Here is a 243,793-nt window from a genome sequence, read left to right as displayed (position 1 = left end):
ATCTAACTAATTTGATGCCCTCATCACCTTACTCTTATCAATGTTCACTTTCAACTTTCTTCCTTTACACACCCTCCCAAACTCGTCCACTAACCTTTTCAACTTTTCTTTAGAATCTCCCAACAGCACAGTATCGTCAGCAAAAAGTAACTGTATCAACTCCAATTTTGCATTTGATTTCTGTGTCCGATTTCTGACACCAGCATGACACAATACTCCCTTACTTGTGTCTGGCTTCTGACACTAGCATGGCACAATTGATACCTAAAGAGTTAAGAGCATTTATGAATGATAAAGAATCAGTTACAATTATGGTGTCAACCTTTGATACATGAATGCAGTTTAGTGTAAGGAGTATGGCAAACAGTTCAGTTTGAAGGGTTACAAAGATGTCAGTGTGAACATTAAAATGGTATAAAATACCGACAGGTTGTTAGGTAAGACACATATGCAACAGTTAGGTATCTTTATTTCGAAACGTTTCGCCTACACAGTAGGCTTCTTCAGTCGAGTACAGAAAAGTTGATAGAAGCAGAAGAGACTTGAAGACGATGTAATCAGTCCATCACCCTTAAAGTTTTGAGGTGGTCAGTCCCTCAGTCTAGAGAAGAGCATTGTTTCATAGTCTGAAACAATGCTCTTCTCTAGACTGAGGGACTGACCACCTCAAAACTTTAAGGGTGATGGACTGATTACATCGTCTTCAAGTCTCTTCTGCTTCTATCAACTTTTCTGTACTCGACTGAAGAAGCCTACTGTGTAGGCGAAACGTTTCGAAATAAAGATACCTAACTGTTGCATATGTGTCTTACCTAACAAAGATGTCAGTACCTGTTATGTGCACATGAAACATGTACAACAAGCAAGCCCTGAACAGAATGATTGGGAGCACTAAAACATGTTGTTAGTTGCAGTTGAGGATAAATTAAACATATACATATATAACATCTTTATTTACCTAGAAGATACATAGGATGATAGCTACTGTACTGTGTTACTAAGATCACTTACAAGGGTAGGATCATAGTCATGCAATGAATTTCCTGCAAATTAAGACTTAACTTTAACCTAACCTAAAAATCACATAATGCTGATAATTTCAAGGTTATTTATGTGAATGCTAAGTGTAACCTCACTGCTTCTCCTCTCTTCATATTTAGTCAACTGAATAACAATAATTATAATAATAATTTAATTTTTTTATTAACACATTAGCCGTGTCCCACAAGGCAGGGTGGCCCAAAAAAAAAAAATTTCATCATTCACTCCATCACTGTCTTCCCAGAGGCATGATTACACTACAGTTATAAAACTGCAACATTAACACACCTCCTTCAGAGTGCAGGCACTGTACTTCCCATCTCCAGGAATCAAGTCCGGCCTGCCGGTTTCCCTGAATCCCTTCATAAATGTTACTTTGCTCACACTCCAACAGCATGTCATGTCCTAAAAACCATTTGTCTCCATTTGCTCCTATCTAACATGCTCAAGCATGTTTACTGGAAGTCCAAGCCCCTCGCACACAAAACCTCCTTTACCCCCTTCTTCCAACCTTTCCTAGGCCAACCCCTACCCCGCCTTCCCTCCACTACAGATTTATACACTCTCGAAGTCATTCTATTTCGTTCCATCCTCTCTACATGTCCAAACTACAGATTCTCTGCATTATATTCACACCACATTGCCCTCAGACATGACATCTCCACTGCTGGAGGCAGTGGAGATGCTCACACCCATACAAGAGAGCTGGTATAACTATACTCTCATACATTTCCCTCTCTGCTCCCATGGACAAAGTGCTTTGTCTCCCTCCAGTCTGATATCCAATCTTCTGTTACCTAAATTTTTGGTTATCCTCATCACCTTACTCTTTTCTACATTCACTTTTAATTTCCTTCTTTTAAGTACCTTACCAAACTCATCAACCAACCTCTACAACTTCTCTTCAGAATCTCCCTAAAGCACAGTGTCATCAATAATAATAATAATAATAATAATAATAATAATAATAATAATAATAATAATCTCCATGGGGAAGTGGAAAAGAATTCTTCCTCCGTAAGCCATGTGTGTTGTAAGATGCGACTAAACTGCCGGGAGCAAGGGACTAGTAACCCCTTCTCATGTATAAATTACTAAATGTAAAAAGAAGAAAAACTTTACATTTCTTCACCCTACCCTGGTAGGAAATAGCTGTTGTGTTAAATAATAATAACAATAATTAACAACCCATAAGGGTCCTACAGTGCTACAGGGAGGGCTGTATGCAAATAGAAATGTGCAAAGGTTAGGAGTGAGTGAAGAGAGAATAGAGACTCAACTCGATGCCTACTGTGTAAGTGGAGTGTTTTGGAAATAAAGATATCCAATTGTTTCACTTGTCTTACTCATCTATTCACCAGTACATGTATGTACTGAATACCATTATTGTAACGATAATATCTTACCGGTATCTGTCTGAGAATAAGAATATTTACACAGTGATTGCTTCAAGCAAGAAAATGATGAAAAACACACAAAGTGTAAATATTACATGCCTAAAACATATTTAACAAACTGAAGATAGAAAATGTGTTTGTGTGGTTCTTTAGAGCTATTGTTCCTTGCTCACAATCAATGATAGCAATCTCTTACAATATCTGGAAATACCTTACCCTAAATTCTAATGCCAAGAATGTTTAATGGTTTAATCAATCACTTATCCAAGGTATAATACACAAACTGGTTTTGAACTAAAATTAGAATGTGTGTCAGTCACTATACGGAGATCGAGCTGAGGAGGCAGAGTACTCGGAACAACAGCATTGTGGCTAGATTCCAGAACCTGCACTGCACGACCACCTTTTGAGGTTAAGTCTTGTGACACTAAAGGATGTGGTAGAGGTAAAGTGTCTACATTAAGGGATTCTTGTTCACTGTGCTCACTGCTACACACAACTCCCTGCTGTGAAAGCTCATGTGGAGTTAGGTATATAGCAGTTATATCTTCCTTGGAAACTGTTTTTGATACTGCCCATAGACGATCTGTTCCAGCTTTGGAAGATTGTTGAAGCTGTGCTTCTGAGCTTTGCTGAGAGATCTGTCCTCTTTTCTTGCAAGATGGCCGTGCTGTCCTCTGATGAGTGAGTACGTTATCAATATAGGGCATGAGACCAGGTGGCACAGGGGTGCCTGATGGCTCAACTTTTGGCAGAGTTGTGAAACCATGAGTGACATGGTGGGCTCGTACCTGCAGTAATACAATAATGATTATTTTAAAATGTAGCACAAACTTGTAACAATGATCCAAATAAATTATGCTGTGCAATGATAAAATGAACAGAAATTCATGATTCATAAAATAACATTTGTATTTTGAATTATATAATTCATAAGAAAATACAGCCTCTCCTCACTTAGTGATGTACTCGTTTACCAACAATTTAGACTTACAATGGGCTCTCTGACCAGTACGCATTCCTAAATAATGTATAATAGACCTGATTTCCATTATTCTGTTAATTACAATATACGTACAGTACACTACTGTATAAGCATTTAAAAATATACTAAAAATGTTTTAAAGGATGCAAAGGTGACATTAAAACAATATCAAAGATGGTTGACACAAACCCACTACCATTATAGTATGCTCCTTGCATAGTGATGAATTCGTTTACCAATGTGGTCTTAGGAGCGGGACTCCATCGTTTAATGAGGAGAGGCTATAGTATAACAAAACCTGACAATATTACTCTATCTTAAATACTAATGGAAGATGTAACCTGCATGACTGCTGCAACACAGTATGTACAACAGCCAGCATGAATGCTGAAACACAGCTGGTCAAGCATGTCAAAAAATTAGAGAAAGTGTAAAGGTCTGCAACAAGGCTAGCTCCAGAGCTAAGGGAAATGTCCTACAAAGAAATGTTAAGGGAAATCAGCCTGATGGCACTGGAGGACAGGAGGGTTAGGGGAGACATGATAACAACATACAAAATACTACGAGGAATAGATAAGGTGGACAGAGACATGATGTTCCAGAGAGGGGACACAGACACAAGGGGTCACAATTGGAATATGAAGACTCAGATGAGTCAAAAGGATGTTAGGAAGTATTTCTTCAGTCATAGAGTTGTCAGGAAGTGGAAAAGTCTGGCAAGTGATGTAGTGGAGGCAGGAACCATACATAGTTTCAAGACGAGGTATGATAAAGCTCATGGAGCAGGGAGAGAGACAGAGGATCTAGTAGCAACCAGTGAAGAGGCAGGGCCAGGAGCTGAGTCTTGACTTCTGTAACCACAATTAGGCGAGTACAGTACCACAACCTGCATGACTGCTGCAACACATTACTACAGCCTGGAGTATACCTGGAGGGGGGTTTGGGAATCAGTGCCCCTGCAGACTGGACCATGACTATGCCTTGATGTAGATCAGGGCCTGATCAACCAGGCTGTTACTGCTGGGTGCAGGTAAACCAATGTACAAATCACAGTTCAGTTGGTCAGGTACTGACTTTAGATGCCTGTACAGCTCCTTTTTGAAGACAGCCAAGGGTCTATTGGTAATCCATCTTATGTATGCTGGGAGGTAGATGAACAGTCTTGGGCTCCTGACACTTACTGTGTTGTCTCTTAGTGTACCCGTGGTGCCCCTTGCTTTTCATTGGGGAGATGATGTATCACATGCCAAGTCTTTCGGTTTTGTAGGGAGTGATTTTTGTTTGCAGATTTGGGACTAGTCCCTCATGGATTCTGCAAGTGTATATTATCATGTATCTTTCTTGCTTGTGTTCCAGGGAGCACAAATCAAGGGACTTCAACTGTTCCCAGTAATTTTGGTACTTTATCATACTTTCATGTGCCATGAAATCTCTTTATATATTCTCAAGGTCTGCAGTTTCACCTGCCTTGAAAGGGGCTGTTAGTGTACAGCAATATTCCAGTGTAGAGAGAACAAGCGATTTGATGAGAGTCATCATGGACTTCGCATCAATAGTTTTGAAGGTTCTCATTATCCATCCTATCATTTTCCTAGCAGATGGGGTAGATACATTGTTGTGATCTTTGAAAGTGAGATTTGAAAGTAAGATTCTTCACATTAGTTTTTCAATCTGTTTTGTAATTGGAATTTGTTTTATACTCTGATACAGTTTTTATTTCCTCAAGTTTTCCATAGTGGAGTAATTGAAATGGATTAATTGGATTTCCATTATTTCTTATGGGGAAAATTAATTTGGTTCAAAGCTAAATCGGTTAAAGCCTAGCTCTCTGGAATGGATTAAAGGCGTTAACTGAGGGTCCACTATATAGACATATAGATACTAAAACTGATTAAGTTAAGTGAACTACATAAGTGACTAATACTGTATACTTAGTGAGACAGCTAAATGAGTATAATTATAGTACCATTATTATAGTACCACTATTATGGTACCATTATTATAATACCATTATTATAGTATGTACACTATTATAGTACCACCACTTGCGGCTCGTCCATAGGAGCTGCAGAGCTGCAGTCCCCCAAGATGCTCAATGCCAGACGTATGACTTCATCAACCTTACGCTAAAATAATTTGCATCTGACAAATATATTACAGGAAAAATCTGTTGTATATTGTTTCCAATGTATTTATAAGCGAATTTTTATTTTTTTTGTTGAAACGAGATCAAAAATTATTAAAAGTAAGTCTGAATCGGTATGAGAGTATAGGTATTACTGGCGTTACTAGCTGCCACTGAGTACCACTATTATAGAACCACTATTATAGTACCACTATTACAGTACCACTATTACAGTACCATTATTATAGGACCATTATAGTACCATTATTATAGTACCATTGTGCTACAGTAAAACATCAGTAGTATTATTCCAGTATATTCCCAGCAAAGAGTTTACCTTTGTTAATGACTGATGTATTTCTATCTTATTATATTATATTATTATAACACATGTCATAGATTAACAGATTACTATATTAGGTGTAACCCTCTCCTTCAAGCATACTTCTTTCTTGTTACTGCTATGACTGTGAGAAAAGTGTGCAACTTACCTCACTTTGACCGATGCCAGTGAAGCTACAGTAACCACACTTGTAGGGTTTATATCCAAAATGACTGTACAGATGTCTTCTTATTGATGGGGTGTGTTTCTGAAGAAACTTGAGACAAATTGGACATTGGAAGGAAGGTTGTCTCTGTGATGTGCTAATGACTGTACTGGGAGCACTTTCAGTGGGAGAACTTACATTGTGAACACTGGTCGCTGCTGCTTTGATGGATGAAGTCAGTTCCTCAGCTCTACTGTTGCTTGATAATGCTGAGAAGTTCACTGTTGACTCAAGTGAATTATTAACTGTGTTTGAAAGTATTTCACTGCTTGAAACTAAAGAACTACTTTGCTTACTATCATCTTCAGCATTTTTTGTCAAAGATTTATTGTTACTGACATGTCCTGCACTGCCATTAACACCAGCAATCTCTGGTGAAAGCTTCAGAATTACACATGGACTATTGGGGTGACAGAAAGTGCTGTGAACACGTATCTTGCTTTTTTCAATGGATCTATATGAGCAATAACCACATTTAAAAGGTTTGATATTAAAGTGTTTCTTGGCATGCTTGTAAAATGCTCGGTAAGTTGTTACAACACCACATTCTTGACACTTTACTTTCCCACCTTTTTTCTTCTTCATCATAAGCCGAACTTTGTGCGAAGAAAAGTAATCACTATTACTATAGTCTAGGCCGAGAAGGTCTCGTGTCATTACTCCCGGCGTGGCCGAGATGCGATTACTGAGGCATTGTATGCGAGAGTCTGTGAGAAAAGCTATGTGTGTATAAAGATTATCCTCTAACCCCTCAAGAGGTGTTGTCAATGGCTCTGCTTTAACACTTTCTTGGTTTCCCTGGTGATCAGCTTGTGGAATCTTCTGCAACACTGTGTCTCTTACTGAGGTGTTACTACCTCTGGTGCACTCTGCTTCTACCACTGCATCATTATTTCTTCTCATGCAGTCTCCAGGGTTTCCACTCTTCAGCGATAGATTAATGCCTTGCTTCTTGTTGTCACAATACTTGTAACTTACACTGAGAGACTCTTCCAACTTGCCACATGATGAAATTTTTTCCAGACACAAATTTTTATTATCTGCATCACTTACATGTAAAACAACAGCTTTCTCAGACTCATCACTAATTTTTGGTACACTAAGCTTAATATTGCAACACTCTTCAGTGTCAGAATGAGTGGAAGTTTTTAAAATTCTTTTAGACAATAATTTATTATTGTGTTGTTGTAAAATTAGTTCCTTTTGGTCACAAGTTCCAAGTCTGCTAAAATTCCTTCTATTACTTAATTTTGTACTATCTGGTTGAGGTTTCTTGCGTAGTTTAAAAGTTTTAACTTTAATAATAGGCAGACAAGCTTGAGGTAAATCTGTCTGGTTCAGTACCTGCTTTCTACCTCTGCTTATGTCTTGATTATAATTATCTTCAGAACAGGTTGTCCACATAGATGAGAGGCTCTTATTCTCTCTTAATTTGCCTTTAACACTTTTATTACTGACTTGCTCTGACTTATGGATTTCAATAGCTTCATCTGTGTGTTGCAAACTATTCTTTTCATTTGTGTTCAAAGCTGCCACATGTGTAGTTGAACATTCTGGCTCATGGACTGAGACTTTCTGGAGCTCATCTGCAAATTTCAATTTTTTTCTGGGCTGACTTTTTGAACTATTTATACTAGACATCTTAATTTTCTTTTCTTTCGTCCTTTTGTTCTCACTTAGAGGTAGTTGCTTCCCAGGATCACTGCTGACTCTGCTCTTTGTTCTCAAGGCAATAGATGGTAAACCACTTCCTATTAAAGGCTCATTATCTCTCTTTTTAAATTCTGAATCATCATAAGTTTTGCATCTTGCTTCTGCCTCAGATGAAGTTGATTCATTTTTAGGTTTTGTTCTGGACTGCACAGGCAAAAAAGACTGATCTGTAGCAATGGGATTACCTTCATCTTTCCTCTCATCATCTAAACCTCCACTCGTCACTTTTTTTGCACGCACTTCGTAACGATATGGAACCTTAAAATTTGAGTCATTTTCAATTATTATCTTCTTGCCCTGAAATAAAAAATATATAACTATTTTAATTAGCTTTAGAATTAGCAACTTTATTTAAATTAATAAGAAAGGTGTATGTCTGAAAACATAATAATATCTACATCACAGGTCTGACTAACAGTACATCAATATCGTCACTACGCTGAACAGTTCACAAACAGGCAGAAATATTTACAAACATTATCACTCAGTCCACAGCAAGATTCAAACTGGCACACTTGGCATCAGAGTACACAGTACTTTATCCACAATGCCAAACTCCAGAGTCGGCCTGTGTGGATAAAGTACTGTATTGTGTAACCTGATGCCGAGTTTGCAGGTTCAAATCCTGCCATGGACTAAGAGATAATGATTTTGACTATATTATCAAATCGCTCCATGGGGAGGTGAAGAAGAATTCTTCCTTTGCAGGCCATATGTGTTATATGAGGCAACTAAAATGCCAGGAGCAAGGGGCTAGTAACCCCTTCTCCTGTATACATTACTAAGTGTAAAAAAAAGAAAAAATTTAATTTCTTCTTTTATTTATTTATTTATTTATTTATTTATTTATTTATAATTTGAGCACACTTACAGAGGTACAAAAAAAAAAAAATACAGATAAGAGCAGCATGCCAAAGCCACTTATACTATGCATAGCATTACGGGCTGGCTTAAAATTAACTTAAGATTAACTAAGCAATGATGAAATCAGTGAAAAACATTAATGTAAACTGATTACTATAAAGCACAAGTGAGTATTACAAAGACAGGTCATATGGATGCATGCATTGTTGTAAATTCAGTAGAATGGAGTATTCTGTTAGGTAGTGAATTTAAAAAATAATAAAGTTAGATTGGGTTTTAGGTTTAACATTTATGTGATATAATTGTGAGAAACATTTAAGATATACAATTTATAAGGTTCAGTTATTCAGTATTTATTTGGTTTTGGGTGAGTAAGTGATCTTTGAGAAGAGACTTGAATTTATAAACAGGTAGTGTTTCTTTTATATTAACAGGTAATGAATTCCAGATTTTAGGGCCTTTTATGTGCATTGAGTTTTTGCATAGCGTGAGATGGACACGAGGAATATCAAAGAGTGATCTGTGCCTTGTGTTATGGTCATGTGTTCTGTTGAGGTTGGCAAGGAGATGTTTGAGGGGAGGGTTAATATCAGAGTTGAGTGTTCTATGTATGTAATAGGTGCAGTAATAAGTATGGATGTTTTGTATGGTGAGTAGGTTGAGTGTATTGAATATTGGTGGAGTGTGCTGCCTGTAGTGAGAATTTGTTATCATTCTAACTGCAGCCTTTTGTTGGGTAATTAGTGGTCTGAGATGGTTACTTGTTGTTGAGCCCCATGCACAAATTCCATAGGTGAGATAGGGGTAAATAAGAGAGTGATATAGGGCCAGGAGGGCTGACTGTGGAGCATAGTACCGTATCTTCGATAGTATGCCTACAGTCTTGGAAATTTTCTTAGAAATTTGTTGTATATGTGTATGAAATTTGAGTCTATTATCAAGGTGGATTCCTAAGAATTTTCCCTCTGTTAGCTTTGTGATAGGTGATCCGTTTATCATTATGTTAAGAGGGACATCTGTAGCTCTGTTACCAAACTGAATGAAGTAGGTTTTGTCAATGTTTAGTGTAAGTTTGTTAGTACTCATCCAGGTAGATATTTTCTGTAATTCGGTATTTACAGTATTGGCTAGCGTGACTGGGCTCGGGTGGGAGAAGACGTATGTTGTGTCATCAGCAAATAGTGTGGGTTTGAGTAATTGAGAAGCATTTGGTAGGTCATTTATGTATAGGAGAAAGAGAAGAGGGCCAAGGACACTTCCCTGTGGGACACCAACTGTAATTGGTTGTGCAGAAGAGTTTGCCCCATTTGCGTACACATATTGGCTTCTGTTGCTGAGGTATGACTTGAGGTAGTTGAGGGAGTGCCCTCTTATACCATAGTGTGATAATTTTACGTGGAGCAAGTCATGGTCAACTGTATCAAAAGCTTTACGTAAGTCAATGAAGATCCCCAGTGGGACTTCTTTTTTCTCTATTGCAGTGTATATATGTTCTAGCATGTGTATAATAGCATCATTAGTATTTTTATTAGGCCTGAATCCAAATTGGCAGGGGTTGAGTATGTTTTGGGAGATAAGGTAGGAGTAGATTCGTTTATGAATTAATTTTTCGAAGATTTTTGAGAGAGGGTGTAAGTTGGATATTGGCCTATAGTTATTCAACTCTGTTTGGTCTCCTCCTTTGTGGATCGGGGTGACCCTTGCTATTTTGAGTACTGTAGGGAAGGTGGAGGATTCAATGGATTTGTTAAAGAGTGTTGCAATGATTGGTGATAGCACTTGTGACACTTTTTTGTATATAAAGGGTGGTAAGGTATTTAAATCTCCTGCCTTGTTTTTTAGTGCGTTGATAATAAGGGAGACTTCGTATGGGTTAGTCGGAGCTAGGAACAGTGTGTTCGGGTAGTTGCCGGTGAGGTAGTCATTTGGTGGGGTATCTGAGCTTGGGATTTTATTGGCAAGGTTTTGTCCTATAGTGGAGAAGAAATCATTGAGTCTGTTTGCTGTTTCTGTTGGTGGGAGTTGGGGTTCATCTGATTTTGCTAATTTTATTTCGCTATTTCGTGATATCTTTTTTGTTCCCAGAATTTCTGATAGGGTTTTCCAGGTCTTTTTTATATCACCTCGTAAGTTGGATAATCTGTTCTCATAATACAATTTTTTTGCCCTTCTTATCAGGCTGGTTAGGATTGACGAGTAACGTTTTGTTTGGTCTCTGGTTATGTGACCCATTCTGTACTGTTTTTCATATTGGTGTTTTGTATTTATGGATTTGAGAATGCTGGGTGTTAGCCAGGGACTGTTCAGTCTCTTAGCTGTCATCTGCTTAGTTTTTTTAGGGCAGTGCTTGTTATAGAGGTATTGAGTCTTTTTTAGAAAATTATTAATACATTCGTCAATATCTGTATTGATTTCTAGCTCAGTGTGCCAATCAATGTTTGCTAATGCTGTTGTGAAGTTATTAATGGCTGCCTCATTGTGAAGTCTGAAGGTGACTTTAGTAGTGTCTTGGGGTAATTTACCAAGAGTTGTTATGAGGAAAGTAGGGTAGTGGTCTGTGGTATTATCTGTAATTATGCCTGATTTTAAAGGGGATATGGTGTTGGTCCAGATGTGGTCAAGTAGGGAAACACTAGTCTCTGTAACTCTTGTAGGTTTTGTTACTGTTGGTAGCAACATACAGTTACTCATTGTGTTTGTGAATTCAGTAACGTGTGGGTCCTGGTCTTGCAGGAGATTTATATTGAAGTCACCTGAGAGTAGTAAGTGATCTTTGTTCATGCGTGCATCAGTTATCATACTTCCTAGGTTTTGACTAAATTGGCTAATGTTTGACTGTGGAACTCTGTAGATGTTTATCAATGTGAGAGGTTTTTGTAGGTATTTGGATTTGAATTTGGCTATTATATATTCCCCATGTTCATCTCTTGTGCAAGTATTAGTGATACATTCTAGTTGGTCTGAGTAGTATATGGCTGTGCCACCCCCTTGTTGGTCTGGCCTACAGTTGTGTATGGCTGTGTAACCAGGAATGGTATAGACATCTGTAGTATCAGGCTTTAGCCAGGTTTCAGGTTATGCTGCCTTGGTGGGAGATGGCCAGTGTGCTAAAAAAAAAAATTAAATTAACAGTTAGTAACAAATCATGAAAAATGTTGTGTACTGAAGCTGAAACTAAATGGCATCAATCCCATGCTTAATCTTTAAACTTGTAAAGAGGAACAAATTTTTTAGTTTTTACAACATTTCAGCAGTCTCCAACCACAGTTGTGAGCCCCCCCCCCCCAAAAAAAAAAAAAAAAAAAATATTCACCATCATTCATTCAATAGTTGACTTTGCCGAAGTGCAGGAACATACAGTTCGATGGGTCCCCAAACTGCAATATCCCACCTGAGTGCAAACACTGTACTGTACTCCCCACCTCCAGGACTCAACTGGTTTTCCCTAAAAACCTTCATAAATCTTATCTTGTTCACACCTCAACAGTATGTCAAACTAAAATAACATGTCTCCACTCATGTTTATCTAACATGTTAACACACACCTGCTGAATGCTCAAGCCTCTACCACATAAAACCTCTTTCACATCTTTCTTCTAACATTTCCTGGAACACCCTCAACCCCTTCCCTCTGCCCCAGATTTAAACACATTGTAAAGCTAATATTTGTGGTTCTGGGACCAGATTTTAGCTTTATTCTTTCTTGTGTTGGAACAAAGCAGTAGTCCTTACTTATGTAACATCCTAGACAATGAGATGATAAAGGATGAGTGTTTCTTATCTTCTGAAAGGTCTTTACTTCTTTCAAGAGGGCAATTAGGAAAACTGATGTCCAATCCAGGATGGTCATACTACTGACCTGGTACCTGGTGATAGTGCTGACCAGTTGTCTGATTGGACTGACTGTGTCATGTTTACTAGTAAAAAATTTCCATGAAAAATGTTATATAAATGATCTTTAGATCCTTCAGTTTGTCTGAAAAGTGAGCTGATAACTATGCAATGTCTCTGAAATGTGGCTGGACAATTTCAGATTAGCTTCCCACCTTAACCCTTTCAGGGTCCCCGGGCCCTCTCCAAGACTTGTTCTCAGGGTCTCCAAATTTAAAAAAAAAATGATTTTTTCTTATGAAAAGATAGAGAATCTTTTTCCCGATCATAATGACACCAAAAGTATGAAATTTAATGGAAAACTTACGGAATTATGCTCTCGCGAAGTTAGCGGTCTTGACAATGTTTACGCATAGGCGATTTTGCCCACTTTGAGCCCTATTTTCAGCCAATTCCAGTGTACTAGTCGACAAAAATCATAACTATTTCGCTAGAACTCCATTTCTTCTATCGAATGAGTACAAGAAACCACCCATTTACCGATTTCAACTATCCAATAAAGTGGTCAGAATTTAGCAATTTTGCCAATTTCACACAAATTTCGAAAGATGCCAATTTCCGAATAGAGTCCAGAATAAACAAGAGAGACATTCCTGGCACTAAAATAACAAGTTCTCTGTTCATTAGTCACATCCCCAAGCCCCTCTTATTTTTCTTTGGCTTTCCACTTTGAATTTTTATTCTTACAAAAAATAGATTTACTGTTATGCAGATCACTGCATTAGTGTAGAAATGGAATAAATAATATCAGCGCACTTGTGAAAGAATATCAGACTCACCAGTTGATGTGTATTGGACGCTTGGCATGATTTGTTTACGTTTGAACTTTGGTAAAAATTGAACATTTCTGCTACTTTGAGCTCAAAATGATCTCAATTTCTGTAATATGTCTTCCATTCTATACAATGAGACCAGGAAAACTAAATTACAACAATAAATACCATACAAAAATACAGTTCAAAGTTGCTGTTTTAATCCAAGAACACAAAGTTTTTTTGTTCTCATTACGCACTGTGTGCTGCAGGATTTTTTTTTATACTGCGCGCACTGACCACATAGACCCATTCTTTCATATGTAGGCCTACCAGCTTTCTCTCACTGGATTTGAGGGTGCTAGAATTTAGGCGTACTAGTACATCAAAAATCCTGGGGCGTAAGCCGTACTAGTACGGCCGAAACCCTGAAAGGGTTAAAGATGAGGCATCTGACATCCGTTTCCTGTAAGGGAAATTTTTCATGATAACCAATCCCAACAGAAGGCCACATTTGTATGGATCTTTGGTTCCCAACCCCGTACGGTAAGTGAAAATTGGCAGTGGGTGGAAGAAAGCTTTTTTCATTATCAAAGGCATCTAAAACACCTGAAAACACATTTACACTATCATATATTAAGTTCTCAGTACAGATGAGCATAAAAAAACATAAAAAAGTGAAATAAATACAGTGGTACCTCGGGATACAAATGTATTTCGTTCCAGAAGGCTGTTCGAATGCCGATACTGAACGAATTTGTTCTCATAAGGAATAATGTAAATTAGATTAATCCGTTTCAGACCCCCAAAAATACACACACACAAAAGCACTTACATAAATACATTTACATAATTGTTCGAGTTTTGAGGTGTTCGTATCCCGAGGTACCAATGTACACAATACATACAATACTTACCCTGAAGTATGGCAGTGGTTGCCCTTCTCTTACACAACTCAACTGTTATAGAAAATGGGGGGAAAGCAGTAAAAGCACCTAACATAATAAACGATGGCTCAATTAAAAATCAACAAAACATAAAACACTGACAAGAGGGTAATGAATATGTTGGGCAGTCCTGTTCTGTGTGACTGTGTAGAGTTGAACAGCTCTGATCCATTACACCCACACCCTGAGACAGATATAAGAGACCGAAATGTAGAAAAGAAGCCTTGAATTTCTTGTATAGATTCCGTCCTCTAGTGCAGTGCTTCTCAAGTTCTTTGAAGTGCTGCACCAATGACCTGTTTTTCAGTGTGCCAGGTACTGGTGTAGGGTTGCCAGGTACCAGTGTAGGGTTGCCAGGTACCAGTGTAGGGTTGCCAGGGACCAGTGTAGGGTTGCCAGGTACCAGTGTAGGGTTGCAGGAACCAGTGTAGGGTTGCCAGGGACCACTGTAGGGTTGTCAGGTACTAGTGCAGAGTTTCCAGGGACCAGTGTAGGGTTGTCAGGTACCAGTGTAGGGTTGCCAGGGACCAGTGTAGGGTTGTCAGGTATCAGTGTAGAGTTGCCAGGTACCAGTGTAGGGTTGTCAGGGATCAGTGTAGGGTTGCCAGGTACCAGTGTAGGGTTCCCAGGGACCAGTGTAGGGTTGTCAGGTACCAGTGTAGGATTGCCAGGTACCAGTGTAGGGTTGTTGGGGATCAGTGTAGGGTTGCCAGGTACCAGTGTAGGGTTGCCAGGTACCAGTGAAGGGTTGTAAGGGATCAGTGTAGGGTTGCCAGGGACCACTGTAGGGTTGCCAGGTACCAGTGTAGGGTTGTTGGGGATCAGTGTAGGGTTGCCATGGACCAGTGTAAGGTTGCCATGGGCCAGTGTAAGGTTGCCAGGGAACAGATATGACAGTTTAGATGTTCCTCCAAACAGCCTGCTTTATGTCCAAGCCCCTCGCACACAAAACCTTCTTTACCCCTTCCATCTTTTTCTAGGATGACTACCCTACCTTCCTTCCACTACATATTTATACACCCTCCAAATCATCCCATTTTGTTCCACCCTCTCTAAATGTGCAAACCACCTCAACAACACCTCCTCAGCTCTCTGGATAATACTTTTTGAAACCCTCACACCTCCTCCTAATTTCCAAGTTATGGATTCTCTGCATTATATTCACACCGCACATTGTCCTTAGACACGATATCTCCACTGCCTCTACCCTTCTCCTTGTAACAACATTCACCACACATGCTTCACACCCATAAGAGAACATTAGTACCAGTATACTCTCATACATTACCTTTTTTGCCTCCATGGATAATGTTCTTTGTTTCCACAGATACCTCAATGCATCACTCTCCCCCACCTTTTTCCCTCATCATTTCTATGGTTTACCTCGTCTTTCATAGACCCCATCTGCCAACATGTCCACTCCTAAATATCTGAACACATTCACTCTCTCCACACTTCCTCCCTCCAATCTTATCTATGTTCACTTTGAACTTCCTTTTCACACCCTCCCTAACTCATCCACTAACTTCTGCAACTTCTCTTCTGAATCTTCCAAAAGCAGTGTCATCAGCAAACAGTAACTATGCCAACACTCATTTTATATTAGATTCCACATATTTTAATTCTACCTCTCTTCCCAATATACATACAGTGGACCCCCGGATTAAGGCATCATCAGAATAAGTAATATTCAGAATAAGTAACGTTTTTGCATCAAAATATTGGCTCAGTGAACGTCACTGAACTTGGTATAAGTCATTTGTCCGGAACATGTCTGTGCAGCCAGAGCGGTCTGACACACCATTTACAGCCAGTGTGCCATTGTTTATCAGCCAGTGAGGATGATCCCACACATTCATACGATACATTTTATGTTATTCCACTCTTTATAGTGCTTGTAACTGCTAAATAAGCCACCATGGGCCCAAAGAAAGCTTCTAGTGCCAGCCCTTTGGTAAAGAGGGTGAGAAACACTATAGAATTCAAGAAGGAGATCATTGCAAAATATGAAAGTGGAGTGCGTGTTGCCGAGCTGGCCAGATTGTATAACAAACCCCATACAACCATTGCCACCATCATGGCCAAGAAAAAGGCAGTCAAGGAAGCTCTTGTTGCAAAAGGTGCAAATATACTTACAAAACAGAGATCGCAAATACTCGAAGATGTGGAGATTTTGTTGTTGGTGTGGATCAATGAGAAACAATTATCAGGGGATAGTGTTATGCAGTCAATAATATGTGAAAAGGCAAGGCAGTTGCATGATGATCTCTTAAAGAAAATGCCTGGAACTAGTGCTCACATTGGTGAATTTAAGGCCAGCAAAAGCTGGTTTGAGAAATTTAAGAATCATAGTAGCATACACAGTGTGTTAAGGCATGGTGAGGCTGCCAGTTCTGACAAAAAAGTGGCTGAAAAATAGTATGTTCAGGAATTGAAGGGGTACATAGAGGCTGAAAAATTAAAACCCCAACAAGTGTTCAGTTGTGATGAAACAGTCCTCTTTTGGAAGAAAATGCCAAAGGGGACCTACATTACTCAGGAGGAAAATGCACTCCCAGGACACAAGCCTATGAAAGACAGGCTAACTCTCATGTTTTGTAGTAATGCTAGTAGGGATTTCAAAGTGAAGCCTTTACTGGTGTATCACTCTGAAAATCCCAGAATGTTCAAGAAAAACAGTGTCATCAAGAGTAAATTGTGTGTGATGTGGAAGGCAAACAGTAAGGCATGGGTCACAAGGGACATTTTCCTTGAGTGGTTCCATGACGTGTTTGGCCCCAGCGTGAAAAAATACCTCCTGGAAAATAAATAGGAACTCAAGTGCCTCCTGGTAATGGACAATGCTCCTGCTCATCCTCCAGACTTGGAAGAGTGAATGGTGCAAGAGTTTCATTTCATCAAAGTAAAGTTCTTGCCCCCTAATACCACTCCTCTCCTCCAGCCCATGGACCAGCAGGTCATCTCAAACTTCAAAAAACTCTACTCCAAAGCAATGTTTCAAAGGTGCTTTGACATAGCCTTGGGCACTGAATTGACCCTAAGAGAGTTCTGGAAAGATCGCTTCTGTATCCTCAGTTGCATAAACCTTATAGGTAAAGCTTGGGAGGGAGTTACTTCCAGGACTTTGAAGTCTGCTTGGAGAAAATTGTGGCAAAAATGTGTACAAGAGAGGGATTTTGAAGGGTTTGGGGCTGACCTTGAGGAGCCTATGCCAGTTGTGGAATCTATTGTGGCATTGGGGAATTCCATGGGGTTGGATGTGAGTTTGGAGGATGTGGAAGAGTTGGCGGAGGACCACAATGAAGAACTAACAACTAAGGAGCTGCAAGACCTTCATCTGCAACACTAACAGACCACAGCTAAGGAAATTGCTTCAGAGGAGGAGGAAGAGAGATGGAGGAAGCTGCCTTCTTCAAAGGTTAAGGACATTTGTACAATGTGGACGAAGGTGTAAACATTTATGGATGAACATCACCCTGACACAGCTGTTGCAGGCTGTTTTGGCAACATGTACAATGACAATGTTGTGTACCATTTTAGGGAAATCTTAAAGAGACACCAGAAACAGAGCTCTACGGACAGATATTTTATGTGACAGGGGTCCAGTGACTCTCAAGCTGGTCCTAGTGGCATTAAAAACCAAAGAAGCAAAGTAACCCCAGAAAAGGACTTGGTACCTGAAATCTTTATGGAAGGGGATTCCCCTTCCAAACAATAGTACACCCCCATCCTCTTCCCTCCTCCTGTCTCATCACTCATCAATAAGTCTTCAATAAAGGTAAGTGTCATTTCAGTAATGTTTTATTCTGCATGTCTCATTGTTTTCTGTGTAGGGAAATGTACATTTCATGTAAAAAAAATTATTTTGTTTAATACTTTTGGGTGTCTGGAATGGATTAATTGGATTTCCATTTAGGTAGCAGGTTGGCAGACAGCAACCACCCAGGAAGGTACTACCATCCTGGCAAATGCATGTGAAACAGAAACCTGTAAGTGATTTACACAATGGTAGGATTGCTGGTGTCTTTTTCATCTCATAAACATGCAAGATAACAAGTATGGTGGTCCTTGACTTACAATGGAGTTTTGTTCCGATGAACCCATCATAAGTCGAAAATATTGTAAGTCAAATATGAATATATGATAAATAAATAAGTAAATAAATAACTACTGTCACTGGATAAGTAAATAAACAATTAGTTACTGTAACTAAATACCAGTATTAAAAAGTAAATAAATGAATTCAAGTTTATCCTATCCTGTACACTGAAAAAAAAAGAAAAAAAAAGTTTTACATTACAGTGGTCCCTCACTTTTCGTAGTTCTCGGCAATCGTAAATTTCGCCAATCATAGGGGTATTTTCGTATAAACATGGACTCGCTTTTCATAGGTTGACTCGCGAATAGTAGTCTGTCTGGGACGAGTACACACGGTGTGAGCCGGGGCGGCCTCCCTACCCAGCCAGTCTGGTATTGTTTACCAGTGAGTGAAGGTCCCCTCAAGTGCTCCTACGAAATATTTCATAATATTCCACTCATTTTAGTGCTTGCAAGTACTAAATAAGCTACCATGGCTCCAAAGAAAGCTCCTAGTGCCAAGCCTGTGGTAAAGAAGGTGAGAAATATGTACAGTGACAAAGTCTTGGGCCATTTTAGGGAAGTGTTAAAGAGATGCCAGAAACAGAGCTCTCTCCACAGTTACTTTGCGAGACAGGACTAGAGTGACTCTCAAGGTGGTCCTAGTGGCATTAAGAAACAGAGAAGAGAAGCAACCCCAGAGAAGCAATTGGTACCTGAGGTGTTGCTGGAAGGGGATTCCCCTTCCAAACTGTAAACAATCCAATCTCTCTCCTCCTCCAGTCTCCCATACACTAAGAAGAATCTCCAATAAAGGTAAGTGTTATGCTGTTAATGTTTCATTCATCATTTCCCATTGTATTGTTTATGTACTTCATGTATATTTCATGTAAAAAAAAATTTTTTTTAATACTTCTGCGTGTCAGGAACGGATTAATTGCATTTACATTATTTCTTATGGGGAAAATTGATTCGCAAATCGTAAATTTCGTTTATAGTAGCTCCTCCAGGAATGGATTAATTACGAAAAACGAGGGACCACTGTATATTGATTATCCAAGGATGATAGAGGTACAGTACATGTAGTGATATGTTGTACAGGTACTCACCATTATTGTACTCAACTGAAAGCACAGTGGGCCTAAAGAATGTTGTGAAGCACAGAACTAACACTAACAGTTGGAAGATGATGAAGGGAGTCAATGAGTCGTTGACGCTTGTTGATGGTTCAGAAACAGGCTCAGGCTTTTTCATTATAAATTTCTTCATAGCAAAAGCATCCTGTATTAATCTTTCAAATTTTGGAAATCTTTCATAATTATAATAAATAATAATAATATTTTTAGTACTACACATGAATGTACAAGGTATACAGGCCTAGATGACACCAATGACATACTACTATATAGAAAGCCACTTGTTATGCAGAGCATTTCTCGCAAATTAGGTTAATTTTGTCCCGGGATGCAACCCACACCAGTCCACTAGCACCCAGGTATGCATTTTTCACTGATAGGTGAAGATAGACAACCGGTGTAAGGAAACACATTCAGTGTTTCAACCCTTGCCGGGAATTGAACCTGGACACTTCATCGTGTGAAGTGAGAGCTTTTGCCACCAGGCCACTGGCCACTGTGATTTTCATGTCTTCTACCATCTGAAAATCACTATGGAAACAAGCAAACACCTCTGACAATTTTTTTCACTGTGAACATTCTTGGTGTGTTGGGTATAACATGTGCTTCCTCTGCTTCTTTACTGTTTGCTTCCTCCAGTTCATGAACACATCAAAATTCAAAGTCCGGTGACTACAGAACGTGCATCGCTATAAGACTATTATAAAGTTGAAATATCACAACTCGAAACATCATAAAGCGAGGAGAATCTTTATCTTGCTACTTCTATTTACATTTAGGTCTCACTACACATTCATGAACATGTATATGTATACACATATGAGTTTTCTTCTATTTTCTTAATAGCTCATGTTCTTATTTATTTCCTTTCATCTCCATGGGGAAATGGAGAAGTATATTTCCTCTGTAAGCTGTGTATGTCATAAAAAAGTGACTAAAATGCTAGGAGCAAGAACCTCCTGGCATTTTTAGTCCTTCTGTATAAATTATTAAGTGTAAAAAGAAAAACTTTTTCTTTTTAGTTCACCCTTCCTTGGTGGAAGATGGCTGGTGTGTATGTATATTTTTATATATTTGTAGGTAGTAGGTTGGTAGACAGCAACCGCCCAGGGAGGTACTACCGTCCTGCCAAGTGAGTGTAAAACGAAAGCCTGTAATTGTTTTACATGATGGTAGGATTGCTGGTGTCCTTTTTTCTGTCTCATGAACATGCAAGATTTCAGGTACGTCTTGCTACTTCTACTTACACTTAGGTCACACTACACATACATGTACAAGCACATATATACACACCCCTCTGGGTTTTCTTCTATTTTCTTTCTAGTTCTTATTCTTGTTTATTTCCTCTTATCTCCATGGGGAAGTGGAACAGAATTCTTCCTCCGTAAGCCATGCGTGTTGTAAGAGGCAACTAAAATGCCGGGAGCAAGGGGCTAGTAACCTCTTCTCCTGTATATATTACTAAATGTAAAAGGAGAAACTTTCGTTTTTCCTTTTGGGCCACCCCGCCTCGGTGGGATACGGCCGGTGTGTTGAAAGAAAGAAAGAAATATATATATGTATATATATGTATATATATGTATATATATATATATATATGTATATATATGTATATATATATATATGTATATATATGTATATATATATATATATACTATATATATACACATGTATATATATATATTTTTCTTTTAACAAGTCGGCCATCTTCTTTCTTTCAACACACCGGCCGTATCCCACCGAGGCGGGGTGGCCCAAAAGGAAAAACAAAAGTTTCTCCTTTCACATTTAGTAATATATACAGGAGAAGGGGTTACTAGCCCCTTGCTCCTGGCATTTTAGTCGCCTCTTACAACACGCATAGCTTACGGAGGAAGAATTCTGTTCCACTTCCCCATGGAGATAAGAGGAAATAAACAAGAACAAGAACTAGTAAGAAAATAGAAAAAAACCCAGAGGGGTATGTATGTATATATATGCTTGTACATGTATGTGTAGTGTGACCTAAGTGTAAGTAGAAGAAGCAAGACATACCTGAAATCTTGCATGTTCATGAGACAGAAAAATGGACACCAGCAATCCTACCATCATGTAAAACAATTACAGGCTTTCATTTTACACTCACTTAGCAGGACGGTAGTACCTCCCTGGGTGGTTGCTATCTACCAACCTACTACCTATGTATATTTTTATATATTTGTAGGTAGTAGGTTGGTAGACAGCAACTGCCCAGGGAGGTACTATCGTCCTGCCAAGTGAGTGTAAAACAGAAGCCTGTAATTGCTTTACATGATGGTGGGATTGCTGGTGTCCTTTTTTCTGTCTCATAAACATGCAAGATTTCAGGTACGTCTTGCTACTTCTACGTACATACACTTAGGTCGCACTACACATACATATACTAGCATATATATACACACCCCTATGGGTTTTCTTCTATTTTCTTTCAAGTTCTTGTTCTTGTTTATTTCCTCTTATCTCCATGGGGAAGTGGAACAGAATTCTTCCTCCATAAGCCATGCGTGTTGTAAGAGGTGACTAAAATACCAGGAGCAAGGGGCTAGTAACCCCTTCTCCTGTATATATTACTAAATGTAAAAGGAGAACCTTTCGTTTTTCCTTTTGGGCCACCCCGCCTCGGGGTGTACATACATACATACCTACATACATCACAGTACACAAATGGGAGAAAAATACACCAACCATCCAACCTGCTCGACTTACGACCACTCGACTTACGACTGTGTTTTTTTTGCCAAATTTCTGGGAAATAAACAACTATTTGTGTTGTACACAGTGTTTTTTCTAAACCTTACAGTATAAAATACAGTACTAACAGCATAAAAAGTAAAGTAAAACATGAAATACCAAAATAAAACAATAAAATAAAGTCATTACAAAAATGTGATGTTGATATTCAGTAGTAAAGTTCGACTTACGTCCATTTCGACTTACGACCGGTTTCTCGGAACTGAACTCGGTCGTAAGTCGGATGGTAGGTGTATAGAAATATAGAGTATTAGTGTTAGTAGAGAGTTATTGCTGACCTTGTGAAACTTGGAGCAATGTTTACGAACAAGATACGACTCTCTGGCATGGAAGTTGCAGTGACCGCATTTATAAGGCATCACTCCATCATGAAGTCGTAAGTGACGGTTGAAAGACGAGTTAAAGTTGCAAGCATAGTCACAGTGTGGACACTTGTACTGTCGCTTCTGCAACAATTAACATTAATGAAACTAACAGAACGGGACGGTCTTTTTGAAGAAAGCAAATTGAAAAATGAGACACTTGTGCAACATCTGGGAATCTTTATTGAGGAAATGTTTCACCAGCCAGTGACTTTTCTCAAGATTGATGGACTGAACACATCGACTCCAGGCTGAGGGACTGATTACCTCAAACTTCTCCTCATCTTCAACTGTTCTTCTCTGTTTCAGACTGAAAAAGCCACTGGCTGGTAAAATGTTTCCTCATCAAAGATTCCCAAATGTTACACAAGTGTCTCATTCTTCAACTTGTGGGTTTTCTAAACCATTTACATCAGAGAAAATAAACTGATTTCTTTGTCACACTCACTTATATATAATAATAATAATAATAGTAATAATAATAATAATAATAATAATAATAATAATAATAATAATAATAATAAGAGAGCATGTATAATTCCTTTATATAAGGGAAAGGGGGACAAAAGATATTATAAAAATTATAGGGGAATAAGTTTACTGAGCATACCAGGAAAAGTGTACGGTAGGGTTATAATTGAAAGAATTAGAGGTAAGACAGAATGTAGGATTGCGGATGAGCAAGAAGGTTTCAGAGTGGGTAGGGGATGTGTAGATCAAGTGTTTACATTGAAGCATATATGCGAACAATATTTAGATAAAGGTAGGGATGTTTTCATTGCATTTATGGATTTAGAAAAGGCATATGATAGTTTGGATAGGGGAGCAATGTGGCAGATGTGCAAGTATATGGAATAGGTAGTAAGTTACTAAATTTATTTATTTATTTATTTTATGTCTTTGCAAACAGTACATTGAGATTTTGTATTTACAATAGTGGGCTGCAATGCAAAGAGAGCCTCTATTATGCCTAGGCATTATGGCCCAACTTAACATTATTGGCTTACAGTCTACTTAACACTAAGGAGTATATCATAGTTGTACAGTAGGATAGTAATTATTTCATAGTTGTACAGTAGATTATTAATTATAAATGAATCAAAATTTGCATAATACAAAGATATATTTATATTCGAAAATGCTTTTTGTGAAAACAATGATTCAATTATATTCCTGTCAGCAATGGATAAAAGGTTCAATGTGATTGTTTCAGTTATGATGTGGGAGTACATAGGTGAGTAAGTGTGTAATGCTGTAAAGAGTTTTTATGAGGATAGTGAGGCTCAGGTTAGTGTGTGTAGGAGAGAGGGAGAATACTTCCCGGTAAAAGTAGGTCTTAGACAGCGATGTGTAATGTCACCATGGTTGTTTAACATATTTATAGATGGGGTTGTAAAAGAAGTAAATGCTAGGGTGTTGTGGAGAGGGGTGGGATTAAATTATGGGAAATACAAAATAGGAGTTGACACAGTTACTTTTTGCTGAAGATACTGTGCTTTTGGGAGATTCTAAAGAAAAGTTGCAAAGGTTAGTGGATGAGTTTGGGAGGGTGTGTAAAGATGAAAGTGAACATAGATAAGAGTAAAGTGATGAGGGTATCAAATGAGTTAGGTAATGAAAAACTGGGTATCACATTGGAGGGAGGGAGTATGGAAGAAGTGAATGTGTTCAGGTATTTGGGAGTAGATTTGTCAGCAGATGGGTTTATGAAAGATAAGGTTAACCATAGAATTGATGAAGGAAACAAGGTGAGTGGTGCACTGAGGTGTCTGTGGTGACAAAAAAGTTATCCATGGAAGCAAAGAAGGGAATGTACGAGGGAATAGTGGTGCAAACACTCTTATATGGGTGTGAAGCATGAGTTGTAAATGCTGCAGTGAGGAGGAGGTTGGAGGCAGTGGAGATGTCGTGTTTAAGGGCAACGTATGGTGTAAATATTATGCTGAAAGTTAGCAGTGCGGAAATTAGGTGGAGGTGTGGAGTTACAAAAGTATTATTCAGAGGGCTGAAGAGGGGTTGTTGAGGTGGTTTGGTCATTTAGAGAGAATGGAGCAAAATAGAATGACTTGGAGGGCATATAAATCTGTAGTGGAGGGGAGGAGGGGTAAGGGTCATCCTAAGAAAGGATGGAGGGATGGGGTAAAAGAGGTTTTGTATGCATGGGCCTGGACATGTAGTAGGCATGTGTGAGCATGTTAGATAGGAGTGAATGGAGATGAATGGCTTTTGGGACCTGATGAGCTGTTGGATTGTGAGCAGGGTAATATTTTGTGAAGGAATTCAGGGAAACCAGTTAGCCAGACTTGAGTCCTGGAGGTGGGAAGCACAATAATTGAGAGGTTTGAGATATTTACTGTTTGGAGTGACATTTAAACTGTCATATCTGGGCACCTCTGCAAAGACAGTGATTATGTATGAATGATGGAGAAAGTGTTGAATGATGAAAGTTTTTTTTTCATTTTGGGTTTTTCTTTCTTTTTGGGTCGCCTTGCCTTGGTGGGAAACAGCTGATGTTTTAAAAAAAATTGCAAAGGTGCATTCAAAATTGAAAATCATGTGAAAAGGCTTTCATGGTACATGCTATTCCATTTTGGATGCAGATTTTGGTGAACACTGTTGAATTTACCAAGGTAGAATATTCAGACTGTGGGTGCCCTTACATACACAGTTTTATGGGTAAGACTAAACTATTTCAGGAACACTGTACATGTTGTATGACAATGAGATATAGATCACTAACATGACACTAATAAATATATATAAAGTACTACATTACTGAGGAAGTGGCTGATACCACACACTACAACACAATACAACACACTACAACACTCTACAATGCATAACACTCAACAATATTGCAGAATAGTCTATAATACAGTAGAACACTCTACAATACACTATAACACTCTACAATACTCTACAACACTCCACAACTTATTACCACAAAACTCTCCACAACACTATACAACATACTACCATATACAGTAGAACCTCAGTACTCACACAGCTCCCTACACAAACAAAGCTCAGCACTCCACCGAACAAACGTGACCTGCCAGAACTTCACTGTTAACGATTTCGTATTTCTTTGCATTTTTTGGTGTTTTTTTATATTATTTGTATAAATAAGTCACCATGGGGCCTATGAAGATTAGTGATAACAGCCAACCAAAAAGAAAATTAGTTAGGAAAAATTCGTTCAATATTCGGACTGGCACTCGAATAGCCTTCTGGAATGTATTAAGTTTGATTACCAAGGTTCCACGGCATTACAAAATTCTACAATGCACTACGTCTCTCTGCAACACACTACAATATTCTACAATACAACACTCCATAACAGTTCCAGCTGTAGATTCGCCAGTATATTTGCCAGCCCAGGTCTTTTCCAGATTGTGACCCAGCCTTAGCTCCCAGTCATAGAAGTGTCTTGAAGGGCATGCCAGCTGCATGGAAGCTGGCAATGTGAAGAAGGCTGATGAAGCTGCATAGCAGCAGGCAATGTCAGAAAGGGCTGAGAAAGTGACCAGTAAAGGGTCCATTGGAGCCACACTCCAGCTTTAGGCAGCAGCCAGAGCACTGGGGAATTCAGCTTCATGGTGATTGGAAGATAGGAAGCTTACTAGTGGATGGAACTGTTTTGGAGGTAAACTTAACAATCCCATCCAGGAGGCAACTATAGATTTCTTGAGAAATCATTTCATCACTGTATTGGTCAGTTGTGTAGAACCTGACTCCAGGCCAAGCTGTGAGTTCAGGCTGACGATCAAGGGCAGGGGAAGCCACAAGAGGGCTGACAGTGGTAACATTTGAAAGAGTGTCAGTGTGTACTGAGGAAGTGGGGATTTCTTCAACAGGTGGTAGTGTTTTAGCTCTCTTGGCTGATGGTTGGGGTGGATGGGGTGAGGTCACTGATTGGTCCATTTCAGTGGTGGTGGAAGAAGTCGATGGTGGCCTCTCATTGGTGGGATTTTGCGGTGTCTCAACACATGTAGATGATGGTGGCGGTGGAGCTGTTGGAGTAGAGCTTTCTGGTGTGGAGATAGGTATTGACAATAATTGAGGTGGTCTTGATTATGTCTGTAGAAGGTGGAGATTCCAGAAATGTAAACCTGGGCATGTTGTTTATCTTGAAGAGTTTATTGATAGTGGAGTTGAATGATCCAGGTATAGCTACATTGTGCATATGGGCATACATCATGCAGTAGAGGATTTTTGTGGATTTGTCAGGAGGTATTGGTGGTAAGGATGGAGGATGCAGTTTGAGTGGCCTTGAGAATTTTGGTGGCGTCTGCTTACAGTTTTGTAATTGCAGCATATGTTGGAGATTTAGCAGTTGTTTTCTTTTGTTGTTCTAGTTGTTTCTTGAGAACTTCTCATCTTGTTGGGCATTTAGCAGAGAAGGTGTGGTGCATATTTTTGCAGTTCAGGCATTTAGGTGGAGTGGAGGTGGTGCAAGCCTTGAAATCATATCCTTTGTTGCCACAGGTTGAGCAGAACTTCTTATCCTTGGTAGGACAATCCTTGGTGGTATGAAGATAACAGTAACAGCTTTAACACTGTGTGATGTGTTGGAATCTCTTGGCTTCAATGTAACTTGGGTTGATAAGGAAGTAGTGGATTGCCAGTCCCTCTGCAAGAACTTGGGTTGCCACGTTGACATCAGCGAAGAAGCATCAGGAATTTTGGTAATGTGTTCCACCATGGCCCAAGGATTCTGGTCTTCTATTGATGACTTGATTTCTTCAATAGCCTGGGTTGTGATGTGTTTGTCCAGTCATTTAAGAAACACAGTTCTCTTGACCCTCAAAGCTGGGGAAGTCATGACTTGAAATCCTTGTTCGTCAAGAGTGGTTTAGTGTCTGTGGTGATAAGTTTCTCGGCTTCAATGTTGTCAGAGCAGACTACAACGAAACCCTCTTGGAGCGATAGAATTGCATTATATTTAACCTGCAATTTGCTGCTAACAGCAGTTGTAAGTGGTAGTTTGGGCAAGTCATTTACTGTCCAACTTCTTGGTTTGATCTTCACACGGTTTGAGAAATGCATCGTGGAAGATGACGTTGAGTGCAAAAGTAAAAGTTCCCCTCCCCAATGGGGATCACAGGGATATGATACTCCACAACATTATACAACATACTATAACATACTACTACATATTGCAAAACTCTTCAATGCACTACATCACTCTGCAATACTCTACAATGCACTACAACACTCTACAATACTCTACAACACTCTACAACACACTGCAACACTATAAAACACACTACAACACACCACAAGACACTACAACATAATACCACACAACACTCTACAACAAGCCCCAACACATTATAACACACCACAGCTCACTACAACATACCCCAAGACACTACAACATAATAATACCACACATTACAACATACTACAACACACTGCAACATAATACCAAATATTATAACATACTACAATGCACTACAACACACTACAATGCATTACAACATACCACAACACACAACAACACATTACAACACACTACAATATATTACAACACACCAGAACATACTACAACATATTACAACACACCACAACACATTACAACACACCACAACACATTACAACACACCACAACACACTACAACACACCACAACACACTACAATACACTACAACACACTATAACATAATACCACACAATACAACACACTGCAACATACTATAACACACCACAACACACTACAACACAATACAACACACTATAACATAATACCACACAATACAACACACTGCAACACACTATAACACACCACAACACGCTACAACATAATACCAAATATTATAACATACTGCAATGCACTACAACACACTACAACACATTACAACACACCACAACACATTACAACACACCACAACACATTACAACACACCACAACACACTACAATACACTACAACACACTATAACATAATACCACACAATACAACACACTGCAACATACTATAACACACCACAACACACTACAACACAATACAACACACTATAACATAATACCACACAATAGAACACACTGCAGCACACTATAACACACCACAACACACTATAACTTAATACCACAGAATACAACACACTGCAACATGCTATAACACACCACAACACACTACAACACATTACAACACTACAACACATTACAACACACTACAACACACTACAACATAATACTACACACTACAACATACTGCAACACACTACAACACATTATAATGCTACAACACATTACAACACACTACAACATAATACCACACATTACAACACACCATAACACACCACAACACATTACAACACACTACAACACATTACAACACTACAACACATTACAACACACTACAACACACTACAACATAATACTACACACTACAACATACTGCAACACACTACAACACATTTTAACACTACAACACACTACAACATAATACTACACACTACAACATACTGCAACACACTACAACACATTTTAACATTACAACACATTACAACACACTACAACATAATACCACACATTACAACACACCATAACACACCACAACACATTACAACACACTACAACACATTACAACACTACAACACATTACAACACACTACAACACACTACAACATAATACTACACACTACAACATACTGCAACACACTACAACACATTTTAACACTACAACACATTACAACACACTACAACATAATACCACACTACAACATACTGCAATACACTACAACACAATACAAAACACTACAACAAAACACATTGACTGAGGGTGCATCTAATTCAAAAGTGCATCTCACATGCAGGAAAAACAATACTCTGTTCTGTAGGACAACATGTACTGTTTGCAGATAATCATTCTGAAGATAGTTACCCATTTTCCTTCTTTCTTGGGTTGTCTAAGTCCATACTTGGCAGTAATTAATTTCAAAAAAGGTGCAACATCATCTACCAAGGTGTCAGTGCTCTTTTCCTTGATTAAAACCTGTAAGTGAAATATATATTATTAATGTGGGAGAGTGTAAAACGAAGGGTGATGGACTGATTACATCGTTTTCACATCTCTACTGTTCCTGCCTATTTTCTGTATTCGACTGAAGAAGCCTACTGTGTAGGGGAAACGTTTCGGAATAAAGTTGTCTAACTGTTGCCTATGTGTCTTACCTACCAACCTGTCGGTATTGTATACCATTTTGATATTCACCCTGTCAGACACTGCAACACAATGGCATCTTGGTACAGAAAACACCTTGAACAACTTTTTCAAGTGAGAATTGTTTGATCTGAGAGGGACGTGGCCTCTCAGTGGCTGCATTCTCACTGCTACCACTCTGCACCTCTCCTTCCGACAGTATTTAACCCTTTGAGGGTCGACAGGCCCTCTCCGAAACTCGTTCTCAGGGTCGGCCAAATTTAAAAAAAAAAAAAAAATTATTTTCTCTTATGAAAAGATAGAGAATCTTTTCCCGATCATAAAGACACCAAAAGTTTGATTATTATTATTATTATAATCAAAAAGAAGCGCTAAGCCACAAGGACTATACAGCGCCAAAAGTTTGAAATTTGATAGAAAACTTACGGAATTATGCTCTCGCAAAGTTTGCGGTCTCGGCGATGTTTACGAATCAGCGATTTTGCCCACTTTGAGCCCCATTTTCGGCCAATTTCACTGTACTAGTCGACAAAAAACATGAATATTTCGCTAGAACTCCATTTTTTCTATCGAATGGGTGCAAGAAACCACCCATTTATGAAATTCAACTATCCAGTACAGTGGTCAGAATTTAGCAATTTTGCCAATTTCACACAAATTTCAAAAGATGCCAATTTCCGAATAGGGTCCAGAATAAACAAGAAAGACATTCCTGGCACTAAAATGACATTTCCTCTAGTCATTAGTCACGTCTCAAGGCCCCTCTTATATTCTTTTGCTTTCCACTTTGAATTTTTATTTTCACAAAAAATATAAGATTTACTGTTATGCAGACTACTGCATTAGTGTAAAAAATGGTATAAATATTATTGGTGCACTTGTGAAAGAATATTAGACTCACCAGTTGACGTGTATTGCACGCTTGGCACGATTTGTTTACTTTTGAAGTTTGGTAAAAATCGAACATTTCTGCTACTTTGAGCTCAATTTCAAGGCACCTTTCATTGTAAAACCAGTCAAAATCATCTCAATTTCTGTAATATGTCTTCCATTCTATGAAATGAGACCAAGAAAACTAGAATACAACAATAAATACCATACGAAAATACACTGCAAAGTCGCTGATTTATTAAAAAAAAAATGGTCAAAGTTTTTTTTTTCTCATTATGCACTGTGTGCTGCAGGATTTTTTTTAGACTGTGCACACAGACCACATAGACCCATTCTTTCATATGAAGGCCTACCAGCTTTCTCCCACTAGATTTGAGGCCGCTAGAATTTATGAGTACTAGTACGTCAAAAACCCCTACGCGTAAGACGTACTAGTACCACCAAAACCCCCAAAGGGTTAAGTCTCCGCACTGTCCCTTGATCTTCAGATAGTTCTAGACTATGGAACTGAACTTCTCCAGGCTGAGGGACTGACAACCTCAAATCTACAACTTCAAGGGTGATGGACTGATTACATCGTTTTCACATCTCTACTGTTCCTGCCTATTTTCTGTATTCGACTGAAGAAGCCTACTGTGTAGGCGAAACGTTTCGGAATAAAGTTGTCTAACTGTTGCCTATGTGTCCTACCTGCCCACCACTTTATTTTGTAGTTGAAACAGTTGACTGGGCGATTTCTTGTGCTCAGTTGATAGAATAGAAGTAATACTAGTGAAATAGCTAAGAATTTGGTCGACTGGAATAATGTAATTGGCCTAAAATGGGAGTCAAAGTCAGCAAAATCTCCGATTCGTAAATATCGCTGAAACATCAAAATTCACGAGAGCATAATTTCGTCAATTTTCCATCAAATTTCACACTTTTTGTTTTATTACCTTCAGAAAAAGATTCTCTACCATTTCATAAGCAAAAATAACAAAAAATTTTTTTTGAAAATTCTTGGACACTGGTGCACGCTTTGAAATTTGGCCTCTGGACCCCTGAAAGGGTTAAACATGCAAGATTTCAGGTACGTCTTGCTACTTCTACTTGCACTTAGGTCACACTACACATACATGTACAAGCATATATATACACACCCCTCTGGGTTTTCTTCTATTTTCTTTCTAGTTCTTGTTCTTGTTTATTTCCTCTTATCTCCATGGGGAAGTGGAACAGAATTCTTCCTCCGTAAGCCATGTGTGTTGTAAGAGACAACTAAAATGCTGGGAAAAATGGGCTAGTAACCCCTTCTCCTGTATATATTACTAAATTTAAAAGGAGAAACTTTCGTTTTTCCTTTTGGGCCACCCCACCTCAGTGGGATACGGCTGGTACGTTGAAAGAAGAAGAATGTGGGAGAGAGTAAACATGAATATCAAGTATGTCTTACTCTTTTTTTCATGCACTGGTTATCTTCCACTGAGGTAGGGTGACCCAAGAAAGAGGAAGTACATTCACCATCACTCATTCAATCACTGTGTTACCAGAGGTGTTCTGGCATCACCATTCAGATGGTCCTCTGTAGTACACCATTCTCACCCATCCTTCAGAGTGCAAGTACTGTACTTCCCACCTCCAGAACCACAACATCCTCACCCATCCTTCAGAGTGAAGGCACTGTACTTCCCACTTCCAGAACCACAACATCCTCACCCATCCTTCAGAGTGAAGGCACTGTACTTCCCACCTCCAGAACCACAACATCCTCACCCATCCTTCAGAGTGAAGGCACTGTACTTCCCACCTCCAGAACTGCAACATCCTCACCCATCCTTCAGAGTGAAGGCACTGTACTTCCCACCTCCAGAACCACAACATCCTCACCCATCCTTCAGAGTGAAGGCACTGTACTTCCCACTCCCAGAACCACAACATCCTCACCCATCCTTCAGAGTGAAAGCACTGTACTTCCCACTTCCAGAACCACAACATTCTCACCCATCCTTCAGAGTGAAGGCACTGTACTTCCCACTTCCAGAACCACAACATCCTCACCCATCCTTCAGAGTGAAGGCACTGTACTTCCCACTTCCAGAACCACAACATTCTCACCCATCCTTCAGAGTGAAGGCACTGTACTTCCCACTTCCAGAACCACAACATCCTCACCCATCCTTCAGAGTGAAGGCACTGTACTTCCCACTTCCAGAACCACAACATCCTCACCCATCCTTCAGAGTGAAGGCACTGTACTTCCCACTTCCAGAACCACAACATCCTCACTCATCCTTCAGAGTGAAGGCACTGTACTTCCCACCTCCAGAACCACAACATCCTCACCCATCCTTCAGAGTGAAGGCACTGTACTTCCCACTTCCAGAACCACAACATTCTCACCCATCCTTCAGAGTGAAGGCACTGTATTTTCCACTTCCAGAACCACAACATCCTCACCCATCCTTCAGAGTGAAGGCACTGTACTTCCCACTTCCAGAACCACAACATCCTCACCCATCCTTCAGAGTGAAGGCACTGTACTTCCCACTTCCAGAACCACAACATTCTCACCCATCCTTCAGAGTGAAGGCACTGTACTTCCCACTTCCAGAACCACAACATTCTCACCCATCCTTCAGAGTGAAGGCACTGTACTTCCCACCTCCAGAACCACAACATCCTCACCCATCCTTCAGAGTGCAAGTACTGTACTTCCCACCTCCAGAACTGCAAGATCCTCACCCATCCTTCAGAGTGAAAGCACTGTACTTCCCACCTCCAGAACCACAACATCCTCACCCATCCTTCAGAGTAAAGGCACTGTACTTCCCACCTCCAGAACCACAACATCCTCACCCATTCTTCAGAGTGAAGGCACTGTACTTCCCACTTCCAGAACCACAACATCCTCACCCATCCTTCAGAGTAAAGGCACTGTACTTCCCACCTCCAGAATCACAACATCCTCACCCATTCTTCAGAGTGAAGGCACTGTACTTCCCACTTCCAGAACCACAACATCCTCACCCATCCTTCAGAGTGAAGGCACTGTACTTCCCACCTCCAGAACCACAACATCCTCACCCATCCTTCAGAGTGAAGGCACTGTACTTCCCACCTCCAGAACCACAACATCCTCACCCATCCTTCAGAGTGAAGGCACTGTACTTCCCACCTCCAGAACCACAACATCCTCACCCATCCTTCAGAGTGAAGGCACTGTACTTCCCACCTCCAGAACCACAACATCCTCACCCATCCTTCAGAGTGAAGGCACTGTACTTCCCACCTCCAGAACCACAACATCCTCACCCATCCTTCAGAGTGAAGGCACTGTACTTCCCACCTCCAGAACCACAACATCCTCACCCATCCTTCAGAGTGAAGGCACTGTACTTCCCACCTCCAGAACCACAACATCCTCACCCATCCTTCAGAGTGAAGGCACTGTACTTCCCACCTCCAGAACCACAACATCCTCACCCATCCTTCAGAGTGAAGGCACTGTATTTCCCACCTCCAGAACCACAACATCCTCACCCATCCTTCAGAGTGAAGGCACTGTACTTCCCACCTCCAGAACTTAAGTCTAGCTAACTAGTTTCCCTGAATTCCTTCATCAATATTCAACATACACATACTGTGGGCCTATAGATTACTGTATGTTATGCAAACACAGTGACTATGAAATAAAGAATTGTATTATATTAGTGATAGATGTGGGACACAAGTGTTGTTGAAAATATTATTAAAACTTTTCCCTGATGATACAAATTACATCAATGTTTAGCTAAGTTGTAGTGTCTGACATATGACAGATCTACCCTCAGTCATAACCTTCAATAATTGTCATTCAAGAATATTGTAATTTCCAAACCAGTGATTAAACTCTTAGCAAAATATACTGAGAGAAATGCACTTCTCAATGTATATATCCTCTGGGAGAACAATGAATGGAACGAACTGAACAAGAACATCAGGAGTTTTCATTCTTATGAGGCTGCTCTTATTGATGTTATGGTAAAGCAGAAGAGTAACTGTAATACAGTGGAACCTTGGTTGTCGAACAGACTAGTTGTTGAACAAATTGGTTTTTGAACCGATTTATTCAATTTGGTTTTCGTACGTGGTCTTCGTTATCAATCAACAACACTCAGATCATGTGATCACCAGACAGAGTCCACAGTGTGGGTCTCAGTCAGCATAGCGACTAACGTGTGTGCTGTGAACATCTCTTGAGCTCTTGCTGTGCATCTTGTGAAGGTAATGAAACCATAAATATGAAATATGATGGAAAACTTATGGAATTACACCATCGAGATATTAGTGGTCTCAGCGATATCGCCCACTTGAGCCCTATTTTGGGCCAATTCCATTGTTCCAGTCGACCAAACTCATAGCTATTTTGCTAGAACTCCTTTTATTCTATTGAGTGAGTACAAGAAACTACCCATTTACCTATTTCAACTACCCAATAAAGTGATCTGAAATTACTAATTTGGTCAATTTCACACAAAATTCAAGAAAGGCCAATTTCAAAATAGAGTCCAGCATAAACAATGCAAACATTCCTAGCACTAAAATACCATTTTATCTGTTCATTAGTCACTTCTCCAGCCCCTCTTTATATTATGCATGCTTTTCATTTTGAATTTTTATTCACACAAAAAACAGAAGATTTAGTTATTCATACTACTGCATAATTGTAATAATTGTATAAATGATATCAGCACATTTGTGAATGCATATTAGACCGGCCAGTTGATGTGTATTGGACACGTGACATGATATGTTTACTCTTGAACATCAGCAAAAATCAAACATTTCCGCTATTTTGAGCTCAATTTCAAGATATTTTGACTAATAAAACCAATCAAAATCATCTCTATTTCTGTAATATATCTTCCATTCTATTAATTGAGATCAAGAAAATGTGAATACAACTGTAAATACCATGCGAAAACACACCGCAAAGTTGCTGTTTTAAACCAAAAACACGGTCGAAGTTTTTTCTCATTATGCACTGTGTACTGCAGAATTTTTTTTTATACTGCACACACTGATCATGAAGACCCATTCTCTCACATGTAAACCCACCAGTTTTCTCCTGCAAGAGTTAAAGCCGCTAGAATTTTGCCATTAGCTCTCCCCTGACAGGTAAGAGGCAGTGAAATTTTCATTTACTGTACAATATTTCAGTTACCTTTTCATTTAGTATTCATTTTTACAGTTTCCATGTGCTGTATAATTTTATACACTGTTTATATATTAGTACATTTTTTTTTTTTTTCAACAAGTCGGCCGTCTCCCACCGAGGCAGGGTGACCCAAAAAAGAAAGAAAATTCCCCAAAAGAAAATACTTTCATCATCATTCAACACTTTCACCACACTCACACATTATCACTGTTTTTGCAGAGGTGCTCAGAATACAACAGTTTAGAAGCATACACATATAAAGATACAAAACATATCCCTCCAAACTGCCAATATCCCAAACCCCTCCTTTAAAGTGCAGGCATTGTACTTCCCATTTCCAGGACTCAAGTCCGACTATATGAAAATAACCGGTTTCCCTGAATCCCTTCACTAAATATTACCCTGCTCACACTCCAACAGATCGTCAGGTCCCAAGTACCATTCGTCTCCATTCACTCCTATCTAACACATTCACGCACGCTTGCTGGAAGTCCAAGCCCCTTGCCCACAAAACCTCCTTTACCCCCTCTCTCCAACCCTTTCGAGGACGACCCCTACCCCGCCTTCCTTCCCCTATAGATTTATATGCTTTCCATGTCATTCTACTTTGATCCATTCTCTCTAAAGTACCAAACCACCTCAACAACCCCTCTTCTGCCCTCTGACTAATACTTTTATTAACTCCACACCTTTTCCTAATTTCCACACTCCGAATTTTCTGCATAATATTTACACCACACATTGCCCTTAAACAGGACATCTCCACTGCCTCCAACCGTCTCCTCGCTGCTGCATTTACCACCCAAGCTTCACATCCATATAAGAGTGTTGGTACTACTATACTTTCATACATTCCCTTCTTTGCCTCCGTAGATAAGGTTTTTTGACTCCACATATACCTCAACGCACCACTCACCTTTTTACCCTCATCAATTCTATGATTAACCTCATCCTTCATAAATCCATCCGCCGACACGTCAACTCCCAAGTATCTGAAAACATTCACTTCTTCCATACTCCTCCTCTCCAATTTGATATCCAATTTTTCTTTATCTAAATCATTTGATACCCTCATCACCTTACTCTTTTCTATGTTCACTTTCAACTTTCTACCTTTACACACATTCCCAAACTCATCCACTAACCTTTGCAATTTTTCTTTAGAATCTCCCATAAGCACAGTATCATCAGCAAAAAGTAACTGTGTCAATTCCCATTTTGAATTTGATTCCCCAAAATTTAATCCCACCCCTCTCCTGAACACCGTAGCATTTACTTCCTTTACAACCCCATCTATAAATATATTAAACAACTATGGTGACATTACACATCCCTGTCTAAGACCTACTTTTACCGGGAAGTAGTCTCCCTCTCTTCTACACACCCTAACCTGAGCCTCGCTATCCTCATAAAAACTCTTTACAGCATTTAATAACTTACCACCTATTCCATATACTTGCAACATCTGCCACATTGCTCCTCTATCCACTCTATCATATGCCTTTTCTAAATCCATAAATGCAATAAAAACTTCCCTACCTTTATCTAAATACTGTTCACACATATGCTTCAATGTAAACACTTGATCTACACATCCCCTACCCACTCTGAAACCTCTTTGCTCATCCGCAATCCTACATTCTGTCTTACCTCTAATTCTTTCAATTATAACCCTACCGTACACTTTTCCTGGTATACTCAGTAAACTTATTCCTCTATAATTTTTACAGTCTCTTTTGTCCCCTTTCCCTTTATATAAAGGGACTATACATGCTCTCCACCAATCCCTAGGTACCTTCCCCTCTTTCTTACATTTATTAAACAAAAGTACCAACCACTCCAACACTATATCCCCCCCTGCTTTTAACATTTCTGTCATGATCCCATCAGTTCCAGCTGCTTTACCCCCTTCCATTCTACGTAATGCCTCACGTACCTCCCCCACACTTACATTCTGCTCTTCTTCACTCCTAAAAGATGGTATACCTCCCTGACCAGTGCATGAAATTACTGCCTCTCTTTCTTCCTTAACATTTAAAAGTTCCTCAAAATATTCTCGCCATCTACCTAATACCTCCATCTCCCCATCTACTAACTCCCCTACTCTGTTTTTAACTGACAAATCCATACTTTCCCTAGGCTTTCTTAACTTGTTTAACTCACTCCAAAATTTTTTCTTATTTTCATTAAAATTTCTTGACAGTGCCTCTCCCACTCTATCATCTGCTCTCCTTTTGCACTCTCTCACCACTCTCTTTACCTTTGTTTTACTCTCCATATACTCTGCTTTTCTTATAACACTTCTGCTTTGTAAAAACCTCTCATAAGCTACCTTTTTCTCTTTTATTACACCCTTTACTTCATCATTCCACCAATCACTCCTCTTTCCTCCTGCCCCCACCCTCCTATAACCACAAACTTCTGCCCCACATTCTAATACTGCATTTTTAAAACTATTCCAATCCTCTTCAACCCCCCCACTACTCATCTTTGCACTAGCCCACCTTTCTGCCAATAGTCGCTTATAATTCACCCGAACTTCCTCCTCCCTTAGTTTATACACTTTCACCTCCCTCTTACTTGTTGTTGCCACCTTCCTCTTTTCCCATCTACCTCTTACTCTAACTGTAGCTACAACTAAATAATGATCCGATATATCAGTTGCCCCTCTATAAACATGTACATCCTGGAGCCTACCCATCAACCTTTTATCCACCAATACATAATCTAATAAACTACTTTCATTACGTGCTACATCATACCTTGTAAATTTATTTATCCTCTTTTTCATAAAATATGTATTACTTATTACCAAATCTCTTTCTACACATAGCTCAATTAAAGGCTCCCCATTTACATTTACCCCTGGCACCCCAAATTTACCTACTACTCCATCCATAACATTTTTACCCACTTTAGCATTGAAATCCCCAACCACGATTACTCTCACACTTGATTCAAAACTCCCCACGCATTCACTCAACATTTCCCAAAATCTCTCTCTCTCTCCTCTACACTTCTCTCTTCTCCAGGTGCATACACGCTATTATTATTATTATTATTATTATTATTATTATTATTATTATTATTATTATTATTAACAATTATGCTGTCATTTCTGGTCTGGAACGAATTCTATTTACATTATTCTTTATGGAAAAGTTAGTTTGCTTGTTGACCATTCTGGTTGTCGAGCTGACATCTGGAATGAATTAAGTTCGACAACTGAGGTTCCACTATATTTAATTCTTTGAATAAATTAATAAATAATAAAGGCATCAATATCAAAATAAATATTACATAAGTGAGGCTCGCCCTTTGCCAGGCGCTGAGCTGTTACTTACACTTAAACACACATTCCTATGTGGTTTTAGAGATGGGTTTACTAGTATATCTCTGTCACTGAGTAAGATGTAAAGTTCATGATGACAACTCCAGCTTTTTCAGAGGAGATACAGATCAAGGCATAATTTGCCAATGACTGCAGAATTTAACCCTTGAGTAACCCTTCTGGAATTTGCTGTCATTGAACCTCTAGTTTTTGATGATGATATTCAAATTAACAGATTTCTTGTGCATTCCAATGGAAAACTTAAGTTCAAGGCTGAGACCTTGTTCAGTGCTGATCTGGGACAGATGGATACATTGCTGATTATAGTGGAATACTCTATGCTTCTCCATGGGCTGCTGTCTGTAATGCTTTCAACCATCTGTTGGATAGTAGCCAAGGTAACTTTGCTAAAAATGTGTTGCTGTAGACAGGCATCAATGGTAGGTGCAGCAACCTTCTTAAGATGAGCTTTATGAGACATGTTCCTTGACTTGTCTAGAGAGTTTGGCAGTACTCTTTTGTATATAAAGTTAAAATGCTGGAGGGAAGAGACATTTGCCATTGAAGAGATGCAATGACATGGATTTCTGAGTGACTTTCACTTCTAGGCAATGAATTATAAAAGAATTTCTATTGTAAAAGCTGTGTCCTAGGTAGAGGCTTGAGGTACTTCACACCCATCCAGTGAGCGGCAGCCAAAAGATTACAGACCCATTATAAATACCACCCACAGGATGGGTACAGGGTGCATAATAAAGATATTAAACTAAAAATAACTGTGCAAATTGTCCATAGTGCCACTGTGTTAGACAATATAGTAATACTAGAGTCTTTCTTTTTTGAGTCACCCTGCCTCAGTGGGAGACAGTCAATAAAAAAAATACAGTTGAGTATACCAACAGTACATTAATGAGATACACTATGCAAGAAAACACAAGAAATGTGATAATTTGAACACAATCATCAAATAATACAAGATCATAGACAGTAAATTCCAACCCTTAAAGTCAGGTATCACATAAGGTCACAAGAATGACATGCAAAAAGTACTCTTATGCAAATAATAATGTTGACACCATGTAATGAATTACAACTTCCTTTTCTCAGCTAGCATCCTAGTAAATGTTCTCTCAGCTAGTATCTTAGGCAATGTTCTGTCAACTAACATCCTAGGCAATGTTCTCTCAGCTAACATCTTAGGCAATGTTTTGTATGCTAGTATCCTAGAAAATGTTTTAAGAATGTTTACAGGTACAGGTCGGCCATCACTGATCCGGCACTAATCCTGATTTATGGGGTATTTTAAAGGTAGGATGAGGTGGTAAGATGTTGGGTTAAGTGTATTCTAACCTAACCACTCTGTGATCCAGCAAAAATCACTAATCCACCACCCTACAGGTCCCAATGATGCTGGATTAGTGATGGTTGACCTGTAACATAAACAAGTTTCGTAAATACTTGCAGTGTTCCACCGTGGAGGCTTTGAAGGATGCATACGATGATAGTGACTTGTAATTTGTGCTGGCAGAGAGGTAGTGAAGGAGCAGAGTTTACAGCGCTGCTTGTGTCTGCTGTGCTGCACCACGTGCTTCTTCAGGTTAGGAAGTGTCTGATGTAAACAACAAAACCTCAGTTATCTATACCAATTCTTATTTTACAGGTAGAGGAATAAATACACCTAGGTGCCTTGTGACCTATATTAGGACAAATTTTTATTATTATATTTAAAAATATGCACTAAACTTGTATGGGCCATAGTACTCTGCAGTGTTAGGGTGGAAAAAGAGGCACAAATGCAGTGTAACGCAATCCTTCACTAACATTTTAACCCTTTGAAGGTCGCCAGGCCCTCTCAGAGACTTGTTCTCAGGGTCGCCAAAATTTAAAAAAAAAAAAAATTATTTTTTCTTATGAAAAGATAGAGAATCTTTTACCAATCATAATGACACCAAAAGTATGAAATTTGATGGAAAACTTACGGAATTATGCTCTCGCGAAGTTAGCGGTCTCAACGATGTTTACGCATCGGCAATTTTGCCCACTTTGAGCCCTATTGTCAGCCAATTCCAGTGTACTAGTCGACAAAAATCATGACTATTTCGCTAGAACTCCATTTTTTCTATCGAATGAGTACAAGAAACCACCCATTTTGCCAATTTCACACAAATTTCAAAAGATGTCAATTTCCAAATAGGGTCCAGAATAAACAAGAAAAACATTTCTGGCATTAAAATAACATTTCCTCTGTTCATTAGTCACATCCCCAGGCCCCTCTTACATTTCTTTTGCTTTCCACTTTGATTTTTTATTCTCACAAAAATAATAAGATTTACTGTTATGCAGACTACTGCATTAGTGTAGAAATGGTATAAATAATATCGGCGCACTTGTGGAAGAATATTAGACTCACCAGTTGATGTGTATTGGACGCTTGGCATGATTTGTTTACTTTTGAACTTTGGTAAAAATCGAACATTTCTGCTACTTTGAGCTCAATTTCAAGGTACTTTTCATTGTAAAACCAGTCAAAATGATCTCAATTTCTGTAATGTCTTCCATTCTATACAATGAGACCAGGAAAACTAGAATACAACAATAAATACCATACGAAAATACAATGCAAAGTCGTTGTTTTAACCCGTAAATGGTCCAAACGTATATATACGTTCACTACTGTACTGCCCCAACTTTTTTGAGAAAAAAAAAAACATTGTTGTTTTTTAATAGGAAAAAAGAGCATATGGTACCCAGGCATCCTCAATTATTTTAATATGGCACACAGTGAGTGCTCACACCCATTCTCTCATGTCTAGGTGACTCAGGATTATCGTGGCAATGTTAAATGTATGACACATAAAACGTATATATACATTTGGGGCACTAGCAGTAAAAATGTATATATACGTTTGGACCGTTTACGGGTTAAACCAAAAACACGGTCAAAGTTTTTTTTTCTCATTACGCACTGTGTGTTGCAGGATTTTTTTATACTGAGCACACTGACCACATAGACCCAAGAGTTGCACATGTGTAATTCAACAACATGTCGGTTCTCTGAACCATTCATCTACAATCTTTGTGAACACTTGAATATTAAAAACTTCAACCAGCTCTGAGGAGCTGGGATGTGTACCCTGGATAATAATCATGACTTCTGTGAACTACAATACTGAGATGATGGAACACATACCCTGGATAATAATCATGACTTCTGTGAACTACAATACTGAGATGATGGAACACATACCCTGGATAATAGTCATCACTTCTGTGAACTACAATACTGAGATGATGGAACACATACCCTGGATAATACAGTCATCACTTCTGTGAACTACAATACTGAGATGATGGAACATATACCCTGGATAATACAGTCATCACTTCTCTGAACTACAACACTGAGATAATGGAATACATACCCTGGATAATACAGTCATCACTTCTGTGAACTACAATACTGAGATGATGGAACATATACCCTGGATAATACAGTCATCACTTCTCTGAACTACAACACTGAGATAATGGAATACATACCCTGGATAATACAGTCATCACTTCTGTGAACTACAATACTGAGATGATGGAAGATATACCCTGGATAATACAGTCATCACTTCTCTGAACTACAACAATGAGATGATGGCACAGAAAATTAGCTGCTCTGAAATCTTTAGTTGCACTAATGAGTCTTTTTCCTAATTTTTTTAGGAAAAAGGATGAAATCTTTCCCCTTCCCTTAATGTTAATTAATATTAAACAATACATTCAAACAAAGTTAACTTTCGCACACTTTAACACTTGATTTAAGACAAATATCATTAGTGGACATGAGTGTGAGCAAGATAATATTTATGAAGGAATTCAGGAAAACTGGTTAGTTGGACTTGAGTCCTGGAGGTGAGAAGTACAGTGCCTGCACTTTGAAGGAGGGGTGTTGATATGCTGCAGTTTTGAGCTGTAGTACTGGCATGTCTCTGGCAAGACAGTGATGGAGTGAGTGATGGTAGAAGTGTTTCTTCTTTTTTTGGGTCACACTGCCTTAGTCGGAGATGGCTACTGTGTTAAAAAAAAATATGTTATCATGCTGACCTTGAGTGTTTTTCCACAGAGAGGGCAGCACATTCTTCGTGCCTCAGGTGCAACAAACATACTATCATCTTCTCCACTTCCTACATCATCCTCATCCAGCAATGAGCAATTATCTTCTGAAATGTAAAATAAAATAATCATTATCAACTAATTAATAACAAGAAGAATATTATAATGCATAATACAGTACATCCTCAAGTCAAGTCTGACTCTTCCACTCCAACTCTACTCTCCATTTTTTGCAAAAAAAAAAACAAAACAAGACATTTTCATATATCTATTGAACAAGTCTACCCCAGATTTAAGGCACATTAAAACAACATCTGAAAATTAAAGAACTGTAATATGTGTTGGTACTGGGGTACATAGTGTGGTGGTACTGCTGTACAGTATGTGGTGATACTGCTGTACAGTATGTGTTGGTACTGGGGTACACTATGTGTTGGTATTGGGGTACACTGTGTGGTGGTACTGCTGTACAGTATGTGTTGGTACTGGGGTACACTATGTGTTGGTACTGGGGTACACTGTGTGGTGGTACTGCTGTACAGTATGTGTTGGTACTGGGGTACACAGTGTGGTGGTACTGCTGTACAGTATGTGTTGGTACTGGGGTACACTATGTGTTGGTACTGGGGTACACTGTGTGGTGGTACTGCTGTACAGTATGTGTTGGTACTGGGGTACACTGTGTGTTGATACTGAGGTACACTATGTGTTGGTACTGGGGTACACTGTGTGGTGGTACTGCTATACAGTATGTGGTGGTACTGCTGTACAGTATGAGGTGGTACTGGGGTACACTGTGTGTTGATACTGAGGTACACTATGTGTTGGTACTGGGGTACACTATGTGTTGGTACTGGGGTACACTATGTGTTGGTACTAGGGTACACAGTGTGGTGGTACTGCTGTACAGTATGTGTTGGTACTGGGGTATACAGTGTGGTGGTACTGCTGTACAGAATGTGTTGGTACTGGGGTACACTGTGTGTTGATACTGAGGCACACTATGTGTTGGTACACAGTGTGGTGGTACTGCTGTACAGTATGTGTTGGTACTGGGGTACACAGTGTGGTGGTACTGCTGTACAGAATGTGTTGGTACTGGGGTACACGGTGTGGTGGTACTGCTGTACAGTATGTGTTGGTACTGGGGTGAATTATGTGTTGATACTTGGGTGCACTATGTACTGATACTGGGCTACACTATGTATTGGTTCTGGGGTACACTGTGTGTTGATACTGAGGTACACTATGTATTGATACTGGGGTACACAATGTGTTGGCACTGGGGTGCATTGTGTGTTGGTACTGGGCTACACTATGTATTGGTACTGGGGTACACTATTCAATTCAATTCAAACTTTATTCTCTATAAGTATTACAATGCTGAGTTTACAGAATTTGGTTATTGTGTGGTTTACATGTAGTAAAATAATAATTACAGAGTGTACCACTAGATAACAGATATCTTGCTACTCCTACTTACACTTTGGTCACACTTCACAGACACGCACATGCATATATATATATACATACATCTAGGTTTTTCTCCTTTTTCTAAATAGCTCTTGTTCTTTTTTATTTCTTCTATTGTCCATGGGGAAGTGGAAAAGAATCTTTCCTCCGTAAGCCATGCGTGTCGTATGAGGCGACTAAAATGCCGGGAGCAATGGGCTAGTAACCCCTTCTCCTGTATACAATTACTAAAAAAGAGAAGAAGAAAAACTTTATAAAACTGGGTTGCTTAAATGTGCGTGGATGTAGTGCGGATGACAAGAAACAGATGATTGCTGATGTTATGAATGAAAAGAAGTTGGATGTCCTGGCCCTAAGCGAAACAAAGCTGAAGGGGGTAGGAGAGTTTCAGTGGGGGGAAATAAATGGGATTAAATCTGGAGTATCTGAGAGAGTTAGAGCAAAGGAAGGGGTAGCAGTAATGTTAAATGATCAGTTATGGAAGGAGAAAAGAGAATATGAATGTGTAAATTCAAGAATTATGTGGATTAAAGTAAAGGTTGGATGCGAGAAGTGGGTCATAATAAGCGTGTATGCACCTGGAGAAGAGAGGAATGCAGAGGAGAGAGAGAGATTTTGGGAGATGTTAAGTGAATGTATAGGAGCCTTTGAACCAAGTGAGAGAGTAATTGTGGTAGGGGACTTGAATGCTAAAGTAGGAGAAACTTTTAGAGAGGGTGTGGTAGGTAAGTTTGGGGTGCCAGGTGTAAATGATAATGGGAGCCCTTTGATTGAACTTTGTATAGAAAGGGGTTTAGTTATAGGTAATACATATTTTAAGAAAAAGAGGATAAATAAGTATACACGATATGATGTAGGGCGAAATGACAGTAGTTTGTTGGATTATGTATTGGTAGATAAAAGACTGTTGAGTAGACTTCAGGATGTACATGTTTATAGAGGGGCCACAGATATATCAGATCACTTTCTAGTTGTAGCTACACTGAGAGTAAAAGGTAGATGGGATACAAGGAGAATAGAAGCATCAGGGAAGAGAGAGGTGAAGGTTTATAAACTAAAAGAGGAGGCAGTTAGGGTAAGATATAAACAGCTATTGGAGGATAGATGGGCTAATGAGAGCATAGGCAATGGGGTCGAAGAGGTATGGGGTAGGTTTAAAAATGTAGTGTTAGAGTGTTCAGCAGAAGTTTGTGGTTACAGGAAAGTGGGTGCAGGAGGGAAGAGGAGCGATTGGTGGAATGATGATGTAAAGAGAGTAGTAAGGGAGAAAAAGTTAGCATATGAGAAGTTTTTACAAAGTAGAAGTGATGCAAGGAGGGAAGAGTATATGGAGAAAAAGAGAGAGGTTAAGAGAGTGGTGAAGCAATGTAAAAAGAGAGCAAATGAGAGAGTGGGTGAGATGTTATCAACAAATTTTGTTGAAAATAAGAAAAAGTTTTGGAGTGAGATTAACAAGTTAAGAAAGCCTAGAGAACAAATTGATTTGTCAGTTAAAAATAGGAGAGGAGAGTTATTAAATGGAGAGTTAGAGGTATTGGGAAGATGGAAGGAATATTTTGAGGAATTGTTAAATGTTGATGAAGATAGGGAAGCTGTGATTTCGTGTATAGGGCAAGGAGGAATAACATCTTGTAGGAGTGAGGAAGAGCCAGTTGTGAGTGTGGGGGAAGTTCGTGAGGCAGTAGGTAAAATGAAAGGGGGTAAGGCAGCCGGGATTGATGGGATAAAGATAGAAATGTTAAAAGCAGGTGGGGATATAGTTTTGGAGTGGTTGGTGCAATTATTTAATAAATGTATGGAAGAGGGTAAGGTACCTAGGGATTGGCAGAGAGCATGCATAGTTCCTTTGTATAAAGGCAAAGGGGATAAAAGAGAGTGCAAAAATTATAGGGGGATAAGTCTGTTGAGTGTACCTGGTAAAGTGTATGGTAGAGTTATAATTGAAAGAATTAAGAGTAAGACGGAGAATAGGATAGCAGATGAACAAGGAGGCTTTAGGAAAGGTAGGGGGTGTGTGGACCAGGTGTTTACAGTGAAACATATAAGTGAACAGTATTTAGATAAGGCTAAAGAGGTCTTTGTGGCATTTATGGATTTGGAAAAGGCGTATGACAGGGTGGATAGGGGGGCAATGTGGCAGATGTTGCAAGTGTATGGTGTAGGAGGTAGGTTACTGAAAGCAGTGAAGAGTTTCTACGAGGATAGTGAGGCTCAAGTTAGAGTATGTAGGAAAGAGGGAAATTTTTTCCCAGTAAAAGTAGGCCTTAGACAAGGATGTGTGATGTCACCGTGGTTGTTTAATATATTTATAGATGGGGTTGTAAGAGAAGTAAATGCGAGGGTCTTGGCAAGAGGCGTGGAGTTAAAAGATAAAGAATCACACACAAAGTGGGAGTTGTCACAGCTGCTCTTTGCTGATGACACTGTGCTCTTGGGAGATTCTGAAGAGAAGTTGCAGAGATTGGTGGATGAATTTGGTAGGGTGTGCAAAAGAAGAAAATTAAAGGTGAATACAGGAAAGAGTAAGGTTATGAGGATAACAAAAAGATTAGGTGATGAAAGATTGAATATCAGATTGGAGGGAGAGAGTATGGAGGAGGTGAACGTATTCAGATATTTGGGAGTGGACGTGTCAGCGGATGGGTCTATGAAAGATGAGGTGAATCATAGAATTGATGAGGGAAAAAGAGTGAGTGGTGCACTTAGGAGTCTGTGGAGACAAAGAACTTTGTCCTTGGAGGCAAAGAGGGGAATGTATGAGAGTATAGTTTTACCAACGCTCTTATATGGGTGTGAAGCGTGGGTGATGAATGTTGCAGTGAGGAGAAGGCTGGAGGCAGTGGAGATGTCATGTCTGAGGGCAATGTGTGGTGTGAATATAATGCAGAGAATTCGTAGTTTGGAAGTTAGGAGGAGGTGCGGGATTACCAAAACTGTTGTCCAGAGGGCTGAGGAAGGGTTGTTGAGGTGGTTCGGACATGTAGAGAGAATGGAGCGAAACAGAATAACTTCAAGAGTGTATCAGTCTGTAGTGGAAGGAAGGCGGGGTAGGGGTCGGCCTAGGAAGGGTTGGAGGGAGGGGGTAAAGGAGGTTTTGTGTGCGAGGGGCTTGGACTTCCAGCAGGCATGCGTGAGCGTGTTTGATAGGAGTGAATGGAGACAAATGGTTTTTAATACTTGACGTGCTGTTGGAGTGTGAGCAAAGTAACATTTATGAAGGGATTCAGGGAAACCGGCAGGCCGGACTTGAGTCCTGGAGATGGGAAGTACAGTGCCTGCACTCTGAAGGAGGGGTGTTAATGTTGCAGTTTAAAAACTGTAGTGTAAAGCACCCTTCTGGCAAGACAGTGATGGAGTGAATGATGGTGAAAGTTTTTCTTTTTCGGGCCACCCTGCCTTGGTGGGAATCGGCCGGTGTGATAATAAAAAAAAAAAAAACACTAGAACGCCTAGCATGGCTAGGCATTTCGGGTAGACTTATATTAAATCTTAGGTTTAAAATGTTACAGAATTATGAGATAAGTTGGTATTATGGCTAAGTGACTAAATACTAGTTGTGAGTTTAGCAATGTGAATGCTTTTGTTTTGGCACTATACATAGTTTCAGTATTGGAGTATCACAGGCCAACTTATGACTAGTTAAGATTCATTATTTTGAGATTGAGATTGATATTTCTGTTTATGGTCAAATGGGTGAGTGAGTGTAAGTGTGAACCACCAGGTGGTATTCGTATTATTAGTTGACAGGGTGTATCAGGAAGATAAGATATTTTCTGATGGTAGTTTTGAAGGTGATGAATGTGTCTGCAGTTTTGGAATTTTCAGGTAGGGTGTTCCAGATTTTAGGAACTTTGACATACATTGAATTTTTGTAAAGGTTTAGTCGGACACGGGGAATGTTATAGAGATGTTTGTGTCTGGTGTTGTGCCTGTGGGTTCTGTCACAACTATCAAGAAAGCGTTTTAGGTCAAGGTTAATATTGGAATTTAAGGTCCTGTAGATGTAGATTGCACAGTAGTAAGTGTGGATGTACTGAACAGGGAGTAAGTTTAGATCTATGAAGAGTGGGTGGGGGGGGGTTGCCAGGGATGGGATTTAGTGATTATTCTTACTGCGGCTTTTTGTTGGGTTATTATTGGCTTTAGGTGTGTTGCTGCAGTTGAACCCCAAGCACAGATAGCATAGGTGAGGTATGGATATATAAGTGAGTGGTATAGTGTGAGAAGGGCAGTTTGCGGCACGTAGTATCGTATCTTGGAGAGGATCCCAACCGTTTTGGATACTTTTTTGGTTATGTGTTGGATATGGGTGCTGAAGTTCAGGTTGTTGTCGAGGTATAGGCCTAGGAATTTGCCCTCATTATGCCTGGTAATTAGAGTGTTGTCGATCTTAATGTTAATTTGCGCATCTCCTGCTCTGCTACCAAACATAATGTACAGTGGACCCCCGCATAACGATATTAATCCGTTCATGAGAGCTCAATGTTATGCAAAATTATCGTTATGCGAATGAATTTTCCCCATAAGAAATAATGGAAATCAAATTAATCTGTGCAAGACACCCAAAAGTATGAAAAAAAAAATTTTACCACATGAAATATACATTTTCCTACACACAAAGAGAAGGATACATACACAATAGTAGAGTAGTACATGCACAGTATAAATTGTGCATGTACTACTCTACTAAATGAAGAATAAATGACACTTACCTTTATTGAAGATGCAGCAATGACTGATGAGACACTGTGTCCTGGGAGTGCCTTTTCCTCCTGAGTACTGTAGGTCCTGTTTGGCATTTTCTTCCAGAACAGGCCTTATCACACTGTGTATGTCACTACGATTCTTAAATCTCTCAAACCAACCTTTGCTGGCTTTAAATTCACCAATATGAGCACTAGTTCCAGGCATTTTTCCCTGTTCATCTGGGTGTTAGTCGACTGGTGTGGGTTGCATCCTGGGAGACAAGATTAAGGACCCCAATGGAAATAAGTTAGACAGTCTTCGATGACACACTTTTTTGGATTATCCTGGGTGGCTAACCCTCTGGGGTTAATTGTTTCTTGGTATTCTCAATAAGCCACACCAACAACGGTGCTACAGCAGCAGCAGCAGCTGACAGTGCTACAGCAGCAGCTGACAGTGCTACAGCAGCAGCAGCAGCAGCTGACAGTGCTACAGCAGCAGCAGACGATGCTACAGCAGCAGCAGACGGTACTACAGCAGCAGCAGCAGCAGACGGTACTACAGCAGCAGCAGACGGTACTACAGCAGCAGCAGCAGCAGCAGCTGATGGTGGTACAGCAGCAGCAGCAGCTGACAGTGCTACAGCAGCACCAGCAGCTGACAGTGCTACAGCAGCAGCAGCAGCAGCAGCTGACAGTGCTACAGCAGCAGCAGCAGCAGCAGCAGCAGCAGCAGCAGCAGCAGCAGCAGCAGCAGCAGCAGCAGCAGCTGACAGTGCTACAGCAGCAGCAGACAATGCTACAGCAGCAGTAGACGGTACTACAACAGCAGCAGCAGCAGCAGCAGCTGATGGTGGTACAGCAGCAGCAGCAGCAGCTGATGGTGCTACAGCAGCAGCAGCAGCTGACAGTGCTACAGCAGCAGCAGCATCAGCAGTTGACCATGGTACCACAGTATTTCAATAATATTTCTCACCCTTTTTACCACAGGGTTGGCACTAGAAGCTTTCTTGGGGCCCATGGTCACTTATTTTGCAGATAAAATCACCAAAAACACTGTAATAATATGAAATGTTACGATTGTATGCTTGGATGTTACCGCGGAGGCTGGCTTGTAAACAATGCCACCGGCGGAACATGTGAGGCTGGCTCAGGCCTCACATAGACGTGTCTCGGACGAACAGCGTTGAGCGGGTTTTTTAGCGGTATGCGAGGCAAAATCTTAGCGATAAAATGTATCGGTATGCGGATTTAACGTTATGTAAGGCCAACGGTATGCGGGGGTCCACTGTAGTAGGTTTTGTCAACGTTAAGCGTAAGTTTATTGGCTGTCATCCAAGTCGATATTTTGATCAGCTCCTCATTAACAATGGTGTTGAGGGTTGCAAGATTAGGGTGAGAGATGACATAAGTCGTGTCGTCAGCAAAGAGAATGGGGTTCAGGTGTCGAGATACGTTTGGAAGATCATTGATGTATATGAGGAAGAGCAGGGGACCAAGGACACTTCCCTGCGGAACTCCAGTATCAAGTGGCTGTGTTGTTGATGCTGTGTCTTTAATGGTGACATACTGATACCTATTAGTAAGGTAAGATTTGAAATATGCAAGCGCATGGCCTCTTATACCATAATGGTCAAGTTTGTGGAGTAGGATGTCGTGGTCTACTGTGTCAAAAGCTTTTCTTAGGTCAATAAAAATTCCTAGTGGATATTCCTTATTTTCCAATGCTGTGTAAAGCAGATCTAGCATTTTTATAATTGCATCGTTAGTGCTTTTGTTTTTCCTGAATCCAAATTGGCAGGGGTTGAGTATGTTTTGTGACGTTATAAATGAATATAGTCTCCTGTGCATGAGTTTCTCAAAGATTTTGGATAGCAATGGTAAGTTTGATATTGGCCTATAGTTGTTTAAATCTGTAGGGTCACCACCTTTATGTATTGGTGTAACCCTTGCCGTCTTGAATAGTTTCGGGAAGGTGCTAGCTTCTAGTGACTTGTTAAAAAGCAATGAGATAGTATGCGAGAGGACATGGGCCACTCTCTTGTACAATAATGGTGGGACATGAGACAGATTCCCTGAGTTATTTTTAAGTGACTTTATAATCTCGGTGACTTCCGTGGGCTCAGTTGGAGCAAGATAAAAGGAATTTGGGAAATTCCCATCTAGGTAGTCCCCGGCATGGGCATTGGTACGTGGGATTTTATTGGCGAGATTAGAACCTATGGTTGAGAAGAAGTCGTTTATCTTGTTAGCTGTGTCGGTGGGTTGCAGTGGTGTTTCATTAGGTTTAGTTAGGACAATATTCTTGTTTTTTTTTCAGTTTGTGGGTCCCTAGAATCTGAGAGAGTGTTTTCCAGGTCTTTTTTATATCTCCTCTTGTGTCAGTGAATCTACTGGAGTAGTAAAGCTGTTTGGCTTTCTTTATTACTTTGGTGAGAGCTGATGAATAGTGTTTAAGAATATCTTTGTGTATTAAGCCCTGTCTATATTGCTTTTCATATTGGTGTTTCTTATCAATGGATTTCAGAATGGTGCTGGTTAGCCATGGGCAACCAAGCCGTTTGTTTGTGATCTGTTTTGTTTTTATAGGACAATGTTTGTTTTATAACAAATAAATAAATAAATAGTCTAAGTAGTTTGTTAAGAAAAATGTCTGTCCTGTCGTCAATACCATTGGCCTTGGAGAATTCTGTAGGCCAGTCAACAGTCTCTAAGTCAGCTGTGAACTTCCTTATTGAGGCCTCATCATGGAGTCTAAATGAGACTTTGTTGTATTCAAGTGGTGGTTTACTAATGTTTGTCAAGAGGAAGGTAGGGTAGTGGTCTGTAGTACTATCTGTGATTATCCCTGATTTAAGGGGGGCTAGTATATTGGTCCATATGTGGTCTATTATGGTTGCACTTGTTTCAGTGAGCCTGGTTGGTTTAGTTATTATTGGTGGTATGTATTGTTGGTATGTATTGGTATGATGGTACTGGGGTACACTGTCTTGGTACTGGGGTATACTGTGTGTTGGTACTGGAGTACACTATGTCTTGGTACTGGGGTACACTGTGTATTGGTACTGGGGTACACTGTGTCTTGGTACTGGGGTACACTCTATCTTGGTACTAGGGTACACTGTGTCTTGGTACTGGGGTACACTATGTCTTGGTACTGGAGTACACTATGTCTTGGTACTGGAGTACACTATGTCTTGGTACTGAGGTACACTATGTCTTGGTACTGGGGTACACTGTGTCTTGGTACTAGGATACACTATGTCTTGGTACTGGAGTACACTATGTCTTGGTACTGGAGTACACTATGTCTTGGTACTGGGGTACACTATGTCTTGGTACTGGAGTACACTATGTCTTGGTACTGGGGTACACTATGTCTTAGTACTGGGGTACACTATGTCTTGGTACTGGGGTACACTATGTCTTGGTACTGGGGCACACTATGTCTTGGTACTGGGGTACACTATGTGTTGGTACTGGGGTACACTATGTGTTGGTACTGGAGTACACTATGTGTTGGTACTAAGGTACACTATGTCTTGGTACTGGGGAACACTATGTCTTGGTACTGGGGTACACTATGTCTTGGTACTAGGGTACACTATGTCTTGGTACTGGAGTACACTATGTCTTGGTATTGGGTTACAGTATTACTTGGTACTGAGGTACACTATGTCTTGGTACTGGGGTACACTATGTCTTGGTACTGGAGTACACTATGTCTTGGTACTGGGGTACACTATGTCTTGGTACTGGAGTACACTCTGTCTTGGTACTGGGGTACACTATATCTTGGTGCTGGGGTACACTATGTCTTGGTACTAGGGTACACTATGTCTTGGTACTGGGGTACACTATGCCTTGGTACTGGGGTACACTATGTGTTGGTACTGGGGTACACTATGTGTAGGTACTGGGGTACACTATGTGTTGGAACTAGGGTACACTATGTCTTGGTACTAAGGTACACTATGTCTTTGTACTGGGGTACACTATGTCTTGGTACTGGGGTACACTATGTCTTGGTACTGGGGTACACTATGTGTAGATACTGGGGTACACTATGTCTTGGTACTGGGGTACACTATGTTTTGGTACTGGGGTGTTACTGAATCAAGGTCAGTTGAGCTCTGTGACTCACTCTCTTTCATCCAAATAACAAAGGAAGTCTGTCAATATAGGAGCTACAGAAGACTACACACAGAGTGTGGTAGACCTTGTAAGTCATGTCATGGAGGATGTTCTCTAACATGACCATTCACACTCACAATTCACTCTCATGAGTCTACTCATATTTAACTAACAAACTGTATGCCAGTTTTCATGTATAACTCCTGTGAAGAACTGAACAACACCACCAAACACCAGTATATCAGCAGTGAACAACAACACCAAACACCAGTACGTCAGCAGTGAACAACAACACCAAACACCAGTACGTCAGCAGTGAACAACACCACCAAACACCAGTACATCAGCAGTGAACAACAACACCAAACACCAGTACATCAGCAGTGAACAACAACACCAAACACCAGTATGTCAGCAGTGAACAACACCACCAAACACCAGTACATCAGCAGTGAACAACAACACCAAACACCAGTACATCAGCAGTGAACAACAACACCAAACACTAGTACGTCAGCAGTGAACAACAACACCAAACACCAGTACATCAGCAGTGAACAACAACATAGAACACCAGTATACCAGCAGTGAACAACAACACAGAACACCAGTATGCCAGCAGTGAACAACAATATAGAATACCAGTATGCCAGTAGTGAACAAGTGAACAACTTCTGGTGTATTTAGGAACCACTGTGACACTAGTGTGGGGGCAAAACATCACCAATAAAACCTTCCTGTAACAGCATTTGTGAATATGTCTCATGCTGATGACATTATGTATATACCATCACCACCCATCTATTGACCATCACCAATTAAATGTTTTCCATCACCAACCATCTTGTTTCCCATCAACAATCTGTTGCCCATCACCAAACCATCTGCTGCCCATCACCAACCATCTGTTTCTCATGACCAACCATCTGTTCCCATCAACCACCTGTTTCCGATCAACAATCTGTTTACCATCACCTTCCTCCTTTCCTCCTCTCCTTCCTTCATGCTACCTTGTCCTCCACTTTCTCCCTACTATACTTGCTGTAACAGTCATGGAATCGCACAAGTTCATTGAACATCAACTCAGTCCTCAGTTTGCAGGTTCTTGCTTCATCTACCTGCTAGCTCATTTGTCAAGAGGGCTCCGTCCCTCCCTCAAGTAAGATACATGTGACTCTGTTAAAAACTGTTAGGTAAAAACAACACAAGTGCAACTAATGAAACATTTTATTGTGGCAACGTTTCACTCTCCAAGAGCTTCATCGAGCAAGCAACACCTTGATTGATTGATCACTGTAAGACACATGTGCAACAGGTATTTTTATTCCCAAACATTTTACCTACACAGAAGGCTTCTTCAGTAAAATAAAGAGGAAGCAAAAGCAGTAGAGATGTAGAGACAATGTAATCAGTCCATCACCGTCAATGAAGTAATCTTGTCAGCATTGTATACCATTATTATTACGTACTATATTGACTGATCATGTTCAGCCAGCAGGCAATACCCTCAACCATACCTTGTTCAACCAGCAGACTATACACACACACATAAACACTCCACAGCATACTTGGTTGATTATGTTCAACCAGTAGACTATATACACATACAATGTAAAACACTTCACAACATGCCTGTCAGATCATGTTCAGCCAGGAGACGAGGTATGTCAATAATACGGTATTCGGAGGTTCCATGTTTGTTACGAATGTGGTGTCGTAGTTGGTTGTGATCCTGACCCAGAAACACACAGTATCCACACCTCAGAGGAAATGACGACTTGTGGCATTCATGTATATGCTGAAAAACAATAATATCTGTCTTTATTATTAAAGGTCAGCCAGTACACTGGCTTCTGCTGCTTCATTCAGTCATAAATGGTTAACAACTGGTGACCCAGTATACGTACTAGCTTCTACTTCTTCATTCAGTCATACAAAATATGAATCAAGAAAACCTGGGTGACCTAAGAAATATTGCACTACAAGTGCACTATAATCCTCTTATCATTTAGTTACAAGTGAGCAGAGTTCTCAACAGTTTTGCTACCTACCCCAGTAAGGCAAAATGCCCAAACATACATACATACATTTTATTGTGGCAACATTTCACTCTCCAAGAGCTTTGTCAAGCCGTGACCTTTCACCTAACAGTGCCAGTAATTCTACCAACATTACCACAATTTTTTATTAAATACTCTATTAAATGCTCTATCAGATTTATAAATCTGACAATACACACACAACACAATAATATAAGACACTGAACCATGTGGTTGATCACATACATATATATATATATACATATACAGTAGACTGTCATTTAGCACGAGTTTATTTGGCACGATTTGGGCATAGCACGATTGAAGAATTGCAGCAAAATTTTATGTAACACATCGTAAGATGAATTTAACACGGTTCAGTTTGCGGGAAGGAAAAAAAAAAACTTCCCTTTTCCTCAAGCAGCTGCCTTGTTGTGGATCAACGGGGGAGATCTCTTGCCATCTCCAGCCACCCCCCAACACCACCCCACAATCCCAGCATTCGTATTTCATACGTTTCCAGCCTAACTTCCCTGCTACAAGCTTGTGATTATGAACTGTGTTTTGATCTTTTAATTGCTAAATCTTGTATCTACCAAGCAATCATGACACCCAGTAGGCATACCAGTGTAGCTCAAAGTGGCAAGAAAAGGTGTAAGCATTTAAGTCTTAGAATTAACGAAGGAAATAAAGATATTAGACAGGACATCTTGTGGCCATAATGAAGTGTTACTTTGTACACATAAAAAAGAGGTAAACATAAGTTTGTGTGACTGGCTGACTTACTGAATGACTGACTGACTTACTGAATGACTTGACTATCTTACTGAATGACTTGACTGACTTACTGAATGACTTGACTGACTTACTGAATCACTTGACTGACTTACTGAATGACTTGATTGACTTACTGAATGACTTGACTGACTTACTAAATGACTTGAGACTTACTGAATGACTTGATTGAATGACTTAAAGTTAGACACTCAAGCACAACCATCAACTTCAGTACCAGAACCTCTACCATCCACCTCAGCCCAGTAGGACCACAACATAACTCTCCACTCTCATCACAATCATCCACAAACACCAGCTCCCACAATTTAAGGTAAGAAATACTATTATTTCTGTTACATTTGTAGTCTTAAGCAGTAAAAACAACATAATACATCACAACAACGAACAACAATTACATATTCACTTTTATTTTTGTAAGATGTGGAGGCCTAGAAAAAGTTGTTTGGCTTTTTGGGGGCACTCAGGAACATAACCCTATTTTTCCCATAAGTCCTTCAGTTTATCTAACACAGTTTTTTACCTAACACGTTTTTTTTTCAGGAATGTAACTACGTACTGTGTTAACCCGTAAACGGTCCAAGCAGATCTACGTTCACATGTGTAGTGCTACAAAAGTAGATCTACATTTTTTCTTACATATTTTCAAATATAACAAAAAAAAGTATATCAAAGTTTTTTACACATTTTCAAATGTAAAAAAACATAAAGAAGATCTACTTTTTTTTACGTACTTTCAAATGTTGAAAAAAACGTATATATACGTTTGGACCGTTATGGGTTAAATAACGGTCTACTGTGTACTTCTTCTTCTGTCAATAAACCAGCCATATCCCACCAAGACAGGGTGGCCCAAAATGAAAAACAAAAGATTCTCTTTTTAAATTTAGTAATTTATACAGGATAAGGGGTTACTAGCACCTTGCTCCCAGCATTTTAGTCACCTCTTATTACACACATGGCTTATGGAGGAAGAATTCTTCTCCACTTCTCCACGAAGAAAAATGCACTGGATGTATCCTGAGGCAGGGTGGCCCAACAGGAAAAACGAAAGTTTCTCCTTTTAAATTTAGTAATATATAGAAGAGAAGGGGTTACTAGCCCCTTGCTTCCGGCATTTTAGTTGCCTTTTATGATACATATGGCTTACAGAGGAAAAATTCTGTTCCACTTCCCCATGGAGATAAGCAGAAATAAAAAAGAACAAGAACTAGTAAGAAAAATAGAAGAAAGCCCAGAAAGGTGTGTATATATGCTTGTACATGCATGTGTAGTGTGACCTAAGTGTAAGTAGAAGTAGCAAGATGCACCTGAAATCTTGCATGTTTATGATACAGAAAAAAGACATCAGTAATCCTATCATCATGTAAAACAATTACAGGCTTTCATTGTACACTCACTTGGCAAACAGTAGCACCTCCCTGGGTGGTTGCTGTCTATCAACCTACTACATTAAGGGAATATATCACCGCTAGGAAAAATAAACATATATATGTATTTGTATATTCTTGATGGGGAAGTGGAACAGAATTCTTCCTCCGTAAGACATGCGTGTTGTAAGAGGTGACTAAAATGCCGGGAGCAAGGGCCTAGTAACCTCTTCTCCTGTATAAATTACTAAATTTAAAAAGAGAAACTTTCGTTTTTCTTTTTGGGCCACCCTGCCTTGGTGGGATACGGGCGGTTTGTTGAAAAAAAAAAATATTTGTATATATTTTCAAACATACCAGCCATCTCCCAATGAGGTAGGGTGACCCAAAAAGAAAAAACAAAAGTCAATTCTCTGGAGTCTAACATTACAGACTGACCTGGAAGAAGTCAGTTCTTTGGAGTCTAACATCACAAACTGACCTGGAAGAAGTCAGTTCTCTGGAGTCTAACATCACAGACAGGGCAGCTCCGGCCTTGTGCTTGGTTTCCCAGTAACACCATAACTACCGCATCACAGTGGTCGTTCAGAGAGGCAGCAATGTGTTGTTCTATGTCACGGCGACAACGACTCCATGTTTCACACTTGGAACACTTGTACTTGTGCTGTTCACTCTTCAGCTTCCATTCATCTATACAGCAATACAATGCAATTCACTACAACAATAATTTAATCTTAACAAATAAAAGCATATAATACACAAGCATACAAGAATTTAAATGCCATATACGACTGTGGAAACTACAGTTTCCAGTGAAACTCAGACAACATTACTGCTACTTCAAAATGCCTAAGTAATGTTACATTAGGGTAGGTGGTAGGTCAGTGTTGGTGGTACATCAGTGTAAGTAGTAGGTCAGTGTAAGTGGTAGGTCAGTATAAGTGGTAGGTTAGTGATAGTAATGTTTACTTGTATAAGAATATAAGAACATAAGAAAGGAGGAACACTGCAGCAGGCCTGTTGGCCCATACTAGGCAGGTCCTTCACAATCCATCCCACTAACAAAATATTTGCCCAACTCAATTTTCAATGCTACCCAAGAAATAAGCTTTGATAATTCTATTTACCCATGTGCAAGTCCCACTCAAATCCAACCCCTCTCACTCATGTATTTATCCAACCTAAATTTGAAACTACCCAAGATTTTAACCTCGATAACCCTACTAGGCAGACTGTTCCACTCATCAACTACCCTATTTCCAAACCAATACTTTCCTGTATTCCCTCTAAATCTAAACTTATCTAATTTGAATCCATTACTGCGGGTTCTCTCTTGGAGAGATATCCTCAAAACCTTATTTATATCCCCTTTATTGATACCCATCTTCCACTTATACACTTATGCCCAACAAAGACAATTACAAGGAAGGAAATACTGTAAAAGGTGTGAGAGTGTAACTGTGGTATAACCAACCTAAAGTGATTAGAGGGTCTTGATCACAAGAAGTGTTCTCATTGGCTGTGTTGATGAAGAAGTTGACCTCATTGTGTCGTGCACGGGAACCATATAACCTGAAACATACCAAATGTTATCACCTGTAATGCACACTACTCTGCTTCTTTCATGTTAACAAAAAGGAATAATTTACTCAAGAATTTTTCTTGACACAGACTTGAGTCTGAATAATAATAATAATAATAATAATAATAATAATAATAATAATAATAATAATAATGGAAATGGGAAGTAAAATGCCTGCACTCTAAAGGAGGGGTTTGGGATATTGGCAGTTTGGAGGGATATATTGTGTATTTTTATACATATATACCTCTAAACTGCTGTATTCTGGGCACCTCTGCAAAAACAGTGATTATGTGTGAGTGAGGTGAAAGTGTTGAATGATGATGAAAGTATTTTCTTTTTGAAGATTTTCTTTCTTTTTGGGCCACCCTGCCTCGGTGGGAGACCGACTTGTTGAAAAAAAAAAATAATACAGTAGACCATTACATGTATACTATAACACATTAGTTATGTTCCTGAAAATGCCGTGTTACATAAATCCAAGTAAATAAACTGAAGAACTTATGAGAAAAATAAGGTTACATTTCTGGGAGCCCCAAAAAGCCAAACATTTTTTTTTTCTTTTTACACCTCCAGATCTTGCAAAAATAAAAAGGAACATGTAATTGTTGTTCATTGTCATGATGTATTATGTTGTTTTTACTACCTAAGACCACAAATGCAACAGAAATAATAGCATTTTGTACCTTAAATTGTGGTTCATGGTGTTTGTGGATGATTGTGAAGAGAGTGTAGAGTTATGTTGTGGCCCTACTGGGCTGAGGTGGAAGGTAGAGGTCCTGGTACTGAAGCTGATGGTTGTACTGGGGTGTGCATAAATTCTGCAATGGATCTCTGCTTCACACTGCAGTACATTATACAGCTGATGGTAAGGAATCATCAGCTGCTCTAGACACTGTTTCAGAGCAATGCTTCTAGATTTGTCAGGGTCCTCTTCAGTGAAAAAGTCTAACTTTAAGTCAGCAAAGTCAAGTCTGTAAGTCAGTCAAGTAAGTCAGTCAGTAAGTCAGTCAATCAGTAAGTCAGTCAATCAGTAAGTCAATCAGTAAGTCATTCAAGTAAGTCATTCAAGTCAGTCAGTCAGTCAGTAAATCAGTCAAGTAAGTCATTCAAGTAAGTCAGTCAAGCAAGTCAGTCAAACAAATCAGTCAAGCAAATCAAGTAAATAAATCAAGTAAGTCAAGTAAATCAGTCAGTAAGTCAGTCAGGTAAGTCAGTCAGTACATAAGTCAGTTAGTAAGTCAATCAGTCATTCAGTAAGTCAGTCAGTCTGTTTATTCAGGTAGCTCTGATCTACGTGTCATTCTTTTCAGGAGATGAAAAGATTACAGCACAATTCACAAACACACAAGCTAGCTTTGAGAAGAGAGTCGTACAAGACGCATATGCACAGAGGGCTGGGTCAGGGGTGGGTGGCAGGGAGGCTACGTAGGTCTCCCCCTCAGAGACAACAGCCAGGCCATTGTCTCTGCAGCCGACGCTCCAGATTTTTTCCCCGCCCACAAACTGAACTATATTAAGTTAATTTTACAAAGTGTTATATAAAATTATGAAGCAATTTTTCAATAGTGTAATAGCCAAAGCGTGAAAAATAAATATATGTAATATAACGGTCTACTATAATAATAATAATAATAATAATAATAATAATAATAATAATAATAATAATAATAATAATAATAATGCAGCCTCTCCTCACTTAATGATGGAGTTCTGTTCCTAAGACAACGTCGGTAAACGAATCTGTCGCTAAGCAAGAAGCATACTGTAATGGTAGTGGGTTTGTGTCAATCATCTTTGACATTGTTGTAATGTCACCTCTGCACCATTTATAACATTTTTAGAATATTTTTAAACGATTATACAGTAGTGTATTGTATATTGTAATAAACAGAATAGAGGAAATCAGCTCTAATATACATTATTTAGGTGTGCATACTGGTCAGAGAGCCCGGCGTAAGTCTGAGTTGTCGGTAAACAAGTACGTCACTAAGTGAGGAGAGGCTATATTTCAAATCATTATCAAATAACACACAATAATTTAAAGCCCATAATATGCACACATTTCAGGAAAATTTAGATTACGATTAAGACTACTTAAGACAAGAAAACTACTGTACTTTACAGTTATGGTGTTCTTAAAGGTTTAGCACAAGGTATTGACAACAAAAACAATAGGTAAAATACAAGTAACAAGATTGTTCATTAAAATTAAATGACTAACTGACAAGTTATAAAAAGCTGATCATTGTAAATACAACAAAAAAACTCTATTAAAATAGCAGTGTTACAATAGAGAGAGAGGAGTACACAAAGAGCAAAATTTTTGGGGTAGAAATATAATGGAGACAGTAAGTGCAAGAGAACGAATATTGGGTGGAAGCTGCAAAGGCTGGTTGCAAATAAATGTTTTGCATTTACATTTGATTATCATAGAGCACATCAGCTTCAGAAAAAGTGCTTTCAACAATATTTTTAAAGGTGGTAGGGGAGAGGGGAAAAGTTTTAGAATCATCTGGGAAAGAGAGTAAAGAGATTCTGGGACCTTTTAGATGCATGGAGTTTTTACTCGGGTTGAATCGAACACTTGAAGCATCAAAGGGGTACAGTGATATCTCGGGATATGACTTAATTCGTTCCAGAAGACTGTTCAAGTGCTGATACCGTACAAATTTATTCCCATAAGGAATAATGTAAATTATATTAATCCATTTCAGACCCTCAAAAATCCACTTACAAAAGCACTTACATAAATACACTTACATAATTGTTTGAGTTTTGAGCTGTTCGTATACCGAGGTACCACCGTATTTTTTTTTTTTTTTGTATTCCTTCCTATGTATTCTTTTTGCAGCTCATTAAGAAGAGCTTCAGGACTGGGTTTATATTTTCCTTTACTGTCTTGTTGACTGTATATACTGTAGTATGCAGTGTAGTAAGTGTGGATGCTCTGAATATTGAGTAAATTTAAAATTTTGAAAACTGTTGTCTGGAACCTGACTGAATGATTATTGTTGAGTTGCAAATGGTTGTAGGTGATTTGCTGTTGTAGATCTCCCAAGCACAAATACCATAAGATATGGACAGATTAGAGAGTAGCAGAATAAGTAATGTTGTTTGAGGTGCATAATAACATACTTTAGAAAGGATGCTCACTCTCTTGGAGACCTTAGATATATGCTTGATGCGAGTGTTGAATTTTAAAATATTATCAATGTGTAACCTAAGAATTTTTCGTTATCTTGTTTTTTAACCCTAAAACTGTCCAAACGTAGATCTACGTTTTTTTCAACATTTAAAAGTATGTAAAAAAGTATATCTTTTTTTTTTTTTTTTTTTACATTTGAAAATGTGTAAAAAACTTTGATCTACTTTTTTTTTTGTTATATTTGGAAATATGTAAAAAAAAACGTAGATCTAGTTTTGGAGCACTACGCATGTGAACGTAGATCTGCTTGGACAGTTTAACCCTTTGAGGGTTTCGGCCGTACTAGTACGGCTTACAACCCAGGGTTTTTGACGTACTAGTACGCCTAAATTCTAGCGCCCTCAAATCTAGTGGGAGAAAGCTGGTAGGCCTACATATGAAAGAATGGGTCTATGTGGTCAGTGTGCACAGCATAAAAAAAATCCTGCAGCACACAGTGCATAATGAGAAAAAAAAACTTTGACCGTTTTTTTGGAATAAAACAGTGACTTAGCACTGTATTTTCGTATGGTATTTATTGTTGTATTCCAGTTTTCTTTGTCTCATTTTATAGAATGGAAGACATATTACAGAAATTGAGATGATTTTGACTGGTTTTGCAATGAAAAGTACCTTGAAATTGAGCTCAAAGTAGCAGAATGTTCGATTTTTACCAAAGTTCAAAAGTAAACAAATCATGCCAAGCGTCCAATACACGTCAACTGGTGAGTCTAATATTCTTTTGCAAGTACGACAACATTATTTATACCATTTTTTACACTAATGCAGTAGTCTGCATAACAGTAAATCTTCTATTTTTTGTGAGAATAAAAATTCAAAGTGGAAAGCAAAAGAATGTAAGAGGGGCCTTAAGACATGACTAATGAACAGAGGAAATGTCATTTTAGGGCCAGGAATGTCTTTCTTGTTTATTCTGGACCCTATTCGGAAATTGGCATTTTTTGAAATTTGTGTGAAATTGGCAAAATTGCTAAATTCTGACCACTGTATTGGATAGTTGAAATTGGTAAATGGGTGGTTTCTTTCACTCATTCGATAGAAAAAATGGAGTTCTAGCGAAATATTCATGTATTTTGTCGACTAGTACAGTGGAATTGACCGAAAATGGGGCTCAAATTGGGCAAGATTGCCGATGCGTAAACATCGCCGAGACCCCTAACTTCGCGAGAGCATAATTCCATCAAATTTCAAACTTTTGGTGTCATTATGATCGGGAAAAGATTCTCTATCTTTTCATAAGAGAAAATTATTATTTTTTTTTTTTTTAAATTTGGCCGACCCTGAGAACGAGTCTCGGAGAGGGCCTGTCGACCCTCAAAGGGTTAAGGGTTAATGATTGTATTATTTACCCTTGTGTTCATTGGTATATTACTATCTTTGTGTGCAAACATTATGTAAGTCTTGTTATTACTGAGTGTGCCATTTGCAAACAGAATTGATTAAAGTTCCTGAGAGGACTTAGGAAAGTCACTGATATAGATAAGAAACAGTAGAAGGAAAAGGATGCTATCTTGAATTATAAGTTGATTAGATGAGGTAGTATCATTAATGTTCAAATGTTAGTGACTGTTGTTAAGGTAGGACTTTTTCAATGTGAGAGACCATGGCTACTGATTCCATAAAGCTCTAATTTAAGCAGCAAGATGTTGCTTGCTACTGTAGCAAAAAAAAAAAAAAAAAAAAAAGCCCATTGGATAGTTATTTTGAAGAGATAAATGGATTGAATCAACATCTTCGTTATGGCATCATTTATACTTTTTCCTGGCCTCAACTGCCAAGGATTAAGTAAATTATGCTTAGATGTGAATGAGTACAATTCTTTTAAAATTTTTAGATAACAATGGCAAGTTAGAAACTGGCATGTAATTGTTGATATCTGTCAAGTGACCACCTTTGTGGAGTAGAGTAACCCTTGCTAGCTTAATTATGTTAAGAAAGTTTTGGTTTCTAATGATTTGTTGAACAATGTTGCAATGATAGGTGACAGCATGTTAGTAGCTTTCTTGTTTATTAGCAGTGATATATTACCTTTGTTTCCTGCTTTGTTTCTTAGAGAATTTACTAATGAATTAACTTTAGTTGGTAATAGGTACAGAGATTGGTCAATTTTCAGTGAAGTAATAACCAACTTGGGCATGGCAGATAGGGATTTCACTTACTAGAGTGAATCCTATATTCATGAAAGAAGTCATTCAGTTTTTTGACTGTCTCACCTATTTGTATGGCAGGTTTACATACGTATTAGGTTTAATTAGAACAACGTATTTGCTTATGAGAATTAATCCCAATATGAATTGAGGGAAACGGATTTAGATGATCACATATTTGAAGTGATAAATACAAATACAAATTTATTTTGACATGATATATTGTTTATACATAAATAGGTGGGAAACGGCCGACTTGTTGAAAAAAAAAAAAAAAAAAAAAAGGTGATACTTTAGAACATATTGAAAGCAGTGGTGTATGATGGATTATTGTCACAGTGTGCACTACTCATGATACAACTAGTTGTGGGGTGTGCACAACAACTGTCACAATATTGCATGACAGGAGACAGAAATATTAGTTTCCCATTATGATCCATGATTTTATTATTGAGTGAGCTTAATATTTATGATGAATTTACCATCTTTGGTGCATGTGCAGTGCTCACCTAACACACAATATATGCCCCTGGTTGAAAGCCCATTGTTACTGTGACATTTTCAGTAAAAGTGGGATTTCAACTGGTGTCCCTCAAGTTGTGGCAGTTATTTGCCTTCTTACTACCAAACTGTATTGTGATAGTTATGAACTTATGCCTCATCACTGAGGATGAATGAGATTATTTATACATAGCAGCACAGTAAAGGCAACTCTCTTATGAAGTTCCTCTATATAGTGCAATTTTTCATAAATGATAAAGTACATGGAAAATCAATAGCATGTGAAATGGCCTTCTCAGTATGTGCTAGTTATTTTTCAACACACTTTTTTAATCACACTTATATAAAAAACCAGTATATAATAAGCTGACTTATATGGTATAGTACATACCTTCTAGCTCCCTTAACAATACTTCCATCCAGTGTTGACTCTAGTACTGATGGAGTGTACCTGCGTCTTGCATCACTGGCTTCTGTCCACTCAGAAGTAAACTCAACATGATCTTCCAGGAACCCAACAATTTGATGTTGAGGACGTTTCAACTTTTCAGGACTCTCAGCCTCATCCCACTTTAAGGACTTAAGTCTGCATTTTTTGACATTCCTAATTAGATTTTCTTTCTTTAATTTATCACAGAGGGATTTTTTACAAGCTTGAGTTGCAGAAGATTTACTGAATTTATGCTCTGCATTTAATACAGCTTTTGGATTCTGAGATAATGCCAGAGTTTGGTTGGTGACAGTGTTTAAATCTGTATTCATTACTCTTGAAGTAAAATTTGCAAGAATGTCAGCATCAGTACGGTGTACTTCCACTAAAGAAACCTTCAATGCTGAGGATAAACTATCACTAAAAAAACTCTGCGATATAGTTGTGTCTTTGCTATTCACGTTACAGGAAGGAAGATCTATGTTGCATGGCGTTGCAGCTCGCACACAGCTGCCTCCATACTCCGAGACACATCTGTCTTGTTCAACAGAACTTTCTATGGATGATGCAGCTCTCCTAGACCTTGAAGGATACACTCGACTTGCTCTATTAAGCTTCCTGTCTTTCTCTCTTTTATCTTGCATTATGACTCTTCTGAATACTAATTTTATAAGCAAATATGTCACCAGTACTGGTCAGACTATTATAGTATACAAGAATCCATCTTTCTTTCTCACCCTATCCTAGCATAACCTTGGTTCTGTGATGAACAGCAGTGTTGGAGCTCATCAGGAGTGTTCTTTGTAGTATCTGGCATCAGTTCTTTTACTTGTATTATGTATCGTCATGTTTAAAAGAAACTTTAATGAAGAAATGATTCCAAAAAAAAAGCCTCAAAGTTGGTAATGGATCCTCAGCCAATGGTAGTTTTCTGTGCCGAATTTATACAACTGAAAATAAAAAAAACATATATAGTAGAATCAAAATATGTAGATTAAACATTTAAAATACAATGTAATTGGCATCATAATAAACCTAAGTGACAGGATCTATACCACTTACATGATGCATTTAAGAAAATTTAATTGCTGGTAAGAAAAAACTTTATCATACAAAAGTGAACTGACTCCTAAGTGTCATACTGGGAGTCTGATGTTGGAGGTGACAAAGACACGGAATATACCTTATCAGGAACAAATGTGTTGTCATGAATGGTTTAGAAAACTGACAAGTTGAAGAATTGAGACACTTATGCAACACAGGGGAATCTTTATTGAAGAAACGTTTTGCCACACAGTGGCTTCATCAGTCCAATACAAAGTAGAAATGGGTAAGGAGAGGAGAAGTTTGAGGTAATCAGTCCCTCAACCTGGAATCGATGTGTTCAGTCCATCACTCTTGTAGGAAGTCCATCACTCTTGTAGGACACTGCAACATCATGGGATCTTGGTACAAAGACTTCAACGCTTGCGCAACCTTTGGACGACGACCTACTTACACTAGTGGCAGGTCCCACTGTGATCCCGCCTCCTCCTGCTTCAACTCATCTCACCGCAGTATATAAGCCACCTCTCTGGCCCTATGCTGCACTTCCTACAAGAGTGATGGACTGAACACATCGATTCCAGGTTGAGGGACTGATTACCTCAAACTTCAGTATAACAACAGTATAACAACAACAGTGTAACAACAACAGTGTAACAACAACAACAGTATAACAACAACAGTATAACAACAACAGTGTAACAACAACAGTATAACAACAACAGTGTAACAACAACAACAGTATAACAACAACAGTATAACAACAACAGTGTAACAACAACAGTATAACAACAACAGTGTAACAACAACAGTATAACAACAACAGTATAACAACAGCATAACAACAACAGTGTAACAACAACAGTATAACAACAACAGTGTAACAACAGTATAACAACAGTGTAACAACAACAGTATAACAACAGTGTAACAACAGTATAACAACAACAGTATAACAACAGTATAACAACAACAGTATAACAACAGTATAAACAACAGTGTAACAACAACAGTGTAACAACAACAGTATAACAACAACAGTGTAACAAGTGTAACAACAACAGTATAACGACAACAGTATAACAACAACAGTGTAACAACAACAGTATAACAACAACAGTGTAACAAGAACAACAGTATAACAACAACAGTATAACAACAACAGTGTAACAACAATAGTATAACAACAACAGTGTAACAACAACAGTATAACAACAACAGTGTAACAACAAGTGTAACAACAACAGTATAACAACAACAGTATAACAACAACAGTATAACAACAACAGTATAACAACAACAGTGTAACAACAACAGTATAACAACAACAGTATAACAACAACAGTGTAACAACAGTATAACAACAACAGTATAACAACAACAGTATAACAACAACAGTATAACAACAACAGTGTAACAACAACAGTATAACAACAACAGTATAACAACAACAGTATAACAACAACAGTATAACAACAACAGTGTAACAACAGTATAACAACAAGAGTATAATAACAACAGTATAACAACAACAGTGTAACAACAAGTGTAACAACAGTATAACAACAGTATAACAGCAATATAACAACAGTATAACAGCAGTATAACAGTATAACATCAGTATAACAGTATAACAGCAGTATAACAACAGTATAACAGCAGTATAACAGCAGTATAACAGCAGTATAACAACAGTATAACAGCAGTATAACAACAGTATAACAGCAGTATAACAGTATAACAGCAGTATAACAGCAGTATAACAGCAGTATAACAACAGTATAACAGCAGTATAACAGTATAACAGCAGTATAACAGCAGTATAACAGCAGTATAACAACAGTATAACAGCAGTATAACAGCAGTATAACAGCAGTATAACAACAGTATAACAGCAGTATAACAGCAGTATAACAGCAGTATAACAACAGTATAACAGCAGTATAACAGTATAACAGCAGTATAACAGCAGTATAACAGCAGTATAACAACAGTATAACAGCAGTATAACAGTATAACAGCAGTATAACAGCAGTATAACAGCAGTATAACAACAGTATAACAGCAGTATAACAATAGTATAACAGCAGTAAAACAACAGTATAACAGTATAACAGCAGTATAACAGTATAACAGCAGTATAACAGTATAACAGCAGTATAACAGTATAACAACAGTATAACAGCAGTATAACAGCAGTATAACAGCAGTATAACAACAGTATAACAGCAGTATAACAGCAGTATAACAACAGCATAACAACAGTATAACAGCAGTATAACAGTATAAGAACAGTATAACAGCAATATAACAACAGTATAACAGCAGTATAACAACAGTATAACAACAGTATAACAGCAGTATAACAACAGTATAACAGCAGTATAACAGCAGTATAACAGCAGTATAACAGCAGTATAACAGCAGTATAACAACAGTATAACAGCAGTATAACAACAGTATAACAGCAGTATAACAACAGTATAACAGCAGTATAACAGCAGTATAACAACAGTATAACAGCATAACAGCAGTATAACAGCAGTGTAACAACAGTATAACAGCAGTATAACAACAGTACAACTGCAGTATAACAGTATAACAGCAGTATAACAGTATAACAGCATAACAGCAGTATAACAGTATAACAGCAGTATAACAACAGTATAACAGCAGTATAACAACAGTATAACAGTATAACATCAGTATAACAACAGTACAACAGCAGTATAACAGCAGTATAACAGTATAACAACAGTATAACAGCAGTATAACAGCAGTATAACAGCAGTATAACAGCAGTATAACAGCAGTATAACAGCATAACACCAGTATAACAGCAGTATAACTAACAGTATAACAGCAGTATAACAGCAGTATAACAACAGTATAACAGCAGTATAACAGCAGTATAACAACAGTATAACAGTATAACATCATAACAGCAGTATAACAGCAGTATAACAGCAGTATAACAGCAGTATAACAGCAGTATAACAGCAGTATAACAACAGTATAACAACAGTATAACAACAGTATAACAGCAGTATAACAGCAGTATAACAGCAGTATAACAGCAGTATAACAGCAGTATAACATCATAACAGCAGTATAACAGCAGTATAACAGCAGTATAACAGCAGTATAACAGCAGTATAACAGCAGTATAACAACAGTATAACAACAGTATAACAACAGTATAACAGCAGTATAACAGCAGTATAACAACAGTATAACAACAGTATAACAGCAGTATAACAGCAGTATAACAACAGTATAACAACAGTATAACAACAGTATAACAGCAGTATAACAGCAGTATAACAGCAGTATAACAGCAGTATAACAGCAGTATAACAGCAGTATAACAGCAGTATAACAGCAGTAAAACAACAATATAACAGCAGTATAACAACAGTACAACAGCAGTTTCACAGCAGCTGGTGAATATCTTCTCTACAACACTTGCAGGTTTCTTCTACTCTTAAGGTTATGCCCAAAATGCCTCGGCATGGTAATGGTTTTCTTTGTACCAATCAAATTATGAAATGTAAACACACATTGTAACCTTAGAAAAGTAATAATCTTTTGATTTTAATTATTATTACCATTATGTTTTCCTTATTGTTGATGGTTTATAGGGCCACTGACACCTAACACCGTATTGAACCCTCCTGCCCGTGAAACACTTTAACCTCACTATAAGATAAGATTTTGTTCGAATTTTAGTCACCCAGGATAACCCAGGGTAGGGTGTTAACCACCCAGGATAACCCAGGGTAGGGTGTTAGCCACCCAGGATAACCCAGGGTAGGGAGTGTTAGCCACCCAGGATAATCCATGGTAGGGAGTGTTAACCACCCAGGATAACCCAGGGTAGGGAGTGTTAACCACCCAGAATAACCCAGGCTAGGGAGTGGTAACCACCCAGGATAACCCAGGGTAGGGAGTGTTAACCACCCAGGATAACCCAGGGTAGGGAGTGTTAACCACCCAGGATAACCCAGGGTAGGGAGTGTTAACCACCCAGGATAACCCAGGGTAGAGAGTGTTAACCACCCAGGGTAGGGAGTGTTAACCACCCAGGATAACCCAGGGTAGGGAGTGTTAACCACCCAGGATAACCCAGGGTAGGGAGTGTTAACCACCCAGGATAATCCATGGTAGGGAGTGTTAACCACCCAGGATAACCCAGGGTAGAGAGGGTTGGCCACTCAGAATAACCGGGGGTAGGGAGGGTGCAAACTCTTCCACATAACCAGTCACAGTAGGAGTCCCACAAGGAAGCGTCCTTGGACCACTCCTCTTTCTCATCTACATTAATGACCTACCGAATGCATCACAGATACTCAAACCCATATTATTTGCAGATGACACTACATACGTCTTATCACACAGAAACCCAGCCATACTCGCCAACACTGTCAATTCCCTGGAGTTTACCTGGGGAGAGTTCCGGGGGTCAACGCCCCCCCGGCCCGGTCTGTGACCAGGCCTCCTGGTGGATCAGAGCCTGATCAACCAGGCTGTTACTGCTGGCTGCACGCAATCCAACGTACGAACCACAGCCCGGCTGGTCAGGTACCGACTTTAGGTGTTTGTCCAGTGCCTGCTTGAAGACAGCCAGGGGTCTATTGGTAATCCCCCTTATGTATGCTGGGAGGCAGTTGAACAGTCTCGGGCCCCTGACACTTATTGTATTGCCTCTTAACGTGCTAGTGACACCCCTGCTTTTCATTGGGGGGATGTTGCATCGTCTGCCGAGTCTTTTGCTTTCGTCTCCCACCTGCGTTCCAGGGAGTACAGACCATACCACGGGCGGGATTTGAACCCGCGGTCAGAGAGTCTCAAAACTCCAGACAGTCTCGTTAGCCACTGGACCAGTTAGCCACAATAAGATTCGTCCAACTAGGTATATTTCTACACCATAGGAAGGTTAGCATAGGCACCACTGTGACCACAAATGCAAGTTTTTACAGACGAATCTCCAGCTAGCGTGGCCGTGACGAACTCTAGCTCAAGTCTCCTCAAAGCCGTTAACATGACTCACGAAATCGTAATGACACGATTGCAAACAAACCATACCACGGGCGGGATTTGAACCCGCGATCAGAGAGTCTCAAAATTCCAGACCGTCGTGTTAGCCACCTAGTTGGACGAATCTTATTGTGGCTAGCTGGTCCAGTGGCTAACGCGACGGTCTGGAGTTTTGAGACTCTCTGACCGCGGGTTCAAATCCCGCCCGTGGTATGGTTTGTTTGCAATCGTGTCATTACGATTTCGTGAGTCAGGGAGTACAGGTTCAGGAACTTCAAGCGCTCCCAGTAATTGAGGTGTTTTATCTCCGTTATGCGCGCCGTGAAGGTTCTCTGTACATTTTCTAGGTCAGCAATTTCACCTGCCTTGAAAGGTGCTGTTAGTGTGCAGCAATATTCCAGCTGAATTGCAGAAAATATCTACCTGGATGATGACGGATAAACTTACCCTAAATTACCTGACGTTTACCTGGAGAGAGTTCTGGGGGTCAACGCCCCCGCGGCCCGGTCTGTGACCAGGCCTCAAGGTGGATCATGGCCTGACCAACCAGGCTGCTACTGCTAGCTGCACGCAATCCAACGTACGAGCCACAGCCCGGCTGGTCAGGTACCGACTTTAGATACCTATTTAGGTACCTATTTCATTCAGTTTGTAACCGGAGCTGCAAATGTTCCACTTAACATAACACTAAATGGGTCACCCATCACAAGACTCACAGAGGGAAAATTCCTAGGAATCCTGACGCCAAATGACTTCAAACAGGCGATAAATGACATGCCCATGCACTCTGCCCCAGGGCCAGACTCTTGGAACTCCGTGTTCATCAAGAACTGCAAGAAGCCCCTATCACGAGCCTTTACCATCCTATGGAGAGGGAGCATGGACACGGGGGTCGTCCCACAGTTACTAAAAACAACAGACATAGCCCCACTCCACAAAGGGGGCAGTAAAGCAACAGCAAAGAACTACAGACCGATAGCACTAACATCCCATATCATAAAAATCTTTGAAAGGGTCCTAAGAAGCAAGATCACCACCCATCTAGAAACCCATCAGTTACACAACCCAGGGCAACATGGGTTTAGAACAGGTCGCTCCTGTCTGTCTCAACTATTGGATCACTACGACAAGGTCCTTGATGCACTAGAAGACAAAAAGAATGCAGATGTAATATATACAGACTTTGCAAAAGCCTTCGACAAGTGTGACCATGACGTAATAGCGCACAAAATGCGTGCTAAAGGAATAACAGGAAAAGTCGGTCGATGGATCTATAATTTCTTCACTAACAGAACACAAAGAGTAGTAGTCAACAGAGTAAAGTCCGAGGCAGCCACGGTGAAAAGCTCTGTTCCACAAGGCACAGTACTCGCTCCCATCTTGTTCCTCATCCTCATATCTGACATAGACAAGGATGTCAGCCACAGCACCATGTCTTCCTTTGCAGATGACACCCGAATCTGCATGACAGTGTCTTCCATTGCAGACACTGCAAGGCTCCAGGCGGACATCAACCAAATCTTTCAGTGGGCTTCAGAAAACAATATGAAGTTCAACGATGAAAAATTTCAATTACTCAGATATGGTAAACACGAGGAAATTAAATCTTCATCAGAGTACAAAACAAATTCTTACCACAAAATAGAGCGTAACACCAACGTCAAAGACCTGGGAGTGATCATGTCGGAGGATCTCACCTTCAAGGACCATAACATTGTATCAACTAGGGAGGCCAAGCCCATGATGACACTCTTCAGGTCACTTGTTCTATCTAGGCTGGAATATTAAGATAAGATAAGATAAGATTTCGTTCGGATTTTTAACCCCGGAGGGTTAGCCACTCAGGATAACCCAAGAAAGTCAGTGCGTCATCGAGGACTGTCTAACTTATTTCCATTGGGGTCCTTAATCTTGTCCCCCAGGATGCGACCCACACCAGTCGACTAACACCCAGGTACCTATTTGCTGCTAGGTGAACAGGACAACAGGTGTAAGGAAACGTGTCGAATGTTTCCACCCGCCGGGAATCGAACCCGGGCCCTCCGTGTGTGAAGCGGGAGCTTTAGCCACCAGGCTACCGGGCCACCTTTCAAGGCAGGTGAAATTGCTGACTTAGAAAATGTACAGAGAACCTTCACTGCACGCATAACGGAGATAAAACACCTCAATTACTGGGAGCGCTTGAGGTTCCTGAACCTGTATTCCCTGGAATGCAGGAGGGAGAGATACATGATTATATACACCTGAAAAATCCTAGAGGGACTAGTACCGAACTTGCACACGAAAATCACTCACTACGAAAGCAAAAGACTTGGCAGACGATGCAACATCCCCCCCAATGAAAAGCAGGGGTGTCACTAGCACGTTAAGAGACCATACAATTAGTGTCAGGGGCCAGAGACTGTTCAACTGCCTCCCAGCATACATAAGGGGGATTACCAACAGACCCCTGGCAGTCTTCAAGCTGGCACTGGACAAGCACCTAAAGTCGGTTCCTGATCAGCCGGGCTGTGGCTCGTACGTTGGTTTACGTGCAGCCAGCAGTAACAGCCTGATTGATCAGGCTGTGATCCACCAGGAGGCCTGGTCACAGACCGGGCCGCGGGGGCGTTGACCCCCGGAACTCTCTCCAGGTCTCTCCAGGTAGACAGTAGCCTCAAATTCCAGACACATATACAACAAATTTCCAAGAAAATCTCTAAGATTTTCTATCAAAGATACGGTACTATGTTCCACAATCAGCTCTCCTGGCACTGTATCACTCACTCATCTACCCTTATCTCACATATGGAATTTGTGCATGGGGGTCAACAACATTAAATCACCTAAGACCGTAATAACCCAGCAAAAAGCTGAAAACAGAATGATAACAAATTCCCACTGCCGCCAGCATACTCCACTAATTTTCAAAAGTCTAAATCTGCTCACCATTAATAACATCCATACTTATTCATGTGCCTACTACATACATAGAACAATACACACAAACATAAACCTTCCCCTCAAACTTCTCCTCACCAACCTTAACGAGACACATGACCATAACACAAGACACAGATCTCTTTTTTATGTATCCTGCGTAAAAGCTCTATGCACATAAAGGGCCCCAAAATCTGGAATTCATTTCCAGAACATTGTGGGTCCCTTTATGTGCATAGAGTTTTTACAGTGTGATATGGACACAAGATACATCAAAAAGAGATCTGTGTCTTGTGTTATGGTCGAGTGATATGAATATGAATATGAATATGAATATGAATATGAATAGGATAATTCAAAGAAGTCAGTGTGACATCAAGGACTGTCTGTCTTATTTCCATTTTGATCCTTCAGTCTTGTCCCCCCAGGATGCCACCCACACCAGTCCACTAACACCTAGGAACCTATTTGCTTGATAAGTGAATAGTGACTCCAAGTGTAAGGTGACTAATACCCAGGTACCTACATCCAACACAGTACTCTGGTTGCTGGAACCTTAACACCCAAACAGCACTCTGGATGCTGGAACCTTAACACCCAAACAGTTCTCTGGTTGCTGGAACCTTAACACCCAAACAGTTCACTGGTTGCTGGAACCTTAACACCCAAACAGTTGTCTGGTTGCTGGAACCTTGATACCCAAACAGTACTCTGGTTGTTGGAACCTTAACACCCAAACAGTACTCTGGTTGTTGGAACCTTAACACCCAAACAGTTCTCTGGTTGCTGGAACCTTAACACCCAAACAGTTCTCTGGTTGCTGGAACCTTAACACCCAAACAGTACTCTGGTTGCTGGAACCTTAACACCCAAACAGTACTCTGGTTGTTGGAACCTTAACACTCAACACAGAACTCTGATTGTTGGAACCTTAGCACCCAAACAGTACTCTGGTTGCTGGAACATTAACACCCAAACAGTACTCTGATTGACAGAACCTTAACACCCAAACAGTACTCTTTTTGCTGGAACCTTAACACCCAAATAGTACTCTGGTTGGTGGAATCTTAACACCCAAACAGTACTCTCGTTGCTCGAACCTTAACACCCAAACAGTACTCTGGTTGCTGGAACCTTAACATCCAACACAGTACTCTGGTTGGTGGAACCTTAACATCCAAACAGTACTCTGGTTGCTGGAACCTTAACACCCAACACAGTACTCTGGTTAGTGGAACCTTAACACCCAAACAGCACTTTGGTTGCTGGAACCTTAACACCCAAACAGTTTACCTGGAGTTTACCTGGAGAGAGTTTCGGGGGTCAACGCCCCCGCGGCCCGGTCTGTGACCAGGCCTCCTGGTGGATCAGCGCCTGATCAACCAGGCTGTTGCTGCTGGCTGCACGCAAACCAACGTACGAGCCACAGCCCGGCTGATCAGGAACTGACTTTAGGTGCTTGTCCAGTGCCAGCTTGAAGACTGCCAGGGGTCTGTTGGTAATCCCCCTTATGTGTGCTGGGAGGCAGTTGAACAGTCTCGGGCCCCTGACACTTATTGTATGGTCTCTTAACGTGCTAGTGACACCCCTGCTTGCTGGAACCTTAACACCCAAACAGTGCTCTGGTTGCTGGAACATTAACACACAAACAGTACTCTGGTTGCTGGAACATTAACACCCAAACAGTACTCTGGTTGCTGGAACCTTAACACCCAAACAGTACTCTGGTTGGTGGGACCTTAGCACCCAAACAGAACTCTGGTTGGTGGAACCTTAACATCCACACAGAGGATCTCACCTTCAAGGACCATAACATTGTATCAATCGCATCTGCTAGAAAAATGACAGGATGGATAATGAGAACCTTCAAAACTAGGGAGGCCAAGCCCATGATGACACTCTTCAGGTCACTTGTTCTATCTAGGCTGGAATATTGCTGCACACTAACAGCACCTTTCAAGGCAGGTGAAATTGCTGACCTAGAAAATGTACAGAGAACCTTCACGGCGCGCATAACGGAGATAAAACACCTCAATTACTGGGAACGCTTGAAGTTCCTGAACCTGTACTCCCTGGAACGCAGGAGGGAGAGATACATGATTATATACACCTGGAAAATCCTAGAGGGACTAGTACCGAACTTGCACACGAAAATCACTCACTACGAAAGCAAAAGACTTGGCAGACGATGCAACATCCCCCCAATGAAAAGCAGGGGTGTCACTAGCACGTTAAGAGACCATACAATAAGTGTCAGGGGCCCAAGACTGTTCAACTGCCTCCCAGCATACATAAGGGGGATTATCAACAGACCCCTGGCAGTCTTCAAGCTGGCACTGGACAAGCACCTAAAGTCAGTTCCTGATCAGCCGGGCTGTGGCTCGTACGTTGGTTTGCGTGCAGCCAGCAGCAACAGCCTGGTTGATCAGGCTCTGATCCACCAGGAGGCCTGGTCACAGACCGGGCTGCGGGGGCGTTGACCCCCGGAACTCTCTCCAGGTAAACTCTCCAGGTAAACAGTACTCTGGTTGGTGGAACCTTAACACCCAAACAGTACTCTGGTTGGTGGAATCTTAACACCCAACACAGTACTCTGGTTGGTGGAATCTTAACACCCAAACAGTACTCTAGTTTGTGAAACCTTAACACCCACACAGTACTCTGGTTGCTGGAACCTTAACACCCAACACAGTACTCTGGTTGCTGGAACCTTAACACCCAACACAGTACTCTGGTTGCTGGAACCTTAACACCCAACACAGTACTCTGGTTGCTGGAACCTTAACACCCAACACAGTACTCTGGTTGCTGGAACCTTAACACCCAACACAGTACTCTGGTTGCTGGAACCTTAACACCCAACACAGTACTCTGGTTGCTGGAACCTTAACACCCAACACAGTACTCTGGTTGCTGGAACCTTAACACCCAACACAGTACTCTGGCTGGAGGAACCCTAACACCCAACACAGTACTCTGGTTGGTGGAACCATAACACCCAACAGAGTACTCTGGCTGGAGGAACCCTAACACCCAACACAGTACTCTGGCTGGAGGAACCCTAACACCCAACAGAGTACTCTGGCTGGAGGAACCCTAACACCCAACAGAGTACTCTGGCTGAAGGAACCCTAACACCCAACACAGTACTCTGGCTGGAGGAACCCTAACACCCAACACAGTACTCTGGCTGGAGGAACCCTAACACCCAACACAGTACTCTGGCTGGAGGAACCCTAACACCCAACACAGTACTCTGGCTGGAGGAACCCTAACACCCAACACAGTACTCTGGTTGGTGGAACCCTAACACCCAACACAGTACTCTGGCTGGAGGAACCCTAACACCCAACACAGTACTCTGGCTGGAGGAACCCTAACACCCAACACAGTACTCTGGCTGGAGGAACCCTAACACCCAACACAGTACTCTGGCTGGAGGAACCCTAACACCCAACACAGTACTCTGGCTGGAGGAACCCTAACACCCAACAGAGTACTCTGGCTGGAGGAACCCTAACACCCAACACAGTACTCTGGCTGGAGGAACCCTAACACCCAACACAGTACTCTGGCTGGAGGAACCCTAACACCCAACACAGTACTCTGGCTGGAGGAACCCCAACACCCAACACAGTACTCTGGCTGGAGGAACCCTAACACCCAACACAGTACTCTGGCTGGAGGAACCCTAACACCCAACACAGTACTCTGGCTGGAGGAACCCTAACACCCAACACAGTACTCTGGCTGGAGGAACCCTAACACCCAACACAGTACTCTGGCTGGAGGAACCCTAACACCCAACACAGTACTCTGGTTGGTGGAACCCTAACACCCAACACAGTACTCTGGCTGGAGGAACCCTAACACCCAACACAGTACTCTGGCTGGAGGAACCCTAACACCCAACACAGTACTCTGGCTGGAGGAACCCTAACACCCAACACAGTACTCTGGCTGGAGGAACCCTAACACCCAACACAGTACTCTGGCTGGAGGAACCCTAACACCCAACACAGTACTCTGGCTGGAGGAACCCTAACACCCAACACAGTACTCTGGCTGGAGGAACCCTAACACCCAACAGAGTACTCTGGCTGGAGGAACCCTAACACCCAACACAGTACTCTGGCTGGAGGAACCCTAACACCCAACACAGTACTCTGGCTGGAGGAACCCTAACACCCAACAGAGTACTCTGGCTGAAGGAACCCTAACACCCAACACAGTACTCTGGCTGGAGGAACCCTAACACCCAACACAGTACTCTGGCTGGAGGAACCCTAACACCCAACACAGTACTCTGGCTGGAGGAACCCTAACACCCAACACAGTACTCTGGCTGGAGGAACCCTAACACCCAACACAGTACTCTGGCTGAAGGAACCCTAACACCCAACACAGTACTCTGGCTGAAGGAACCCTAACACCCAACACAGTACTCTGGCTGGAGGAACCCTAACACCCAACACAGTACTCTGGCTGGAGGAACCCTAACACCCAACACAGTACTCTGGCTGGAAGAACCCTAACACCCAACACAGTACTCTGGCTGGAGGAACCCTAACACCCAACACAGTACTCTGGCTGGAGGAACCCTAACACCCAACACAGTACTCTGGCTGGAGGAACCCTAACACCCAACACAGTACTCTGGCTGGAGGAACCCTAACACCCAACACAGTACTCTGGCTGGAGGAACCCTAACACCCAACACAGTACTCTGGCTGGAGGAACCCTAACACCCAACACAGTACTCTGGCTGGAGGAACCCTAACACCCAACAGAGTACACGTGCTGAGGTAAACAGTGATGGCGGCTGGGAAGGTGTACTCAGCCAGGACGAGGAGGATTCCTCGTCATGTACTCACCGCTTTTGAGAGACTGGTGGTGGAGGATGTACTCCGGCAGTCCCAGTCCTCCATCATCATCCTCAAGCATGTGGAGGCTAAACTCAACAGCCAGGTGAGTACTGGAGGGTGACCACAGCCTGGTGGCTGGGTACTGGAGGGTGACCACAGCCTGGTGGCTGGGTACTGGAGGGTGACCACAGCCTTGTGTCTGGGTACTGGAGGGTGACCACAGCCTTGTGGCTGGGTACTGGAGGGTGACCACAGCCTGGTGGCTGGGTACTGGAGGGTGACCACAGCCTTGTGTCTGGGTACTGGAGGGTGACCACAGCCTTGTGGCTGGGTACTGGAGGGTGACCACAGCCTGGTGGCTGGGTACTGGAGGGTGACCACAGCCTGGTGGCTGGGTACTGGAGGGTGACCACAGCCTGGTGGCTGGGTACTGGAGGGTGACCACAGCCTGGTGGCTGGGTACTGGAGGGTGACCACAGCCTGGTGGCTGGGTACTGGAGGGTGACCACAGCCTGGTGGCTGGGTACTGGAGGGTGACCACAGCCTGGTGGCTGGGTACTGGAGGGTGACCACAGCCTGGTGGCTGGGTACTGGAGGGTGACCACAGCCTGGTGGCTGGGTACTGGAGGGTGACCACAGCCTGGTGGCTGGGTACTGGAGGGTGACCACAGCCTGGTGGCTGGGTACTGGAGGGTGACCACAGCCTGGTGGCTGGGTACTGGAGGGTGACCACAGCCTGGTGGCTGGGTACTGGAGGGTGACCACAGCCTGGTGGCTGGGTACTGGAGGGTGACCACAGCCTGGTGGCTGGGTACTGGAGGGTGACCACAGCCTGGTGGCTGGGTACTGGAGGGTGACCACAGCCTGGTGGCTGGGTACTGGAGGGTGACCACAGCCTGGTGGCTGGGTACTGGAGGGTGACCACAGCCTGGTGGCTGGGTACTGGAGGGTGACCACAGCCTGGTGGCTGGGTACTGGAGGGTGACCACAGGCTGGTGGCTGGGTACTGGAGGGTGACCACAGGCTGGTGGCTGGGTACTGGAGGGTGACCACAGCCTGGTGGCTGGGTACTGGAGGGTGACCACAGCCTGGTGGCTGGGTACTGGAGGGTGACCACAGCCTGGTGGCTGGGTACTGGAGGGTGACCACAGCCTGGTGGCTGGGTACTGGAGGGTGACCACAGCCTGGTGGCTGGGTACTGGAGGGTGACCACAGCCTGGTGGCTGGGTACTGGAGGGTGACCACAGCCTGGTGGCTGGGTACTGGAGGGTGACCACAGCCTGGTGGCTGGGTACTGGAGGGTGACCACAGCCTGGTGGCTGGGTACTGGAGGGTGACCACAGCCTGGTGGCTGGGTACTGGAGGGTGACCACTGCCTGGTGGCTGGGTACTGGAGGGTGACCACAGCCTGGTGGCTGGGTACTGGAGGGTGACCACAGGCTGGTGGCTGGGTACTGGAGGGTGACCACAGCCTGGTGGCTGGGTACTGGAGGGTGACCACAGCCTGGTGGCTGGGTACTGGAGGGTGACCACAGCCTGGTGGCTGGGTACTGGAGGGTGACCACAGCCTGGTGGCTGGGTACTGGAGGGTGACCACAGCCTGGTGGCTGGGTACTGGAGGGTGACCACAGCCTGGTGGCTGGGTACTGGAGGGTGACCACAGCCTGGTGTCTGGGTACTGGAGGGTGACCACAGCCTGGTGTCTGGGTACTGGAGGGTGACCACAGCCTGGTGGCTGGGTACTGGAGGGTGACCACAGCCTGGTGGCTGGGTACTGGAGGGTGACCACAGCCTTGTGGCTGGGTACTGGAGGGTGACCACAGCCTGGTGGCTGGGTACTGGAGGGTGACCTTCAGTATATATATATATATATATATATATATATATATATATATATATATATATATATATATATATATATATATATATATTATTCAAATGGTAACTATTTATTAACAGGTAAAAATATCTAACCAAGACAAATAACAAGAATGAAATTAAAATAAATAATTTTATATTTATTAAGAAGTAAAGGGAAACATTGACTTGGTAAGAGAGTTGTGCAAAGTAATGTTATTAAACCCACAACCTTGAGTAACTTTAATAATTGTTAAACTAACACAGGAAGGGAGATAGTTTGTGAAAAGGACTTCCCTAGCATGAGCAAGTAGGCCTATTACAGTGCCTCTCACGTCCTGTATTTTTGTACCTTTGTGGTGGTGATGGGGTCGTGGGTTTCTGTCACTGGTCTCCGTACACGCCCTGTCATCTATGCAGTACATGAAGAAAACAAAAGTCTATAACAATTGTCACCATCATCAACCATGAACCAGTTTTACTTTCTGGTGCTACACTACCTGGTTTATCCTCACTGCTTCTCTCACTATATTGTAACAATTATCACCTTCCCCAGCAACTGTCACCCAGCCTGGTTGATCCTGCTGCCGCTCTCACTCTCTTGGAATAGACAGACAGAGATATAGACAGATATAGGTAGAGATATAAACAGATAGATATAGACAGAGATATAGACAGATATATATAGACAGATAGATATAGACAGATAGATATAGAGATATAGACATATAGGTATAGACAGAGTAGATGTAGACAGAGGTAGTTGTAGACAGGTAGATGTAGACAGAGATAGATGTAGATATAGACAGAGATGTAGACAGGTAGATATAGACAGGTAGATATAGACAGAGATGTAGACAGGTAGATATAGACAGAGGTAGATGTAGACAGAGATAGGTATAGATAGATTGACTGATTTTCCAGCCTCCTGTCTTCAGTTAAGTTTAACATTTATCTTACTGTGACTGTGCTGCAGGTCTTCCACTGGCTTACTAGTCCACCACGTTAAAAATTAAAGATGACATTATTTGGCATTTTTAATTGTGATTACACTCGGACATTAGCAGTGCCAGACTGCTACTGTTAAGTGTTTATTTTTGGCTAAATATACATCTTTGTTTTTAATATAGCCTTTATATAACGAAGGGAGAGCCTCGAGAGTCCTTCACCTAACCATGTACTAAAAAGGCCTTATCTCATGCTATTAAATTTTGTATGTACTTTTTCAGTCCCATTTGCTCCCCCCCCAAAAAAAAAAAAATTCTCCACTTAACCCTTTCAGGGTCCGTCCCGTAGATCAACGGCTTTATGTTGAGCGTCCAAACTGTAGATCTACACCAAAATTCTAGTGCTGTCAAATTTAGCGCGAAAACGCTCATAGGCCTACATGTGAGAGAACGGGTCTGCGTGGTGGGTGTGTGCCATAAACAAAAAATCTAGGCGCCCGCATAGCATTGTGGGAATGCCGGCTCAGTTACCCTTGTTCACCATGCCTCGTCGCAAGTCAGCTCTCACTCCCTGGAAAATTGGGACTCTCCTCTTCCTATCTGATAGTTCTGACACTGATGGAAGTGGAAATGAAGACGAATTCTACGGCTTTGATCAGTTAGTGACCGAAAAGAATGACCAGGATATCGATAATAGTGCAGAAAACCCTGACGATCCTCAACCTTCTACCTCTGGTGTGGGCACTCGTGACTCAGGGTCGGTTGTTCCTCATCGCAAGAGAAAACTAATATTTTCGCGTGGCCAGGCCTCTGACTTCAGTAATGATGATAGTGACGTGGACTGTGATTTTATTGCGCTCGACGATCATTTGAGTAGTGATAGTGAGGAATCATATTCACCAGTGAAGCGTCGGTATGTTTGCCACCGCATGCGCTCGGGTAGTGTACCCTATGCTGTGCCCAGGGGATGGAGTACATCCCGGAGTACATCCCGTGGCCCAACACCAGTTTTAGGTAGTGATAGTGAGGATGATGTGGCTACACTTGGCATGGATAGACCACAGGCATCAGTGGATGGTGTTAGTGGTGATGGTAGTGGCACCGCCATGCGTGACTCACCAGGCCACGCTGGGACCCACGCTGCTGACTCGTCAGTTCAAGGACAAAGCGGAGCGCCAGCCACCAGCCCACCACAACCACAACCACCCGCACAACCAGCCTATGATGTCCAGTATCCACCAGCAAACCGTATGTGGGATTGGCAGCAAAATCCCAATTTTGTTCCCAAGCCTCACCACTTTGATGACTCTCAAAGTGGAATTCTACCTACTTGTCCCCTTGGAACCATGGCCAATGAACTGGAATTCTTTGAATTATTCTTTGACCAGCCATTGATGGAAATTATTGTCAGGGAAAGTAATAAGTATTTTGAGTACACCATGGCAAATACGATCTTATCACCACAGTCAAGACTACACAGGTGGAAAGAGACGACTGTTGCAGAAATGTATTTGCTTTTTGCAACAATAATGCTTATGCCTCACGTCTATAAGCATAATATAAAAGCATACTGGTCCACAGATCGGCTAATTTCTACCCCAGTCTTCAGTGAAATCATACCAGTGAACAGGTTTATCTTACTCTTACGTATGTTGTACTTCTCTGACAAAACCAGGCCTGACAGAAGTGACAGGTTATACAAGATTAGAAATGTTTTCATGTATCTCAAACAAAAGTTCAGCATATACTTTTATCCATTCAAGAATCTTGTAAGTGACAAGTATTTGATTTTGTTCAAAGGTAGACTGTCATTCAAGCAGTATATACCGAGCAAGAGGAAATGCTTTGGTATAAAACTGTTTGTACTCTGTGATTGTGACAGTGGCCTGGTGTTGGATATTGTTGTATACACGGGTAGTAAAACATTGAAAGATACCAAGATGTTATTGGGTATCTCAGGTGACGTAGTGAGAAACATGATGGCACCTTATCTTGGTAAGGGGCATACGTTATATACCGATAACTGGTACACAAGCCCATTACTCAGTGATTTCATGCGAGTGAACAAGACAGATGTGTGTGGCACAGTGCATTCTAATCGTAAACATATGCCCAGGCTCAACGCAGGTGCTCGTGGTGATGACGTGCAGGTGTTTACTGCCAATGACATCATGGCATTACGGTGGCATGACAAACGAGATGTCACATTGTTGACAACCATTCACCGTAATGAAATGCAAGACAGTGGCAAAGTTGATCGAGTGACTAATGAACGTATTCGAAAACCAGTGACAGTGATTGATTATACACAAAACATGCGCTTGGTTGACAAATGTGACATGCAGATTGGTTTTGTTGACTGTGTTCGTAAGAGTTACAAGTGGTACATGAAACTTTTCTTCCATCTCATGGACATTTCAATGCTCAATGCATATAATATGTACCAAATAAAGACTGGCAACAGACCACCGTATGGTGAATTTTGTTTGTCTGTTGTCAGACAACTCATAATGAAGTACCAGGTAACAACACCTGCTATACAACACGGTCCTCGAATTCCTCAGGATATACCCAAGCGTTTGAGGAGGGAAGGTGATCATTTCATAATACAACTTCCTTCAACTCAGAAGAAATTTGCTCAGAAGAGATGCATCGTCTGTGCACAAACAAAAAGACGACAACAAAGACGCAAAGACACTCGGTTTGTGTGAGGAATGTAAGGTGCCTCTGTGCATGGTGCCTTGTTTCAAGGAGTTCCACAAGCTCCAGCAGTTCTAAAACCATGTCCAGTGATTGTAAATATGTAAATATATGATAGAACATTAGTATTATACAATATTTGTGCATGTTTATTGTAATAAACAACAGTGGTAAACAATAATATGATAATAACTTTAGTGCAGTTATTGTGTTCAATACAGTGAGTTTATATATATACATTATATACAGTATTGGTCTCTCAGGCCCCAAATGTTAGTAGGAATAGAAAAAAATTGGAAAAGAAAAGAAAAAACAACAAAAACCGCAAAATAATGTAATGCGCGTATGTGGAATTCGTCGATGTTGCCGCCACCACATCATTTTTGACAAACTTCTTGGTACTGTGTCTCGGTAAGTACTGATCAGAATTTTTTTTTGTCTTATTACCTTCACAAAAATATGCTCTTTAATTCTGTAAGAAAAATAATTTTTTTTTTTTTTCAAAATTTCTTGGACACTTTAGCACCACTTCAGATTTTGGCCTTGGACCCTGAAGGGGTTAAAGAAACTTGAAAATTGTAAGAGAGTTTTCTGTTGTTACTATACTGGATACTTAACATATTCATGACTGTGAAAATAACTTTTGCTTATTGTATTTTCATTATAGACCTTATATTTTGTATTTCACAGGAAATTGAGCTGGCAGATGATATTAAATATATCATTCGTCGACTGGTTGGTGGGTTAAGGTCGAATAGGTTACGAGCACGAGAAGGCTTCTACACTACGCTTCAAGCATTACTGCAGCTTCAACCCTCTACTGTCATGCTTACCTTTGAAGCTGTTATTGAGAAATATATCAATGAAGCTGTTAGTAAACATGTAAGTACTGAGGTTGTAACACCGTACTGATGTTTCATATTCCAGTGTTGTCAGTGGTAGACCTGTCTAGTGTTGACCAGTACACAAGGCAGTCTAAATTTAATAGCTTCCCAATGTTCCCAGACCATAATAGTACAGGCCTAAAACTGAGTATCGGTATTGATATCGATGGATATTGGCTAATTTTGGTGGTATCGGCCTAAAACTGAGTATCAGTATTGGCAAGAATTTGGTATTGTCCCATACCTGGTTTCCACTATAATAACATGAGAGTTTGTCACCACAGTATTTCTGTGGCCTTCCAGTGATAACCTGTTGTTTATAATCCCCTCTGCTCTTTCTTTGATATAATTGTCTGTTGCATAATCTATATATTACAAGTGTTTGCATTGTAATTCACTTACTTCGCTTACTTGCCATTTATCCAGATTTGTTGTGTGTGTCAATTAGGTGATGACATCTGCTCCATTGTTGTAATTTTTGAGGATACTGGCTATAATATCTACATCATCATCATCTACATTTTGTATCTTCTGTTTAATCCATAAATCCCTAGGCTTTTATATTATTACTGTGATTGATAATAATGTTTCCCTATTTTGTAAATATTTAAAGTTACGTACTTGTTCAAAGTAAAATTTTAGTGTTCAGATTCAGAAACTTTTCACTAATATATAATGTGTGAGACTTTATTTTTCATTTCATTGCCTGTTGACATTATTTTGTCTTGATACTGTAGTACCTATAAACTTAATAATGCATATGCTTCATGCAGTAGTTAAGATACACTCTGCTCTATAATAATCCACATGGAGACAGAAACTTAGGAGATTAACTGATCTGTAAATTACTACTCCCTTCTGGGGTCCTCTTCAACAGAAGATTCCAGAAGGGGGTCAAAATATTGATCAATTAATCTCCTAGGTTTCTGTCTCCATGTGGATTAATACTGAACATTGACAAGCGTTCATTACACCTTAGTTATTCAACAAACTGTGTTTAATATGTTGATACTCTTGACTGGTGCTGCAGGATGCCAAGGACAGGATCATGGGGGAAATTCTGGCCTATGGTGCGCTTATTCGCTCGGGTCAAGCGAACACCACCTCAGAGATGCAGTCGCACATCATTTCCCGATTGTTTCAAATTCGAAAAATAAGAACATACATGGATGTCATGGCAAGCCAGTTCTTGGTCATCCTCATGGAGAAAGTAAGTGACATTTTCGTTTATTAATTCTTAGCTATAAAATGTAACTGAACCCTTGATTTAGTGCACTAATGGAGGGGGAGATGTGGAGATGTCTATTATAGACGATTGTTAAATCAAAATGGCAAGATTATTTTTATGTGAGTGAGGTGAAAGTGTTGAATGATGATGAAAGTTTTTTTCTTTTTGGGGATTTTCTTTCTCTTTGGGTCACCCTGCCTCGGTGGGAGACGGCCGACTTGTTGAAAAAAAAAAAAAAAAAAACAAGCCATGATTGTAGAGCCATGTTATTGTTCATTTCTGTTGCAGATTCCAGTAGTAATGAACTCTGTAGGTCAATTTGTCCCAGCGGACCGTAATAACAACGGCCAATTCAGAATTTCATTTGATAAAATGCATTGTTTCCAAATGTTGTACAGTGAAAGCTTGATAAAAAAGAGCTATAAATTGGATATCAAATAGACTGAACAAGAAATCTGGCTGTACAAGGCTCAACATGTCCGCTTAACCTCTAAAATGTGGCATGCCTAAAAATAAAAATTCTTGTTTGTGGGAAAATTTTGAAAAAAATTATAGAATTATTTTTTCTGAGTCAAATAAGACTAAAATGAGCAGAATCCAATAAATACTCATGATTTTATGGTGTTGAATTTAGTGAAACAATGATCACGAATCAGCAGCAGTGCCGTAAACATGCCAGTTCTATTTACATTTTATTGATGCCAAATTATGGTTGTTTTTCTGTTTTTTTAATTGCTTTTAATGTTTAACACTATGTACACTAGTTTTTTATATTAGGTGTGTTTACCCTATAACTCTTTCTTACTGTTCAGACTCCTGATATTAATATTGCTTCCAGTGTCCTATATTTTTTTTTTTTTTTTTTTTTTTACTTCTGAAATGGTAAAGAATACTTTTCTAAAAAAAAAACACCAAAAGTATGAAATTTGATTGACAACTTATGGAATAACATAGACATGAAGTTAGTGTATTAGACACAATTTTCACACTGGCGATTTTGCCCACTTTGACTTTTATTTTATGTCAGCTTGATTACTCCGTTCAACCAGATTCTTATTATGCCTTTCGTTCTATCAAATGACCACAAAAAACTACCCTTTTAACTATTATAACTACTGTATAAGTGCACAGAAGTCAATAATTTGGCCAGTTTTACAGATTTAAAATACCAGTTTAAAAATAGATTGCAAAGTAAAGACTGTTGACATTCCTGGCACGAAAACACTATTTTCTTTATACATTAATTACGTCCCCAGGCCTCTCCTATATTACACTTGCCTTCCATTATGAATTCATAATCACACAAAATTAGAAGATGCGCTCTATTTCTGGATAATAAAATATAGCCAGGATGATTGGTCATGGTTTATGGCATCCCAGTAATTGAGTCACACTTATTAAAAACCTATAAAACAGACACATTCTCTCGTATCTATGCCAAAATTTACCACTCACAGCTTATCTGAGTGAGCTGAGCTCATGATGTAGATCTACATCAGGGACCCTGACCCCAAAGATGTAGTTCTTTGTGATGGACAGTGAAAGGGTTAAACAGTATCACGTGTACTAATACACGATTGATGAATGTGTCCAACGTACTAGTATGCAACTGGTGACTTATGTGTCCAACATACTAGTATGCAATTGACAACTGTGTCCAGCATACTAATATGCACAGTTGTTCTTACCTTCAAATCTGCCACTTGCCAATAAGTTGTACATGTATTTTTAACCTCGTCACAACTCCTTGGGTCTTCTACAATCTAGTGATGCATTTGAAAAACACCTAAGGACAAGAGGGTCCACACACTGCATCATGGTTAACTACACGGAGATAAAACACCTCAATTACTGGGAGCGCTTGAGGTTTCTAAACCTGTATTCCCTGGAACGCAGGAGGGAGAGATACATGATTATATACACCTGGAAAATCCTAGAGGGACTAGTACCGAACTTGCACACGAAAATCACTCACTACGAAAGCAAAAGACTTGGCAGACGATGCACCATCCCCCCAATGAAAAGCAGGGGTGTCACTAGCACGTTAAGAGACCATACAATAAGTGTCAGGGGACCGAGACTGTTCAACTGCCTCCCAGCACACATAAGGGGGATTACCAACAGACCCCTGGCAGTCTTCAAGCTGGCACTGGACAAGCACCTAAAGGCAGTTCCTGATCAGCCGGGCTGTGGCTCGTACGTTGGTTTGCGTGCAGCCAGCAGCAACAGCCTGGTTGATCAGGCGCTGATCCACCAGGAGGCCTGGTCACAGACCGGGCCGCGGGGGCGTTGACCCCCGAAACTCTCTCCAGGTAAACTCCAGGTAAACACAGTGATGACTGTGTGTCTGATGTACTAGTACACCTAACTAGCATAAGTAAATAATGAAGCCAGGAGCTGTTCCGCCACCAGCTTCCTGACCAACAAACAAAGCGTACAAGTGTCACAAATATGACTCGTTCATTCCAAGCTTCTTACAATTTCATGATATTAACAATGGGATTCAGCCACAAAGCACACTAAGTATATTTAACCCAGGATAACCCAGCAAGTCGAACAATAGAATAAAAAATAAATGTGCTACATACAGTTGACCCATGTATAACTTTTGACTCCTCAAAAACTTAACTACTAATAGATTACTGTTGACTGGAAGTCTTACCAATAACATGAGCAGTTGATTAACACATATTCTGTTTATGTATTATATACTGTATTCTTACAATAAAGTAAGCTAGAGAAAAGTAAATGTTATGAAAATCATAAGGAAGAGAAAATACATTTACAGTACATTTTACTGTATCGATACCGTAAGTTTACGTCATCTGTTGACAAAATGAATTGTCTCTGTCAGTTTTTTTTTTTTTTTTTCAACAAGTCGGCCGTCTCCCACCGAGGCAGGGTGACCCAAAAAAGAAAGAAAATCCCCAAAAAGAAAATACTTTCATCATCATTCAACACTTTCACCACACTCACACTGTTTTTGCAGAGGTGCTCAGAATACAACAGTTTAGAAGCATATACGTATAAAGATACACAACATATCCCTCCAAACTGCCAATATCTCAAACCCCTCCTTTAAAGTGCAGGCATTGTACTTCCCATTTCCAGGACTCAAGTCCGACTATATGAAAATAACCGGTTTCCCTGAATCCCTTCACTAAATATTACCCTGCTCACACTCCAACAGATCGCCAGGTCCCAAGTATCATTCGTCTCCATTCACTCCTATCTAACACGCTCATGCACGCTTGCTGGAAGTCCAAGCCCCTCGCCCACAAAACCTCCTTTACCCCCTCTTTCCAACCCTTTCGAGGACGACCCCTACCCCTCCTTCCTTCTCCTATAGATTTATATGCTTTCCATGTCATTCTACTTTGATCCATTCTCTCTAAATGACCAAACCACCTCAACAACCCCTCTTCTGCCCTCTGACTAATGCTTTTATTAACTCCACACCTTCTCCTAATTTCCACACTCATAATTTTCTGCATAATATTTACACCACACATTGCCCTTAGACAGGACATCTCCACTGCCTCCAACCGTCTCCTCGCTGCTGCATTTACCACCCAAGCTTCACATCCATATAAGAGTGTTGGTACTACTATACTTTCATACATGCCCTTCTTTGCCTCCATAGATAACGTTTTTTGACTCCACATATACCTCGACGCACCACTCACCTTTTTTCCCTCATCAATTCTATGATTAACCTCATCCTTCATAAATCCATCTGCTGACACGTCAACTCCCAAGTATCTGAAAACATTCACTTCTTCCATACTCCTCCTCCCCAATTTGATATCCAATTTTTCTTTATCTAAATCATTTGATACCCTCATCACCTTACTCTTTTCTATGTTCACTTTCAACTTTCTACCTTTACACACATTCTCAAACTCATCCACTAACCTTTGCAATTTTTCTTTATAATCTCCCATAAGCACAGTATCATCAGCAAAAAGTAACTGTGTCAATTCCCATTTTGAATTTGATTCCCCATAATTTAACCCCACCCCTCTCCCGAACACCCTAGCATTTACTTCTTTTACAACCCCATCTATAAATATATTAAACAACCATGGTGACATTACACATCCCTGTCTAAGACCTACTTTTACCGGGAAGTATTTTCCCTCTCTTCTACACACCCTAACCTGAGCCTCACTATCCTCATAAAAACTCTTAACAGCATTTAGTAACTTACCACCTATTCCATATACTTGTAACATCTGCCACATTGCTCCTCTATCCACTCTATCATATGCCTTTTCTAAATCCATAAATGCAATAAAAACTCCCCTACCTTTATCTAAATACTGTTCACATATATGCTTCAATGTAAACACTTGATCTACACATCCCCTACCCACTCTGAAACCTCCTTGCTCATCTGCAATCCTACATTCTGTCTTACCTCTAATTCTTTCAATTATAACCCTACCGTATACTTTTCCTGGTATACTCAGTAAACTTATTCCTCTATAATTTTTACAATCTCTTTTGTCCCCTTTCCCTTTATATAAAGGGACTATACATGCTCTCCGCCAATCCCTAGGTACCTTCCCCTCTTTCATACATTTATTAACCCTTTCAGGGTCCGTCCCGTAGATCAACGGCTTTACGTTCAGGGTCCAAACCGTAGATCTACGTCATGAGCTCAGCTCACTCTGATAAACTGTGAGTGGTAAATTTGGGCCTAGATATGAGAGAATACATCTATGTGGTATGTGTGCACCACATAAAACAAATCCTGCAGCACACCGTGTATAATGAGAGAAAAAAACTGAGACCATGATTTTCTATTAAAACAGCGACTTTGCAGTGTTTTTTCGTATGTTTTTTATAGTTGTATTTGTGATTTCTTGGTCTCATTTGATAGAATGGAAGACATATTACAGAAATAGAGATAATTTTGATTGGTGTTAGCACTGGAAATGGCTTGAAATTGAGCTCAAATTGGCGGAAATGTTAAATTTTTGCCGATGTTCAAGAGTAAACAAACGACCTCACACGTCTAATACACGCCAGCTGGTGGGTCTAATATACATTCACAAATGTGATGATGATATTTATACAATTATTACAATATTGCATAACAGTAAATCTTCTATTTTTTGGTGTGAATAAAAATTCATTATGTGAATAAAAAATCAAAATGGAATTTATTTGTAAAGCCTCAAAACATAACTAATGAACAGAAGAAATGTTAGTTTAGTGCCAGGAATACCTACATTGTTTATTCTGGACCCTATTTTGAAATTGGAACATTTTGAACTTTGTGTTAAATTGGCCAAATTACCAATTTCCGGTCACTTTATTTTGTAGTTGAAACAGTTGACTTGGCGATTTCTTGTGCTCAATCGATAGAATAGAAGTAATACTAGTGAAATAGCTGAGAATTTGGTCGACTGGAATAATGTAATTGGCCTAAAATGGGAGTGAAAGTCTTCAAAATCGCCGATTCGTAAATATCGCTGACACATCAAAATTCACGAGAGCATAATTTCGTCAATTTTCCATCAAAATTCGTCCTTTTTGTTTTATTACATTCACAAAAAGATTCTCTACCATTTCATAAGAAAAAATAAAAATTTTTTTTTTTTGAAAATTCTTGGACACTGGGGCACCACTTCAGATTTTGGCCTTGGACTCTGAAAGGGTTAAACAAAAGTACCAACCACTCCAACACTATATAACCCCCCTGCTTTTAACATTTCTGTCATGATCCCATCAGTTCCAGCTGGTTTACCCCCTTTCATTCTACGTAATGCCTCACGTACCTCCACCACACTTACATTCTGCTCTTCTTCACTCCTAAAAGATGGTATACCTCCCTGGCCAGTGCATGAAATTACTGCTTCTCTTTCTTCCTCAACATTTAAAAGTTCCTCAAAATATTCTTGCCATCTACCTAATACTTCCCTTTCCCCATCTACTAATTCCCCTACTCTGTTTTTAACTGACAAATCCATACTTTCCCTAGGCTTTCTTAACTTGTTTAACTCAATCCAAAATTTTTTCTTATTTTCATTAAAATTTCTTGACAGTGCCTCTCCCACTCTATCATCTGCTCTCCTTTTGCACTCTCTCACCACTCTCTTCATCTTTCCTTTACTCTCCATATACTCTGCTCTTCTTATAACACTTCTGCTTTGTAAAAACCTCTCATAAGCTACCTTTTTCTCTTTTATCACACCCTTTACTTCATCATTTCACCAATCACTCCTCTTTCCTCCTGCCCCTACCCTCCTATAACCACAAACTTCTGCCCCACATTCTAATACTGCATTTTTAAAGCTATTCCAACCCTCTTCAACCCCCCCCCCCACTACTCATCTTTGCACTAGCCCACCTTTCTGCCAATAGCCGCTTATATCTCACCCGAACTTCCTCCTCCCTTAGTTTATACACTTTCACCTCCCTCTGTCAGTACCTACATTAATATCGTCTTTAATGATACAAAACCCTGTAGGTGTTATACATATTACTAACATTAGACATCAGAAATGAAAAGATAATATGAAAAAGAAATGTATATTATTTAGAATTTAATACACATACTGCATCTTTACGTACGTTTACATTTCTCTTGACTGCGAATGGAACATATACAGTCTGAAATAAAATACATGTATGTATATTATTATACCTTTTTTACCAATAGGTATATTATATTACATAATATGGTACAAAAGATATAAGAGATATATTGTTGATGTAAAGATGGCATATACATGTACAGTACATGAGGTGTGAGAGATAAGTGTTTAGTACATATTGTTACGTGTTTGTCACCTATTATAATGCAAAAATCTCATCCAGCTCCTCAGAGTTAAGTCGCTGGAATAGAAAACTAGCTGCCCTGGGATCTCTAGTTACCCTGATAAGTCTTTTGCCTAGCTCCTAATGGAACTTAGATGCACTCTTACCCCATGAGCCAAGGGTCTCCGAGCCTATGGGAACAAACGTGTAATTATGGGCAAGTTCTCCATATTTTGTAGACTTGGGACTCCCTCAAGCTGGCAGCTGCCTCTCCTTCCTCTCTGGTGTATTGGAGATAGGTATCAGACAAGGTAGATGCACATATGTAGTCCCACACCACCTGCTTATCTGTCCGGACTTGAAGGGTGATACCATCAGGATGCTTTTGGCTGCCATCAGATCTGCATAGCTGGGGTGGCTCCCTTACTGCTGGGCATCCAGCTGTTGTGAGGCTCCTCTTATATTATTTTATTATACAGGTTGGCCATCTCTAATCTGGCATTAATTTCAGGTAGTATAATTTCAAATTTCCTGGGTCACCACTACTGCTTGGTGATGTTACTTGCTGCATAAGTCATTCCAATTTGTTTTTCTCCATTTATTGTTATAACCTGCTCACTTTTAGCCTTAGCCTTGGTTCCAATGAATATAGGAAAGTCTTCTTGTTGTGTAAAGTACAAACACTGTACATTGTCCATAAAAGATAAGGTTGAACTTCTGTAAAAAAGCTTGACAGTGGTGTGTCGGTGAGAAGCTTGTGTGAATTATACAGCACTGGCTCTTCCACAGTTTATGAAATAAAGAAACAGAAAGAAAAATTACCGAGTTTCTTTGCTAACGCTGATTCAAAGAAATGTGTGTAAAAGGAAAACAATAAAGGAAGGAAAAAGTTCAGAACTAGATCAATATATTTATTGAAAAAATCTGCAAACAAGTGTACCCTTGCATTTCAAGCCCATGTTGTTGAAGGGTCAACTGTATATATAACCCAGTAAAGTCAAACATTGTAACTTAAAAAAACAATACCACGGGCAGGGATAGAATCCACGATCAGAGTCACAAAACTCCAGACCGTCGTGTTAGCCACTGGACCAGCTAGCCACAATAAGATTCGTCCAACTAGGTATATTTCTACACCATAGGAAGGTTAGCATAGGCACCACTGTGACCACAAATGCAAGTTTTTACAGATGAATCTGGAGATTCGCGGGTTCTATCCCTGCCCATGGTATGGTTTGTTTGCAATCGTGTCATTACGATTTCATGAGTTATTGTAACTTATTTCCTTGTTTTGAGAAGTATTACACTCAGCAATTGTAATATTACAAGTATTCCTTGTACAGTGTTAGAAGACCAAAATAGTAATAAATAGATTTAAAACAATTATACTGTATATATATATAGTAGGTTGGTAGACAGCAACCACCGAGGGAAGTACTACCGTCCTGCCAGATGACTGTGAAACAGAAACCTGTAACTGTTTTGCATGATGGTGGGATTGCTGGCTTCTTTTTCTGTCTCATAAACACGCTAGATAACAGGGATATCTTGCTACTCCTACTTACACTTTGGTCACACTTCAGACACGCACATGCATATGTATATACATACATCTAGGTTTTTCTCCTTTTTCTAAATAGCTCTTGTTCTTGTAGATGAATGGTTCAGAGAACCGACATGTTGATAAATTAGACACATGTGCAACTCTTGGGTATCTTTATTGAAGAAACGTTTCGCCACACAGTGGCTTCATCAGTCCATACAAAGGAGAATCTTGAAGAACAGGAGGAGAAAGAGGTAATCAGTCCCTCAACCTTGAGTCGATGTGGTCACTCCATCAATCTTGAATAGAATTCAAGATTGATGGACTGACCACATCGACTCAAGGTTGAGGAACTGATTACCTCTTTCTCCTCATGCTCTTCAAGATTCTCCTTTGTATGGACTGATGAAGCCACTGTGTGGCGAAACATTTCTTCAATAAAGATACCCAAGAGTTGCACATGTGTCTAATTTATCAGCTCTTGTTCTTCTTTATTTCTTCTATTGTCCATGGGGAAGTGGAAAAGAATCTTTCCTCCGTAAGCCATGCGTGTCGTATGAGGCGACTAAAATGCCGGGAGCAATGGGCTAGTAACCCCTTCTCCTGTAGATATTTACTAAAAAAGAGAAGAAGAAAAACTTTATAAAACTGGGATGCTTGAATGTGCATGGATGTAGTGCAGATGACAAGAAACAGATGATTGCTGATGTTATGAATGAAAAGAAGTTGGATGTCCTGGCCCTAAGCAAAACAAAGCTGAAGGGGGTAGGGGAGTTTCTGTGAGGGGAAATAAATGGGATTAAATCTGGAGTATCTGAGAGAGTTAGAGCAAAGGAAGGGTTAGCAGTAATGTTGAAGGATCAGTTATGGAAGGAGAAAAGAGAATATGAATGTGTAAATTCAAGAATTATGTGGATTAAAGTAAAGTTTGGATGCGAAAAGTGGGTCATAATAAGCGTGTATGCACCTGGAGAAGAGAGGAATCTAGAGGAGAGAGAGAGATTTTGGGAGATGTTAAGTGAATATATAGGAGCCTTTGAACCAAGTGAGAGAGTAATTGTGGTGGGGGACCTGAATGCTGAAGTAGGAGAAACTTTTAGAGAGGGTGTGGTAGGTAAGTTTGGGGTGCCAGGTGTAAATGATAATGGGAGCCCTTTGATTGAACTTTGTATAGAAAGGGGTTTAGTTATAGGTAATACATATTTTAAGAAAAAGAGGATAAATAAGTATACAAGATATGATGTAGGGCGAAATGACAGTAGTTTGTTGGATTATGTATTGGTAGATAAAAGACTGTTGAGTAGACTTCAGGATGTACATGTTTATCGAGGGGCCACAGATATATCAGATCACTTTCTAGTTGTAGCTACACTGAGAGTAAAAGGTAGATGGGATACAAGGAGAATAGAAGCATCAGGGAAGAGAGAGGTGAAGGTTTATAAACTAAAAGAGGAGGCAGTTAGGGTAAGATATAAACAGCTATTGGAGGATAGATGGGCTAATGAGAGCATAGGCAATGGGGTCGAAGAGGTATGGGGTAGGTTTAAAAATGTAGTGTTAGTGTTCAGCAGAAGTTTGTGGTTACAGGAAAGTGGGTGCGGGAGGGAAGAGGAGCGATTGGTGGAATGATGATGTAAAGAGAGTAGTAAGGGAGAAAAAGTTAGCATATGAGAAGTTTTTACAAAGTAGAAGGGATGCAAGGAGGGAAGAGTATATGGAGAAAAAGAGAGAAGTTAAGAGAGTGGTGAAGCAATGTAAAAAGAGAGCAAATGAGAGAGTGGGTGAGATGTTATCAACAAATTTTGTTGAAAATAAAAAGTTTTGGAGTGAGATTAACAAGTTAAGGAAGCCTAGAGAACAAATGGAATTGTCAGTTAAAAATAGGAGAGGAGAGTTATTAAATGGAGAGTTAGAGGTATTGGGAAGATGGAGGGAATATTTTGAGGAATTGTTAAATGTTGATGAAGATAGGGAAGCTGTGATTTCGTGTATAGGGCAAGGAGGAATAACATCTTGTAGGAGTGAGGAAGAGCCAGTTGTGAGTGTGGGGGAAGTTCATGAGGCAGTAGGTAAAATGAAAGGGGGTAAGGCAGCCGGGATTGATGGGATAAAGATAGAAATGTTAAAAGCAGGTGGGGAAATAGTTTTGGAGTGGTTGGTGCAGTTATTTAATAAATGTATGGAAGAGGGTAAGGTACCTTGGGATTGGCAGAGAGCATGCATAGTTCCTTTGTATAAAGGCAAAGGGGACAAAAGAGAGTGCAAAAATTATAGGGGGATAAGTCTGTTGAGTATACCTGGTAAAGTGTTTGGTAGAGTTATTATTGAAAGAATTAAGAGTAAGACGGAGAATAGGATAGCAGATGAACAAGGAGGCTTTAGGAAAGGTAGGGGGTGTGTGGACCAGGTGTTTAGAGTGAAACATATAAGTGAACAGTATTTAGATAAGGCTAAAGAGGTACACAAATAACCCGCACATAAAAGAGAGAAGCTTACGACGATGTTTGGGTCCGACTTGGACCATTGACAAAGTCACTTTGTCATTGGTCCATGTCGGACCGAAACGTCGTCGTAAGCTTCTCTCTTTTATGTGCGGGTTATTTGTGTATCGTTCCAGTCACGGTATTGTGCCTTTTTGTTATTTATTGGCTAAAGAGTTCTTTGTGGCATTTATGGATTTGGAAAAGGCATATGACAGGGTGGATAGGGGTGCAGTGTGGCAGATGTTGCAGGTGTATGGTGTAGGAGGTAGGTTACTGAAAGCAGTGAAGAGTTTTTACGTGGATAGTGAGGCTCAAGTTAGAGTATGTAGGAAAGAGGGAAATTATTTCCCAGTAAAAGTAGGCCTTAGACAAGGATGTGTGATGTCACCGTGGTTGTTTAATATATTTATAGATGGGGTTGTAAGAGAAGTAAATGCGAGGGTCTTGGCAAGAGGCGTGGAGTTAAAAGATAAAGAATCGCACATAAAGTGGGAGTGGTCACAATTGCTCTTTGCTGATGACACCGTGCTCTTGGGAGATTCTGAAGAGAAGTTGCAGAGATTGGTGGATGAATTTGGTAGGGTGTGCAAAAGAAGAAAATTAAAAGTGAATACAGGGAAGAGTAAGGTTATGAGGATAACAAAAAGATTAGGTGATGAAAGATTGGATACCAGATTGGAGGGAGAGAGTATGGAGGAGGTGAATGTATTCAGATATTTGGGAGTGGATGTGTCAGCGGATGGGTCTATGAAAGATGAGGTGAATCATAGAATTGATGAGGGGAAAAGGGTGAGTGGTGCACTTAGGAGTCTGTGGAGACAAAGAACTTTGTCCTTGGAGGCAAAGAGGGGAATGTATGAGAGTATAGTTTTACCAACGCTCTTATATGGGTGTGAAGCATGGGTGATGAATGTTGCAGCGAGGAGAAGGCTGGAGGCAGTGGAGATGTCATGTCTGAGGGCAATGTGTGGTGTGAATATAATGCAGAGAATTCGTAGTTTGGAAGTTAGGAGGAGGTGCGGGATTACCAAAACTGTTGTCCAGAGGGCTGAGGAAGGGTTGTTGAGGTGGTTCGAACATGTAGAGAGAATGGAGCGAAACAGAATGACTTCAAGAGTGTATCAGTCTGTAGTGGAAGGAAGGCGGGGTAGGGGTCGGCCTAGGAAAGGTTGGAGGGAGGGGGTAAAGGAAGTTTTGTGTGTAAGGGGCTTGGACTTCCAGCAGGCATGCGTGAGCGTGTTTGATAGGAGTGAATGGAGACAAATGGTTTTTAATACTTGACTTGCTGTTGGAGTGTGAGCAAAGTAACATTTATGAAGGGGTTCAGGGAAACCAGCAGGCCTGACTTGTGTCCTGGAGATGGGAAGTACAGTGCCTGCACTCTGAAGGAGGGGTGTTAATGTTGCAGTTTAAAAACTGTAGTGTAAAGCACCCTTCTGGCAAGACAGTGATGGAGTGAATGATGGTGAAAGTTTTTCTTTTTCGGGCCACCCTGCCTTGGTGGGAATCGGCCAGTGTGATGATAAAAAAAAAAAATAATATATCATATACTCCAAGTGGAGCAATATCTAGCAGGGATGTGTGTCATTACACATCCCTTAGGCCTACTTTTACTGGAAAATAATTCTCTCTCTCTCTTACATACCAGAATTATCAATGTGTGTACACATTAAAGGGCAGTTCTGATAGATGAATGAAGGGTTTCTTGTACTCAGTTAATAGAAATAGCTGAAAGTTGGGTTGAACTGTGCACAGAATTTAGTTTAAAATAGGACTCAAAGTTGGTGAAATTGCTGTTGTTAATTGTGCCTTGACTGCCAACTTTGAGTTTGCTTAATTTCATAAGTTTTCCATCAAATTTTGTGTTTTTGGTGTCATTATCTTTGGAAAAAGATTCTCTACAATTCAGATGAATTTTTTTTAATTATGACACCATCATCATTTTTAATTGTGGAGATTACAACAATGAAAGTGTTAAGGTTAGGAGGTGCTTTTTAACAGTAGCTTTGGAACAGTCAGCAGCGAAGGAGCTTTTAGAATCTGCAGGCAGAAAGGTCCAAATTTTGGGGCCTTTTTATTTGCATTGAGTTTTTACTCAGGTCAAGTTGTACTCGAGGGATATCAGAGGTGCTTGTATCTTGTATAATGCCTTTGAGTTGTGTTGCAGCTATCATATACTATTACAACAGTATAGTGCATCTCAAGACAGATGATGATGAACCATACCCCCGGCCGGGATTGAACCCGCGGTCATAGAGTCTCAAAACTCCAGCCCGTCGCGCTAGCCACTAGACCAGCTAGCCACAATAAGATTCATCCAACTAGGTATATTTCTACACCATAGGAAAGTTAGCACAGGCACCTCTGTGACCACAAATGCAAGTTTTTACAGACGAATCTCCAGCTAGCGTGGCCGTGACGAACTCTAGCTCAAGTCCCTTCACTGCCGTCAACATGACTTAAGAAATCGTAATGACACGATTGCAAATAAACCATACCCCCGGCCGGGATTGAACCCGCGGTCATAGAGTCTCAAAACTCCAGCCCGTCGCGCTAGCCACTAGACCAGCTAGCCACAATATTGTGGCTAGCTGGTCTAGTGGCTAGCGCGACGGGCTGGAGTTTTGAGACTCTATGACCGCGGGTTCAATCCCGGCCGGGGGTATGGTTTATTTGCAATCGTGTCATTACGATTTCTTAAGTCATGTTGACGGCAGTGAAGGGACTTGAGCTAGAGTTCGTCACGGCCACGCTAGCTGGAGATTCGTCTGTAAAAACTTGCATTTGTGGTCACAGAGGTGCCTGTGCTAACTTTCCTATGGTGTAGAAATATACCTAGTTGGATGAATCTTATTGTGGCTAGCTGGTCTAGTGGCTAGCGCGACGGGCTGGAGTTTTGAGACTCTATGACCGCGGGTTCAATCCCGGCCGGGGGTATGGTTTATTTGCAATCGTGTCATTACGATTTCTTAAGTCAGATGATGATGATAATGATGATAATGTTACAGCTGCTGTATAGCATAGGCTTGTTGCCTTTACTAACTACAAGCAGTCTCAGTAGTATTTACCAATTATCTTTCAAATTATAAATTTGTGCTATGTTTTATTTCAGTGTGAAGGAGGTGTTATGTATAAGGATATCTGGAAGCATCTGGAAAATGAGATATCGAAACCTGTGGAGCAGCTGTCGCCTTGTTCACTGTGGCTGCGTCTGGCGCTGCTCAGGACACACACACATGAACCTCCACAGTGGCTCACTTCAACTCTACAGCCGAAAAATTATATATCCATAGGTCAAGTTATAATGGTACTCTCTCCTAATATTTATGTTACAGTAAAACAATTTTCTTCATTTTCTTGCTGCTTTAAGAAGTGTTCTAGGTGACTTAACCCTTTCACTGTTGGTGCCATAGTACTACGGCTTACGAGCCAGTGTTGGTGCCGTAGTACAGTGGACCCCCGGTTTACGATATTATTTCATTCCAGAAGTATGTTCAGGTGCCATTACTGAACAAATTTGTTCCCATAAGGAATATTGTGAATTAGATCAGTCTATTTCAGACCCCAAAACATGCACGTACAAACGCACTTACATAAATACACTTACATAATTGGTCGCATTGGGAGGTGATCGTAAACCGGGGGTCCACTGTACTTCACCAAAATTCTAATGGGAGAAAGCTGGTAGGTTTACATGTGAGAGAATGGGTCTGTGTGGTCAGTGTGCGCAGTATAAAAAAAAATCGGGGAGCCAGTGGTGCATTGTGGGAATGCCATTTCAGTAGTCCTTATTCAACATGCCTAGTGATGTGGGTGGGTAAGGCAGCATGGGTTTGTGTAAACAAGTTATGTAAACAATATACTGTAATGATAACAATGTTTGTACAATTATTGTGTTGCATACGAGTGGATATATATGATGGTATATACATGATGGTAGGATTGCTGATGTCTTTTGTCTGTCTCATAAATATGCAAGATTACAGGCATGTCTTGCTACTTCTACTTACACTTAGGTCACACTACACATACATGTACACATTTATTTATACACACTCATCTGAGTTTTCTTTGATTTTATCTTAATAGTTCTTGGTCTTATTAATTTTCCTTTTATATCCATGGGGAAGTGGAATAAGAATCTTTCCTCCGTAAGCCATGCGTGTTGTAAAAGTCAACTAAAATGCTGGGAACAATGGGCTAGTAACCCCTTTTCCTGTAAAGATTACTAAAAAGAATAAGAAGAAGAAAATTGTCAAAGTGGGAAGTCTGAATGTGCGTGGATGTTGTGCAGATGATAAGAAAGAGATGATTGTGGATGTTATGAATGAGAAGAAGCTGGATGTCCTGGCTTTAAGTGAAACAAAGCTGAAGGGGGTGGGAGAGTTTCAGTGGAGAGGAATAAATGGGATTAGGTCAGGGGTTTCAAATAGAGTTAGAGCTAAAGAAGGAGTAGCAATAATGTTGAAGGATAAGCTATGGCAGGAAAAGAGGGACTATAAATGTATTAATTCAAGGATTATGTGGAGTAAAATAAAGATTGGATGTGAAAAGTGGGTTATAATAAGCGTGTATGCACCTGGAGAAGAGAGAAGTGTAGAGGAGAGAGAGAGATTTTGGGAAATGTTGAGTGAATGCGTGGGGAGTTTTGAATCAAGTGTGAGAGTAATGGTGGTTGGGGATTTCAATGCTAAAGTGGGTAAAAATGTTATGGAAGGAGTAGTAGGTAAATTTGGGGTGCCAGGGGTAAATGTAAATGGGGAGCCTTTAATTGAGCTATGTGTAGAAAGAAATTTGGTAATAAGTAATACATATTTTATGAAAAAGAGGATAAATAAATATACAAGGTATGATGTAGCACGTAATGAAAGTAGTCTGTTAGATTATGTATTGGTGGATAAAAGGTTGATGGGTAGACTCCAGGATGTACATGTTTATAGAGGGGCAACTGATATATCGGATCATTATTTAGTTGTAGCTACAGTTAGAGTAAGAGGTAGATGGGAAAAGAGGAAGGTGGCAACAACAAGTAAGAAGGTGAAAGTGTATAAACTAAGGGAGGAGGAAGTTCGGGCGAGATATAAGCGACTATTGGCAGAAAGGTGGGCTAGTGCAAAGATGAGTAGTGGGGGGGTTGAAGAGGGTTGGAATAGTTTTAAAAATGCAGTATTAGAATGTGGGGCAGAAGTTTGTGGTTATAGGAGGGTGGGGGCAGGAGGAAAGAGGAGTGATTGGTGGAATGATGAAGTAAAGGGTGTAATAAAAGAGAAAAAGGTAGCTTATGAGAGGTTTTTACAAAGCAGAAGTGTTATAAGAAGAGCAGAGTATATGGAGAGTAAAAGAAAGGTGAAGAGAGTGGTGAGAGAGTGCAAAAGGAAAGCAGATGAAAGAGTGGGAGAGGCACTCTCAAGAAATTTTAATGAAAATAAGAAAAATTTTTGGAGCGAGTTAAACAAGTTAAGAAAGCCTAGGGAAAGTATGGATTTGTCCGTTAAAAACAGAGTAGGGGAGTTAGTAGATGGGGAGAGGGAGGTATTAGGTAGATGGCGAGAATATTTTGAGGAACTTCTAAATGTTGAGGAAGAAAGGGAGGCGGTAATTTCATGCACTGGCCAGGGAGGTATACCATCTTTTAGGAGTGAAGAAGAACAGAATGTAAGTATGGATTAGGTACATAAGAACATAAGAACATAAGAACGAAGGAACACTGCAGAAGGCCTACTGGCCCATGCGAGGCAGGTCCAAGTCTCCTACCGGCTTAAGCCAATGCACCCAACCTAGTCAGGTCAGGTCACATTGACTTAAGGGAGGAACACGGCAACCGACCTGGTAGCACAAGCTATCAGGTCTAACTCACACCCACCCACATCCACTCATGTATTTATCCAACCTATTTTTAAAGCTACACAACGTTCTGGCCTCTATAACGGTACCTGGGAGTTTGTTCCACTCATCCACAACTCTATTACCAAACCAGTACTTTCCTATATCCTTCCTGAATCTGAATTTTTCCAACTTAAAACCATTGCTGCGAGTCCTGTCTAGGCTAGATATTTTCAGCACACTATTTACATCCCCTTTATTTATTCCTGTCTTCCATTTATACACCTCAATCATATCCCCCCTAATTCTACGTCTTTCTAGAGAGTGCAGATTCAGGGCCCTTAGTCTATCCTCATAGGGAAGGTTTCTGATACATGGGATCAACTTTGTCATCCTCCTTTGTACATTTTCCAGAGAATTTATATCCATTCTGTAATAAGGTGACCAAAACTGTGCAGCATAATCTAAATGAGGCCTAACCAAGGATGTATAGAGTTGAAGAACAACCTGAGGACTCCTATTATTTATGCTTCTTGATATGAAGCCAAGGATTCTATTAGCTTTATTGCGAACACTTATGCACTGTTGTCTTGGTTTCAGATTACTGCTAACCAGAACTCCTAAATCTTTTTCGCAATCCGTAATATTAAGATCTACATTATTTAGTTTATATGTGGCATGGTTATTGTCCTGTCCAACATTTAGAACTTTGCATTTGTCTATATTAACCTGCATCTGCCACTTCTCCGACCACTGCATCAGTCTATTCAAATCTTCCTGGAGTGCTCGAATGTCCTCGTCAGAATGAATTCGACGGCCTATTTTGGTGTCATCGGCAAACTTGCCGATGTCGCTCTTTATGCCCTCATCTATGTCGTTTATGTAAATTGTGAACAGCAGGGGGCCCAACACTGACCCCTGTGGAACACCGCTCGTGACACTTCCCCACTCTGATTTCTCCCCATTTATGCAAACTCTCTGCTGCCTATTTGTCAACCATGCCTCTATCCAGGAAAAAATTTCTCCTCCTATTCCATGTGCTTTAATTTTCCTCAATAGTCTCTGATGTGGGACCCTGTCAAAAGCCTTACTGAAGTCCATATACACAATATCATATTCATTACCATGATCTACCTCCTCAAATACCTTAGTGAAAAAAGTTAATAAATTCGTAAGGCAGGAACGCCCCTTTGTAAAACCATGCTGAGATTCGTTGATTAATTTATGCTTTTCAAGGTGGCTACGAACTGCCTCGGCAATTATTGATTCCATAAATTTTCCCACTATGGAGGTTAGGCTTATTGGTCTATAGTTCGAAGCTAAGGACCTGTCACCTGTTTTGAAAATAGGTATCACATTTGCCATTTTCCACTTATCTGGCACCATGCCAGTTTGTAGTGATATGTTGAAAAGATTAGCCAAAGGTGTGCTAAGCTCCTCTTTACATTCCTTTAGAACCCTTGCATACAGTTCATCAGGGCCTGGGGATTTGTTAGGTTTTAATTTATCTATTTGCCTAAGGACCATGTCACTTGTGACCCTAATAGTACACAGTTTATTATCGTCCTGTTCTACATAATTTATCATTACTGGAATATCGCTGGTATCCTCCTGTGTAAAAACTGAGAGGAAGTATGTGTTAAAAATTCTACACATTTCCTTATCACTGTCAGTGAGCTGACCCGAGGAACTTTTGAGTGGGCCTATCTTGTCCCTGATCTTACTTCTGTATACCTGAAAGAATCCTTTTGGGTTAGTCTTCGATTCTCTTGCAACTTTAACCTCATAATCTCTTTTTGCTTTTCTAATTCCCTTTTTTATTTCTCTCTTTAACTGAATATATCGATTTCTCAATTGCCCCTCTCCTCTTTTGATTTGCCTATATATGCCTCTCTTTTGACCAATCAGATATTTTAATCTATTGTTCATCCATTTAGGATCATTTTTGTTTGATCTGATTTCCCTATTTGGAACATAATTTGACTGAGCAGCTAGAACTATGCCCTGGAAAGCATCATATCGGCAACCATCACCACCTACCTGACCCTTAGTCAGGTCATTCCAGTTCAGCCCACCTAAGTAATTTTTCAGTCCTATGAAATCAGCCAAGCGAAAGTCAGGGACGGAGACTTGATTGCCATTATTAGGGGAATTCCATGATATATTAAAACTGAGTGATTTGTGATCACTTTCCCCAAGCTCATCATTAACCTCAAGATTATTAATTAGTGTTTCCCTACTGGCAAGAACCAAGTCAAGGAGGTTATTTCCCCTAGTTGGCTCTGTCACAAACTGTTTTAAAAAACAATCCTGGATCGTATCAAGAAAGTCACCTGACTCTAAATTTCCTGTCAAATTGCTCCAGTCAATCTGTCTATAGTTGAAATCTCCCATTAGCACAACATTTTTGTATGTAGATGCCTTACGAATTTTGTCCCATAGAAGTTTACTGCACTCCCTATCAAGATTTGGGGCCCTGTAAATCACACCCAAAATTAGTTTTTCTCGGCCCTCGAGAAGCTGTAACCAAACAGATTCAGTGGCTGACGCTTCTAATTTAATATCTTGTCTAACACAACAATTTAAATTGTCTCTGACATACATCGCTACTCCACCACCTTTCCTGTTGACCCTGTCAGTGTGGAATAATTTATAGCCTTGTATGTGACATTCAGAGGGCATCTCTCTATCTTTCAGATTGAGCCAGGTCTCTGTTATAGCAATAATATCTATGTCTCCTGCACTTGCAATTAATCTTAGCTCATCTATCTTATTTCTTACACTCCTGCTATTAGTATAGTAAACCTTAAGGGAGCTAGTCCCTTGCTGCCCTCTGCTGTCCCCCTTTGTTTGCTGACCTGATCTATTGTCTTTATTTATAACTTCATGCTGAATGCCTTTTATACATTTACTGTTTCCAACCCAAGTGTTGCAACCTGCTTGTTTCCCACACACACCCATACCTCTATCTTCCATCAGTTTAAAATCATAGGCATTTCACCAATGGCCTTCTCAATCGAGTCTGCAAGTGCTACCACCCCAGCTCCAGAGAGATGTACCCCATCCCTTGCATACATATCATGTTTGCCATAAAAGTTGTTCCAGTTGTCAATGAATGGGATTGCAAGTTCCTTGCAGTATCTGTCTAGCCAGCAATTTACACCAATTGCCCTAGACAACCATTCATTTCCTACTCCCCTTCTAGGCAAGATGCTACATATGATTGGGATCCCTCCCTTAGACTTAATGAAATCTATAGCTGACCTGTACTTATCTAGCAGCTCTTCTCTCCTACCCTTCCCAATATCATTTCCACCAGCACTGAGACAGATAATGGGCTTGCTCCCATTACCTGACATGATATTATCCAGCCTGTTGACAATGTCCCCAACACCAGCTCCAGGGAAGCACACTCTATCTCTCATCTTCTTATTCCTATTACAAAAAGCACGGTCAATGTATCTTACCTGAGAGTCACCAACCACAAGAATGCGCTTACCTCCATTAGCAGGGGCAGTAGTACCCTTACCTTCACTGGCCACTGAAGTACATTCATCCTGAAGAACAGAGAAGCGATTTCCTACCTTCAGATCTTCACTCTTAACTTTCCTTACTCTGATGCGCCTTCCATTACTGTGAACTACTCGCCACTTGTAGCAGGTGCTGGGCTGCACCTCACTGCTGGTAGCCGTTGCTGCCTCCCCAACTACAGCCTCCTCACAGCGAGAGACAGACTGCACCTCGCTGCTAGAAGCCTCATTCCCCACAACTCCAGCCACCTCACACTCTCTCCCAGACCCATTGAGGTGGACCTTCAGCCTCCTAATCTCCTCCTGGAGAAGCAAGACCTCCTCCTTCAACTCTCCAACCTCAATTTTTAAAACACTGCAGAAGCAAGCCATGCTTTGTAACCGTCCACACTAATCCCCAAGGCAGCTCAGGGTCTGTGACCTCACGTGACGACTGACCACTGAGTACTGACGACTGACCACTGAGTACTGAGTACATGAGGCATTACGTAGAATGAAAGGGGGTAAAGCAGCTGGAACTGATGGGATCATGACAGAAATGTTAAAAGCAGGCGGGGATATAGTGTTGGAGTGGTTGGTTATTTTTTTTTTATTATCACACCGGCCGATTCCCACCAAGGCAGGGTGGCCCGAAAAAGAAAAACTTTCACCATCATTCACTCCATCACTGTCTTGCCAGAAGGGTGCTTTACACTACAGTTTTTAAACTGCAACATTAACACCCCTCCTTCAGAGTGCAGGCACTGTACTTCCCATCTCCAGGACTCAAGTCCGGCCTGCCGGTTTCCCTGAATCCCTTCATAAATGTTACTTTGCTCACACTCCAACAGCACGTCAAGTATTAAAAACCATTTGTCTCCATTCACTCCTATCAAACACGCTCACGCATGCCTGCTGGAAGTCCAAGCCCCTCGCACACAAAACCTCCTTTACCCCCTCCCTCCAACCCTTCCTAGGCCGACCCCTACCCCGCCTTCCTTCCACTACAGACTGATACACTCTTGAAGTCATTCTGTTTCGCTCCATTCTCTCTACATGTCCGAACCACCTCAACAACCCTTCCTCAGCCCTCTGGACAACAGTTTTGGTAATCCCGCACCTCCTCCTAACTTCCAAACTACGAATTCTCTGCATTATATTCACACCACACATTGCCCTCAGACATGACATCTCCACTGCCTCCAGCCTTCTCCTCGCTGCAACATTCATCACCCACGCTTCACACCCATATAAGAGCGTTGGTAAAACTATACTCTCATACATTCCCCTCTTTGCCTCCAAGGACAAAGTTCTTTGTCTCCACAGACTCCTAAGTGCACCACTCACTCTTTTTCCCTCATCAATTCTATGATTCACCTCATCTTTCATAGACCCATCCGCTGACACGTCCACTCCCAAATATCTGAATACGTTCACCTCCTCCATACTCTCTCCCTCCAATCTGATATTCAATCTTTCATCACCTAATCTTTTTGTTATCCTCATAACCTTACTCTTTCCTGTATTCACCTTTAATTTTCTTCTTTTGCACACCCTACCAAATTCATCCACCAATCTCTGCAACTTCTCTTCAGAATCTCCCAAGAGCACAGTGTCATCAGCAAAGAGCAGCTGTGACAACTCCCACTTTGTGTGTGATTCTTTATCTTTTAACTCCACGCCTCTTGCCAAGACCCTCGCATTTACTTCTCTTACAACCCCATCTATAAATATATTAAACAACCACGGTGACATCACACATCCTTGTCTAAGGCCTACTTTTACTGGGAAAAAATTTCCCTCTTTCCTACATACTCTAACTTGAGCCTCACTATCCTCGTAAAAACTCTTCACTGCTTTCAGTAACCTACCTCCTACACCATACACTTGCAACATCTTCCACATTGCCCCCCTATCCACCCTGTCATACGCCTTATCCAAATCCATAAATGCCACAAAGACCTCTTTAGCCTTATCTAAATACTGTTCACTTATATGTTTCACTGTAAACACCTGGTCCACACACCCCCTACCTTTCCTAAAGCCTCCTTGTTCATCTGCTATCCTATTCTCCGTCTTACTCTTAATTCTTTCAATTATAACTCTACCATACACTTTACCAGGTACACTCAACAGACTTATCCCCCTATAATTTTTGCACTCTCTTTTATCCCCTTTGCCTTTATACAAAGGAACTATGCATGCTCTCTGCCAATCCCTAGGTACCTTACCCTCTTCCATACATTTATTAAACAATTGCACCAACCACTCCAAAACTATATCCCCACCTGCTTTTAACATTTCTATCTTTATCCCATCAATCCCGGCTGCCTTACCCCCTTTCATTTTACCTACTGCCTCACGAACTTCCCCCACACTCACAACTGGCTCTTCCTCACTCCTACAAGATGTTATTCCTCCTTGCCCTATACACGAAATCACAGCTTCCCTATCTTCATCAACATTTAACAATTCCTCAAAATATTCCTTCCATCTTCCCAATACCTCTAACTCTCCATTTAATAACTCTCCTCTCCTATTTTTAACTGACAAATCCATTTGTTCTCTAGGCTTTCTTAACTTGTTAATCTCACTCCAAAACTTTTTCTTATTTTCAACAAAATTTGTTGATAACATCTCACCCACTCTCTCATTTGCTCTCTTTTTACATTGCTTCACCACTCTCTTAACCTCTCTCTTTTTCTCCATATACTCTTCCCTCCTTGCATCACTTCTACTTTGTAAAAACTTCTCATATGCTAACTTTTTCTCCCTTACTACTCTCTTTACATCATCATTCCACCAATCGCTCCTCTTCCCTCCTGCACCCACTTTCCTGTAACCACAAACTTCTGCTGAACACTCTAACACTACATTTTTAAACCTACCCCATACCTCTTCGACCCCATTGCCTATGCTCTCATTAGCCCATCTATCCTCCAATAGCTGTTTATATCTTACCCTAACTGCCTCCTCTTTTAGTTTATAAACCTTCACCTCTCTCTTCCCTGATGCTTCTATTCTCCTTGTATCCCATCTACCTTTTACTCTAGTGTAGCTACAACTAGAAAGTGATCTGATATATCTGTGGCCCCTCTATAAACATGTACATCCTGAAGTCTACTCAACAGTCTTTTATCTACCAATACATAATCCAACAAACTACTGTCATTTCGCCCTACATCATATCGTGTATACTTATTTATCCTCTTTTTCTTAAAATATGTATTACCTATAACTAAACCCCTTTCTATACAAAGTTCAATCAAAGGGCTCCCATTATCATTTACACCTGGCACCCCAAACTTACCTACCACACCCTCTCTAAAAGTTTCTCCTACTTTAGCATTCAAGTCCCCTACCACAATTACTCTCTCACTTGGTTCAAAGGCTCCTATACATTCACTTAACATCTCCCAAAATCTCTCTCTCTCCTCTGCATTCCTCTCTTCTCCAGGTGCATACACGCTTATTATGACCCACTTCTCGCATCCAACCTTTACTTTAATCCACATAATTCTTGAATTTACACATTCATATTCTCTTTTCTCCTTCCATAACTGATCATTTAACATTACTGCTACCCCTTCCTTTGCTCTAACTCTCTCAGATACTCCAGATTTAATCCCATTTATTTCCCCCCACTGAAACTCTCCTACTTTTGTTTGGTACTTTTGTTTAATAAATGTATGAAAGAGGGGAAGGTACCTAGGGATTGGCAGAGAGCATGTATAGTCCCTTTATATAAAGGGAAAGGGGACAAAAGAGATTGTAAAAATTATAGAGGAATAAGTTTACTGAGTATACCAGGAAAAGTATATGGTAGGGTTATAATTGAAAGAATTAGAGGTAAGACAGAATGTAGGATTGCGGATGAGCTGGGAGGCTTCAGAGTGGGTAGGGGATGTGTAGATCAAGTGTTTACATTGAAGCATATATGTGAACAGTATTTAGATAAAGGTAGGGAAGTTTTTATTGCATTTATGGATTTAGAAAAGGCATATGATAGAGTGGATAGAGGAGCAATGTGGCAGATGTTGCAAGTATATGGAATAGGTGGTAAGTTACTAAATGCTGTAAAGAGCTTTTATGAGGATAGTGAGGCTCAGGTTAGGGTGTGTAGAAGAGAGGGAGAATACTTCCCGGTAAAAGTAGGTCTTAGACAGGGATGTGTAATGTCACCATGGTTGTTTAATATATTTATAGATGGGGTTGTAAAAGAAGTAAATGCTAGGGTGTTCGGGAGAGGGGTGGGATTAAATTATGGGGAATCAAATTCAAAATGGGAACTGACACAGTTACTTTTTGCTGATGATACTGTGCTTATGGGAGATTCTAAAGAAAAATTGCAAAGGTTAGTGGATGAGTTTGAGAATGTGTGTAAAGGTAGAAAGTTGAAAGTGAACATTGAAAAGAGTAAGGTGATGAGGGTATCAAATGATTTAGATAAAGAAAAATTGGATATCAAATTGGGGAGGAGGAGTATGGAAGAAGTGAATGTTTTCAGATACCTGGGAGTTGACGTGTCGGCGGATGGGTTTATGAAGGATGAGGTTAATCATAGAATTGATGAGGGAAAAAAGGTGAGTGGTGCGTTGAGGTAAATGTGGAGTCAAAAAACGTTATCTATGGAGGCAAAGAGGGGAATGTATGAAAGTATAGTAGTACCAACACTCTTATATGGATGTGAAGCTTGGGTGGTAAATGCAGCAGCGAGGAGACGGTTGGAGGCAGTGGAGATGTCCTGTCTAAGGGCAATGTGTGGCGTAAATATTATGCAGAAAATTCGGAGTGTGGAAATTAGGAGGTGTGGAGTTAATAAAAGCATTAATCATAGGGCAGAAGAGGGGTTGTTGAGGTGGTTTGGTCATTTAGAGAGAATGGATCAAAGTAGAATGACATGGAAAGCATATAAATCTATAGGGAAAGGAAGGAGGGGTAGGGGTCGTCCTCGAAAGGGTTGGAAAGAGGGGGTAAAGGAGGTTTTGTGGGCCAGGGGCTTGGATTTCCAGCAAGCGTGCATGAGCGTGTTAGATAGGAGTGAATGGAGACGAATGATACTTGGGACCTGACGATCTGTTGGAGTGTGAGCAGGGTAATATTTAGTGAAGGGATTCAGGGAAACCGGTTATTTTCATATAGTCGGACTTGAGTCCTGGAAATGGGAAGTACAATGCCTGCACTTTAAAGGAGGGGTTTGGGATATTGGCAGTTTGGAGGGATATGTTGTGTATCTTTATACGTATATGCTTCTAAACTGTTGTATTCTGAGCACCTCTGCAAAAGCAGTGATAATGTGTGAGTGTGGTGAAAGTGTTGAATGATGATGAAAGCATTTTCTTTTTGGGGATTTTCTTTCTTTTTTGGGTCACCCTGCCTCGGTAGGAGACGGCCGATTTGTTGAAAAAAAAAATGTATATTATGCATTATATTGGTCTCACAGGCCACAAAACTTACTTGAAAAAATAAAATATTTGAAAAGAAAAGAAAAATAGAATAAAAGTAAAAATAATATTACCAAGTGAGTGGCAGTCGCCAGTGTTGCCGTAAGCAGTTCACTTTGTCAACTTCGTGCTTCTATATCTCGGTAAGTACTGATCGCAATTTTTTTTTTTAAAACGATCAGAAAAATATTCTTAAGAATTTGGTAAGAAAAATAATTATTATTATTTTTTTTTTTTTTTTAACATTTTTTGACACAGCAGGTTTGTGATCAGAGGTCTTGACAGTGAAAGGGCTAATGGTGATATTTTCCTGACACCAATATTTGTTTTTATGTAAGATGCTTCCCACCAAGGTGATGCAGAGATGCAAACACATTCATCATCTCAGTTGATATATTTTCCATCTTAGCATCACTTACAGACTTGAATAAATCTCCATCCCATGGAGTTGCCTTGGTAGAAATGCACATATATTGCATAAGACACTGAACTGCAATATTGTTCTTCCCACCTCCAGAACTGAAACACCATTACTCATCCTTCAGTGTGTAGGCACTGTAATTCCCACCTCCAGGATTGCAACATCCTCATCCATTAAAACCTGGCCACTAATAGCAACATTCTTATCAAGAAGAGGAGTGTTCATCCTCAGTCGTTCAAACTTATGACTACACTACACAAGATGTACTATGCAGTATCAACACTTTCTTTACCATTCCTGAGCATAAATGGAAGGGTATGTGGAGGGTGTGTAAAGGTAAAAAGTTGAAGTGAACATAGGTAAGAGTAAGGTAATGAGGGTATCAAACGATTTAGATAAAGAAAAATTGTATATCACATTGGAGGGAGGGAGTATGGAAGAAGTGAATGTGTTCAGATATTTGGGAGTTGACTTGTCAGCGGATTGGTTTATGAAGGCTGAGGTTAACCACAGAATTGATGAAGGAAAAAAGGTGAGTGGTGTGGAGACAGCACACTACCCATGGAGGCAAAGAAGGAAATGTATGAGAGTATCTTGGTACCAACACTCTTGTGTGGGTGTGAGGCGTGGGTTGTAAATTCTGCAGTGAAGAGGATGCTGGAGGCAGTGGAGATGTCATGTCTAAGGCAATGTGTGATGTATATATTATGCAGAGAATTGTTTCTTCTTTCAACGCACTGGTTGTATCTCTACAAAAAGAAAAACGAAAGTTTCTCCTTTTAAATTTATTAATATACAGTGGACCCCCGGTTAACGATAATTTTTCACTCCAGAAGTATGTTCAGGTGCCAGTACTGACCGAATTTGTTCCCATAAGAAATATTGTGAAGTAGATTAGTCCATTTCAGACCCCCAAACATACACGTACAAACGCACTTACATAAATACACTTACATAATTGGTCGCATTCGGAGGTAATCATTATGCGGGGGTCCACTGTATACAGAAGGGGTTACTAGCCCCTTGCTCCCGGCATTTTAGTTGTCTCTTACGACATGCATGGCTTATGGAGGAAGAATTCTGTTTCACTTCCCCATGGAGAGAAGAAGAAATAAATCAGAACAAGAACTAGTAAGAAAATAGAAGAAAACAGAGGGGTGTTTGTGTATATATATGCCTGTACAATGTACATGCAAGTGTAGTGTGACCTAAGTGTAAGTAGAAGTAGCAAGACATACCTGAAATCTTGCATGTTTATGAGACAGAAAAAGACATCAGCAATCCTACCATCATGTAAAACAATTACAGGCTTTACACCCACTTGGCAGGATGGTAGTACCTCCCTGGGCAGTTGTGTGATTAATACTCTCAGTGTAGAATTAATGATGCTCAGGCAAGGACCACACTAGAGGCTGAACCTTGCCAAGTTATGTTTGGAAGACGTAGAATCCAGCCGTATCCCTGCTGCCCTCCCCAGATCACTTTCTTGGGTGTGGTATGTGGATGGCATTTTATTCATAGTGGCCAAAAGTCTCGAATGCATGATATCCTCAACACCTTCAACATTCTGTAACCTACTATTAAGGTCATTCTAGAGGAGGAAGACAATCAGCTGCTATTTCTTGATGTGCTACAACCTGCTGGTAATAGCTGAATGGATGGAATACAGCACACTTGTGTTCCATACATGTTGTTATCACCAAGTTCGCTTAGATCAAGTTTTGTTGAATACCTTAAGTTCTGCAGCTTTAAAATGTTCTTTCCTGCTGGCATTTGAGTCACCTTTTATGACTTGCATGGAGTGAGTGATGGTGACACTGTTTCTTCTGTTTTGGGTCACCTTGACTCAGTGGCGGATGACCAGTGGGTGGAAAAAAGGTTTGGCAGCATGTTAAGTGACTTAAAGAAGGTAAACACTCAAACTTAACTTTTTTATTTTAGTAAATTGTTTTTTAAAGCTCCGGCGGTCTCCTACGTAGGTAAGGTGACTTTTTTGTGTCAAGACTACTTCTGTTGTCTCCAGTGTTATATTCTCCTGTTGTATTGGTGAGACATATCAACACTCTAGATAGCCAAGTGTTGCACATGTGTCTTATTCATCAGCTTGTTAGAATTGCATGCCATCAGTACTGTGACTCGGGTGTTTATTGTAATGTATTGAATCTTTCAGAAAACTATGACGGATCTACCCAAGGTTCATCCATTGTTGGAAGAAGTGGTGAAAAGCCTGAGCAGCAGTGCTCACACCACTGAGTCTCCGCTCATACAATTCTGGCTGAAAGTCTTGGAGCCCTGCTTAGCATATTCACCAGCCGCTAGAATCAAGTTGCTCTTCAATTTTCTGCAGGTCAGTCTTGTACACCTTACTTACCATTGTGGGTTTTAGACATTACTTTGCTTCATAGCTAAACATTACCTTACTTCATATAGCCTTCAAGGGTGCATGTGAAGGGCTCTTGATCATAGTAATTTGAGCTACCCTCCCTTGTGTGTAATATGTAATAAAGTCAGGAGTGACTGCCATACCAGTTAACTTGTGGTGTGGATGGTAGTGTGGGGGGAGGAAAGGGAGGTACAGTCGCTCACAAAATAGTCACTCAGCCACAGTCACTGAGGGCTGGAGGAAATTACAATAGGATTGGAGTATAGCAGGCAGTCAGCCCATGTTTCATCCCTGGCAACTGACCTGCGCCTGGCTTTTAAAGGGTTTCTATAAGTAAATCTTAGTAGTAACTTATTAATGTCATTAGACAGGATCATTATATTGAGTCGGTCTTAGTAACACCTCTTTAACCTTTTCAGTGGCCATCATATAGAACTCACAAAATTTTAATGACATGATTGCAAATTAACCATACCATGGATGGGGTTAGAACCCGGGATCAGAGAGTCGCAAAACTCCAGACTGACGTGTTAGTCACTGGGCCAGCTGGCCCAGTGACTGTCACTTAACATGCTGCCAAACCTTTTTTCCACCCACTGGTCATCCGCCACTGAGTCAAAGTGACCCAAAACAGAAGAAACAGTGTCACCATCACTCGCTCCAGCTGGCCCAGTGGCATTGGTTTGGAATTTTGTGACTCTGATCGCGGGTTGTAACCCCATCCTTGGTATGGTTTGTTTCATCATATAAAACTACATCATTGAGGTCAGGGACCTTTTTGTAGTTCTACATCATGAGTTCAGCTCACTCAGATAAGTTGTGAGTGGTAAGTTTTGGTCTAGACATGAGAGAATGGGTCTGTGCAGTGAGTGTGCACAGTATGCCCCATGCAGTGCATGATGGGAAAAGCAAAGCTGATCATGTGTTTGGTTTAAAATAAAAATTTTGAGGTGTTTTTTCAGGATGTTTTTTATGGTTTTATTGGCTGTTTCTTGGTATCTTTTGATAGAATGGAAGACATACTACTGAAATGGAAATTTTTTTGCTTGATTTTTTAGGACCAGAAATAACTTAAAACTGGACTCAAAGTAGTGGAAATATTTGATTTTTACTGCTTTTCCTGATAATGGGGAAGACCCTCCCCCCTCTTTTACCCACTGGTCTGTTGTATGGGTTTTCACTAGGTCTGATTCAGTTATAGGGATTTTGTAAATCATGACCAATCATTCCTGGTTATTCGTATTTTATTATCCAGGAAATAAAGTAAGTCTGTTTTTGTGTGTAATATAAGAGAGGCCTGAGGATGTGATTAATGAAAAAGGAAATGTTTTAGTGCCAGAAATGTCTACAGTGCTTATTTTTCACTCTATTTATAAAAGGGCATTTTTTTAATTTTGTGTAAAATTGGTAAAATTACTGACTGCTGTGCACAGTGTAGGTCAGTTGTAATAGTTGAATGGGTGGTTTCTTGTGTTAAGTCGATAGAACAGAAGGCTTTCTAGTAAAATAACTAAGAATTTTGTCAAAGGGAAGAATAGAATTGATTTAAAATGGGACTCAAAGTTGGTGAAATTGCCAATGCTTAAATTGTGCCCAGACTGCTAACTTTGCACCTGCATAGTTACATCAGTTTTCCATCAAATTTTGTACTTTTATTGTCATTACCTTTAAAAAAGATTCCCTACCATTTCAGATTTTTTTTTTTGTTTAAAGTGGACTCTGGGAGCAATATTAATTTCAAATGTCTGGTCAGTGAAAGGGTTAATGTAGTTATGTACTTATTCTTGCAGCTGCTGCTTTCCAAGCTGAAGCGTGGGTGTGAGGTTGCTGCTGTGATGACTAGTAATGTGGTGACACTACTGGTAACTACTGTGTCCAGACACGATAATGATCTGAGTTTAGCTGCTCGTGGCCTCGGATCTGCACTGCTACAGCTGGTCACTGCCAACACTGATGAAAGCAGGTAAGTGATACATCTGTCTCACTGCTACAGCTGGTCACTGTCAACAATGATGAAAGCAGGTAAGTGATATGTCTGTCTCACTGCTACAGCTGGTCACTGCCAACACTGATGAAAGCAGGTAAGTTATACATCTGTCTCACTGCTACAGCTGGTCACTGCTAATTCTGCAGAGTTTAAGATTATTAACAATATTCAAACCTCTAAAAATAATAGGTTAACAAAGGTAAATATTAAATGAGAAGATTGATTCTGCACTCAGTTACCAACACACTCTGGCTGAACTGCTACTTTGTACATTAGACAATTTAAATTTAGATAGGTTAGCCGGACCAGAGTCTTGGAGGTGGGAAGTCCGGTGCCTGCACTCTGAAGGCGAGATGGAGATATGGTGTGGCAATAACAAAAAAAGGCACAATACCGTGACTGGAACGATACACAAATAACCCGCACATAAAAGAGAGAAGCTTACGACGGCATTTCGGTCCGACTTGGACCATTTACAATGTCACACTTTGTAAATGGTCCAAGTCGGACCGAAACGTCGTCGTAAGCTTCTCTCTTTTATGTGTGGGTTATTTGTGTATATGGTGTAGCTTTTGAACCATAGTGTAGGCACACTTCTGGCAAAACAGTAATGGAGTCAGTGATGATAAATTTTTTTTTTTTTTTTGGGGGGGGGGGGAGGTCACCCTGCCTTGATGGGGAAACAGCCGCCAATGTGTTAATAATAAAAATAAACATAGATAGATTGAATGATGATGATGAAAGTGTTTCTATTTTTTGGGTCACCTTGCCTTGGTGGGAGACAGCTGATGTGTTAATTAATAATTAAATAAATGAAAAAAGTAACTCACAATAAACTGAATTTTATTTTCTGAAACTAAATATATAACAGTCCCTCTAAGATAAGTGTATGTTCTTAACTTGCAATAGTCCCTCAGTGGTCCATAAGAGTGGAGGATGGATCCTTTGGTTATTCCACTTCCACAATGTAAATTACCATACTTGATTAAGTGCCAGATCAACCAGGCTATGATGGATATGTGGGGCAGTGGGCCACCAACACCAATAACCTGGTTGACCAGGCTAGCACCAGACGAGCCTGACCCATGGCAGTTCCCTGGGAGTAGATTAACTCTTGGAACTCATGAAAGGTATATCAAAAGGTATGGAAAGTTAAAGTGAAGGATTATTCAAAGGTTAGGTGACTGGTGTCTAGGGTCAGGGGAAGCAGAAAGCAGCAGAATATATTTGGGCAAGACCTATCAACAATATTTATTGCAAGGTAAGAACATAAGCATAAGTGATCTTGGGGGGAGTGTTTTATTTTTGGTGTCAGAAAATAAAATTCTATATATTGTGAGTTATAATATTTAAATGTTTAATACTGTTTAAATTATCTGTTATACAAAGTGCCGTATCACCCAGGGTGTGATGATAGGTAGGCTGGTAGGTCATAGACAACAACAGCCTGATTGATCAGGCATTCATTAGTGCAGTCTGGTCTCAGACTACTGATGAACTCTGGAAACATTGTATTGTACTGATCCACACTAACAGCACCTTTCAAGGCAGGTGAAATTGCTGACCTAGAAAATGTACAGAGAACCTTCACGGCGCGCATAACGGAGATAAAACACCTCAATTACTGGGAACGCTTGAGGTTCCTGAACCTGTATTCCTTGGAACGCAGGCGGGAGAGATACGTGATTATATACACCTGGAAAATCCTAGAGGGACTAGTACCGAACTTGCACACGAAAATCACTTGCTACGAAAGCAAAAGACTTGGCAGATGATGCAACATCCCCCCAATGAAAAGCAGGGGTGTCACTAGCACGTTAAGAGACCATACAATAAGTGTCAGGGGCCTGAGACTGTTCAACTGCCTCCCAGCATACATAAGGGGGATTACCAACAGACCCCTGGCTGTCTTCAAGCTGGCACTGGACAAGCACCTAACGTCGGTTCCTGACCAGCCGGGCTGTGGCTCGTACGTTGGTTTGCGTGCAGCAATCAGTAATGGCCTGGTTGATCAGGCTCTGATCCACCAGGAGGCCTGGTCACAGACCGGGCCGCGGGGGCGTTGACCCCCGGAACTCTCTCCAGGTAAACTCCACGTCTTACTGCAACTGAGGTACAGAAAGTATATGAAGCCATCCTCTGAAATTCTGTGTAGGTTTCTAGAACACATACGATTTACAACAAATTTCTCTATTTGTGTTATTTATGTTAGGTTGAGTTAGGTTAGAGTATCTTTGATTAATAAAAATTAATTTATTATACCACAATGGCAGTAAATGAAATGTAAGATAGAACCAGTAAAAAGTTCTGATGTATGAACAGAAAACTGACCCACTGAGTCAGATAATCACTGTTTAAAACTTGTTCAACAGTCACCCATTTTAACCCTTAAATGGTCCAAATGCATATATACGTTTTTTCAACATCTGAAAGTATGTAAAAAAATGTAGATCTTCTTTTTTGTTTTACATTTGAAAACATGTAAAAAAACTTTTATCTACATATTTTTTTTTGTTATATTTGAAAATGTGTGAGTGTGGTGAAAGTGTTGAAAGTGATGAAAGTATTTTCTTTTTGGGGATTTTCTTTCTTTTTTGGGTCACCCTGCCTTGGTGGGAGACGACCAACTTGTTGAAAAAAAAAAAAAAAAAAAAATTGAAAATATGTAAGAAAAAGTAGATCTACTTTTGTAGCACTACGAATTTGAACGACGATCTGTTTGGACCGTTTAAGGGTTAAAAGGATGGGCTGAGTATGTACATAATGTCTGCTACTTTGCTCAGGTTTTACTACTACTGTTGCTTGTTGTGTTTATTTTTTATTTATTTTTTTATTATCACACCGGCCGATTCCCACCAAGGCAGGGTGGCCCGAAAAAGAAAAACTTTCACCATCATTCACTCCATCACTGTCTTGCCAGAAGGGTGCTTTACACTACAGTTTTTAAACTGCAACATTAACACCCCTCCTTCAGAGTGCAGGCACTGTACTTCCCATCTCCAGGACTCAAGTCCGGCCTGCCGGTTTCCCTGAATCCCTTCATAAATGTTACTTTGCTCACACTCCAACAGCACGTCAAGTATTAAAAACCATTTGTCTCCATTCACTCCTATCAAACACGCTCATGCATACCTGCTGGAAGTCCAAGCCCCTCGCACACAAAACCTCCTTTACCCCCTCCCTCCAACCCTTCCTAGGCCGACCCCTACCCCGCCTTCCTTCCACTACAGACTGATACACTCTTGAAGTTATTCTGTTTCGCTCCATTCTCTCTACATGTCCGAACCACCTCAACAACCCTTCCTCAGCCCTCTGGACAACAGTTTTGGTAATCCCCCACCTCCTCCTAACTTCCAAACTACGAATTCTCTGCATTATATTCACACCACACATTGCCCTCAGACATGACATCTCCACTGCCTCCAGCCTTCTCCTCGCTGCAACATTCATCACCCACGCTTCACACCCATATAAGAGCGTTGGTAAAACTATACTCTCATACATTCCCCTCTTTGCCTCCAAGGACAAAGTTCTTTGTTTCCACAGACTCCTAAGTGCACCACTCACTCTTTTTCCCTCATCAATTCTATGATTCACCTCATCTTTCATAGACCCATCCGCTGACACGTCCACTCCCAAATATCTGAATACGTTCACCTCCTCCATACTCTCTCCCTCCAATCTGATATTCAATCTTTCATCACCTAATCTTTTTGTTATCCTCATAACCTTACTCTTTCCTGTATTCACCTTTAATTTTCTTCTTTTGCACACCCTACCAAATTCATCCACCAATCTCTGCAACTTCTCTTCAGAATCTCCCAAGAGCACAGTGTCATCAGCAAAGAGCAGCTGTGACAACTCCCACTTTGTGTGTGATTCTTTATCTTTTAACTCCACGCCTCTTGCCAAAACCCTCGCATTTACTTCTCTTACAACCCCATCTATAAATATATTAAACAACCACGGTGACATCACACATCCTTGTCTAAGGCCTACTTTTACTGGGAAAAAATTTCCCTCTTTCCTACATACTCTAACTTGAGCCTCACTATCCTCGTAAAAACTCTTCACTGCTTTCAGTAACCTACCTCCTACACCATACACTTGCAACATCTGCCACATTGCCCCCCTATCCACCCTGTCATACGCCTTTTCCAAATCCATAAATGCCACAAAGACCTCTTTAGCCTTATCTAAATACTGTTCACTTATATGTTTCACTGTAAACACCTGGTCCACACACCCCCTACCTTTCCTAAAGCCTCCTTGTTCATCTGCTATCCTATTCTCCGTCTTACTCTTAATTCTTTCAATTATAACTCTACCATACACTTTACCAGGTACACTCAACAGACTTATCCCCCTATAATTTTTGCACTCTCTTTTATCCCCTTTGCCTTTATACAAAGGAACTATGCATGCTCTCTGCCAATCCCTAGGTACCTTACCCTCTTCCATACATTTATTAAATAATTGCACCAACCACTCCAAAACTATATCCCCACCTGCTTTTAACATTTCTATCTTTATCCCATCAATCCCGGCTGCCTTACCCCCTTTCATTTTACCTACTGCCTCACGAACTTCCCCCACACTCACAACTGGCTCTTCCTCACTCCTACAAGATGTTATTCCTCCTTGCCCTATACACGAAATCACAGCTTCCCTATCTTCATCAACATTTAACAATTCCTCAAAATATTCCTTCCATCTTCCCAATACCTCTAACTCTCCATTTAATAACTCTCCTCTCCTATTTTTAACTGACAAATCCATTTGTTCTCTAGGCTTTCTTAACTTGTTAATCTCACTCCAAAACTTTTTCTTATTTTCAACAAAATTTGTTGATAACATCTCACCCACTCTCTCATTTGCTCTCTTTTTACATTGCTTCACCACTCTCTTAACTTCTCTCTTTTTCTCCATATACTCTTCCCTCCTTGCATCACTTCTACTTTGTAAAAACTTCTCATATGCTAACTTTTTCTCCCTTACTACTCTCTTTACATCATCATTCCACCAATCGCTCCTCTTCCCTCCTGCACCCACTTTCCTGTAACCACAAACTTCTGCTGAACACTCTAACACTACATTTTTAAACCTACCCCATACCTCTTCGACCCCATTGCCTATGCTCTCATTAGCCCATCTATCCTCCAATAGCTGTTTATATCTTACCCTAACTGCCTGCTCTTTTAGTTTATAAACCTTCACCTCTCTCTTCCCTGATGCTTCTATTCTCCTTGTATCCCATCTACCTTTTACTCTCAGTGTAGCTACAACTAGAAAGTGATCTGATATATCTGTGGCCCCTCTATAAACATGTACATCCTGAAGTCTACTCAACAGTCTTTTATCTACCAATACATAATCCAACAAACTACTGTCATTTCGCCCTACATCATATCGTGTATACTTATTTATCCTCTTTTTCTTAAAATATGTATTACCTATAACTAAACCCCTTTCTATACAAAGTTCAATCAAAGGGCTCCCATTATCATTTACACCTGGCACCCCAAACTTACCTACCACACCCTCTCTAAAAGTTTCTCCTACTTTAGCATTCAAGTCCCCTACCACAATTACTCTCTCACTTGGTTCAAAGGCTCCTATACATTCACTTAACATCTCCCAAAATCTCTCTCTCTCCTCTGCATTCCTCTCTTCTCCAGGTGCATACACGCTTATTATGACCCACTTCTCGCATCCAACCTTTACTTTAATCCACATAATTCTTGAATTTACACATTCATATTCTCTTTTCTCCTTCCATAACTGATCATTTAACATTACTGCTACCCCTTCCTTTGCTCTAACTCTCTCAGATACTCCAGATTTAATCCCATTTATTTCCCCCCACTGAAACTCTCCTACCCCCTTCAGCTTTGTTTCGCTTAGGGCCAGGACATCCAACTTCTTTTCATTCATAACATCAGCAATCATCTGTTTCTTGTCATCCGCACTACATCCACGCACATTTAAGCAACCCAGTTTTATAAAGTTTTTCTTCTTCTCTTTTTTAGTAATTGTATACAGGAGAAGGGGTTACTAGCCCATTGCTCCTGGCATTTTAGTCGCCTCATACGACACGCATGGCTTACGGAGGAAAGATTCTTTTCCACTTCCCCATGGACAATAGAAGAAATAAAAAAGAACAAGAGCTATTTAGAAAAAAGAGAAAAACCTAGATGTATGTATATATATATATGCATGTGCGTGTCTGTGAAGTGTGACCAAAGTGTAAGTAGGAGTAGCAAGATATCCCTGTTATCTTAGCGTGTTTATGAGACAGAAAAAGAAACCAGCAATCCTACCATCATGCAAAACAGTTACAGGTTTTTGTTTCACAGTCATCTGGCAGGACGGTAGTACTTCCCTGGGTGGTTGCTGTCTACCAACCTACTACCTGTGTTTATATGATCTGTTTATTTTCGTTTCAGTGATTTGCAACTTGCTGTAGTGAAGGCTCTGGTGATACCACCAGGCAGTGTGAGGTTTGACCCACTCACTGGCACGAAGTTACTGGCTCAAATGAAAATTCACTATACATTTAATACCATCAAGGGCTTTGCAGAAATCTTGAATAAGATTATGAAAAAGGTATGTATTTAATTTTTATATTTGGTTAACATGTGGGTAGTGTAGGCTAGAGCATCAGTTTGTTACCCTCAGAGACCATCACATTGTCATGTGTACAGTATTTAAAATACTGTATATTCAAAAACTTTATTGAGCATTGTCATTTGTCTTATCATAAAGTCATTCATCATTCTTATCTAGGTTAAATAAGTGTTCTTACTGCAGTATTACTGTGCATTACTGTGTTGTATAAGTTATGTTGCTACTATGTTTTTTTGTAAAGTACACTAGTGTGTTGTGTAAGTTATGATGAGTTTTGTTGCTACAGTTTTATTGTAAAGTACACTAGCACGTCTTGGTAGTGTGGAGATGATTTAATTCTATTAGTAATTTTTTACATGGAAGAAATTATGGGTTGTGAATGTTGGCAGTTATAATACAAATTACACACACCTTGGCATTATATTTTACAGGAAATTGATAACGTGAAGCCTATGGACGAGACGTGTGCAGCATTTGCTTTAAGTAACCTGGTGATGCACTCTAAGGTGGTGGGTGGTGAGCACCAAGCCTGGAGGACTCAGCAGCTCATAGCACTCATGAAGGTTGCACTCTTCACAAGTAACCCAGCTAATTGTGAAGAGTTCAGAGGAGCTTTCTTTAAGTAAGTTCTCTGCCCACTGAGTTTCTTCTCTCAACTGTTTGGTGATATTACAGTGATTTGTTTTGATTCAACTATATATTCTCACCTATGTGTCATAGCTTCTGGGCCCATCTCTCTAACTTGCACTTGCCAGGTTAAATCCCTCCTATCCTCTAGAGTTCCATAATGCAGGTGGTCCTCTTTACAGCACTTCGCTTTAGTGTTTTGCTAATGCAGTGGTTTTTCAATTAAAGCCATTCCTCATTTATTCAGACTTCCTACAGTAAATATATTCACCACTCGCTGTAAGCTAAGGATGGAAATATTTTAAGGTAAGCAATGTGTATATTTTATATGCATTTTTTAGGCCTAGCTTTATTGCTCACTTAACATGTTCACAATATTATATATTATCAGGCTTTTATATGCATTTGAAAGTGAAAAAAGGCTATGATTCACTTTACAGTGATTTTCACTTTACAGAGGTAGCCCGGAACCTAACCTGCTGTATAAGCAGGGCTCTCCTGTACCTGCTTTTAAAGCTATATGTAGAGCCTGCCTCCACTTCTTCATTCAAGTCTTTCCATTTCCTGACCACCCTGATCCTGATGAAATGCTTCCTGACATCCCTGTGGCTCATCTGTGCCTTTAACTTTTAGCTGTGTCCCAAGTACCTGTTTCTTACCTCTCAAACAGACTATTTCCTTCTACCCTATCAGTTCCTCTGAGTATTTTGTATGTTATGTCTTCCCTGGTTCTTCTGTCCTCAAGTGTTAATAAATGCGACTCCATTAACCACTCCTTGTAGCTCATATCCCTTAGCTCTGCACTTTTCCTAGTTACTTAACATGCTTTTTAAGGTGTAAGTTTTATGGTAGAGCTGCATATTGCAAGATTGTCCTGATGTGTGTTGTATAAAGGGCCTGATATGACTGTTGCAATCCCTGAAGGGAAACATTGACTGCAGAGGTTATTCAGTTGATGTGAGTCTCTTGTGACTTTATTTCAGAGGACTTGTTCACTTCACTGGGCACATACAAGAGTACAAGGGTGTGTTGTTGGACATCGTTAAGGCGGCAGATGAAGAGTTACGTTCACAAGAGGAAGCTGGCCAATTACATCTTGGCGATGAGGCCAAGCAGCTGTGGCCTCAAGTGTGCAAGAAATTATCTGCCCTGGAACGGGAGAAACAGGACTCCAGAGCAAACCAAGTGTTTCAGGTTAGTGCTCAACTGCTCCACAATAACTTAGTGTTAACCCAGAGCTTAGAGAGGAAACTTGAAATGATGTTTTTGTTTCTTGTGGACCATTATTAAGTCCCAAACAAACAATATAATTTCCAAAATATAAATAATTGTTTCAAAATTAAGTGAAATTCACTTCTTCCATTTTGAAAGTACGTTGCTTGCATGCTGAAGGATGGGTGAGAATCTTGCAGCTCACAGGGTCATTTAAACTGTCATGTCAGTACACCTCTGGCAAGACAGCTACTTACTGTATGATCACCCAACCTGGTGTGTTGAAGAAAAGTCATTTTGGACATTCCTTGATTGTGCAGAGTGCTTCATGCAGACTAAAACTATAACTCAAATACTTAACATTGCACATTGCATAGTTTTATAATTGAAAATGAAGTTATTTGAATGCTTCTATAATGTAAAGAAAGAACATCAGTGAAGAAAAGTGCATCATAGTGGTTCTGACAGTTTTACATGCATGTGAAGCACAGGTTTGAACATTACAGTGAGGAGGAGGCTGGAGGCAGCATTTGTGAACTATGTGCTGTCAATATTATGTAAGGGATTTGAAGTTTAGAAATTAGAAGGTGATGTGAGGTTACCAGAGATAAGACTCAGAGCTGAGGAGAGGTTGTTGAGGTGGTTTGCTCATTGAGAAAGGATGATTCAGAATAGGTTGTACAAGGAGGTTTATAACTCAGGAGTGGAGGGAAATAGTCAGGGTTGTCCCAGGAATGATTGGAGGGAGGGAGTGAAGGAGGTTACTTGTGGTAGGAAATTCAGCCTCCAGCAGGCACATGTAAGCATGGTAGGTTAACATGAGTGGAGACATGATTATTTGGGATTCAGTATGTTGTTGGAATTTCAGCAAGGTAAAATGAAATAATTCAGGAAAAATAGATAGCAGGACTTGAGTCTTGGAAAGTGACATTGGGGAGAGGGGGGGGGGGGTTAGGTGTTGTAGAGGTTAACTTGAACTGTAATGCTCCTGTAAAAGAAGTAAATTCTAGGGTGTTGGGGAGAGGGGTGGGATTAAATTACAGGGAATCAAATACAAAATGGGAGTTGACAGTTACTTTTTGCTGATGATACTGTGCTTTTGAGGGATTCTAAAGAAAAGTTGCAAAGGTTAGTGGATGTGTTTGGGAGGGTGTGTCAAGGTAGAAAGTCGAAAGTGAACATGGGTAAGAGTAAGTTGATAAGGGCATCAAACAATATCAAACAGTTTAGATAAAGAAAAATTGGATATCACATTGGAGAGAGGGAGTACGGAAGAAGTGAATGTTTTCCGATATTTGGGAGGTGACTTGTCAGCGGATGAGTTTATGCAGGATGAGATTAACCACAGAATTGATGAAGGACAAAATGTTAGTGGTGCGTTGAGGTATCTGTGGAGACAAAAAATAACGTTATCCATGGAGGCAAAGAAGGGAATGTACAAGAGTATAGTGGTACCAACACGCTTATATGGGTGTAAAGCATGGGTTGTAAATGCTGCAGTGAGGAGGAGGCTGGAGGCAGTGGAGATGTCATGTCTAAGGTCAGTGTATGGTGTAAATATCATATAGAGAATTAGTAGTGTGGAAATTAGGAGGAGGTGTGGAGTTGCTAAAAGTATTAGTCAGAGGGCTGAAGAGGGGTTGTTGAGGTGGTTCAGTCATTTAAAGAGAATGGAACAAAGTAGAATGACTTGGAGAGTGTATAAATCTGTAGGGGAAGGAAGGCAGAGTAGGGGTCATCCTTGAAAAGGTTTAAGGGAGGGGGTATAGGAGGTTTTGTGGGTGAGTGGCTTGGACTTCCAGCAAGCGTATGTGAGCGTGTTAGATAGGAGTGCAAGGAGACGAATGGTTTTTGGAACCTGAAGAGCTGTTGGAGTGTGAGCAGGGTAATATTTTGTGAAGGGATTCAGGGAAAACCAGTTAGCCGGACTTGGGTCTTGGAAATGGGAAGTGCAATGCCTGCACTTTAAAGGAGGGGTTTAAGATATAAGCAGTTTGGACGGTCATCTAAACTGTTGTATTTGAGTGCCTCTGCAAAAACAGTGATTATGTATGAGTGATGGTGAATGTGTTGAATGATGAAAGTTGTTTTCTTTCTTTTTGGGTCACCCTGCCTTGGTGGGAAACGGCTGGCGTGTTAAAAAAAAAAAAGTGCTTGATGTAGTTCATCATGAGCTCAGGTCACTCATATAAACTGTGAGTGGTAAATTTTGGCCTACATATGAGAGAATGTGTCTTGTATTGTGAATGTGCCCAGTATAAAAAAAATTCATGCCTCATGCAGTGCATGATGGGAAAAGCAAAACTCTGACCATATGAATTACAAAATTGTAATAACAGATTGCAAATAAATCATGGGATGGGTGGGGCTTGAAATCATACCAGTTGGGGCACAGAAAATATGAAGTTCAATGAAGAGAAATTTCAATTACTCTGATCTAGAAAACTTGAGGAAATTAAAACTATCAGAGTATAAAATTAATTCCAACCTCACAATAGAGCATAAAACTAATATGAAGGACCTGGGAGTGATAATGTCAAAGGATCTTGCTTTCAAAGACCACAACAATGATAGGATAGATAATGAGAACCTTCAAAACTAGGGATGCCAAGCCATTTGATGATTCTCTTCAAATTGCTTGTTCTCTCTAGGCTAGTACACTAACTGTCCCCTTCAGACGAAATTGTTGACCTGGAGAATGTACATCTAAGTAAAATAAAACACCAAAATTACTGGGAATGGCTGAAGTTTGTTGACTTGTATTCCCTGGAATGCAGGCAGGAAAGATACATAATACACACCTGGAAAATCCTAGAGGGATAAGTACCAAATTTGCACTCAAACCACTCCCTACAAATGCAAAAGACTTGACAGGAGATGCAACATCCCCAAAATGAAAAGCAGGGTTACCACAAGCACGCTAAGAGATAACACAATAAGTATCATTGGCCCAAGACTGTTCAACTGCCTCCCAGCATACATAAGGGGGATTACCAGAAGGCCCCTGGCTGTCTTCAAGAAGGCACTGGACTGGCACCTAAAGTCAGTACCTGACCAGCTGGGCTGTGGTTTGTATGTGAGTCTACATGCGGCCAGCAGTAACATCTTGGTTGATCAGGCCCTAATTGACAGTGAGGCCTTGTCACAGACTGGGCTGGGGGTACGTTGACCCCTGAAACTCTCTCCTGGTATACTCCAGGTGTTGTTATGATTTTGCAAGTCATGATAGTGGCTTTGAAGGGACTAGAGCTAGAGCACACCACAGCCATGCTGGTGTGGGATTCATCTGTAACAACCTGCATTTGTGGTCACAGTGGTGAGCCATGCTAACCTCCCTATGGTGTATACAGATATACCTAGTTGAATGAGTCTTAACCCTTAAACAATCCAAACATGTATATACGTTCACTCGCGCAGCGCCCCAAATATTTTGAGAAAAAAAATAGTTTTTTTTTTTATAGGAAAAAAGAGCATGTGGTACCCAGGCATCCCCAATTTTTTTCATATGGGGCACACTGAGTGCACACACCCATTCTCTCATGTCTAGGCGACTCAGGCCTGTCATGCCTGGGTCAGCTGGCCCAGTGGTTAACAAAATGGCCTGAGAATTTTAGAACTTGCCTGCCATGGGTTCAGTCCCCACCCATTCCATGGTTTCTCTGACCACATATTTGGCTTAAAATAGTGACTTTGGGTATGTGTGTGTGTGTGTGTGTGGTTTTTTTTTCTGTTTCTTGCTATCAAATGATAAAATGGAAGACATACTATTGAAATAGAAAGGATTTGGGTTGGTTCCAGGACCTGAACGAGCTTGAAATCAGCCTCAAAGTACCAGAAATATTTGATTTTGCCAGTATTCCTGAGGACGGGTAAGGCTTCCTTCACCCTCTGGTCTTTTTTATGTGTTTTTACTAGGTCTGATTCAATTATTGGGATTTCATAGACCATGATAGATCTTTCCTGGTTATATTTTGTTATCCAAGATTAGATTTTGCCACTGAAGTGGCTAGTTTATCGTGCACCCTATATCCATCCTGTGGATGGTAGTGCAAGAGCATATGGATACTGGAATGTCAACACTGTTTATTTTGTACTGTTTTTAAAACTTATTTTTTTTTAATTTATGTAAAATTGGCCAAATTATCTTATTCTATGCACTTTCTAGGGTAGTTTTGATAACTGAATGGGCAGTTTCTTGTTCTCAATCAGTCAAAAAATCATTAGAGAAATAGCTAAGAATTTGGTCAAATTAAGTAATGGAATTGTCTTAAAACAGAACTCACAGTTGGTGAAATCACTGGGGCATAAAATGCGCCCAGACCGTTAAACTTTGCACCTGCATAATTCTGTAATTTATCCATCAAATTTCATAATTTTTGGTTTCATTTCCTCCAGGAAAAAGATTCTCTGCCATTTCAGATGAATTTTTTTTTTAAATGTGGACACTGTGAACACTTAATTTAAGAGGTCTGGACAGTGAAAAGGTTAATAAGGTCAGAGGATAAATAATAGTTTTTTTTTTTAGATTCTGTATTGCCAGATGGGTCTGCATATCTTCTACGATTCATCAGGTGCCAGAGACATCATAGAAGAACTTGACGCATGTTACGAAGCTGTGAAGAAGTCAAGTGAGACGAAGGAGAGAAGTGCAGCAGCAGAGGAACAACCATACTGGGTCGAGGTGGTCACTGAACTCTTACTCACACTGATGACCAATGTTAAGAATCTCTTCAAGGCTGTAGCACAAGGTGTCTTCTGGTGAGTATACCTGTGTGTGCTGAGTACACTGTAGCAGGTGTGTGCTGAGTACATTGTAGCACAAGGTGTCTTCTGGTGAGTACACTTGTGTAGTAGGTATGTGGTGAGTACAGTGTAGTAGGTGTGTGGTGAATACAGTGTAGTAAGTGTGTGCTGAGTACAGTGTAGCAGGTGTGTGTTGAGTATAACACTGGTGGTGTGTGGAATATGAAACAAATGCAGCCTTTATTAACAAAGTTTCACCCTCGCAGTGAACTTTATTGACAGTTTCACTCTCTCAATGAACTTTATCAAGTGTTAACCCCTAAACTGTCCAAACAGATCTATGTTCACATGCGTAGTGCTCCAAAAGTAGATCTACGTTTTTTTACGTATTTTCAAATACAGTGGAACTTCTACTTGCAAGTTTAATCCATTCCATGACCTTGCTCGCAACTGGATTTGCTCGTTTGCAGAGTCAATTTTCCTCATTTAAATTAATTGAAATGCAATTAATTCGTTCCAGTGGAATTCTGTACTTCAATAATTTCGCTAATATCAACTCTACGGCTTATTTATCTATCTCACTTCATCTAATATGACATAATAAACAAAATAAATAACATAGAAACCTGATATATACTCTAAAATGAATAAAATATGTCATTCATGTAGTGGTATGGGCGGTGTCGGCGGTGGACGAGAGTTTGTCTGGACACCGGGCAAAATACTTCATGAATAATTTCGCTAATACCATCTATACGGCTTATTTATCTATCTATCAAAGTTCATCTAGTATGACATAACAAACAATATGAATAACATAGAAACATGATATATACTCTAGAATGAATAAAATATGTCATTCATGTAGTGGTATAGGCGGTGTCGGCGGTGGACGAGAGTTTGTCTGGAGACCGGGCAAAATACTACTTCGTGAATAATTTCACTATCATCTGTACGGCTTATTTATATATCACAGTTCATCTAATATGACATAACAGACAATATAAATAACATAGAAACATGATATATACTCTAAAATGAATAAAATATGTCATCATGTAACAAGTGGAGGCAGCCGCAACCGCTCCCTCTTTGTTGTGGTAAACACTGCCATCTAGTGACGGCCTTTTGAAGCCGTCTATTATAATAATTATTATATGTAGTACATTATTATTATAGATGTATTATTATTATATATATTATTATTATTATTGTATTATACTATTATTATAATAATTGTTATACGTTTTTTTTATTTTTATTATCACACCGGCCGATTCCCACCAAGGCAGGGTGGCCCGAAAAAGAAAAACTTTCACCATCATTCACTCCATCACTGTCTTGCCAGAAGGGTGCTTTACACTACAGTTTTTAAACTGCAACATTAACACCCCTCCTTCAGAGTGCAGGCACTGTACTTCCCATCTCCAGGACTCAAGTCCGGCCTGCCGGTTTCCCTGAATCCCTTCATAAATGTTACTTTGCTCACACTCCAACAGCACGTCAAGTATTAAAAACCATTTGTCTCCATTCACTCCTATCAAACACGCTCAAGCATGCCTGCTGGAAGTCCAAGCCCCTCGCACACAAAACCTCCTTTACCCCCTCCCTCCAACCCTTCCTAGGCCGACCCCTACCCCGCCTTCCTTCCACTACAGACTGATACACTCTTGAAGTCATTCTGTTTCGCTCCATTCTCTCTACATGTCCGAACCACCTCAACAACCCTTCCTCAGCCCTCTGGACAACAGTTTTGGTAATCCCGCACCTCCTCCTAACTTCCAAACTACGAATTCTCTGCATTATATTCACACCACACATTGCCCTCAGACATGACATCTCCACTGCCTCCAGCCTTCTCCTCGCTGCAACATTCATCACCCACGCTTCACACCCATATAAGAGCGTTGGTAAAACTATACTCTCATACATTCCCCTCTTTGCCTCCAAGGACAAAGTTCTTTGTCTCCACAGACTCCTAAGTGCACCACTCACTCTTTTTCCCTCATCAATTCTATGATTCACCTCATCTTTCATAGACCCATCCGCTGACACGTCCACTCCCAAATATCTGAATACGTTCACCTCCTCCATACTCTCTCCCTCCAATCTGATATTCAATCTTTCATCACCTAATCTTTTTGTTATCCTCATAACCTTACTCTTTCCTGTATTCACCTTTAATTTTCTTCTTTTGCACACCCTACCAAATTCATCCACCAATCTCTGCAACTTCTCTTCAGAATCTCCCAAGAGCACAGTGTCATCAGCAAAGAGCAGCTGTGACAACTCCCACTTTGTGTGTGATTCTTTATCTTTTAACTCCACGCCTCTTGCCAAGACCCTCGCATTTACTTCTCTTACAACCCCATCTATAAATATATTAAACAACCACGGTGACATCACACATCCTTGTCTAAGGCCTACTTTTACTGGGAAAAAATTTCCCTCTTTCCTACATACTCTAACTTGAGCCTCACTATCCTCGTAAAAACTCTTCACTGCTTTCAGTAACCTACCTCCTACACCATACACTTGCAACATCTGCCACATTGCCCCCCTATCCACCCTGTCATACGCCTTTTCCAAATCCATAAATGCCACAAAGACCTCTTTAGCCTTATCTAAATACTGTTCACTTATATGTTTCACTGTAAACACCTGGTCCACACACCCCCTACCTTTCCTAAAGCCTCCTTGTTCATCTGCTATCCTATTCTCCGTCTTACTCTTAATTCTTTCAATTATAACTCTACCATACACTTTACCAGGTACACTCAACAGACTTATCCCCCTATAATTTTTGCACTCTCTTTTATCCCCTTTGCCTTTATACAAAGGAACTATGCATGCTCTCTGCCAATCCCTAGGTACCTTACCCTCTTCCATACATTTATTAAACAATTGCACCAACCACTCCAAAACTATATCCCCACCTGCTTTTAACATTTCTATCTTTATCCCATCGTATTATTATTATTCATATTATTATTATACTATTATTATTATTATTATTATTAAGGTAGGGGGTGTGTGGACCAGGTGTTTATAGTGAAACATATAAGTGAACAGTATTTAGATAAGGCTAAAGAGGTCTTTGTGGCATTTATGGATTTGGAAAAGGCGTATGACAGGGTGGATAGGGGGGCAATGTGGCAGATGTTGCAAGTGTATGGTGTAGGAGGTAGGTTACTGAAAGCAGTGAAGAGTTTTTACGAGGATAGTGAGGCTCAAGTTAGAGTATGTAGGAAAGAGGGAAATTATTTCCCAGTAAAAGTAGGCCTTAGACAAGGATGTGTGATGTCACCGTGGTTGTTTAATATATTTATAGATGGGGTTGTAAGAGAAGTAAATGCGAGGGTCTTGGCAAGAGGCGTGGAGTTAAAAGATAAAGAATCACACATAAAGTGGGAGTTGTCACAATTGCTCTTTGCTGATGACACCATGCTCTTGGGAGATTCTGAAGAGAAGTTGCAGAGATTGGTGGATGAATTTGGTAGGGTGTGCAAAAGAAGAAAATTAAAAGTGAATACAGGGAAGAGTAAGGTTATGAGGATAACAAAAAGATTAGGTGATGAAAGATTGGATACCAGATTGCAGGGAGAGAGTATGGAGGAGGTGAATGTATTCAGATATTTGGGAGTGGACGTGTCAGCGGATGGGTCTATGAAGGATGAGGTGAATCATAGAATTGATGAGGGGAAAAGAGTGAGTGGTGCACTTAGGAGTCTGTGGAGACAAAGAACTTTGTCCTTGGAGGCAAAGAGGGGAATGTATGAGAGTATAGTTTTACCAACGCTCTTATATGGGTGTGAAGCATGGGTGATGAATGTTGCAGCGAGGAGAAGGCTGGAGGCAGTGGAGATGTCATGTCTGAGAGCAATGTGTGGTGTGAATATAATGCATAGAATTCGTAGTTTGGAAGTTAGGAGGAGGTGCGGGATTACCAAAACTGTTGTCCAGAGGGCTGAGGAAGGGTTGTTGAGGTGGTTCGGACATGTAGAGAGAATGGAGCAAAACAGAATGACTTCAAGAGTGTATCAGTCTGTAGTGGAAGGAAGGCGGGGTAGGGGTCGGCCTAGGAAAGGTTGGAGGGAGGGGGTAAAGGAGGTTTTGTGTGTGAGGGGCTTGGACTTCCAGCAGGCATGCGTGAGCATGTTTGATAGGAGTGAATGGAGACAAATGGTTTTTAATACTTGACATGCTGTTGGAGTGTGAGCAAAGTAACATTTATGAAGGGGTTCAGGGAAACCGGCAGGCCGGACTTGAGTCCTGGAGATGGGAAGTACAGTGCCTGCACTCTGAAGGAGGGGTGTTAATGTTGCAGTTTAAAAACTGTAGTGTAAAGCACCCTTCTGGCAAGACAGTGATGGAGTGAATGATGGTGAAAGTTTTTCTTTTTCGGGCCACCCTGCCTTGGTGGGAATCGGCCAGTGTGATAATAATAAAAAAATAGTAAAAAATATTATAATTGTTATTATTATTATTATCGTTATTATTATTATTATATAAATTATTTGTAATTTTTATTCACACAAAAATATAAGATTTACTGTTATTCCTTATTGCAATAATTGTATAAATAATGTCAACCCATTCACGACTGCATATTGGAATGGACAGTGACGTCATTTGTTTACTCTGAAACAGCCAAGCAATGGACCATTTCTCCTAAGTTGAGCTCAATTTCAAGGCACTTTTCGTCATGAAAGCAATCAAAATTATATCTATTTCTGTAATATATCTTCCATTCTATCAAATGAGACCAAAAAAACGAGAATGCAACCATAAAAACCATTTGAAATTACCGCTTAGGGGTAGCTAATTGCTGAGAAGTGAACTCCATTATTTATGCTTAGATTTCTTTCATTATTATTATTATTATTATTATTATTATTATTATTATTATTATTATTATTACATAAATAATTTGTAATTTTTATTCACACAAAAATATAAGATTTACTGTGACGTCATTTGTTTACACTGAAACAGCCAAGCAATGGACCATTTCTCCTAGGTTGAGCTCTGTTTCAAGGTGCTTTTCGTTGTGAAAGCAATCAAAATCATATCTATTCTGTAATGTATCTTCCATTCTATCAAATGAGACCAAAACAACGAGAATACAACCATAAAAACCATTCGAAATTACCACTAAGGGGTGGCTAATTGCTGAGAAGTTAACTCCGCTATTTATGCTTAGATTTCTTTCATTTTTGGTGTATATTAAGAAGCATCTTTCCATCATACATTGCCCAAGTTTCAATAAGATAGTCCAACAAACAACTGAGATACAATTCTCGAGATCAAGAGCTAAAGCCCCTCACCAGTGTCAAGGAACCTGCCTTGAGGTCTGCTCGCTTGTGGAAATTTTGCTCGCGTATGGAAGCAAAAAATCGACCCATCGACTGCTCGTATTTGGAAAAACTCGCACGTGGACACGCTCGCAAGTAGAGGTTCCACCGTATAACAAAAAACGTAGATCAAAGTCTTTTTTACACTTTTTCAAATGTAAAAAATAAAAAAGAAGATCTGTTTTTTTACATTCAAATGTTGAAAAAACGTAGATCTACGTTTGGACAGTTTAAGGGTTAAACAGATGTACCTAGGAAGAGAGGATGTACATATAGATGTACCTAGGAAGAGAGGATGTACATATTGATGTACCTAGGAAGAGAGGATGTACATATTGATGTACCTAGGAAGAGAGGATGTACATATTGATGTACCTAGGAAGAGAGGATGTACATATTGATGTACCTAGGAAGAGAGGATGTACATATTGATGTACCTAGGAAGAGAGGATGTACATATTGATGTACCTAGGAAGAGAGGATGTACATATTGATGTACCTAGGAAGAGAGGATGTACATATTGATGTACCTAGGAAGAGAGGATGTACATATTGATGTACCTAGGAAGAGAGGATGTACATATTGATGTACCTAGGAAGAGAGGATGTACATATAGATGTACCTAGGAAGAGAGGATGTACATATTGATGTACCTAGGAAGAGAGGATGTACATATTGATGTACCTAGGAAGAGAGGATGTACATATTGATGTACCTAGGAAGAGAGGATGTACATATAGATGTACCTAGGAAGAGAGGATGTACATATAGATGTACCTAGGAAGAGAGGATGTACATATAGATGTACCTAGGAAGAGAGGATGTACATATTGATGTACCTAGGAAGAGAGGATGTACATATTGATGTACCTAGGAAGAGAGGATGTACATATTGATGTACCTAGGAAGAGAGGATGTACATATAGATGTACCTAGGAAGAGAGGATGTACATATTGATGTACCTAGGAAGAGAGGATGTACATATAGATGTACCTAGGAAGAGAGGATGTACATATTGATGTACCTAGGAAGAGAGGATGTACATATAGATGTACCTAGGAAGAGAGGATGTACATATAGATGTACCTAGGAAGAGAGGATGTACATATAGATGTACCTAGGAAGAGAGGATGTACATATTGATGTACCTAGGAAGAGAGGATGTACATATTGATGTACCTAGGAAGAGAGGATGTACATATAGATGTACCTAGGAAGAGAGGATGTACATATAGATGTACCTAGGAAGAGAGGATGTACATATAGATGTACCTAGGAAGAGAGGATGTACATATTGATGTACCTAGGAAGAGAGGATGTACATATTGATGTACCTAGGAAGAGAGGATGTACATATTGATGTACCTAGGAAGAGAGGATGTACATATTGATGTACCTAGGAAGAGAGGATGTACATATTGATGTACCTAGGAAGAGATGATGTACATATTGATGTACCTAGGAAGAGATGATGTACATATAGATGTACCTAGGAAGAGAGGATGTACATATAGATGTACCTAGGAAGAGATGATGTACCTAGGAAGAGAGGATGTACATATAGATGTACCTAGGAAGAGAGGATGTACATATAGATGTACCTAGGAAGAGATGATGTACATATAGATGTACCTAGGAAGAGAGGATGTACATATAGATGTACCTAGGAAGAGATGATGTACATATAGATGTACCTAGGAAGAGAGGATGTACATATAGATGTACCTAGGAAGAGAGGATGTACATATAGATGTACCTAGGAAGAGAGGATGTACATATTGATGTACCTAGGAAGAGAGGATGTACATATAGATGTACCTAGGAAGAGAGGATGTACATATAGATGTACCTAGGAAGAGAGGATGTACATATAGATGTACCTAGGAAGAGAGGATGTACATATAGATGTACCTAGGAAGAGAGGATGTACATATTGATGTACCTAGGAAGAGAGGATTTACATATTGATGTACCTAGGAAGAGAGGATGTACATATAGATGTACCTAGGAAGAGAGGATGTACATATAGATGTACCTAGGAAGAGAGGATGTACATATAGATGTACCTAGGAAGAGAGGATGTACATATAGATGTACCTAGGAAGAGAGGATGTACATATTGATGTACCTAGGAAGAGAGGATGTACATATTGATGTACCTAGGAAGAGAGGATGTACATATTGATGTACCTAGGAAGAGAGGATGTACATATTGATGTACCTAGGAAGAGAGGATGTACATATTGATGTACCTAGGAAGAGAGGATGTACATATTGATGTACCTAGGAAGAGAGGATGTACATATTGATGTACCTAGGAAGAGAGGATGTACATATTGATGTACCTAGGAAGAGAGGATGTACATATTGATGTACCTAGGAAGAGAGGATGTACATATTGATGTACCTAGGAAGAGAGGATGTACATATTGATGTACCTAGGAAGAGAGGATGTACATATTGATGTACCTAGGAAGAGAGGATGTACATATTGATGTACCTAGGAAGAGAGGATGTACATATTGATGTACCTAGGAAGAGAGGATGTACATATTGATGTACCTAGGAAGAGAGGATGTACATATTGATGTACCTAGGAAGAGAGGATGTACATATTGATGTACCTAGGAAGAGAGGATGTACATATTGATGTACCTAGGAAGAGAGGATGTACATATAGATGTACCTAGGAAGAGAGGATGTACATATTGATGTACCTAGGAAGAGAGGATGTACATATTGATGTACCTAGGAAGAGAGGATGTACATATTGATGTACCTAGGAAGAGAGGATGTACATATTGATGTACCTAGGAAGAGAGGATGTACATATTGATGTGCCTAGGAAGAGAGGATGTACATATTGATGTACCTAGGAAGAGAGGATGTACATATTGATGTACCTAGGAAGAGAGGATGTACATATTGATGTACCTAGGAAGAGAGGATGTACATATAGATGTACCTAGGAAGAGAGGATGTACATATTGATGTACCTAGGAAGAGAGGATGTACATATTGATGTACCTAGGAAGAGAGGATGTACATATTGATGTACCTAGGAAGAGAGGATGTACATATTGATGTACCTAGGAAGAGAGGATGTACATATTGATGTACCTAGGAAGAGAGGATGTACATATTGATGTACCTAGGAAGAGAGGATGTACATATAGATGTACCTAGGAAGAGAGGATGTACATATTGATGTACCTAGGAAGAGAGGATGTACATATTGATGTACCTAGGAAGAGAGGATGTACATATTGATGTACCTAGGAAGAGAGGATGTACATATTGATGTACCTAGGAAGAGACTATGTACATATTGATAGTGAGATGGAGATAAATGGTATAAAATACTGACACGATGGAAAAATAAACACAAATGCTGTATAAGAGATGTGTTTGTGAGTTGATGAAGTCCAAAACACTGTGTGGATGAAACATAATCAATAAAGGATTGAATTATACTGTATTTGTGTTTGTTTTTCTAGAGTAGTGACATGGAGAGTCAGGTGAGGTGTATTGAAGACATTACTTCAGTCAGAGGAAAAACACCTTGGTCACATAAATGGCTCAGTGGTAGTGTTGGATTTGAGAAGCTGCCTAACTTGGCTCAGTAGGCCTAATGCAGTTTTGGCCATGATACACAAATAACCCGCACATAGAAGAGAGGAGCTTACGACCATGAGTTGGAGTTGCCTAGCATAGGCCAATAGGCCTGTTCCAGTGTTCCTCCATACTATGAACTCTTGGTTGTAAATGGTCTGGTGATACCGACAAACTGTAGAAAAAGTCGCTTGTGTACAGTTGAGGACATTTATTAAGGGAAATGTTTTGCCGTGAGTGACTATCAGTCCTTATACAGAGTAAGTTAAAACATCTTTCTTTCAACACACCGGCCGTATCCCACCGAGGCGGGGTGGCCCAAAAGGAAAAACGAAAGTTTCTCCTTTCAAATTTAGTAATATATACAGGAGAAGGGGTTACTAGCCCCTTGCTCCCGGCATTTTAGTCGCCTCTTACAACATGCATGGCTTATGGAGGAAGAATTCTGTTCCACTTCCCCATGGAGATAAGAGGAAATAAACAAGAACTAGAAAGAAAATAGAAGAAAACCCAGAGGGTTATGTATATATACGCTTGTACATGTATGTGTAGTGTGACCTAAGTGTAAGTAGAAGTAGCAAGACGTACCTGAAATCTTGCATGTTCATGAGACAGAAAAAAGGAAACCAGCAATCCTACCATCATGTAAAACAATTACAGGCTTTCGTTTTACACTCACTTGGCAGGACGGTAGTACCTCCCTGGGCGGTTGCTGTCTACCAACCTACTACCTAGGAAGTTAAAACATATTAATATATAATAGACAATGCATGTGACCTGAAGCAAGAGTGAAGTGAGGCAGGTGGTAGGTCAGATGGCAGAGAATATGTTGGACATATATATAAGTGAGAGCGGATGGATCTCAGCAGGAGCTCTTAAGCATGTACCAGTAGGTCTGTTGTATAGCTTTTCCATGTTCACAGTCTTCATGTCATGGCAGATCCTCGTGTAAATAACACTCTTTTTAGTCAAAAGTTTAGAAACACTAAGCTTCCAGACCTTTGTGGGATAGTGTCAGTTTTGGCAATTAAGGCAGTTTCCATCAGCTTTCACCTCTGCTGGTTGTTTTCACTGATGACTAGTTGTACTTCATTAACCCCTCTAACTGTCCAAACATAGATCTACGTTCGATCGTGAAGCACTCCAAACGTAGATATACATTTTTGTACATTATTTCTTATGGAGAAAATCAAGGTCAGAGCACTACATGTGCAAACATAGATCTACATTTGGACAGTTTAAGGGTTAAACTTCGTTAAATGCCCACATTTATTCCTGTGTTACACAGACATTGTTGTGATCATAATATCTGTATGACACAGATTCTCTAACTTTGTCAGTAACTGCTTTATTATACCAACTCTGATTATATTTTTCCCTTTAGCACTTCACACTAACCTTGCTAACTCTTCCTCTTGTACACTCCTAACACTCATTGGTCTTCGATCTTCACAAATTCCTTCTTTAGTACATCCCACCCTGTAGAGCTATATGACCCATGTGGGTTTAGCCCTTAGTTTTGATTATAATAATCACTAAGGTTTATATGTTGTTACAGGTTAATGTGCCCAGAGATGACACACACAACACTCACTATCCTCACTGATGTCTTAGACCCGGCCAATACTAAACATCTCATTAATAAAGACACTGATTGGTGCGATGACCTCAACCCTGAGCAAGGTGACATGCACAGTAAAGATGAGCAAAGCAATGAAAGTGAAGAGGAAATAGATGAAGAAAATAATCCAGAGAGTGAAATGAAGTCAGATTCAGGTGAGGATGATGAGGAAGATGATGAAAGTGAAGATGAAAGTGGAGACACTTTAAACATTCATGGCCTCAGGCAGAAGATGGTAGCTGTTGCTGGTGATATTGATGTAAGTACTTTTACCATGATATTGAACTAAGTATTTTACCATGTCCTTATTGAGTGACCCAAACAGGGAATCACATTCACTGTTGCTCATTCAATAGCTTTCTTGCCAGAGGTATTCAGATATAATAATCCCAGTGACTTTTTTCAACACAGAAATAACCTGCAATCAGTAGACTGAAACATTAGAGGAAGTTTTGGTCCAATTTGAATCATTAACAAGTCACACACAGAAATGTGAATTGAAGAGATCCAGAATATATACTAGAGGGGCAGGAGATGAGAGTGGTAGAAGAGGAGGGAGTAGTGGTAGTAGTAGCAGTGGAAGTAATGGTGGTGGTGGTAGTAGTATAGTAGTGGAAGTAATGGTGGTGGTAGTAGTATAGTAGTGGAAGTAGTAATGGTGGTGGTAGTAGTATAGTAGTGGAAGTAGTAATTGTGGTGGTAGTAGTAGTGGAAGTAGTAATGGTAGTGCAAGTAGTAATGGTGGTGGTAGTAGTATAGTAGTGGAAGTAGTAATGGTGGTGGTGGTAGTAGTAGCAGTGGAAGTAATGGTGGTGGTGGTAGTAGTAGCAGTGGAAGTAATGGTGGTGGTAGTAGTAGCAGTGGAAGTAATAGTGGTGGTGGTAGTAGTAGCAGTGGAAGTAATAGTGGTGGTGGTAGTAGTAGCAGTGGAAGTAATAGTGGTGGTGGTAGTAGTAGCAGTGGAAGTAATAGTGGTGGTGGTAGTAGTAGCAGTGGAAGTAATAGTGGTGGTGGTAGTAGTAGCAGTGGAAGTAATAGTGGTGGTGGTAGTAGTAGCAGTGGAAGTAGTAATGGTGGTTGTAGTAGTATAGTAGTGGAAGTAGTAATGGTGGTGGTAGTAGTATAGTAGTGGAAGTAGTAATGGTGGTTGTAGTAGTATAGTAGTGGAAGTAGTAATGGTGGTGGTAGTAGTATAGTAGTGGAAGTAGTAATGGTGGTGGTAGAAGTGGCAGCAATAATGGTGGTGGAAGTAGTAGCACTAGTAGTATATACCCTGTGCATGTACACTGGGTATATACATAGAGGTTACTCTAATCAGGTCAGGTGCAATTTTAGTGACTGTTGTGTAGTAGATGGGCTCTAAACCCTATTAGCTCAAGTTAATCAAGTTATGCTTCCTCAGGTTGATGTAGATATGGACAGCGTTCCTCAGGAGGAACTTGACAACTTAGACCGACAACTTGGTGCAGTCATGGCAGCATTTCAAAGCAAGCAGAAGGCCAAGAAGAAGGGAGGCCTTCAGAAGCTTCCCAAGGATGAGAAGAACCTCATGCACTTCCAGTCCAAGTATGTTATTACTTGACCTTTCATAGTGGGGGAAGGGTCTTAATGATATCAAGGGCTTCTGATTCATGGAATTAGGGCTACCTTCTTCTTAAATCAAAACTAATTACCTTCCATTACCCAGAAGAGGTGTGATCCATACAGGTTTAGCACTTTCCTTGTGAATGATAATAATAATCGGCATGGAAGACAGATTGTATAAGAATTGTTTCAGTCTCTCACTGAGGTAAGGGGACCTGAAAAAGACATTTTCACCATCACTCAGTGGTCACTGTCTTTCCAGAAGCACACCTTCAAACTACAAATATCCCAACTCCTGCAGAGTGTAGGCACTGTACTTACCACCTCCAGGACTCAAGTCCAAAATGAACACTGTAGGCATTGCAGCTACTAAAACAACCTTCCTCTGTTTGTTAATCACATCCCCAGGCCTCTCCCATATAACAGTTGCCCTCCATTTTGAATCCATCATCACAAAAAATAACCAAGTTTTATCCTGTTTTTTTTGGCTAATTAAATGTAACCAAGAATGATTAGTTGTGGTTTAGGTCATCCCAGTAACTGAAGCAAACCTAGTAAAAAACTCATAAATGAGCCTGGCCCATGGCTGGACTCTGGGAGTAGAAAGACTCTTGGAACTCGACTTACCAAAGGTAGACAGGGAAGCTCCTACTAATCAGAAAAATTGCCAAAATATTTCTGCCACTTTGAGGCTTATTTCAGACTATTTCTGATCTGAGAGCTAACCAGAATCATCTCCATTTCACTAGCATGTCTTCCAGTCTGCCAATTGACACCAAGAAACAGTTATAAAAGCATGAAAACCACCATAGAAATACCCCAAATTTACTAGTTTTACCCAAATATGAGGTCAGAAGTTAGCCCCGTCATTCACTGCATGGGACAAGATTATTTTTGTTCTGAGTACACCTACCACATAGACCCATTTTCTCACATCAAGACCATAATTTACTGCTCCCAGCATATTTGCAGATGCTGTGATCAAGTCGTAGGTCTACACAAGAACCAGTAGCTTCAAAAATGTATATATACGTACTTTGGAGACAGTGAATGGATTAATGTAACTAGCAAACCAAAGCTTTTATAAGAAAACCATTAATGGAATTAATACATATTATTCTTGAGTTTGTGCTCTACTGCAATGCTTTAAAAAGGCTGGATGATGAATTATAATAATGGGTGCTTCACTGTAATTACTGTTGATGTCTTAGGGATGATTAGTAGCTTGAATCATCACTTGGGAATGATTTGTAGCTTGAATCATCACTTGGGAATGATTTGTAGCTTGAATCATCTCTTGGGAATGATTTGTAGCTTGAATCATCTCTTGGGAATGATTTGTAGCTTGAATCATCACTTGGGAATGATTTGTAGCTTGAATCATCTCTTGGGAATGATTTGTAGCTTGAATCATCTCTTGGGAATGATTTGTAGCTTGAATCATCACTTGGGAATGATTTGTAGCTTGAATCATCACTTGGGAATGATTTGTAGCTTGAATCATCACTTGGGAATGATTTGTAGCTTGAATCATCACTTGGGAATGATTTGTAGCTTGAATCATCACTTGGGAATGATTTGTAGCTTGAATCATCACTTGGGAATGATTTGTAGCTTGAATCATCACTTGGGAATGATTTGTAGCTTGAATCATCACTTGGGAATGATTTGTAGCTTGAATCATCACTTGGGAATGATTTGTAGCTTGAATCATCTCTTGGGAATAATTTGTAGCTTGAATCATCTCTTGGGAATGATTTGTAGCTTGAATCATCTCTTGGGAATGATTTGTAGCTTGAATCAACTCTTGGGAATGATTTGTAGCTTTAATCATCACTTGGGAATGATTTATGAACATAACATAAGAACGAAGGAACACTGCAGCAGGCCTACTGGCCCATGCGAGGCAGGTCCAAGTCTCCTACCGGCTTAAGCCAATGCACCCAACCTAGTCAGGTCAGGTCACATTGACTTAAGGGAGGAACACGGCAACCAACCTGGTAGCACAAGCTATCAGGTCCAACTCATACCCACCCACATCCACTCATGTATTTATCCAACCTATTTTTAAAGCTACACAACGTTCTGGCCTCTATAACTGTACTTGGGAGTTTGTTCGTCATCCACAACTCAATTACCAAACCAGTACTTTCCTATATCCTTCCTGAATTTGAATTTTTCCAACTTAAAACCATTGCTGCGAGTCCTGTCTAGGCTAGATATTTTCAGCACACTATTTACATCCCCTTTATTTATTCCTGTCTTCCATTTATACACCTCAATCATATCCCCCCTAATTCTACGTCTTTCTAGAGAGTGCAGATTCAGGGCCCTTAGTCTATCCTCATAGGGAAGGTTTCTGATACATGGGATCAACTTTGTCATCCTCCTTTGTACATTTTCCAGAGCATTTATATCCATTCTGTAATACGGTGACCAAAACTGTGCAGCATAATCTAAATGAGGCCTAACCAAGGATGTATAGAGTTGAAGAACAACCTGAGGACTCCTATTATTTATGCTTCTTGATATGAAGCCAAGGACTCTATTAGCTTTATTGCGAACACTTATGCACTGTTGCCTTGGTTTCAGATTACTGCTAACCAGAACTCCTAAATCTTTTTTGCAATCCATAATATTAAGATCTACATTATTTAGTTTATATGTGGCATGGTTATTGTCCTGTCCAACATTTAGAACTTTGCATTTGTCTATATTAAACTGCATCTGCCACTTCTCCGACCACTGCATCAGTCTATTCAAATCTTCCTGGAGTGCTCTAATGTCCTCGTCAGAATGAATTCGATGGCCTATTTTGGTGTCATCGGCAAACTTGCTGATGTCGCTCTTTATGCCCTCATCTATGTCATTTATGTAGATTGTGAACAGCAGGGGGCCCAACACTGACCCCTGTGGAACACCGCTCGTGACGCTTCCCCACTTTGATTTCTCCCCATTTATGCAAACTCTCTGCTGCCTATTTGTCAACCATGCCTCTATCCAGGAAAAAATTTCTCCTCCTATTCCATGTGCCTTAATTTTCCTCAATAGTCTCTGATGTGGGACCCTGTCAAAAGCCTTACTGAAGTCCATATACACAATATCATATTCATTACCATGATCTACCTCCTCAAATACCTTAGTGAAAAAAGTTAATAAATTCGTAAGGCAGGAACGCCCCTTTGTAAAACCATGCTGAGATTCGTTGATTAATTTATGCTTTTCAAGGTGGCTACGAACTGCCTCTGCAATTATTGATTCCATAAATTTTCCCACTATGGAGGTTAGGCTTATTGGTCTATAGTTCGAAGCTAAGGACCTGTCACCTGCTTTGAAAATAGGTATCACATTTGCCATTTTCCACTTATCTGGCACCATGCCAGTTTGTAGTGATATGTTGAAAAGATTAGCCAAAGGTTTGCTAAGCTCCTCTTTACATTCCTTTAGAACCCTTGCATACAGTTCATCAGGGCCTGGGGATTTGTTAGGTTTTAATTTATCTATTTGCCTAAGGACCATGTCACTTGTGACCCTAATCGTGTACAGTTTATTATCGTCCTGTTCTACATAATTTATCATTTCTGGAATATCGCTGGTATCCTCCTGTGTAAAAACTGAGAGGAAGTATGTGTTAAAAATTCTACACATTTCCTTATCACTGTCAGTGAGCTGACCCGAGGAACTTTTGAGTGGGCCTATCTTGTCCCTGATCTTACTTCTGTATACCTGAAAGAATCCTTTTGGGTTAGTCTTCGATTCTCTTGCAACTTTAACCTCATAATCTCTTTTTGCTTTTCTAATTCCCTTTTTTATTTCTCTCTTTAACTGAATATATCGATTTCTTAATTGCCCCTCTCTTTTGATTTGCCTATATATGCCTCTCTTTTGACCAATCAGATATTTTAATCTATTGTTCATCCATTTAGGATCATTTTTGTTTGATCTGATTTCCCTATTTGGAACATAATTTGACTGAGCAGCTAGAACTATGCCCTGGAAAGCATCATATCGGCAACCATCACCACCTACCTGACCCTTAGTCAGGTCATTCCAGTTTCGCCCACCTAAGTAATTTTTCAGTCCTATGAAATCAGCCAAGCGAAAGTCAGGGACGGAGACTTGATTGCCATTATTAGGGGAATTCCATGATATATTAAAACTGAGTGATTTGTGATCACTTTCTCCAAGCTCATCATTAACCTCAAGATTATTAATTAGTGTTTCCCTACTGGCAAGAACCAAGTCAAAGAGGTTATTTCCCCTAGTTGGCTCTGTCACATACTTTTTTTTGTAACTTGAATCATCACTTGGGAATGATTTGTAGCTTGAATCATCACTTGGGAATGATTTGTAGCTTGAATCATCACTTGGGAATGATTTGTAGCTTGAATCATCACTTGGGAATGATTTGTAGCTTGAATCATCACTTGGGAATGATGACTAGCTTGAATCATCACTTCATGGATATACTTTGTCATAAAAATATATACTTTAAAGGTTCTTTTTATTTTTATTAATATATTTTTCAGAGTGTGCGGCTTGCTAGAAATCTTCTTGAAGGAGTCGCCTGCCATGGGTTTGCTCTTGGGTATAATTAACCCACTCTGCATTGCCCTCTACAATGCAGATAAAGACACACGTAAGCAAGACCTTCAGAATAAACTCAGGTTGGTATTGATAATCATTGATGTTTTGTGCTAAACATTAGGTTAGTGTTAAAGAGAACAGGGTCAAACAGAACAGTGTTATACAGGTCAGTGTTAAACAAGGTGTAGGCACACTGAGATGCACCATGGATTTACATATCATGCTCAGTATATTTGACAATACAAAAAAAAAAATTCATCTTAAAAATAAGTCAGCCTTAATTATTGTTTAAGGAAATACAGTGGACCCCCGCATAACGATGGCATCACATAGCGATTTTTCCGCATACCGATTACTTTTATCGCAAAATTTTTGCCGCGCATACCGATTAAAAACCCGCTTACCGATTTTCGTCCGAGACGCGTCCAATGTGCCCTCAGCCAGCCTCACATGTGCCAGCCGTCCCATTGTTTACCAGCCAGCCTCCGCGGTAACATCCAAGCATACACTCGGAATATTTCGTATTATTACAGTATTTTCGGTGCTGTTTCTGGAAAATAAGTGACCATGGGCCCCAAGAAAGCTTCTAGTGCCAACCCTACACCTCAAAGGGTAAGAATTACTATAGAAATGAAGAAAGAGATAATTGATAAGTATGAAAGTGGAGTGCGTATAGCCGACCTAGTCAAGCTGTACAAGAAACCCCAATCAACCATCGCTACTATTGTGGGCACCAGAAAGACAATCAAGGAAGCTGTTCTTGCCAAAGGTTCAACTGTGTTTTCGAAACAAAGATCGCAAGTGATGGAAGATGTTGAGAGACTCTTATTGGTGTGGATAAATGAAAAACAGATAGCAGGAGATAGCGTCTCTCAAGCGATCATATGTGAAAAGGCTAGGAAGTTGCATGAGGATTTAATTAAAAAAATGCCTGCAACTAGTGATGATGTGAGTGAATTTAAGGCCAGCAAAGGTTGGTTTGAGAGATTTAAGAAGCGTAGTGGCATCCATAGTGTGATAAGGCATGGTGAGGCTGCCAGTTCGGACCACAAAGCGGCTGAAAAATATGTGCAGGAATTCAAGGAGTACATAGAAACTGAAGGACTGAAACCTGAACAAGTGTTTAATTGTGATGAAACAGGCCTGTTCTGGAAGAAAATGCCAAGCAGGACCTACATTACTCAGGAGGAAAAGGCACTCCCAGGACATAAGCCTATGAAAGACAGGCTTACTTTGTTGATGTGTGCCAATGCTACTGGTGATTGCAAAGTGAAGCCTTTATTAGTGTATCACTCTGAAACTCCCAGAGCGTTCAGGCAAAAGAATGTCCTCAAGGATAATTTGTGTGTGCTGTGGAGGGCAAACAGTAAGGCATGGGTCACTAGGGAATTTTTCTATAACTGGTTACACCATGCATTTGCCCCCAATGTGAAAGATTACCTAACTGAAAAGAAATTAGAACTTAAGTGCCTCCTGGTGTTAGACAATGCCCCTGGTCATCCTACAGACGTGGCAGAGCGACTTTATGGGGACATGAGCTTCATTAAGGTGAAGTTTTTGCCTCCTAATACCACTCCTCTCCTGCAGCCCATGGACCAGCAGGTTATTTCCAACTTCAAGAAACTGTACACAAAAGCTCTGTTTGAAAGGTGCTTTGTAATGACCTCAGAAACTCAACTGACTCTAAGAGAGTTTTGGAGAGATCACTTTAATATCCTCAATTGTGTAAACCTTATAGGTAAGGCTTGGGAGGAAGGGACTAAGAGGACCTTGAACTCTGCTTGGAAGAAACTGTGGCCAGAATGTGTAGACAAAAGGGATTTTGAAGGGTTTGAGGCTAACCCTGAGAATCCTGTGCCAGTTGAGGAATCCATTGTGGCATTGGGAAAGTCCTTGGGGTTGGAGGTTAGTGGGGAGGATGTGGAAGAGTTGGTGGAGGAGGACAATGAAGAACTAACCACTGATGAGCTGATAGATCAACTTCAAGAGCAAGAGGCCAGACCTGGGGAAACTGGTTCAGAGGAGGGGACAGAGAAATTGAAGAAGTTGCCTACTACAAAGATAAAGGAAATCTGTGCTAAGTGGCTTGAAGTGCAAACCTTCATGGATGAAAATCACCCTCACACAGCTATTGCAAGCCGTGCTGGTGATTATTACACTGACAATGTTGTGAAACACTTTAGGCAAGTCATAAAGGAACGAGAGGTACAGGCCACTATGGACAGATATCTTGTGCGAAAGAAGTCCAGTGACTCTGAAGCTGGCCCTAGTGGCATTAAAAAAAGAAGGGAAGTAACCCCAGAAAAGGACTTACTACCTCAAGTCCTAATGGAAGGGGATTCCCCTTCTAAACAGTAAGAAGATAATGCTCTCCCCTCCTCCCATCCCATCAATCATCACCAGATCTTCAATAAAAGTAAGTGTCATTTAATTGTGCATGCCTTTTTCAGTTTGTGTGTATTAAAATTAACATTTCATGTGGTAAAAAAAAATTTTTTTCATACTTTTGGGCGTCTTGCACGGATTAATTTTATTTCCATTATTTCTTATGGGGAAAATTCATTCGCATAACGATTATTTCGCATAACGATGAGCCCTCTTGCACGGATTAAAATCGTTAACCGGGGGTCCACTGTACTGAAAATGTTACACAGTCATTTTTAATATATGAATAAATCATGTTGTAAAAAAGTATACAGTGGACCCCTGAGTTTCGGCAGCCTCGACTTTCGCGAAATTCGACCTTCGGTGATTTTTTTTTTTTTTTTTTTTTTTTTTTTTTTTTTTTTTTTTTTTTTTTTTTGTTTTTTTTTTTTTTTTTGGGAAAAATTTGGCCTCGAGTTTCGTGAAAAAACTCGTGTTTTGGCAATCGTCCGGTACCCGTCCACCCGTCACCACGCACACAAAGCCAGTCTCCCACACCATTCACGCTTAGTGTGCCATTGTTTACCAACACGTGACCATCACCCCGCGGGTTCATACAACACATTTCATAATAATCCATTGTTTTTTGTGCTTGCAACTGCTAAATAAGTCATCATGGACCCAGGGAAAGCTAGTGCAAGCCCTTTGGTAAATAAAGTGAGTGACGGGGATGTGGAAGAGTTGGTGGAGGACCACAGGGAAGAGCTAACCACTGACGAACTGCAAGAGCTTCAACTGGAACAGCATCAGACCACAGCCGAGGAACTTGCTTCAGAGGAGGAGGAAGAGGGAGTGGATGAGGTTTGATTGGTGTCATGGGGTACGGGAGTTATTTCTTGGGTAGCTTTAGGTAGATGTCGTTTTGATAAGGACCTGCCTCGTATGGGCCAGTAGGCCTTCTGCAGTGTTCCTACATTCTTATGTTCTTATGTTCTTCAGTGATTAAGGACATGTGTGGAATGTGGAATGAGTTGCAAAGTTTTGTTGAAAAGTATCACCCTGACCAAGCTGAAACAAGCCGTATCTGCAACATGTACAATGACAGTGTTGTGTCCCACTTCAGGGAAATCTTAAAGAAATGCCAGAAAAATACCTCTCTGGATAGATATTTTGTGTGCCAGGGGTCCAGTGACTCTCAAGTTGTCCCCATTGGCATTAAAAGAAGGGAAGTAACCCCAGATAAGGACTTGCTACCTAAAGTCCTAATGGAAGGAGATTCTCCTTCCAAACAATAGTGTACACCTTCCTCCTATCACTTCCTCCCATCTTCCATCCACCCAGAAGTCTTCAGTAAAGGTAAGTGTAATGTTATTATTATTTGTTTTAAATGCATGTACTTGATTTCTGATTGTTTTCATTATGTAAATCTTTATTTAATTTGAAAAAAAAATATTGTATTTTAATATTTTTGGGTGTCTGGAACGGATTAATTTTATTTACATTATTTCTTATGGGGAAAATGGTTTTAAGTTTCATGAATTTCGACCTTCAGCGGGCTCTCTGGAACAGATTAATCACGAAACTCGGGGGTCCACTGTATAAGTGTTAATAGGAAGTGTTAATGGGAATACAATGTTTATTATGGTAAAGTTCAAAATTGTGATCACTATTTGGATTACACTTAAACTAAGAGTAAAAATACTTATTGAACTTTTTTTATTTTTTTTATTAACACACTGACCGATTCCCACCAAGGCAGGGTGGCTCGAAAAAGAAAAACTTTCACCATCATTCACTCCATCACTGTCTTGCCAGAAGGGTGTTTTACACTACAGTTTTTAAACTGCAACATTAACACCCCTCCTTCAGAGTGCAGGCACTGTACGTCCCATCTCCAGGACTCAAGTCCGGCCTGCCGGTTTCCCTGAATCCCTTCATAAATGTTACTGAACTTGTTATTGAACTTGTATAGTTGAATTAGTAAATTCATAATGAAGTAAGCTTTCTTATTGCATTTTCCATATTGCATTATATTTTAATAAATTAAATAGCACATGAAGAGTCTTTCATAGTGCAGGAGGGCCCCGTTTGTACGGTTCTTAGGTTCCTGACCCCGTGCTATATACAAAAATCACTGGCAAGTGGAAAAAGAGCATTTTTTTTTTTTTTTCAATATAAAATGCATCTATAATGCCTGATAACTTGTTTACACTATCATATATCACCCTTTAGGTGTCCAAACCCCTGATCTGAAAAGTGTCCACAGTGTCCAAGAATTTAAAAAACAAATATTTTTTTCTTATGAAATGGTAGATTCATTTTCTAAAGGTAATAAAATAAAAAGTACAAAATATGATAGAAAACTTAAGAAATTACACTTTCCCAAATAGAGTAGGGCCCCAACTTACATGGCAGGTTAAGTTCCAGGCTATCGCCGGAAAGCAGAACGCCATTTTTTGTCCACTTATAAATGCATATACATGCTAGACAACAAGTTTACCCTAACTTATATTAAGTTAGTAATAGAACTAGACATTAAAAAGCACAATTAAAAGTAAAATACTTACACTACATTCATTACTTACCTTAAAATATTTGTAGTCTTACTAATGTAGGGTGAGAGGTGAGTAGTACTTACTTATAGGAAGTCAGGTGTAGGTAGCCCTGGCTCCCCATCCCAAACTTAATACATATATGATATCTAAAGCAGCCCAGAGAAATAAAATACACATACAGTACACTCATTATTTCTTCTTCTTTCAACATACCAGCCATATCCCACCGAGGCAGGGTGGCCCAAAAGGAAAAACGAAAGTTTCTCCTTTCAAATTTAGTAATATATACAGGAGAAGGGGTTACTAGCCCCTTGCCCCTGGCATTTTACTCGCCTCTTACGACACGCATGGCTTACAGAGGAAGAATTCTGTTCCACTTCCCCATGGAGATAAGAGGAAATAAACAAGAACAAGAACTAGAAAGAAAATAGAAGAAAACCCAGAGGGGTATGTATATATGCTTGTACATGCATGTGTAGTGTGACCTAAGTGTAAGTAGAAGTAGCAAGATGTACCTGAAATCTTGCATGTTTATGAGACAGAAAAAAGACACCAGCAATCCTACCATCATGTAAAACAATTGCAGGCTTTCGTTTTACACTCACTTGGCAGGACGGTAGTACCTCCCTGGGCGGTTGCTGTCTACCAACCTACTACCTAGAACCTTAATATATACAGTGGACCCCACATAGCGATATTAATCCGTGCAAGAGAGCTCATTGTTATGCGAAATTATCGTTATGCGAATGAATTTTCCCCATAAGAAATAATGGAAATCAAATTAATCCGTGCAAGACACCCAAAAGTATGAAAAAAAAATTTTACCACATGAAATATACATTTTCCTACACACAAAGAGAAGGATACATGCACAATAGTAGAGTAGTACATGCACAATATATATTGTGCATGTACTACTCTACTAAATGAAGAATAAATGACACTTACCTTTATTGACGATGCAGCAATGACTGATGAGACACTGTGTCCTGGGAGTGCCTTTTCCTCCTGAGTACTGTAGGTCCTGTTTGGCATTTTCTTCCAGAACAGGCCTTATCACACTGTGTATGCCACTACGATTCTTAAATCTCTCAAATCAACCTTTGCTGGCTTTAAATTCACCAATATGAGCACTAGTTCCAGGCATTTTTTCCCTGTTCACCTGGGTGTTAGTCGACTGGTGTGGGTTGCATCCTGGGAGACAAGATTAAGGACGCAAATGGAAATAAGTTAGACAGTCTTCGATGACACTGACTTTTTTGGGTTATCCTGGGTGGCAAATCCTCTGGGGTTAATTGTTTCTTGGTATTCTCAATAAGCCACACCAACAACGGTGCTACAGCAGCAGCAGCAGCAGCAGCAGCTGACAGTGCTACAGCAGCAGCAGACGATGCTACAGCAGCAGCAGACGGTACTACAGCAGCAGCAGACGGTACTACAGCAGCAGCAGCAGACGGTACTACAGCAGCAGCAGCAGCAGCTGATGGTGGTACAACAGCAGCAGCAGCTGACAGTGCTACAGCAGCAGCAGACGATGCTACAGCAGCAGCAGACGGTACTACAGCAGCAGCAGACGGTACTACAGCAGCAGCAGCAGCAGCAGCTGACGGTGGTACAACAGCAGTAGCAGCTGACAGTGCTACAGCAGCAGCAGACGATGCTACAGCAGCAGCAGACGGTACTACAGCAGCAGCAGACGGTACTACAGCAGCAGCAGACGGTACTACAGCAGCAGCAGCAGCTGACGGTGGTACAACAGCAGCAGCTGACAGTGCTACAGCAGCAGCAGACGATGCTACAGCAGCAGCAGACGATGCTACAGCAGCAGCAGACGGTACTACAGCAGCAGCAGCAGCTGACGGTGGTACAGCAGCAGCAGCAGCTGACGGTGCTACAGCAGCAGTAGCAGCTGACAGTGCAGCAGCAGCAGCAGCAGCTGACGGTGGTACAGCAGCAGCAGCAGCTGTACCACCAATAGTAGTGATGGTTGATTGGGGTTTATTATACAACCTGGCCAGCTCGGAGACACGCACTCCACTTTCATACTTATCAATTATCTTTTTCTTCATCTCTATAGTAATTCTCACCCTTATTGCTGTAGGGTTGGCACTAGAAGCTTTCTTGGGGCCCATGGTCACTTATTTTGCAGATAAAATCACCAAAAACACTGTAATAATACGAAATGTTCCGATTGTATGCTTGGATGTTACCATGGAGGCTGGCTGGTAAACAATGCCACCGGCGGAACATGTGAGCGTGGCTCAGGCCGCACATAGACGCGTCTCAGACGAACAGCATTGAGCGGATTTTTTAGCGGTATGCGAGGCAAAATCTTGGCGATAAAATGTAGCAGTATGCGGATTTAACATTATGTGATGCCAACGGTATGCGGGGGTCCACTGTATGTAGTATTAATGTTGGATGAGAGTTGAGTAGTATTTATTTGTAGGAAGTCAGGTGTAGGTAGCTGGTAGGTGTAGCCCGCCTGGGCTACAGCTGCTGGGTACCTACACTGCGGCCCAGAGTCATATTATTACCATCGACATACCTTGTTCACTAAATTTAATCTTTTCTAACAACTACCTTTAGACGCCATCATAAACGAAGGGAGAAGTAATGAATAATTCATGCCAAGAATTGTAAACAAAAGCGGAGTGTTAAGGGGAGTGACTAGGCCGAACGCAGATTCATACACATTTTCTCTGGTGCTGGACCAGAGAAAATGTAATGTTTTCCCTCTGCCCGACTATCACACTTCCATAGGATGTAAATATAGCATGTTTATATGCTATGTAATGCATTTCTTATATAATTTTGAAGAAAATATCATAGATGTATTAATGAAAATGCCTATACGTATAAACGTAAAGCAAGACATTTAATGTGCCCAAGAGTGATTATTATTACGTACTATTATTATTACTATGGCATTATGACTAGAAGGACACTCTTAGTGATTTTTAATGTGTACCTGCACGCCAGCACAGCGTGTAAGTATATTTAGGTACAGGTACACAAATATTATTATCAGAGCACATATAAAATATGCAATAGCTTTAAAACACTTGAAATTTTGGAAAGTTGCCAGACATAATTGAGAGACGTGCTCACGGAGAATCTAAACAAACCGGGTAGGGCATGCCATACTAGAAAGACAGGTTGCTGTATAGTGAGTTTTAGTCATAATTTGAAATTGCTGTATTAGCAGAATGCTGTAAAGTGGGGCCCTACTGTATTGCTGTATCAGAGATCATTACACATTGGCAATTTTGCCCACTCTGAGTCCTAACTTAGGCCAATTACATTGTTCCAGTCACCCAAATTCTTAGCTATCTCGCTAGTGTGGCTTCCATTTTATCAATTGAACACAAGAATCCCCCAGTCTACTATTTCATCTACCTAATAAAAGTCATCAGAAATTGCTAATTTGGCCAATTTCACACAAATTTCAAAATAAGGTTCAAAATAAACAATGCAGGCATTAATGGCACTAAAATAACATTTCTTCTTTTCATTAGTTATGTTCCCAGGCTTTACACATGAATTCCAATTTGAATTTTTATTCATACTAAAAAATGGAAGATTTATGCATTATTGTGATACTTATATAAATGATGTCAGCGCATTCATGAATGGATGTTAGACTTAACCAGTTGGACGTGTATTGGGCAAGTGACATAATTTTTTTTTTCTGGAATATTGGCAAAAACTGAATATTTCTGTTACTTTGAGCTCAATCTCAGGCTACTTCCAGTCCTGAAACCAATTAAAATCATCTCTATTTCTGTAACATATCTTCCATTCTATCAAATGATACCAAGAAACCAAAAAAAACCATGTGAAAATACACCGCAAAGTCGTTCTTTTAAATAAAAAATGCAGTTGCAGTTTTTTCCCATTATGCACTGTGGGGGGGCAGGATTTTTTTTTTTTTTATATGGTGCACACTTACCACATAGACCCATTCTCTCATATCTAGACCCAGATTTACTGCTCACTGCTTATCTGAGTGAGCTGAGCTCATCGTGTAATTCAAACCCATAGTATTACGGCACAGATGGGGAAGTGGTTAAGTGCTCAATACAGCTAGGCATAAAATGACAGGTAAAAAAATCAAATAAATACACAAGACACACAATATTTACCTTAAAATATGGTGCTGGTCACCTCTCTTACACAACTGCTGTGTGAAAATGGTGGAAAAATGATAAAAGCACCAAACATAATGAACAATGGCTCAGTTGAAAATCAACAAAAACGTGAAATGCTGAAAGGGGGATGCGTATACATGGGGCTCTCCTTTAGTTGCTATTCAATTTTAGTTGCACTTTTCCAGTTGTATGTATTTGCAAAAAAATCACACTTTCTAGAGAAGGTTGAAAGCTTACTGTAATTATTATTATGAGTGATGTACAATAATGTTTTAAACCTAAAATATTTGAAAATTGCAATGGTCATTACTTTAAGTTCTTTGTACAGGCGCCTCATGTTCCTTGTGGGGAAGATCAAGAAGTGTGACAGCCTTGGTGATGCCACCATTGATGTATTAATGAACACCTTGGACAATTTCTTCACTAATGGATTGGCGTGTAAGTATTATGTTGAGCAGTGCGTTTGATGAAGATGTATGAAATGCCTGGGTTCGTTAATGATACATTTTGACAAAAAGTGGTTCTTTTAATTTAATAGTCAGTATATACTGGAGACTGGAAAAATGGAGAATCAGTTTTAAGGTGATCAGTCCCTCTACCTTGATAAGGGACTGAACACCTGCTATCTCTAGTATTCTCAATATTGGATTGGGAAAAGCCACTGCTTGTCAAAAAGTCTCATCAGTAAAGATACTGAGGTGGTGCACATGTGTCTTATCACAAACTTGTTTTTTATTGTAATCCATTATTCTAATGATGATGCTACGTTAAGTAAATGAAGTTTGATGAAGTTTTTTTAAACTCGCAGTTCACCTTTTATTGATTTTTTAAATAAAATAGAAAGTAGTATTGTACGTATATGCTTGTACTGTCGTATCTGAGTGCCTCGGCAAAGACAATGATTATGTATGAATGAGGTGAAAGTGTTGAATGATGATGAAAGTATTTTCTTTTTGGGGATTTTCTTTCTTTTTGGGTCACCCTGTCTTGGTGGGAGACGACCGACGTGTCAAAAAAAAAATGCATGTGTAGTGTGACCTAAGTGTAAGTAGAAGTAGCAAGACATATCTGAAGCCTTGCATGTTTACGAGACAGAAAAAGACACCAGCAATCCTACCATCATGTAAAACAATTACAGGCATCTGTTTTACACTCACTTGGCAGGACGGTAGTACCTCCCTGAGCAGTTGTTGTCTACCAACCTACTACCTAGGATTATTATTATTATTATTATAATATATGACTGGCCATAAGACAGGGAGGGGGGGACCTTGCTTTCTCCCAGATAATCATATTTTTGCATAGCCCAGGCTATGCAAAAGTTAAATTGAATTAAATTAATTTATTTTGCATCAACAGTCAACACATAGAGGGGCTTTATCATACAGGAGGTTTATCAAATTTGATGAAGCTCCTGGAGAGTGAAATGCTTCCACTGTAAAATGTCACATTAGTTGCATCTGTGTCCTTGTACAAGTATTACAAGCAGTTTGTGTGTTTTTCAGTGTCGGACAGCTCCATAGATGTTGTACTAGAGTGCTACTTAATGCTATATCGCTGTGGCTGCCAACTTCTGCAAGAAGAGAGCCACAAGCCAGACAATCCTCTCATTACCATTTTTTACAACCACCTGGAACATTGCTTTACTAAAAGGTTAGTTTTGTCAACTTTCTTATATTGACCAGGTTAGGGACTGTAAAAATTGTTTACCCTTTCATTATATAAAGTCATTTGCTTGATAACCCTTTCACTGTCTGTCACATAAATCTGTTAACACTAGGGTCCCTCTTGTAGATCTAAGTCATGAGCTCAGCTCACACAGATAAGCTGTGAGTAGTAAATTTTGGCCTAAATATAAGAGAATGGGTATGTGTGGTGAATGTGCCTGGAGTTTTACCTGGAGTTTACCTGGAGAGAGTTCCGGGGGTCAACGCCCCTGCGGCCCGGTCTGTGACCAGGCCTCCTGGTGGATCAGAGCCTGATCAACCAGGCTGTTGCTGCTGGCTGCACGCAAACCAACGTACGAGCCACAGCCCGGCTGGTCAGGAACCGACTTTAGGTGCTTGTCCAGTGCCAGCTTGAAGACTGCCAGGGGTCTGTTGGTAATCCCCCTTATGTATGCTGGGAGGCAGTTGAACAGTCTCGGGGCCCCTGACACTTATTGTATGGTCTCTTAACGTGCTAGTGACACCCCTGCTTTTCATTGGGGGGACGTTGCATCGTCTGCCAAGTCTTTTGCTTTTGTAGTGAGTGATTTTCGTGTGCAAGTTCTGTACTAGTCCCTCTAGGATTTTCCAGGTGTATATAATCATGTATCTCTCCCGCCTGCATTCCAGGGAATACAGTTTTAGGAACGTCAAGCGCTCCCAGTAATTGAGGTGTTTTATCTCCGTTATGCGTGCCGTGAAGGTTCTCGGTACATTTTCTAGGTCAGCAATTTCACCTGCCTTGAAAGGTGCTGTTAGTGTGCAGCAATATTCCAGCCTAGATAGAACAAGTGACCTGAAGAGTGTCATCATGGGCTTGGCCTCCCTAGTTTTGAAGGTTCTCATTATCCATCCTGTCATTTTTCTAGCAGATGCGATTGATACAATGTTATGGTCCTTGAAGGTGAGATCCTCCAACATGATCACTCCCAGGTCTTTGACGTTGGTGTTTCGCTCTATTTTGTGGCCAGAATTTGTTTTGTACTCTGATGAAGATTTAATTTCCTCGTGTTTACCATATCTGAGTAATTGAAATTTCTCATCGTTGAACTTCATATTGTTTTCTGCAGCCCACTGAAAGATTCGGTTGATGTCCGCCTGGAGCCTTGCAGTGTCTGCAATGGAAGGCACTGTCATGCAGATTCGGGTGTCATCTACAAAGGAAGACACGGTGCTGTGGCTGACATCCTTGTCTATGTCGGATATGAGGATGAGGAACAAGATGGGAGCGAGTACTGTGCCTTGTGGAACAGAGCTTTTCACCGTAGCTGCCTCGGACTTTACTCTGTTGACGACTACTCTCTGTGTTCTGTTAGTGAGGAAATTATAGATCCATCGACCGACTTTTCCTGTTATTCCTTTAGCACGCATTTTATGCGCTATTACGCCATGGTCACACTTGTCGAAGGCTTTTGCAAAGTCTGTATATATTACATCTGCATTCTTTTTATCTTCTAGTGCATTTAGGACCTTGTCGTAGTGATCCAATAGTTGAGACATACAGGAGCGACCTGTTCTAAACCCATGTTGCCCTGGGTTGTGTAACTGATGGGTTTCTAGATGGGTGGTGATCTTGCTTCTTAGGACCTTTTCAAAGATTTTTATGATATGGGATGTTAGTGCTATCAGTCTGTATTTCTTTGCTGTTGCTTTACTGCCCTTTTTGTGGAGTGGGGCTATGCCTGTTGTTTTTAGTAACTGTGGGACGACCCCCGTGTCCATGCTCCCTCTCCATAGGATGGAAAAGGCTCGTGATATGGGCTTCTTGCAGTTCTTGATGAACACAGAGTTCCATGAGTCTGGCCCTGGGGCAGTGTGCATGGGTTGTCATTTATCGCCTGTTCGAAGTCATTTGGCATCAGGATAACATCGGATAGGCTTGTGTTAACCAAATTTTGTGGCTCTCTCATAAAAAGTTCATTTTGATCTTCGACTCTCAGTCTGGTTAGCGGCTTGCTAAAAACTGAGTCATATTGGGACTTGAGTAGCTCACTCATTTCCTTGCTGTCATCTGTGTAGGACCCATCTTGTTTAAGTAGGGGCCCAATACTGGACGTTGTTCTCGACTTTGATTTGGCATAGGAGAAGAAATACTTTGGGTTTCTTTCGATTTCATTTATGGCTTTTAGTTCTTCTCGCGATTCCTGACTCCTATAAGATTCCTTTAGCTTGAGTTCGATGCTTGCTATTTCTCTGACCAGTGTCTCCCTACGCATTTCAGATATATTGACCTCTTTTAGCCGCTATGTTATTCTTTTCCATCACCTGTAAAGGGAGCGCCTGTCTCTTTCTATTTTACATCTACTCCTCCTTTTTCTTAGAGGAATAAGCCTTGTGCATACATCGAGTGCCACCGAGTTAATATGTTCTAGGCATAAGTTGGGGTCTGTGTTGCTTAGTATATCTTCCCAGCTTATATCGGTTAGGACTTGGTTTACCTGGTCCCACTTTATGTTTTTGTTATTGAAGTTGAATTTGGTGAATGCTCCCTCATGACTAGTCTCATTATGTCGGTCTGGGGCTCCACGCATATATGTCTGAACCTCAATTATGTTGTGATCTGAGTATATTGTTTTTGATATGGTGACATTTCTTATCAGATCATCATTGTTAGTGAAGATGAGGTCTAGTGTATTCTCCAGTCTAGTAGGCTCTATTATTTGCTGGTTTAAATTGAATTTTGTGCAGAGATTTAAAAGCTCGTGTGAGTGTGAGTTTTCATCAGAGCTGCCTCCTGGTGTTATTACTGCAACAATATTATTTGCTATGTTCCTCCATTTTAGGTGCCTTAAGTTGAAATCCCCCAGGAGCAAGATGTTGGGTGCAGGAGCTGGAAGATTTTCCAGACAGTGGAAAAAAGTGCAAAAAAGAAAGTCCTACCCCATGTGGTGCATGAAGGGAAAAGCAAAACTGACGTTGTGTTTGGTTGAAAATAATGAATTTGAGGTGTTGTCTGGGATGGTATTTATGATTTTATTGACTGTTTCTTGGTATCATTTGATATAGTGGAAGATATACTCCTGTAATGGAGATTATTTTGTTTGGTTCTAGGACTGGAAGTAACTTGAAATTGACCTCAAAGTAGTGGAAATATTAAATTTTTCTGATTTTCCTGAGGACAGGTAAGGCTTTTCCCATGTGGTAAGGACAGCATCACCAGCAACAGCTTAATTTAATTCTTCTCTGTCTCAACATTTGGAAGCGGAGTGTGTTGTGCGAGAGAGACATTGTAAGTGGATGGAGACACTGACACCTTAACTCTTGTTACAAGACACAAGAATAATAATGGTCATACCCTTGCTCATTTATTGTTGAGACATTCCACATGCCTTGTTAAGAAAGGCTGTCATCATATTTTCTTTTTTATGATCTAACAAGACTTGATACATGACTGGGTAACTGTAGTGAGCGACTAAAAACTGACTGGTAACCACAGTTCACAGTTCTCTACTTCATTATATAGTGTCATTTTAAGAACATAAGTAAGAAGGAACACTGCAACAGGCCTACTGGCCCATGCAGAGCAGGTCCATGTCCCCCTAATTGGCCTAATGACCTCCCCCCCTCCAGATTAGCCCAATGACCCACCCAGTCTGGTCACCTCTACTCAAGGAAGGAGCATGGCACCAGACCCAGCAGCACAAGCTAGTCAGGTCCAACTCACACCCATCCACACCCACTCATATATTTATCTAACCTATTTTTAAAACTCTGATCAGAGCTCAGAGAATCTCCATTCCTTAAAAGAGTAAGGTTTGACCTTTTATTTGGTTGCCTAAGAAGAGTATAAGTGGCTAGACTGTATCCTCCAGTCACTTGTTATTAATAAATTGTTTTATAATTATTGTTATAATGAGGGTGAATGACTAGACCTGCAGGGTAATGCATGTGTAATGATGTGTAACTTTTTTTCAGCACTGGCTCAATGAAGTGCTATGCATTCCACGAACCATGTTGTTATAATCTTGGAGGCTTGTGGAGCATTGTTGCACTCATGACCAAGTTTGCCTTTGACCCGGAGGTCAGGGTGTTCCGACGTATTGACGCAATGCAGGTCCTACATAAGTTGTATAAGAACAGATCTCTTGTGGCACAAGTGAACATCAGCGATACTGTCACCATCGAAAGAGAACTCTCAAATAAAATAATATATGTGAGTCTTACATTATTAACATTTTAAAGTTCAGTGTAGAAATAGTGGGAGAATTTGGATGTGCTTTTAGTGCATCATAGTAACCTTTTCTAATGCCTTTTTTACTCCTGTGATGTTTCCATAACTTTCAAAGTTTCTTGTATGAATTTTTGAAAGTCATTATTTCTACTTATGATGGATTGGGACCCACCCTGTCTGAAGTTTGGAACTACATTGTTTAACATCTCAACTTCTTGCTTTCCTCAGGAAGGAGTTAGAGCTGTCTGATAGCTTACTTGAGGATGATGATGAGTTCCATTGTTGGTTAGAGGTATTGTCAACAATTTCAAGTGCCATGATTGTACTCTAGAACCTTACAGATGTAGGCTCCTAAGAGGACCTTGCAATGCTGAAGTGTTAATGACTCCCATGCTATACAACACTGATAATGCACTCGACTCCTGATAATAGCCTTTGTAAACAACATCTTGTCTAATTACAGTAAACTCAATATGAGGGATTAATGGGGGACTGTGCAAGTGTCCACTAAATAAGAATAATGATATTTTTTAACAATAAAATGCACTACACTTGCTGTACACCTAATATGATAGTGTATACACAGTTACAGAAATACTACAATAAAGTTTGAAAATAAAGGAGTTACAGGTACAATTTATCCAGTGGATTTTACCCATTACTGTATTTTTACCACATCAGCCACTTCCAACCAAGTAAAAATTACCCAAAGAAAAAAACATTGTAACCATCAGTAGTGCAGCCATGGTGGTGGTGGTGGTGGTGGGGGGGGGGTTATGGGGCTAAAGTATGATAAACTTAAATAAAGCCATAAATTGGCTGATTATTTTTTCAGTTTACATTCTGTTTAAAATTCTCTATAATCCTGTAAAATAATATTTAGATTATTTAAAACAACCTCAGTTTGATCAAATTAGCAATTTTTTTTTTTTTTAATTATTTGCAAATTTTTATTGTAGTACATTGACCAGCATCCACAAAGTGCAGTACTACAAGAAATTTCTCAAACTGAAAATCATAGGTTGTGAAAGAGTTCTTTGATTTTTTGAACTTGTGATCTTTAGTCCCTTTCCCAGTGATTGTGATCCTAGCTTCAGCCCCCTGCCTCCCCCTAATTGACATTTTCACTTAAGGGAGGAATTTCCAATTTTGGCCAACTCTTTTATTTTTCAACCAATTTTTTTTATTTTTGGTGTACATTTAGAGGTTCATATGTAGAAGAATGTGACAAAGTTTCAGTATGATTGGCCAACAAACAACAGAGAAAAAAATATTTAATGACTTTTCATATATGGCAGCAAGGTATGACAAAATGGCACTTCGAGTGGCACTTCCGACAATCCCAACCGTTAGAATACATCTGACACTAATTTTGGCGGGACATGTTTTATCTAATATGTCTTATTATCATGGAAAAAAAAAATACTTTTGATAGACTTTTTGGCATTCACCAAAATATCTGCCTTTTACCTCCCACAAAATCAAAAATATTTGATATATTCCAAAAAAAGAAGCCTCACATTTTCAAACACACTTTGTTTTATATTGTCAGTGAAAATCATTTCAATACAATAATTAATAATGGTGTACATTAGCGAAATATGTGAAAAAGTTACTTCCGAGATATAGGCCTAGAACGCCGGCAGGCCTACCGTCTCAAAAAAAATTTTTTTTGCGCGGAAATCGCGTTTTTTTCGGTGTATTTCTTAGTAAACTGATGTTCTAGTGCAGTTATCCTCTTCAAAATACCGTTTTCTATCACTCGCATACCAAACAATAGAACAAGGAGACGAGGAGTAACACATTTATATCGAAATATTGCTGGTGGACTCTCGCTATATTATGGCCTATTTTATTCAGTCTAGAGTATATAACATGTTTGTTTGTTATTGATAGTGTTTATTATATCATATTAGATCAATTCTGATAGACAAATAAGCCGTATAGTTGATATATAAGCTGATATAAACGTAATAATGAAGTGATTTCACCTGGCACCATCTGGAGGGGGAGTACTGCCGAGTGTTCTCAGATGGCTCCCGATTGGCTGGCACTCTACTGATAAGCTCCACATACTCTTATATGATGCCAAATAATCAATTATTATATTAGAAAGAATAATGCAAAGAAAAAGCAATAAAAACAAGGAAAAATTTCCAAAAAATACTTGGGTTGAGAACAGACGCGCTACCTACATCGCCGTTACCATACCTGATATAAATGACTATAATTTCTTGTAGAAACGTCTTAGAACATTGATTCTTGTACCATTGTGTTGCCAAAGAGTTAAGCTATTTTTCGGTATATATAAATCAATTTCCATAATTTTTCGATTTTTGGTTGAGAGTTGGCCAAAGTTGGAAATTCCTCCCTTAAGCCCACTCTCCTCCTCTTCCTGATTGAGATTCCAGCTTGACATCCTCTGTTCTAACTACGTAGTTATAAGTTGAGAACCTGGATGCTGCTCATTTTCTGTACACCACACTGAGAAAAGACATTATTTATATAACAGAATCACAATATATTTACATGTATTATTTTACAGATGCTGAGCTTTCTCAAGAAGAGTCCACAGTCAATGTCTGGCCACTACATGACAGCTCTCTACACTCTCCTGGTCGTCATTCATAAAGTAGGTACAGTTTGTGTAGTGCTCTCACCTTTTCTGTTTCCTGCATGTCTCTCATGTGTTTGTGTTTAGGAGACTTATCTTCAAGTGGACAATAATTGTGTAACCTGGGCAGTGGTGTTTAACTTAGTGTGAAGCTTTAGTGGGCCGTCTGTGTTCAGTGTGACATCACTGTTGTGAGTTACTGATATTGTGTGTTCAATGTGACATTATCCTCACTCCTACAAGATGTTATGTCTTCATCTCTAGTGCAGTAAATCACTGCCTCACTTTCTTCATCAGCATAAAAAAAAATAACTCTTCAAAATATTTCCTCCCTCTTCCCAGTGTCATCTTCCCTATCAGTTCATAACTTTTTAGCAATTGTATTTTTGGAACAAAATAGAATGACATGGAAGGCATGTAAATCTGCAGTGGAAGGAAAGTAAGGTAGGGGTCATCCTAGAAAAGGTTGTAGAGAGGGGGTAAAGGAAGTTTTGGGTGCAAGGGGCTTGGACTTACAGCAAGTATGCATGAGTGTGTTAGATTGGAGCATGTGGTTTTTATGACTTGATGTGCTGTTGTGGTGTGAGCAAACTTACATTTGTAAAGGGATTAAGGGTGAAGTTTAGTCTTGGAGGTGGGAAGTACAGTGCCTGCACTCTGGAGGAGGGAAGGACAGTGCCTGCACTCTGGAGGAGGGAAGTACAGTGCTTGCACTCTGGAGGAGGGAAGTACAGTGCCTGCACTCTGGAGGAGGGAAGTACAGTGCCTGCACTCTGGAGGAGGGAAGTAGAGTGCCTGTACTCTGGAGGAGGGGAGTAGAGTGCCTGTACTCTGGAGGAGGGGAGTAGAGTGCCTGTACTCTGGAGGAGGGGAGTACAGTGCCTGCACTCTGGAGGAGGGGAGTACAGTGCCTGCACTCTGGAGGAGGGGAGTACAGTGCCTGCACTCTGGAGGAGGGGAGTACAGTGCCTGCACTCTGGAGGAGGGGAGTACAGTGCCTGCACTCTGGAGGAGGGGAGTACAGTGCCTGCACTCTGGAGGAGGGGAGTACAGTGCCTGCACTCTGGAGGAGGGGAGTACAGTGCCTGCACTCTGGAGGAGGGGAGTACAGTGCCTGCACTCTGGAGGAGGGGAGTACAGTGCCTGCACTCTGGAGGAGGGGAGTACAGTGCCTGCACTCTGGAGGAGGGGAGTACAGTGCCTGCACTCTGGAGGAGGGGAGTACAGTGCCTGCACTCTGGAGGAGGGGTAAACTTGTTGAAAAAAAAAAAATAGAAAAATAGGTTGGTAGACAGCAACCACCCAGGGAGGTACTACCGTCCTGCCAAGTGAGTGTAAAACGAAAGCCTGTAATTGTTTTACATGATGGTAGGATTGCTGGTGTCTTTTGTCTGTCTCATAAATATGCAAGATTACAGGCATGTCTTGCTACTTCTACTTACACTTAGGTCACACTACACATACATGTACACGTTTATTTATACACACTCATCTGAGTTTTCTTTGATTTTATCTTAATAGTTCTTGGTCTTATTACTTTTCCTTTTATATCCATGGGGAAGTGGAATAAGAATCTTTCCTCCGTAAGCCATGCGTGTTGTAAAAGTCAACTAAAATGCCGGGAACAATGGGCTAGTAACCCCTTTTCCTGTAAAGATTACTAAAAAGAATAAGAAGAAGAAAATTGTCAAAGTGGGAAGTCTGAATGTGCGTGGATGTTGTGCAGATGACAAGATAGAGATGATTGTGGATGTTATGAATGAGAAGAAACTGGATGTCCTGGCTTTAAGTGAAACAAAGCTGAAGGGGGTGGGAGAGTTTCAATGGAGAGGAATAAATGGGATTAGGTCAGGGGTTTCAAATAGAGTTAGAGCTAAAGAAGGAGTAGCAATAATGTTGAAGGATAAGCTATGGCAGGAAAAGAGGGACTACAAATGTATAAATTCAAGGATTATGTGGAGTAAAATAAAGATTGGATGTGAAAAGTGGGTTATAGTAAGCGTGTATGCACCTGGAGAAGAGAGAAGTGTAGAGGAGAGAGAGAGATTCTGGGAAATGTTGAGTGAATGCGTGGGGAGTTTTGAATCAAGTGTGAGAGTAATGGTGGTTGGGGATTTCAATGCTAAAGTGGGTAAAAATGTTATGGAGGGAGTAGTAGGTAGTTTTGGGGTGCCAGGGGTAAATGTAAATAGGGAGCCTTTAATTGAGCTATGTGTAGAAAGAAATTTGGTAATAAGTAATACATATTTTATGAAAAAGAGGATAAATAAATATACAAGGTATGATGTAGCACGTAATGAAAGTAGTTTGTTAGATTATGTATTGGTGGATAAAAGGTTGATGGGTAGGCTCCAGGATGTACATGTTTATAGAGGGGCAACTGATATATCGGATCATTATTTAGTTGTAGCTACAGTTAGAGTAAGAGGTAGATGGGAAAAGAGGAAGGTGGCAACAACAAGTAAGAGGGAGGTGAAAGTGTATAAACTAAGGGAGGAGGAAGTTCGGGCGAGATATAAGCGAATATTGGCAGAAAGGTGGGCTAGTGCAAAGATGAGTAGTGGGGGGGTTGAAGAGGGTTGGAATAGTTTTAAAAATGCAGTATTAGAATGTGGGGCAGAAGTTTGTGGTTATAGGAGGGTGGGGGCAGGAGGAAAGAGGAGTGATTGGTGGAATGATGAAGTAAAGGGTGTGATAAAAGAGAAAAAGGTAGCTTACGAGAGGTTTTTACAAAGCAGAAGTGTTATAAGAAGAGCAGAGTATATGGAGAGTAAAAGAAAGGTGAAGAGAGTGGTGAGAGAGTGCAAAAGGAGAGCAGATGAAAGAGTGGGAGAGGCACTGTCAAGAAATTTTAATGAAAATAAGAAAAAATTTTTGGAGTGAGTTAAACAAGTTAAGAAAGCCTAGGGAAAGTATGGATTTGTCAGTTAAAAACAGAGTAGGGGAGTTAGTAGATGGGGAGAGGGAGGTATTAGGTAGATGGCGAGAATATTTTGAGGAACTTTTAAATGTTAAGGAAGAAAGGGAGGCGGTAATTTCATGCACTGGCCAGGGAGGTATACCATCTTTTAGGAGTGAAGAAGAGCAGAATGTAAGTGTGGTGGAGGTACGTGAGGCATTACGTAGAATGAAAGGGGGTAAAGCAGCTGGAACTGATGGGATCATGACAGAAATGTTAAAAGCAGGGGGGGATATAGTGTTGGAGTGGTTGGTACTTTTGTTTAATAAATGTATGAAAGAGGGGAAGGTACCTAGGGATTGGCGGAGAGCATGTATAGTCCCTTTATATAAAGGGAAAGGGGACAAAAGAGATTGTAAAAATTATAGAGGAATAAGTTTACTGAGTATACCAGGAAAAGTATACGGTAGGGTTATAATTGAAAGAATTAGAGTTAAGACAGAATGTAGAATTGCGGACGAGCAAGGAGGCTTCAGAGTGGGTAGGGGATGTGTAGATCAAGTGTTTACATTGAAACACATATGTGAACAGTATTTAGATAAAGGTAGGGAAGTTTTTATTGCATTTATGGATTTAGAAAAGGCATATGATAGAGTGGATAGAGGAGCAATGTGGCAGATGTTGCAAGTATATGGAATAGGTGGTAAGTTACTAAATGCTGTAAAGAGCTTTTATGAGGATAGTGAGGCTCAGGTTAGGGTGTGTAGAAGAGAGGGAGAATACTTCCCGGTAAAAGTAGGTCTTAGACAGGGATGTGTAATGTCACCATGGTTGTTTAATATATTTATAGATGGGGTTGTAAAAGAAGTAAATGCTAGGGTGTTCGGGAGAGGGGTGGGATTAAATTATGGGGAATCAAATTCAAAATGGGAATTGACACAGTTACTTTTTGCTGATGATACTGTGCTTATGGGAGATTCTAAAGAAAAATTACAAAGGTTAGTGGATGAGTTTGAGAATGTGTGTAAAGGTAGAAAGTTGAAAGTCAACATAGAAAAGAGTAAGGTGATGAGGGTATCAAATGATTTAGATAAAGAAAAATTGGATATCAAATTGGGGAGGAGGAGTATGGAAGAAGTGAATGTTTTCAGATACTTGGGAGTTGACGTGTCGGCGGATGGATTTATGAAGGATGAGGTTAATCATAGAATTGATGAGGGAAAAAAGGTGAGTGGTGCGTTGAGGTATATGTGGAGTCAAAAAACGTTATCTATGGAGGCAAAGAAGGGAATGTATGAAAGTATAGTAGTACCAACACTCTTATATGGATGTGAAGCTTGGGTGGTAAATGCAGCAGCGAGGAGACGGTTGGAGGCAGTGGAGATGTCCTGTCTAAGGGCAATGTGTGGTGTAAATATTATGCAGAAAATTCGGAGTGTGGAAATTAGGAGAAGGTGTGGAGTTAATAAAAGCATTAGTCAGAGGGCAGAAGAGGGGTTGTTGAGGTGGTTTGGTCATTTAGAGAGAATGGATCAAAGTAGAATGACATGGAAAGCATATAAATCTATAGGGGAAGGAAAGAGGGGTAGGGGTCGTCCTCGAAAGGGTTGGAAAGAGGGGGTAAAGGAGGTTTTGTGGGTTAGGGGCTTGGACTTCCAGCAAGCATGCATGAGCGTGTTAGATAGGAGTGAATGGAGACGAATGATACTTGGGACCTGACGATCTGTTGGAGTGTGAGCAGGGTAATATTTAGTGAAGGGATTCAGGGAAACCGGTTATTTTCATATAGTCGGACTTGAGTCCTGGAAATGGGAAGTACAATGCCTGCACTTTAAAGGAGGGGTTTGGGATATTGGCGGTTTGGAGGGATATGTTGTGTATCTCTATACGTATATGCTTCTAAACTGTTGTATTCTGAGCACCTCTGCAAAAGCAGTGATAATGTGTGAGTGTGGTGAAAGTGTTGAATGATGATGAAAGTATTTTCTTTTTGGGGATTTTCTTTCTTTTTTTTTGGGTCACCCTGCCTCGGTGGGAGACGGCCGACTTGTTGAAAAAAAAAAAAAAAAAAAATATATATATATATATATATATATATATATATATATATATATATATATATATATATATATATATATATATATATATATATATATATATATATATATATATATATATATATTTTTTTTTTTTTTTTTTTTTTTTTTTTTTTTTTTTTTTTTTCAACAAGTCGGCCGTCTCCCACCGAGGCAGGGTGACCCAAAAAAGAAAGAAAATCCCCAAAAAGAAAATACTTTCATCATCATTCAACACTTTCACCACACTCGCACATTATCACTGTTTTTGCAGAGGTGCTCAGAATACAACAGTCTAGAAGCATAAACATATAAAGATACACAACATATCCCTCCAAACTGCCAATATCCCAAACCCCTCCTTTAAAGTGCAGGCATTGTACTTCCCATTTCCAGGACTCAAGTCCGACTATATGAAAATAACCGGTTTCCCTGAATCCCTTCACTAAATATTACCCTGCTCACACTCCAACAGATCGTCAGGTCCCAAGTACCATTCGTCTCCATTCACTCCTATCTAACACGCTCACGCACGCTTGCTGGAAGTCCAAGCCCCTTACCCACAAAACCTCCTTTACCCCCTCTCTCCAACCCTTTCGAGGACGACCCCTACCCCGCCTTCCTTCCCCTATAGATTTATATGCTTTCCATGTCATTCTACTGTGATCCATTCTCTCTAAATGACCAAACCACCTCAACAACCCCTCTTCTGCCCTCTGACTAATACTTTTATTAACTCCACACCTTCTCCTAATTTCCACACTCCGAATTTTCTGCATAATATTTACACCACACATTGCCCTTAAACAGGACATCTCCGCTGCCTCCAACCGTCTCCTCGCTGCTGCATTTACCACCCAAGCTTCACACCCATATAAGAGTGTTGGTACTACTATACTTTCATACATTCCCTTCTTTGCCTCCATAGATAACGTTTTTTGACTCCACATATACCTCAACGCACCACTCACCTTTTTTCCCTCATCAATTCTATGATTAACCTCATCCTTCATAAATCCATCCGCCGACACGTCAACTCCCAAGTATCTGAAAACATTCACTTCTTCCATACTCCTCCTCCCCAATTTGATATCCAATTTTTCTTTATCTAAATCATTTGACACCCTCATCACCTTACTCTTTTCTATGTTCACTTTCAACTTTCTACCTTTACACACATTCCCAAACTCATCCACTAACCTTTGCAATTTTTCTTTAGAATCTCCCATAAGCACAGTATCATCAGCAAAAAGTAACTGTGTCAATTCCCATTTTGAATTTGATTCCCCATAATTTAATCCCACCCCTCTCCCAAACACCCTAGCATTTACTTCCTTTACAACCCCATCTATAAATATATTAAACAACCATGGTGACATTACACATCCCTGTCTAAGACCTACTTTTACCGGGAAGTAGTCTCCCTCTCTTCTACACACCCTAACCTGAGCCTCACTATCCTCATAAAAACTCTTTACAGCATTTAATAACTTACCACCTATTCCATATACTTGCAACATCTGCCACATTGCTCCTCTATCCACTCTATCATATGCCTTTTCTAAATCCATAAATGCAATAAAAACTTCCCTATCTTTATCTAAATACTGTTCACATATATGCTTCAATGTAAACACCTGATCTACACATCCCCTACCCACTCTAAAACCTCCTTGCTCATCCGCAATCCTACATTCTGTCTTACCTCTAATTCTTTCAATTATAACCCTACCGTACACTTTTCCTGGTATACTCAGTAAGCTTATTCCTCTATAATTTTTACAGTCTCTTTTGTCCCCTTTCCCTTTATATAAAGGGACTATACATGCTCTCTGCCAATCCCTAGGTACCTTCCCCTCTTTCATACATTTATTAAACAAAAGTACCAACCACTCCAACACTATATCCCCCCCTGCTTTTAACATTTCTGTCATGATCCCATCAGTTCCAGCTGCTTTACCCCCTTTCATTTTACGTAATGCCTCACGTACCTCCCCACACTTACATTCTGCTCTTCTTCACTCCTAAAAGATGGTATACCTCCCTGACCAGTGCATGAAATTACTGCCTCTGTTTCTTCCTTAACATTTAAAAGTTCCTCAAAATATTCTCGCCATCTACCCAATACCTCCATCTCCCCATCTACTAACTCCCCTACTCTGTTTTTAACTGACAAATCCATATTTTCCCTAGGCTTTCTTAACTTGTTTAACTCACTCCAAAATTTTTTCTTATTTTCATTAAAATTTCTTGACAGTGCCTCTCCCACTCTATCATCTGCTCTCCTTTTGCACTCTCTCACCACTCTCTTTACCTTTCTTTTACTCTCCATATACTCTGCTCTTCTTATAACACTTCTGCTTTGTAAAAACCTCTCATAAGCTACCTTTTTCTCTTTTATCACACCCTTTACTTCATCATTCCACCAATCACTCCTCTTTCCTCCTGCCCCCACCCTCCTATAACCACAAACTTCTGCCCCACATTCTAATACTGCATTTTTAAAACTATTCCAACCCTCTTCAACCCCCCCACTACTCATCTTTGCACTAGCCCACCTTTCTGCCAATAGTCGCTTATATCTCACCCGAACTTCCTCCTCCCTTAGTTTATACACTTTCACTTCCCTCTTACTTGTTGTTGCCACCTTCCTCTTTTCCCATCTACCTCTTACTCTAACTGTAGCTACAACTAAATAATGATCCGATATATCAGTTGCCCCTCTATAAACATGTACATCCTGGAGCCTACCCATCAACCTTTTATCCACCAATACATAATCTAATAAACTACTTTCATTACGTGCTACATCATACCTTGTATATTTATTTATCCTCTTTTTCATAAAATATGTATTACTTATTACCAAATTTCTTTCTACACATAGCTCAATTAAAGGCTCCCCATTTACATTTACCCCTGGCACCCCAAATTTACCTACTACTCCCTCCATAACATTTTTACCCACTTTAGCATTAAAATCCCCAACCACCATTACTCTCACACTTGATTCAAAACTCCCCACGCATTCACTCAACATTTCCCAAAATCTCTCTCTCTCCTCTACACTTCTCTCTTCTCCAGGTGCATACACGCTTATTATAACCCACTTTTCACATCCAATCTTTATTTTACTCCACATAATCCTTGAATTAATACATTTATAGTCCCTCTTTTCCTGCCATAGCTTATCCTTCAACATTATTGCTACTCCTTCTTTAGCTCTAACTCTATTTGAAACCCCTGACCTAATCCCATTTATTCCTCTCCACTGAAACTCTCCCACCCCCTTCAGCTTTGTTTCACTTAAAGCCAGGACATCCAGCTTCTTCTCATTCATAACATCCACAATCATCTCTTTCTTATCATCTGCACAACATCCACGCACATTCAGACTTCCCACTTTGACAATTTTCTTCTTCTTATTCTTTTTAGTAATCTTTACAGGAAAAGGGGTTACTAGCCCATTGTTCCCGGCATTTTAGTTGACTTTTACAACACGCATGGCTTACGGAGGAAAGATTCTTATTCCACTTCCCCATGGATATAAAAGGAAAATTAATAAGACCAAGAACTATTAAGATAAAATCAAAGAAAACTCAGATGAGTGTGTATAAATAAATGTGTACATGTATGTGTAGTGTGACCTAAGTGTAAGTAGAAGTAGCAAGACATGCCTGTAATCTTGCATATTTATGAGACAGACAAAAGACATCAGCAATCCTACCATCATGTAAAACAATCACAGGCTTCGTTTTACACTCACTTGGCAGGACGGTAGTACCTCCCTGGGTGGTTGCTGTCTACCAACCTACTACCTACATGTATATATATATATATGTATATATATATATATGTATATATATATATATATATATATATTATATATATATATTATATATATATATATATTATATATATATATTATATTTTTTTATTATTTTTTTATTATCACACCGGCCGATTCCCACCAAGGCAGGGTGGCCCGAAAAAGAAAAACTTTCACCATCATTCACTCCATCACTGTCTTGCCAGAAGGGTGCTTTACACTACAGTTTTTAAACTGCAACATTAACACCCCTCCTTCAGAGTGCAGGCACTGTACTTCCCATCTCCAGGACTCAAGTCCGGCCTGCCGGTTTCCCTGAATCCCTTCATAAATGTTACTTTGCTCACACTCCAACAGCACGTCAAGTATTAAAAACCATTTGTCTCCATTCACTCCTATCAAACACGCTCACGCATGCCTGCTGGAAGTCCAAGCCCCTCGCACACAAAACCTCCTTTACCCCCTCCCTCCAACCCTTCCTAGGACGACCCCTACCCCGCCTTCCTTCCACTACAGACTGATACACTCTTGAAGTCATTCTGTTTCGCTCCATTCTCTCTACATGTCCGAACCACCTCAACAACCCTTCCTCAGCCCTCTGGACAACAGTTTTGGTAATCCCGCACCTCCTCCTAACTTCCAAACTACGAATTCTCTGCATTATATTCACACCACACATTGCCCTCAGACATGACATCTCCACTGCCTCCAGCCTTCTCCTCGCTGCAACATTCATCACCCACGCTTCACACCCATATAAGAGCGTTGGTAAAACTATACTCTCATACATTCCCCTCTTTGCCTCCAAGGACAAAGTTCTTTGTTTCCACAGACTCCTAAGTGCACCACTCACTCTTTTTCCCTCATCAATTCTATGATTCACCTCATCTTTCATAGACCCATCCGCTGACACGTCCACTCCCAAATATCTGAATACGTTCACCTCCTCCATACTCTCTCCCTCCAATCTGATATTCAATCTTTCATCACCTAATCTTTTTGTTATCCTCATAACCTTACTCTTTCCTGTATTCACCTTTAATTTTCTTCTTTTGCACACCCTACCAAATTCATCCACCAATCTCTGCAACTTCTCTTCAGAATCTCCCAAGAGCACAGTGTCATCAGCAAAGAGCAGCTGTGACAACTCCCACTTTGTGTGTGATTCTTTATCTTTTAACTCCACGCCTCTTGCCAAAACCCTCGCATTTACTTCTCTTACAACCCCATCTATAAATATATTAAACAACCACGGTGACATCACACATCCTTGTCTAAGGCCTACTTTTACTGGGAAAAAATTTCCCTCTTTCCTACATACTCTAACTTGAGCCTCACTATCCTCGTAAAAACTCTTCACTGCTTTCAGTAACCTACCTCCTACACCATACACTTGCAACATCTGCCACATTGCCCCCCTATCCACCCTGTCATACGCCTTTTCCAAATCCATAAATGCCACAAAGACCTCTTTAGCCTTATCTAAATACTGTTCACTTATATGTTTCACTGTAAACACCTGGTCCACACACCCCCTACCTTTCCTAAAGCCTCCTTGTTCATCTGCTATCCTATTCTCCGTCTTACTCTTAATTCTTTCAATTATAACTCTACCATACACTTTACCAGGTACACTCAACAGACTTATCCCCCTATAATTTTTGCACTCTCTTTTATCCCCTTTGCCTTTATACAAAGGAACTATGCATGCTCTCTGCCAATCCCTAGGTACCTTACCCTCTTCCATACATTTATTAAATAATTGCACCAACCACTCCAAAACTATATCCCCACCTGCTTTTAACATTTCTATCTTTATCCCATCAATCCCGGCTGCCTTACCCCCTTTCATTTTACCTACTGCCTCACGAACTTCCCCCACACTCACAACTGGCTCTTCCTCACTCCTACAAGATGTTATTCCTCCTTGCCCTATACACGAAATCACAGCTTCCCTATCTTCATCAACATTTAACAATTCCTCAAAATATTCCTTCCATCTTCCCAATACCTCTAACTCTCCATTTAATAACTCTCCTCTCCTATTTTTAACTGACAAATCCATTTGTTCTCTAGGCTTTCTTAACTTGTTAATCTCACTCCAAAACTTTTTCTTATTTTCAACAAAATTTGTTGATAACATCTCACCCACTCTCTCATTTGCTCTCTTTTTACATTGCTTCACCACTCTCTTAACTTCTCTCTTTTTCTCCATATACTCTTCCCTCCTTGCATCACTTCTACTTTGTAAAAACTTCTCATATGCTAACTTTTTCTCCCTTACTACTCTCTTTACATCATCATTCCACCAATCGCTCCTCTTCCCTCCTGCACCCACTTTCCTGTAACCACAAACTTCTGCTGAACACTCTAACACTACATTTTTAAACCTACCCCATACCTCTTCGACCCCATTGCCTATGCTCTCATTAGCCCATCTATCCTCCAATAGCTGTTTATATCTTACCCTAACTGCCTCCTCTTTTAGTTTATAAACCTTCACCTCTCTCTTCCCTGATGCTTCTATTCTCCTTGTATCCCATCTACCTTTTACTCTCAGTATAGCTACAACTAGAAAGTGATCTGATATATCTGTGGCCCCTCTATAAACATGTACATCCTGAAGTCTACTCAACAGTCTTTTATCTACCAATACATAATCCAACAAACTACTGTCATTTCGCCCTACATCATATCGTGTATACTTATTTATCCTCTTTTTCTTAAAATATGTATTACCTATAACTAAACCCCTTTCTATACAAAGTTCAATCAAAGGGCTTCCATTATCATTTACACCTGGCACCCCAAACTTACCTACCACACCCTCTCTAAAAGTTTCTCCTACTTTAGCATTCAAGTCCCCTACCACAATTACTCTCTCACTTGGTTCAAAGGCTCCTATACATTCACTTAACATCTCCCAAAATCTCTCTCTCTCCTCTGCATTCCTCTCTTCTCCAGGTGCATACACGCTTATTATGACCCACTTCTCGCATCCAACCTTTACTTTAATCCACATAATTCTTGAATTTACACATTCATATTCTCTTTTCTCCTTCCATAACTGATCATTTAACATTACTGCTACCCCTTCCTTTGCTCTAACTCTCTCAGATACTCCAGATTTAATCCCATTTATTTCCCCCCACTGAAACTCTCCTACCCCCTTCAGCTTTGTTTCGCTTAGGGCCAGGACATCCAACTTCTTTTCATTCATAACATCAGCAATCATCTGTTTCTTGTCATCCGCACTACATCCACGCACATTTAAGCAACCCAGTTTTATAAAGTTTTTCTTCTTCTCTTTTTTAGTAATTGTATACAGGAGAAGGGGTTACTAGCCCATTGCTCCCGGCATATATATATATATATATATGCATATATATATATATATATATATATATATATATATATATATATATATATATATATATATATATATATATATATATATATATATATATATATATATATATATATATATATATATTTATTATTTATTTATTTATTTATTTATCTATTTATTTATTTATTTATTTATTTGTTTTTTTTTTTTTACACTGGCTGTTTCCCACCAAGGTAGGGTGACCTGAAAAAAAAAAAAACATTTTCATCGTCACCCACTCCATCACTGTTTTGACATAGGTGCACCTACACTACAGTTAAAAACTGCAGCATATCAACACCCCTTCTTCAGAGTGCAGGCACTGCACTTCCCACCTCCAGAACTCAAGTCTGGCTAACCGGTGTTTCCCTGAATCCCTTTATAAATATTACTTTGCTTGCACTCCAACAGCACACAAAAACCATTTACCTCCACTTAGTCATTTCTAACATGCTTGCTGGAAGTCTAAGCCCTTTGCACACAAAACCTCCTTTACCCGCTTTCTCTTCCTCCAGCCTTCCCTGCATTGCCTTCCTTCCACTACAGATTTATATGCCCTCCAAGTCATTCTACTTCATTCCATCCTTTCTAAATGTAAAGGTATTATAAAAAATGTATATTCAGTACAGCAATTTATATTGTATGTACTTATTTCAGAACCATTCATTGAGGAATTCAGAGGAAAACTTTGACTGGGAGACTATCAAATCTCTAGTGTCAGATATCCGTCAGCTTATTTCCAAGAAGATTCTTCATTCCTTCAGAGGACCTTACAACAGTCTTCAGCAGGCTCTCAAGTTACCAAAACTGGTTTGGTAAGTATTATGCAACTTATATGTAAGTTAGCTAAGTTTGACCATTTAGTATGGCTCAGTTTGCAAGGTTGGCTTATGTTATACAGGTTCATTTCTCTGTGCCTAAAAAAAAGTATTTTTGCTTACCATGTTCTTACATAATTTTATTTATTTTTTTTTTATGTGGAATTTTGGCAGTTTAAGTGATAAAAATGTTATGGTGTTACTGTTGTGCACACCTCCAGGTGACAGTAATTACAATGTTTATCAGAACAACACTGACTCTTGTATAACAACTGTGTGGTGCACTAACATGCACTTAACCTGTTCTTACTTATGGGTGGATGAACTGTAAGGTAAACTTGGTTGTAAGTTTGGCTATCTCGCTAGACTGTAATCTAGGGGGAAGCACTAGACCCATAAGTCATACAGCATGGGAGGCAATCAGATTCAGTCCAAGTAAGAAGAGAACACATCCACTTCCTTGGCTCAAGAACCCCTCACCTGCATCTAGGCACTTCCCTTGTGAGGTTGGCTGACCCAGGGTGCTACATTATCAGTTCTCTAGTAAAACAACTTTAAGTAGTGCATCAGAAATTGAATAGCATGTAGTAGGAAGGGCACTCTGTGCTCCATTCAGTTCTGGATATATTTTTTCCAACACATTAACAAAAAAAATTGCATTATATAGAGGATTTTTATAAGAGACCTGAGTGAACATATTACTTTGGATGTGATTAAGTACAGTAGTTTGTTTTCTCTCATAGTGACTAAATAATAAGAATTTTTTTAGGCCTTAGACAAGGATGTGTGATGTCGCCATAGTTATTCAATATATTTATAGATGGGGTTGTAAGAGAAGTAAATGCGAGGGTCTTGGCAAGAGGCGTGGAGTTAAAAGATAAAGAATCACACATAAAGTGGGAGTTGTCACAGCTGCTCTTTGCTGATGACACTGTGCTCTTGGGAGATTCTGAAGAGAAGTTGCAGAGATTGGTGGATGAATTTGGTAGGGTATGTAAAAGAAGAAAATTAAAAGTGAATACAGGAAAGAGTAAGGTTATGAGGATAACAAAAAGATTAGGTGATGAAAGATTGTATATCAGATTGGAGGGAGAGAGTATGGAGGAGGTGAATGTATTCAGATATTTGGGAGTGGACGTGTCAGCGGATGGGTCTATGAAAGATCAGGTGAATCATAGAATTGATGAGGGAAAAGGGTGAGCAGTACACTTAGGAGTCTGTGGAGACAAAGAACTTTGTCCTTGGAAGCAAAGAGGGGAATGTATGAGAGTATAGTTTTACCAACGCTCTTATATGGGTGTGAAGCATGGGTGATGAATGTTGCAGCGAGGAGAAGGCTGGAGGCAGTGGAGATGTCATGTCTGAGGGCAATGTGTGGTGTGAATATAATGCAGAGAATTCGTAGTTTGGAAGTTAGGAGGAGGTGCGGGATTGCCAAAACTGTTGTCCAGAGGGCTGAGGAAGGGTTGTTGAGGTGGTTCGGACATGTAGAGAGAATGGAGTGAAACAGAATGACTTCAAGAGTGTATCAGTCTGTAGTGGAAGGAAGGCGGGGTAGGGGTCGGCCTAGGAAAGGTTGGAGGGAGGGGGTAAAGGAGGTTTTGTGTGCGAGGGGGTTGGACTTCCAGCAGGCATGCGTGAGTGTGTTTGATAGGAGTGAATGGAGACAAATGGTTTTTAATACTTGACGTGCTGTTGTAGTGTGAGCAAAGTAACATTTATGAAGGGATTCAGGGAAACTGGCAGGCCGGACTTGAGTCCTGGAGATGGGAAGTACAATGCCTGCACTCTGAAGGACGGGTGTTAATGTTGCAGTTTAAATACTGTAGTGTGAAGCTCTCTTCTGGCAAGACAATGATGGAGTAAATGATGGTGAAAGTTTTTCTTTTTCTGGCCACCCTGCCTTGGTGGGAATTGGCCAGTGTGTCAATAATAAAAATTAAAAATGAAATATTAATATTAATGAAGGGAGACGAATGGTTTTTGTGACCTGACGAGCTGTTTGATTGTGAACGGGGTAATATTTTGTGAAGGGATTCAGGGAAACAGGTTAGCTGGACTGGAGTCCTATAAATGGGAAGTACAATGCCTGCACTTTAACCCTTTGGGGGTTACGGCCGTACTAGTATGGCTTAAGCCCCAGGGTTTTTGACGTACTAGTACGCCTAAATTCTAGCGCCCTCAAATCTAGTGAGAGAAAGCTGGTAGGCCTACATATGAAAGAATGGGTCTATGTGGTCAGTGTGCGTAGTATAAAAAAAATCCTGTAGCACACAGTGTGTAATAAGAAAAAAAACTTTGACTGTTTTTGAAATAAAACAGCGAATTTGCACTGTATTTTCGTATGGTATTTATTGTTGTATTCTAGTTTTTTGGTCTCATTTTATAGAATGGAAGACATATTTCAGAAATTGAGATGATTTTGACTGGTTTTACAATGAAAAGTACCTTGAAATTGAGCTCAAAGTAGCAGAAATGTTCGATTTTTACCAAAGTTCAAAAGTAAACAGATCATGCCAAGCATCCAATACACATCAACTGGTGAGTCTAATATTCTTTCACAAGTGCGCTGATATTATTTATACCATTTCTACACTAATGCAGTAGTCTGCATAACAGTAAATCTTCTATTTTTTGTGAGAATAAAAATTCAAAGTGGAAAGCAAAAGAATGTAAGAGGGGCGTGGGGATGTGACTAATGAACAGAGGAAATGTTATTTTAGTGCCCGGAATGTCTTTCTTGTTTATTCTGGACCCTATTTGGAAATTGGCATCTTTTGAAATTTGTGTGAAATTGGCAAAATTGCTAAATTCTGACCACTGTATTGGATAGTTGATATCGGTAAATGGGTGGTTTCTTGTACTCATTCGATAGAAAAAATGGAGTTCTAGTGAAATACTAGTTATGATTTTAGTCGACTAGTACATTGGAATTGGCCAAAAATAGGGCTCAAAGTGGGCAAAATCACCCATGAGTAAACATCGTCGAGACCGCTAACTTCGCGGGAGCATAATTCTGTAAGTTTTCCATCAAATTTCATACTTTTGGTGTCATTATGATCGGGAAAAGATTGTTCATCTTTTCATAAGAAATTTTTTTTTTTTTTTTTTTTTTTTTTTTTTTTTTTTTTTTTTTTTTTTGAAATTTTGGCGACCCTGAGAACAAGTCTTTGAGAGGGCCTGGCGACCCCAAAGGGTTAAAGGAGGGGTTTGGAATATTAGCTGTCATATCTGAGTGCCTCTGCAAAGACAGTGATTATGTGTGAGTGATGGTGATTTTGTTGAATGAATGATGAAAGTTTTTTTTCTTTCTTTGTGGGTCACCTTGCCTCGGTGGGAAACGGCTGACATGATAAAAAAATTAATATAGTACTTGTTCTTTTTCAGCAATGTCAATAGTCTTGTCAAAACTAGTGTGACAACCTTGAGAGAGGAAAACAACAGCGATCAAATATCAGCAAAAAATTCTCAAGACACAGAAGACACAACCAACAAACAATCAGAAAATGTACAAAAAAAATTGAAAAAGAGGAAAAAGAAAAAGTATGTAGAAATGGAGGAGACAGAAGACACAACCAACAAACAAGCAAGAAGTGTCAAAGATAAAATAAAAAAGAGAAAGAAGCAAAAGATTGCAGAAATGCCAGACGAAAATACTGTTCCAACCTCAACAGAAGTATCAGATGGTAAAGAATTAAGATGAAAGAAGAAAAGGAATATTTAAGAGTAGAGTAGACCGAGGAAGGTACACAGCAGGCTGCTAGAGCACTCGCCAAACAACCTTTATAAAAACATTGTTGCAGGATAGAGCTTTCTCTGGTGCATGGATTATGTTGAGTGCTCTCACCTTGCTGAAGAAAACAATAAAATTTGTGAATTTATTTAAATATATTATTTCCCTTTAGTTGTTGTTATTACATTCATGGGGGAACACTAAATCCATAGGAGTCATACAGCGCCTGGGAGAATGGTAGGCATTCATACTGAATTCAAGGCACCGGAGTACAGGTTCAGTTCCTTAGGTCAAGAACCCCTCGCCAGAGCTTTAATGCCTTAGATCAAGAGCCCCTTCTCAGGGCTTCAATGCCTTAGATCAAGAGCCCCTCATTAGGGCTTTAACTCTTAAACTGTCCAAACATAGATCTACGTTTGCTCACGTAGCACTCCAAACGTAGATCTACGTTTTTTTTACATAGTTTTTTATTGAGAAAATCAAGGTTGGAGCGCTACGCATGCAAACGTAGATCTACGTTTGGACAGTTTAAGGTTAATTTTAAGGCAACTACAGTTTTTGTAGGAAGATTGTGTATTAATAAAGTAGATGACAACTTTAAACAAAATTAACAGTTATTTACTTAATTCTTGGAGGTCGATTAACTTTTTTTCGATGAGTTGCCTACCATTCGTTCTTCAAGGAGGATGGGTGCCTTGATCCAAGGAACTGGAACTCCCCTGCACTTCATTTGATCAGACTGGATCACTTGCTATTGTCTAGCACTGCTTGACCACTTTACCTTGATGGGTATGTGGGTCATCTTGCCAGCAGCAACAGTCTTGTTGACCAGCCAGGCACCAGACAAGCCTGGCCTAGGGCTGAGTTCATTAAAAAAGAAAATGTAATTGATGAAGGCAGGTATTACCTTACAAGGCAACTCTAATGACATTTGGCTTCCATTTCTACTACTTATTATCATCAATATATTTATGGAGGGAAGCATTAAACCCGTATGGGTGATACGGCTCCTGAGGATGGGAAGATATTCAGGATAGATTCAAGGAATTGATTAATAATAAAGTTAAGTGTTAAACCCAAAGGGATTATAAACAAATCATGGAATAGGAAAACAGGTTCAATTCCTTAGATGAAGAGCCCCTCGCTAGAGCCCCTTACCATCATCAAGGAACCTCCCTGGTGGATGAGGTGTTCATTCTTAATGTGAGCTTGAGCAGCAGCAGCTGCTAACACAGGTGTTGCAGCAGTAACTGCTAACAAGTGTTGCAACAGCAGCAACTGCTGTGTTGCAGCAGTTGCTGCTGTGTTGACTACCCAGCATAAGTGCTCACCAGTCTTGGCTTCATCTTGGTCTGCCTATCTTTGTATTTTTGTTGTAGACTAATACCATGTGTCTTCCTCTGTAATATTATATATTTGTTCTTCAAAGATTGGAGATCACTCTTCATCCAAGGATGTGGAGATGGTCTCTCCTTCCTTGGATCGCCTCACATACCTAAAACACTGTATATTATTATAATCAAAACCAAGTGCTAAACCCACTGGGGTCATACAGCGAAGGCTCTATTTAGTCCATGTGGGTTTATACTTCTCATCAATGTATTCATTGGGTAACGAAATTGTTTTATCTTGAATTTTGTATGCTTGTACTACAGAAGTAAAGACTTCTGATGTACCTGTGAGGGGTATATCAAATACCGGTCTTGCCTGGTATTTGACTATCAACCAGGTTGTTGCTGCTGGTGGCCCATACATCCATCACAGTCTGGCTGATCAGTCAAGGTAAAATTCACCTTGATGCACACCTTGTCCACTATTCTTTACTTTTTCATTTATTCCATGCTATTACTATCTGACATAAATCATCTGCTGCTGCTGCCGCTGCCGCCGCCGCCAGACTTTTACGACCCAGTCCCTGGACCCATTACATGCCTCTGTAATGTTGAGCACCTACACTGGCTTCCTTCCAGTGACAACCTACTCTGCCTTCCTTCAGTGCTCACAATTTCTCTACTTATATATAAGGCACTTTACAGCATGTTCTATGCTATGGAGGGAAAACAGAATGCAGATGTAGTAGGCACAGAGCTTGAGAAAGCCTTTGACAAGTGTGACCATGGTGTAATAGCGCACAATATGCGTGATAAAGAAATAACAGGAAAAGTTGGTAGATGGCACTGGACAAGCACCTAAAGGCAGTTCCTGATCAGCCGGGCTGTGGCTCGTACGTTGGTTTGCGTGCAGCCAGCAGCAACAGCCTGGTTGATCAGGCGCTGATCCACCAGGAGGCCTGGTCACAGACCGGGCCGCGGGGGCGTTGACCCCCGAAACTCTCTCCAGGTAAACTCCAGGTAAATAACCTACTGACAAATAGACCACAAAGAGTAATAGTAAACAGAGTATAGTCTGAGGCGACTCTAGTGAAAAGCTCTGTTCCTCAAGGCACAGTACTTACCCCCATCCTGTTCCTCATCCTCATATCTGACATAGACAGAGATGTAAGCCACAGTACCGTGTCTTCCTTTGTGGATGACACCCGAATTTGCACGACAGTGTCATCTATCGAAGACACTGAAAGACTCCAAGAAAACATGAACGAAATCTTTAAATGGGCCAGAAAAAACAACATGAAGTTCAATGAAGACAAATTTCAATTACTCCTCAATGGAAAACTCGAGGAAATTAAAACTGTATCGAAGTATAAAACAAATTTCAGCCACACAATTGAGCGAAAAACTAATATGAAGGACCTGGGAGTGATAATGTCAGAGAATCTCACTTTCAAAGATCACAGCAATGTATCTATCACATCTGCTAGGAAAATGATACCTGGAGAGGGTTTCGGGGGTCAATGCCCCCACGGCCCGGTCTGAGACCAGGCCTCATGGTGGATCAGGGTCTGATCAACCAAGCTGTTACTGCTGGCTGCACGCAAGCTGACGTACGAACCACAGCCCGGTTGGTCAGGTACTGACTTTAGGTGCCTGTCCAGTGCCTTCTTGAAGATAGCCAGGGGTCTATTGGTAATCCCCCTTATGTATGCTGGGAGACATTTGAACAGTCTTGATAGGATGGATAATGAGAACCTTCAAAACTAGGGATGCCAAGCCCATGATGATTCTTTTCAAATTGCTTGTTCTCTCTAAGCTTGAATACTGCGGTACACCCAACGAAAATAATTCACTTTGTCTGACTTTTTGGGTTTATCCTATGTAATCTACACGTATGTTGCTATGTATGATAATTTATGTAACTGTATTTATGTGTACATGTACATGAATAAACTTACACTAATGGTCCCTTTCAAGACAGGCAAAACTGCAGACCTTGAGAAAATACAGAGAACTTTCACGGCATGTAAAAGTAGCACCTAAATTCCTGGGAACGGTTGAAGTCCCTTGATTTGTACTCCCTGGAACGCAGGCGAGAAAGATACATGATAATATACACTTGGTAAATCCTAGAGGGATTAGTTCCAAACTTGCACACGAAAATCACTGTACAAAAGCAAAAGACTCGGCAGGAGATACAACAGTCCCTCAGTGAAAAGCAGGGGTGTCACGAGAACACTAGGAGACAACACAGTAAGTGTTAGGGGTCCAAAACTGCCTCCCAGCATACATAAGAGGGATTCCTAATAGGCCTTTGGGGTCTTCAAGACCCCTGGCTGTCTTAAATCCCCCAAGACTTTCTTTAAGACCCTTCAAAATCAAAATCAAAAGTTTATTTCTTTGGAAAGGTTACAATGTGTGTTTGTTTACATTTCATAATTTGATTGGTACGTACAAAGAAAGTCACTATCATGCCGAGGCATTTTTAGGTTAGTAATAATGTTTTAACAAATAAGGGATAATAAAATATTTGGGAGAGTTGCTTGAAATTTGGTTAGAAATTAGCATAGTATGGATATGGTTATTATTGAGAGATGAGATGATTTTTAAGTATACATGTAGTCCTAAGTTGGCTCGTGGACAACGGACCTTTTGCTGCTTCAGGCAAAGAGTTCCAGATCTTCGGGCACTTCATGTGTATTGCATTTTTGCATAGTGTGACGGACACGAGGGATGTCAAAAAGTGTTTTGTGCCTCGTGTTATACCTGTGTGTTATGTTGAAGCTGTCTAGGAGTTTGAGCGGAGGGTTTATATTGGGGTTTAAATGTTCTATATATATAGTAGGCATATTACAACCCAGGAGTCCAAATGGCCTGTTATCCTGGGTGTAAAGGGAGCAAAATAAACACAGCAGAAAAGTTTTGACTTATATTATCCTTCACCAATTTAGAACAGCAATATGTACACTATATACACTATGTACAGTGATAAGTATTAGTGCACTCCACGGTAAGCAAGGCAGAATAGAAGCCACAAGAGAGCAGACCGTGCTTCAACCAGCTCTAGAATGGGAATGACAAGGGCAGACAGGAGAGTGGTACCCTCATAACCTCTGCGATTGCCAAAACCACCTTCTTATTGGCTGGAACCCGGTTGCTAGTTGAACGACGGGGCCCCATCGTCAACTCTCAGTCACCTGGTTCGCTGGTTGGGGGAGATAGCCTGTAAATGAGGGTGTGTACATGCGCCGAATAAAGGTTACATACTCTTTGCATGCCACAAGGCACAATAATAAGTGTGTATATTTTGTATATTAAGTAAGTTCAAGGTGGTGAAGAGTGATGGGATGTGTTGTCTGGAGCTGGAGTTTGTGATCATCCACACACCAGCTTTATGTTGGGTTATTAAAGGTTTAAGGTGACTGGCCATGGTAAATCCCCAAGCAAATACCATAGGTAAGGTAAGGCTATATTAGAGAGTAATATAAAGTAAGGAGGACACTTCGGTGTACATAGTATCGTATCTTGGAAAGGATATGTAGTGTTTTGTAAACTTTTTTAATTATATGTTGGATGTGAATATGAAATTTAAGATTATAATCAAAATGGAGACTTAGAAATTTGCCCTCAGTGTGTCTTTGTAATGGGTTAACCATTCATCATATGTTTACCTGGATATTTAATGCTCTGTTTCCAAAAAGCATGAATTAGGTGTTTTCAGTATTAAGAGTGAGCTTGTTGGTTGTTATCCAGTTAGATATTTTTGTTAACTCGCTGTTAACACTGTTACTAAGTATAGTCAGGTTTGAGGGGTAGAACACATAAGTGGTGTTATCTGCGAATAAATAAATAAATAAAATAAAATATTTATTTCTTTGCTAATGTTACATTGTGTGTTTACATATCATAATATGATGGGAGCAAAGACAGCCACTATCATGCTGAGGCATATCAGGCAGACTTAACATAATACTTATAAACTACTTAAGTGTAGACAGGTGAAGACTGGTAGAATACAAATAGTCAATATTTCTCTCTGTTATTAATATGAGGTAGTACAATATATGATACAATCAATTTATGATACAATCAATCATGCATTTTAAAGTTCATAATTAAGCTCATTTACTTTATTATTAACATGAGTTAGAACAATTAGTGATACAAACATACATATTTAAGTTTGTAATAATGGCTTAACAGTTATCTTTTTTTTTATTATCACACTGGCCGATTCCCACCAAGGCAGGGTGGCCCGAAAAAGAAAAACTTTCACCATCATTCACTCCATCACTGTCTTGCCAGAAGGGTGCTTTACACTACAGTTTAAACTGAAACATTAACACCCCTCCTTCAGAGTGCAGACACTGTACTGGGGGGAGTAGCTTTGAATTTGGTTGGGGTTTATCATAGTGTGGGTATGTTTGTTATTGAGAGATGAAATAATTTTTGAGTATGATCCTAAACTGATTTGTGGGCAGCGGACCTCTTTCTGTTGCAGGCAAAGTTCCAGATCTTCGGGCACTTAATGTACATTGCATTTTTGCATAGTGTGATGGACACGAGGGATGTCAAAAAGTGTTTTGTGCCTCGTATTATGTCTGTGTTCTGTTGAAGCTGTCTAGGAGAAGTTTGAGCGGAGGGTTGATAGAACTTATTTAAGGAGTCGAGATGCATTTGGGAGGTCATTGATGTAAATAAGAAAGAGAAGAGGACCTAGGACACTTCCCTGTGGTACTCCAACAACTACAGGTTGAGTTGTGGAAGTCACACCATTTGTGTATCATACTGGTGTTTATCACTAAGATAAGATTTTAGGTAATTGAGGGAGTGTCCTCTGTGCCCGTAATGTTCAAGTTTTAGGTGCAAGATATTTTGGTTTACTGTATCAAATGCTTTCCGTAGGCCTATGAAGAGACCCAGAAGATATTCATTTTATCAAGTGATGTACGTATATATAGTAATTCGAGCATCTGAATACGTAATTGCACCATTCATGCTTTTTTCTGCCTAAACCCAGACTGGCAGGGGTTCAGTATGTTATGGGATAGCAGGTAGGAGTAGATTTGCTTATGTATTATTTTTCAAAGATTTTAGAGAGCAAAGACAAGTTAAATATCGGTCTGTAGTTATTTAGTTCTATATCGTCTTCTCTGAGGATCGTGGTGACTCTTGCTGTCTTGAGTATGGATGACAATGTTGAAGATTCAACAGATTTGTTAAATAATGTTGCAATAATGGTGGACAGCACATGAGTTGCTTTTTTATACTTGACTGTTGGCAAGTTATTTAAGTCTCTTGTCTTGTTTTTTAATGAATTAATAATTAGTGAGACTTCAATAGGATTTGTTGGTGCTATATATAGAGTATTTAGATAATTACCAATGAGATTGTCTTGTGGCTGAATATTTGCGTTTGAGATTTTGCTTGTTAGTTTTGATCTTATACATGTAGTACACAAGAAGATATTAAGTTTGTTGGCAGTGTATAGGTTATATGTAAGGTTCGTCTGGTGTCGCTAAGTTAATCTCTGCTTCTAGACAGTTTTCTAGAGCCCAAATTTTCAGAGAAAATTTTCCAGGTCTTTTTCATATCACCTTTTATTTCATTAAATCTGTTTACATAATACATTTGCTTGGACTTCCGTATTAGATTAGTAAGTATTGATGTGTATTGTTTTGATAGTTATATTAGAGGTTTTGGGTTTTGTGTAGAAATATTTTGACAAATAGAGTGGGTGTCCTGTAGCTCACCCAGCTGGTTAGTGCTACGTAAGGCAGTAATAAAACTATTTACTGATGACTCGTCATGTAGTTGAAAAGAGATCTTAGTCGTGTCTTAAGGCAGGCTACCTAAGTTGTGTCCTGAGGCAGTCTACCTAAGTTGTGTCCTGAGGTAGTCTACCTAAGTTGTGTCCTGAGGGAATCTACCTAAGTTGTGTCCTGAGGTAGTCTACCTAAGTTGTGTCCTGAGGGAATCTACCTAAGTTGTGTCCTGAGGCAGTCTACCTAAGTTGTGTCCTGAGGGAATCTACCTAAGTTGTGTCCTGAGGTAGTCTACCTAAGTTGTGTCCTGAGGGAATCTACCTAAGTTGTGTCCTGAGGTAGTCTACCTAAGTTGTGTCCTGAGGGAATCTACCTAAGTTGTGTTCTGAGGTAGTCTACCTAAGTTGTGTCCTGAGGGAATCTACCTAAGTTGTGTCCTGAGGCAGTCTACCTAAGTTGTGTTCTAAGGCAGTCTACCTAAGTTGTGTCCTGAGGGAATCTACCTAAGTTGTGTCCTGAGGCAGTCTACCTAAGTTGTGTTCTGAGGCAGTCTACCTAAGTTGTGTCCTGAGGGAATCTACCTAAGTTGTGTCCTGAGGTAGTCTACCTAAGTTGTGTCCTGAGGCAGTCTACCTAAGTTGTGTTCTGAGGCAGTCTACCTAAGTTGTGTCCTGAGGTAGTCTACCTAAGTTGTGTCCTGAGGTAGTCTACCTAAGTTGTGTCCTGAGGCAGTTTACCTAAGTTGTGTCCTGAGGGAATCTACCTAAGTTGTGTCCTGAGGTAGTCTACCTAAGTTGTGTCCTGAGGTAGTCTACCTAAGTTGTGTCCTGAGGCAGTCTACCTAAGTTGTGTCCTGAGGCAGTCTACCTAAGTTGTGTCCTGAGGTAGTCTACCTAAGTTGTGTCCTGAGGTAGTCTACCTAAGTTGTGTTCTGAGGTAGTCTACCTAAGTTGTGTTCTGAGGTAGTCTACCTAAGTTGTGTCCTGAGGTAGTCTACCTAAGTTGTGTTCTGAGGTAGTCTACCTAAGTTGTGTCCTGAGGCAGTCTACCTAAGTTGTGTCCTGAGGCAGTCTACCTAAGTTGTGTTCTGAGGCAGTCTACCTAAGTTGTGTCCTGAGGCAGTCTACCTGAGTTGTGTCCTGAGGCAGTCTCCCTAAGTTGTGTCCTGAGGCAGTCTACCTAAGTTGTGTCCTGAGGTAGTCTACCTAAGTTGTGTCCTGAGGCAGTCTACCTAAGTTGTGTCTTGAGGTAGTCTACCTAAGTTGTGTCCTGAGGTAGTCTACCTAAGTTGTGTCCTGAGGCAGTCTACCTAAGTTGTGTCTTAAGGCAGTCTACCTAAGTTGTGTCTTAAGGCAGTCTACCTAAGTTGTGTTCTGAGGTAGTCTACCTAAGTTGTGTTCTGAGGTAGTCTACCTAAGTTGTGTCCTGAGGTAGTCTACCTAAGTTGTGTTCTGAGGTAGTCTACCTAAGTTGTGTCCTGAGGTAGTCTACCTAAGTTGTGTTCTGAGGTAGTCTACCTAAGTTGTGTCCTGAGGTGGTCTACCTAAGTTGTGTTCTGAGGTAGTCTACCTAAGTTGTGTTCTGAGGTAGTCTACCTAAGTTGTGTTCTGAGGTAGTCTACCTAAGTTGTGTCCTGAGGTAGTCTACCTAAGTTGTGTTCTGAGGTAGTCTACCTAAGTTGTGTCCTGAGGCAGTCTACCTAAGTTGTGTTCTGAGGTAGTCTACCTAAGTTGTGTCCTCAGGTAGTCTACCTAAGTTGTGTTCTGAGGTAGTCTACCTAAGTTGTGTCCTGAGGTAGTCTACCTAAGTTGTGTTCTGAGGTAGTCTACCTAAGTTGTGTCCTGAGGTAGTCTACCTAAGTTGTGTCCTGAGGCAGTCTACCTAAGTTGTGTCCTGAGGTAGTCTACCTAAGTTGTGTCCTGAGGCAGTCTACCTAAGTTGTGTCCTGAGGCAGTCTACCTAAGTTGTGTCCTGAGGCAGTCTACCTAAGTTGTGTCCTGAGGTAGTCTACCTAAGTTGTGTCCTGAGGTAGTCTACCTAAGTTGTGTCCTGAGGTAGTCTACCTAAGTTGTGTCCTGAGGTAGTCTACCTAAGTTGTGTCCTGAGGTAGTCTACCTAAGTTGTGTCCTGAGGTAGTCTACCTAAGTTGTGTCCTGAGGCAGTCTACCTAAGCTAGTTATGAGGAAAGTTGGGTAGTGGTCCGTAGTGTTGTTTGTGATAATGGCTGCTTTTAGTGGGGATATAATATTGATCCAGATATGATCAAGCAATGAGGCGCTTGTCTCTCTGGCTGTCTTGAAGACCCCTGGCTGTCTTGAAGACCCCTGGCTGTCTTCAAGACCCCTGGCTGTCTTGAAGACCCCTGGCTGTCTTCAAGACCCCTGGCTGTCTTCAAGACCCCTGGCTGTCTTCAAGACCCCTGGCTGTCTTCAAGACCCCTGGCTGTCTTCAAGACCCCTGGCTGTCTTCAAGACCCCTGGCTGTCTTCAAGACCCCTGGCTGTCTTCAAGACTCCTGGCTGTCTTCAAGACCTCTGACTGTCTTCAAGACCCCTGGCTGTCTTCAAGACCTCTGACTGTCTTCAAGACCCCTGGCTGTCTTCAAGACCTCTGACTGTCTTCAAGACCCCTGGCTGTCTTTAAGACCCCTGGCTTTCTTCAAGACCCCTGGCTGTCTTCAAGACCTCTGACTGTCTTCAAGACCCCTGTCTGTCTTCAAGACCCCTGGCTGTCTTCAAGACCCCTGGCTGTCTTCAAGACCCCTGGCTGTCTTCAAGACCCCTGGCTGTCTTCAAGACCTCTGACTGTCTTCAAGAACCCTGGCTGTCTTCAAGACCCCTGGCCATCTTCAAGACCCCTGGCTGTCTTCAAGACCCCTGGCTGTCTTCAAGACCTCTGACTGTCTTCAAGAACCCTGGCTGTCTTCAAGACCCCTGGCCATCTTCAAGACCCCTGACTGTCTTTAAAATCCCTGACTGTCTTCAAGACCCCTGACTGTCTTCAAGACCCCTGGCTGTATTCAAGACCCCTGACTCTCTTCAAGACCCCTGGCTGTCTTCAAGACCCCTGGCTGTCTTTAAGACCTCTGTCTTCAAGACCCCTGACTGTCTTCAAGACCCCTGACTGTCTTCAAGACCCCTGGCTGTATTCAAGACCCCTGACTCTCTTCAAGACCCCTGGCTGTCTTCAAGACCCCTGGCTGTCTTTAAGACCTCTGTCTTCAAGACCCCTGGCTGTCTTCAAGACCCCTGACTGTCTTCAAGACCCCTGACTGTCTTCAAGACCCCTGGCTGTCTTGAAAACCCTGGCTGTCTTCAAGACCCCTGACTGTCTTCAAGACCCCTGGCTGTCTTGAAAACCCTGGCTGTCTTCAAGACCCCTGACTGTCTTCAAGACCCCTGACTGTCTTCAAGACCCCTGGCTGTCTTGAAAACCCTGGCTGTCTTCAAGACCCCTGACTGTCTTCAAGACCCCTGACTGTCTTCAAGACCCCTGACTGTCTTCAAGACCCCTGACTGTCTTCAAGAAGGCGCTGGACAGGCACCTGAAGTCAGTACCTGACCAACCGGACTATGGTTTATGCGTTAGTTTACGTTAGTTTAATATGTTAGTTTAATATGTTTATTATGCACCCCATACCCATCCTGTGGGCGGTAGTCAAGAGTGTTAGTTTACGTGCGTCCAACAGTAACAGCCTGTTTGACCATGCTCTGGTTCACCACGAGGAGTGTTCACGGACTGGGCCTCGGGGGCGTTGACCCCCGAAACACCCGCCAGGTATTCAGTTATACTTCACTTGTTGTATGAGTTGTAAGATCACAGGTGTTGCAGGAGTTGCAAGATCAACACAGGTGTTGCATGAGCTGCAAGATCAACGAAGGTGTTGCATGAGTTGCAAGACCAACACATGTGTTGCATGAGTTGCAAGACCAACACAGGTGTTACATGAGTTGCAAAATCAACACATGTGTTGCAAGACCAACACAGGTGTTGCATGAGTTGCAAGACCAACACAGGTGTTGCATGAGTTGCAACATCAATACAGGTGTTGTATTAGTTGCAACATCAACACAGGTGTTGTATTTGCAACAACACAGGTGTTGTATTAGTTGCAACATCAACACAGGTGTTGTATTAGTTGCAACATCAACACAGGTGTTGTATTAGTTGCAACATCAACACAGGTGTTGTATTAGTTGCAACATCAACACAGGTGTTGTATTAGTTGCAACATCAACACAGGTGTTGTATTGCAACATTAACACAGGTGTTGTATGTTGCAACATCAACACAGGTGTTGTATTAGTTGCAACATCAACACAGGTGTTGTATTGGTTGCAACATCAACACAGGTGTTGTATTAGTTGCAACATCAACACAGGTGTTGTATTAGTTGCAACATCAACACAGGTGTTGTATTAGTTGCAACATCAACACAGGTGTATTGCAACATTAACACAGGTGTTGTATGTTGCAACATCAACACAGGTGTTGTATTAGTTGCAACATCAACACAGGTGTTGTATTAGTTGCAACATCGACACAGGTGTTGTATTAGTTGCAACATCAACACAGGTGTTGTATTAGTTGCAACATCAACACAGGTGTTGTATTAGTTGCAACATCAACACAGGTGTTGTATTAGTTGCAACATCAACACAGGTGTTGTATTAGTTGCAATATCAACACAGGTGTTGTATTAGTTGCAACATCAACACAGGTGTTGTATTAGTTGCAACATCAACACAGGTGTTGTATTAGTTGCAACATCAACACAGGTGTTGTATTAGTTGCAACATCAACACAGGTGTTGTATTAGTTGCAACATCAACACAGGTGTTGTATTAGTTGCAACATCAACACAGGTGTTGTATTAGTAGCAACATCAACACAGGTGTTGTATTAGTTGCAACATCAACACAGGTGTTGTATTAGTTGCAACATCAACACAGGTGTTGTAGTAGTTGCAACATCAACACAGGTGTTGTATTAGTTGCAACATCAACACAGGTGTTGTATTAGTTGCAACATCACAGGTGTTGTATTAGTTGCAACGTCAACACAGGTGTTGTATTAGTTGCAACGTCAACACAGGTGTTGTATTAGTTGCAACGTCAACACAGGTGTTGTATTAGTTGCAACGTCAACACAGGTGTTGTATTAGTTGCAACATCAACACAGGTGTTGTATTAGTTGCAACATCAACACAGGTGTTGTATTAGTTGCAACGTCAACACAGGTGTTGTATTAGTTGCAACATCAACACAGGTGTTGTATTAGTTGCAACATCAACACAGGTGTTGTATTAGTTGCAACATCAACACAGGTGTTGTATTAGTTGCAACATCAACACAGGTGTTGTATTAGTTGCAACATCAACACAGGTGTTGTATTAGTTGCAACATCAACACAGGTGTTGTATTAGTTGCAACATCAACACAGGTGTTGTATTAGTTGCAACATCAACACAGGTGTTGTATTAGTAGCAACATCAACACAGGTGTTGTATTAGTTGCAACATCAACACAGGTGTTGTATTAGTTGCAACATCAACACAGGTGTTGTAGTAGTTGCAACATCAACACAGGTGTTGTATTAGTTGCAACATCAACACAGATGTTGTATTAGTTGCAACATCAACACAGATGTTGTATTAGTTGCAACATCACAGATGTTGTATTAGTTGCAACATCAACACAGATGTTGTATTAGTTGCAACATCAACACAGATGTTGTATTAGTTGCAACATCAACACAGATGTATTAGTTGCAACATCAACACAGGTGTTGTATTAGTTGCAACATCAACACAGGTGTTGTATTAGTTGCAACATCAACACAGGTGTTGTATTAGTTGCAACATCAACACAGGTGTTGTATTAGTTGCAACATCAACACAGGTGTTGTATTAGTTGCAACATCAACACAGGTGTTGTAATATGTTAAAGATCAGCCGCCATAGTGTTCTAATTTTTGGAATATAACAAAGTTACTTGTCCCACTCTCATAATTAAGTAATTATCATTATTTTAAAATTATATATATGTAAACACGGCAATCTGTCAATTAATAAAAACATAATTCATAATTTACAAGTGAAAAAGACTAAGTTTTATGGCATGGAGAATAATAAAAATATTTTATTTAATGAATGTTGTTCTAAGTTAAGTCGTATTAATTTATTACAACTCTATTTGTGTAATAATTTATGTGCATAAAGTAAGTAATGTGAAGTGAAAATTGTGTGGAAATAAAGTATATTGAGTGAATGAAGGAAGGTGAAGTCGTGGCCATCAGTCGGAACACAGTGGTCAGCTGCACCACACCTGCCTCTCACACGTCAGTATATTTCTTAGTATTATCAGCCTCTCCTGGTATATATGGCGGTGTGGCTGGTATATATGGTTGTGTTGGTGGTATATGTGGTTGTAGTGGTGCTGGTATATATGGTGATGAGTGAAGTAATGAGAGAGATGACTGGTAATGATAAGTGACTCACCACCCACACCTATCATCCTTCACTATCATTATTATCATTGTTATTATAATGTTATGATGATCACTGAGGGTAATGATGATATAGGAAGATGATCTTGACATTATTATGTCCCCGGGGGGGCGGGGGTGACCCAGGGTAAGTCATGAAGGTCATGTGCTGACTTTCATCAGCGGGGGGCGCCACCCCCTGTACCCCTGGGAGGGGTGATGCTGCTGGGCTCTTGATCAGAGTAACTGGAGCAGCCCTCCCCTGCCCTGGATTAAAAACCTGAGGTCCTCTTAAGATAACCTGTGATGAGTTTTAAAGTGTGGGTGCCAGACCCGCCTGTGTGGGTGCCAGACCCGCCTGTGTGGATGCCAGACCCGCCTGTGTGGGTGCCAGACCCGCCTGTGTGGGTGCCAGACCCGCCTGTGTGGGTGCCAGACCCGCCTGTGTGGGTGCCAGACCCGCCTGTGTGGGTGCCAGACCCGCCTGTGTGGGTGCCAGACCCGCCTGTGTGGGTGCCAGACCCGCCTGTGTGGGTGCCAGACCCGCCTGTGTGGGTGCCAGACCCGCCTGTGTGGGTGCCAGACCCGCCTGTGTGGGTGCCAGACCCGCCTGTGTGGGTGCCAGACCCGCCTGTGTGGGTGCCAGACCCGCCTGTGTGGGTGCCAGACCCGCCTGTGTGGGTGCCAGACCTGCCTGTGTGGGTGCCAGACCTGCCGGAGTGTTATTGGCAGTTCCACATGTACCTGGAGCTCTTTGACTCTTGTGGGTTTAGCACTTAATTTTGATGGTAATGACATGTTTGGAGGTCACTCTGGAGGTCACCCCTCCCCCTCGGGTCTGGTCCCAGACCAGGTCTGATTGATCACTGTTAGTGCCCATTTCTTGCAGTCCAATGTATCTACCACAGCCTGGCTGATCAGCAACTTGCTTGAGGACATTATTGAATTTCATCTTGAAGACAGTCAGGTCTAGAGTATTCTCTACAGTCTGGTTGATCCATAAGTCACACTAACTTTGTTCTATGCAAGATTAACTCTATATCATGTATCATTGTTATCTTTAGGTAATGCTGTAAAATATATAATTGCTGCATATTCTAGCCATGTGTCTTATTATCTTTGCTTAACTCTATGTAATGTAGTATTGTTATATTATGTGTCCCTAACATTTGGGGCCTCGGGACCATATTGGGGCCTCGGGACCATATTGGGGCCTCGGGACCATATTGTCACCAACAGTATTAAATGCCATTTTTATTGCAGATCAATAAAATTTTAACAGGATAGCAATTTCTCTCCAGTGCTGAATAAACTATTAAGTATTTTTAATATTGCATCATTTGTGTTAAACTTTGAATCCAAATTGACCAGGAATATGCATATTGTGCTTGGTTAGGTGCATGTACAGTTAGTTTTGGTATCTTCATCCAGTATTTTTGATAGTGTTGGTAGATTAGTAATTGATCTATACTTTATAAGTTCAGTTTGATCCCTATCCTTATGGATAGTGTTATTCTGGCTTTTCTGGAAAGGTTTGCATAAGTAATTCGTTCTAATATTAACCCTGAACTAAAACACTTTCATGATATTTGCAGTAGGACCCATAGACACTATACCAGACACAAAAATCTCTACATCATTCCTCATGTCCAGCTAAACCTCTACAAAAATTTGGTGTACATAAAAGTGTCTAAAATCTGGAGCTCCCTGCCTGAAAACTCTAGAGCTGCAGACTCTACCATCATTTTCAAAACTATATCATATCTCCCTATCATCAACTAACCAAATGAAAACCACCTAATTCTCCTCTGGTATCATGAACACATCCAAAACAATATAGTCTTACTCACATTTTCTGTAATTCCCCCTCCCCTCAAGGAAGGTTCCTTGATGTTGGTGAGGGGCTCTTGATTTAGGGAATTGGATCTGTGCTCCAGTTCCCCGAATTAAGCCTGAATGCCTTCCACATCCCCCCCCCCCCAGGCGCTGTATAATCCTCCGGGTTTAGCGCTTCCCCCTTGATTATAATAATAATAATAATGTAATTCCCCCTAATTTACACTTACACTCACCCAAATGACTGTAAACAAAATTCCTAATACAGTGGAACCTTGTTTTTCGGCCACTGTGTTTATCGGCTGATTCGTATTTAGGCTAGTTTTTCGGTGGAAATTTTGCTCCACATTTCAGCCATTGTCTCGTATATTGGTCATATTAAGAAGCTGATGTGGCTTGTTTATTAAGTGCGACTGTAAAACAAGCCACCATGGGCAGGGAGTGTAGCAGGCATGGAGGCAGGGAGTGTGGCATGGAGGGAGGCAGGGAGTGTGGCATGGAGGGAGGCAGGGAGTGTGGCATGGAGGGAGGCAGGGAGTGTGGCATGGAGGGAGGCAGGGAGTGTGGCATGGAGGGAGGCAGGGAGTGTGGCATGGAGGGAGGCAGGGAGTGTGGCATGGAGGGAGGCAGGGAGTGTGGCATGGAGGGAGGCAGGGAGTGTGGCATGGAGGGAGGCAGGGAGTGTGGCATGGATGGAGGCAGGGAGTGTGGCATGGAGGGAGGCAGGGAGTGTGGCATGGAGGGAGGCAGGGAGTGTGGCATGGAGGGAGGCAGGGAGTGTGGCATGGAGGGAGGCAGGGAGTGTGGCATGGAGGGAGGCAGGGAGTGTGGCATGGAGGGAGGCAGGGAGTGTGGCATGGAGGGAGGCAGGGAGTGTGGCATGGAGGGAGGCAGGGAGTGTGGCATGGAGGGAGGCAGGGAGTGTGGCATGGAGGGAGGCAGGGAGTGTGGCATGGAGGGAGGCAGGGAGTGTGGCATGGAGGGAGGCAGGGAGTGTGGCATGGAGGGAGGCAGGGAGTGTGGCATGGAGGGAGGCAGGGAGTGTGGCATGGAGGGAGGCAGGGAGTGTGGCATGGAGGGAGGCAGGGAGTGTGGCATGGATGGAGGCAGGGAGTGTGGCATGGATGGAGGCAGGGAGTGTGGCATGGATGGAGGCAGGGGGTGTGGCATGGATGGAGGCAGGGGGTGTGGCATGGAGAGAGGGAGGGAGGGAGTGAGTGTGGCATGGAGGGAGGGAGGGAGTGTGGCATGGAGGGAGGGAGGGAGTGTGGCATGGAGGGAGGGAGTGTGGCATGGAGGGAGGGAGAGAGTGTGGCATGGAGGGAGGGAGAGAGTGTGGCATGGAGGGAGGGAGAGAGAGTGGCATGGAGGGAGGGAGAGAGAGTGGCATGGAGGGAGGGAGAGAGTGTGGCATGGAGGGAGGGAGAGAGTGTGGCATGGAGGGAGGGAGAGAGTGTGGCATGGAGGGAGGGAGAGAGTGTGGCATGGAGGGAGGGAGAGAGTGTGGCATGGAGGGAGGGAGAGAGTGTGGCATGGAGGGAGGGAGAGAGTGTGGCATGGAGGGAGGGAGAGAGTGTGGCATGGAGGGAGGGAGAGTGTGGCATGGAGGGAGGGAGAGAGTGTGGCATGGAGGGAGGGAGAGAGTGTGGCATGGAGGGAGGGAGAGAGTGTGGCATGGAGGGAGGGAGAGAGTGTGGCATGGAGGGAGGGAGAGAGTGTGGCATGGAGGGAGGGAGAGAGTGTGGCATGGAGGGAGGGAGAGAGTGTGGCATGGAGGGAGGGAGAGAGTGTGGCATGGAGGGAGGGAGAGAGTGTGGCATGGAGGGAGGGAGAGAGTGTGGCATGGAGGGAGGGAGAGAGTGTGGCATGGAGGGAGGGAGAGAGTGTGGCATGGAGGGAGGGAGAGAGTGTGGCATGGAGGGAGGGAGAGAGTGTGGCATGGAGGGAGGGAGAGAGTGTGGCATGGAGGGAGGGAGAGAGTGTGGCATGGAGGGAGGGGGAGAGAGAGAGAGTGTAGCATGGAGGGAGGGAGGGAGTGTAGCATGGAGGGAGGGAGGGAGTGTAGCATGGAGGGAGGGAGGGAGTGTAGCATGGAGGGAGGGAGGGAGTGTAGCATGGAGGGAGGGAGGGAGGGAGTGTAGCATGGAGGGAGGGAGGGAGTGTAGCATGGATGGAGGGAGGGAGTGTAGCATGGATGGAGGGAGGGAGGGAGTGTAGCATGGAGGGAGGGAGGGAGGGAGGGAGTGTAGCATGGAGGGAGGGAGGGAGGGAGGGAGGGAGTGTAGCATGGAGGGAGGGAGGGAGTGTAGCATGGAGGGAGGGAGTGTAGCATGGAGGGAGGGAGGGAGGGAGGGAGGGAGTGTAGCATGGAGGGAGGGAGGGAGTGTAGCATGGAGGGAGGGAGGGAGTGTAGCATGGAGGGAGGGAGGGAGTGTAGCATGGAGGGAGGGAGGGAGTGTAGCATGGAGGGAGGGAGGGAGTGTAGCATGGAGGGAGGGAGGGAGTGTAGCATGGAGGGAGGGAGGGAGGGAGTGTAGCATGGAGGGAGGGAGGGAGGGAGGGAGGGAGTGTAGCATGGAGGGAGGGAGGGAGGGAGTGTAGCATGGAGGGAGGGAGGGAGGGAGGGAGTGTAGCATGGAGGGAGGGAGGGAAGGAGGGAGTGTAGCATGGAGGGAGGGAGGGAGGGAGGGAGGGAGTGTAGCATGGAGGGAGGGAGGGAGGGAGTGTAGCATGGAGGGAGGGAGTGTAGCATGGAGGGAGGGAGGGAAGGAGGGAGGGAGTGTAGCATGGAGGGAGGGAGGGAGTGTAGCATGGAGGGAGGGAGGGAGTGTAGCATGGAGGGAGGGAGGGAGGGAGTGTAGCATGGAGGGAGGGAGGGAGGGAGGGAGGGAGTGTAGCATGGAGGGAGGGAGGGAGGGAGGGAGGGAGGGAGTGTAGCATGGAGGGAGGGAGGGAGTGTAGCATGGAGGGAGGGAGGGAGGGAGGGAGTGTAGCATGGAGGGAGGGAGGGAGGGAGGGAGTGTAGCATGGAGGGAGGGAGGGAGGGAGGGAGGGAGTGTAGCATGGAGGGAGGGAGGGAGTGTAGCATGGAGGGAGGGAGGGAGGGAGTGTAGCATGGAGGGAGGGAGGGAGGGAGTGTAGCATGGAGGGAGGGAGGGAGTGTAGCATGGAGGGAGGGAGGGAGGGAGTGTAGCATGGAGGGAGGGAGGGAGTGTAGCATGGAGGGAGGGAGGGAGGGAGGGAGTGTAGCATGGAGGGAGGGAGTGTAGCATGGAGGGAGTGTAGCATGGAGGGAGTGTAGCATGGAGGGAGGGAGTGTAGCATGGAGGGAGGGAGGGAGGGAGTGTAGCATGGAGGGAGGGAGGGAGGGAGTGTAGCATGGAGGGAGGGAGGGAGGGAGGGAGTGTAGCATGGAGGGAGGGAGGGAGTGTAGCATGGAGGGAGGGAGGGAGGGAGTGTTGCTTGGAGGGAGGGAGGGAGTGAAGCATGGAGGCATGGAGGGAGGGAGGGAGTGTAGCATGGAGGGAGGGAGGGAGTGTAGCATGGAGGGAGGGAGGGAGTGTAGCATGGAGGGAGGGAGTGTAGCATGGAGGGAGGGAGTGTAGCAGGCATGCAGGGAGGGAGTGTAGCAGGCAGGCAGGGAAGTGTAGCAGGCAGGCAAGGAAGTGTAGCAGGCAGGCAGGGAAGTGTAGCAGGCAGGCAGGGAAGTGTAGCAGGCAGGCAGGGAAGTGTAGCAGGCAGGCAGGGAAGTGTAGCAGGCAGGCAGGGAAGTGTAGCAGGCAGGCAGGGAAGTGTAGCAGGCAGGCAGGGAAGTGTAGCAGGCAGGCAGGGAAGTGTAGCAGGCAGGCAGGCAGGGAAGTGTAGCAGGCAGGCAGGCAGGGAAGTGTAGCAGGCAGGCAGGGAAGTGTAGCAGGCAGGCAGGGAAGTGTAGCAGGCAGGCAGGGAAGTGTAGCAGGCAGGCAGGGAAGTGTAGCAGGCAGGCAGGGAAGTGTAGCAGGCAGGCAGGGAAGTGTAGCAGGCAGGCAGGGAAGTGTAGCAGGCAGGCAGGGAAGTGTAGCAGGCAGGCAGGGAAGTAACCCCAGAGAAAGCTTTGGTACCTGAAGTCCTTGTGGAGGGGGATTTCCCTTCCAAACACTAATCATTCCTCCCTCTCTCTTCCCTGTCTTCTATAAGTCAACAAGAGTCTTCAATAAAGGTATGCAAGTGATTTAAATATTCATTTATTTTATTTAGTTCTCATTGTTGTGTGTATGTAAAACTATAATTAATGTTTAAAAAATGTTTTTTTGTTAATATTTTTTGGGTGTCTGGAATGGATTAATTGTATTTACATTAATTCTTATGGGAAATATTGCTTCGAATTTAGGCCAGTTCGAATTTAGGCCGACCTTCTGGAACGGATTACAGCCGAAAAATGCGGTTCCACTGTATAACTATTGCCTGTTAAATCTTAAGTTTGTCCTAAGTTTGCCTAAGATACTCTCCCAATATACGAGCTTTAATAGAAACGGTGTACACTGTATCATGCCAAGACCCTCACTATTATAAATCTATTTACGTATTTATATATTTATGCATGTATCTAATAATGTATGTTCAAATGTACTGCTCCATAACCTATATCAATATACTGTAGAGTATGAATTAGTATTAGTCTGCCTGAAATGCCTAGGCATGCTAGTGGCTTTCTTTGTAATTAATATTGTATAACATGTAAACCACACATTGTAAGCTTTACAAGGAAATAAACATTGTCATTGTTACTGTCAAAAGTATTGGTTGGTGGTGGATGTGGATGTTCGGTGGTAGTAGTGGTGTAGTTTGAAAATGTATCATGTAGATAAGACACACAAGATAAGATGAGTGTGCGCTTATCAGGTGTTAACTCTTGTAACTGGTGTGGTGGTGGAATTTTGCACTTCAGTATTGTACACGTCTTTTTCCTGTGTTGGTTCTTAAAGTTTTACATTTAGTGATCCAGGTAAGAGCTGCTACATTTCATAACTTAGTAAGTTATTTCACTGTGTGAATATGCTCATGTACTGGTTAAATTGATCTCGTTTTACTAAAGTGCTTTTGATAATGCAGTGGTCCCCTTGTTATAATATTAATCCATTCCAGAAGACATATTGTACCTCAAAACTGTTGTAACTCAAACCCCAATATAGTACACATGGTTTTGTGGCAGTTCATTCCAGTACTCCGAACGTGTAACTTTTAATGTATCTTGAACTTGAAGGGTTGGTGTGGTGGTGGTGGGGAGGAGGTTACTAGTTAGAAAGAAGAGTTCCTTCCAACTGCTGCCTCTGGGAGGGGGGGGGGGAGCAATCCAGAGTTGTTCATATGACACTTTCTTTTGAGAGACTTAAAATGAGTTAAAACATTATCTTTGAAAACCTAGGAAGCGAGTTCAGTTTTTGTCAGTATCTGGGTGCTTTCGTGTGATTCTTTTCACACCTTCCCAGTGAGTAAGCAACTCCTGCATTTCTGTTGATTATGCTATGGTCATCTATCTCCACTTCTTCTCCATACTTAGATATTTATTTATTTATTTATTTATTTATAATTTGAGCACACATACAGAGGTACAAAAAAATACAGATAAGAGCAGCATGCCAAAGCCACTTATACTATGCATAGCATTACGGGCTGGCTTAAAATTAACTTAAGATTAACTAAGCAATGATGAGATCAGTGAAAAACATTAATGTAAACTGATTACTATAAAGCACAAGTGAGTATTACAAAGACAGGTCATATTACCTGGAGTTTACCTGGAGAGAGTTTCGGGGGTCAACGCCCCCGCGGCCCGGTCTGTGACCAGGCCTCCTGGTGGATCAGCGCCTGATCAACCAGGCTGTTGCTGCTGGCTGCACGCAAACCAACGTACGAGCCACAGCCCGGCTGATCAGGAACTGACTTTAGGTGCTTGTCCAGTGCCAGCTTGAAGACTGCCAGGGGTCTGTTGGTAATCCCCCTTATGTGTGCTGGGAGGCAGTTGAACAGTCTCGGTCCCCTGACACTTATTGTATGGTCTCTTAACGTGCTAGTGACACCCCTGCTTTTCATTGGGGGGATGGTGCATCGTCTGCCAAGTCTTTTGCTTTCGTAGTGAGTGATTCGCGGTGCAAGTTCGGTACTAGTCCCTCTAGGATTTTCCAGGTGTATATAATCATGTATCTCTCCCTCCCATGCTCCAGGAATACAGGTTTAGAAACCCCTCAAGCGCCTCCCAGTAATTGAGGTGTTTTATCTCCGTAGCGCTCGTGAAAGTTCTCTGTACATTTTCTAGGTCGGCAATTTCACCTGCCTTGAAAGGTGCTGTTAGAGTGCAGCAATATTCCAGCCTAGATAGAACAAGTGACCTGAAGAGTGTCATCATGGGCTTGGCCTCCCTAGTTTTGAAGGTTCTCATTATCCATCCTGTCATTTTTCTAGCAGATGCGATTGATACAATGTTATGGTCCTTGAAGGTGAGATCCTCCACATAATCACTCCCAGGTCTTTGACGCTGGTGTTTCGCTTCTATTTTGTGGCCAGAATTTGTTTTGTACTCTGATGAAGATTTAATTTCTCATGTTTACCATATCTGAGTAATTGAAATTTCTCATCGTTGAACTTCATATTGTTTTCTGCAGCCCACTGAAAGATTTGGCTGATGTCCGCTGAGCCTTGCAGTGTCTGCAATGGAAGACACTGTCATGCAGATTCGGGTGTCATCTGCAAAGGAAGACACGGTGCTGTGGCTGACATCCTTGTCTATGTCGGATATGAGGATGAGGAACAAGATGGGAGCTAGTACTGTGCCTTGTGGAACAGAGCTTTCACCGTAGCTGCCTCGACTTTACTCTGTTGACGACTACCTCTGTGTTCTGTTAGTGAGGAAATTATAGATCCATCGACCAACTTTTCCTGTTATTCCTTTAGCGCATTTTGTGCGCTATTACGCCATGGTCACACTTGTCAAGGCTTTTGCAAAGTCTGTATATATTACATCTGCATTCTTTTTGTCTTCTAGTGCATTTAGGACCTTGTCGTAGTGATCCAGTAGTTGAGACAGACAGGAGCGACCTGTTCTAAACCCATGTTGCCCTGGGTTGTGTAACTGATGGGTTTCTAGATGGGTGGTGATCTTGCTTCTATGACCCTTTCAAAGATTTTTATGATATGGGATGTTAGTGCTATTGGTCTGTAGTTCTTTGTTGTTGCTTTACTGCCCCCTTTGTGGAGTGGGGCTATGTCTGTTGTTTTTAGTAACTGAGGGACGACTCGTGTCCATGCTCCCTCTCCATAGGATGGAAAAGGCTCGTGATAGGGGCTTCTTGCAGTTCTTGATGAACACAGAGTTCCATGAGTCTGGCCCTGGGGGCAGAGTGCATGGGCATGTCATTTATCGCCTGTTCGAAGTCATTTGGCGTCAGGATAACATCGGATAGGCTTGTGTTAATCAAATTTTGTGGCTCTCTCATAAAAAATTCATTTTGATCTTCGACTCTCAGTCTGGTTAGCGGCTTGCTAAAAACTGAGTCATATTGGGACTTGAGTAGCTCACTCATTTCCTTGCTGTCATCTGTGTAGGACCCATCTTGTTTAAGTAGGGGCCCAATACTGGACGTTGTTCTCGATTTTGATTTGGCATAGGAGAAGAAATACTTTGGGTTTCTTTCGATTTCATTTATGGCTTTTAGTTCTTCCCGCGATTCCTGACTCCTAAAGGATTCTTTTAGCTTAAGTTCGATGCTTGCTATTTCTCTGACCAGTGTCTCCCTGCGCATTTCTGATATATTGACCTCTTTTAGCCGCTCTGTTATTCTTTTCCGTCGCCTGTAAAGGGAGCGCCTGTCTCTTTCTATTTTACATCTACTCCTCCTTTTTCTTAGAGGAATAAGCCTTGTGCATACATCGAGTGCCACCGAGTTAATCTGTTCTAGGCATAAGTTTGGGTCTGTGTTGCTTAGTATATCTTCCCAGCTTATATCGGTTAGGACTTGGTTTACTTGGTCCCACTTTATGTTTTTGTTATTGAAGTTGAATTTGGTGAATGCTCCCTCGTGACTAGTCTCATTTTGTCGGTCTGGGGCTCCACGCATACATGTCTGAACCTCAATTATGTTGTGATCTGAGTATATTGTTTTTGATATGGTGACATTTCTTATCAGATCATCATTGTTAGTGAAGATGAGGTCTAGTGTATTCTCCAGTCTAGTAGGCTCTATTATTTGCTGGTTTAAATTGAATTTTGTGCAGAGATTTAAAAGCTCGTGTGAGTGTGAGTTTTCATCAGAGCTGCCTCCTGGTGTTATTACTGCAACAATATTATTTGCTATATTCCTCCATTTTAGGTGCCTTAAGTTGAAATCCCCCAGGAGCAAGATGTTGGGTGCAGGAGCTGGAAGATTTTCCAGACAGTGGTCAATTTTTAACAGCTGTTCCTGGAATTGCTGGGATGTTGCATCCGGAGGCTTGTAGACTACCACAATGACTAGGTTTTGGTTCTCGACCTTTACTGCTAAAACTTCCACTACGTCATTTGAGGCATTAAGCAGTTCTGTGCAAACAAGTGACTCTGCAATGTACAGGCCAACCCCCCCCTTTTGCCTGTTCACTCTGTCACATCTGTATAGGTTGTAACCTGGGATCCATATTTCGTTGTCCAAGTGATCCTTTATGTGGGTCTCAGTGAAAGCCGCGAACATTGCCTTTGCCTCTGCAAGCAGTCCACGGATGAAAGGTATTTTGTTGTTTATTGCTGGCTTTAGACCCTGTATATTTGCAAAGAAGAATGTTATCGGACTGGTGGTATTGTTGGTACTGGGGGGGGATTTTTTTTCCGGCATTAGTATCTGTATCTGTTGGTTTGGAGTGGATATGGTTATGGTGGATATGAGTGGATATGGTTGCATGCATTGTTGTAAATTCAGTAGAATGGAGTATTCTGTTAGGTAGTGTATTTAAAAAATAATAAAGTTAGATTGGGTTTTAGGTTTAACATTTATGTGATATAATTGTGAGAAACATTTAAGATATACAATTTATAAGGTTCAGTTATTCAGTATTTATTTGGTTTTGGGTGAGTAAGTGATCTTTGAGAAGAGACTTGAATTTATAAACAGGTAGTGTTTCTTTTATATTTACAGGTAATGAATTCCAGATTTTAGGGCCTTTTATGTGCATTGAGTTTTTGCATAGCGTGAGATGGACACGAGGAATATCAAAGAGTGATCTGTGCCTTGTGTTATGGTCATGTGTTCTGTTGAGGTTGGCAAGGAGATGTTTGAGGGGAGGGTTAATATCAGAGTTGAGTGTTCTATGTATGTAATAGGTGCAGTAATAAGTATGGATGTTTTGTATGGTGAGTAGGTTGAGTGTATTGAATATTGGTGGAGTGTGCTGCCTGTAGTGAGAATTTATCATCATTCTAACTGCAGCCTTTTGTTGGGTAATTAGTGGTCTGAGATGGTTACTTGTTGTTGAGCCCCATGCACAAATTCCATAGGTGAGATAGGGGTAAATAAGAGAGTGATATAGGGCCAGGAGGGCTGACTGTGGAGCATAGTACCGTATCTTCGATAGTATGCCTACAGTCTTGGAAATTTTCTTAGAAATTTGTTGTATATGTGTATGAAATTTGAGTCTATTATCAAGGTGGATTCCTAAGAATTTTCCCTCTGTTAGCTTTGTGATAGGTGATCCGTTTATCATTATGTTAAGAGGGACATCTGTAGCTCTGTTACCAAACTGAATGAAGTAGGTTTTGTCAATGTTTAGTGTAAGTTTGTTAGTACTCATCCAGGTAGATATTTTCTGTAATTCGGTATTTACAGTATTGGCTAGCGTGACTGGGCTCGGGTGGGAGAAGACGTATGTTGTGTCATCAGCAAATAGTGTGGGTTTGAGTAATTGCGAAGCATTTGGTAGGTCATTTATGTATAGGAGAAAGAGAAGAGGGCCAAGGACACTTCCCTGTGGGACACCAACTGTAATTGGTTGTGCAGAAGAGTTTGCCCCATTTGCGTACACATATTGGCTTCTGTTGCTGAGGTATGACTTGAGGTAGTTGAGGGAGTGCCCTCTTATACCATAGTGTGACAATTTTACGTGGAGGAAGTCATGGTCAACTGTATCAAAAGCTTTACGTAAGTCAATGAAGATCCCCAGTGGGACTTCTTTTTTCTCTATTGCAGTGTATATATGTTCTAGCATGTGTATAATAGCATCATTAGTATTTTTATTAGGCCTGAATCCAAATTGGCAGGGGTTGAGTATGTTTTGGGAGATAAGGTAGGAGTAGATTCGTTTATGAATTAATTTTTCGAAGATTTTTGAGAGAGGGTGTAAGTTGGATATTGGCCTATAGTTATTCAACTCTGTTTGGTCTCCTCCTTTGTGGATCGGGGTGACCCTTGCTATTTTGAGTACTGTAGGGAAGGTGGAGGATTCAATGGATTTGTTAAAGAGTGTTGCAATGATTGGTGATAGCACTTGTGACACTTTTTTGTATATAAAGGGTGGTAAGGTATTTAAATCTCCTGCCTTGTTTTTTAGTGCGTTGATAATAAGGGAGACTTCGTATGGGTTAGTCGGAGCTAGGAACAGTGTGTTCGGGTAGTTGCCGGTGAGGTAGTCATTTGGTGGGGTATCTGAGCTTGGGATTTTATTGGCAAGGTTTTGTCCTATAGTGGAGAAGAAATCATTGAGTCTGTTTGCTGTTTCTGTTGGTGGGAGTTGGGGTTCATCTGATTTTGCTAATTTTATTTCGCTATTTCGTGATATCTTTTTTGTTCCCAGAATTTCTGATAGGGTTTTCCAGGTCTTTTTTATATCACCTCGTAAGTTGGATAATCTGTTCTCATAATACAATTTTTTTGCCCTTCTTATCAGGCTGGTTAGGATTGACGAGTAACGTTTTGTTTGGTCTCTGGTTATGTGACCCATTCTGTACTGTTTTTCATATTGGTGTTTTGTATTTATGGATTTGAGAATGCTGGGTGTTAGCCAGGGACTGTTCAGTCTCTTAGCTGTCATCTGCTTAGTTTTTTTAGGGCAGTGCTTGTTATAGAGGTATTGGGTCTTTTTTAGAAAATTATTAATACATTCGTCAATATCTGTATTGATTTCTAGCTCAGTGTGCCAGTCAATGTTTGCTACTGCTGTTGTGAAGTTATTAATGGCTGCCTCATTGTGAAGTCTGAAGGTGACTTTAGTAGTGTCTTGGGGTAATTTACCAAGAGTTGTTATGAGGAAAGTAGGGTAGTGGTCTGTGGTATTATCTGTAATTATGCCTGATTTTAAAGGGGATATGGTGTTGGTCCAGATGTGGTCAAGTAGGGAAACACTAGTCTCTGTAACTCTTGTAGGTTTTGTTACTGTTGGTAGCAACATACAGTTACTCATTGTGTTTGTGAATTCAGTAACGTGTGGGTCCTGGTCTTGCAGGAGATTTATATTGAAGTCACCTGAGAGTAGTAAGTGATCTTTGTTCATGCGTGCATCAGTTATCATACTTCCTAGGTTTTGACTAAATTGGCTAATGTTTGACTGTGGAACTCTGTAGATGTTTATCAATGTGAGAGGTTTTTGTAGGTATTTGGATTTGAATTTGGCTATTATATATTCCCCATGTTCATCTCTTGTGCAAGTATTAGTGATACATTCTAGTTGGTCTGAGTAGTATATGGCTGTGCCACCCCCTTGTTGGTCTGGCCTACAGTTGTGTATGGCTGTGTAACCAGGAATGGCATAGACATCTGTACTATCAGGCTTTAGCCAGGTTTCAGTTAGTGTAATGATGGACATATTGGCATGTAAGGAATTTAGTAATGCTATGAGGTCATCGTAATGCTTGCTTAAAGATCTGATATTGTAGTTAAAGATAGTTATGTTGTTGTTGGCACTGAGAAGTGCCTTTGATTGTTCTGCAGTGTAGTAATTACAGTAACTGTTTGATTCATTTAAGTCATTAAATAAGAGGTTGGTATCAGGATCAATGCTTGTAATCATAAGATTTGTAGTGAATCTATAGTTAGAATTAAGTATAAAACAAAGTAAATAGTCTTAAGCTAAAAAATAGCACCTGAATTATTTAACAAATGTAAAATAATGAGCTAAGGTAGTTTTTTTTTTTTAAGCTAAAATAAAGGAGACAATATAAAAGGGACTAGTACAAATAAAGTGATGATCAAATAATGGAGCTTGGGAATATGATAGTAGGTAGTACTATAAAATAAATGAGCTTTGGAATATAATGGCAAAATTGTGAACTTGTTCTACTTTAGCACCTGAGAATAGCACCTTGATTATTTTAACAATTGTGAATGTATAAACTAGGGTAGTTATATAAAGCTAAAATAAAGGAGAAAATATATAAGGGACTAAAATTAAGTAATGGTAAACAAAGTTAAATGGACAGATGTTCACTATGAAATAATATTGGTTTAGGAGTAAGATCTGATTTGTAATATTAGATAAATTGAGCAGTTTATTGCACAATAAAAGTAAAAAAAAATGAGGTAGTTGGTACTAGCTAGCAAAAGATAGTTTTGGTACTTGCAAAAAAGTAATTGGAATATACACTAATTGCATACACAATGTAAAGTGACTAAAAAACAAGTAGTGATAAACAAAATTAAATGGACAGGTAAGAAAAAATGAATATTATTAATTTGGAGTAAGATTTGACTTGTAATTTAAAATTATGAGCAATTAATAGCAGTAAGAAAGAATTATAGAGTATTGGAGGTAGTTGGCATTAGCTAGTGATGAAAAATAATAAAAATAATAATGTACAATATAATAGTAACGTACACTATATGCACCACACGTATATATGTATTAAGGGCACTTATCTAATCTGTTACAGAAATGTCAGCTTTTTTATTTATTTATTTATTTATTTAAAAATTTGTGCACACATACAGAGGTACAAAAAATACAGAAAAGAGCAGTATGCCAAAGCCACTTATACTATGCATAGCATTACGGGCTGGCTTAAAATTAACTTAAGATGAACTAAGCAATGATGACATCGGTGATAAAACTTTAATGTAAACAGATTACTATAAAGCACAAGTGAGTATTACAAAGACAGGTCATATGGTTGTATGCATTGTTGTACATTCAGTAGAATGGAGTATTCTGTTAGGTAGTGTATTTAAAAAATAATAAAGTTAGATTGGGTTTTAGGTTTAACATTTATGTGATATAATTGTGAGAAACATTTAAGATATACAATTTATAAGGTTCAGTTATTCAGTATTTATTTGGTTTTGGGTGAGTAAGTGATCTTTGAGAAGAGACTTGAATTTATAAACAGGTAGTGTTTCTTTTATATTTACAGGTAATGAGTTCCAGATTTTAGGGCCTTTTATGTGCATTGAGTTTTTGCATAGTGTGAGATGGACACGAGGAACATCAAAGAGTGATCTGTGCCTTGTGTTATGGTCATGTGTTCTGTTGAGGTTGGCAAGGAGATGTTTGAGGGGAGGGTTAATATCAGAGTTAAGTGTTCTATGTATGTAATAGGTGCAGTAATAAGTATGAATGTTTTGTATGGTGAATAGGTTTAGTGTATTGAATATTGGTGGAGTGTGCTGCCTATAGTGAGAATTTGTTATCATTCTAACTGCAGCCTTTTGTTTGGTAATTAGTGGTCTGAGATGGTTACTTGTTGTTGAGCCCCATGCACAAATTCCATAGGTGAGATAGGGGTAAATAAGAGAGTGATATAGGAAGGTAGAGAAATCATGTTCGTTTGAGATGGTATATTGTTGTCCTGTTGATGTTTTCCTTACTAGTATTTTCCCATCTCGCGTGAAACTCTGATGTATTTTATTTTCCTGTTAAGTTTTCTCAGCCTGAACAGAAGGTTTTGACGTTTTTTTGTTAGACACTCATTTATGTACACTCCATTTTTCATTGTAATTGCTGATTTAATTAGGTCCTTTCTTTTATCGTATGAATGAAGTCTGATCATTATACTGTGTTTACTTCCTGGTTTTCCTAGCAAACGTGTTTCTTTGATTTCATTGTTTTGCACGATGACTTGTACGTGGTTCTGTATTATCCTGACAGCAGTTTCTTTGCACTGTGCTTGTGTTATGTCACTAGGAATGTGTGGACTGTTTATTATAACTGCATCAGACAACTTATCTTGTTCAGTTTTGTCGTCTTGGAAATCAAGGTATTCATTTAGTCGAGTGTGCATGTTCTGATTCCAGTCCTTGATTGCTTCTTCAACCTTCATATTTATTGTTGTTATTTGCTCAGTGTGACTGGCTATAGCTGCTTTTAGAGTATTTTCTGTGTCAACACTTCCCGATGTAATCTTCTCTTCAAGGTTTTGGATCTTATTCTCGAGGTTGGTTATCTTGGAATCTCGTCGCTCGAGTGCTGCTTTGATATCTTTGATTTCATTTTCTAGAGCAACGATGTAGTCCTTGATATTGTCAGGAATAATCATACCTGAGTTATCATGGATGAATCCTTTGAAGGGAGTGGAGTTGGAGGGGGAGTCAGCCATGTTTGTTGTTGTTGTTGTTGTTCCCTGGGTGGCGGCGGTGAGGGGGGTTGATGATACACTGGCGTCCTGCTGGGTAGACAAGTTGAGTTCTAGGGTCCTTGCTGTTATTCTTTTATTACTGGTGTTGTTTCTTCTGCGATATCCTTTCATAGTATCACTGAAGTAGATACTGTGTAGCAATGGAGGAGAAGGCTTGTTTTCTCGGAGCTTGGGTTAAGTGGTTGTCTGGCAGCGGAGGCAGTGTTTGGGTTAGCAGGGCTGTCTTCCTTAGATCTTCTAATTTTGTCAAGATTTGGGTTACATTCTTAGTATTCTTGGGTCATGTTGTGGTCTACGTGGGTTCATGTAGTTGAACTTTCACTTAGGCCATCACAAGTTTTGATGGGCGATGTTTTTTTGAGAAAGAAGAGCTGGTAGGATACCGTTGCTGCCGCTGCCAGTTATTATATACCTTTGATATACCTGCTAGCCTGGTTAATGAGGCTGTTGCTGCTGGTGGCTTACCTCCCCACATATCCATCACAGCCTGGTTGATCTGGCACCTGGTGAAGATGCTTGTCCAGTTTCCTCTCAAAGTTTTCTACACTTGTTCAGCAGTGTTTGATATCTTCTGGTAAGATGTTGAATAATCTGGGGCCATGAGTGTTGATATAGTGTTCCCATATTGTGCCCATCACACCCCTGCTTTTCACTGGGTTTATTTTGCACTTCCTCCCATATCTCTCACTCCAGTATGTTGTTATGGCAGTGTCCAGATTTGGGACCAGGCCTTAGAGTACCTTCCAAGTACAGTGGTACCCTGAGTTTTGTACAGCTCCCAACTCGAACAGTTATGTAAGTGTATTATTGTAAGTACTTTTGTAAGTGCATTTTTGGGGGTCTGAAATGGACTAATCTAATTTACATTTTTCCATGTGGGAACAAATTCGTTTGATAACAGCACTTGAACAGCCTTCTGGAACGAATTATGTACGAAACTCTGGGTACCACTGTATATATTATCATGTTTCTCTCATTCGCTCCAGTGAGTACATATTTAAGACTTAAAGGCATTCCCAGTAATTTAAATGCTTTACTGGCTCTGTGTGGGCTGTAAGTGATCTTTTTGTTCCAGCTCTGATATTTCTCCTGCCCTGAATGAGGCTGTCAACACTGAACAATATTCCAAATGAGGGAGCACTAGCAATTTGTAAAGTGTCACCACTGGCATTATTTCCTTGTTTTGAAAGTTCTCATTGCCCACCCTGTCATCCTCATTGCTATTGTGACCTTTGTCCTCTTGTGTTCATTGAAAGAAATATCGGCTGACATAATTATTCCCAAGTCTATCACGTGTTCCTTTCGTTCTATTTGGTGATCCTCTTAAGTTTTGTATACAGTGTTCCTTTTGAGTTCTTCATTCTTTCCCTACCTAAGCAGCTGGAACTTATCACCATTGAATGTCATGTTATTGTCCACTACCCACTAGAAAATACTGTTTATATCTTCCCATAATTTTTCAGTGTCTTCTACCAAATTGACATTAATGCTTATTTTAGTGTAATCTGCAAATTATTAAAAACTGTGATATGGGTGTTTGTCTGCTATGAGGAAGAGAAACAGCAGAGGTGCCAGGACAGTGCCTTGGAGAACTTAGCATTTTACCTCTCCTTCTTATTCATCTTCCCTTATTCCTTGAGCTTCTTTGTTGTCAACTTGTGTCTGTGGTTCCTCCACATACTCATCAACCTCCAACCCCATTGCCTCGCCAGAATTGGCAATCTCCTGGTTTACATCCTCCTCAGCCTCAGATCTTTGAGTCATAAATGACTGAAGGCCACAAGTTCTTCCGGCTACATTGAGGCACTGAGTGGAAACTTCATTTCAGGAATTCACTATAAGCACAACCTAAGATGTTAAACTTAGTCTTCTAAACTTAGTTAAATTCTGCCTCCAGAGATTAGGCAAGTTCTGGATCATGTCCTGGTGCATTATTCAACAGTAACAGTGTCTTCAGAGGAAGTTTGTTGATCTTCAGGTTGTTGAGTTTAGTTTTGTCCACTTGAAGTAGATATTGCTCTGTTGACTTTGCCCTTGGCAAGTCACAGTCACACTTGATACACACCTCTGCAGTCTCCCTATGATCCCTGTTGGGGAGGGGAATTTTTACCTGTCTCCAAGTGACTTTACTCTTCCACAATGTCTCACCGTGTGAGGATAAAAGTAATGCATTTAGGCAGATGAACATGTTAAGCAATTGAAATTTACCCAAGCACAATAAAAGTATACAATACTTCAAAATCAATCTTTGTCTAAGAAGCATACATAGAAGTTACAATGACTGAGAACTTTATTATGGTTACAAGTCTGATACATTTAACACAAAAAACATTTGATAAAATTGCATGATAAACAGAAAGCCACTTAATATGCAAAGCATGTTGGGCAGCCTAATGCTAAAACTTGCATACTCCACTAAACTACCTGGTATGTGTGTGGAAAATACCTGACCTGGTTCCCAATCTGCACAGTGACAACAGAATGGAGTGAAAGCTATGGGAGGAATTTTGGAATAAATCCATTGAGAAGTACAATGTGATCATCAGTGGTTCAAGACTTCAGCATATTGCTGGAAGATCTCAAATTTTGCTGGTACAAAAGTAAAAGTTTTCAATTGGAAATTGGGCAGTTATCTCAGCAAGTGCATGCTCATCCATGTTGTGATGGCTTTACCACTGGTAGCCATCCCATAAGCTGCTCTTGTGATGGCTGTACCACTGGTAGCCATCCCATAAGCTGGTCTTGTGATGGCTGTACCACTGGTAGCCATCCCATAAGCTGGTCTTGTGATGGCTGTACCACTGGTAGCCATCCCATAAGCTGGTCTTGTGATGGCTGTACCACTGGTAGCCATCCCATAAACTGGTCTTGTGATGGCTGTACCACTGGTAGCCATCCCATAAGCTGGTCTTGTGATGGCTGTACCACTGGTAGCCATCCCATAAGCTGGTCTTGTGATGGCTGTACCACTGGTAGCCATCCCATAAGCTGGTCTTGTGATGGCTGTACCACTGGTAGCCATCCCATAAGCTGGTCTTGTGATGGCTGTACCACTGGTAGCCATCCCATAAGCTGGTCTTGTGATGGCTGTACCACTGGTGGCCATCCCATAAGCTGGTCTTGTGATGGCTGTACCACTGGTGGCCATCCCATAAGCTGGTCTTGTGATGGCTGTACCACTGGTGGCCATCCCATAAGCTGGTCTTGTGATGGCTGTACCACTGGTAGCCATCCCATGAGCTGGTCTTGTGATGGCTGTACCACTGGTAGCCATCCCATGAGCTGGTCTTGTGATGGCTGTACCACTGGTAGCCATCCCATGAGCTGGTCTTGTGATGGCTGTACTGTATCCACTGGTAGCCATCCCATGAGCTGGTCTTGTGATGGCTGTACCACTGGTAGCCATCCCATGAGCTGGTCTTGTGATGGCTGTACCACTGGTAGCCATCCCATGAGCTGGTCTTGTGATGGCTGTACCACTGGTAGCCATCCCATGAGCTGGTCTTGTGATGGCTGTACCACTGGTAGCCATCCCATGAGCTGGTCTTGTGATGGCTGTACCACTGGTAGCCATCCCATGAGCTGGTCTTGTGATGGCTGTACCACTGGTAGCCATCCCATGAGCTGGTCTTGTGATGGCTGTACCACTGGTAGCCATCCCATGAGCTGGTCTTGTGATGGCTGTACCACTGGTAGCCATCCCATGAGCTGGTCTTGTGATGGCTGTACCACTGGTAGCCATCCCATGAGCTGGTCTTGTGATGGCTGTACCACTGGTAGCCATCCCATGAGCTGGTCTTGTGATGGCTGTACCACTGGTAGCCATCCCATGAGCTGGTCTTGTGATGGCTGTACCACTGGTAGCCATCCCATGAGCTGGTCTTGTGATGGCTGTACCACTGGTAGCCATCCCATGAGCTGGTCTTGTGATGGCTGTACCACTGGTAGCCATCCCATGAGCTGGTCTTGTGATGGCTGTACCACTGGTAGCCATCCCATGAGCTGGTCTTGTGATGGCTGTACCACTGGTAGCCATCCCATGAGCTGGTCTTGTGATGGCTGTACCACTGGTAGCCATCCCATGAGCTGGTCTTGTGATGGCTGTACCACTGGTAGCCATCCCATGAGCTGGTCTTGTGATGGCTGTACCACTGGTAGCCATCCCATGAGCTGGTCTTGTGATGGCTGTACCACTGGTAGCCATCCCATGAGCTGGTCTTGTGATGGCTGTACCACTGGTAGCCATCCCATGAGCTGGTCTTGTGATGGCTGTACCACTGGTAGCCATCCCATGAGCTGGTCTTGTGATGGCTGTACCACTGGTAGCCATCCCATGAGCTGGTCTTGTGATGGCTGTACCACTGGTAGCCATCCCATGAGCTGGTCTTGTGATGGCTGTACCACTGGTAGCCATCCCATGAGCTGGTCTTGTGATGGCTGTACCACTGGTAGCCATCCCATGAGCTGGTCTTGTGATGGCTGTACCACTGGTAGCCATCCCATGAGCTGGTCTTGTGATGGCTGTACCACTGGTAGCCATCCCATGAGCTGGTCTTGTGATGGCTGTACCACTGGTAGCCATCCCATGAGCTGGTCTTGTGATGGCTGTACCACTGGTAGCCATCCCATGAGCTGGTCTTGTGATGGCTGTACCACTGGTAGCCATCCCATGAGCTGGTCTTGTGATGGCTGTACCACTGGTAGCCATCCCATGAGCTGGTCTTGTGATGGCTGTACCACTGGTAGCCATCCCATGAGCTGGTCTTGTGATGGCTGTACCACTGGTAGCCATCCCATGAGCTGGTCTTGTGATGGCTGTACCACTGGTAGCCATCCCATGAGCTGGTCTTGTGATGGCTGTACCACTGGTAGCCATCCCATGAGCTGGTCTTGTGATGGCTGTACCACTGGTAGCCATCCCATGAGCTGGTCTTGTGATGGCTGTACCACTGGTAGCCATCCCATGAGCTGGTCTTGTGATGGCTGTACCACTGGTAGCCATCCCATGAGCTGGTCTTGTGATGGCTGTACCACTGGTAGCCATCCCATGAGCTGGTCTTGTGATGGCTGTACCACTGGTAGCCATCCCATGAGCTGGTCTTGTGATGGCTGTACCACTGGTAGCCATCCCATGAGCTGGTCTTGTGATGGCTGTACCACTGGTAGCCATCCCATGAGCTGGTCTTGTGATGGCTGTACCACTGGTAGCCATCCCATGAGCTGGTCTTGTGATGGCTGTACCACTGGTAGCCATCCCATGAGCTGGTCTTGTGATGGCTGTACCACTGGTAGCCCATGAGCTGGTCTTGTGATGGCTGTACCACTGGTAGCCATCCCATGAGCTGGTCTTGTGATGGCTGTACCACTGGTAGCCATCCCATGAGCTGGTCTTGTGATGGCTGTACCACTGGTAGCCATCCCATGAGCTGGTCTTGTGATGGCTGTACCACTGGTAGCCATCCCATGAGCTGGTCTTGTGATGGCTGTACCACTGGTAGCCATCCCATGAGCTGGTCTTGTGATGGCTGTACCACTGGTAGCCATCCCATGAGCTGGTCTTGTGATGGCTGTACCACTGGTAGCCATCCCATGAGCTGGTCTTGTGATGGCTGTACCACTGGTAGCCATCCCATGAGCTGGTCTTGTGATGGCTGTACCACTGGTAGCCATCCCATGAGCTGGTCTTGTGATGGCTGTACCACTGGTAGCCATCCCATGAGCTGGTCTTGTGATGGCTGTACCACTGGTAGCCATCCCATGAGCTGGTCTTGTGATGGCTGTACCACTGGTAGCCATCCCATGAGCTGGTCTTGTGATGGCTGTACCACTGGTAGCCATCCCATGAGCTGGTCTTGTGATGGCTGTACCACTGGTAGCCATCCCATGAGCTGGTCTTGTGATGGCTGTACCACTGGTAGCCATCCCATGAGCTGGTCTTGTGATGGCTGTACCACTGGTAGCCATCCCATGAGCTGGTCTTGTGATGGCTGTACCACTGGTAGCCATCCCATGAGCTGGTCTTGTGATGGCTGTACCACTGGTAGCCATCCCATGAGCTGGTCTTGTGATGGCTGTACCACTGGTAGCCATCCCATGAGCTGGTCTTGTGATGGCTGTACCACTGGTAGCCATCCCATGAGCTGGTCTTGTGATGGCTGTACCACTGGTAGCCATCCCATGAGCTGGTCTTGTGATGGCTGTACCACTGGTAGCCATCCCATGAGCTGGTCTTGTGATGGCTGTACCACTGGTAGCCATCCCATGAGCTGGGCTTGTGAGCCATCCCCCATGAGCTGGTCTTGTGATGGCTGTACCACTGGTAGCCATCCCATGAGCTGGTCTTGTGATGGCTGTACCACTGGTAGCCATCCCATGAGCTGGTCTTGTGATGGCTGTACCACTGGTAGCCATCCCATGAGCTGGTCCTCTGCTAAAACTGTCTAAGAATGAAGTCTATAAAGACTTCATTCTTATTGAATATGCTTGTATACATAATCCTTAAAAATATTGGTATCCAATACCAAAGAGATGAATAATTACACATGCAACACCTGGGTATTTTTATTTGAAGATGTTTCATCAGTCATTGGCTTTATCAGTTTAATACAAAGAATAGTAGAAAATGAGGAAATTGTTCCCTCAGCATGGAAGCTGCTCTTCAGTACCTTAGTCTTGATGAAACCAAAGTATAGCAGGAAGATGGCCTCTTATACTTTTTTTTTTTTTTTCAAGTCGGCCATCTCCCACCGAGGCAGGGTGACTCAAAAAAGAAAGAAAATCCCCAAAAAGAAAATACTTTCATTATCATTCAACACTTTCACCACACTCGCACATTATCCCTGTTTTTGCAGAGGTGCTCAGAATACAACAGTTTAGAAGCATACACATATAAAGATACACAACATATCCCTCCAAACTGCCAATATCCCAAACCCCTCCTTTAAAGTGCAGGCATTGTACTTCCCATTTCCAGGACTCAAGTCCGACTATATGAAAATAACTGGTTTCCCTGAATCCCTTCACTAAATATTACCCTGCTCACACTCCAACAGATCGTCAGGTCCCAAGTACCATTCGTCTCCATTCACTCCTATCTAACACGCTCACGCACGCTTGCTGGAAGTCCAAGCCCCTTGCCCACAAAACCTCCTTTACCCCCTCTCTCGAACCCTTTCGAGGACGACCCCTACCCCGCCTTCCTTCCCCTATAGATTTATATGCTTTCCACGTCATTCTACTTTGATCCATTCTCTCTAAATGACCAAACCACCTCAACAACCCCTCTTCTGCCCTCTGACTAATACTTTTATTAACTCCACACCTTTTCATAATTTCCACACTCCAAATTTTCTGCATAATATTTACACCACACATTGCCCTTAAACAGGACATCTCCACTGCCTCCAACCGTCTCCTCGCTGCTGCATTTGCCTCCCAAGCTTCACATCCATATAAGAGTGTTGGTACTAATATACTTTCATACATTCCCTTCTTTGCCTCCATAGATAACGTTTTTTGACTCCACATATACCTCAACGCACCACTCACCTTTTTTCCCTCATCAATTCTATGATTAACCTCATCCTTCATAAATCCATCCGCCGACACGTCAACTCCCAAGTATCTGAAAACATTCACTTCTTCCATACTCCTCCTCCCCAATTTGATATCCAATTTTTCTTTATCTAAATAATTTGACACCCTCATCACCTTACTCTTTTCTGTGTTCACTTTCAACTTTCTACCTTTACACACATTCCCAAACTCATCCACTAACCTTTGCAATTTTTCTTTAGAATCTCCCATAAGCACAGTATCATCAGCAAAAAGTAACTGTGTCAATTCCCATTTTGAATTTGATTCCCTCTTATACACTGGCATTAAATGAGGTGCAACATTTGACGTCACGTCACAGGTGGGTGGGACCCACTAGTGGAAGTAAGTCAGTACACTAAGGTACTAAAAACTGGCTTCCAGTCTGGGGGATTGATTACCTCGGATTCTAATTCTTTTTGTGTAAAATTCTGCAAGGTTAAGGCTGTCTTCTGCCTGTACACCTTCCCAGTTTTTAACCTATTTCTCTTATTTGTGATGTAATAGTCAAGTATAAAAATTTCTTTCTAAATTATGGGACAGTTGTGAATTGTTCCAGCTATGATTTTATTTATTAAATTTTCTTCATTGTAATAAATTACTGCAACTATTTTTTTTCTTTTTAGGGTTATACTGTACGTGGTGTTTAAGACGCTTGTCAGCAAGAGAAGTGAGTGTAAGCTGTGACGACTGAAGATAAAGGATTGAGATGAGAAGCTGCTTATCGTAGTGCAAGCTAGAGACCATCAGGATATAAAAAATTAACAGGAGTGCTGTTCCTTCATCTTAAGAAAACTCTTCATTATCTAGTAACTGTTACATTCTGTTGTTGTTTAGGCTGACTAAGCCAACATGGCATCAGGGGTGACAGTAGCCGATGGCATTCAGCAGGCTTATGCTGATATTAAAACTGGAATGAAATATAGGTATCTAATTTTTCATATTAAGAATGATAAGGAGATAGATGTTGAGCAGTATGGTGAGAGAGATGCAGAGTACGAGGACTTCCTAAACTATCTCAGGAGCCTGGGTCCAGACCAGTGTCGGTATTGTGTTTATGATTTTGAATATGAGCACACTTTCCAAGGAACCTCAGATACAAAGAAGAACAAGTTGATTTTGATGTCTTGGTGCCCAGATACTGCCAGGATTAAAACCAAAATGCTTTACTCAACCAGCTTTAATTACCTCAAAGAAGCTCTTGAAGGTATTGGCAAATGTATTCAGGCTACAGACATGTCTGAAGCATCTTATGAAAGTGTACTAGAGAAGTGTAGCTCTTCAGACCGGTTTTAAGAGTGCCATGGCAGCCTATTTGATAAGGTAGCTCTTGATATATATTTGTCATTACAGGAATGAAATGCTGAGTTCTAGCCATTCCACAGCACTCAAGGATTCTTGAGTGCCATTCACATATTATTCTTGCTTTATATAATCTTGCCTGTCCTATCTACTGTACTGCTAACATCAAATCAAGTACACTGGTTTCTCTTATTTTTTCATATTTTATCATCATGGGAAATAGTTGGTAAGTTGATGTATTTATACATTTTTGGTTAATCAAATTTTGGTATATGATAGGACTTTTTTTTGTCACTCTAAGCTTTGGTGTAGAGCAGGTTTATTACAAAAAAAATGTACTTTATAAAAATTCTTCTGTTTATATTAGGGCAGTCCATTTCATAAGGGGAAGTTAAACTAAAAAAAATTCTCTCAGTGTTGCCTTTGTTCCATTATCCACCAGGACTGTATATAGCTAAATTTGACTGTTTAAAAGACATCAGTTTTCTTATTTAAATTTGTAATGAGAGCAAGTAAATGAAAATAAAAACTATTGTATAACTGACAAGTGTTACAGGTTCTACTTTTAGTTTCTAATACAGTATCTGTTGTATTTGCTTTAATTTCACTGTGATGTTTCTGTTATACTAACATGAGTGATTAATGAACAGATGCTTTATTCATTGACATGTAACAGTACAGAATACCTGTATTCATATAAAAATAGACTGGGTGGTATCTCTTAAAGGAATTTTTTTTAATATGAAATAAGTAGTATGAGAGTAAATTGCTTAAGTTTAATGTTATTGGAGAAGAAGACTTGAAGGCAAGGCTTCTCTTGGAAGTAAATTTACTGAAGATGTGTGCTTGTGCCTCAGAGAGGACCTGGGGAACAGTGAGGCTCGTGAGACTAAACACTCACAGGGCTATGGAAGAGTAAATTATAAAGAGAGAGAGAGAGAAAGAGGGGGGGATGGAGAGAGGAGGAGGGAGGCAGAGAGGCCAACATATGTTACATGAGAGAGAGACACAGAGAGACAGACATACAGACAGACAGACCTCATGGAATATGCCAAGATTTTTGATCTGGCTAACAATGACGTGATAGAGATAAAATAAATATAGGATACGATAATAATGTGTCAAGTAGATACATATGATAAACTGCTGTATGACAAAGGTTGATCAATCATTAGCAGTACAGCAAAGATCTTTTATAGCCACCAATGATTCTTCATGAGCCATTAAATGGTGTTGATCTTGAGGCCACTTTCAAGATGGTCAACATTCTAAAGTGTTCAATGAAGCCAATGACCCTCAAGACTTGGGTAAACATTCATGTATTAAAACCTTTGACTGTTTTCATCATACTGCATACAGTTTAAAATTTTTGATGTTGTGAAGAAAAACAAAGACTAGCATTATCTATGCTAGTCACATTAGTGGACAATGGATCTGACTGTTGTAAAAACACAGGTGGTCAGCCATATGATGATAAATGATTGTGCAGAATAAGGCAAAGCCCCCTCATCCACAAAGTTTCAGGTTCATGAAGGATGATGAGATGGTATATCTGCACAGGAAACTCTTTGAATGTACTGTCTTATGAGAGAGCAAGCAGACTTCACTTTTTGGTATCTCATTGCCCTGATGTGTTCACTAACTGCTACTACTATGAAAGTCCCACCTTCAGTACAGAAACTGATTTTTTAAGTGAAACTACTATAATTTATTGCACCAACTGTGCCTAATGTTACACATGAAGTAACCTTCCACTCGTCAAGGCCCTACTGACTTGCCTTCCTTCTGATGCACAACTATAAGACCCACACACAGAGTACTTCTTGTTTAATATACCTTACCATAATTATTAAATAATCACCATGCTGATAATGACTGATGGTAATAAAGGTAATTACTGGTGTAGAAGACACAATTACAGAGGAAGTTTGAGATGTTTTGCCTGTTGACAACTTTCAGTCTCAAGAAGTTTGATGACGGCTGAAATGTCTCACTATAGATCCTATGCAATTGTCTTCACAACTTGTTGGCCTTTGTGCCATTCATCTCCAAGTGTAACATTGTTTGTTATATTATGTACATCAAGAGTTTGTAACTAACATTTTAATTTTCATTTGAGGTATAATTTTTTTTGAGTTGTGTAAAAAAACAAAATTTTTTTTTCTTTTTACCACCCTAAGCATAAAATCTTGTGCTCATAGTAATTTAGCACTTAGTTTTGATTATAATAATTGTGCTCATAGCAACCTGTAAAGGTTGTTCTGTTTGCTTCATATTTTCTCATAAAATTACCTTACATGGAACAAGGGCAGCATTGTGGAGAATGGATCACCATACATAAAAGTTTTGGATCACCCTAATTCACATGTTTTTATGTACCACTTACACCATTCCATTTGCTGTGTAGGTATTACCTATTTTAATTCTCTAAATAATGAGTTGGCACACTTAATGGCACAAAGCTTGTCTTGACATTCCTTGTACTGTTGCTAGAGATTATAACCAAGCTGCTAATTAATGGTCTACCACAGTGATAATGCTTAAGTTGACCAGAGGAAGATGTTTACTGCTCTTGCTCACAGAAATTATACTGTCTACACTATATATACATATTTACCTATTTGTAGTTAAGGGAATACAGCTTGTGTTCTTGGTGTCATATCTTTTATGTTAATTCTTAACTATACAAGTCCCAGTGGTTTTTTGGTGTATTATTCCTGTTTTAATTCCAATCATTTACCATTCTATATATGATATATTTAATATTTACTATTATACAAATACTTTTATAAGCATTGTGTGGTAGTTATTATATCTGGTTATTATTTATATCCACTGTTAGATATTTTAATGCAATCCTGTCAGTTCTGGAATTCAGTTGGTTGCATGTCTGAACTTTTCTATTTTTACTTTTTTTTTTGGTGTGGACACCATTCCAGAGTCACATTCCAATCGTAGTTTGATATGTATAAAAAAAATAATTTTGCAATCCACACATTGACAGCATTCTTAAATTTATCCAGTATGGACTAACATTTTTGCACTATATTTTTTGGAGTGAAAATTTTTGTATGGAGAAAGTGAGGTTAAGGTATGTAGGAAAGAACTAATTTCCAGGATATGTAATTTCCAGGGATGTGTAATATCACTTTGGTGTCTTTATTAATGAGCATATTAAAAGAAGTAAATGCTACATATTATTGTGACACAACACTTACATAAGTCATTCAGAACAAGTGGTGGAGAATGAGCACTGGTGTATTGGGCTGAGTTGTGGCAGTAAACCATGATGAATCTCGTGTGAAGTGGGAGTTGTCAGTTGCTCTCTGAGATCAGAGAGAAAGGCAGTGTTAGGAAGAAGGGAGTATGGAGGAAGTCATTTTGTTATTTAGATGTTAGAAAATAGGATGTATAGAGGAAGGAATATGGTGTGGAAATGATGCAAAAGTAGATATTTTTGTGAATGACAAGGAATTGCAGAACAGATGGACAAAAGAAAGTAGCGAAGTGTTCAGTTCATGGAAAGAATATTGTCAATGGATGCTGAAATGGAAATGTACTAGAGTACAGTGAACCCTCAATTTAATGGACTAAAAGGGGTTAAGTGTGTATGCATTATTCCCAGCTGTCTGAAAATTCTGAATTATGAGATTTATTTTTTTATGATCGGATCAAGTTTGGAATCATTGGACTGGGTCCCTTGATTCTGCAGAGTACTGGACAGTTATTATGGACAAAGTCCAGAAATTGTTTGGTTATCCAGGAAAGCTGGAGACTGATACATTAGGAGGATATATGAATCTATGGTGAATAGAAGGTGTTCCAGGGAGTATCAGAGGAAGGTTTGACACAGGAGGTTTTTAAGAGGCTAAGAACTTGAGTATCTAGTATGTGTGAGGATCTTGGACCACAGGAGAGAAAAATAGCTTTTGGAATTTGGTTTCCTGTTGGAATACAAGCTCATTAACATCTATTAAGGGATTCGGGAAAAACTACTTAGTCATGGTTGAATTTTGGTGGTGGGAAATATGGTTCTTGCAGTCTGAAGGATATGTGGTGATGTGGTTCAATAAATTATTGGGTCATGGTATCTGAACCTCAGCAAAGACAGAGACAGCTGGGGAATGAATGATGAATGTGTTTTTTTTTTTTTTTTTTATGGGGTGTCACTGTGGCTTTGTGGGAAATTGCCAACTCACTGCAACAGAAGTACCAGAGTGCTTTCATAGTCTTTGCACACATCTTTAAAGGAGTTAGGTTCCTGAGCGAGATAAAACTCCCAAATGACCTGTCTTGGAAGAAGTTTGTAAGTTTTTGAGTTACTTAGAGATGCAATTAATCAAATATAGTTGGACTCCGTCCAACCGTATGTAATATTTGCACATTATATCATGTAGTGTGCTAAACTTTTATCTTTGATTAATTTATAGCTTCTAAACATTTAATGATCTTTTCTATGTATTCCTTATTTTTGGTTAATTTCTGGTATACCTTCTTTCTTTCTTCTTAGCCTTAAATCATTTTAGGAAGCATATTACTGTACTAATATAATTTTCAAAGTTATATTTCCCAGTTTAGTGACATTTCATTATTTCTGTCTTGCCAGTAATAAACTAAATATGATCAGTTCTCTTGGCCATTTTATGAAGTATCACTCTTTATCCTGTTTACAGGATATATTTTCTTCTTGAAGAATTTCTTATTTTCTGGAACACCACTTACATATATACATGTATTATTTTTGTCTTCACTACAAACAGGTGAGAAATGTTTTCCTTGGTTCAGCTAGAGACCAACTGTCTCCATTTACCATAGTAAATGTTGGTGTTTGTTGTGCTTTGTAGCCAGAATGTGCAAAAAGAGCTCTCTTGTATCTATTTTTTTGCAATATTCATTTTTGCTAGGTTAAGTCTGTAAAGTTTGCATTAATGCAACACACAATTTGTTTACCATGTTAATTCATGTAAATATATCAGTCCATAAGACAATACTTTTGTATAATTTTCCTTGCTTGACAGCTCTGGTTAAAAAGCATTACATAAAATACATGTTAAGTTAACCTTATAATACGTCCTTTTGAAAATTCTCTTATGCATTGATATACAGTATATATTTTTGTCGTGGTATACAAATTTTTTATTCTGCAGCAAAACTAGCTGCAACCTTGTCTAACTATGTTAAAATTAACATAATTTAGTTTAATCCTACTTGATGTATGTTGGATCAACCTAAATTGTCAGTATTTTACAACATAAATGAAATGTATAAATGTTGTAATGTTTATGCTGGATTTTGCAATTATTGCCTTAATGGACTTGCACTGCATGTTTGGCAAGACATTTTATTAAATATACAGTATATATTACATTACAATGACATGTCATGAAAATTTTCTGTAATTGTTTCCATTCACTGTAATTTGTTACTGGTGGCAGTATTGGGTACATGTATATAACACAGGTATTGATCAATTACATGTGCAACAATTGGGTATCTTTATTGTGGAAATGTTTCACCACACATTGACTTCACCCACTGTTCCGAAATATTTCCGCAATAGATACCCAAGTATTGCACATGTCAACTTGTCTGTTCTCTGAGCCAGTTATCTACAACACAGATGTTGTATGCCACATTCCATAGTTTGATTGGAAGGTAATGAGAAAAGCCACATGCAAAATGTATATATTGTATTTAATAGCAAAACCAGCACAAAACTAAAAACTTTGTTCAGTGCCATTTAAAAGTGTACAATATCTGGCTAAAATCTTTTTCTAGAGTTAATTGAGCTGGTTTATAAAATAATTTCTCTAATAAATTTAGTAATAAAATCAAACTTTACATTTTAACATTGTTTGTAGATTTTAGTGTGCACAAACAACTTATGGCATTTGACTTTATAGTGAGGACAGTATTTAAACACTGTGTTGGGAAAAATAAAAAGATGATTGTCTTGTATGATTTTGTTTTCCCATTTTTGGAGGGCTGGCCTCTTCAAGGGGGGGGGGGTCCTTGAAGCAGTGAAGAGGCATTTGGTTTTGGGAGTTGGACCTTTCAGACTAAATCCTCTGACCGAACCTAATTACCCCCGTTTTTTCCTTCAATACCCCATCCTTCTCCTCCCTCCTTTCCCCATCCTTTCCTGCTTTTGGCCTTTGGGGTCTTCCCCTCTGAAATTCTTGCTCCTAGGTTGGGGACAGGGTGTCATTGTCCATCCTATTTTATTGAGGTCCTGGATGGTGGTGTAGTTTGCCATGGAATCTGGATCATCTGAGGATGTTCCCTCCTGAGTTCTGGGAGGCAGCGTACGATGTCCTTCGGGTGACAAGTGTATCTCTGGAGGCTGCCTGTTGGTTCTGGGAAGTGGTGGCTGAAGGAGGTATGCTTTGTGGGTTTTCGGCCGCCCTCTCTTTTTGTCCGCTGAGGTGGCTTGGTGGATGTGAAGTTATCCTGGATTGCTGGTTTACTGACATGAAGGGTAGGGTAGGGCATGGGTTTCATGCCGTATCTACACTGCTGGCTGCACTGGCAGCCCTCTTGGGCATGGAAGTGGATATACAATCCCTTTCATTCCTCCTCGGAGCACTTTCCACATCCCCCCACCCCCCTTTTTTTTAAATAAATCAAATACAGGGGAAACTTATCATGGAGACCCATGACCTGTCTTCTTGGACCCTTTCCTGCAGCGCACTCTACATACCCTGGCACATCTTCAGACCATTCTTTGGACCTACGTATCTTCTAACCTGGTGCCTTCTCTGGGTAACGTTTCGTTACCCTCTGGTACTGCGGTTCCGACTGACCCTTTAGACACTAATGACTTCTGTGCGGCTTTGACTATGATAATGGCTTCATATGCAGTGTGTCGATTTTCGGATCGTACGCATGACTCAGACCGGCCCACCTCTATCTAACCTGTCCAAACAACCTGGACCTGTTACCGATGATCCTACTTCAGTTTCCTCTCTCACTTCTAAGAAACTTAAAATTAAGCAGTTCCTTCCCTTATGCTCAGTTCCAAAGTACTTGGACAAAATTCTTTACACTCCAACCAACTTCTTTTACTGACTGTCTTTCCAACCACAGCATCAGTATGGTACTCCTCTGCCATGTTGGGCAGAACATTTCATGTTTTTAAGAGTGGTACATATGTTGTCATAGTACAAAATGCAGAGTAGGCACATAATCTTTTACTTCTTGACATTGTTGACAACACACCAGTTATGATTTGCAAGACATCTATCTTAATTCTTGCTGTGGATCTATTATCCTTCCACGTATGATTGTACAATGCAATTTTCTTGCATGTAATGAAGACATTCTGGAGCAAATCAAGCTCCAGAATCTGATTATTAACCCTTTCACTGTTGGTGACGTATAGATACGGTTTACAAGCCAGTGTTGATGTATTAATATGCCAGAATTCTAGTGGCTTCAAATGTAGCAGGAGAAAGCTGGTAGACCTACATGTGAGAGAATGGGTCTGTGTGGTCAGTGTCCGCAGTATAAAAAAATCGGGGAGGCTGCAGTGCATTGTGGGAGTGCTAATTCAGTATGCCTTGTTCACCTATGCCTAGCGGTAAGGACTATCTCACTCCCTGGTGAATTGGGACTCTTCCCAAGCAACTTATTTCAATGTGGGTGGTGGGGAAGGCAGCGTGGGTCATGGAGAAGGCTGCATGGGTTTGTGTAAACATGTTTTGTAAACAATATAACGATAACAATGTTTGTGCGGTTATTTGTTGCATACAATGAGTGGATATATATACATTTTTCATTATATTGGTCTTACAGGCCACAAAAGTTGCTTGAAAAAGTAAAATACAGTGATACCTTGACCTACGAGTTTACATGTAATCCGTTCTGTGACCTAGCTCGTAATTCAATTTGCTTGTATATCAGATCAGTTTTCCTCGTTGAAATTAATTAAAATGTCATTAATCTGTTCCAGCGGAATTCCTGCTCTCGGGAGGCAGGAGAAAATACAGTGGAACCTTGGCTTACGAACTTGATCCGTTCTGTGATTTTGTTCGTATCCTGATTTGTTCGTATGCTGAGTCAATTTTCCTCATTTAAATTAATTGAAAATCCATTAATCTGTTCCGGCAGAATTCCTGCTCTCAGAGGCAGGAAAAATACACTTCAATATAGTGCTAATATCAACTCTACGGCTTACTTATCTATCACAATTGATCTAATGTGACATAATAAACAACTTAACATAAAAACCTGATGTGTACTCTAGAATGAATAAAATGTCATGTGACAAAGTGGAGGCAGCCATAACCGCTCCCGCATTGTTGTGTATTCACTGCCATCTAGTGATGGCCTTTTGAAGCCGTCTATTATTATTATTACAGTACATTATTATTATTTTTTTTTTTTCCCCAAACTGCCAATATCCCAAACCCCTCCTTTAACCCCTTCAGGGTCCAAGGCCAAAATCTGAAGTGGTGCTCCAGTGTCCAAGAAATTTTGAAAAAAAAAAAAAATTATTTTTTCTTACAGAATTAAAGAGCATATTTTTGTGAAGGTAATAAGACAAAAAAAAAAATTCTGATCAGTACTTACAGAGATACAGTGCCAAGAAGTTTGTCAAAAATGATGTGGTGGCGGCAACATCGACGAATTCCACATACGCGCATTACATTATTTTGCGGTTTTTGTTGTTTTTTCTTTTCTTTTCCAATTTTTTTCTATTCCTACTAACATTTGGGGCCTGAGAGACCAATACTGTATATAATGTATATATATAAACTCGCTGTATTGAACACAATAACTGCACTAAAGTTATTATCATATTATTGTTTACCACTGTTGTTTATTACAATAAACATGCACAAATATTGTATAATACTAATGTTCTATCATATATTTAAATATTTACAATCACTGGACATGGTTTTAGAACTGCTGGAGCTTGTGGAACTCCTTGAAACAAGGCACCATGCACAGAGGCACCTTACATTCCTCACACATAAACCGAGTGTCTTTGCGTCTTTGTTGCCGTCGTTTTGTTTGTGCACAGACGATGCATCTCTTCTGAGCAAATTTCTTCTGAGTTGAAGGAAGTTGTATTATGAAATGATCACCTTCCCTCCTCAAACGCTTGGGTATATCCTGAGGAATTCGAGGACCGTGTTGTATAGCAGGTGTTGTTACCTGGTACTTCATTATGAGTTGTCTGACAACAGACAATTCACCATATGGTGGTCTGTTGCCAGTCTTTATTTGGTACATATTATATGCATTGAGCATTGAAATGTCCATGAGATGGAAGAAAAGTTTCATGTACCACTTGTAACTCTTACGAACACAGTCAACAAAACCAATCTGCATGTCACATTTGTCAACCAAGCGCATGTTTTGTGTATAATCAATCACTGTCACTGGTTTTCGAATACGTTCATTAGTCACTCGATCAACTTTGCCACTGTCTTGCATTTCATTACGGTGAATGGTTGTCAACAATGTGACATCTCGTTTGTCATGCCACCGTAATGCCATGATGTCATTGGCAGTAAACACCTGCACGTCATCACCATGAGCACCTGCGTTGAGCCTGGGCATATGTTTACGATTAGAACGCACTGTGCCACACACATCTGTCTTGTTCACTCGCATGAAATCACTGAGTAATGGGCTTGTGTACCAGTTATCGGTATATAATGTATGCCCCTTACCAAGATAAGGTGCCATCATGTTTCTCACTACGTCACCTGAGATACCCAATAACATCTTGGTATCTTTCAGTGTTTTACTACCCATGTATACAACAATATCCAACACCAGGCCACTGTCACAATCACAGAGTACAAACAGTTTTATACCAAAGCGTTTCCTCTTGCTTGGTATATACTGCTTGAATGACAGTCTACCTTTGAACAAAATCAAAGACTCGTCAATTACAAGATTCTTGAATGGATAAAAGTATATGCTGAACTTTTGTTTGAGATACATGAAAACATTTCTAATCTTGTATAACCTGTCACTTCTGTCAGGCCTGGTTTTGTCAGAGAAGTGCAACATACGTAAGAGTAAGATAAACCTGTTCACTGGTATGATTTCACTGAAGACCGGGGTAGAAATTAGCCGATCTGTGGACCAGTATGCTTTTATATTATGCTTATAGACGTGAGGCATAAGCATTATTGTTGCAAAAAGCAAATACATTTCTGCAACAGTCGTCTCTTTCCACCTGTGTAGTCTTGACTGTGGTGATAAGATCGTATTTGTCATGGTGTACTCAAAATACTTATTACTTTCCCTGACAATAATTTCCATCAATGGCTGGTCAAAGAATAATTCAAAGAAATCCAGTTCATTGGCCGTGGTTCCAAGGGGACAAGTAGGTAGAATTCCACTTTGAGAGTCATCAAAGTGGTGAGGCTTGGGAACAAAATTGGGATTTTGCTGCCAATCCCACATACGGTTTGCTGGTGGATACTGGACATCATAGGCTGGTTGTGCGGGTGGTTGTGGTTGTGGTGGGTTGGTGGCTGGCGCTCCGCTTTGTCCTTGAACTGACGAGTCAGCAGCGTGGGTCCCAGCGTGGCCTGGTGAGTCACGCATGGCGGTGCCACTACCATCACCACTAACACCATCCACTGATGCCTGTGGTCTATCCATGCCAAGTGTAGCCACATCATCCTCACTATCACTACCTAAAACTGGTGTTGGGCCACGGGATGTACTCCGAGATGTACTCCGTCCCCTGGGCACAGCATAGGGTACACTACCCGAGCGCATGCGGCGGCGAACATACCGACGCTTCACTGGTGAATATGATTCCTCACTATCACTACTCGAATGATCGTCGAGCGCAATAAAATCACAATCCACGTCACTATCATCATCATTACTGAAGTCAGAGGCCTGGCCACGCGAAAATATTAGTTTTCTCTTGCGATGAGGAACAACCGACCGTGAGTCACGAGTGCCCACACCAGAGGTAGAAGGTTGAGGATCGTCAGGGTTTTCTGCACTATTATCGATATCCTGGTCATTCTTTTTGGTCACTAACTGATCAAAGCCATAGAATTCGTCTTCATTTCCACTTCTATCGGTGTCAGAACTATCAGATAGGAAGAGGAGAGTCCCAATTTTCCGGGGAGTGAGAGCTGACTTGCGACGAGGCATGGTGAACAAGGGTAACTGAGCCGGCGTTCCCACAATGCTATGCGGGCGCCTAGATTTTTTGTTTATGGCGCACACCCACCACGCAGACCCGTTCTCTCACATGTAGGCCTATGAGCATTTTCGCGCTAAATTTGACGGCGCTAGAATTTTGGCGTAGATCCACGGTTTGGACACTCAATGTGAAGCCGTAGATCTACGGGACGGACCCTGAAAGTGTTAAAGTGCAGGCATTGTACTTCCCATTTCCAGGACTCAAGTCCGACTATATGAAAATAACTGGTTTCCCTGAATCCCTTCACTAAATATTACCCTGCTCACACTCCAACAGATCGTCAGGTCCCACGTACCATTTGTCTCCATTCACTATTGTTATTATTGTATTATTATTGTACTATATGTATTGTTTATTATTATTATTACGTGTATTATTATTATTATAATGGGGAAGTGCTTCTGGGGGGAAGAGGATGGAAGGTATTCAGACTTAATTTAGGGAACTGGAACACAGATCCAATTCCCTATATCAAGAGCCCCTCATCATGTACGTACTAGTAAATAATAATTATTATAATAATAATAATAATTCAATATAATAATTATAATACAATATAATAGTAATAATAATTATAATAATACAATAGTAATAATAACAGTAAGGAGAAACTTCAAAAGGCTGCCAGTAGTTGGTGCCACCATCAGCAAAACATTGGTAACCACTACTATTCACCTGTTGAGACAAGTAGTCTATTATAAGTATTAGGCTAAGTTTGCCCGAAATACCTCTGTAAGATAGTGGCTTTCTTTGCCACTATCATACCAGCGTAGTAGAGGTACGTGCTATGCTCGTACTGCCTCGCAAACGACCTGCACACCTCACTCGTGTTTATGATTTCATGCTTTAATTACATGGACATCATCCTCTTTTTCTTCTCAGCACTGTCCTTTGCACTTACTTTCTTAAGACCCATGGTTAGAAAAAAGAAATATGGCAAAATTACTACACAAAATGCAAGCAAAACATGAGAGAAATGCTTCCACGGCAAGGTTCTGAAGCTCCTCATTATTATTATTAACCCTTTCAGGGTCGGTGCCTTACTAGTACGGCTTACACGCCAGGGTTGGTGCCGTACTAGTATGCGTAAATTCTAGCGCTTTCAAATCTAGCAAGAGAAAGCTGGTAGGCCTACATATGAAAGAATGGGTCTATGTGCTCAGTGTGCATAGTATAAAAAAATCCTGCAGCACATGGTGCATAATGAGAAAAAAAACTCTGACCGTGTTTTTGGTTTAAAACAGCGATTTCGCAGTGTATTTTCATATGGTATTTATGGTTGTATTCTAGTTTTCCTGGTCTCATTTTATAGAATGGAAGACATATTACAGAAATTGAGATGGTTTTAATTGATTTCACAATGAAAAGTATCTTGATATTGAGCTCAAAGTAGCAGAAATGTTCGATTTTGGCCAAAGTTCAAAAGTAAACAAATCATGCCATATGTCCAATACACGTCAACTGGTGAGTCCAATATTCTTTCACAAGTGCGCTGATATTATTTATACCATTTCTACACTAATGCAGTAGTCTGCATAACAATAAATCCTCTTATTTTTTGTGAGAATAAAAATTCAAAGTGGAAAGCAAAAGAAATGTAAGAGGGGCCTGGGGACGTGACTAATGAACAGAGGAAATGTTATTTTAGTGCCAGGAATGTCTTTCTTGTTTATTCTGGACCCTATTTGGAAATTGGCATCTTTTGAAATTTGTGTGAAATTGGCAAAATTGCCAATTATTGGCCACCTTATTGGATAGTTGAAATCGGTAAATCTGTGGTTTCTTGTACTCATTCGATAGAAAAAGTGGAGTTCTAGCGAAATAGTTATGATTTTTGTCAACTGGTCCATTGGAATTGGCCGAAAATAGGGCTCAAAGTGGGCGAAATCGCCAATGCGTAAACATCATCGAGACTAACTTCATGAGAGCATAATTCCGTAAGTTTTCCTTCAAATTTCATACTTTTGGTGTCATTATGATCGGAAAAAGATTCTCTATCATTTCGTAAGGAGATTTTTTTTTTTCAAAAAGTTTTCGACCCTGAGAACAAGTTTAGGAGAGGGCCTTTCGACCCTGAAAGGGTTAATTTAGGGAACTGAAGCTCGCTTGTTATTTTTTTATTGACACATTGGCTGTTTCCCACCAAGGCAGGGTGGCTGAAAAAAAAAGTTTCACCATCATTCACTCCAACACTCTGGCCAGAGGCGTGCTTACACTACAGTTATAAAACTGCAACATCAACACCCCTCTTTCAGAGTGCAGACACTGTACTTCCCATCTCCAGGAATCAAGTCTGGCCTGCCGGTTTCCCTGAATCCCTTCATAAATGTTATCTTGCTTACACTTCAAGAGCACGTCAAGTCCTAAAAACCATTTGTCTCCATTCGCTCCTATCTAACATGCTCACACACGCTTGCTGGAAGTCCAAGCTCCTCGTACACAAAACCACCTTTACCCTCCTCCCCAACCTTTCCTAGGCCGACCCCTACCTCACCTTTCCTCCACTGCAAATTTATATACTCTCGAAGTCATTCTATTTTGTTCCATTCTCTCTACATGTCCAAACTATCTCAATAACCCCTCCTCAGCCCTCTGGATAATAGTTTTGGTAATCTTGCACCTCCTAATCTCCAGACTACGGTTTCTCTGCATATTCACACAACACATTGCCTGCAGACATGACATATACACTGTCTCCAGCCTTCTCCTTGTTGCAACATTCACAACCCATGCCTCACACCCATACAGGAGCATTGGTATAACTACTCATACATTCCCCTCTTTGATTTCTTGAATAAGGATCTTTGTCTCCACAGACTCCTCGGTGCACCACTCGCCTTATTCCCCTCATCAATTCTATGATTCACCTCATCCTTCATAGACCCATCTACTGACATGTCCACTCCCAAATATCTGAACACATTCACCTCCTCCATACTCTCCCTCCAATCTGATATCCAATCTTCCATTACCTAATTTTTTTTATCCTCAACACCTTACTCTTTCCTAAATTCACTTTTAATTTCCTTCTTTTACACACCCTACCAAACTCATCAACCAACCTCTGCAACTTCTCTTCAGAATCTCCCAAAAGCACAGTGTCATCAGCAAAGAGCAACTGTGACAACTCCCACTTTGTGTTAGATTCTTAATCTTTGAACCCCACACCTCTTGCCAACACCCGAGCATTCACTTCTCTTACAGCTTCATCTATAAATATATTAAACAACCACGGTGGCATCACATATCCCTGTCTAAGGCCTACTTTTACTGGGAAATAATCTTCCTCTTGCATACATACTCTAACTTGAGCATCACTCTCCCTGTAAAAACTTTTCACCGCTTTCAATAACCTACCTCATATTCCATACATTTGCAACATCTGCCACATTGCCCCCAATCCACCTTTTCTTATGCCTTTTCCAAATCCATAAATGCCACAAATACCTCTTTACCCTTATCTAAATACAGTGGAGCCCCGGTTAACGATATTTTTTCACTCCATAAGTGTGTTCAGGTGCCAGTACTGACCGAATTTGTTCCCATAAGGAAGATTGTGAAGTAGATTAGTCCATTTCAGACCCCCCAAACATACACGTACAAACGCACTTACATAAATACACTTACATAATTGGTCGCATTCGGAGGTAATCGTTATGCGGGGGTCCACTGTACTGCTCACCTATGTTTCACTGCAAACACTTGATCTACACACCCCCTACCCTTCCTAAAGCCTCCTTGTTCTCTGTCTTACTCTTAATTCTTTCAATAATAACTCTATCATACACTTTACCAGGTATACGTAACAGATGACTTCTTTCTTTCAACACACCGGCTGTATCCCACCGAGGCGGGGGTGGCCCAAAAGGAAAAACGAAAGTTTCTCCTTTTACATTTAGTAATATATACAGGAGAAGGGGTTACTAGCCCCTTGCTCCTGGCATTTTAGTCGCCTCTTACAACACGCATGGCTTACGGAGGAAGAATTCTGTTCCACTTCCCCATGGAGGTAAGAGGAAATAAACAAGAACAAGATTTAGAAAGAAAATAGAAGAAAGCCCATAGAGGTGTGTATATATATATGCTTGTACATGTATGTGTAGTGTGACCTAAGTGTAAGTAGAAGTAGCAAGACGTACCTGAAATCTTGCATGTGTATGAGACAGAAAAAAACGACACCAGCAATCCTACCATCGTGTAAAACAATTACACGCTTCCGTTTTACACTCACTTGGCAGGATGGTAGCACCTCCCTGGGCAGTTGCTGTCTACCAACCTACTACCTAGGACTCAACAGGCTTTTTCCCCTATAATTTTTACACTCTCTTTTGTCCCCTTTGCCTTTATACAAAGGAACTATGCATGCTCTCTGCCAGTCCCTAGGTACCTTTCTCTTTTCCATACATTTATTAAATAAAAACACTAACCACTCTAAAACTATATTGCCACCTGCTTATAACATTTTAAAATTTTTAGTTGAATAAGTTTGGTTGTCCCTTTATGAATTGTAAAATGTATTTCTAGGAATTTTACAAGTATTTTTAGCAATTTTTACAATTCAAAAAGGGACAACCAACCTTATTCAACAAAAAATATGTTTGTTCTCCCTTACCATGAAAACTTGGTTGATATGCCTTCTCTTCTTAAGACTTTTAATATCAAAGTTGTATTTAAAAATCTTGATACAGTAAATCAAACTTTTGATAAAGAATACCCCCCAAAATGCTGATGGATGTGTGTATAAGATTCCTTATAAAATTTGCGATAAAGTTTATTATGGTCAAACTGATAAAAGTCTCAAACTAAGATTAAAACAACATAAATATAGCATTAGAATTGTACATGACTCTAATGCTCTATTTATTCATAAGAGATTTTAACCATCCAGTTGATTTTCAAAATGCTGAGAAACTTGTATCAAGCAAATCCATGTCAACAGGAATATGATTGAATCATGTTTCATAAAAAGCAGTTTTGAAAATAATATGACTATGTATATCGTTTGGTTTATATAAATTGGATTCATTTATAATTAATAAAATTTGGGAAGAATTTAATGATACATGTACTTTAGACAAGTAATAACTCTTAATTCTTGGGTAGATTATTAGGTAGGTTTCACAGAGTTGGGTGTCATCACACGTGTGTGAGGTGTAGCTTTGTTGTGGTGACATGATGGTGAGGTGTAGTCTTGACCCTTTATATGCCTTCCTTTGATGTTTTGTTTTTATAGTTCCTCGATAATGTGAGAAGTCACGAAAGCGCTTGGAATTTCACTATTCTTTCACAGTGGTTGTTTTGCATATTCTGATATCGCCCGTTTACTGTGATCTCATTGCATGCATGTGCATATATAATATACATACAGTAAACCCCCGGTTATCGGCCGGTTTGGTTATTGGCCAACTTGGTTACCGGTGGGGTATTCAGCACTCTGTTATCGGCCGTTCGCTCGGTTGTCAGCCGTCGTATCCATCTGCCATCTGGGGCAGCTTGCGCTTCAGTTTGGCTTTGTCTCTCGGTGGCTGAGGAAGCTTCTGCTCATACATACAAACATTTCGCTTGTTTACCATTGTTTTAGTGGTTTTTCTTGCAGTGCCTGTGAAATAAGTAACCATGGCTCCATGGTAAGGCTTGGAAGGGAGTGACTTCCAGGATTTTGAACTCTGCTTGGAGAAAACTGTGGCCAGATTGTGTCCAAGAGAGGGATTTTGAAAGGTTTAAGACTCACCCTGACCCTGACCATGCTGACCCTGTGGACTCTATTGTGTCTGGGGAAGTCCCTGGGGTTGGAGGTGAGTGGTGAGGATGTGGAAGAGTTGGTGGAGGACTCTAGGGAAGAGCTTACCACTGAAGAGCTGCAAGAGCTTCAACTTGAACAGCAACAGACTGCAGCTGAGGAACTTGCTTCAGAGGAGGAGGAAGGAAGAGTGAAGGAGGTGCTTTCTTCAGAGATTAAAGAGGTGTGTGCAATGTGGACCAGGGTGCAAGCTTTTGTAGAGAAACACCACCCTGACAAAGCTGAAACAGGCCATATCTGCAACATGTTTAGTGACAAAACCCTATTCCACTTCAGGGAAATCTCAAAGAGACGCCAGAAACAGAACACTCTGGACAGTTATTTTGTGAGACAGGGGTCCAGTGACTCTCAAGCTGGTTCTAGTAGCATTAAAAGACAAAAAAGGGAAGTAACCCCAGAGAAGGCATTGCTACCTAAAGTCTTCATGGGGGGATTCCCCTTCCAAACACTAACTCCTCCCTCTTTCCTCTTCCCTATCTTCCAGAAGCCAGCATTAGCCTTCAATAAAGGTATGTAATACTTACATAATTGTAAAAAAATTATTTTTTTGTTAATATTTTTGTTTGGAACGAATTAACTTTATTTCCATTAATTCTCATGGGAAATATTAATTTGGTTATCGGCCGACCTTCAGGAATGGATTACGGCCGATAACTGGGGGTCCACTGTGTGTATATGTATGTATGTATGTATGTATGTATGTATGTATGTATGTATGTATATATATATATATATATATATATATATATATATATATATATATATATATATATATATATATATATATATATACATACATACATACATACATACATACATACATACATACATACATACAGGTACCATCCGACTTACAACCAAGCTTGGTTCCAACCAACCGGCCGTAAGTCAAAATGGACGTAAGTCGAACCTTTGAAAATTGCCGACATACTGGGTAGGGCATAATGTCAAAACTTTCCTATATAAACTACCTACATAATACTGTAATGTAATGTACAATCATTATTTCATTCTTTTTACCATAATTTACTTTTATTGTTATTTTTTAATTACGTATTTATGTACTGTATATAATGTATACATGGTAGTGAACTGTATTGTAAATTTTACATCGCATACAGTATCATATGTTACTGTTATCTTTATGTATTGTCGACACAGTGGAATGGAAGAATACCACTGGTAGTGTCATCCTGCCAGAATGTTGTATAACCTATACCCTAAGTGAAGAGAAACAACTCTGGAACATGTGTAATACGTATCCAGCTGGGTGGCCGGGTGGGTGGCCTGGTGGGTAGGTGGGTGGCCGGTTGGTTGGCTGACTGAATGTGGCTGTCTCTTTCTCTGTATCTCACTCTCACAGGTACACATAAGTGAAGTTATCATACATAGTATAAATTACCTAGGATATCCCCAAAAATCCAGACAAAGTGCTATACAGTGGATCTATGCTCCAGTGCCCTAAATTAATAATAATAATAATAATTATTATTATTACAATAATACATATGTACTAATATTAATAATAATATTACTATTAAACTATAATATAATAATTATGTCCACTTATTACTTACCTTAAAATATCTGTAGTCTTAATGTAGAGTGAGAGGTGAGTAAACAAGATTAAATGAATAAACGAGAGAGAGAATGAGAGGGTAGAAGGTTCACAAGTTATGTAAACAAACGTTGTTGTTGTTGTAGTTGTTGTTACCAGCCTGGACACGAATGGTTTTTGTTCACTCTGTCAAGCCGACCAGAAAAACATCTCATATTTGTTAATTTATATGTTTATATGTTATGTAGCATGTTTATTATATAATTTTGAAAAAAAAAAATCATAGATGGATTAAGCAAAATGTCTATATTAACGTTTTATACACATTTAATGCGCCTCAGTGATTATTATTGTGTTGTTATCATTATTAATATGGCGTCTTCAAGACCAATTACACTCTTAATGAGTGGCTCTGAGACAGACAAGCAGACAGAAAGACACACAGGTAGACAAAGACACACACGGGTAAACAAAGACACACACAGGTAAACAAAGACACACACAGTTAGACAGAAAGACAGACACACAGGTAGACAGACACACACACACAGGTAGACATAAAGACAGACACATTAGACAGAAAGACAGACACACAGGTAGACAGAAAGACAGACACACAGGTAGACAGACAGATAAGCAGACACACACAGATACAAACAGACACAGATATACAGGCAGACAGATAGACAGGTTTATGTACAACAGTGAAAACAAATATAGAGTTTGAGAGTAAGAGCCTTTCTTGCCACAATCTCCAGTGCAAGATTCAGACTTCATCTTAGGGGCCATGGTGAAATTTACTGTCCAGTTAGTACAATTCATACAGTATGATGCTGCTGATAGGGCAGGGTTACTCAAAGTGATGGTGCCTGCATGACACATTGCCGCTGTGAGTATTGTCAAATATTGTACAGTGGTGTGCATCAGCCGACCCAGTCCAGCTGCCAGATGCACGGTCGTAAGTCGAGTGGATGTATGTCAAGCAGGTCGTAAGTCAGATGGTATGTATATATATATATATTTTTTTTATTATCACACTGGCCGATTCCCACCAAGGCAGGGTGGCCCGAAAAAGAAAAACTTTCACCATCATTCACTCCATCACTGTCTTGCCAGAAGGGTGCTTTACACTACAGTTTTTAAACTGCAACATTAACACCCCTCCTTCAGAGTGCAGGCACTGTACTTCCCATCTCCAGGACTCAAGTCCGGCCTGCCGGTTTCCCTGAACCCCTTCATAAATGTTACTTTGCTCACACTCCAACAGCACGTCAAGTATTAAAAACCATTTGTCTCCATTCACTCCTATCAAACACGCTCGTGCATACCTGCTGGAAGTCCAAGCCCCTCGCACACAAAACCTCCTTTACCCCCTCTCTCCAACCTTTCCTAGGCCGACCCCTACCCCGCCTTCCTTCCACTACAGACTGATACACTCTTGAAGTCATTCTGTTTCGCTCCATTCTCTCTACATGTCCGAACCACCTCAACAACCCTTCCTCAGCCCTCTGGACAACAGTTTTGGTAATCCCGCACCTCCTCCTAACTTCCAAACTACGAATTCTCTGCATTATATTCACACCACACATTGCCCTCAGACATGACATCTCCACTGCCTCCAGCCTTCTCCTCGCTGCAACATTCATCACCCATGCTTCACACCCATATAAGAGCGTTGGTAAAACTATACTCTCATACATTCCCCTCTTTGCCTCCAAGGACAAAGTTCTTTGTCTCCACAGACTCCTAAGTGCACCACTCACTCTTTTTCCCTCATCAATTCTATGATTCACCTCATCTTTCATAGACCCATCCGCTGACACGTCCACTCCCAAATATCTGAATACATTCACCTCCTCCATACTCTCTCCCTCCAATCTAATATTCAATCTTTCATCACCTAATCTTTTTGTTATCCTCATAACCTTACTCTTTCCTGTATTCACCTTTAATTTTCTTTTGCACACCCTACCAAATTCATCCACCAATCTCTGCAACTTCTCTTCAGAATCTCCCAAGAGCACAGTGTCATCAGCAAAGAGCAGCTGTGACAACTCCCACTTTGTGTGTGATTCTTTATCTTTTAACTCCACGCCTCTTGTCAAGACCCTCGCATTTACTTCTCTTACAACCCCATCTATAAATATATTAAACAACCACGGTGACATCACACATCCTTGTCTAAGGCCTACTTTTACTGGGAAATAATTTCCCTCTTTCCTACATACTCTAACTTGAGCCTCACTATATATATATATATATATATATATATATATATATATATATATATATATATATATATATATATATATATATATATATATATATATATACTATATATATATATACAGTGGATCCCCGGTTAACGATTTTAATCCGTGCAAGAGGGGTAATCGTTATGCGAAATAATCGTTATGTGAATGAATTTTCCCCATAAGAAATAATGGAAATAAAATTAATCCGTGCAAGACACCCAAAAGTATGAAAAAAAAATTTTTTTACCACATGAAATGTTAATTTTAATACACACAAACTGAAAAAGGCATGCACACTTACATGACACTTACTTTTATTGAAGATCTGGTGATGATTGATGGGATGGGAGGAGGGGAGAGCATTATCTTCTTACTGTTTAGAAGGGGAATCCCCTTCCATTAGGACTTGAGGTAGCAAGTCCTTTTCCGGGGTTACTTCCCTTCTTCTTTTAATGCCACTAGGACCAGCTTGAGAGTCACTGGACCTCTGTCGCACAACAAATCTGTCCATAGAGCTCTGTACCTCCCGTTCCTTTACGATTTGTCTAAAATGGGCCACAACATTGTCATTGAAATAGTCACCAGCACGGCTTGCAACAGCTGTGTCAGGGTGATTTTCATCCATAAAGGTTTGCAGTTCAACCCACTGTGCACACATTTCCTTAATTTTTGAAGTAGGCACAATGGATTCCACAACTGGCATAGGCTTCTCAGGGTTAGCCCCAAACCCTTCAAAATCTTTCTTAATTTCCATACTAATTCTCACCCTTTTTACCACAGGGTTGGCACTAGAAGCTTTCTTGGGGCCCATGGTCACTTATTTTCCAGAAACAGCACCGAAAACACTGTAATAATACGAAATATTCCGATTGTATGCTTGGATGTTATTGCGGAGGCTGGCTGGTAAACAATGCCACCGGCGGAACATGTGAGCGTGGCTCAGGCCGCACATTGGAAGCGTCTCGGACGAAAATCGGTAAGCGGGTTTTTAAGCGGTATGCGAGGCAAAATTTTTGCAATTAAAGTAAGCGGTATGCGAAATAATCGCTATGTGATGCCATCGTTATGCGGGGGTCCACTGTATATTATTTATTTTATTATCACACTGGCCGATTCCCACCCATCAACACATAATCTAATAAACTACTTTCATTACGTGCTACATCTTACCTTGTATATTTATTTATCCTCTTTTTCATAAAATATGTATTACTTATTACCAAATCTCTTTCTACACATAGCTCAATTAAAGGCTCCCCATTTACATTTACCCCTGGCACCCCAAATTTACCTACTACTCCCTCCATAACATTTTTACCCACTTAAGCATTGAAATTCCCAACCACCATTACTCTCACACTTGATTCAAAACTCCCCACGCATTCACTCAACATTTCCCAAAATCTCTCTCTCTCCTCTACACTTCTTTCTTCTCCAGGTGCATACACACTTATTATAACCCACTTTTCACACCCAATCTTTATTTTACTCCACATAATCCTTGAATTAATACATTTATAGTCCCTCTTTTCCTGCCATAGCTTATCCTTCAACATTATTGCTACTCCTTCTTTAGCTCTAACTCTATTTGAAACCCCTGACCTAATCCCATTTATTCCTCTCCATTGAAACTCTCCCACCCCCTTCAGCTTTGTTTCACTTAAAGCCAGGACATCCAGCTTCTTCTCATTCATAACATCCACAATCATCTCTTTCTTATCATTTGCACAACATCCACGCACATTCAGACTTCCCACTTTGACAATTTTCTTCTTCTTATTCTTTTTAGTAATCTTTACAGGAAAAGGGGTTACTAGCCCATTGTTCCCGGCATTTTAGTTGACTTTTACAACACGCATGGCTTACGGAGGAAAGATTCTTATTCCACTTCCCCATGGATATAAAAGGAAAAGTAATAAGACCAAGAACTATTAAGATAAAATCAAAGAAAACTCAGATGAGTGTGTATAAATAAACGTGTACATTTATGTGTAGTGTGACCTAAGTGTAAGTAGAAGTAGCAAGACATGCCTGTAATCTTGCATATTTATGAGACAGACAAAAGACATCAGCAATCCTACCATCATGTAAAACAATTACAGGCTTTCGTTTTACGCTCACTTGGCAGGACGGTAGTACCTCCCTGGGTGGTTGCTGTCTACCAACCTACTACCTATTATTATTGTTATTAATATTATTATTATTATTATTATTATTATCTTCATTCACTCTAAAAATGGTGTGTTACTGTTTGTTTATTCTGAACTTGTATAACTTGTACACAGTGTAAGAGTATTTGTATTGTGAGGTAAGTATTATAATAAAAAAATATTGAGGTAAATGTTTTACAAACTCTTACAAATGGA

At 40.7% G+C, this 243,793-nt stretch overlaps 3 protein-coding genes across 4 annotated transcripts; 2 read left to right on the top strand and 1 right to left on the bottom strand.

The window, feature by feature from the left end:
- Positions 1–938: 938 nt before the first annotated feature.
- Positions 939–70,347, bottom strand: LOC128685839 (uncharacterized). The gene is made up of 11 exons (XM_070079743.1): positions 70,293–70,347; positions 65,602–66,590; positions 59,247–59,344; positions 58,254–58,462; positions 55,201–55,366; positions 43,268–43,383; positions 40,635–40,781; positions 29,496–29,606; positions 22,524–22,691; positions 6,040–8,106; positions 939–3,229 (listed from the first exon to the last, which is right to left on the bottom strand). The coding sequence occupies exons 2-11, from the start codon at positions 66,282–66,284 to the stop codon at positions 2,699–2,701; spliced, it is 4,296 nt and encodes a 1,431-aa protein (XP_069935844.1). The 5' UTR covers positions 66,285–66,590; positions 70,293–70,347; the 3' UTR covers positions 939–2,698.
- A 9,007-nt stretch (positions 70,348–79,354) lies between these two features.
- Mybbp1A (MYB binding protein 1a) lies at positions 79,355–181,902 on the top strand. Its single transcript, XM_070079742.1, has 19 exons — positions 79,355–79,608; positions 85,700–85,891; positions 86,924–87,103; positions 101,028–101,222; positions 115,283–115,459; positions 117,286–117,458; positions 123,929–124,088; positions 124,541–124,731; positions 125,720–125,930; positions 130,474–130,706; positions 141,218–141,539; positions 142,683–142,846; positions 147,394–147,531; positions 156,850–156,959; positions 158,027–158,174; positions 162,143–162,380; positions 164,944–165,030; positions 177,861–178,018; positions 181,409–181,902. Exons 1-19 carry the CDS (start codon positions 79,456–79,458, stop codon positions 181,722–181,724), a joined length of 3,546 nt encoding a protein of 1,181 aa, XP_069935843.1. The 5' UTR covers positions 79,355–79,455; the 3' UTR covers positions 181,725–181,902.
- Positions 181,903–195,098: 13,196 nt separating this feature from the next.
- LOC128685840 (cofilin/actin-depolymerizing factor homolog) lies at positions 195,099–226,577 on the top strand. Of its 2 annotated transcripts, none has more exons than XM_070079740.1 (2): positions 195,099–195,188; positions 219,948–226,577. In XM_070079740.1, the coding sequence occupies exon 2, from the start codon at positions 220,174–220,176 to the stop codon at positions 220,615–220,617; it is 444 nt and encodes a 147-aa protein (XP_069935841.1). In that variant the 5' UTR covers positions 195,099–195,188; positions 219,948–220,173; the 3' UTR covers positions 220,618–226,577. The 2 variants fall into 2 exon arrangements, with proteins under 2 accessions (XP_069935841.1, XP_069935842.1); XM_070079741.1 differs by lacking the exon at positions 195,099–195,188 and adding an exon at positions 202,010–202,152.
- The last annotated feature ends 17,216 nt before the right edge of the window (positions 226,578–243,793 follow it).

The sequence above is a fragment of the Cherax quadricarinatus genome, unplaced genomic scaffold (genome assembly GCF_038502225.1).
Source record: "Cherax quadricarinatus isolate ZL_2023a unplaced genomic scaffold, ASM3850222v1 Contig12, whole genome shotgun sequence".
NCBI lineage: Eukaryota > Metazoa > Arthropoda > Malacostraca > Decapoda > Parastacidae > Cherax > Cherax quadricarinatus.
Note: the sequence above shows the minus strand (reverse complement) of the source record. Positions and strands in the feature narration are given on the sequence as shown.

What these genes read in the sequence shown, in the direction of transcription:
- LOC128685839 (XM_070079743.1), bottom strand. Translation starts at nt 66,284, where the DNA reads ATGCAAGATAAAAGAGAGAAAGACAGGAAGCTTAATAGAGCAAGTCGA. An exon ending in AGAGAACTGACTTCTTCCAG is followed by an intron (nt 55,367 to 58,253) that starts GTCAGTTTGTGA and finishes ATTGTTTTTCAG; the next exon opens with CATATACATGAATGCCACAA. An exon ending in ATTGCTCCAAGTTTCACAAG is followed by an intron (nt 8,107 to 22,523) that starts GTCAGCAATAAC and finishes TTTTTATTTCAG; the next exon opens with GGCAAGAAGATAATAATTGA.
- LOC128685840 (XM_070079740.1), top strand. Translation starts at nt 220,174, where the DNA reads ATGGCATCAGGGGTGACAGTAGCCGATGGCATTCAGCAGGCTTATGCT.
- Mybbp1A (XM_070079742.1), top strand. Translation starts at nt 79,456, where the DNA reads ATGGCGGCTGGGAAGGTGTACTCAGCCAGGACGAGGAGGATTCCTCGT. An exon ending in GACCTTCAGAATAAACTCAG is followed by an intron (nt 147,532 to 156,849) that starts GTTGGTATTGAT and finishes TTCTTTGTACAG; the next exon opens with GCGCCTCATGTTCCTTGTGG. An exon ending in AAGTTACCAAAACTGGTTTG is followed by an intron (nt 178,019 to 181,408) that starts GTAAGTATTATG and finishes GTTCTTTTTCAG; the next exon opens with CAATGTCAATAGTCTTGTCA.